Source organism: Archocentrus centrarchus, chromosome 4, assembly GCF_007364275.1.
Source record: "Archocentrus centrarchus isolate MPI-CPG fArcCen1 chromosome 4, fArcCen1, whole genome shotgun sequence".
In the NCBI taxonomy this organism is placed as follows: Eukaryota; Metazoa; Chordata; class Actinopteri; order Cichliformes; family Cichlidae; genus Archocentrus; species Archocentrus centrarchus.
Window position 1 is genome coordinate 838,236 of NC_044349.1, and position 220,144 is coordinate 1,058,379.

The 220,144-nt window shown below is 43.4% G+C and overlaps 13 protein-coding genes and 1 long non-coding RNA gene across 21 annotated transcripts; 7 read left to right on the forward strand and 7 right to left on the reverse strand.

Annotated features, from left to right (window-relative positions):
• Positions 1-2,174: 2,174 nt before the first annotated feature.
• On the reverse strand, positions 2,175-7,148 carry gfi1ab (growth factor independent 1A transcription repressor b). Its single transcript, XM_030727783.1, has 7 exons — positions 7,104-7,148; positions 4,985-5,098; positions 4,312-4,500; positions 3,560-3,936; positions 3,145-3,282; positions 2,839-3,004; positions 2,175-2,724 (listed from the first exon to the last, which is right to left on the reverse strand). The coding sequence occupies exons 2-7, from the start codon at positions 5,094-5,096 to the stop codon at positions 2,546-2,548; spliced, it is 1,161 nt and encodes a 386-aa protein (XP_030583643.1). The 5' UTR covers positions 5,097-5,098; positions 7,104-7,148; the 3' UTR covers positions 2,175-2,545.
• Positions 7,149-7,352: 204 nt separating this feature from the next.
• On the reverse strand, positions 7,353-45,515 carry evi5b (ecotropic viral integration site 5b). Of its 6 annotated transcripts, none has more exons than XM_030727125.1 (20): positions 45,341-45,515; positions 35,134-35,366; positions 29,388-29,577; positions 25,406-25,630; positions 25,181-25,255; positions 24,958-25,083; positions 24,729-24,872; positions 24,075-24,164; positions 23,808-23,905; positions 23,112-23,172; positions 22,979-23,032; positions 22,073-22,105; positions 21,519-21,671; positions 20,696-20,827; positions 20,429-20,569; positions 19,614-19,772; positions 19,054-19,200; positions 18,843-18,938; positions 12,290-12,385; positions 7,353-9,076 (listed from the first exon to the last, which is right to left on the reverse strand). In XM_030727125.1, the coding sequence occupies exons 2-20, from the start codon at positions 35,283-35,285 to the stop codon at positions 8,798-8,800; spliced, it is 2,451 nt and encodes an 816-aa protein (XP_030582985.1). In that variant the 5' UTR covers positions 35,286-35,366; positions 45,341-45,515; the 3' UTR covers positions 7,353-8,797. The 6 variants fall into 6 exon arrangements, with proteins under 6 accessions (XP_030582985.1, XP_030582983.1, XP_030582984.1 ...); XM_030727123.1 differs by lacking the exon at positions 45,341-45,515 and adding an exon at positions 44,243-44,512; XM_030727124.1 differs by lacking the exon at positions 45,341-45,515 and adding an exon at positions 36,320-36,443.
• A 3,380-nt stretch (positions 45,516-48,895) lies between these two features.
• On the forward strand, positions 48,896-55,407 carry rpl5b (ribosomal protein L5b). Its single transcript, XM_030727773.1, has 8 exons — positions 48,896-48,994; positions 49,499-49,568; positions 49,646-49,761; positions 50,999-51,133; positions 51,346-51,548; positions 53,767-53,944; positions 54,987-55,075; positions 55,247-55,407. The coding sequence occupies exons 1-8, from the start codon at positions 48,992-48,994 to the stop codon at positions 55,344-55,346; spliced, it is 894 nt and encodes a 297-aa protein (XP_030583633.1). The 5' UTR covers positions 48,896-48,991; the 3' UTR covers positions 55,347-55,407.
• Positions 55,408-55,628: 221 nt separating this feature from the next.
• On the reverse strand, positions 55,629-66,868 carry dipk1ab (divergent protein kinase domain 1Ab). Its single transcript, XM_030727838.1, has 5 exons — positions 66,579-66,868; positions 57,389-57,523; positions 57,190-57,297; positions 56,940-57,113; positions 55,629-56,860 (listed from the first exon to the last, which is right to left on the reverse strand). Exons 1-5 carry the CDS (start codon positions 66,630-66,632, stop codon positions 56,048-56,050), a joined length of 1,284 nt encoding a protein of 427 aa, XP_030583698.1. The 5' UTR covers positions 66,633-66,868; the 3' UTR covers positions 55,629-56,047.
• A 22,391-nt stretch (positions 66,869-89,259) lies between these two features.
• scinla (scinderin like a) lies at positions 89,260-102,120 on the forward strand. The gene is made up of 18 exons (XM_030727651.1): positions 89,260-89,277; positions 90,183-90,280; positions 91,573-91,765; positions 91,874-92,028; positions 94,140-94,301; positions 94,414-94,563; positions 94,690-94,776; positions 95,735-95,867; positions 95,984-96,072; positions 96,176-96,388; positions 96,469-96,602; positions 97,571-97,661; positions 97,979-98,149; positions 98,244-98,418; positions 98,506-98,621; positions 99,699-99,776; positions 99,880-99,940; positions 101,363-102,120. The coding sequence occupies exons 3-18, from the start codon at positions 91,588-91,590 to the stop codon at positions 101,506-101,508; spliced, it is 2,139 nt and encodes a 712-aa protein (XP_030583511.1). The 5' UTR covers positions 89,260-89,277; positions 90,183-90,280; positions 91,573-91,587; the 3' UTR covers positions 101,509-102,120.
• A 1,245-nt stretch (positions 102,121-103,365) lies between these two features.
• On the forward strand, positions 103,366-105,806 carry LOC115779412 (retinol dehydrogenase 8). Of its 2 annotated transcripts, none has more exons than XM_030728057.1 (6): positions 103,366-103,547; positions 104,211-104,372; positions 104,495-104,674; positions 104,752-104,845; positions 105,196-105,379; positions 105,466-105,806. In XM_030728057.1, exons 1-6 carry the CDS (start codon positions 103,451-103,453, stop codon positions 105,694-105,696), a joined length of 948 nt encoding a protein of 315 aa, XP_030583917.1. In that variant the 5' UTR covers positions 103,366-103,450; the 3' UTR covers positions 105,697-105,806. The 2 variants fall into 2 exon arrangements, with proteins under 2 accessions (XP_030583917.1, XP_030583918.1); XM_030728058.1 differs by having other exon boundaries at positions 103,383-103,547; positions 104,186-104,372.
• Positions 105,807-109,687: 3,881 nt separating this feature from the next.
• On the forward strand, positions 109,688-113,441 carry dr1 (down-regulator of transcription 1). The gene is made up of 3 exons (XM_030728149.1): positions 109,688-110,556; positions 110,677-110,840; positions 112,283-113,441. Exons 1-3 carry the CDS (start codon positions 110,337-110,339, stop codon positions 112,427-112,429), a joined length of 531 nt encoding a protein of 176 aa, XP_030584009.1. The 5' UTR covers positions 109,688-110,336; the 3' UTR covers positions 112,430-113,441.
• Positions 113,442-113,618: 177 nt separating this feature from the next.
• LOC115779278 (protein wntless homolog) lies at positions 113,619-117,967 on the forward strand. The gene is made up of 12 exons (XM_030727847.1): positions 113,619-113,724; positions 114,584-114,847; positions 114,974-115,098; positions 115,181-115,336; positions 115,411-115,547; positions 116,172-116,340; positions 116,429-116,526; positions 116,612-116,669; positions 116,764-116,913; positions 117,028-117,111; positions 117,223-117,388; positions 117,480-117,967. Exons 1-12 carry the CDS (start codon positions 113,619-113,621, stop codon positions 117,578-117,580), a joined length of 1,614 nt encoding a protein of 537 aa, XP_030583707.1. The 3' UTR covers positions 117,581-117,967.
• Positions 117,968-120,350: 2,383 nt separating this feature from the next.
• On the forward strand, positions 120,351-148,021 carry gng12b (guanine nucleotide binding protein (G protein), gamma 12b). Its single transcript, XM_030727456.1, has 4 exons — positions 120,351-120,473; positions 124,726-124,857; positions 145,923-146,043; positions 146,137-148,021. Exons 2-4 carry the CDS (start codon positions 124,730-124,732, stop codon positions 146,260-146,262), a joined length of 375 nt encoding a protein of 124 aa, XP_030583316.1. The 5' UTR covers positions 120,351-120,473; positions 124,726-124,729; the 3' UTR covers positions 146,263-148,021.
• A 2,145-nt stretch (positions 148,022-150,166) lies between these two features.
• gadd45ab (growth arrest and DNA-damage-inducible, alpha, b) lies at positions 150,167-152,046 on the reverse strand. The gene is made up of 4 exons (XM_030727077.1): positions 151,888-152,046; positions 151,499-151,600; positions 151,182-151,389; positions 150,167-150,974 (listed from the first exon to the last, which is right to left on the reverse strand). The coding sequence occupies exons 1-4, from the start codon at positions 151,935-151,937 to the stop codon at positions 150,861-150,863; spliced, it is 474 nt and encodes a 157-aa protein (XP_030582937.1). The 5' UTR covers positions 151,938-152,046; the 3' UTR covers positions 150,167-150,860.
• Positions 152,047-154,490: 2,444 nt separating this feature from the next.
• Positions 154,491-176,963, forward strand: sec16b (SEC16 homolog B, endoplasmic reticulum export factor). The gene is made up of 25 exons (XM_030728155.1): positions 154,491-154,995; positions 155,074-155,346; positions 155,564-155,655; positions 155,742-155,844; positions 156,965-157,167; positions 157,243-157,385; positions 158,001-158,062; positions 158,175-158,313; positions 158,428-158,658; positions 159,122-159,219; positions 169,914-169,995; positions 170,094-170,211; positions 170,292-170,403; positions 170,591-170,696; positions 171,863-172,000; positions 172,085-172,198; positions 173,130-173,196; positions 173,284-173,440; positions 173,543-173,703; positions 173,806-173,834; positions 173,988-174,095; positions 174,183-174,275; positions 174,358-174,472; positions 174,737-174,778; positions 174,860-176,963. Exons 2-24 carry the CDS (start codon positions 155,090-155,092, stop codon positions 174,751-174,753), a joined length of 2,745 nt encoding a protein of 914 aa, XP_030584015.1. The 5' UTR covers positions 154,491-154,995; positions 155,074-155,089; the 3' UTR covers positions 174,754-174,778; positions 174,860-176,963.
• LOC115779472 (uncharacterized) lies at positions 157,170-158,054 on the reverse strand. The gene is made up of 3 exons (XR_004019900.1): positions 157,880-158,054; positions 157,469-157,523; positions 157,170-157,379 (listed from the first exon to the last, which is right to left on the reverse strand). It is a non-coding gene; the product is annotated as an uncharacterized LOC115779472 (long non-coding RNA).
• A 32-nt stretch (positions 176,964-176,995) lies between the features above and the next one.
• znf648 (zinc finger protein 648) lies at positions 176,996-179,566 on the reverse strand. Its single transcript, XM_030728156.1, has 2 exons — positions 179,483-179,566; positions 176,996-179,224 (listed from the first exon to the last, which is right to left on the reverse strand). The coding sequence occupies exon 2, from the start codon at positions 179,222-179,224 to the stop codon at positions 177,785-177,787; it is 1,440 nt and encodes a 479-aa protein (XP_030584016.1). The 5' UTR covers positions 179,483-179,566; the 3' UTR covers positions 176,996-177,784.
• A 13,682-nt stretch (positions 179,567-193,248) lies between these two features.
• On the reverse strand, positions 193,249-195,325 carry glulb (glutamate-ammonia ligase (glutamine synthase) b). 2 transcript variants are annotated; one of them, XM_030727011.1, is made up of 7 exons: positions 195,199-195,325; positions 194,703-194,885; positions 194,437-194,598; positions 194,214-194,360; positions 193,998-194,125; positions 193,719-193,918; positions 193,318-193,636 (listed from the first exon to the last, which is right to left on the reverse strand). In XM_030727011.1, the coding sequence occupies exons 2-7, from the start codon at positions 194,866-194,868 to the stop codon at positions 193,318-193,320; spliced, it is 1,122 nt and encodes a 373-aa protein (XP_030582871.1). In that variant the 5' UTR covers positions 194,869-194,885; positions 195,199-195,325. The 2 variants fall into 2 exon arrangements, with proteins under 2 accessions (XP_030582872.1, XP_030582871.1); XM_030727012.1 differs by lacking the exon at positions 195,199-195,325 and having other exon boundaries at positions 193,249-193,636; positions 194,703-194,868.
• Between the last annotated feature and the right edge of the window lie 24,819 nt (positions 195,326-220,144).

Here is a 220,144-nt window from a genome sequence, read left to right on the forward strand (position 1 = left end):
AGAGAGAAAATCTCTTCTGTGCTCGGTTGTACCTGCAGCTGGAGGTTTCTGTCAGTGTTGTAACAAACTGTAGCTCCTAATTTCAATTATTGGCCAAAGGATTAGCAAAGATATTTGAACCTTTTTTACACTTTTGATCATTTCTCATCTGAAATGATTCATACGTTAATTTTGACTCGATGTCAGCTGCTGTTTTACTCTTAAATGATCTTAAATGAAATGGTCTGTTTTCTCAGATTATTTGAGCTAATCTGTGCAGATATAATCTCTGAAATATGGGAGTCACTGATAAAGTCACATTTTTGCATTGATCTTAACAGTGAAAAATATTTTTTATTAAATCTGTCAGATTCTGACTGAAGTACATACGATTTATCTTCTTGTTTAGGTCGAGTTTGTGAATTCATGCACCTTATTTTAAAATCAAACACTCGTGTTTCTCCAATCTTTTATTATTCATGTTTAATTTTAGATTAATAATAAATCATGTGAGACCACAAAAACCCAGACCCTGAACTTTCTGATGGCACAGCCATGTCTGTCAGAAGAAATGAGCCCAGCTCTGCATGCACGTCTCCTCGGCACCACGTGCACTCATGGGCCAAAATGCAGGCCTGGATTTGAACCTCAGACTGCAGTGCTCTGATTACTCGCCCGCTTGAATCAATCGAGCCATATTCTATTCATATTTCATATGCCTCGAGGCAGCAGCTTTAAAAAAAAATTCAGCCGTGGCCTTGGAGGAAATCTGGCCAGCCTAATGGCTGAAGAGCTCTGCTGCTCTCTGAGATTGTGCTTGAAGAGCTCCTCTCAGAGGGACTCATCATCAAGACTCTGAGATAAAAAGCATCCGGTTTGCTCAGCTGCTTAAACGAAGTTATGAGAGGAGCTCAGCAGAGGTCTACCTGTTCTGCCCAGCAGTGAGGCACCACACCTGAGAGAAGCTGCTCGCTTCAAAGGCCTGTGGTGAGGTTGGTGGCTCGGGGCCCCCTCAGAGTGTTAAAGGCACTTAATGGCAAACTCAGCTTCATCCCGCTTCAGTCCCCTGTGAGCAGTCTGAACAGAAAGCAGCTCAAACTCTTATTTCTTTACAGACTTCCTTTAAAGGAGCCTTTTCTAAACTGAAGCTTTGTTAGAATCAAACATTTATTCTCACTGAAAACGAATAAGCGAGCCGCTGCCGTGCAGCAGCAGCTTAAACGAGCTCCTGCTCATCCCTGTTCTCCCTTCATCTGCTCATTCCAGCCTTTAAAATATTCAGTGTTTTCGCAGGACTGCATGTTGTAGGATTTTGAGGGAAGTGAGGCAGAGAAAATCCTTGTGAGTCACTGATTTCAATCAATGTTGAGAGAAGACGACAAAGTGATTGTTTCTCTTTTCACCGCGTTTGTGTTGGAGTTAAAAAGATGAGACTGGAAGAATCGGATGATTAATAAGGAAACTTTAGATCTATAAGGTCACCAAACCAGTTTCACCCACAGTAATAAACTGATTCTATCTGTGGAAACAGTCCCTGTGACAGGGATACCACCTGTTTCTAAAATGTGCTGTCATATTTCCACTGAGCATTTTTCTTTATCAGATTAAATCATTTCATGTATTGTTTATGTAGCAGTAGAGGATCTTTGACAGGATGATTTTTCCCAGGATCACAGCTGCCACATGTTATGGCTTTTCTTTTTTCCTTCTCCCCCCAAATAACAGCCATGAGGGTGAAACGCGTTTGGTTAACGGTTAAATCAGCTCAGAGTGTTTAAGGTGCAAACACCTGTCTGCAGTGGTCAAAATAAACAGGAGCGTCTGGGCCCCAATCACAGCAGGGAGATGCTCACAGAGTGTGTGTGTGTGTGTGTGTGTGAGATGAAGTAATTTAAGCTCAGATTGAGAAAAATGTGAAAAAACATTAAATCTTCAGATGCGTCTGGTGATAACTGACAAAAGTAAATATTTAATTTTATTATAATCATTTTAATTTTTCTGGCTTCTTTTCACCGTAAATTTATATAAACCGTAATTGGAATAAACATGAAACTCGGGAACACATTTGAAGAGAATTAATATTTATTTGTAAACGATAACAAAAAAGTTATTCTGACAAGAAAATGTGCAAAACTGACCAAAGATCCCAGCTCCGTGATGGGGGGGGGGGGGGGGGGGGGGGGGTCACAGCAAACACGCGCAGACGTGCGTCTGTCTTTGCGGCTCTGCCGGTTATTGAGGTGTGACCGCTAATATTTTGGGTTTAGGGCATAAACACATTTATTTTTATACATGTCAGACATTTTAAAGTCCACAGCTTATCTCTGGTTCTGAGCCGGTAACATTCCGCAGTGGGCTGGGGTCCTTAGTGTCTCCACACTGTCCGTGAAACCTCGGTTTCGTTTTCTTAATAAAAATAAATTAAAACATCACCTGCCGTTAAATATATATTCGATGCGCTTTTAATAAGATACATGAGAAACAAAGCCAAAAATGTGTCCTCTGGTTGGACGACTGAGGGAGCGGCTTCCCCGGAATAAACGCCCTGCAGTCGGTGATTGTGAGTTCATTTCAGGCCGTGCTGCGTCTCCTTGTGTCTCCTCAGATCCACCTTCCTCTGGAAACCTTTGCCGCAGAGGTCGCAGCCGAAAGGTTTGTATCCGGTGTGTTTCCTGCTGTGCGTTATGAGGTTGGAGCTCTGGCTGAACGCCTTCCCGCACACCTGGCATTTGTGCGGCTTCTCACCTGGGAAAAAAAAAAAAAAAAAATTTTTAATTACGTTTTTATTAAAGGAGTCCAGAAATTACGTTCTTTATTGTGCGCAGCGCAGTCCTGGCAGATGCAGGCTCCTCCGCTCACCTGTGTGAATGAAGGTGTGTTTCTTCATGTCAGACTTCTGGTGGAACCTTTTGCCGCAGTACTGGCACGGGTACGGCCGCGTGTCGGAGTGAATAAGCAGGTGAGTCGACAGAGTTGAAGACCGCTTGAAACTTTTACCGCATATTTTGCAGTCGAAGCTTCTTTCCTGAAACGTGAGCAGAGGCCTGCTTTAGTCACAGCTTCGAGTCAGCGCGTCCGCGCCTCACAGGAAGGAGGTGAAAAAGATGTGAACCCAAAAAAGAAAAGGGTGCAAACTGCATCTTGTGGTTTGAGGTGTGAAAATACCTGAGAGTGCACGGCCTTGTGTTGTTCCAGGCTCACTGCGTGTCCGAAAGTTTTGCCGCAGATTTCGCATGCAAACGGCCTGGTGCCGCTGTGCGATCTCCGGACGTGCACCTCCAAACCGTGCGGAGTGGAAAACACCTGAAGAGGCGGTGATGTCATGTTAACAAAGGTTTCACATGTGCAAAAAACACTTTAATTCGATTCGGTGTAATTGGATAGTCAAGTGTTTGTTTTTTCCTCTCATGGAAAGGTCAGAGGTCAGCCAAAAAGCAGCAGCTGCACTGCGTCTTTTTTTAGGGCCTTAATCAGATTATCCTACGGCATGAAGTTATCGGTGTTTTTCACAGATATTTAAACCGCATTCTGTAAAACTGCTGCGCCTCTCTTCGTGCCTGGGATCGTTCCCCATCCTTACCTTACTGCACTTGACGCACTTGAAGGCTCCGCTCAGGAGGAGGCTGGAGCACAGCAGGTCAGACTGGCCGCTCACGCTGTGGCTTTTCCCGTGCAGGCCTGCCTCAGGAAACAGCAGAGCAGCGTGCCTCCTGTAGCTACCAAAGGTCTTCTCTCCCAGACCTCTGTCTGCATACAGGGCCTGGTGCGCGCTTCTGTCCCCGTAGAAGCCCATCGCAGCCGGGCCTCTTTCTACCTCTATGCCCGTGTGCAGGCTTGGCTGCACCGGAGGCCTCAGCTCTGGCCCCGGGTAGCTGCTGTTCCAGGCGTACGGCCGGAAGGGAACAGCGAAGGGCTGAGTCTCGTCCACCAGCGGAGACAGAGATTTCTCCGAATCAACTGGAGAGCAGAGCAAACAGAAATGTAACGAAAGCAGGCCGGAGGGGCGTTTCCAGAGATCCGCGGGGCCTCAGAGGGCTCATTAATGCTGTTTCAGAATAACCACGTGATGAATGTATATTAAAAAAAAAAAAAAGCAGATATTTAGAAAATTAATATGATTTATTAAAATGAATGAAAACAAATTTCTGTGAAGAACGACTGCAAAAAACAAACAAATAAAAAAAAACCCACAGAAGTCTAAAACGTGGTGAAAAATGAACCCGTAAAGTTTGAACTGGACCTGCGCGTCCTGAACGCGTTACAGGTTCTGCTCTTTAATGCGTACATGAAGTGTGTGTGCGCGCGCCCGCGCGTGCGTGTGTGTGTACCCACCCGGTGAGGCGGAGGGGGACGGAGGCCTCCAGAAGTCCTCGTAGTCCGGGGAGCGAGGGCACAGACTGTCGGCGCAGCTCAGCGGAGACTTGGGGGAGAAATCTGGAGCATCGCTCAGGTGGATGTCCGGAGACAGGTCGTACCTGTCCATCGATGTGTCCGTGTCTTCTTCCGGGAGTTTATCTCCGTCTGAGAAGAACAAGTGAGCATCTTAAGGACAGGTGACAGACTGAAAGCCGCTCTGACGCTGTTTTCAAACGGCGGCTAAATGATTCCGATGATCGCCGGTTTGTGAAAATAAGATCAAAGGTTTTCCCCATAACAGAATATATATATATATATATATATATATAATGACAGTGCTGTAACAGAGAAGAAAACGCAGCTCTGATATTTAAATAGATTTGAGTCTCAGTATCCAAGTACATAATTTTAATTAGTTCAGCCTTTTTCAGTGAAACTGCACTGACTGAACAGTACTTTAAATAGTAAATTGAAGTAATTATAACGTCCCTTTGTGTTTAATAATATAGAAGCATTTAAAGCATTATTGATGCTGTAAATGTTGCGATCAAAAATATCTTTTAGCCTTGATAAATATCCCCTCAATTAGATGCAAACGCAGCATTTAAAGTCTCAGTTTAAAAAGAGGAGAAAAGCTCATTTTACATACCTGAGCATATGTGCGCCAGGATCGTGTCCAGCCTGCTGTAGTCATCCTCAAAGCCCCGGGGCTGGTGGTAACTGTGCGCCTTTTTACTCTTCACCAAGAAGGAGCGGGGCATCTCTGAAGTGCGACAGGACAAATCACTGACAATAATCCAGCTGCAGAGAGGAGTCCTCCCGTGCCCGAGGCCGCTCGCTCCAAGATTTGATCTCTACTGCTGTGGAGATGTTGGTCCCAAGTGCTTTAAAGAGATTTCAACCTGACAACGGAGCATGCGCGCACTCTGTCCCGCCTGCCAGGTGTCACACGGACAGGTGTCACGGCGGCTCGCCACAGCTCACTGCGCTGCAAAAAAACAAAAAACCTCTGGCTGCAGTGTTTTAGTCCGCGCAGTTCGCAGCAGGTAAGAGGAAAACCGTCTGCGGCGGGGGCGACCTGCTGTCTGGTGTCTTTTGAGCAAACTCACTCATTTCAGAACTGAACCTGACGAGCTCACAGTGTTTGACCCCTGCCCTGCTTTTCTTACCGGAAACGCTGATGGAATAAACAGAAAGGAACTATTTTTTTCAAACGTGGACAGTAGGTCTTTTGGGGACTTTGGCCAGACTTTTTGCAGTGTTTATTCCGCCGCCCGGAGCTGCTGAACCTCTCGCGTCTCCTGTGGAGCCCGTGGCAATCAGGAGAGGTGATACTGGCTTTATCGGCGCCTGACTCAGTCTTTAAAGGGGGCAGGGAGAGAGGAAACCCGGACACCCCAGGGTGCCTTGCGGAGCAGCCTGAAGTAGCACGTAGTGGTAAAATAAAGGGGTGGGGGAAACTTTGACGCGATTGGCTCCAGGCTGCGATCAAAAATCGAGCGTCACTGGCTGCTTATAAACAGCAGGAAGAAAAATCATAAATTCAGAATAAATCTTCACATAAAAAACGCCTCAAAGTGTCGCGAAGTTTCGTCCCGGTCCGGTGGTCACTGGAGCCCATAAAGTGTTATTATGTGACAGACACTGCCCGCCCTAACGCCCGCGGTGACCGTTTCACAGTCCCCCGAGAGGAAGAAGCAAATAACGGAGACAGTTTGTTTTCAGTTCGCGCGGGTCGCAGATCAGAGCGTCATTACGCGCGGATCAGTAACGGAGTCGTGCGTCCTGGTGCCTTTCATCCACGGCAGGTGCAATAAAAAGATGTGAGACGTTTGATCAAAAGCCTCCCGGGTATGTGACAAACGCGGCTTTAAACTTTTCTGATTCCTGACTTGAGAGGTTAGATTCATAAACAGTAGCAGTGTCCAAACCTCTGACTGGTACATTTTTTTTAACATCAGTAAATCCGCTCCGGTCAGCTCTGCGGCTCCATGCAAACAGTTATCAGTGAATAACGGACAGGAAATCAAAGGACCATCTGTCCCAGCTCGATTAGACGCGTCACAGCATCCGGAGACAGTTTTTTGGTGAAGATATGAAGCCCGCAGCGATAAAAGCAGCTGCAGCAGGCCCTCCTGCCCGCTGCGGACCGTTTCTCAACTGTATCATCGTGCAATTAAATACACACACAGTAATAATGACATAATAACAATAATGCATAGATTTAAGAATTTACATGCAGGATTTTATGAGTTCGCGATCTGAAAGTAGATTTGATTTGATGTGCGGTTGTTTATAACCACACAGTTAATTAATTCCGTCATTATTTCTGCAGTATTGAAATATTTTGTGCCCTCCGGTGAAATTTAGTTTTAAAACGCCTCTACATGTGAGATCTCCAGATGATTCACGCCTCCCACGCGGCAGTTTGATTTTATAGTAAACATTAAATCTGCCCGAATATCTGCAAAGGCCAAAAACAACAACAACAAAAAACAAGCCATGTTCCTCCAACCGCGTGTTTGAATGAGGGGTTTGTCCCATTCGGGTCATAATAATAAATCTAAATTTTGAGATGAATATTGAAATTATTAAAATCGGATTTATGTCCTGCTCGCGCTACAGAAATAAGCGGCGCCGTCACCAAAAATACTGAAAGAAATAAAAATCGTAAATCTCACTTAATAACAGTTCAATCTGAATCGCCCTGAGCTCCGACTGTCCAACACCGACTCATCCGCATTTTGGGGAATAAAAAAAATACAAACCTGGTAAATCTTTCAGTGCTGAAGACAGATGCTTTTTAAAATGTGGTTTTCTGCATGAAATGATTAGTAGTTGAGGCTCAGCTTTGAAAACCGCGAGAAAAATCACTTCCTGAAACAGTCAATCTAAGCTGAGATCTTTAGAGGAAGGCAGGCTGAGGCTCAACATCCCACATGTGCTGCTCAGCCTGCACAGGAGACTCTGGTTAGAGGTTTGCAGCCACCATTTACAGCAGACACCAGGACAGGACGTTATCAGACATTTTTATTGTGAATTCATCTCTCACGCACACTCTCACACAAACACACACATAAAACAATCTCATTTAGTTTGCAGAGTGCTGACTGCATCATAGTGTGTGTCCTTACTGCACTGCACACTCAAAAAGTGCCATAATGTGTTCCTCTCCTGTTCGATCACCAAAGGGACTTTAGCATCATCATCACCACCTGCTCAGAGTCACACTCTCTGCCGGCCTCCTGGATTCATACAGAATTTAGTGTTCAGGTCATTTGCAGAAATGCACGTCCGGGGCTGAGACGGAGCTGCTCACGGATCCAGAACACACACCTCGCTTTGGTAACGTGTTGCCAGTCCTGATTGGTTGCCAGGTTGTGTTAAGTGCTCTTTTATTTCAGCTTCATCCATTCTGTGCAGGTTAGTGACAGCAGAACAGATGAGAGGCATCATTCAGGTCTGAGTCATCAGCAGATGTGGTGCACGCAGGAGCAACTTTCTCCTTTTACCTCATCATGAAAGTAAGATCATGCTGCTTTCTTGTTACAACAGCAACAGTAGCTAAGAAATAAGCCTGTCCCCATCTGCACCTATCATTATTATTATTATTATTATTATTCATGCTGGCTGCTTTGAAAACAGAGCTGAAGGCTTCTAACAGGTGGTGATTGGTTAATATTCTACCAGGAGTTCACCGCCCTAAAGCAGGATTTGTTATGTTTTACTCTAAATTATACGTCCCTTTATTCTCAAATGTACAATATATTCAAAACATCAGATATGCAATAGATACATATTTTCAAGTTCAAAAGGAATAACATGATACACATTTACATATCTACACGTATGTCACATTGACCTTAAAAGGCGTGCGGCACGTGTTAAGGCCAAAAAGTCATCGCTGGCTGATAGAAGCACTTTGATACCAGGCTCTGACCACCAACACATTAGAAATATAGATATTTATACACACACACACACACACACACACACACACACACACACACACACACACACACACACACACACACACACACACACGACTCTGCATGATGGACACTTAGTAGTAACGGCATGGACACATTTCTGTTCATGTATAAAATGCTTTAAAATATAAAAACATGAAGTGTGTAATATAGAGTGTTTTATTGCACAGTCTCTCTCACTGTGTTGTACCTCCAGGAGGGGTCAGGTGTGACAGAGCCCCCCACCCCGTCAGGCCTGGCGGCCCAGCAGAGTCTCTGATGCTTCATGATTTCATTCTGAGGTCCAGACTGACCTGCTCGCTGCCCTCAACAAAATGTAAACAAATGAAATCCACGTTTGATTCTCAGGATATGAAATGATGATGATGATGATGATGATGATGCATTTCTTTGTTTCTCTGAAATGGTGCTGGATGAGCCTCTCCTCCACAGTTAGTGCTGACAGCCTCCGGGGGGGGGGGGGGGGGTGCTGCTCACACGGCGGTGGTCTTGTGGCTGCTGCTCTGAGGAACGGAGAGCCGCAGGGCCTCTCCGTCCTCCTCCTCCTCTTCATCGCTGTCGCTGTCCTCGAGTTTGGGGTGTAGTTTGATACGGCTCCTCTGCTGGGGGACCTGCAGGGTGGAGATCTTGACCCCATCGTCATCTGAAGACTGGTAAGACTCGTCATCCGCCCCGTAGTGATTGACGATGTGGATCCCATCAAAAGCGGGCTGACTGGACAAGCCCCCCCTCTGTCCTTTTAAGCAGCGAATCTGCAAAAGCAAGCAGAGAGAGAGTGAGGAGCCACACAAACCCCCACAGATCCAACTGCTGTGCTGCACCAGCTACACAACGTCTTACAAATATTACGTTTTTCCTTATTTTCTGCCATAAATATGCTGTTACAATGGGAGGTGCTCACACTAAATACAGCTGAAGTATCAGATAATGAGGTCAGCAAATATAATTCCTGTGAGCCCCCCCCCCACTCTAAACGCCTGGATTGTGACAGCTTTTTTCTACTTTGGCTCAGTGTGATGTCAGGGAGTGCAGAAGGCCCGCACACAGAGGAGAGTCGGCCTAAAGGGAGCGAAAACTGCTCGTTACAGACAGCGGAGGAGCTGAGGCGTGGCAGCAGGACGGGAGCAGCGACGGTTAATCAGCAGCTTCTTCATTTTAAGCATCACCTCCATCAGCCAATCCCAACGTGCAGCACGCAGTCAGAGAAATCTGCACGGTGCACAAAGAGGATCTCTCCATCCTCGGCTCATTCTCACTCTGAGATCGTCATGCGTCAGGTTTATTTCTGCCACTGCGCCTCTGAAGCATCAAGTTTAAATTTGAATGTATAAAAATGGCTGTAATGACACTGACAGCTGAATTATTTTTGTCTTTTAATCAAACCTTAGAGAGGGCATTCCTGTTCTGTCCAACCAAAACCTGCTCAGACACGATTGGTCAGAGGAGCCTGCACTACCAGCACCGTACAAACTTCCACTATCACTACACATTCATACAGGTGTTTGTTCTGAATTCACAGCATAACTGTATTTACACATTTTTCTGCTGCAGCTATAAAAACAAAGCAGGTTGATGGCCGAGTGAGAGGCTGAAGCTGACTCGAACCCTCTGGGATCATTTCTGATGTGCAAACTCGGAGAACAGAGACTGATGGGAACAAACTGGCAGCCAGAGGATTTAACCAGGAACATAAATATGATGCAATGTCTCCACAGCTCCAACATGCAGGTCAACCAGCAACAAAGAGGAACAAAGGCATGACAGGCAGCAGCAGTATACAGCCGGTGAGTGTCTGGGTTTCATAATTAATGCTATAAAAATATTGATTTCATGTATACTGAGAGAGAATACAAGTTTACTCCAAAAGTTTATTCCAAAGTTTTGAGCTCTATCATTTTATCACCATCTGCACTCACAGAGCAAATATACCATCTTTGCTGCAACCCCAGCACGAATGGTCTAAAGTCGGAGTCGGGATTTGGGACAAGGAGTCGTATCCTTATTAAGACGGCATAGGAGACGGTTTAAGGTGCTTCCAAAGCCTCAGAGCTCAGGGAAGTGTCTGTTATTGGACGGGAATATTATTTTTCAGTTACTTGACCAGGAATGTTTTACACTGCCTGTATATAAAAGATGGTACTCCAATATAGGCTTCACCCATTAGCTTGTAGCCACACTGTTACTTTGAAGCATATTTAAATGAGAGGGTGGAGCGCCAAGTTTTCAGCTAATGTGAGAAAACTATGGATTCAATACACAGACACAAATACCAGCTCATTAATGATAAGTACAACTAAATACTGATAAAATGTGCAGAGAGCTCCAGTTAATGAGTGAAGCCTGGCAGACAGCTGTAAATAATGTAAACTTTAAGCCTTAATAAGGTTTAAATCGGTCAGTTATTAACACGGTGCAGCTGGTACGAAGGGGAAAATTAGTGCTTTATCCCAAGTACAACCATAACAAAGGAGTCGAGTCTGTAAAATATAAACCGAACACGATATTTGCAAATCTCAAACTCATATTTGCCATAAACCCAAACAGAACATAAAAAATGCACTGTATTAAATATTCACTCATTTTAAATTTGATGGCAGCAACACGTCTGAAAGAAGCTGGGACGGGGCGTGATGCCCACTCTGCAGCACGGAGTCTTTAACATTATGTCCTGTACGTGATGAGACTATCAGAGAGGAACATTATTCTGAAATTGTTCCACACCTTGTAAACCTTCACAGGTGAAGCTCTACGCACTTTACTTCTGAGATGTTCTGTTGTCTCCAACCATCAGTTACAAAACGTTCCTCCAGCTTTTCCCGCCTCCCGTCCTAACTTTGCTCCCATCCAATTAAAAATGAGAAGATTTTTTGTTAAAGAATAAAATGTCTAAGTTTGAACGGTCGATTGTTTTCTATGTTGTACTGTGAATAAAATCTGAGTTTATGAGATTTGTAAACTTTTGGAACCGGGTTTGCATCTTTTCGAGAATAACTGATCGAAGGACTCCACCAGCTTTGGAGGAGTGTGTTCTGAGTTAACCCCCCCCCCCCACCTCCGGTTAGAGGCGTGTTCACCATGAAGCACTCGGGACCGTCTCCTACACCGTGAATGACACAGGCCTACAGAGGGCTCGGGTGAAGATCAACACAAGGTCAGACTTGGAAAGGTGGAGGTGTTACACAGCATATCTGAAACCACTCACCTGGGGCGGCCTGCCGCGCAGCAGACAGTCGTGTAGGAAGAGATGCATTCAGAGGCCAGTTCAGAGCACAGCACATAAAAGCAGCAGCAACAGAAAGACGAGCCTACGTTTACCTGGGCCTGTCTAAACTTGGCACACTGCCTTCCTGTTGCTGTCATGTGAGAGGAAATCATGATCTAATCACTGAGCTGCTGCACCTACGATTTCCAGCAGTGTGATGCAGGTTTTAATTGAAATTGTGCGGGCGGAGGATGGTGGGACTTGAGCCACTCTACTTTCAGTTTTGCTCACACTTAAAATAATAAAGACTCATTGGCGGGTTCTCTGAAGAGAAGGGAAATGACTCTGAGACATGAGCTCAACAGGGCCCATAATAATACTCATGAATAAAGGTGACTAAGGTGATGAGATTCTGGGGAACATGTGTCATTTCTGATGTCACTTGTGACATTTTACCACACTCAAAGGTCTGTCCATCTTGGCTCTATGTTTGGTAAAATCCTGCTTTTAAACATCTGTAAGTCGTGTTTGTTAATCTGCACGAGGATCAGCAGCATCAGCTCCACACAGGAAGTCTCTGGGCGTAGTTAACACTTCGACTAATCTGTTCAAGTCAAAGTAAAACCATATCTGAAGGAATGTTGTGAAATTTTGATCAAAGCATTTACAACAAGAAAAAATCTCAACTTCTACAAAAAAAAACCCAAAACGCGATGGCAGTGAGATCAGAGGTGAAGATGCAGCTCGCTGTGAGGAGTCTCACCTCGTGCTGTAGCTCTGCTATCTGGTCTTTGAGGTCGCGGATGTACTGGCTCGAGTCCGTGTGGTTCAGCTGTCCTTGGACCTTTCCTTCTTCTTTCTGTCGGGACCAAACACACCACCGTCAAACATCTGCAGCAGCAGGAGGCAAACATGGCTTTTTTTTAGGATTCTGTAGGTGATCTGCAGGGACAAAATCTTCAAAATTCATGGCATATTTACCAGACTTAAATAAAAAGGGTTTGAGGAAACTGCGCTTACATGTCTTGTTTATGAGCTCTCCTTCACAGGCAGGACAGATAGCGGCAGCTGTGAGCCCCACTGCTAAAAAAAGCATCATCACAAAATACCCTGCATGTACGGCGGGCTACCAAAGTGACAGATGTCTCGGGAAACACAAAACAATGTCACTTGTGCTTGATTTCCTCCTGAGGCCCTGGGGATGAGGCTGCTTGTCGCCTCTAACAGTTAAACAGGCCATGTGATGTTTACCTTCCTAAGTGAAGACATCTGCAGGAGACAAACACGTTTTCTATTTCTAACCTCAATCACACCCCTGAACCTGCCAGTTCCACACTGAGACACGCTCAAAACACAGGCAGCAGCACCCAGACTGAAAAAAAAGGGATGGTGTGCGCTCAGAAAGAGGTGGGGTGTCAAGTTAAAGAGGTGACACCGAGTCCTCGCTGCCTGAACACCACCCCTGAGCACAGTTGAGCTTTTTGATTCCTGTGGTGAGGTGGGGCTGAATTTGGCAGGTCCCCAAAGGCCTGGAGAGGTCTAAACAAGTGAGATTATTCCAAGAAACTGTTGTTTTTGAGGTTTTGCTGCTCCAAAACGCTTCAACGACAAGGACAGGCAGTTAATGAAGACTTCCTGGTGTTCAGCTGTGTGAATCACCAGGTGTCAGGCTGTGGCCAGGAACTTCAGACGTCTCTCAGAAACGCGTTCTCTGTGTTTCTTCGCTCTCACACTGATGTGGCTTTGTTTGGATCTAACACAGCAGTGCAGGGGCTTTCTGCCTTTTAAAAAAAGTCCTCCTCTGAATTAATACAGGTTAAATTTGCCCTTTGACCTCAGCATCAGACAAGGACACCGTCCTTTATCATCACATCCTGAGCAAGTGGGCAAAATCACAGCTCATAAAAAAGTTCACATGAAATGATGAAATGCATCGTATCAGTCGGCTTCTTCACACTCATCTTCATCATCGCGGTGATGATGAGGAGGTCATTCTGACGTCTGTGAGACGTGTGAAAATTTACCAAGAATTCAGCCTCGGGGAGGAAGCAAACAAATAGATGTGGCGGGGATAAAAACACGGTCACTGCAACGATGCAACGATACAGATTCATTCCCAATATCAGCGTGACGCACACACACATTTACAGGCTAAAACTTTTAGTATAAATCTCTGAGTATGTCACAGAAACCTCAAAATAAACCATGCATGTCACCTTTGGCAGAGTTGCTGCTTCAAGATGAGAAACCACTTCCTATAAAGCCAAAGACAACAGAAACCATGGCTGTGATAGTGAAAGAATCCTACACACAAACCCTTCTAGACACGAAAACCTGTTTCTGCAAAACACTTTTTATTATCATCACTCTTCATCTGCTCTTTAAATCTCTGCAGCATTTTCTGGCTTCACACACATATTTGATGCAATGATCCCGCATCAGCACCGGCTCCAGCTCTGAGTAACTCCTGAGAGTCACCGTCACAGCCCGACTACATCTGACCTCTTATATGAAAACCGAGGTGCGAACCGTCACCGCCGTGTGTCACCACCTCTGACGACAAAGCTAAGAAACTGGTGCTTTTTTTTTTTTTTTTAGCTTTTCTTCTAAATCAAACCAAAATGTTACCTGCTGGGTATTGAGACGGTAACCAAACCACAGACCAAAGAGCCCAAAGGCACAGTGATTTCATACTGTGGCACCGCCAGAAAAAAAGTCTGCAATATGAACTCTACACACCGCTAATAAAAGGCAGTAAGGTGTAAAGGCGACCCTCGCTGCACCGTCTTTCTTACAGATTCGAGTCAGAGTTCATTATGCAGATTAAAAAGCACGAGGGCGGCAGCAGTCAATTTTTCAGTGTTTTTGCTCCATCACTTAGTAACCAAACCTCAGACCACACTGTGCCTCTGAAGGGGAAGAGGGGGAGGCTTTTGTAGGTGTCAAGCTTATAAATAGAATGGCGTCCAGCTATGATGATCAAAAACACCCTAAAACTCATGAATATATTTGCAGAGGTTATTTAAGAAGCACTAAGTCACAACTGTTTCCATCAGGACTCACCGGAGAGCCAAAGTTTCCAGTTTGACTCCATTAAAGGAAATGATAGATTAACATCAATATAACCAGAGGAATGCTTTCATTTATTTACCGGCTGCAGAAAGAAGTCATTTGCTGCACTGCCTGAGTGCTGCATGTGTGACTGCCAGTTAACATGACAACCCTGAACTCTTCATCTGCCCACATATCTGCACAAACCCAGAACTAACATATTTCAGTTTTACTACAAAGCTGACAGTTTCACAGAAACATTTTGTGGTGCCGCTGACTCCACCGGAGGAACATGCACAGGTAGAAACACGAGATCCCAAAGCCCCGTTCGCCTCTGCTTATGTTACGTGTGGAAAATCAAGCCGTGGCTGCTTGCTTGGAGTCTGCACGAACTCCTTTTGAGCCTCACTCTGGTCTCAGGGCTCTCTTGCTGCTAGTTCTGTGTTAGCAGTGTGTATGGAACAGGTTAGCATACTGCTTTCACTTTTGAAGTACAGACTTTCAGCTCTAATTCAAGGGGATTAACCTAAATTTTTTAGGCGTTATTGTCCAATTCTGAACCTGTATGAAAATGTCTGATTCCTGAACCGTCAACGCACCACTTCAATAATCCCTTTGGATTAAAGCTGAAGTCTTCACATATTAATTTTAAAGTCCACTGTGGTGCTGCAAAGATGCTAAACGATGCACCATCAGCCAAACAGTTACAGACCCAACTGTAGACATGACGCCTAAAATGCTGAATGTGGATTTAAAGTAAAACCAGAGAGCGAGCTCGAGCAGGAAACAACAGGAAGTGATGACAGGCCGTTATTAACAAACTCTAGTAATTAGTCCCATCAGCTGCTTCAGCCACAGTCACACCTTCCCTCCTGAACTCAACAGAAGCACGACTGGAACGCTTTCTTTGGAATCTGACCGTGAGGTTAATTCCCGACACACACACACACACACACACACACACACACACACACACACCTAAATGCTGCAGAGCAGCAAACAAACCCTCTGCTGTTATAGAGGTGCTCACACTCGCTGACTGCATCTGATCAGCACCACCTGACTGCTGCTGACCCTCTTAGTGAGGGTGTTCTCTCTCACATTACTGTACGAGTGCTTGCACTGGCAGCCCAGCTCCATCTGACCAGCCTCGTCATCCTGGTCAGATTTTAATTAAATCTTATTGAAATTGTTTTTTTTTGCCAGTTTAGACCAAATGTTTGCCTTTATGACCTGTATTAATGCCCTCTGCAGATAATCATATGATGCACCCAAAACTGTTTTTACTCATTTGTTGTTTCTTTAAATCACTTCCTGTGCAGCACTTTGGTCAGTGTTTAAATGAGCTGTTTACTTTGCATGAAGACTAACACCCCGGGACAGATAACATATCGATTAAAATGCCAAGCAGTCAGAGATGTCATCACTTCACGAGGACTAAACCAGGTGAAGGTACGAATTAGTCAGCTGGCGATCTGAAAATGAAGCAAACTGATGTCAGTTACGCACAGGAAGGTAAGGTAAAGATACCAAAGAGCTTTCAGAATGCAGTTTCCATCATCTGAAGCGTCATTCAAGAAATTAGAGTTCAAGGAAACTTCGAGAGAGAACCGGGCAAAAGGTGAAGAAGGCGGCACAGGTGGGTTCATCTGACGGGGGAGGCACGCTGCAGCGTTCCTCTGAGGCACCAACACTTTATCCACCACCTTACATCAAAACTGCAGGTGCAGAAGCACCAGCTGGATAAACTGAGTCGTTTTGGTACGAGGTTCTGTGGATGGCTACAGATATTTATGATGGTTTATAGAAAACTAAAACTCCACATTATCATGACACAAAGGTTATGACACTGCAACACTGCACACGACAGCTTATTGGGATTTTTTTCTAAATCTAATTTTGAGAAAACTGTCACAGCACAAAGAGCAAATCACCATATATGACTAAAAACTTGGTAGACAATCAGAGCAGTAGGAGTTGCATTTGCATTTACCACAGTTCCTGTAACACCCTCGTCAGAAACCGAAGAGCAAATTAATCACTGTCTGCCACAAATCTTTGAACATTCAGAACCAACTTAAACAAAACCTGATGTTTCAGAATCGAGACTGAACCATCACATCGCTCATGTATCTGTGTCATCCGAGCCAAACAGGAGTGAAAATTCAGAGAGGAAACCTGAAAATGCTGCACGTACAAACAAAACCACACAATACACATAGAAACACACACATCTCTGCCTCTATGGATATAAAGAATAAACAAAGTGCATGTGCCAAAAGTACTGCTTTTCTCTTATCTTCATTTCTTTAACATGTGTTTCCTGAAGCTCGACTGATGTGCAAAAAACTGCAGCAGCAAGTTGTGGAACAATTTCAGAATAATGTGAAGACTCTGAATCTTTCATCGTCTACAGGACATAATATCATTAAACACTCTGGAGGAATCTCTGTGTGCAGGGACAAGGCCCGAGATCGATGCTGGATCCTGTCATCCTCAGGCAGCCTGATTCTGCCATGGAAATCAGTGCACGGGCTCAGGAACGCTTACAGGAACCAGTGTGTGAGGACACAGCTCAGCGTGCCGTCCACACATGCAGGTTAAAGAAGGAGGTGATCCACAAACATCCTCCAGACTAGGAGAGGACTGCTGTTACGAGCACGTTGATGATGCTGATCGACAGCTTGGACATTCAGGAAGACACCATCAAGGTTTACACAGAGCATCAGCCCATCCAGGTCAGGAAGGCCTTGTCGGTGTCTGCCTGCTGCAGTCCAGACCTTTAACTGAAAGCATTTGTAGCATCATGAGATTAAAAATAGAACAAAGACGACCCAGGACTGTTGAGGAGCTACAGTCCTCTTTCAGACTCTCCCAAAAATCCAGCAGCTCCTCTCCACAGATCCCAGACGCTACATCTTATTTCCAGCTCCTGCGATTTTCAGTCCGGCTCTCTTGAATCATTCCAACTCCACAAGATGCCAGCGTGAGGAAAAAATGCCTGAGAAGCCCTTAAAACTGATTTAAAGAAGCTTCATCAGTGAAATCAGGTAACTTTCACAAAGATTTGGGAGGAGTGCAGCTGTGTGTGGGACTAGATGGCCGGCCACACAGGAGGAACTCCTGAGGAAAATCCCAGGAAAGCGCGAAGGTGAGATCGAGCATGCGCGGGACTGCTTCCAGCGTTTCAGTGCCAGACATCACCGGACACCGACAGCGACGTATGGAGAAATGGAAATGTGTGTAATAAAATAAAAATAATCTAGGTCTGCTCTTAATCCAATCTTTCCTATTTCAGGAAGGTCGGATATTTTCCAAAGTTGTCCTTCCTCAGATGGAAACAGTCTGCCCGAGGCGGCGCGCACGATGCCGACTCACTAACCGGATTCCTGGCACCAAGGATCGGGATCGGGCAAGTTAAGGACCAGCTAATGTTAAAGTGTTCAGGACCAAACTGCGTGTGTGAAAACGGTTCTGAAAGGATGTGCAAGTGTTTACCAAGCAGATAGCATTGTTGTGGGGCATGATTTTAAACTCTCACTCATATGAAAGTGGTGTGGTAAACACCTTCAACATAACCAAAAGTCTCTGTTCAGTAATGCTGGTGCTGTGAGAGCAGGCCTGCGTTAAGCCTGTGGTTGTGGGACATTAGTTTGGGGGATGAGTGCTGCTGCTTCCTTCACGCCTGCTTGTTCAGGATTTGTTTACTCTGGGAATAAACTCACATTAATGCATCTGTTAAACTGCTTTTATATTATTTTTATTTTGTGCAGAATTGTTTTTCCCCAGCTTTCAAACAGCAGCTGAAAGAATTAAAGTGCTTTTTTTTCAGAACGTATGCTCGGGTTACATAATAACAATAATAATTGTAATGGTTAAAATGTCAGCTAATGTGCTTCATTGGAACCGGAAGAGGCTGCAGATTTGTCAGCGGCGTCTCCACAGCAACATAAGCAACACCACATCAGATTGATATCATCAAAGTTCTGAAACGCCGACTGATTAAAGGGAAATTCAGACATTTTCTTTTCTTTGTGCATATTTTAATCCAGTAAAAGAAACTCAGACTGAAAACCACAAATCTGTGGGGTTGAACAGCCGCTGTGGAGGATCTGTTCACAGCCACAGGAAACAAGAGCAGAACTGTCACTACAGCCCCGTGCAGGACATCCTTCTCGGGCTGAAGGACGCTAACGTGTACTGTGGTTTGTGAGGGAGAAATCCAACACTCGGTGCAGAGGCTGGAGCGCGAGTCCAAACCGTACCTGAATCTCGAGCTCAGAGATCTGTTGCTGGAGTTCAGCCATGGCAGCAATGTTGTCAGCTTCCCTCAGCCTCACTGCCATCACCTCTTCTTTGCTCTGCAGAAAAAGAGAACAACTGTCAGAGGACAAATTCTCCAACATATCAACTCTGACTCTTACAGATGAGGCTGCGGCGGGTTTCCCCAGCAGCACAAAGTTGTGCAGTTTGTACCTTGCATTCAATCTCAGCTTGTCTCCTCTTGATTTCTTGCAGCTGCACATTCAGATCCTTGTTTTGTGCTGTCAGTTTCTGCACGCGCTCCTCCTGAGAGCGACTCTCCTGCTCCGCCCGCCGCAGCTGGTTACTGTGAATCTGATTCTGAAAGTATCAATAAAATGATTATTTTAATTTGACTGCTTCATTCAAGCAAAAGAACCTGAAATTTAAGGTGGCCGCCTGCACGGCTTCACTCTCAAGTTTCTGTGCAGCATAGAACAGGTGACTGCTGCCCTCTAAAGGCTACTGTGTGAAACTACAGACAGGGAATTCCCTAACTTTCCAGCTCATTTACTGCTTATCACACATTCACATTTCTTACTGAAGCATCCATATTTTAATGCACCTTTATTTCCTAAAATTAGCTGCAGAGACTGCAGAACCACCTCTGCCAAGTCTGGATGGGTTTCTGATTTTTGCCACATTTCACAATAGTAACGAATGCTTCCAAAAATCCAGGTCAGGTTCTCCTCCAACAGTCACTGTGGTGTCGTTAGACCGATTTGACCTCTGACCTGCGTCTCCAGCTCCAGCATCCTTTGCCGCATCTCTCGGAGCTCTGCCTGGGCCTCGGCCTCGCGGAGCCTCACGCTCATCAGCTCGTCCTGCAGCTCGCTCAGGGTGTTCTTCTTGGGACTGTCCTTCCAGCGGCTGGCGGTGCGGGCCAAGTGACGCTGGAGAGAGCGGTTACAGTCAGTACTCACAAAATAAACATTTCCCATTTGATTCTCAAAGATCTGCTCTGTAACCAGCAGGACTTACAGGGTACCAGTACACCTTTAAATGGAAATATGGCAAAAAGCTAAATTTACTCTAAGTAAACACACAGATGTTTCTGATTAAGATCAAGAACCTAAATGTGTTTGTCCTAACCCACAGTCCCCGGTCTGAAACTGTTCCTTAAATAAACACCAATTGCTGTCTGCATCCTCCTCCTTAAACCAACTACAGCGGTTGAGTTAGCCGCCCTATCTGTTCCTGTTTTATACAAACAGCCTGAAAGGATGAATTAAAGGGAAAAGTCGTGACTTAATACCATTTTTAGCTGTTACGCTTAAATAATTTTTTAAAAAATGCAGTTTGAGCAGAAGAATAATGTGTGCCTGCGCAGCCTCAATTATGCAGCTGCTTTTAAATGCAGGGAAATTTCCCACAACGGCGTGACTAAAAGCAATCTGAATTTAGAATATTTCAATTTAAATAAAGGATCCAAATCCACCCTAATTACAGAGCATAGCTCGATGCGTCCATGCAACACGTGCGTTCTGATCAGTCGGGCTTCTGATCCGACCTTCAAACGTGTCCGCTGCGCTGAGACGTTGGTGCTCACCTGCCAGTGCTCCTCCAGATCTCTGACCTGCTGCCTCAGCTCTTTCAGTCCGGTCACAGCCTCCGCTTCCCTCAGCTTCACCCCGATCAGCTCTTCTTGCAGTCGCGCCACATTGGTGTCATCTGGTAGTGAAGTGTTCCTCTGAAGCAGGTGGAAAAGGCAAATATGGTTTTACACAGGACTGACAGTGTACGGCCGGATCACAGTAATACTCAGTGCTGGCTCAGATTTAGGCAGTACAGTTCCACTGCGTATGACGTGACTCACTTTTTCCATATCGAGAATCTTGTCTTGCATTTCCTTGAGTGCGCACTGGGACTCTGCCTCCTTCAGCCGGGCCTGCACGAGCTCCTTCTCCAGCTGCAGGATGGACTCCTCAGAGAAGCGTGGGGGTCCCTTCTACAAGAACAGGAAACAGTGAGGAGGGTGGCACATACTTACATACCTGGATGTACTCACCCCCAAACTAAATATGCAAACTCCAGTACTGTAAGCCAACTATCCAAAACACTCACACATAAGTACTCTCAATTCCTCTTCACACTTCACCACAAAAGCTGCATCTTAATTTCAGCTGACATCGACCATTTTTCCTTTTACTTCCACATCAATAATTCATGAACACTCTTTGTGCAGCAAGACAGCAAATTATGTAAAACACGGTAAAGCCTGCACATTATCATGTGGAATCCAACCATCAATAATGGAGGAGATATGTTATGCAGGGAGAGGATTCGATGAACAGGGGGCCACGTGTCAAATCTACCAACCTGAGATACAACCTGCTTACAAATTCATGAATGCATTTCTGAGAATGCAGAAGAATATAAATGGTGGCAGAACTTTGTAGCAGTCCATGTCTCAATCTGACTTCATGCATGCCAAAACAGCTCATTACCCAAAGTGAGAAAAGCCCTGCTCAGCCACTCCCCCGTGATGCTGCATCATCATCATCTTAAAATGGCTATCCTGAGGTTATAGGTACTGCGTATCACAGACACATCTGGGAAATATCCCAGTCTCAGTGCGCTCCGGTCACAGTGAGGATCAGGATCTGAGCCGGCCTGGGACCATCTGTGGCCCTTCTTACCGCTTGTGGCTGCTGCTGCTGCTGAAGCTGCCAGATGGTTTTCTTGGCCTGCTCCAGCTGAGCACCGGCCTCCTCGCTCTGCTGTTTGACCGTGGCCAGCTCCCGTTTGATCAGGTAGTTTTCCTCTGCCTCTTGAGCTCGAGTCACTTGTCCCTTTGGACATAACCAACCAGTGAGGGGTGGAGTGAGCACGACAGGAAGTGAAACGAAAGGGCGGAATGGGTGGGCAGATCAGAGAAGATGAGGGATTGGGTTTGCTAAGGACATGCTTGTTTTTAACTCTAGCAGCACGTGATTCATATTTTAATTTCTTAGCTTTCTTTAGCATCTTTGGTGATTATTTTACTTTGTCTAACATGCCACCATGTGGTTTTCATGCACTTATTTAACGGTGAAATCGGCTATCATGATCTGCTTTAGCGAGTTCATTAAACCCTGCAGTTACTGTCCTTCACTTTGCTAATCACAGGCATGCAATGCTAAAGAGGAAAAAAGATGGAAGGAAGGAAGGTGCAGCATAAAATCTAAGGATAAAAAGAAAATGAGGAGTATACCTGGATCAATCTATCTGCCAAGGAAGCGCTTTCCTACAAAACAGAAATATCAACAGGAGACAGCAGAGAGAGAATCCAGAGGACAGTTTAAAGCACACAAAAGAACAACTGATTCTGCAAAAGAAGAAATGCAATGTTCATTTCCCCTCCAAAAACTGCTGTTTACACACTGCATGATGAGGTAGAAAAGGAACATTGCAGACAGGTGTGGTGGAAAAGGTGTCAGATATAAGCTGGTGACAAAGTGAAGAATTAGGTGGTGCAGATAACCAAGCGGCAGCAGCAGCAGCGTTAAAGAGCTGAACGGAGACGCTGGGTTTCTGTGGTTTATCCCAGCTTGTTTTAACGGCTTCAGTTAGTGAGGGGTTAAAAAGGTCCCGAGGGCTACGTGACGAAGAGCAGCAGCCTCGAGCTGGTTTCAACTACGGGACTATTTTAGACCACAGTCTTCCTCCCTGCAGGCAAACACAGCACAGCGGACACCCTTCGTATCCTCGGCAGCCCTCATGCACGGTGCCTTCACCTGGCAGCAGAAGTGCCCGTTCAGAGAGACCCAGTATGGTGCACAATGATACAAGCAGTGCAACCCGGCATGCAGTGCTCTGTATCGACGTCAAGCATCAAGCAACTTGGTTTCAAACAGGCTTCTCTGCCTCAGTTAGCGGGGTCTGCTGGGTTCTCTATACGAGGCACAGTCACCACGTGACCTAAAGTCCAGCTCCATCAATGTTTCTGACTTTAGCTACAATCAGAACATTCACCATAGCAGCCGATGATGGTGCATCAGTTAGTGAAAGACGAGGCTCCTTCGTTAGGAGAGATGCACAGACACAAACAGCAGGATGGGTTAATGTAAAGACGATGGAGGGAGCAGCGTCTGATTCTGACCAACACCGATTCACTCACTTTCTCTAGTGTGTCTATCCTCTGCTTCAGAAGCCTGTTCTCTGTGCGCAGCCTCTGCAACACAAACACAACGGAAAGATCACATGAGAGGAAACACTCGGAGCCTTCAGGCCTTCGAACTGCGTCCACGCACCTTTATCTCCACCTGTTCCTCCATCTCTTTTGTTTTGATTGTAGTGTATTCTTTTTCCAACCTGAACAAAGAGCACAAAGAACCTGCTAAGACACAAACACGTGTGGTCCTCACTAAAAAAAATTACTGTGATTACTATGTATCAGTTTCCCTTCTTTTTGATTCTGTATGTTTTATATTGTTGATATTGTTTTCAAAGTCTTAATAAAAGCTACTGTTTATTGGTGTTAAAAAGACTCCATAACAAATGAGAAATAAAGTTTATATGGACCTTCCTCCGGCCCCAGAGCCTGTGCTGAACTGTAACAAGCAGGTAAACACGCTGCTGCTTCCACTTGTTTGGGCGAACTGATCCTCCCATAAATGCAATATTAAATGATCTGGAGGCAGTCGCAGCTGGCTGTAAAGATCATGTGTGGCCATAACTGCCCCCCCCCCCACAGAAACACAGAAAACTAGAAAAACCTATAACACTGTATGTGAGTCCCATCTCATCAAATATAAGACAAAGAAATGCAGGCGTATAATTACAGCTTCTGAGATCTGACAGTCTGCTGCACAGTTTAGTGCAGCTGCAAAGTTTGTCTAAAGTTATGAAACAGTTAAAGTCTGGGCTTTAATCGCAGAAGAGGAACGATGGAAAAAGAAGAAACAGTTTCATAAAGAAGGAAGTTCAGAAATGGCTGTCGTGTTTACTTTTTCATCTTCTTGGCGTTGTATTTAACTTGATAAGCAGCCTGGATGACCTTATCTGGTCCACTGTCGAGCTGGTGTGGGATGACCTTCTGAAAGTGCTGAGGCACAGAGAGAAAGAGGCAGGATGCAGGTTTTAGTCACAAGCCTCTCTGACCACAAAGGTCAAACATCAGCGTCCCCACAGCAGTGACGAGCCGGGAGGACGCACGTATCAATTAGCAGGACGTGGTGGAGGTTCCCGCCTCAGGAGCGCTGAGGGTGATTTACCTGTAACATTCCCTCCATGTCGAGCTGGATGAGCTCAGCCTGGTTCATCTGCAGGATGGCCAGCCCCACACGGAAAACGATCTCCAGACCCTGAAGAAAAGGATCACCAGCAGGAGTTTCTCTTAAATAAATGTATTAAATTTATTTTTTAGACATTTATTTTACAGTAGGCTGAGAATAAATCTGATGAGAGTGATAAAAAAAAAAGTCATCCAGCTACAGGTGACTAACTGTAGTGCTGATTTTGTCCAGCAGGTGTCACTAATGGATAACTTTTCCTTGGTACTTTAAAGCTGCAGAATAAATGTTGACCTGATATATGGACGTTCATCTCTGAATAAACACTCGAGGTCACAGTGACTTACAGTATGTGCAGCAGCCGGTTAAGGTGGAACCACAGACCCTTTTCACATCATTTTGATGGAATAATTGCTCATTTCTATTAAAGTCGACCTATTACACTCATTTCCAGCTCCATATTTTTATTCACAGGCTCTACTAGAGCAGGTCTGCATGATTCAAAACAAACCCTGGGCCATGGGTGCAGCCCCTCACTTCATCCAATGTCAGAAACCAGCTGTTTTAGTTCCTCTTTTAGATCAAAGTCAGTTTGGTAAAGAGACAGATGAAACTTCTTAACAGGCTTTAACTGACCTCACACATGAAGATGTCGAAGATCCTTGTGGCAACATGCAAAGGGAAGGAGGTGAGGAAGATGGTGAGGAACCAGGAGGAGGCATACATGGAGGTATGAAAGCTCTGAGCTTGGAAATGTATATGAAGCTCTGGGAGTTGCTCCTGTGAGGGGGGAAAAAAAAGAGTCAGATTCACCACTGTTTAAGACGCTGACAAAGTGTTATCTCACACAGTATGAGGAGTCCACCTGAATCATGCACTCAAACTGGTACATGCAGAGTCCCAGCTCAGCCATGCTGGGTTTGAAGAGTTCTCGTAATCTGTAGTCCTGCATCAGCTTTACAAACACACAGAACGCTTCCTCTTCTGGCATCTAGAGAAATAACACGGCAGTTATCAAACTATTGGCTGGAGGTCTGTGGTACTGTGTCTGTGAGTGTGTGTGTGGATGTGTGTGTAACAATGATTACCTGCATGAGCAGCAGTCCCACAATGAAAGCACTGCCCTGACAATAGCCGACCTCACGGTCCACCAGAGAGTACGCCTGAGGTAACAGAGATTAGCTTTACACCGAAGGTCAAGTTTCTCAACCTAAATTTTTTTAAAACCACCTCAAAACCAAACACCAGTTCTTTGTTACTGGAACACAAAGCTTATCTTTTTATCTGCATGCAAACAGGTTTCTCAGACACACCTTCATGACATTGAAGAGCACTTCCTGCCCTAAGCTGTCTTTCTCCTTGAAGAACTCGTGTTCAGGATAAGTGCGAGCGATGTCTCTGCGTATGAGCTTCTCGCAGGGTGACGTCATCTTTAATAATTCTGAGTACTGATCCTTGATGGGCATGTTCTGGGCATTGCACAACAGCTGCCACACTATTGCGCGAAAGTGATGAGGAATCCCTTTTCTGACGAGATCCTGTGGATCAAAAAAAAAAAAAAAAGAGCAGATATTTTATTTGGTTCTCTCAAACTTTCTGCAGGCTGTCGGCTTCAAACATGTTTTCATGCTCGCCTTTCAGACGAGCTTCAGAAATAATATCCACAGACACAAACATGTCAGTAAATGTGCATCATAAAACCATTCACGGGGTTTACACCACAAACGCTGCAGCTACAGGTCAGGTATCCACCTGCTGTGATGTCAGTGCCACCTGTGCCTCAGCACAGACAGAACAGTGGTGCTGCACATGTGCAGCTCTGCACACTGAGGAGTTTATTTCCCTATTCCACCATAGGTGTACATGTACCTGTGGGGGAACACTCAATCATGTTTAACCTTGTTTGCATATAATGAGGAGCGATGTGACCTACCTTGTTTGGTGCACATACACAGATGCATATCGGCTAAACAGATAGAACAGTATTGAGTTAAAAGGTTTTGGGTTTTTGATCCTTTTTAAAAGTTTTTTTCTTTAAGTCATATTTCCATGTGAAAATCATTTACAGGAACAGAAGTCTAATAATGCAAATACAACAATTGTAAAATAATAAAAATCTTCAGTGCACAGGCCGGTCAGAGGCTCGGCTCAGGCCACTGAGCTCCTACTAAACTGGCAGCTTGTATTCATGTATGCTGGCATGCAGGTGCCAGCAGAGTAAGCAGAGTGTCGGCTGCTAGTTGAAAATACCACAGAGAAAGAACAGCATTAATGCAGTCATTTCTTTGTCTGGAGCAAAAATAAGATTCAAAGCAACGCCATCATTACCAGAGGAAGCCACACTGGGGGGGAAAGAAGTAACAACACAATATCACAAAAAGTACACAAGCCAGGCTATAACGTGTTTGCTTTATTTGTGTGACAGGTGTCTGTATCCTTTCCAAAAATGTCCACTCCTGCTCATCCAAATGAAAACAGTTCACAAGTTTTCAAACTGAAAACAGAGTTTCCAGAAATTCACTTCCAGAAAAGCGTCCTCAAACGCAGCGTTAGGGTAGAAGGTCGGCATGCACAGTAAAAGCTGCACACTTAAAACAAACAGCATCAGTGTGGATGTCTGTAAAATACTGTGGTCATGGAGGAGTGTGTCACTGGTGACATCTAATTAGTCTGCACCATTTCTCACTGCAGGGTTTTTTAATTCATAAAGTTTTCACATTACACATCAGCAGAAGACCATCCATCCATCCATCCATCCACCCATCCCCGCTTATCCAGGGCCAGGTCACGGGGGCAGCAGCCTAAGCAGAGAAGCCCAGAGAAACCCTCTCCCCAGCTACCTCCTCCAGCTCATCCGGGGGGACCCCAAGATATAATCTCTCCAGCGTGTTCTGGGTCTGCCCCAGGGCCTCCTCCTGGTAGGACAGGCCAGGAACACCTCACCCAAAAGGCGCCCAGGAGGCATCCTAGTCAGATGCCCAAACCACCTCAGCTGGCTCCTCTCGGTGTGGAGGAGCAGCAGTGAAGACATTCACCAGAATACAAGTGAAAAAAATGACTACGTTTGTCATGTTCTCTTGAGCTCGGTGCATCTGAACCACCACTCCACTGCTCCTTTATGTCACTGTAATTAAAAACCACAAAGACTGCACACAGTCATTTAACAAGATGCTTTAGAGAAACAACTCAGCAGTGTGCAAACGTGATTCTTCTGTCACACAACTTATTTCCAGTCAGCTGAGAGGAACCCACATCAGTGCTGGTACCCCTGCAGTGGATGCTCTGAACTCCACATGGATTACAAAAGGTTTTGTTTTCCCGCTGAACTGTTTATCATAAAATCCTCTCTCCAGAGAGGAAAACATGACAATATTTTAAAAAAAAATGAATCCAGCCCTATTTAAAGATATTAAAGAGGAACATAAACACACATTTGGGAGTCTTTTTCCCCTCTGAATGTGACTGCACTTTAAACAGGATGAAACCATGGGTATGCTTCACAGCCTAATATTTATTTTTCCATTTCAGCACATGTGCATCTTTTATAATCATACAGTTTCCACTGCCTTCCTATCTTTTCAGTGATCCATTCTGTAGAGTGATTTGTTTCCATTTACTACTGCTGATACAATCTGATGAAGCAATTTCCTGTGCTGACAGGGAACAGTCGTCTTTCCTGCTATGCAGCCATGTGAGCGAGTGTGCGGTTGTGTGTGTCTGCATCTGGTCGGTCCAGGGTGCATCTGGAGCAGAGGTCCACCCACGCAGCGGGGGGACCCCTCTCCCCTCTCAGAGGTCAGATAAGACAAACCGAGCTTTGTTCTGTCCTGAAACAATGCACCACAGTCTCATATCTTGACTGTACAACAAAATCTGGTGTCGGAGTCTCACAAACTACTTGCTTAATCTACACTGCTCAACATCAGAGGGTCTTTGAACACTGCATATGAAATACAAAGTGTGAAGACATCGGGGATTTTGCTGACATGCACAGAAAAATTAACGTTCCTTCCTTTGTGCAACAGAAAGTGTTTCTCTGTAAGCAGAGGGGAACAAAACATCAATTTCATGGAGGCCTCAGCAGCTGTGATTAATATCCCAGGCTAGCTGCGCCCATGCAATGATGACTACTTCTGTTAAATTACATAATAACACCATGTACGTTCACTTCCCCATTTACATGTTCACCAACAAGAGCAACAGAAACTCCACCCCTACAGAAGACATTAGCCTTTCAGTCGCATTTGCAACTTAATTAACAGGAAGTTCAGTCACACGTTTCTGTGTGGCAGTCGTTTGAATAACTAAAATAAATGGGCTTGAAGTTTAAGTGCTGAGCACACAACTGTGAGAGTCACCATGACTGTCCAGCTGCTGGTTATCATTTTTATTAAAAGGTGCATTCGGATAAGCAGCAGCAGCAGCTGTAACTCTGAAGCTGCTGCAGCTGCACTGAGCAGTTTAACATCAAGAAACTGCAGTTTGTCTGCAGACTCTGGGCCCCCAACAACTCCTGGCACAGTTTTACACCAACCGCTGTGTCTATGCAAATGTCCACAGTCTACGCGCAGTTTAAATCAGCCTGCCACCGGCACTGTTTGGGGACAGGATTAATACGGGACTCAGAGTAACTGTAGAAACAAGCAAGCTAAAATTAGCATCAAATATCAACATCTGAAAAAACAAGTTCAAGGGTAACCCCACAGGGTCACCGAGGACAAAGATAGCCTCAGAAATTATCGCTGGACCAAGCAAACATTGACACACACTGAGCCTTTGTAGCCTCTGAGCCAGCGATGGTATAAATGCCAGTAAGGAAACAATCACAGGCATGATTTATTTAGCATGATTTATAACCATTTAAACCATTTCAGTGTAGCAGCAGCAGCATCAGAGCCTCGGCTCCTTTCTTTAAAAGCTAGAATAACTGTCATGGAGTTTTACCCTTTTTAAGTGGCCACTGGATGCAGTGGTTTAATACAGTCACCTAACACAAAAGGTCCCAGGTTTGAGACCAGAAGGAGACACAGATCCTTTGGTGTTGTGTCAGGAGTAAAAATCTGCAGAGCTATCTGCTGTGGTGACCCCCTCTAAAGAAAGAAGATTCTTCTTCAGCTGGACAAAAAGCTTTCACATGCAAATAAATCACACTTTAGGAAGCGCCTTAACCTCATCTTCAGGGTGTCAAATGTGTCTCGGCAAACTGCTGAAGCAGTCGTGTCAGAGTAAGCTCTTAAGCAGGTCTGCACATGATCCAGCCGTCACCACACAGGCAGCCATGTGTACAAGTCTCACCTTAAGCTGCTTTTCTTTCTTCTTGCGCACATCCTCCCATTCATTGACAATTCGTCCCCACAGGATCCACGAGTCCTCCTCCAGGTGGGAGAGGTTGGAGGAGGCGGAGGAGCTGGACACCAGGGACGAGCCGCTGTTTCGCCTGGAGCCATTCATGGAGCGCAGCGACTTGCTGTCCGTTTCCAGCAGCCTGTAGAGAAGGTACAACGTGAGATACACAGTTACCATTTCATTAACGCTGCAGAGACACAATTTTTTGTGATTTTGTTAATGTCCATCATGTAACAAACCCTAAATATTAGGTTGGTCTCTTCTGAAATGACACTTTCTACACACAACACACAGAACTGGGTAATAACGTTATCGATCTTTTCAGCATCGGACAAATATGCTGTGCAAAGATAAGCAAATCACATATTCAAAACACACATGCTCACATCAGTAAGTCAAAACAAGTTAGTTCACATCTTTCAACAGAAGACATCTTCTGGGAAACTGTGACCATAATGAGAGCATTTCCCAAACTGCACTGCAAACACAAACAGTCTGAATCAAAGTTGTGTGTACGGACCGCTCAAACTTCCATCTTCACAGGCGCACAAACCCTCCGACTTCTACTGCTGATGTAACAGCTGCTGCTCTGTTTTGACTCAGAATTGCTTGAGTAAGTCGATCCATTCATTAACCTTCTTCAGTTCCCTCCTGGACAAAACACCTGAGCTAGGAGGTGTCCAGGAGCCAGTCCTACCCAGCTGGCTCCTGTTGATGTGACCGAGCAGTGGCTCTTCTCTGAGCCCCTCACCTTAAGGACAGACACCCTTTAGAGGAAGCAATTTCTGCCACTTCTGTCCACAGTCTTATTCTTGTTGTCATTACCCACAGCTCGTAGCCACAGGAGAGAATCAGCCAAATGTTTTACCTGAGATCGAACCCCTGGACAGGGGTGCTGTATTGCATTGCTTTGCTCTAAATAATCATCCATCTATAATTGGGACAAACAGACCAACCACATCTAGTGCTCATATCAAAGCTGCCTGCACTTTAAGGTCAGCGCTAACTCAAAAAGTCCCCTTGTGCTGATGTATCCCAGCTTTATGACCATAAATGAGCCGTTACATCACAGAAGTGCATGCAGTTAAATTTCCAGCTAAAATGAATCCAGTCCAGAGGTGTAGGTGCTGCCCAACCACAGACTGAATAAAACCATAACTGGTAACACAGCTGAGCGTCTGAATATCACAGGGTACATATGAGGTGGCAGCTCAGCGTTATTCTTGATCAATATGAGCCCAAATTCTCACAGGTTAATGATCAGACTGAAGGCTCTTAGAAAAAGGATTCAAACCCTTCTGCTGAGTAAGAGATGACATTCACTGAAATTTTAATGGCACCAACTATAAGGGGTGGTGGGGAAAAAAGCCTGTAAAGGTCAGCAAAATATTTTGTGACTCATTTTGTGCATCTCATTAAGTTTTTTCATGTGTTCAGCATGTCGAGCAGCTTGCTGAGGGCACAAAGCCTGTGCTGCATGTTTATCATGCTCTGCATCAGTCTTATCAGTCTTTCACTGCCAGAGTGACCTGATCAAAGATCAGCATGCAGAGAAAACTCTCCACCTGCTGGCACAGAGGCGCTCGTAAGACAGAAACAAAGGCTCAGACACCTGATCTCGGAAAAAGGCCGGGGCCTCTCCACTGGAGCCTGTGATGTCACTGAGAATGGCTAGGGTTACAGCCAAATTTGGGCTGTGTGGGAGGGAGAGAAATGCACAGCGCCGACATGAGAGCCTCTTCACTCGTATTCAGCTTCGACACCGAGCTAAAGAGTGAGTTAAAGGCACACTGACTGGCTAAAGTTTCACAGGAACGACCAGTTTTTCAAGCATTTCAGTCAGACGATCACAAACAGTGACCGAGAAAATTAGAGTACATGTTAAACATGAACATGCTTACAGCTCTGCTAATAACTCACCAGCAGCCACACACAAATCTGAAGCCTTATGAATATATAAAGACATTTTAAATAAACTTACAGGTGGGCAGGAAAAGTGTCACAGCCTCAGAAAGTCATGAAATACTCCCACCTTACCAAGATAAACTCATGATGTATTCCACATGTCTCAGTCTTCTAAAAGTTCAGGACTGAAGGCATCGGTGCAGGATTTCCTCATCTGTGTGACACCACTGAACCAACACTGCTAACTTATCTGCTCTGTAGGGTACAAAGGGCTCCCCAAACGCACACATGCACCTGATAAACAACTACAGGACGTGTCACAGTATCTGTAATATACCAGACTCCTCCTGCCTGTTGTTGCACCTGTCTGATAAACACCCAGGTGACAAACTGACAAGATTTGTGTATTAGGAGAGTGTCAGCATGTCGAATAAAGAGACTCAAAGGGCATTGTGGAGTGAATGCGGGGTCAAAGGGCAGATGAACTCCTGAGTTCTGTGATACAAAAACTTTTTTAATAGATATGGTTTCATGAAGGACATTTTCTCTGGTTATTACCTAAACAAATGTCGTCTGACATTGTGAGGCAGGAGTCGTGGCAGGCGTTACCGATGACTCAACAGCGCTCTGCTGTGACTGTCTGAGCACACACTTGGTTTCTACGCTGACCCAGAGAGTACTATCCATGGAGAGATCTACAGCAGGGAAAGAATTCACAACGCTGGCATCAGAGGATAGTTGCATCACCCTCCAACAGTACTTTTATCTGACGTGAACAATGAGCACCTCAGGGACAGCACACCATCTTCTTCTTCACCGATCCAATATTCAAATAAACCCATCTACAGATATGCATGCTCTAATGTGGCTTTTGGAGTTTATGTCAAATTCTGGATCTTGTTGCAAGAAGCGATTAACTGTAACGAGGAAGCAGCACAGAGAAAATAAACTCCCAAAGTGAAAACAGTCCTCATTTGAATGTTTAATGGACGTCAGTTCAGCCAGCAGTAACCAGTGCTACACACAGAGGTAAAACTTACATTCAATCAGTGCCGGGAACCCTTCATCCCCAGAAATCTATTCAGGCCACAGAGGACCGTGTTAAACAGCCCGAAACAACAAACTTTTAGGATGGCAACAATGTATCAAAATCACAAAGAACGTGAGTTAAAGCTTGTGCTGCGATTTTGGCAACATTTACATGAAAAACGATCGCTCTCTTACTTTCCTCTTCCCTCTCCTCAGCATCACTGCAAGAATCAACACAACAGAGAGAGAGAGCACTGTGCCTGCACCATGAATGCAAGCGCTTCTTTCTGAACAGTATGATACCATCCACGGCACTAAAAGGGGAATAAAAATGGCTAAACTCTGGGGGAAGGTTACAAGGTGGAAGAGGGTTAGCAGAGCTACTGTGCAGCCAGCTAATAAATGAGTCCTGATACTGTTGGACTATAAAGTAAAAACATAAAGCAAATAAAAAGGATAGAGGACGATTTCAGTGCATTCCTCTTCCAGCCTCCCCATGTGCTGCTGACATGCTGCCTTCAACCACTCAAACATCAATGATCAATAATACTAGCCTACACGTGGAAAACAGAAATTTTATGATTGTGAAATCGTGTCCACGCCTGCAGAATCTTTACACTCGTATTCAGATATCTGCTCATAGACATCAGATCAAACCCACCCACAGCCCTGTATTTATGGGAGACAGAGCAGCTAAATGTTAAAAGATCCTCCAGAAACTGACAAACTGCTGACTGCTACAGTTTCTCCCATCTATGCTTCAGCCTCTTTATTCTATACTCTGCTAGTTTGCAGGCTGGACATCACTCGTGTCAGAAGAGTAATGTGTAGGATTTCCAAAATGATTATGTGATATAAAAGTGTGTACAAGTGTGCACAGTTCCCCAGCACTAAATAACAGGAACACCCAGGTTCATGTGCAGACTTGAGATTTTAAGGTGGAACAAAATTCAGCCACTCAGGAAACTCTTTTTAACCACTATATGAGAATTTACTTTAAGTAGTATTAGTCTTAATATAAATAATTTAATCAAGTACAATTTTATGAGAATATCATTGCAAACACCAGCAGAACAAAACCAGACCAGCAGCAACTGTACTTCCTGAGGAAGTTAAACTTGTTTGGGGTGTACAGGAAGCTGATGTCCTACAACATCTGCATCTGTGTCTGCTGCCGACAAGAACAAGCTGCACAAAATAATGAGCGCCCTTTTACATCACCCATCATAACCTGCCTCCCATTTTTAAGCAGGAGGATGAGTATCCACTCCATGCACTTGTCACAGACTGGGCTCACTAAATTAGGACTCCAAAACGCAGGAGCCGGGGGACTTTTCATGAAGCCTTGTGAGACCTGCTGACAGATTTCTCTGACATGGATAAAATAGTAACTCTTCATTATTTCAGTGTTTCACTGTCTGCCTGCACCTGTACCATAAACTTCCCGAGGACACGCACAATTACATCCATACAGAGGCTGCTGATTCTGGACGGCTTTAGACGTGTGTTGTTTCAACACATTCGATTATCACCTGTGGTCTCATGTGGCATTCAGACTTGCACACGTGGCCCGTTCTGGGTTAGGATGGGCCTTTAAGGGTGCAACTATCAAAATGCTCCAAAACACAGACACCACAAACAGGCCGGCATCCACCACTCAATGAGATTACTCCCCTAATAATAATAATAATAATAGTAGCAGTAATAATAATAATAATTTAAAAAGCTGTATTTTGGGCACATTTGGATGGGCTTAATTTTTTATTTTTTTTTAAACATATATTTATTGAACATTTTTGCAAAGCAGGTAAGACAAAGTACAATACAGTACAAGTACAAGCAACAGTGTACAGAATACAGACAAACCTAGCAGCACAAAACAGAATAAAATATCATACATAAGTGAGTAAGCTGCATGGGCTTCATTTTAAAGCCTCACAGGTTCTATTTGATTCTAATTCAGTGCAAACTTCTTTCAGTTCAGGGTGCTGTTCCTCACTCCAAGTTATAGGAAATGGGGCAGCGGTGCTCCCAGAGCACAGAAAGTGTTTGCACAGTTTTACAGAGTAGAAGAAGAAAAACTCAAATGCTGGCACAGCTTTATGGAAGACAACATTCACTCAGAGGGCCGTAAAATTCATTTCAGTGCACTGTAAAGAATATTATCTGAATCACTTAAAGCACATAAATAAACTTTACTCACTGACCCTATACCTCATTTTAAGATATATCAATACACTTAAAAAGCTAATATGCTGCTCTGCCCCATCATCAGCTTACTGAAGTCTTATAGATAATTACAGTTATTAAAAAGGTTTAACTTCACAGATAAATGTCATGCTGAGTGGTGCTCACATGCCAACTGTTAATCTTCAAATTCTTTTCTATGTTCTTGATTTTAATTTCTAACTGGTGGCCTTTATAGACATTGCATTTCATTTTATAAGTATATATAATTTTTTTTAATAAGAGAAGAAAATTTCACTTCAGGGAAAGTTTTTAAGCTTTAATAAATCTTCATAACTTGCAGCCAAAAGTTAAAGTCTACATTGTGGAGAAGAAATGGACTTTTTGTGCCTTTATGAGGTCTGAATGTTCAAAAACCAGTTCTTCCAACTGTCTGCCAACCAGTCAGACTGTGTTCTCCACCTCTGTGTGACAACATTACACAATGTCCTCAGAGGATGGTTAAATACTGCCCATCCTGTGCCACGCAACCTGAAATCAAACACCACTGAGTCAACGCGCACGAGGAGCTTACCTGTTCTGCTCCTCGAGCTTGGCGAGCAGCTCCACATCATCGGGACTGAGCTGGACCGGCGAGGACGGGGAGAGGGCAGGCGAGGACAGAGAGGTGGAGGAGGAGGTCGCAGTGGTCTGCAGGGATGTGGGCGTGGCCACCTGGCTAGCCATCTGACTGACCGTATGGGACACAGAGTTCTTCACCCATGAGAGAGTAGAACTCAGCTTACCAGCAACTTTGTCTGTCGCCACCTGCAGAAGGTGAGAAGCAGCATGAGTCCAAGCCTTCTGAAGCCTCTCAGCTATTAAACACTGTCACAGCCTAACATGAACTACACAGCTTAACATCTGTCCCAGTCGCTCAGATGAAGCCTACATTTACAGAGAATTAAATATTTATCAAAGCATCTTCCTCCTGACAGAACATCAATACGTCCCAGCACCCTTCAGTGCTACATTATCAGCTGTGTCGAAGCAGCACCAGCAGTCGCTGTCAGCTGGATCGATACGGCTGCTTCGTTTACAGAGTCAGCATTGGCAAACAAATTTCTCTCTTTCTGATGCCACCATCGATGCTTTAAATGACTCACTCGTATTCCAGTAAATGAGTAAGAAAAGGACCGAGATCATTCTGGATGTCCTGTGAATATCGTGGATGCTGATGTTAGACACGGTCAAAACTTTAAATAATGAGGTCAGCATATATGGAAGTAATCCCGATAAAACAATGCTCAGTTTTAGACCGTTTCTCTGGCTGTGAACACAGAAGCTCAACTCCGCCTGCTCGTGAGGGGCAGCCAATCAGGAGAAAGACGATTTAAAGTGACAGTAACCTTCCAAGGACTGAGGGGCTGCTTCGAGTCTGAGCGTAAAACAAATATGAAAAGAGAAGCAGAATAAAAACAGACATGTTGGAAACGAGAATCATAAATCCCTTTGAAATAAAAATAATTGCATTAATGCAGAAGTGCGATCCATATTTCAGTTTTATTGAGGAAAGGATTTTTGTGTAGTTTGTGCAACACCACCATACTGAGTCACAATACTGTCGCAATTCATTGGATACCACTGACTGCAGCTTGAAGAATGACTAAAATCAACACTGACAATCATAAAGAGACAACATACTGGAAGAAATAATAAACGAGCATGTTACTAAAAAAGAAAAACATCCTGTAACAGCATAAAAATGAATGCACTCCTACCTGCTACTCCAAATAATCCACAACTTTCAGCTGCTTTCCGTGAGGAAATCCTGCGTGTGTCCATTAAAGGCACAACTTTAAAAAATTTAAATCCAACACAAGAAGTATTCCACTTTTGCGAACCTTTGCCCGACTAACGACCGCAGCCCTGTAGTCATATGCTGATCAAACTCTCAGGAGGGGTCAAAGTGCTACACAAACGCCCGGCTGCCTTCAAGTATCCTGCTGAAATATGAATACAGCAGGAAGCATATCTCTGAGCTCAGCACAAAGAAATTCACCTCACACCTGAGAAACACACACTTTCTCTGAGCGTCACTGTCAGCCCAGCAGGAAGTCTGGATACTGCCACCTGACAGGAAACCAATCATTTCAAACTCAACCCTGAAAAAGATGACTAATTTCTCTGCAAGTATCACATCTAGTATCACATCATAGGAGGAGGGAAGATTTGTGGTAAATGTGGCGAAAGGAATGAGCTATTCTGCAGACTGAAAGTATCTTAGCTAAGCTTTTTCCCCTGGTATCAAGAGAAACAGCCACACTGTGATGTTACTGAGGTTTGGACGCTGATATATTAAGGCCTCATTTCACTGTAAATTTCATTTATATAAGACACAGCAGTGCAGTAGAAAACGCTCTCAAATACAGCTGATGAGGAGATCTAACCACCACCTCACTAACAGAAGACAAACACTGCAAAGATTACAATAACCAACTTACCATCAGACAAACTTAGAGCACTAACTGACTGTAACACACTATTACAGACTCAATCGTCCTCAATTAAAAACAAAGATCATAAACAAAATGCAAAGAAAGCACATTAAAGCAGAGTCCATCACGTGGATGATGGGAAATTAAGGGCCCTACAGCCTGTACATATTACACTATTGGACTACTGTGTGAAACGGCTCCATCCAACACGACTGTGTCAGGTCAGAAACGTAATGACCTGCAGGTCCTCCTGGGCCTCTGGGGAAGCTGTCTGCAAGTAGGGCTGCAACTAATGACTCTTTCAGAAGTCGATTATTCATCGACTATTGAAACAATTAGTCGACTAATTGGATTATGAATCACATAATTATGAAATGGCACTTATTTAGCTATCAGCTTTTACATTTAGCATAAGGTTATTTAAACTGTGGTAGTAAACACACAGAAGATGGATACTTCATTCAGAAATTTTAATCAGGTTTGCTGCTGATTTAACTTTAACGGTTCATTTTTCCAACCATAAAAAAATATGCGGCAAAAACCGGGATCTGATGGCGGTCATTGGGTCATCAGTTACAGTTCCCCCAGTTTATTACAGGGGGAACAGTATGTGATGGCTTTATGTCACCCATCACATACTGTTCCCCCTATAATAAAGTGGGGGTAACAGTAACTGATGACCCAATGACCGCCATCAGATCCCGGTTTTTGCCGCGTGGGCGGCGCGGAGCAGCGAGGAGACTGTGGGGAAACAGCATCTGATGGGGAAACGCGACTCGACGGAACACCGGAAATGGAATTCTCCGTCATCACTTAACAACCGGATTGCGCATGTGTGAAGTTCGCCAGAGATAGATCGACAGGGAGACGTCTCACTCCGTTAAAAAAAACAAAACAAAAAACAAAACATCAGTAATAAATTATCAGCAATTAAATTCATCATCAACTATTTTTATTGTCAATTATTGTCGACAATGTCGACTAACCGTTGCAGCCCTATCTGTATTTTGTTTTGTTTGATGGGTTAATTTTCCCTCTGCAGCCAACAATGCATGCTGGCTCCCTAAAATGGAACAAACTTTGAGAATTACTGTTTATTATCATCATTAATATCATGTAAAACATGAGAATTTTTCCCTGTTCAGCAGACATAATATTATTGTCCTCTTTACTGTCAGTGCACAGTACTTTAAGCATTCAAAATTTACACTACTCCACTAAAAATCTGCACCTCTACTCTGTGTGACAAAAAAATAAAATAAAAAATTCAATCCAATATGAAACATGTATAAAAACAAACCTCTTCAACGTAAGCATCATAAAGGATACATCATCTAATATTAACAGGGATTTTAGGGCCTATGCCAAGGCTATTCTGGAACAGAGAGAAACAGGAAGTTTTACTATTTTCATAACACCACCCGACTCACGGCCTGTCACTGCGGGGGACACGTTTACTGAGCTTCATCAGCAACATGACGACAGAGCTAAACCAACAGATCATCACTCTGCAGCTACAGTGTTGCTGCATTAAGTCAACATGGATGGAGAACACAAAGACAGCTGACACGCAAGGCAACGACAACCGTGCAGCGAAACGCGACAAAAGCAGCAACAGTCTGCAAAATAAGTGCACTTCCACAAACACGTGTAGGTTTATTAGAAATATTGACCCTCTGGGAAAGAGGACAAGACCATTTAGCATAAACCACCATAACTGTATGAACAAAGTACTCTCCACATGATTTGTGAAATCCTACTAAAAATGACAGCATTACTATGAAGGCCACTGGCTTTGGGATCCACTACCAAGCTGTGAAAAAGGTGATTTCTTCCTACATAAATCAGCCCAGCACTCAGAGCAGCTTTCAACAGTTGCTTAGACTCACATAGGACAAGTTACTAAAACATTCAACGTGCCATTAAGAACAATAACAGAACAGACACACACATACGGACAGGAACAAAACTGGGGATGTGAGTAGTGCAAGTTCTCTGTCAGATATTACTCAGCACATTTCTGCAGCCCGAACAACCAACAAAGTAAAGCTTTGAGTCCATTTAATGAATCCATTCAATTACTCGACAGGACAAAGCCCTGACAGCACTGCTCTCTGATCAGAGGATCACACTAAATGTCTTCATTACAGCCACATGGATCAAAATTCCCCAGGTTTTATATTCTGCGGATGTTTCTTTGCACACCACTGAGCAGCTCGGCAGGGTTTTTCCATACCTGTTATCTTTAGAAATAAGATCATGTAAAGACTAACTTCAAAACTAAATGGGACGAGAAACGATGATCATAAAGTGATGTCTGATAAACTTCAGCCTCCTTATTTGCTGACATGTACTCGTGCACTCCTATAAGTCTTATAAGTCAAATGATGTACCTCATTTATAATGAGCCTCACTTATTTTTTAAAACTTAAAAAAACAGATCCTTTTATTATAAATGTTAATGTCAGAATATGAAAGCGTTTTGAGAGTCTATAATCACCTCAGGACAGGACATGCTTAGACAGATGCCAACGTCCAGGTGGCCTCAGGAGACATTCCTTCCAACAAGGCGAGCCAACTGAAGCAAGGCCTCCCTATAAATCCTGGATCCAGAGATTGTTGCTGCTTTTGTTTGCCAAAGAACTGGAAGGGGCCCCGGGATGCAGTATGCATAGCTAATGACACCCACAGAAAGGCCAGAAGAAAGCGTTGGGGAATAACTTCAAGGGGAACTGAGACAGAAGCCTTTACAGCAGCTAACGGACACCTCACTGAGCCCTGAGCTGAATGTAAAACTTCAAGTTTCAGTCGAGAAGATATTTATACTCACGTTTCTTTCATGTTTCCATTTCTAGGAGGGGAATTACATCAAAAATGTTTGAGACCCTGGTCTCAGAGAAAAATGTCCATGTGCTGTGTGAGGGTGTTAGAGCACAGGCCTGACTTACAATAACACACACACACACACACACACACACACACACACACACACACACACACACACAGACAGAGGTGGGAGGGCCTTTCCCTTCACACACAGAAGTGCATATTTTCCCAGTGTACAATCAGCATTTCAGTGGTCTTGCTGAAGGCTATTCTTCAGCATGCACTCACATAATGAGAGCTACATTTGGCCCACAGAAATCCAGCATTACAGTAAGTGTGGGAAATTATATGTGCTGGCACCAGCTTATTTTATATAATACCAGCACTTAAATCTCAGCCGTATATGGTTCAGTGGGAGGAACGCTGAACTGAGCCGATCTAAAACGTTAACTATACAGCTTTATGGTCTTCGTTTAGCAAACACAAAGCTACACACCAGGATGCTGTTAACAGAAAATGCAGTTTTCACAGGAGATATCTGGTTAATTTAAATACAGCTACATTTTTACTGCTTTTTATTTCTGAACATTTAAACATGCAGACCGACTAAAATGGATTCCCAGTTAGACTGATCTGAGCCGCCGCTGCACGACTCCTCCTAATGATACTTATTAAGAAAATGAGGGTAAAGTAAACAGAAGGTAGCAGAATTGTGGACAAGAAGAAGAAACTCATGAGAGGGAAACAGGTGAACGGGCAAAGCAAAACACTGAAACTAGTTTAGTGACTGCGTTACTGATTTGTGCCTTTTAGGGTTTACTTTTTGAGTTACACAAATAATGTAATGACTTGCTGATGACTGCGTTTGTAGATATTATCTCTGTAATCTTGATCTGCCACCGCGTGGAAACCACAGACGTAGCTGGGTGCGTTCGTAGGTACTGCAACACTTTCATATACATAAATTGTAGACTGAAATATCACACTATTACAATATTTGTGTCCAATTTAAAATAATAAAGCAGGTGATGATCACATTAAACAATCTTCTGTTCCTCTTAGTCGCCTGTGATTTACTGTAACTCCTTGATGCACACTTCAGAGACCCTGTTAAAGATCAGGGTCACAGTAAAGCTCCTGAAGCTTCATGTCCTCAGGTTTCACAGATCTGACTTGCTCACATACAAAAGAGTGAGAAGCTTTTATGTGTTAGTTACATCTGGCCACGAGTCACCAAAGCTGTTAAGATTCAAACAAATGCTAATCTGAAGGGAAAGCGTATTCAAACCACAAAATGTAGTCAAATGATGAGCACAGTACAGTTAGAAGTAGGGCTGCAACGATTAGTCGACATAGCCGACAATAATCGACAATAAAAATAGTCGACGACGAATTTAATTGTCGACAATAGTCGTTTATTATTACTGGTGATTTTTTTTTTACGTAGTGAGACATCTTCCTGTCCGTCTTTCTCTGGCGAGCTTCACACATGCGCAATCCGGCTGTTAAGTGATGACTTCCATTGAGGGCCCTACAGCCTGTACATATTACACTACTGGACTACTGTGTGAAACGGCTCCATCCAACACGACTGTGTCAGGTCAGAAACGTAATGACCATTGATGAATTCCATTTCCTGGTCCAAACTGTCACGTGATCAAGTTGCCACAATGCTGTGGCCCTGGTTGCTATAACTCGAAAAAAACACACTCAGGTGTGATTTTACTGATGATAAAAAGAGAAGCGGAAATAGCTGCAGTTGATAAGGTATGTTAGAATCATCTTTAATAGTGACCAGTCATTGGTTATACCAGGGGTCGGAAACCCGTAATCCGGAGCCATTTGAACCCGGTTTACACGGAAAAGCCGCAAATAATAGCGGAAGCCGGTAGCCGCTACCGGAAGCCGGTATAGGTTACCGCGAGTGACGCATATATTGAGAAACTAAAATAAATAAGTAAAATGATTTTATTTTAATATTTCAAGATCACACTAATGTTCCAATTTAAAACTACAACAAAAACCGAACTGAGAAAAACAAAATGCACTTCAACTGGATACTGATAATTTACTTCCACGACCCGCAGAGCCGCACATTAAGCCTGGATGAGCCGCATGCGGCTCTGGAGTCGCAGGTTGCCGACCCCTGGGTTATACCGTTGCTGTTTATTTAGAATCATTTGGACCCAGAAACGACGTCAGAGTTAAAGATTGGATAGCATTCAGCCGCACGTTTAGTGATGGGGGATACTGGTAAAACTGTGCAAACTTTGTTTTACAGGGACAAAAAAGTACTATATATATTTTTTTTATGGTTGGAAAAATGGACCGTTAGTCATATCAGCAGCAAACCTGATTAAAGGTTTTGAATGAAGTATGTGTTACTACCACATTTTAAATAACCTAATGCTAAATGTAAAAGCTGATAGCTAAATAAGTGCCATTTCATAATTATGCAATTGATAATCCGATTAGTCGACTAATCGTTTCAATAGTCGATGACTAATCGACTATCAAAATAGTCGTTAGTTGCAGCCCTAGTTAGAAGCACTGACAGTTTACCTCACTACTGCTACTTTCCCACCGCCGAGGTTCCGGAGCCGGAGCAAGTTCCCGTGCCGATCCCAATGAACCGGCCAAACGCTTAAGAACGGGCCCGCGTTCCCACCGCGTTTCTGTGAACTGCTCCTTTACGTATGAGTGTGGGCGGGTCTTCGTCTGGACACGGACGTGGGAGAACACGCTCCCCTTTCTGTGCTGCAGATACGTTTTAGGGTCCAAACCAAACTACTGCAGCATCTGTGTGCAGCACAGAGGGAAACACAGACAGCGATTAGAGCAAGACGACAAGTACGCACTTTGTGTCCTTTTATCTGTGATAGGAACTGATACAAAGCAGCGAGTTCAGCCTTAGAGCCCAACCTAATTCAAAGCTTCGCTTTTCTCATGTAATACACATGTAATATGGTAGAAAACTGGATGTTGAGACGGCAGAGTCACGCCCTTCTGCACGCTTTCGGCACGGGTTCCTGGTTCCAGACCAGCTAGTTTGCGGGGCCGGAATTGAACCCGTTTTTCGGCCGAGCACCGAGTGCTTCGGCGGTGGAAAACCCGCCTAACGGTTCAATTCACGGCTCCGGCTCCGGAACCCTGTTGGTGGGAAAGAGGCTTGTGTAAGAGCTGCACGGGATTATGACCTGACAAATAATACTGGTTGATACTGCCCCTGCTGACTGATATCTGTATACTGGCGGATAAAATGGCACTGACCACATCGCTGGCCGATATTTAGCTGCTGCGTTACATCGATTTTGCGCTGGCCAAATGCTCAGACAGTGATATGAAGAGCTGAAAGACATTAGCAGCTTTTGTCTTCTCCTTCCCTCAGCCTCCAAACAGTAATCCTGCCTGATCCGGGGTCTGCTGGAGAAATCTTCCTGTTAAAAGAGAGTTCTTCCTCCCCACCACGACCAAGTGCTGCTCACAGGGCACGTCTGATCGTTGGGGTCTCTATATAAAGCTTTCTATATAAAGCTGAAACAGATATCCATCAGCATTACCCCAGCAATAATATGCACAGTTTTAGGTCACTAGTCTGGCAATATTATGTATTTAGATCAGTTACATGACTTACAGAATAGCTGAATACATCCTAATGATGTTTCCTCCTGCTATAATAACTTCTGGGGGGCTAACTGTCCGCTGTGTCTCTGAGCTGTTTTTGCAACTTGCAAGTCACTTCCCTGCAGCCTGACTTGCAGATATGCTTAGCTGCAACAGAGCCGACTCTGCTGCTGAGCACTTTAAATCCTTTACTTAGTCCACTGACACACACATAACACTGTTCACCTATCAGAAACACGTTGGTGTCCGGGCAGTAAACAGAGGGCAGCCGCATTAGACGCTGAACTCCTCGTTCCTTTTATGGCTCGCTGCTCGTGTGAGCTCAGATGGAGATTTAACATCAAATGCAACAGTATGAACACTGTCTTCCAGAAAGCTCTAAAGTCGACGCACTGGGCAAGACTACAGCGGAGTTACATGTTGAATAAATGTGTTTTATCGGCATTACCCTGCAAGAAACAAAATAGACACTGCATACTGAATGATGTGTTTTTGTTCCAGGCGATAGCCGGAGTCCTTTCTAAAGTAGTTAGGAGATCAGCAGCAAGCATTTAACACAAGCGACAGCACCAACAAGCCGCGATACATGCTAATACTAACCCGCGGTGTTTGTGTTAAGTAACGACAACCGACTTTACTTAAAAGTAATGTCACACCGTTCACTTTAACAATCAAGAGTGATAACTAAGATTTTTACGAGTTTGTGCTAGTTCCAGTATTTAGACAGAGCCCGAACATAGCAAGAACATCCTTTACCTTGAAGCGTTTTTAGCCACCCGCAGCAGACGTCGCCTGTTTCCCATGCACGAAAGTGTGCTAGTCCCGCTACTATGAGAAAACGGCAGCTTTTCACTCACTTCAGCCGAGTACATAAATGTTACCCAAGAAAGCCGAGATCGGTTTCCACTTGAAAGCTAGCCAGCGATAAGTTAGCTCGTTCCCATTGACTCTTCGGTCCAGCCCAGGCAGCCGTGATACGTGTACACAAATATCTGCGGAGCTGGGACCGACGGCGGCGGCCTACCGACTGTTTACACCGCACCGAGCACGCCCCGACCCGGAACAATACTGACACCTAGCGTCCCAACTGCGCAACTGCACTTCAAATACTTCATTCATAAAGAGGAGACGTCATTTCTTTACATAAGGGAAACACATTTATTTATAAGGAAACAAGCTGGAATTCAGTTCTCTTTTCTTCCCTGTGCTTTGTGAACAGCTTATGTTATTGGGGTGATTAACTGTGATATGTCACCACAAAGCTATTACTGGCATTTAATTCAGCTGCACCTGTGGCTGTACCTGTGGCCTTCACTACTTTTCTCTTTATCATTACGCTCAATGGCAAAGCAAACAAGTCAAACACAACTAAAGTGACACCTTAAACCTGTTTGCCAAGGAAGTTTTTCACATGATGGGAAATGTACTGCTCAAAAGATGATTAGGAAATTAATTAGGTTTCATTAGTAAGTTTTATAAGCTGCTTCTGGGTGAGAAGTTGTAACCTATTTTAAAAATACAGATATGACACTTTCAGAATCTCAATACTTGTAAACAATTCAGTTATCAAAGACTGTGCAGATAAACATGACAGATCTTTGTCTCGGTCCTGCTCAAGTAATTAAAAAAAAATCCTGCTTCAAAGTATCAGAACATGAATTCATACAGCATTCAGGAAGCAGAATATAAAAAGTGAACCTCTTACATGTGTTCAAATTAGGCTTGTTCCTTTTGCCAAGGACACGATATCACCTCACTTCATGACAGTTTTTCAGCAGTTTGTAATTTACAATGAGCGCATCCTTACAATATAAAAAAATCTGAATGGCCAAATTAAAGAGTCCTACACATTACCTGAAATTCATTGCTGAGAAAAAAAATACTTCTGTTAGATCAGATGGCGGTGCAAACACTTTGGTCCTTATGGATTTCAGTTAATCCATGTTATCTTCATTGCGAAGGCAGAATATAATACCATAAATCAGCCCAGAAAAACTTTGATTTAAACCTTCACAAACTCCTTCAACGTATCCAGAAATAAGAAGTGAAAAACATCTGTAACAGCCTCACTGAACGCGCCGTCTCTATAGCTTTACGTAGCTCAGAATGAAATAATCATTTGCTCTCGTGAAAATGGGACTCCGCTGACTACCTGGAATCACATACCATACATTCACCAACCCTACTTTTCAGGTTTTAGGCGAGAGCAGTGACGCATGCCTTTTGTTGGCAGGCTGGACACGCCTCCCTTTATGGAAGTGGCTGAAAAGCAGCTCACATTGGAGGTTAGACTTGGCAACACCACAGTGAACGCAGGCCTCACACTGTCAACAATCACACCCCAGCCCATCAGGCATAAATATCTGGATTATGACGAAACAGTTGCGTCACAGAGGCCTTAAAATAGATGAAGAAGTGGGACGGCTTTTCTAAGAATAGCTCTGTCTTTATAATATTTCACAGTAATAATTGGTGAAGCACCAAATAATTGCACAGAAGGATCATCAGGTATGGATTTGACCTCATCAGCGGAGTGTGACTCTGCTGGTGCTGTTTGCAGTCACACCGCCCTACCTGATATTACTGATGGAGACATCATTAATATCCACACTGCCGTGTCATTATGAGGCTGACCACAACTCAGAGCGCACTGCCAAAGATGGCAAATAGTTTTTAGATTAAATGGAGCGTTCACCTAATTGCACAGAAAATAAATAGTCAGTTTAATTCCAGTTAATTCCCTTTTATTATTATAGAACCACATCATAATAACAGTCTCGAGCAAGCTTTCACTCAGACAGAGATGGGCTCTACTGGGATGCAGTGTGGTCTTTATTTGGATCTGTTATGCCTCTTATTTATTTTTCATTATGCACAACACTCACTGACAACTTTATTGGTAACACACGATGAGCTGCTCTTTAATGAAAATATGGAATCAGTCAATCACATGGCAGCAACTCAGTGCATTTAGGCAAGTAGACATGGTCGAGATGACCTGCTGAAGTCCAAACTGAACATCAGAATGGAGAAGAGAGGCGATTTAAGAGAACGAGGCATGTTTGTTGGTGCAGGATGGGCTCCAGGCTTTACAGAGAATAGTCTGAAAAAAAATCCAGTGAGTTCTCTGAGCAAAACTGCTCTGTTGATGTCAGAGGTCAGAGGAGAATACCCAGACTGCTTTGGGCCGATAGGAAGTCAACAATAAGTCAAATAACCAGTCGTTACAACCAAGGAAGAAGAGCATCTCTGAATGCACAACACATCAAACCTCGAAGAAGCAGAAGACCACACTGGGTGCCCCTCCTGTGGCAGTGTTATCATCTTGTGGGAGACATTTTCTGGTCACACTTTGGGTCCTTTAACACCACCTGAGCATTGTTCAAATGCCACAACGTACCTGAGTATGGCTGCTGACCATGTCCATTCCTCTATGACAGCGGTGTAGCCATCTCCTGATAGCTTCCAGGGGGATGACACACCATGTCACAAAGGTCAAATCATCTGAATCTCACTGAATTCATGAAGAGTCAGTGCAATCCAGCACTAGCTAAGTGTACCTAATAAAGTGTCTGGTAAAAGCTGGGTATGACTGGTGCAGCTCTGCAGCATTTTCTAATAATACTGATTAAGGAAGCGTGTAAAATGTGAAAAGTATCGGTCCTGGCACTGAACCTCGTCTCACTTTATAACTCATGATGTTCTCTGTGTGACGTTCATTGCTCACATGAATAAATTAGCACTGAACAGATATGTTATAATATATAAGTCTCCACTAACCGTCAGTAATAATCAGCCATGCTGTCATTTTTTTTGTTGTTGTTTTTTGTTCACTGAGAACTGAAACTATTGAAATGTCTCATTTCCACTGCATGTTTCCTGTCCAGGAACATTACTGAGAAGACTCATGTGTCACTTGATCTGTAACAGTTTCTTTGAAAAGAGGTTACACTTGTGATCAGCCAGAACCAGCTTATTTCTTTACATATCTTTTTAAAGCATGAACACCACCTATGGGATCAGATTCTCTCAGTTGTACTGCAGGTGAAAGAAGAATTAAGTGTTTTATAGAAAATACAGAAAGAGTTTGTCATTGTGAAAAATAAGGAGCAAAATGGACCGAGATCTTCTCTAATGTTGACGTTCTAAGGACCTTCAGCCAAAATATGAGCTCCATATTTAAGTCCGCTACTGCAGACTCAACACAATTAACATTTCTATTTTTAGCTTTCTTTTGTTAGCGTGTAACAACATCACCAAAACAAATGATCCTGCAGTTAATTAAACCTTAGGAACCAAATTATGTCCTGCCAGATATGGAAAAATGCTATGAGACAAAATGCATTTATAGTCTCCGCCCATTTTGAACACAGGTGTGAAAGAAACAAGGTTAAAGTTTCCCTGAGAAGAGAAATTAAAGTTTAAGCAACAGAAATTTTCCACAGCAGACATTACAACTCACAGGTGGTGCCACTAACTATAATCCAATGTTAGATTAGAATGGTGTGCCACAGTGTAATCTATCATGGCATCATGCTATAATGACTGGAGGGAGGGGGTTTGCTAGTAAGGTATAATGAGTCTTGTTTTAAACAGCCATCTGTCCTACATGATGATGTGGGTCTTGAAGGTTTACCACAAATGCACTTTGAAGTTTTCTTCAGTGCATTATCTCCATCCATCCATCCATCCATCCATCCATCCATCCATCCATCCATTTTCTTCCTCTTATCCTTTTCAGGGTAGTGGGATACAAACCGATCCTTACGTAGTTTTACAGTTTTCTTCTTTTTTTGGCTGCTCCCTTTAGGTATCACCACAGTAGATCCTCCCCTCCATCTCACCCCTAGCATCCTTCTCTCTGAGGTCTTCCTCTTTTCCTCCTGCCTGGCAGGAGTGTCAACATATTTGTCCAACATATCCACGATTCTCTATCCTCCTCTGCACATGTTCGAACCTCAGCCTCGCCTCTCTAACTTTGTCTCCACACTCTGGCCCTGCTCACTCCCAGTGAAGATCTGAACACCTTCAGGTCTGCCACCTCCAGCTTGGCCTCCTGTTTTTGTGTCAGTGCCACTGTCTCCACACCATCCATCACAGCAGGTCTCACTACCACCTTGTAAACTTTCCCTTTCACTCTTGCATGTATTCTTACAGTACAAAAGTATGAATGTAAAGTTTTACATAACTTTATTAAATATAGTAAAGTTATTTTAAAGAAAAAAACAGCTGATTCTGAGGGGTTCAGGTGGGATCTTATTCCTAATCTGAATGATTTTGCGTGGGAATGGCTGAGAAATGAAGCACCTGTGTGGGTGAATATCTTCCCCAGCTCGGTAGGGGGCAGTGTTGTGAATCCAACGCGGCATGGCGTCGCTGCAGCTCATCCTGTGACGCGGTATTTACTGAGCGTGCGCACGACGATCTTCCTTTTTCCAGTGCAGCGGAGTCAAGCCCCAGTCTTTGACTCCGGGCTCCTTCATAAGGAGACAAAAAGACTGCAAAATGGTTGGTAATCCGTCCACATACCTGCCTGTATGCATACATTAGGCGTACATCTTGTGCTGTGAAGTGTCAGGTGTTTGAAAACAAGTTGCTGGTGTTCAGATGAAGATAGATTCAGTCTTGCCAGTGCCTCCCCGGGTCTGCTTAAACGTGGCCTACAGGCTGCCTTCCCAAAGTTACTGCTTCCTGTTGTCTGGAAAATGTTTAACTGCTCACACTGAAGTGTGACCGGCCGGTCCTTTAGATCGCATCCCCTTCATTTCCATTTTTAAACCTGCGTTTGGTCCTTTAGCTCATCGACTGCCCTACTTAGCAGTTGTGCTAACTCCTCCCGTCTGTCTCCATTAGCTCAGCTAGCTGATGTTAGCAGACTGTAACTTTGCTGTCTGACAGTGGCGGTCTAGTTCCCAGCAGCATTATAAACCGGTCTCCAAGTGTCCCAGTGAGGAGTTGTGATATGTCAAAGCTTTTGTACCTGCTGCTAAGTCGGTGCTTCTCTTCTTCCAGGGTTTTGTTAAAGTGGTGAAGAACAAGGCCTACTTTAAGAGGTACCAGGTCAAATTCAGGAGGAGGAGAGGTAAAGCACGCTCACCTCATGTTTGGGTTATTGCACCTGGTGTTCTGTTAGTAACTGATGATTTCTGTGTCTGGCAGAGGGCAAGACTGACTTCTTTGCTCGCAAGCGCCTGGTCGTTCAAGACAAGAACAAGTACAACACACCCAAGTACCGGATGATTGTCCGCTTCTCCAACAGGGACATCATCTGCCAGGTAAGCATTTGTTGCATCTGCACTATTACAACTGCAGGACACCGGAATAACCGGCAGGCGCTCGAAAATGGTCCCAGAATAAAAGTTGTTAGACTTCTTATCAAGATGAAATTTGGGTTCAAGAATTTTTATGATTTGTTTCTATTGACTAGAGCAAAATTAAATGTCCTTGATTGAGAGACGAGCAGGAACCTCAGAATAGAAACAGGGTGACTCAGACTGCTTACCTCTCACTCTGAGGCCCACTTCTTGTCAGTGTGATCTGACTGATCAAACCAGTAAAGGGTTGTAATGCTGCCATCAGAGGCAGGAACGTAATCCAGACATGTTCACCGTGCAATAAATGAATCTGAATTTGCACATAGGCTAATGTGACGGGCTCAAACGTGCGGTGTACGGTCACCGCCGGAGCTCGTTTGGATGATCGAGAGACTCATCCACCAAAAAGGCGCCCGAGACCATTTCCTGCTTGCTCTCCCTGCTCTGTCTGTACTCATTTGTTCATTGTTGAAAAACAGCTTCTGGTAATGGTAGTTATCATATGTGGCATTGACTTAAACAGTTTGACAGTGTTTCAGGCAAATGTTTTAAAAAACAGACACATTTAATTTCTTCACGGCAGTAAGCTCGTCTGTAATTTGTAAGAAACGGTCTGCCTGTTAAAGAACGTCAGCATCCAGCTGTGTTTTTGTCATCATGGTGTAACCAGTGTAGGAGATAAGGACGCCGTTTCAGCCTCGTTGGCTAGTCTGCAGGTCATTTAAACAGCCTCATGCCCGGAAGAATCAAAGTGTAAAATGCTGTGTATGTGCATACCTCACAGGTGCAGCATGGCAGCCTTTAATGCCAAGCAACAATACAGACTTAAGCTGATTAAAGTCAGTGCTGGTATATCGATTAATCACGCAGTGAGTCTTGATTGCTCTGACAGATGCAAACTTTGTTGAAGGTGACACTGACTGCAAGCGCACACCCTGAAGTTAACTTGTTTCCATCTGTACAGATGGAGTTTATATTAATACAGAGTCTGTCCATCTTTTGTCAGCTGCAGTAGTCTAATAATAATAATATTAAAGTGGCAAAGGTGCATCAAGTGTTAAATCATTGTGATGTGCAGCAGCGTCATCCAGAGCTGCTTTAGAATCCGCGTAAACGATATAAATAACCCTCCGTAGTCAAAGCTGTCGGCGGTGACGTGAATGTGCTGTGAAATCGTCTCCTTGTGCTTGTGTTGCAGATCGCCTATGCCAAGATTGAGGGTGACATGATCGTGTGTGCTGCCTACTCACACGAGCTGCCAAAGTATGGAGTCACTGTGGGTTTGACAAACTACGCTGCAGCCTACTGCACTGGTCTGCTGCTGGCCCGCAGAGTACGTATCAAACCTGCTCCTGCATCCGGAAACTGACCTCAGATTTTAGTGGAGAAATCCAGAGTTCTTGGAGAACGTTTAATCAAATTTCAGCCTTTTCAGCTTTTGCTGAAATTGGGTCAGATAATTGTGCTTTGTATAGCCAAACTGGTGGAAACCAAAATAAGTCAGTGACCCAGGAATGTCCAACAAATGATGTTTTCTGTGCACAGCTCCTGAACAAGTTTGGCCTGGATAAGGTGTACGAAGGCCAGGTCGAGGTGACCGGTGACGAGTTCAACGTGGAGAGCATCGATGGTCAGCCAGGAGCTTTCACTTGCTACCTGGATGCTGGGCTTGCTAGAACCACCACAGGCAACAAGGTGTTCGGTGCCCTGAAGGGAGCTGTGGATGGAGGCCTGTCCATCCCACACAGGTAAATGCCCCACACACAAAAACACGCGCTCAGGTGAGATGACGTGTGCTGCTTGGCAGATCTGTGAGAATATGTCTGTGCTGGGCAGCAAAGACGTCCTGTTGCAAAAACAGTTTTTGGCTCCAGGAATTTAATTCTTAAAATATTTAAACTTTTGAGGAAAGGGAGATCATCCATACCATAATGTTTTACATAAATGTTTTAAGGGTTAAATGACTTGGAACAAAACAGTGTGCAGATATTTTTACGTGTTTTTGCACCAGCTTTTTTTGGGTCTTTGGATGTGCAGACACTTCCTCCGTTAAAGTAATGACAGAAGGTGGTCTGGTTGAAGGTTCGGAAACCTGTAAAGTCTGTAAATGCCATCAATGCGGAAACATAAAGGCGCGAGCATCGTGGCGCTTTGACCTCCTGTTGAGTTGTAAAGCATTTGGGCTAGTCTCAGCCATTAGTGGCTGCTTCAGTTTCAGAGTCTTTATATTGTGTGTGCTAACTGGGGAAACTTGATAGAATAACGTCATCCTCAGTGCCCGCTGTGAAATAGGCCTTTGCATGCAGCTTTTTTCCAATTTATTTGCGCTGAAACGCTTTGAAGGTGAAGGCTGTAGGCGCCCTGTCATAAAGTTATTATTGAATAGCTCCGAGTCAGGTCGGGTCGCTGTAGTAAAGCAGTTGTTTATGAATGAAATGGTCGAGTTGGTTCATGCATCAGGATGATTCACATTATTTCTGGGCTCGTGCAGCTCGATTAAAACATGGAACTGGTTGATTTCATGCGCAACTTTATTTTAGTTTAGAGAGAAATCACAGCTGTGCAGTGTCAACAACGGAGCTGAGAGCAGAAGTTGAAACGCCCCCGTATGTAAATAGAAAATGGTATTCGGTGTGGAAATGATCATATTGACAAATACGAGTATGCTGTCGGAGAGACAGTTGTAAACATGCATCTCGTCGTGTGCCTGCTGCCTTCCTTTAAACTGCCCATCAGCTTGTCAGTGTAAAGAGAGGCTGTGAATTTTGAAAAGGTCAGCTGCTGCTTCCTGTCACATGACTCTTTGTAGATGACAGATTTATAAAAAACAAACAACAAAGCATGTGTCCCAGAGTGTCAGTCTTCCCTGAATCATGTTACTTTAAACACACACACTCACACACACACACACAGGTTTGAACCACTTACAGAACTCATTACATCCACAAGAGGACAAACCAATAAAAGGAGACTTTATCACTTGTATACGTCCACGCATTTCAGTAGAAATGTCATTTTTTTTAAAAACAGGGACATAATTAATAAATGGGGTTGGGACTCCCTGCGCGAGCTCTGCTGTGAAACAACAGGAAATGGAAATAATCAGTCAGGCTCCCACTAACCTGTTCATTATTCAGCCAGTTATGTTACTGAGTCTGTTACCACACGGTTATTGAGTTACTATTGACCTCCTGCTGGGTCTAAGCATATAAGCTGCAGTTTCCTATTTTACACACAAACAGCTGGAAGCTGCTCATAAATCTAAAGATGAGGCGTAAGAGGACGAGGGTGCCGACATCCTCCACGTACCTTCACTGGTTGCAGTTGACCAAACTCCTCGTGGCTCTCTGTGCACCACCTTCAGTGTATCTGAACCCTGAAGCTGCACCACACAGCTGCTCCCACTTTGGCACTTTGTTGCGGTCTGTGTAGCTCATGAGACACAGCTCCACCCCCTCCCTGTGCACGCACACAAATAATTTTCAGACGCTGATTTTTGTTTTATTTTTTAAATCTCTAATAAAATTTAAAATACTCAGTTTTTTTTAAAGCATGCTGTTAAGCAGATTTATTTCAGTAGTTGAGCTCAGCAAATATATTTAGTTTGCACTGTGTGGACACCACACCATTTTAAAATATCCATATTTTTATGTCTGGAAATGGTCAGTCTTCGCCTGTGCCTGATGGTCTGTAATGCACCACTAATGCACCTTTAGGGTTTGATGCTTACTGGCGGTCCGCGGGGCAGGGATTAGACCCTCCTCTACAAATGGTAGAGACATACAAAGCCCCTGAAACTGTTGGGGATGAGAGTTGGGCCCAGTGCGGACTCTGGGAAAACTAGTGTGTCAAAATCTTCCAAATCGATGCCCAGTCGTTGGAGAGTGGAGGAGGGCTGACGTGCACATCCCCAGGTTTTAGTCTGGGTGAACTCTGCTTATTACAAAACTTTTCTTTTGTCTGCAGCACCAAGCGCTTCCCTGGGTATGATACAGAGAGCAAGGAGTTCAACGCTGAGGTCCACCGCAAGCACATCATGGGCATCAACGTGTCTGAGTACATGAGCTACTTGATGGAGGAGGATGAGGATGCTTACAAGAAACAGTTCTCCCGCTTCATCAAGAATGGAGTCACCCCTGATTCGGCAAGTCCGCTCTGTGCTTTATTAAACTGCCTTCCTGCTCTGTTGTACATGATACAGAAACAGCAGGAAGATGTTTTTAATATGACTGATGTTGGAGGTTTTTCATTTATAGGTGTATTCAAAACTTAAGCTGGCAGTCTTTAAGACTTCAGGTTCATTTGACACAGTTGGGTATCAGTGGGAACTGCAGATGTGGGCAGCGTGCATATCACAGAATTATTGGCCCGTCTGTGATTCCTGCATTATTTCTAACACATTGAGAAATCACTGCAGTGAAAACACATCACCACGAATCAGTCTGAAGTTAAACCCTTTTAATGTGAAGCTGCTGCAGCGCATGTTGAGTTTGCTTTAGCAGGAGTGTTGACACAAACGTGTCCACCTGAAGTTTTTCCATATTCCAGTACGTACATCAGTGGTCCAGAGGCTCAGTTACCATTGTTGCCTCATTTGGAAATAATGATTTAACATTTATTGAATTTTTTGAGGTTTGCACTGCAGGTCCTGGAAGTCCTTTCAAAATAAAGGCACAAAAGCAGTGTGGTTATTGTTGGGAATATGCTGGCTGTTCCCTGCCTGTGACTGCAGTTAATCCAGGTCTAACATGGGCTGTGCTGAGGGATGGCCCTCTGGTGTCCACAAAGTAATTATGAACTTGAACATCATAATCCCGGTGACACGGATATTGATGTTTCCTAATGTGAGATAATGGCCCGAGATGCAGCTCTAAACACTTCTCTCAGCCTTTTAGTGATTTCATGTCACTTCCTGAGGCTACGCTGTTCACTAAGTACTGTACAAATCCAGCTCAGTCACAGCAGATCTCTGTGTGTCTCAACATTTGCACAAAACATTTTCCGGATTGTTTTTGTCTGTTGAGCGACTTAGTGGAGTCAGTTCAGCTGTTAAAACAAAAGAGCGGGATTTAGGACGCATGAACGAGGGTGCAGTTGGCACTTTGAGCCAAAGCAGCATGGGTACTTTCAGCACGTTGTAGAATCCAGAGTCAGCTGTGAAGTAATTTTTGGGGATCATCTTTCAGATTGAGGAGATGTACAAAAAGGCTCATGCCTCCATTCGTGAGAACCCAGTCCATGAAAAGAAGCCTCCCAAAGAAGTCAAGAAGAAGAGGTGAGAACATTTGTTTTGGTTTTTTCTGACTGAATTTGGAGGGAAATCTCAGTCTGAGCTCGAAGCTACTCCAAAGGGAATACCATGACTCCGGTGCCTCTTTGAACTAGTTTTGCCACAGCAGCTCTGACATAATTAAACTGCAAATCCTAATTGTGTGTTTCTGTGAAGGTGGAACCGTGCCAAGCTGTCTCTGGCCCAGAGGAAGGACCGTGTCGCCCAGAAGAAGGCCAGCTTCCTTCGGGCTCAGAAACAGGAGGCTGCAGACTGAGGCGTTGGTCTGCTTTGTTCCTAATGCAGAAATTTCTTCTAATAAATCTATCGAAAAGGAATCGATCCTCTCGTGTACTTTTTTACACTGCTGTGGCTGTGACGGATGGCTCTTGAGACCATTTTGATATAAAAATAACTTCTTTTCATAAAGATTCGAGTTAATCTCTAAATGGTCAAAAAAGCAAAAGCGGGCTTTTTCAAAATACTCTTGAACTGGATATCTTCGCTGCACTGGAAACCCTGAGAAATAGTCCCCCCCCCATGTTTTCTTATGCAGCTTTCTGTTACACTCAGTCCAGCTGGTACAAAAATGGCTGATAGTTTCTGCAGGAAAAGTTACTGATTTGGATCTTTGTGTAGTTTTGTGTTTCCAGTGTTGTTCATCAGTGAAGGACACGTGGAGTACACGAGCTACCCAAACGATGATGTAGGTTAAGTCAAATTTATTATTCATCTTCATCCTGGTTTCAAAAAATTGCACTTTCTCAGTATACTGCAGTCAATCGTAACAGAGTCCACTTGTGTATATGATTGTAGATATTAAAGTGACATTCCTGTAGTACTAACTCGAGATACATCTGTTATGCACGAATACAACGGGATTATATTAGTCTCCACAGTGAAAATGATTGTCCATTAAGAATTTAAAGGGAAGGAGTCGGTCTTTGTGCTGTTGTGCAATGCTCGCCTGCCTTTTTATTAGGAATCTTTAGTGTGAGAGATTTTCTTCCACAGCAAAGTCTTGAGGTTGTTCAGGATGAGCGAGTGTTCGATTTCCATCTGTTCTGCTAAACCTTTCAGCGCGATGCAAGCGTACAGCTGCTTCTCGAGCTCCTCGCGCACGTCAGACGGCGCCCCCCTCAAAATGTAGTCCTTGAGTGCGTCACAGGCTTTGGCTAAGTTTGGCCTGGTGACCTCTGTTGTGCAGCGATGCTTGGTAAGGTCACAGGAAGTGAGGCAGTCGGCCCCGTAGAGGCAGTCCTCATCCACGTCGCAGCGCTGCTGCCTGATGACTTCTTGGAAGATGGCTTCAGGGACGATGTAACGAGCATCCATCACCTTCAAGTCGTGGCGGTCGTTGTAGCCGAAAGTGGTGGCGCTCACGTCACACATGAGGAAGCTGCCAAAAGTGCCGTGGAAAATGTCCTCGACCAGCTCCAGCAGTCCGATGGCGATCTTGGCTTTGTGTGGCCAGGAAGGGGTGAACCACTGATCCATGCTGCGGCGCAGACCGGCAGGGATCCACATCTCAATGATCCAGGGTAGACTAATCCCATACAAGGGAGCGTGTGGCACCTTCTCCATGACGTACAGGTCTCCACAGAAGCCCAGTAACTTGGGCGTGTGCTCTCTGTCATGCAGGACCAAAGCCAATAAGAATTCATTGAGCTGCAGCAGAGCCCATGTGGAGCGAGCCTCTGGCAGTGAGATGTGGCTGTCCTTATTGCCATCTGCAATCGACAATACTTGAGTTGCCAGGTCAGCGAGGTTCGCCTGATCCCCGACTTTGGCCTAAAGAAATGTAGAGGTTTAAAGTGAATCTGAGGCTTTGAAACAGGACTCGACAGTGTTCAGCGTTTGCCTTTCTAACCTTAAGGTGCTCGACGATCATCTCTCTGAACTTTTCCACCGAGGTTCCCTTGGTTGGTTTGTTGAAGGCTGCAGCAGCCTCCTTCCTGGGTTCACCTCCCAAATCGTAATGAGGAGCCTCCTCCATCTGGCACTTAATAACACCCTCCAGGTCTCCCCAGCTCCCCGAGTAAACCTGAAATAAAGATGCAGCCAAATTAATAACAAGCAGGCTGGAGAGTGGTGTTTGAATTTGGGGTGGGGGGGCTGACCTGGCTGTTGGGGTTGGCAGTGTAGCACTTTCTCAGGTAGAGAGTCTGTTTCTCACACAGGCTGCTGCAGGCTGAGCCGTCAATGACCCCTTTCTTGTATTTGTCACACTGAAAAATCAGAAATTCATAATGAATATGACCACAGTGATGTAAACAGATGTGACTGGATGGGTGCATAATGGGAAGATAAAATGCTCACTATTGAGTTTTTGCACTCATGCCCACGACACAGCTCTGTGTAGGACGAGTACTCCACGTACACTATCCAGCTGCCCACGAACACCGCCAGCCAGGAGAAGAACAGGTACTTCATGTGTAGGTAGGAGAATCTGGCCTGTTGGCAACACATTTACTTTGAGAGTGAATGTCAGCTTAAAAACAGGCCTACAGAGTTATTGTTTTTAGTTCGTATACTTCAGCCTTCCAAAAAGAATCCGTCCTCTATTACGTTAAACGACTGCATCTGCAGCACATGCTGATATCTGGATGCTGCCGTGCATTCAAGTGGAGATTTGAACATCCTTCGAGGTGTTTCCTGCACTTTGCTTATTAGGATCAGAAGTCACAGTGCTGAGAATAACTACAAAGTCCTCTTTGGCTGTGCAGGAACCATCCCATAACAAACTGAAGGTGGGACTTGTTTCCGTCTCTAAAGAAACACCTGCCAGGTATCTCCAAACCTCAGAAACGCATACAACTTAAACACACGCTGTGCTTCTAGGAAAACCACAGACGGTGACCTGTCCAAGGTGTACCTGCTCACACCCTAACAGCCCACTGTAACCCTGATTTGGATAAATGGATAAGATAATGGATGCAGGGGAAAATTGTGTTGAGGTTATGTGAGAATAAATTATTTGGTCTTTGACATATTAATAAAAAACTTGATCATTATTAATAAAAATAATGAACCTGATAAATGTGAGGCCAGTAGGCACATATTTCTTTAATGAATGCTGACATCACTGATTTAGGGACCTGGCTCAGGAGCCTGAGCTGAACTCCACATTGTTCCCAGTGGTCGTTTGTGCCTTTTGTGATAGTGTGCTGCTGTGTGTGTGTGTGTGTGTGTGTGTGTGTGTGTTATTTTATTTTTGGCCACCTGGGGGCAGCAGAACAAGCTTTAAACCTAGCACCTCACTGAGATTACCAGTTTACACAATCAGCAGACATAAAGGAAGCAAGATCAGCATTCATTAAGACTTTTGACCTTTCACTTTGTTGTTTTACTGCTGTTTTTGTCCTCCACCTGCTGAGGGACACTCAGGTTCTGATCCACTTAGTTTAGCTGAGTTTAGTTTAACTTAGTTTAGCAGGTTTTCTCTCGGTGCCCTGGCTTCCTCCCACAGTCCAGCACATGCATTTTAGGTTAACTGGTAATTCTTAAATGGCTGTAAGCGGATGGGGGAGTGTGGGGGAGCAAATGACTGCCAGATGTCAGTCGATTGCAGTCAACTGAGTTCTTACCTTTTCCAGTTCAAGTGCATAATATTAGCTAAGATAAGGACAAACATGTTTGAGTCAGGCGAGACAGATCAAGAACATTAAAGTACCCCATAACGACCCAGCCGGTCGGTGTGTTTCTACCACTGTTTGGGCCGAACCTGGATCTGCCTCAGTGCCAGGTGAGGAGCATCCACCTTTATTCCCTCTGGGACGCGCTGTAAATCCTTGTGAAAGGATCCTGATACGAGTCGATGAGTCGGTGACGCTCACTTCTGTCCGATCACAGCGATACTGACACGTTGAGGACATCCTGAACGTTTCTGTCGGAAAGCGCTGCCGGTTAGCTGCTGTTAGCGAAACTGTCTGTGAAGTGGATGTAACTTTAGTGAATAATAAACTCTCATATGATGTGAGAACGTCATCAAGCTGTTTATCAGGGACAGTGATTTTTAGGACACTCGAGCGTCACATTAGCCGCCATAATGTTAGCTGTGGTTGTTGGTTAGCTGGAGCTCCTCAGCTGTCCAGAGACCAAAGGCACTAATCTGCCTCTAAGTAACTGAGACAATATGAGGAATTAAATACATGTTTATGCACGTTTCCTGTGTTTGAACCCTGACTCAGGAGATGAAGCCTGAGGTGAGGAGGAATTTCTTTGGCGAAATTAAAATTTTATATATTTTTTTCCATTAAATGACCTCCAAAAAATGACTGAATGTACCTTTAAGGCTCTTCATGTCCTCTCACTATTGTAAATATCTGACCTCTTAACTGCATAGAGTCCGTGTATCCTGGGGCAGAGGGCTTTCATCTGAAGCTTTTGGTGGCTTTGAGGCAGAGCTCCAAGACTTGGTAACAAGTTGTGTGAAGAAATGAGGGCAGCAGAGCCAGTGGCCTCTTTAAATCTCTTTCTAAGACGTGCTATTATTGGAGAGCTTCTCCTGGTTTTATTATATTTTTGTTTTTCCAGTTTAAATGTTTCCTGCCTGTCAATCACCACTGCAAACGAGAAGGGGCCGTCCCTGATGTAACCCCACCCCCACCTGGAACCCATCTGTTGCTCCTCCCACACACCTCGCCCTGTCTCGCTGACCTCACTCACGTCCTCACACACAGTGCTGTGAAGAAGTATCTGCCCCCTTCCTGATTTCTTATTTTTAAAGTATTTGTCACACTTACATCTTTCACACCGTCAAACAGATTTTTATATTAAAATAAAGATAACCTGAGTAAATAAAAAAATGCAGTTTTTAAATGATGATTTCATTTATTAGGGGGAGCCTACCTGCTCTGTGTGGAAACACAACTGCCCCCTAAACCTGATAACTGGTTGTGCTACGCTTGGCCGTAGGAAGCGCAGTCAGGCATTAATGATAACTGGCAGCGAGTCTTTCACATCACTGTGGAGGAATTTTGGCCCACTCTTCCTTGGAGCCACATCGGAGGGTTTTCCCTCATGAACGGCCCGTTTAAGGTCAAAGCATCTCAGTCTGATTTAAGTCCACACTTTGACTCGGCCGCTCCAAAACCTCTTTTTTACTTTTCATTTGGAGTCATTCAGAGGTGGACGCGCTGCTGTGTTTCTGATCATCGTGCTGCTGCTTCAGGACACGAACTGATGGGCGAGCAGCTTCCCTCAATAAATGAAATCATCATTTCAAATTTGTATTTACCTGCGTTTGCTTTGTCCAATATTAACATTTGTTTGATGATCTGAAACTTTTACATGTGACAAATATGCAAAAAAACTAAGAAATACTTTTTCACAGTGCTGCGAATGACTTCCTCTCTGGCACCCTAATGCTGAGGGATGTAAATACCATCAGCTCAAAGAGCCTAAAAATACTGCTGAAAGCTGCCGGGTCGTGTGATTATTATGTAGGCGTAAATGGATGACTCCCTTTTACAATCCACAAACTCAGAGTCATTATAGTAATTACCACAGCTTTAAAGTCAAATAGAAAAATACATTTATTGCTTCACAGCTGCTTATAATAGGCTAAAATTCAGATTCAGCACTGCTGTGAAATAAACAGCTGAATACCTGCAAACATGGAGATAAAGCAGAAATTAGATTGTACTACCATGAAATAATAAGCTCACCTCAGAACCATTATTAACAAATGCTTTTTAATGGGAACGATCCTGGAAAGGGTCTAAAAAGTGTGTTTGCAGATGTGATGTCTGATATAAGTAAATAAAGAGATCTTCTAATTCATGCTTGCAGGAGTCATTTGGTCTATTAGTAAGAGAACACGCCTGCAAGAGGAATACAAATCAGCTCTAAACTGAGTCGTATCAGCGAGTCCATCATTAAAGCAATTGCTTCTAAATAGGTGCTCAGTAATTAACAGTAAATGGTGTTTGTGGGCTGCTGTGTGCAACATTTAGAGTGACTCCAGACTCATTACTGTGCCTTTTGATTTTCTTTTTAATCCCCTGGCTCATAAAACACTCACTCAGATCTATAATGGCATTTTTCCAAATGGAGAACATTAGTGAACAAAAACAGACTTTTTAGCACTTCCTTCTCTATTAAAGCTTGGTGCACTCAGTGCTTGGCAGTGATGGACAGCCCCTGCTTCCACCCTCTGCCCCTTTCAGATCCAATTTATTTATTGGCGTAAGTCTCTCTGTGTCCCGCTCTTCTTTTTCCTTTCTGTAGCGCTCTGCCATCCATCTTCTTTCTTTTGACCTATCAGTGATACTTTAATAGCAGTTGTAGGACAGTTTAACGGTGTAATAAAAGGCAAATATGTGAGATGATTTCAGCACTGGAAAGTAGATTATTATCTCTTTCCAAATGGCTTCGCCATCTATTTTCTGCTTTCACCACCACAGATAATGCAGAACTTCAGCTTTCAGACAGCCTCCATATGTCGCCGTCTAAACTCATTTTTCTCCATGCAGCGACCTTTAATCCCCCTGTTATTAGGAACAAAGGAGCGGACGACGCCTGAACGTTTCATGCTACAAACACACAACTGGACCATTATTATATGTTGCATCCAACGTGAGCACTGGTTTGGAGCCCATTCTTTCCTTTAGCTCACAGAAGCAGCAAAAGCTCTTTAGTTTCCCACCAACTCTCTCTAGAGTTTCAGACGGTCCTTCACGCTCACCGGCTGGATGCTAACAGTGTCTTTAAGCAGCTTGAGTACATGTTTTATTTTGATTTTGCTCATGTTTCTCAGAGGGCACTGAAAAACACAAGAAACACAGAGCGAGTAACTGAAGGGCTAGAAAACAGTAAAGTGGGCCGACCTTGTGACCTTGTGTCTGAGAGACAGCAGTGCTGATGTAATTTGGGCTGTCAGTGATGGTAATATAAAGTGATCTTTTCACAGTGGGGGTGGGTGGGGATGGTGTGAAATGACTTAAATATGACATCGCATGCAAGATGTTGATAAAAGCTGCCTTCTGTCTGTGTCTGCTGTTGGTTAGTGATGCAGAAACACAGGAAAGGAAGTAAGAGTTAAAGCTGCTGAAGCACCTCAGTTACCCACTCATACAGTGAAGAGTGAGAGGAAAGAGAAAGATTCAATAATTCAATAAAACATGCAGAAACAGAACAAAACCTTCAAGCTGCTGGTGCGGCGCTTGTTTGTGTATCTGTAGCTATAATTTACAGACGTCCTCTGAACCTCTCGTTCATAAAGTTACTGAAAAGAGGACAGCTGTAAGGGTGCATCAGCTGTGTGTGTGTGTGTGTGTGCGCGTGTGTGTTGAATGATTGCGCCTGTTAAAAATGTGGCAGTGCCGATCGGGCAGATTATGGCTCGGAGCGTTCTCAGCCAGACGATCCAACACTGCGGAGTGAAATCATTTGTACCAATAAACCGTAGAGACACAGTAAATAAAATGTGATAAAGCATGTCCAGCTATCTCTGTGCAGTTTTAAACCATCAGAGTAACATTTTGTAAAGGTTCACGCCTTTTTTTCACACCTCTGCGGGATTATTTGAGTAGTTTTAGTCTTTAAATTGGACACTGAGAAGTTCATCACATTATTAGTAAAATCTGTAAAGTTCAAGCTAAAGACCTATCAATCAGATAACCCCCACTTGGCACCAGTGGGAAGGCAGAGCTCCCTTTTACCAGGAAGCAGAACCAGACTCAGGGAGGGGCTGGCTGGAGGGTGAGCAGACAGAGAAGAGAAAAAATAGAGACACAAGGACCAAACAAACTCCAGCAGAGACGATAACAGCTGATGACATGGTGGCATGTTGACCTGATCCAGCCCTAACGATAAGCTCTAGGGACAGTGTCTGTCTCCTGAATCCAGAGAGGGGCCTGAAAGCTGAGGGCTCTGAGAGTAAAGTGGACAGAAATAATTCCAGTGGGGATACAGTGACCTGTGACCTTAGTATACTGGACCAAGATGTAACGTGGAGGGTGGAGAGGCGCGGGGCTCCTCGCCTCCTCCTTCCTCAGCCTTGGTTCCTCAGTGGGATTGTGAAAACAGACCTCGATGAGAGCGGTGGGACCAAACCTGCACATTAAAGTTAACACCTTCTCAAACCAACCATCAAAACCAGTTTTTCCTCAGCTGTAAATGTTCAGTGGGTGATAATTCGATGCTGATTCATCATCACTGCCTGCTTTCATCCTGCACACTCATTTGATCCATTGTTAATATGAAAATAATGGAGCAGTATTTTTGTGACGCAGACAGAATGAAGAAAGCTAAATTTATTATTGCAGGAATTTTCTGCTTTCGCAGAAATGCGTCCACAGAATGATCATTAAACCATATCACTAGTATCAGTGGGATTGTGGCCTCATTGATTCTTTGAGGCTTTAAAATAATCTGTCATTTTTTCTGCCACAGCACCTGCTGCCGTGGTCCTCACACATCTTTCCAATGTGTCTGATAACGTTTAAAAAAATGGTGCACAAATCACCGTTCAAGCGCCCTGACAGAAAGAGGAAATCTATTTAGTTCTTGCTGCTTGAATGTGATTGTTGCTGCTTTGTCTATTGATTGATGTACTTACAAATCTGACCGTGCAGAACCACAGCAAATTTAACAGCAGCAACCGCACAAGTGCTGCGTGCACCTCCCATCAGTTCGTCTGTAGGTGAAATTCATCAGCAGCAGAAACATTACGGAAACATCACTCCACGGGGAAAACAGAGAGACGGTCGGCCTTTCTCTAATCGATATTTTGCGGCTTTTATTTCAAACATGGCTGATGCTTTTCTATGCGCTGCATCATGTATTGACCCTTTGCGAGCTGAGAGAGTTACACAAACACGGCTAATGAGCCCATATTGATTGTGGCTGCTGTGACAGCTATTAATTAGAGACTGACTGGGAGCTGTGGCCATATGCTGAGGTGGGTGGAAAGAAACAGTCTATCTTCATCTGGTTGAACTCCTTCCTGCAAACCAACCCACGGCTCTGCTGAAACACTTCTGTATTTAGTCCTGAAGGCTTCATGAACATAACATTCAAAGAATGGAGGACATGCTGTACTATTACAAAGGGTCACCTGCTGTTGATCTGTTGAAGCGGAGAGGAGATTTAAGCTGATCACGAGCACCCCATCACTGCTCTGACACTTGGTTTTTGCAGCCTGCACACTATTCATCCATTATGCATGATTATAAAGCTATCCCTGAGAGGCTGCTGTTTAATGGGCTTCTGTGCAGAGATGAGAAAGACATGAGAGGAGAGAAACAAAAGATGGAGAGGGCTGGAGAGTTTGTCTAATATCACTGGCAAATAGAAAAGCGGGACAACATTCAGCTCAGAAAGAGAGATGCAGGTAAAACAGTGAAATCAAGGTGCATGAGAAACAGGCCGGCCATGCTCCTCCACTTCTTCTCTCTGAGGACAGAAGGATGCCACACTGTCTGCACAGACACTATGAAGATCTGACTCATCAGCAGCAGGCAGCAGACAGCCTCTCCAGTCTCACACACACACACACACACCACCTCCAACCCCCACGCATACACAAACACACATTTTCACACTGAGTAATAAGGCAAGAATAACGCGAACATTACTTTATGAGCAGTTGTTTCCTCTGTCATGAAGTTAGACGCGTTGCTCTGTAACATCAGGTGCATTTCCTTTGCAGCGATGCTGCAAACTCTGCAATGACTTCCTGTCAGGACAAACCTGAGCCACTTCTCAAATCTTTTGTAATGTGCAGATAAGATTTGATGCCGAAGTCATAACATGCTATATCAAAACTATGAAACCTATTAAATAATCACTGAAATCAAACTGTCTCCTAACCCAGCTTAAATGTTCATACCCGTCGGCTCACGTACACCACAAAGCTGTCGCTACAGCATCGAAATACTGTGCAGAAAAGTCCTCATTTCCATTCTTTCTGATGAATCGCTACTAAGAAAATAGGATTTAACTATTCATTAAGGTAGCTGGTGGCTATATTGGTTGAAGGTGCGAATGTGAGTGACTTTCTCTGTGTTAGTCCTGCGATAAACCGGCAACCTGTCCAGGTGTACCCCGCCTCCTGCCCCGTGAGAGCTGGGATAGGCTCCAGCCCCCCAGTGACCCTAAACTGGGTAAGCAGTTAAGAAGATGGATGGATGGATGGGCTGAGATTACTAATACTCTTATAGTTATTTAAAAAATGTTGGGGATTGCAATTAAAAAATAATCTTATTAAAAAATAAGATAATGTCCTATTTCTTTGTAAAAAAATGTTTAAACAGCAATAGGACAAAGAAAGAAACTGAAATCTTAAAATTCCTGACTCGCAAATTCAAAGGTCGTGATAATAATATCAGCAGCGTGTCACGTTTAAATGATCACTAAATGTTTTTACCAATTTGACCTTAAAGCTGTGTGTATGACCCTCCTCTTCACTGTGACATAAAGACACATTATTTGATGCACATTTTATCTGCCTCAGAACAAGGCCAAAATTTCCGCCTTACTGGGCTGATCAGTATTTCACTAGTTCAGTGGAAATAGCTTCTCTCAAAGGATGACTGAATGACACTTCTTAAGTCATCACTGGAAGGCCAGAGTGGCCTAGAAAACCGAGCGATACTGGTGGCTGTCCCTAGAGACTGGCTGTCTCTTCCTTCTTCCACTTGACAGTTTTGTTTCTAGCGTGGATGGGGACGACAGGAAGCACGCACCAGCAGCTGCTGAGATAAAACAGCCCATCCAGCATTAGAGAAGCAAATGTCTTAAATTAGAAAAAAAAAAGTGCAGTTACAACAGAAGAAGTGAGAAGTGAAGCACTGAGAGGCACTGAAGCATCTTCAGCCAGCTGGGAAACGTGCTGAAGTCGACTCTCCACCCATCTGTGGATTTTGCTTCCTGAGACCTCCACCTGTCCTTGAGGGGCTTCCCCAGTTTAATTTTACTTATGAACAATGCCTCTGTGGACTTCACCTAATTTCACTCACAGAGAATGATTACATAATGTTCTTAAAAGGCTTCTCAAATAAGGAGCACTATTATATCAGGTAGAAATCTATAACTTTATATTGAAACCTGTGCAGTGTTCAATCCAGCTGAATGAAGGTAAAGCAGCCTTTAAAATGTGGCGACTCCTCCACATTACATTTATGTGCCATATTTGAATGACTTACATAATCAAAGGTGATCTTAAACTTTGGCAGCATTAAAAAAATCCTCTTTTGAATGGATGACAATCAGCGACATGCATCATGGAAGTGGTTGCTACAGTAACGGGGATCAGGAGGATGGTTGAGTCCTGTCGAGCCGTCGTGCATCAAGTGACTTTATGACTCACTGTGAGAAGCCCACACATTATTCTGCAAATTACCGCCAAATCCACGTGAGAAATGTGAAGGTTAAATAATAAATATTTAACAGTAGTCGAGCGCGGCGCTCACACGGGCTCCCCGCAGCATCCGAGCGCATGCAAACGTTCATCGACGGATTTCTAATTGGACTTCAGATCAGAGCGAAGATGGATTTCCCTTACCTGGATGTACACAGGCTTCCTGAAGAGCCCCCATGGAAACAGACCTCTGGCCATGGCAAACGCCGAACATCTCACAGCAGCTGCTGAAGCAATAAATTCGGCGTGCACTTCACATTCGTATCAGGCAACGCCTGTTGGAGTGACCCTGGAAAATTTCCAGATATAAATCATCATTATTAGTGTCGGCAGATGCGCGTTTGGGCGCCGGGAGAAGGAGCGGACTGAGCTGCGCCGCTCACTGCAGCGAAGTCAGACTCATGTTGGTTTATGAGCACTTCTGGGGGCGTTTTGGCCAATTACAGAAAGAGGATGCGCACCGGTTTCTAACCTTCCTGCGTTTCCTCGACAAAGGCGGGCCGTTTGGTTACGCTCTGGTCCTGTTTTTGTAAATTAGGCCATGCGACAGATGGTGTAAGCTTTTTTATTTAATGCTAATATGGCACAGAATAATTATTTTATTTAATGTGTTTAATGAAAGGGTAAATCCTTTCATACCGCTGACAGCGCAAGCTTCTACTGAATGTTGATTTTCTACTTCTGCCATTTTCTTCTTTCATTAACAGACTCATTAACTGGAATGCTTTGTATCATTAGGCTTGTTTTACTGCTTGGGATGAAACAGAAAATTATACATGGAGCAGTCATTAGGATTTATATCCTTATATATCTATATGTGCATTTAAATACAACCTGAAATGTTTAGCTTGATAAAAGCTTAATAAATAACATCAGTGTCATAGACAAAGGTTATTATCTGGTTGCTTAGTTCAAACACTTTTGAGCTTTTACAAATTGAAAATGGAAGTGAAGATAAACCAAATGATTTCTTTAAGTGGGAAAAGCCTGTAAAGCTATAGACTGTATATAGAAGAAGGACGTCTGTGTGAAGCCAGTGCTGAAGTGCTTTAAGCCTGCGTTCATTAAGACATATTTAATACAGAATGATTTTGACTTTGTTAACTGTGGTTCTTCAGTCAGATGGACAAGCAGTGACATTTTAATTGTTTTTTAAGTGGTTATTCTCAGCCTCTCTGGCTCTTCACATGCAGCATATCTTTAAGCTAAGGTATTAGAAACTCAGGGTGTACATGACAGCACGTAGGCTAACGGTGTCCCAGACACCAGATACTTAAATGCTTCAGAAAATAATCACTCTAAGATTTCAGTGTGGATGTTAACTTTAGGATCTGGTCCTGACCTTTGACTGAAGTTTGGTCCGTTTTCAATGTTGCTGCTTTTTTTGTTTGCCAGCTTCCAACATTATAGCACAGCTTTACATTTTATTTTTTAAAACAACTTTAGTCAGGGTGGAGTATGTCATCTTCAGGTGGAAACCTCTCCCCTCAGCCCAGCCGGTCACAGCAGATGACCCCCCCCCCCGAGCCTGGTTCTGTTTCTTCCTGTTTAAAGGGAGTTTTTCCTTCCTACTGTCACCAAGTGCTGCTCATAGGGGGTCGTTTTGACTGTTGGGTTTTCTCTGTATTACTGTACGATTTTTATCTTACAATGTAATGCGCCTTGAGGTTTGTTGTGATTTGGTGCTATATAAATAAAGTTGAGGGCAGCACGGTGGTGTGGTGGTTAGCACCGCTGCCTCACAGCTAGAATGAGATCTAGAAGGTCTGGGTTCAATTCCACCTTAGCCCGGACCCCTCGCTGTGTGGAGTTTGCATGTTCTCCCCGTGTCTGTGTGGGTTTCCTCCCACAGTCCTAAGACATGCAGTTACCAGGGTTAGGTTAAGTGGTGACTCTAAATTGTCCATAGGTGTGAATGGTTGTCTGTTTCTTCGGCAACCTGTCCAGGGTGCACCCTGCCTCTTGCTCTGTGTCAGCTGGGATAGGCTCCAAACTAAAGGGAGCTTTAAAAATGAGATGACCCATACAGGGGAGCACAAAACTCTCAGGGCTTCAGGGCAGATTTTTAATGATTTGTTTGGTAAAAACAAAACAGAACAAAAAAACCCAAAACAGCAAGACACAATGCACAAAAATGGAAAATAATTCCTGGCAGACTATCACAGTCTCCCCGGAGAAAGTGACAGTTCCTCAGGGATCAGTCTCAGAGCTCAGAGGGAGGCGTGGATCAGCAGAGGAGAGGATGGAGAGGAAATGCCGGAGTAGGATCATGGACCGACACATCCTTGTTTTGGTCCATATTTCAGAAGATTTGGCACATACGCTGCATTTTCTTTCACTGAAAACATTATAAAGCAGTGGTGTTGCATTAACAGGTGCAGAGCAAACACATTCCTCTGTACCTTACTTTGCAGTGAGATGAGAGTTCTGCTTCTGGGATCTAGTACAGAGATACTGTAAATCTGGATCTCAAGGGAGTGCCCCGGCAAAAGGTAATGGACACTCAGTTAAATGGCACATTAGCAGGTGCAGCACAGGCATTATCATCCATCAAAACAGACAGCCGTCTTACATTTTTGTGATTGCATTTCATGAAAAAACAAAAGTGTTGCAGAGCATGAAAACACAGCAGTTGGTCAGACACGGCAGCTTTAATGGCACAAGAGCTGGTAGACGGACTCTTTACAGAAACATTCGATTTTTTTTGCACAGTTTATGTCGGGTGTGTAATGTGATTTCCAGGTTTGGCCAATTAAAGGTCATCATGACTGAAACTGCTGCAGCATTTAGTGTTAATAAAACCAGCTGTGCAGCGTATGGGGCACAAAAATGAAAACTGTTGTGTGCAAGTATTCTTATCTCTGATGGGCTCAACGTGGTTCTCCATCAGCAGACCGTGGGGAGCTGCAGACAGCCCGTCTACCTGCAGTGATGGAAGCAGCGTTCAAAATATGTCGTACAACCGGCCTGTGAGCTGCTGTTGGTCCGTCTGAGGAGAAAATATAGAAAGAGCTGAAGTGAAATAGATCATTAAAAACAATGAAACGTAAACAGTAAAGAACGTGCTCAGAGTAGAACCACTGCTCCTCAAGAAGCCAGCTGAGGTGGTTCCAGTCTGGTTGACTCCCTTTGGAGGTTTTGCACCTGGGAGGAGATGCTGAGGTTGACCTGAAATACATCTCATCTGCCCCGGGAACGTCTCCGGATCCTCTGGGAGGAACTGGAAATCGTTGCTGGGGAGAACAACACCTGGAATACCCTGCTTAAGTTCACATGCCTTATCTGACACACACTCCAACAATTTTCTATAACCTGCCTCTCATAAGTTCACATCACACCATTTTTTTCTTTTTTGAGGCAACAAGTTTGCAGTTTTTATTTGGATAAAATGTGTAAAAACTTAACTGTGCTTCAGTGGCTCAAACACAAGCTTTTTAATACCCTCCTTGGGACAAACATCTGTATTTCATACATAAATTAATTTATGGCCCATCCTTTACTGACAACAATAATTCAATAATTCATGTTCAGGTTGTCAGCTCACACCTGCTCTTTACCTCTTTGGTCCCGTAACATCCATCAAAGCCTAATGAGACAGCCGTACATCCACCAGACCTCCACTAATCCTCCACATCAGCATTCAGTGATTGTTGTGGTTATCATGAGCAGCATTAGTACATCTTTAATGGGGAGCATTTCTTTATTAATAGCTGCATTGCTGAGCGAGAGAGAAGAGAGAAGAGACAAACTGTTGTGAGTCTTCCCCCTCATGGTGAGAGGTTTGCATTACAGGATAGATTCAAACAACGGGAACATCCAGAGGGAAAAAGTTTCATTCAGGAAACTTTCAGGAGCTTAAAAAATGAAAAAATCAAACCATAAAGGTCTCGTTTTCAAATCGTCTTCTTCTTGTTTTCTTTGATGTTTTAAAAACATTAACATGAAGTCTTTAATGGATAAAAAGATAAAAAGAAAGCCTTGATGCTTCATCTGCGTGAGCCTCACTGATGCTCTTCAGTACCATCCACAGACTCACCAGACTTTATTCTGACTTCATCTCACAAAATCTGCCCCGCTGCTGCATCCACAGAGCTCTGAACGAGCATTCAACCACACTCAAAAATAGCCCCAAATTAATCATTTGTCTCTTATACCAAGCTGTTTCAGCATTTTTACAGCCTGTAAAACATGCTGCTTTTCATCTTTTTATTGGATTTTTTAATATTTAGAACAAATACAGCAAGTTTAGCCTCATTATCAGATGTGACACTGTGAAAGCTAAACAAAACAAGAACACAAAGAGTTGAAAATCTCATAAACCCATATTTCATTTCTAATAGAAAATGTAAGCATATCAAATATTCAAACTTATTATATTTCAAGATGCTACAAATGTTTCCAGTTGGTGAAGTCTGGACACAGAATTCCTGAAGAATACCAGGCCTTCCCTGGAAAAGATGTTGTCTGGATGGAAGCACATGCTGCTCTAAAACCTGTATACACCTACAGTGATTTCTGGAAGTGTTACTGAGCCCCTGCAATGATTACCATGATGTAATCATGCCTGTTTTTAATGCAGTGCTGCCTGAGAACTGATTTTATCCTTTGCATACAGAGATTTCTCCACATTCATGGATGTTATGCACTGTAGATGATGAGACTTCTTTTTCATAATTGTACATAGAAGGACTATTGAGGATCAGGGTGGCTGTAGCTCAGGAGGTAGAGCAGGTCATCTACTAATCAGAAGGTTGGTGGTTCTCCTCCAGTCTGCGTGCCAAAGTATCCTTGGGCAAGATACTGAACACCACGTTTCTCTCTGATGCATCTGTCGGAGTATGAATGTGTGTGGATGTTAGATAGAAAGCATTTTGTAATAGAAAGAATGGTGCTTGTGTGAAGTGTGTGTATGAAGTGCTTTGAGTGCTCAGCTGGAGTAGAAAAGTGAGAACCACTCCATTCACCACTGGTTCTCAGATTGTTCCACAGTTTGTAAATGCAGATTTTGGCAGAACCTCTGCCCATCTGAGAACCTCTGCCTCTCAAAGAGGCTCTTTTTATATCCAGTCATGTTACTGATGTGGTGCCGATGAATCAGTTCCAGTTGTTTCTTTTTAGTATCACTTATTTTTCTGGCCTTTTGTTGTCTGAGACACGTTATCAATCATACATTTTCTCAGTTTAAACATTTGATATGTTTTCTATGATCTGTTGTGACTCAAATGTATGTTCATGCAGTTGTTTTTTGTTTTTATGTATATTTTACACAGCGTCCCAACCTTTGTGGAATTATGGTTCTATTATTAAATTCCCAGTTTTAAAGCTTTTTTCTGACCTACTCATGAACAGAAAGGTAATCAGTCACTAACTATAAACTCCAGGCTGAATGTTAAACAAGGTCCACACTGTTCATATTCATGCAATGGTAGGTCTTCATGGAGTAATCTCTCAGCATTTACCATGTATATTTTTTTAAGTTAAGGGGCGGAGACTGCATTATAGAGTATCCTAATCTCTCTTCTCACCTTATAATTCAGTTCAACTCTGTTTTATTTATTTAGCACAAAATCAGAACAGTTGCCGGTATCGTTACCAGAAGGGCCCACCTCAGTCTGAGAGCCACTGATTTACTGTTTGCTGAGTGAAGAAGCTCAATGTGAGAGACGTGGGTTATTTTCATTGGCACAATAAAATCCTGCACATTGTGGAAATTCTTTGGGTAAAATTGAATATTAGTCTTAATCATTGCAACAAAACCTCCATTCACCTCCTCAGTCCATCATGAGTAATGTGAGATTTTCAGCCTGCAGTGTGACCTCTCACACATGGTTTAATCATTTAGTATTCAGCAGGTTGGTGTATTTGAGAGTTCCCTCTGATTATTTTATACAAAACATTTGGAGAATTATTTATGGAACTGCATTTATAGAAATATGCTGGTCTAGCTTAAAATTACATAACAGATGGTGCGCACTGCTGTGACTGAGTTTTATGTAAATGTGATGACTAATGTTTCCAAGCTGCATCTGCATGTGAAATGGAACAGTGAGACAGAGGGACCTGTCTATATTCAGCTTCTCCTCTGATGTGGATGTTTTTTAGAACATAACTTATAACAAACAGGGCTGTTAGGAGCAGATTTAGGAGGCTAAATATGGCAGATTAGCAAATCTCACATCTGCCATTGAAAGAGTCACGATACAAAAATCATAATTATGGGATTGTAAGTGGACATCCATCCATTTTCTCCCTCTTATCCAATCCTGGGTGGCACTGGGCAGGGCTAACACACAGTATTATTACACATTATTATTTTACATATTTGTTTCAAGTGGTGATGATTGGTTTCCATGGACATGAAAATTTGTAGTTCCATCACTAAAATAAGCTTGAAGCATAACTTTTAATGCTCAAATTCACAAAATACAAAATCCCAAAGTCAAGGAGAATATCCAGAAACACAAAGACCTTGATAACAAAAGGGAAAGACACAAGAAAGGCTACACAACTACATCAGAACTAACAACGAGGCAACAATGAACTAAAGAACACTGAAACCTTAAATACAAACACACACCAGGTAATCAGGGAAAGAGAGACAGATGGGGAGGCTGAGGCACAGGTGAACCAAATGACACCAACGAGACAGAGGAAGCAAAACTAAACACAAAGCACACCGGACGAGGAATCGTCAAAATAAAACAGGAAGTGAACAAATATACCATAACATAACCAGACTAGACATAACACGGGGAAGCAGGTCCACAAGGAAACACCAAACAGACCTCAAGACTACAACACAAGAACCAGACAAGGAAGACAACACCGAAGACTAGAGAGACACCTGAACACAAGAAGCCAGGGAGACGGATACAGCGAGGAGAACAGACAGAGACACGGGAAGACAAGAACACAGGGAAATACAAAGTACTGCAATAACTATAACCAACAACAGAATGCAAAACTACAGCAAACCGAGAAGCTAAACTGTAAGAAAAACGAGTAAACAGAACCAGAGATATAACAAAAAACAGAACTGAGATCACTAAGAACAGTGAGAACACTGAGAACACTGAGAACAGTGAGAACACTGAGAACACTGAGAACAGTGAGAACACTGAGAACAGTGAGAACAGTGAGAACACTAAGAACACTGAGAACAGTGAGAACACTGAGAACACTGAGAACAGTGAGAACAGTGAGCCCACTGAGAACACTGAGAACAGTGAGAACACTGAGAACAGTGAGAACAGTGAGAACACTGAGAACAGTGAGAACAGTGAGATCACTGAGAACACCGAGAACACTGAGAACAGTGAGAACAGTGAGAACACTGAGAACACTAAGAACACTGAGAACAATGAGAACAGTGAGAACACTGAGATCACTGAGAACAGTGAGAACACTGAGAACAGTAAGAACACTGAGAACAGTGAGATCACTGAGAACACTGAGAACACTGAGAACACTAAGAACACTGAGAACAATGAGAACAGTGAGAACACTAAGAACAATGAGAACAGTGAGAACACTGAGAACAGTGAGAACAGTGAGAACAGTGAGAACACCGAGAACACTGAGAACACTAAGAACACTGAGAACAGTGAGAACACTGAGAACACTGAGAACAGTGAGAACACTGAGAACACTGAGAACACTGAGAACAGTGAGAACAGTGAGATCACTGAGAACACTGAGAACACTGAGAACAGTGAGAACAGTGAGAACACTGAGAACACTAAGAACACTGAGAACAATGAGAACAGTGAGAACACTGAGAACAGTGAGAACACTGAGATCACTGAGAACAGTGAGAACAGTGAGATCACTGAGAACACCGAGAACACTGAGAACACTAAGAACACTGAGAACAGTGAGAACACTGAGAACAGTGAGCACAGTGAGAACACTGAGAACACTGAGAACAGTGAGAACAGTGAGATCACTGAGAACAGTGAGAACAGTGAGAACAGTGAGCACAGTGAGAACACTGAGAACAGTGAGAACAGTGAGATCACTGAGAACAGTGAGAACAGTGAGATCACTGAGAACAGTGAGCACACTGAGATCACTGAGAACAGTGAGAACAGTGAGATCACTGAGAACAGTGAGCACACTGAGAACAGTGAGAACACTGAGAACAGTGAGAACAGTGAGAACACTGAGAACAGTGAGCACAGTGAGAACACTGAGAACAGTGAGAACAGTGAGATCACTGAGAACAGTGAGCACACTGAGAACACTGAGAACACTGAGAACAGTGAGAACAGTGAGAACACTGAGAACAGTGAGAACAGTGAGAACAGTGAGATCACTGAGAACACTGACAACACTGAGAACACTAAGAACACTGAGAACAGTGAGAACACTGAGAACAGTGAGAACACTGAGATCACTGAGAACAGTGAGAACACTGAGAACAGTAAGAACACTGAGAACAGTGAGATCACTGAGAACACTGAGAACACTGAGAACACTAAGAACAGTGAGAACAATGAGAACAGTGAGAACACTGAGAACAGTGAGAACAGTGAGATCACTGAGAACAGTGAGAACAGTGAGATCACTGAGAACACTGAGAACACTGAGAACACTAAGAACACTGAGAACAGTGAGAACACTGAGAACAGTGAGAACACTGAGAACAGTGAGCACAGTGAGAACACTGAGAACACTGAGAACACTAAGAACACTGAGAACAATGAGAACAGTGAGAACATTGAGAATACTGAGATCACTGAGAACAGTGAGAACAGTGAGCACACTGAGAACACTGAGAACACTGAGAACAGTGGGCCGTGGCCCGGGACCCTGACAGAAGGACTGAGAACAGAAAACTGTGGACAGCGAGCTGCAGGATCAGCCTCAAATGTGAGTCTGTGTGCAGTTTTTGAAAGGTTTCAGGAGCACAGGGGCGCTTTGTTGATCACAGTAAGTCAGCTTTATTCACTGACATTTTACCACGCCGACCTTTTATGAGTCACTTGTCTAACTCGATTGGCCTGAAGGAAGAAGTGTTTTTTTTAACTCCCAGAAAAACAGTTTCTATTTTTCTGTTTCAGAGTGGCACTGCTTTCTTTTCACGTAAATATAAATGAGACTAGAATACAGCAAAATCTTATTATTGGAGTCTGTTGTTTTATTACTTTGTAACTGAGTCACACCGGAAAATAAGATTAAATTAAAGACAAAAACACCCGAAACTCAGTCAGAATCTCAGATTAGTTCATATCTGATATTTACATCTAATGGAGAATTATTCATGAAAACAGCCTGAGAGGCGAGAGAAGTCACATGTGGCAAAGCAATAAAAGCCCAGGACAATAAAACTTTCACACGTTATATTGATTATGAAGCTGCCTGCATTATTTTATAATCAGTAGCTACTGATCAGCTCTGCTTGATACCACAGAAATATGCGCATTTCCTCAGCTGATTTCTCCCAGTACGGTCCAACATCAGTCACCTAAATGCTAAATGTGCTCTGGGCAGGAAGAAAATGTGGTCTTGTTGGAGTTTCTGTTGTTTAAGAATGAATTCAGGACGCTGAGGGTGCAGACAGTGATGCAAAGGGCCAGATCGATGCTGGAGGTAAAGTTCATTAGCACAGAGATGATTGATGTGTCACTGAAACTAAAGCTATTAATGCTTCAACCATCAAAATCCATTTTCTAAGATTACAATAATGAACAAATAGAGATAAATGATATCATATCAGTAACTCCGCTGTGATTTGTAGAAGGTGTTGTTTATGAAGCGAATGGGTAAAATGAACAAATCAATCAGCTTTATGGATTCGATGTGCAAAGCATCACTATTTACTGCCATCTTCAACAGATAATCAATACAATGCTCGTGGCTTTCCATTAAATATAAACAGAAAGCTTATTTTAGCACAATCCAGACACAGTGGCAAACCTCTGTCTCAAAAATCTGATTAAATACAAGAAACCTCTTAAAGGATGAGATTGTTATTGAAAGAAGGAAGTGTAAGAGACTTTTTCTATGAGTGAATGATGCTTCTATATGCTTATAATTACATGCAAAGTAAAAGTCCATTTCTCTCCTTGCAGGTACAGACCACATGGACATACCTCCTATGGAAATGTAATTATGTGCACTTTTCTGAGGACCATAAATGATTCACATGCAGCAAATGTCACATCAGGAAGTTCAGGAGACATTTTCTGTGTTTAGTGAGACAGAAATGAGGTAAAATATTAATTGTTCTCTGTAGCTTTTTGCCCTGTTACATTATTTATTTAAATCAAATGGAAAACATTTAATATTTTCTCATAACTGTAATTCTGTATCTTTGTTGTGAACGGGCAGCATGGTGGTGCACCGTCGGTTCCCGTGCCTGTTGGGTTTCTCTGGATGCTCCAGTTTCCTCCTACAGTCCAAAGATTTGCATGTCAGGCGACCAACCAGCTTAGCTGTCATTGGCTGTAGGTGCACAGGTGAGATTCGAGCTAAAGATCTGAGCGGTTAGTCAGAGTAGAAAAACAATACACAAACATGAGTGCTTACCAAATGTATGAAGGAATAAGAATAATAAAATGATTGGGATGAACAGGAACTGTCCGAGTCTCATTCTGCCTGATTTTCTTTCTATAGTGTTTCATGGAGGTGTGCAGGAGCAGGTCCCAGGCTTACATGATGTATTATTACCAGCATTTTGTTGTCACCTAATGATAACAGTATAACAGCTGTTCTTCAGTAAAGAAATATGTTTTAGTTGTTTTAGCTCATTAAAAAGCTTTGAGTAAGCACTGAGCTCTTGTTTCTTTCTTTGGAGCCAGTCTGGTGACCTGCAGTTTGTGGTGTGTACTGAGAGACGGCTGTTTTCAGATGACTTCTGGGTATGTGCTGAGGGTTTGGCCTATAAAAAGCCAAATATGATCAGCAGTGCCTTTAAACTGCAAACAAAGCAGTCCTTTATGCTCCTTCACTGCAGAAAGAGGAGTTCATGCTTTTCAGAGGCTTCATGGGCAGATCTTCATTGGAGTTTTATAGGCATCCTTGCATCTTGTCTTCATTGCAGCTGCTGGCTGTTAAGTTGTCTTCATTGTCTCTGTGTTCAATTTCAGGTCTTCCACTGAGTTTTTCAGTCCTCGGCATGAGTAAGTGTCACAGTGAACTCACTCAGAGGGAGCAGGAGATGCTGAAAATTCGGCGGGACAGCGACACAAAGGCGGCCGAACTCGTCAAGATGGAGAGGATGCTGCAGCAGACCAAGAACCTGCTGGACAAGAAGACAGAGTCTGAGTCGAAGAGCATGGGATACCAGGAGAACATGGGTGAGCGCCATAAACAAAGCCTTCTAACTTCATATTTCACTCATAAAAATTCTTGTTGCTGACTGTAATCTGTGGTGCTTGGTACAGTGGAGGACCTGGAGGAAAAGGTGCGCTCCAGCAGGCGATACAGGAGAAACTCCCTCCATCACACGCAGATGCTGGAGAGCCAGATGAAAACGGTGAAAGGCGAGCTGGTGGGCACGCTGGACCACCTTCAGGAGCTGAGGAACGTCCTACGGCGTTCACAGCAGAAGGCAGAAGAGCGCAAAGCTGCAATGGAGAAGCTGGCAGCAGGGCTCAGGTGAACAACCTTTGACCCCAATAATCCTGAAATCCTCTGAAAAAAGGTGGTGCAGAATTTACATCCAGCGAGGCGGCACCCAGCCAGCAGAGAGACGGCAGAAGACGAGACGGCTCTTACAGTTTCCCATCTCTGCAGTGAGGCTGTAATCTTCATCATCTGGACTTGATTCATGATAATATTTGACTGTTCTTCCTTCATTTTAACTTTAATATCAGTAAGTTTAAAGGCTTCATAGTGACGCACTGAATTCAAAGTATCTGCTTCTTTGTGCTTTCTGATGATTAACCACTGCTGCTTACACCACAGGGGAAAATACATACATATACATATATATATGGAGTATTTGTGTCCTAGGAGTATATCCTGATAAACGTTCACTGTGGGTTGTTGGTGACCTCCACAATCATATGTTCCTCTTTTTTATGAAAGCGATATAAACCTTATATTCATGTTACTTCTTCTTTAAATCACAGATCCCTGTTAATGAATAATATCTAGATTTAGTTTGAATCTAAATGTTATTTTATTAATAAGTCAGTGTGGTATTACTGAATTCTTCAGAGCGTATTCAAATGTATGAACTGCTATTACATGTAATTACTGTAGAGTCTTTACCTATAATATAAAGCGCCTTCAGGCGACTGTTTGTTGTGATTTGGCGCTTTATAAATAAAACTGAGTTGAATTAAACAGCCCATAAAGTCTTTGAATAGTGTGTGTGTGTGGGGGGGGGCTGTTTGTTGATACTTTATTGTGCACAAATATAGATTTCTGCAGTTTAACTTTAAACATTTTGCCACAGACGGTCTGAAGACTTTTAGGAGTGACCGCGCCGTCTCATTAACAGAGAGGTACGTGGAGTGCAGTGCAGAAGTTTCCAGTGTTTCCAGTACGCCCTCTGGGATCAATAAGCTGCTTCTGTCTGTTTCCTGTGGTGAGTCATCTGGAAACTGTATTTGTATCTTCCCTGCGGCTGAGATGTTTGCTCATTTAGTTCAGCTTGTTTCACTAAGGGTCACATGCTGTGAGGCTGGGGGGCATTTCATCTGCTGGTTTCTGATGCTGACGGATGCTTTCTGCTCCATCGTAACATCCTCCATACATTTGTAGGTTATGATTCTGATATTATGGATGTTTTAGAAACACGTGTCTTTAGGCAGAAATCTATGACGACTTGGGAAAGAAACAAGACCTCATGGGGCCATAACAAATACACAGATTGTCACACAATGTTCCTGACAGATTAAGTTACAGATTAAGAACTGAACCATCTTCTGTTATTTCTCCCTTTAAACTGGTGCACAAGTCTGTTTGAGACAATACAGCAACAAGCCTCCAGGGGGCACTGGAGACATCTCAGGAAAAAAAAATGCACTCTGCATGGCTCTTCCTCTCCTGCCTTCTATCACATATCAGGATTTGCTCGCTTGTATTTTGATGCATTTAGAAATGTTCAGATAAGCTTTTGTCCAAAATAATAATAATAATAAACTGCTTATTATTGTAAAGATTGTTCTCAGCCTGCGGCACAACATTCACTTCCTCCATCCACATGCTGAAGTATCCCTAAAATACTCATGATGCTTTCCTACAGAGTGCATCACAGCAGTTACCAGTGAAGGTTACAGGTGGACTCATCGCTGGGCTTGTTTTTCCAGACCTCAGTGCAGCATTTGATACAGATCGATATTTCACTGCACAGATTAGAACACACTGTTGGTATTAACTGTGCTGCATTAGTTTGACTCATATATCTCATAGATTCCAGTTTGTTTAGGTAAATGGGAGTCGAGTTATAAGTGAGTTATACGTGCCTGGGCAATATTACTAGAAAACACTGCATATATATTCATTGCTATGCAGATGACTCCCAGTTATATTTATCCATTTCTAAGGCATAAAGGCCTAGATGACCTCTTATTTCCATCCATCCATCCATGAAAACTATGAAAATACTTGTGTTTTATCATATAAGAAGGGGACCCTTCACTAAAGAAGTGAAAATGTGAAGGACAGAGACACCACCAGCATCCTCTTCACATCTCCTGAGCCGAATCAGGGCTCTAACAGACAAAAACATGCATAAATGTGCTTATTTATTCCTGATATTGTCTCAGTTACTTATTGTCAGCAGGTTAGACATGTGACACATTTGTTTCCAGACAGATAATGAAGCCAACAACACCTGGTTATAAGTTAACATTATGTCAGCTAATGTCAGTGTCCTAAAAATCACACTTTCCTCCTGATAAACAGCTGGAATACATTCTCACATCATATGAGACTTTATTCACTAAGAGTTACATCCACTTCAAAGATTTACTGACAGAAAAGTTCAGGATACCCTCAACAGCTCACCTCAGTCCCCCTGTTATTGGTCAAAAATGAGCTTCTCTGACCTGCATCGGCTCCTTTCACAGAGTTTTACAGCCTCATGCAGAGTAAACAGACGTGGAGACTTCTGAAACAGTGGCCTGATAGCCTACCTCAAAAAAGTGATTTCCAATGTTTCTGTTTTTTTTATGTGTAATGTCTTTGATTATATTGGTAAATAGACTGTAGTCAACAGGATTTATGAAGGGCTTATATCTAAAATTAAGAAATGACCTGTTTTTGCAAGTGTCTTTATGACTCTGCAATATTGTACCTACATTGTAATCAATGCAGTGCTTTGTGGCCACTCAAAATATCCTTATAGAGCTGTGATGTTATATTTGTTGCGATTTCAGCTCCCCTCTTAGTCAGATCTCTGTGAAAAAAAGACATTTTTAATGTTAGTGGCAGTTTTTACCCTGATAAATAAAGAATATATAAAAGTCACTTTGCCAAAAAGTGACTGCAGCTTCTACCCTGTGGCAGGAGTGTTGTTTCTTATTTAAAATGACTGATATCATTCATGAGAGACGTGTTTAACACGGGCCAGAGGTCATTTACAACAGTTTAAATACAGCCAGTCATTTTTTGGCAAATATTGGAAATCATGCTTTCTAGCACAACACCGAGCCTGGTTCTGCCTTTTTTTCCTGTTGAAAGGGAGTTTTTCTTTCCCACTGTTGCCAAGTGTTTGCTCATAGGGGGGGGGTCATCTGATTGGTGGGGTTTTCTTTGTAATATTGCAGGTCTTTACCCTGCAATATAAAGCACCTTGAGGCAACTGTTGTGAATTTGAAGTATATAAATAAAATGGAACTGAATATTGTTACAGTTGTGGTGAACATCAAAAGTAATCCCTGTGAGCCAAAAGGTTTCAGAGTGTTCAGAGCACTCAGTTTCAGAGATATTTTTTTCCCACTCTTGGCTCTGTATGATGTCAGTGAGAGTAGAAATCCTTAACATAGTCATCTCAGGCTGACAGCTCTGGTTTTGAGCACAGAAGCACCACCCATATGCTTTTTTTGAAAATTGGCTTAAATTGAAGGAGCATAAACAGCTTGTTTCAGATGTAGGATGAACTGAGGTGCAGCAACAAGGGCCCAGTAAAAAACTGTGAATCATGCAAACTGTTCTATAGTCAAAGAATACCACAGTTCAAGAGTGGGAATGTTTTTGTAAATGAACTTAATCGGTCCCCTTTATCATACATGTCATCAGAAAACTGTGTGTGTGTGTGTGTGTGTGTGTGTGTGTGTGTGTGTGCACGTGTATGTGCACGTGTCTGTGTGTATGTGTGCACGTGTGTATATGTGTGTATGTGTGCACGTGTGTATGTGTGTGTATGTGTGCACGTGTGTATGTGTGCGTGTGTGTGTATGTGTGTGTGCACGTGTGTGTATGTGTGCACATGTGTGTGCGTGTGTGTATGTGTGTGGATGTGTGCATGTGTGTGTATGTGTGTGCATGTGTATGTGTGTGTGCATGTGTGTGCGTGTGTGTATGTGTGCACATGTGTGTGTGCACATGTGTGGATGTGTGCGTGTGTGTGCATGTGTGTATGTGTGTGCATGTGTATGTGTGTGTATGTATGCACGTGTGTGCGTGTGTGTGTATGTGTGTGTGCACGTGTGTGTATGTGTGTGTGTGTGTGTGTGCGTGTGTGTGCGTGTACACGTGTGTGTATGTGTGCATGTGTGTGTGCGTGTACATGTGTGTGTGTGTGTGTGTGTGTGTGTGTGTGTGTGTGTGCATGTGTGTGTGTGTGTGTGTGTGTCCATGTGATTGTGGATTCATCACCTGGGTTCTCTGTTCTCTTGTTCTCCACCTTTAACATTCAGCTTGGTGGTAGTTCAACTGCACAGTTATGCCCCCTGGTGAGGCCCAGAGCCACTGCAGGGGGGCTGTGGCTGGGGGTAAAACACTGATTTAATTCATTAAGAAAAATAAAGTGTAAATAGAGTGCACTGATGCTATCATGCTTTTATTTCATCAAATTTACAGTGTAAATAGTTTGAGAGGGTTTGAACCCTTTGTGAAGCACTGGTGTGGTATAGCTTTTGGTACTGAAGTGCCTTTGATCCAGTTTCTACCTACTTCTTACCTGCCAAACAGTTCCACTAAAAGGATGAAGGTGAAAGAACAGGTTAGCCTGCTCACCAACAGTCCTCTTTGTTTAGGGCTAACTATTTCTGAATGCACCACCTGCACATTAACCAGCAGTATTATGAACTCAGTGACATTGTCCTCACACAGCTGCTGTCGTATTCTGACTGTGTTGCACAATGAAGCCACTAAATGATTGAGAATGCACTGGTGAAACTGGTGATGCATGTCTTGGATTTGTTTGTGTGATGCTAAGTTTACTGTGCAGAAACATATTGTCTATCAGAACTGTGACAAATGTTCTTGTTATGACAGTTTTACAGCATTCACTGAAACAAAGAAAAGCATAAAACAGGCAGCACGACAACGAGCGTTGTGATCACAGCACAGCTCTTTTTCCAACTCATTTCATAAGCTGAGGTTGCTGCTTTAACACAATGGTGGTAATTTGTGTGTTTATTATCTGGATTACTTTTTTTTTATTTCATGCTCGTCATGCCAGAAAACACTTTTTTAAAGCCTGTCATGTCTGGCAGCTTTTGCAATCAGAATCATGATGTGAATGAGCTGTTGTGCCAAACATATTTTCCAAGATGAGCTCTATAAATTCTCTACAGGCTCCTCTTGTTAGTGGTTTTTCTTTTTCTTTCTTTCTATTAATATTCACACAAGTTCACGTGTGAAATGGCAATGCCAGAGGTGACAGACAGGAAAAAGAGAGCAAGGAAGAAAAGAGAAAAAGGGGAGAAAAGAGCAGAAAAGCATAAGGGGACAGAGCACAAATAGAAAAACACAGCAGTTCACCAACTGCTGCACCTGTAATAAAAAAAACATTCAAAAAACAGACCCCACAACCCCCAAGGAGCGGGTCAACAACCATGCCAAAACACTCTCCCAGGCAGGATTGACCAGCAGGGACCGGTAGGGAGGGGTAACCCCCACCTTCCATGACCGTGTCCTACAGGGGCCAAGGCTCAGCAAGCCCGCAGTGACCACAACCCAGAGCACCGCCGCACTCAAGGCCACCCACTACCCCCACTGCAAACAGTAGTTTCAAGGCGATCCTGGATACCAGGGCCCCAGACTCCAGACCTGAACCCTGCAGAGGAGCCCAAAGAAACCATCAGACACCCACATTCTCTGGGCCCTCTCCCAGCCACCTGCTATGCATATGGGGAGACAAGACTAGAGCTGATCACCCACTAAGTGATGGAATTGATCAGTGGAAACAAAACAGAAACAAAAACCAACACAGGGACAGAGGATAAATGGTAGTCCAAAGTAGGATGCTGGGCAGAGGCAAAACAGAGGCCGTCCAGGTGGCCAATGGTGCAGACAGAGGCGCTCCAGAGGCTGGCTGCGTGGCCTGTGGTGGAGACAAAGCAGAGGCTCAGTAGGTGACCAACAACAAAGAAGGTGAGGCCCTTCCAGGGGTCAACGGTGGAGGAAACCTCTGGGGGGCGACAGTGACAGAACACCTTGGGTGGCTTGGCTAGGGCTTGGCATCGGTGGAGGTGATGGGAGATCTCCAGTGGCCAGCGATGAAGAAGACAAGATCCCTCTGGGGGATTACAGAAGCGATGGGATACCTCGGACACAGACGACATCAGCCTCTTGGACTGCCTCTCACTCAGGACCCTCTGGTTCAGACTCGGGAACCTTGGACTCAGGACCCTCAGACTTCGGACACTCAGGACTATGGCTTGGGCTCGAGACCCTTTGGCTCCGGAAACTTGGGACTCTCTGGCTCTGGACGCTCAAGACACTTCAAGAAATTTACTGTTGCTGATTCCGTATTTTGAAACAAGTTCTTGGAGTGAAATAAAGGTTCTATTTTGGATGAAATTTTTTAGATTTTGAATCCCTTTCTCTTGCCCTGACAGAAAGGTGAGTATTTTTCTTTTTCTGACAGAAATCTGAATAGTTCCAAATGAAAGCAGTGGACATCTTCTTGGTGTCACAAACGAATCCAGATCCAGTGACTCAGTTCACGGTGTAGAGAGGACTTTGAGCCTTGGTGGAGGCATAATGTTTCAGACGAGCAGATGTTACATAATATTGTCACATAATTCATGCCACAGATTTGTCTGTCAGTATTTGTGTTGGGGATGAGGGCCTGTTGTTAGTGACAAAGAGGGAGCCCACACGAGGAGATCATATAAATAAAAAAAATCATTTATTGCACACAAACTAACAAAATGAAACACAAAAATCCCCAAGCTGGGATGTATCAGGTGGCTGGAAGACTGTGGTAGGGAAGATCTGGGCCAGTGAAGTGCATCAGGTACTGACCCTCCCATATCAGTGTCATGATCTCTGTAAAAAAAAAAAACAAAACCCCAAAACAAACAAACAACGAAAACCAGAGGAACATAACCTGGAAAAACAGGAAACCAGTTTCAGAGTTTGTATTGCAAAACCAGAATGTGAAAGAGTGGGTGAGGCACGCTGATCCGTGAGCGTTCATAACAGTGGGAGGGGCAGTGATCTAGCCTCCTGTTTCATTTCCATAAAATGGGAAGACTCAGAGTGATTTAGGAAAAAAGTTGAGACCTTCGAGTGCAAGACACTCCTGGTGCATCAGTGAGTGGTTTGAATGTCATGCACATGTAAAATCAAGGAAACTGGGTGTAGCAGGGACGACATATGCACCGATCCCTGCCTGGTTTCTGGTTTCCCAGACCAACATCTACATTTCTGGAACTGATACTTCCTATTCAGTGAGGTGGATCATTGGAGTGTGAAATTGAGGGTGGTGGTGTTTGGGCACGCTGGATCTTCTTGCAGATACTGGAGTCTGCCTCCAACTTTACAGCAATGTACATTTCATTTAACTACAGCATTTCAACCATAATTCCACCATTTAATCACATCCCAGCACTGGTTTAACTACTTATTAATAACCATGAAGGATAATTAATTTGCCATAATCATGATATGTGGAAAGTGAGACACTCTTGTCTTTTGTTGGATCATATGATGTTTTAGTTTGGGTGCTAGTTGGACCACAGGTGTAAATTTGAGAGTGTATTTTTCATCTCTCTGCGTTGCTCCACCCAAAGACAGCTGAAAGAGGGAAAAGTCCTGCTGCAACCCTAAGCTGGGTACATGGTTAAGAAAATGGATGGATGGATGTTGTAAGTTTGTTTTTGATCAGAATCAGAATCAGAATCAGGATTTATTGACCAAGTATCGCTCACACAAACAAGGAATTTGTTTTTGGTTACGCTCGCAGTGCACGAAAAATACAGTAAAAACAATCTTATTCACACAGCTCACTCTCTCCTTACACACACATTCATACCCGTAAATCTAGAAAACATTTAAAGTATTTAGCATGTAGAATTTACCTTGTAATTTTAAAAAGGTGCAGTTTGTGCAGTATAAAAACTATAGAAAATATAAAATATATAAATAAAAATTGAAGTAAAGGTGAGAATCCTGTGAATGCCCTTACATAAATTAAATAGGTAATTTTTGATATGCAAGCGTCCCAAGTATTAACAGTTCAGTAGTGTTCAATTGTTCATGAGAATAATGGAAGTTGGAAAAAAGCTTCTCTGTAGCCTGGTCGTTCGGGTCTTCATGTGGCTGAAACGTCGGCCTGATGGAAGGCACCGAAACAGGTGATGTCCACGGTGAAACGGGTCAGTGATGATTTTCTCTGCACGCTTCCTGATTCTGGAGGCGTGCAGGTCCAGCAGTGTGGGCAGCTTTACACCGATGGTCCTCTCTGCAGACTTGATAATGCGCTGCAGTCTCTTGGTGTCATGTTTTGTGATAGCTGCCCCACACTGTGATGGATGTGGTGATGATGGACTCTATGATGGCTGTGTAGAACTGCACCATCAGCTCTTTGGGTAGGTTGAACTTCCTCAGCTGGTACAGAAAGTACATCCTCTGTTGTGCCCTCTTGATGATGGAGTTGCTGTTGCTGTCCCACTTCAGGTCCTTGGAGATTATTGTGCCCAGGAACTTGTAGGACTCCACAGCCATCACAGTCCTGTCTAGAATGGTGAGTGCTGGCAGGGTTGGGGGGCTCCTCCTGAAGTCCACGGTCATCTCCACTGTTTTTGCTGTGTTCAGCTCCAGATTGTTCTGACTGCTCCAGATAAACACAAAGCCACTGTAAAGATGCAATGACCAGGGTGAAGGTGCAGTTCCCTCCCCTGGCCTTAACGAGGACTCAGAATAAGCTTCAGCCAGCGGATGTTTCAGAGCTGTAAGGTTTGGTGGCTCTGAGTCTGCTGAAGATGAACACATGGACAGTTTTTCTGAACTCTGCTGAAATCTGTGTAATCCAGTGATTTTTTTTAAGGTGGCATAAGAAGATTTTGTACTTGAAAACAAAAAAGTTTCTGGCCTTGACTTTAGTCTTCGACGTGAAGGAAGGGACCAGAAACAAATATTTCTTTCAAGAAATCCTTCACTTTGCTTCTTTTTTATTTGACCCTCCTCACTGATTGCAACACATAAATTCTGTATAAGATTTGCACTCTGTCAGAAAGTAATCAGGACGATAAAGTTGGCAGTAATATTCTGAGACTTCACAAAACTCGCCTACAACTATCAAAAATACTGTTTTATGCATTTCACTGAGTAGAGCTCCTCACAATCAGCACTAGTCTGTGTATTCAGTCTTATTCAGTTTTAAAGCTGCTGATTTTACACATGTATATGAGTCTTTTCCCCTTCACTATATTTAAATACTGTCTTTTTCACAGCATAAATATTTTCATAAATAAAATATTCTGTGGGGAACAAATTCAGTTTGTATAGTTGGAGCAGATATAATGATACAGCCCTGACTCTCACCTCCTGGTCAGCTGCACACTTCAGCTGAACTCATACTCTGAGCACTGAATACTGCTTCATCCAGTCGGGTTATTGTTCTCCTTCCTTGTATCCCCTGTGAATCCCATATACATCTAAAGTAAACCTTGTTAAATGAAGGGACGGGTGTTATGAGGGGCTTCATGGAGATTTCTCATAATCCAAAAATATTGCTTTGCAAAATTCATCTAAATATAATAAAAGGCAAACTTGCTGCCTTGTTTTATTGCTCCTTCAAACAAGCCTGAAGTTGGAGGTCAGAGACTGCACTCACAGTTGAGGCTCTGTTATAGAAAAATATGTTTCTTTACCATTTGGTAAAAAGCATGTGTGTGTTTGTCCAGGAGTGGGATATAAAGAGCGACTGCCCATCATAACAAAAAGTACATGTCTGCTGTGGGTGGCTGTGGCCCTCAGTCTTTGTTCTGATCTAACAGGATGCTGCCTGTGAGTGTGAGACACTGTGTGTTAACACAAACCACAATATAAAACAATACTGACATTGCATCATAATGCACATATAATATTGTAAGAACTTTACTGTTTATTGTGAGAATTATTGTTCTTTTTGTGCAGTTTTGTACAGTTATGGTTACAGATTCTTTATCTATCTATCTATCTATCTATCTATCTATCTATCTATCTATCTATCTATCTATCTATCTATCTATCTATCTATCTATCTATCTATCTATCTATCTATCTATCTATCTATCTATCTATCTATCAGTCATTCCTTCCTTCCTTCCTTCCTTCCTTCCTTCCTTCCTTCCTTCCTTCCTTCCTTCCTTCCTTCCTTCCTCCACTTATCCAGTTCAGGGTTGTGGTTGGACTGGAGCTTATCCCAGGGCTTATAGGGGGAGAGGCAGGGTACACCCTGACCCGGTCACAGGGCCAACAGTGACAGACAACCAGTGCTGCAGGCTTCTTGTGGCAGGAAGGTCGAGTACCCAGAGAGAACCAGAGCAGGCATGGGGACAACATCCAAACTCCACACAGACAGGCCCCAGCTGCCCAGTGGATTCAAACCCAGGACCTTCTTGCTGTGAGGGGCAATGGTCCTAAACACTGCACCACTGTGCTGCCCACGTGTATTTAGACTTTTTTTGTGAGATAACAAATGACTGTGACTAATAACATTTTAATAATTTTAATTTTTGGTTTAAACCTATTAGTCTAACCAGATCTAAAATATTCCACTGTATGTACCTTTTGATTAAAATCAATGATAAATGCTCAATTATACTAATATGACTGGCAGGCTCCCTTTGATGGCTGATCTTCTTCGTGAGCAATAATTCTGAGACACACCTACAACCAGTTTGACTCAGTTAGTATTGTAGCCTCAGGCATGTGAAGCCCTATTATCAGACTGCACCATGTTTGTTGTTGCATTGTTTCAGTTAAATGCCGCCTGAGTCATGAGAGTGTTTTAGCCCCCACTCAAGTTAAAACAAGTTGTGTGCTCAGTATCTATGTTGCGCTTGTGTGTATATTTTGTCTTGTGGAGGCATGGTGGTATGTCCCAGACACCAACTGTGTGCATTTTGTGTAGACTGCTAAATGAGGCACAATGTGCTGATGCAGCTTTGGCAGTGGGAGTGATGGAGCCAACCCTAACCTGAGGCGACTGGTGGAGCTCAGAGGAGAGATTGGTGCCTTCACGTTCTGTCAAGCTGCCACATAGGAATCAGAGTGCTCACTAATTCCAGCTACTGACAGACAAGTCACACACAATCACACTGCAAACTCAAGTGCATGCCCAAACAACAGTTATGTGATTGCAAAATCACTGGTCATGCAATCCACAATCCAGCCACTTCCTGGAGAAGGAGAAACTCGCTGACATTTAGCCTTTTGCTGTTCGACATCAGAGATCATTTAGGATTCTGGAAGGAGATCATTCAGCGTCCCGTTCTAGCTCTTTTTGGTAGGTTATGGTAAAAATTTAATGTAAAATATTCCTCTTAAAGGTTTCTGTCCTGCATTGCTCCATTTTTCTGAAGTACTTTGTTGGGATTTGCAGTGTGTTTTTATAAGATGAGATATAGGTTTACTTGTGCACCTTATGCACTTCAGATGTTGGAGCAACAGATGCTGGATTAATGTAATTATGTTGCATCACTTTTTCTCTTGTAATAGCTGCGTGCAGACTGTGTGCATAAATGCTTGGATTTCAGCAGGATCTATTCAAACCATCTGCTTCCATAAAATTAAATATCATTAATACAAAGTGCGGCATTGAAAATTAACACTTTCCCGAAAAACCTCAATAAAAAGACAGTAGTTATGTGAGTTATTTTAGTGATGTTGTGTAACCAGTGTTGCATGAAATCTGAGACATGAAGAGGCGGAGCTTTGTTAACACTGTGCAAAACAGGGCTTTATATGTCATAATTAGATCACATTTTTTATTTTAAAAATACATAATAACCAACTTCTAAAGCCGTGAGAGTGACATCACAGGAAACGCGAAGAAGTAGCAGAAAAAGTAGAGCCCAAAATAGAACTACACATTTGACTATATGTTCAAATCCACCACTGGAATTTAATGGAAGTAGGGAGGGGAGCATAAGAAAGTGCATACCTTACTACAAGCAAATACATATATTGCAATAAAATGTATTCAAAATAAGTGGATAATTAGTTAAGTTATTGCTTTCCTAGTTAACTTGCTTATATTTCCATGTGAAATAAAGTGAAAGTGTAAAGCAAACAGTGGAAAAGTAGCTTTTAAATTTGCGCTTAAATCTGTCCACCGTCCTCTGCTCCGGGCCGGGCCGGGCTGGGCCGGGCCGGGCACGCCTCTCCGTCTGAATGCGGATGTTTGCTCAGCCTTTAAAGCAGAGCGCAGCTCAGGGAAGCGGGCGGAGAACTGGAAGAGCATCGCTGCAGCTCCTTCACATCCAACATCTGACTACTGTCTACAGCAGGTAATGGAAAGCTCTCTCTGATGCTACAGAATGAATGCTAATAGAAGTCGCTGGCGTTCAGCACAGCGTTTATAAAGGAGTCCTTACAGCGCTGAGGACACTGACAGGAGCTCTGCCTCATTTTCCATGAGAGGAAAACAGGCTGAAATATGTTTTCAATGTGTCAAATTCGTTTGGGAAACATTTGTTTCTTGTATTTTACGATCCTCATTAAATATATGTATGTTATTATATACCAGGAGAGGACATACAAAATGCCTGGTTTTGTGGTTGCTAGTTGGGAGCGTTCAGTGAGCACTCTACAGTGTGCCACACACACACACACACACACACACACACACACACACACACACACACACACACACACACACACACACACACACACACACACACACCGTGAGCAGACACACCCTGTGACATCCAGACTGCTGGCTTACTTGTGGTTCCTAGGATACTTAAGAGTAGAATGGGAGGCAGAGCCTTCAGCTTTCAGGCCCCTCTTCTGTGGAACCAGCTCCCAGCTTGGATTCAGGAGACAGACACCCTCTCTATTTTTAAGATTAGGCTTAAAACTTTCCTTTATGATCAAGCTTATAGTTAGGGCTGGATCAGGTGACCCTGAACCCTCCCTTAGTTATGCTGCTATAGGCCTAGTCTGCTGGGGGGGTTCCCATAATGCACTGTTTCTTTTCATTCACCTTATTAATTTGTTTATACTCCACTCTGCATTTAATCATTAGTTATTATTAATGTCCGGCTCTCTTCCGCAGTGTGTCTTCACTGCCCCTCCCTGAGCCTGGTTCTGATGGAGGTTTCTTCCTGTTAAAGGGAGCTTTTCCTTCCCACTGTCACCAAGTGCTGCTCATAGGGGGTCGTTTTGACTGTTGGTTCTCTCTGTATTATTGTAGGGTCTTTATCTTATAACATAAAGCACCTTGAGGTGACTATTTGTTGTGATTTGTTGCTATATAAATAAAACTGAATTCAATTTATTTGTGATTTTGCTCTCTGAATCCAGTATGAAAGGCAGATTTGATAACTGTATAAAACTGGGCCTGCAACAATCGATTATTTTCATCTCAAGTCTCTAAAATGTCAGAAAGTTCTGAGGAATTAATAAAACTTAAAGCCATAAAATTGCTTGTTTTGGCCAATCAGCTGTCCTGAACCCAAAGTTGATCAGTGTCCTGTCATTTCAGAAGCTGGACTCAGAGAATTTTGGTATTCTTGCTTGAATAAGTCATATCATGTTAGCTGTTGAGGGGGTTTAATGAAGACACGTCTCCTCTCAGGTCCTCATCATCACGATGGTACACAAAGAGTTTCAGACTGCAGGGAAGAAGCCTGGCCTGCAGGTGTGGCGGGTGGAGAGCATGGATCTGAAACCCGTCCCTCCTGAACTCTATGGAGACTTCTTCATCGGCGATGCTTACATCTTGCTCCACACCACCAAGGCTCCTTCTTACAATGTCCATTCGTGGATTGGTATTGGATTTTTTTTGCTGAGAGCAAATTTAAATCCTCTCTGCCTGTATTGTGTTTGATTTTACAGGCATTCTATCCTTTTTTCACTGTTCATCTGTTTAATCTCAGGCGATGAAGCTTCTCAGGATGAGAGTGGGGCGGCTGCCATTTTCATAACTCAGCTGGATGACCACCTGGCCGGAGCTGCAATCCAATACAACGAATTTCAAGACCGAGAGTCGATCACCTTTCTGAGCTACTTCAAGTCAGGCATCAAATACAAGGTGAGACACGCATGCTCACAGAGGTCTAAATGTTTTGAATTTGTTTGTTTCAATAAAGTTCTATTCTATTTCTAAATAAAGCATTTTAGCGATCTGACCTCAGGAGGCTGTTCAAGTACTGTCTTTGTATGGGAAGTAACTTGTTGCTGTGCTATTTTTGGGGCATTGCCAGCTGTGATAGGTGGTCCCTCAGGTTTTCCTGAGGTACTCCGTGGAGATTTTGAACCAGCAAACAAGGCGAGCTGAAACATGTTGCCATCATACCAAAGAGCTAAAGAGCTGTACATGTCATAAACTGATGCAGGAAACAGAGCTGGAGGATGATATGAATTTGAAGTTGTGATACTAATCTCGTGGCGAAAGCAGTCTCTTGATGTGATGCACAAACACACTTTATAGTGACTTTCAGCTGATTTTGTCGCTGTCGTCTCTGTAAATGTGCTGTGACGGCTGCAGGCACCAAAACAGCTCTGAAGGTCCAGCAGGTAGTCCGACTGAAGCCATGCTGCTGTTTGTCATAGTTCAAGGAATGAACTTTGTTCTGCTGTCAGTCGAGAGCAGCTCTAATCAGGACACCCGGAGGAGTGCAGTGACTGTGGGCACGATTCAAGGCATGTTGTAACACCTTCTGTGTTGTTATGCACAGCGGCCCAAAGTATTTTCCTCTTATACAGTTACTAGAAAAGGAGTGGCTAAAAAACCGTGACATACGAGAGTCTGAAATGATTCATTACCTGAGTGTGAATACATGTCGAAGGTGTGTGAGAGCTGATTTTGTTCCATGTTCAAAGAGCCCGTTAAGGTCATGCATGCATGTCTGTGCTAATGAGCATATTCTAAAGTTCCAGAAGCTTGGTGACCACCTGGGTTCCCTTGAGGATGCAATATATGAGCATATATCATTTAAATAAATAAGGTGCAATGTTTCCATTCAGTATCTACTTCTATTTAATGCATGTGGCTTTTCCAGGGTCCTCAAACTCTGATCAGGCTGCAGGATTAGCACTGCCTGAGCCTCAGTTCTCAGTGTCATGGATTCCACATCTGTGGAACATCAGTTTGAGATGTTTGCATGATCATATTCCTGCATATTTGTCAGCTGCATGTTCCTGCTGTAAAACCTCTTCTACCACAGCCCGAAGGTGTCAGAAGAACTAGTACTGGGCTCAGAACTCATGCCTAGAAAAGGCTTTAAGCTAACTTTGGATATTGCATGATCATGCTGTGTAAGCCATTATGGAGAGCAGCACCAATACTGGAACAAATTTTTAGCTCTGTCTCTACCTCTGAGCACTGGGTTATGAACCTGTGTTAACAGCTGCAGGATTAGCATATAGAGCTAAGCCAGAGAGAGCTTATGTTTTTTTTTACATATGCATAAAACTAATGTACATCATAATAACATGCTTGTAGGCTGTAATTAAATGATAAGTGTAGCCACCTTGACATCACCTGTTGATTTATGGAAACTTCAAGTTTAGTCATTTAGATAGTGGCATGTTGATTTTTCATAAAAACAGATGGAAAAAGCAAGTGTTAGATCTGATGGAGGGAAAAAATACTCCCAGGGTAGCAAGATAGCAGTGTCCTAAAGCCCAGCCTTTCACCTGTTTTACTTTAAATTGCACCGTAATGTACTCGATGAACCTTTGCTGTATTAAATAAATCTTGAAACTTGTGATAAAGACCAAAAACTCATTGGCAACACGTTTATTATGGTCATAAATAAAGGGAGAAGTGAAGCTTTTTCCTCATAGAATTGTACATTTGGTTTTTGTGACCTGAGTCACACTTTATTCAAAGCACCTGTGTTTGCCTCACTTTCAGAACTGGAGGCTGCATCCATCTTTTATATGCAGTATAGTGTATATTTATGTGCTGGACTCTTTATAGACTCTCTTCCTAGTATCAAAGTTACCTGTTGGTCGTTTTTTACACAGTTTAAACAAATGAATAGACGCGATCTTCAGAGATGATGTTGACTTTAAAGAATTGAATAGTTACAAATGCAGCACACAGGCATGACAGCTGTGCCAGTTTTCTCTCCCAATACTTTAGTATTAATCTTACAAACACCATAATTGTGAAATATTTTGGACTTTTTAACCCAGAAAGGTGGAGTTGCCTCTGGCTTCAAACATGTGGTCACCAATGACGTAGCTGTTAAACGCCTGCTGCACCTGAAAGGCCGTCGACCGGTCAGAGCCACGGAGGTGGAGCTGTCCTGGAAAAGCTTCAACAAAGGAGACTGCTTCATCATTGATCTGGGGAAGGTGATCTACAACATAACGTGTTTTACAGAGATACAGGAGTGCAGGCTTTAGCTGCTGCTGTGTTTCACCACAGCCTTATTTTCCTCTTTGAATCTTTTCTCTGAATCGATAGAACATCTACTGCTGGTTTGGCAGTGAAGCGAATCACTTCGAGAAGCTCAAAGCCACTCAGATGGCCCGAGATATCCGTGACAATGAGCGAAACGGCCGTGCTGAGGTGCACACGGTCGATGAAGGTGCTGAGCCGGCAGCTGTGACTACGGTAAGCCTCCTTTATTTAAAACACTTCACAAAACACTTTGTGTTGTTTGTGACTGCTTAAAAGAAGTCGTTTGTGTCACTTGGGGGTTGGAGAGGATGTTAAGTACAATGCTGTATTCATTTATAGGAACTCGGAGCCAAACCCGACCTCCCACCAGGAAGCACCGATACAGATGTTGAAACGACAAACAGGAACAAGGCGTCGCTTTATCTGGTAAATGCCCGCACAGGGAGAGGGCCAAAACCTCTGAGCCCAACACTTCTAATTGGCTTTCATTTTAAACCTAATAAAAGGTATTTTATTAGAAATGATCAGGTCCACTTGTTCATTTTCTCCACTGTTGCTTTAATGACAGCAGCAGTCAAGCTGCAGGGACTCAGTACAAGAATTTACAAAACCTGATTAGCCATGTTATCCTGCCATTGTGTTTCTAAGAGCCTCCTGTGATGCTGGGGTTTCATGTGCTCCAAACACATTCAGTGGGGTTGAGGTTGGGTGAGTATGGAGGACAGACTGAAAGTCCACCCTGTTTGACTCTCAGGATGGGCTCAGACGTGTTTCTTGTTCCCCTCTCCAAAGGCGATGCTATCCACCCACTGAGACCAGACTTGCTGATTGCAGTCTTTGCGTATCTGTAGTGTGTGTGATTGTGGTTTGATGCTACAATGTCCACAGATTCTTTATAGTGCTCTCCACAGGGCCCTTAGAGTAGAAGCCTTCAGTGAAGTGCTGAGGAGGAGACTGTTTAAAGTAACTATGTGATCTCTGACACTCAGTTTCAGCAACATTGTGCTCACAAAGATGGACAGTGGCTGCAAATTGATTTCCCTCAACAAACCTCTAATGAGTCAATCAAAATGTGTAATTTGTTCCATTCTGCAGTTTGATCTGAATGCTGCTTCAGCGAGGAGACACAACCAAGGCACTGAAACAGTTACTGCCACTAACCTGCTGACCTAACTGTAGTGTTTCTCATTAATCTTCCTGTGTGTGTATACTGCATACGTTTCTATAATTTAACACTTTGGGATCATTTCCAGGTTCAGATCAAAATATGAGAGATGTTTCAAGGTTCTGTTTTCAACCTGTGCTGTATCTAGACTTCAAATGATTCCTGTATGTCAGAGACACAGATGACAGATGCAGATGTTTCCATCTCTGTGCTGTCTAGATTTCTGATGCTGCTGGCACCATGAAGACGTCTTTGGTGGCTGATAAAAACCCATTCAAACAGGGCATGCTGTCCCAGAACGACTGCTACATCCTGGACAATGGAGTGGACAATCAGATATTTGTCTGGAAAGGTATTTTCACATCCATTTATTTACAGGTGGTACCGCTCCATTTAAACATGCATGACTCATTAATAGATTTTACCAGTCTAACGTCTCTGCTCTGCGTACCACACTTCAATCTGCAGGACGCAACGCAAATAAAGAAGAGCGCGCAGCAGCGAAGGCTGCTGCAGACAAGTTCATCGCAGAGCACAATTACTCCAGTAAAACTCAGGTAATATCAGCATGTAGAGATCATCTGCTGCCAGAACCTCATCCTTCCTGCTCCCTCCATCCTGGTTATGAGTTCATGCTTCTTCTGTGGATTTTATGCACAGGTCCTGATAGTGCCAGCAGGGAGTGAGCCCACCTTGTTTAAGCAGTTCTTCTTCAAATGGTTTGAAGGGAATATCACAGGCCCGGGTCAGACCTACACAGTAGGTCGTATCGCCAAGGTGGAGCAGATTCCCTTTGACCCATCCAAGCTCCACAACAACCATGCCATGGCTGCCCAGCATGGCATGGTCGATGATGGCTCCGGGAAGGTCCAGGTATGTAACTAACATGACATTCGGTGTGTTATTTTCTTCAAATATCAGTGTGTCACTGCAGCATTGGTGGATATCTGCAGATTTGGCGTGTGGAAGGAGGGGATAAGGTTCCTGTGGATAAATCCACCTATGGGCAGTTCTTTGGAGGTGACTGTTACCTGCTGCTGTACTCTTACAACCACGGAGGCAGAGAGAGGCACATCATCTACACATGGTGGGTGAAACAGCTCCAGTCTGGCAGGATTTGTCTTTTAAGGGTCCAGGCCAAAGATTTATTCTTTCTCTGTTCAGGAACATGAAACATGCAATAATAGAAATAAACAATAGAGCTCTTACAAAAACAAATGCGCTGTTTTTATTGCAGTTTGTGGTCAAACAACTGCGTCTCTGTCCAGAGCACATTATCACAAATGCTCAGGTCTTTGCTCCAATAACAGTTCAGTGCGATGGGAATGCAAAATGCATAAAACTGAAGCTGATGGGAGGTTTACACACATTTAAAATTTGTGTTTTCTTATGGTTTTAATTCTTAGTTTATTGTTTTCTGTAATTATAGTTATTCATATTGAATCCCTTTGTTCGTTCATGTCATTTCTCTTGACTCGTTTGTTCTATATTTAGTTTTCTTCTCAGTGTTGTGACAAGTCTGCATCTCTGCCTACTTGTTTCCAGTTTCCTGTTTTACTTTGTGAGTCTCACATGCTTCGTGTTCAGTTTGTTTCCTCTTGTCTCGTTTAATTATTCCCAGCTGTGTCTCCACCTGCTCCTGATCCTCTCGTTATCCCGTGTTTGTATTTAAGCCGTGGTCGTGTCGTCGTCAGCGTTTAATTGTGCTGTGTGTCTCTCTGCTCCTTAGTTTTGTATTTTAGTGCCGGTGCCCAGTCAGCTCCAGTTTAGCTGTACTTGTAATGTCACTTCACAATAAACCACCTTTAACTTCCACCCTGGCTGCCACACAGGTGATAGACAGAGTGGAGGAAAGGCTGATATTAGTATTCATAGGATGTCTGAAAATTCTCAACACTGGGACAAAAACATGTGGAACAAATTACAGAATAATTGTGTGCAGTTTACATATAAGCAGCTAACATGCATTTAACCTGAAGCTGTGTGAAGGGGCTGAGTGGGTCGGGTGTATTTAACTGTGCCTGAAGAGTTAACACACGTGTGGCTTTGCTGTAGGCAGGGGCAGAAATGCACTCAGGATGAACTGGCTGCTTCAGCCTTCCTCACTGTCCAGCTGGATGATTCCATGGGTGGAGTCGCAACACAGGTAAGAGATTTACTGTAAAAGCAATTTAAAATATTATTTTAGGTTTCAAAGAAGATTAAAATGTTGTACCTGGCAGTAAGAGGAACAGTGCAACGCTCGCATCAGTCTTATGAAATGTGGGGCTACAGCTAGCAGCTGTTAGCTTTGGATACAAGTCGGACAGCGAGATAGAAATGTAGGTGGATGTTTCTGAGCTGCTGTTTTCAGTCTTTACTCTGAGCTGAGGGAACCAGCTCCTAGCTGCTGGTTACTAAACAGATAAGACTGGCATTAGTCTGCTCATCAGACTCAGTGACTGTGTGGCTGTGTCTCTGCAGGTTCGCGTCACTCAGGGTCAAGAACCCTCCCATCTCGTGAGCCTGTTTAAGGACAAGCCCCTGGTCATCCACCTGGGTGGGACGTCCCGTAAGTGTGGAGAGACCAAGCCGAGCAGCACGCGGCTCTTTCACGTCCGCAAGAGCTGCACCAACGCCACCCGAGCCGTTGAGGTCAGCCTCATTTATTACACTGAATGTGCATGAACTGCTGCTTTATAATGATCACATGATGCTACTCCTCCTTATACTTGTCTCACTGACCCAGGTGAAGCCCCTTGCCTCCTCTCTGAACACCAATGATGTGTTTGTGCTGAAGACGCCTGACTGCCTTTTCCTGTGGAAGGGAAAAGGTGCGAGTTCGGACGAGGTGGCTGCAGCCAACTATGTTGCCAGCCTCCTCGGAGGAACTGCTACTGTGCTGGAAGAGACACAAGAGCCAGGTAAGGGCCAGAAGTAGAACTTTGGTTTCCACAAAGTGGTCCTATGAAATGTTCCATATAGAAATCTGCTCTCCTCCCTGTTTCCAGCTATTTTCTGGGCTGCTCTGGATGGTAAGAAAGAATACCAGACGTCCAAGGCCTTGCAGGGAGTGGTCCATCTGCCACGACTCTTTGGATGTTCAAACAAAACTGGCAGGCTAACGGTGGGTATTCAGCGGTTTATCAATTACTGATCAGGCATAACATTATGACCGCTGACAGGTGAAGTGGATAACACTGACTATGTCCATCATGGCACCTGTTAGTGGGTGAGATATATCAGGGAGCAAGTGAACATTTTGTCCTCAAAGTTGATGTTAGAAGCAGGAAAAATGGACAAACATAAGGATTTGAGCGAGTTTGATAAGAGCCAAAATGTGTTGGCTAGTTGGTCAGTGTCTCCAAACCTACAGCTCCTGTGGGGGGTTCCTGGTCTGCAGGGGTCAGTATCAATCAAAAATGGTCCAAGGAAGGAACAGTGCTGAACCAGTGACAGGGGCGTGGGCAGCCAAGGCTCATTGAGACGTGTGGGGAGTGAAGGCTGGCTTGTACGGTCCGATCCAGTGAACGAGCTACCGTAGCTCAAACTGCTGGTTCTGATAGAAGATTAGATAAAACTTCATTAATCCCTTTAGGAACATTGAGAAATTAAAGGGTGGATGGTGGGGTGCGTGTGCATCGCTTACCTGGGGAACACCTGGCACCAGGATGCTGTACTGGAAGAAGGCAAGCCCGTGTGATGCTTTGGGGAATGTTCTGCTGAGAAACCTTGGATCCTGCCATCCCGCCATAGTTGCAGGCCATGTACACCTTCATGGAAATGGTATTCCCTGATGGCTGTGGTCTCTGTCAGTAGGATCCCTGCCATGAATCAAAAATGGTTCAGGAATGGTTTGAGGAGCACAACAATGAGTTTGAGGTGTTGACTTCCCCAGATCTCAGTCCATTCGAGCATCTGTGGGATGTGCTGGACAAACTAGTCCAATTCATGGAGGCCCCACCTCACAGCTTCCAGGACTTAAAGGATCTGTTGGTAACACCTTGGTGCAGATACCATAGCACAGCTTCATGGGTCTAATGGAGTCCATGGGTTGGGTTTCTTTTGGCAGCAAAGGGGAGACCAACACCATATTAAGTGGTCATAATGTTATGGTCGATCAGTGTATGTTATATATAAGCAGTCATGTTATTTACTTACAGATATTTTAACCATCTTTATAACTTTGTAATACAATTTTCAGGTGGAAGAAGTGCCCGGTGAATTCTCACAGATTGACCTAGCAACTGATGATGTCATGATTCTGGACACCTGGGATCAGGTATAAAAGCACTTCTGATGAAACACTCCAGTTGTAGTGAGTCTAAGTGTTTCTCCCTTTGATTCCTTCGCTCTAAAATGCCTTTGGTTTCTGCTCCCACCAGATTTTTGTTTGGATCGGAAAGAATGCAAATGAAACGGAGAAAACTGAATCACCAAAAATGGGTAAGAATTATTAGAGTGAATGGAGTTATTTTCCCAGAGAAAAAGTGTGAATTATTATAGCTATTCTTATTTTAGATAACTGGTCATTTTATGAGGAAAAAACTTACAACTTTAACAAAAAAGTATTTAAATATTCTTTGAGATTATTGAGTCATACAATTTTTTTTTGTGCCCTTTTTTTTGTAAATGTATTGACTTACTCTGAGAACAAAATATTTTTTGTCAGACATTTAAGACTTTAATCTTGGAAATATATAACTGCCTAATCTCAGAGAAAAAAAATTCCCACTTACCCTACGGGCGGTCTTTTTGCCCTCCAAGCTCGGGTCCTCTACCAGAGGCCTCGGAGCTTAAGCAATGACCGAGCAAAGAGAGGGAAGGTAGTCAGAACTGAGGGGATTGCACTACCAGAAGGCAACATTGCAGCCATTGAGGACAGCTACAAACCTTGGAATCCCTTCAGGAACCATGAAGAGGAGAAAGCTGCAACCTCCAAGTACCTGCAGAGAGTAAGGCAAGTCCTGACATAGAGAAATCCTACCAATGGCTGGACAAAGCTGGACTGACAGACAGCACAGAGGCACTAATCATGGCAGCACAGGAACTAGCTCTGAGCACAAGATCGATAGAGGCTGGGGTCTACCACACCAGGCAAGACCCCAGGTGCAGGCTGTGCAGAGATGCTCCTGAGACAATCCAGCACATAACAGCAGGGTGCAAGATGCTAGCAGGCAGGGCATACATGGAACGCCATAAATAAGTAATCAGCATAGTATACAGGAACATCTGTGCAGAGTATGACCTGGAAGTCCTGAGGTCAAAATGGGATACGCCCCCAAGGGTGGTTGAGAACAACAGAGCTAAGATCCTGTGGGACTTCCAGATACAGACAAACTTGTGATGCTAACCAACCGGACATCGTAGTGGTGGACAAACAAAGGAAGAAGGTCGTAGTGATAGATGTTGCAATACCAAGTGACGGCAACATCAGGAAGAAGGAACACGAGAAGCTCGATAAATACCAAGGGCTCAGAGAGGAGCTGGAAAAGGATGTGGAAGATGAAGGTAACAGTGGTCCCCGTGGTAATCAGAACACTCGGGGCAGTGACCCCCAAACTGGGAGATTCCAGCAGATTCCTGGAACAACATCTGAGATCTCCGTCCAGAAGAGCGCAATACTGGGAACAGCTAAGATACTGCGCAGGACCCTCAAGCTCCCAGGCCTCTGGTAGAGGACCCGAGCTTGGAGGACAAAGACCGCCCACAGGGCGAGCTGGGATTTTTTTCTTTTCATAATTGTTTGTAACTTGTAAATTTACCACTTAATGTTGAATAATATAAAGGTTTCTCATACTTTTAATGGCCCTTTTATGCTATTGTATAGATGAGACTTCAGATCACATGTTTCCTGTTTCCTTTCAGCCAAACAGTACGTGGATACAGACCCCTCTGGCCGTCGCGGTACCCCCATCACCATCCTTAAGCAGGGGGAGGAGATCCCGTCCTTCACCGGATGGTTCCAAGCTTGGGACCCAAACTTGTGGGAACAAGACCTTTATGCCCAATAGAATTTAATAGCAAAAACACCCTTTCTTCAAATCTGGATAGTTTGAATGCTTAGCATGCTTTGTTGACCTTGAAGCATAAATTGACACATAAGATGCAGCTTCTCTGCAGATGAGCTTAGAGGGCAGTTTAGAGGTGTGATGCATGTTAATAAAGATTTAAATATTTACAGCTCACAAGTTTGGGGTCACATCTTCTTGGAAGATGATTAATCTAATCCTACGTTTGACTTTCACCGAGACCTGAGAATCTACATTTTATTCACACTGTCTCAGTCTGAATAACTAACGCTGAGTCTGAGAAAATTACATTTGTTTTTAGATAAAATAAAATTAAAATGATCATAAATCTAGTAGAAGACGATTAATTATTGACCTCTGATTTTTAAGGTGGTATTTATGTAAGTGATCAGAGCCCTGGTTTTAGCAACTGTCTGTGCTGTTTCTGCAACATGTTACCAAAAGCAAATTTACCTTAAAAGGCTGCACATGGTGGTTAGCACTGCTGCCTCACAGCGAGAAGAACACCGTAGACCAGGGATCCTCAACTCCAGGTCTTGAGGTCCGGTGTCCTGCAGGTTTTAGATGTGTCCCTGATCCAACACACCTGAATCAAATGGCTGAATGACCTCCTCAGTATGCAGTCAAGTTATCCAGAGTCCTGCTAATGACTTCTATATTTGACTCAGGTGTGTTGAAGCAGACACACATCTAAAACCTGCAGGACACCAGACCTCGAGGCCTGGATTTGAGGATCCCTGAGCTAGAAGGTCTGGGTTTGAATCCACCTTGGCCTGGGCCGCTCTGTGTGGAGTTTGCATGTTCTCCCTGTGTCTGCGTGGGATTCCTCCCACAGCCCAAAGACATGCAGTTAGTGGGGTTAGTGATTCTAAATTGCCCATAGGTGTGAATGGTTGTCTGTCTCTCTGTGTTAGCCCCGCGACAGGATGGCGACCTGTACAGGGTGTATCCTGCCTCTACTGGGATAGGCTCCAGCCCTCGCAACCCTGAACAGGATAAGCAGAGGATGGATGCTGATTAAAAAATAATTCTAGTTCTGATAGGAAAGCAGAAAATTATTAAAATGGAGCTGTGTATGCCAGTAGATGTTAAAAATCCATCCATTCTCTTCCACTTGTCCTTTTCAGGGTTGCCCCAGCTAACACAGGGTACACCTGTACAGGTCACCAACCTGTCACAGGGCTAACACAGAGACAGACAACCATTCACACCTATGGGCAATTTAGAGTGACCAGTTAACCTAACCCCACTAACTGCATGTCTTTGGACTGTGGGGGGAAACCCACACAGACATGGGGAGAACATGGAAAATCCACACAGGTGGAGTGAGTGGAATCGAACCCAGGACCTTCTAGATGTTCTATCTGTGAGGCAGCAGGCGCTAACCACCACACCACCATGCTGTAAAGAAAATTTTGGATGTATTTTCAAAAATGATATTAAAAATCATTAAGTAGGGTACTTAATAAAAGAGACCCACAGTTAAAAGTAATGTAATGCACAAAAACAGCTAAACTACATCCTCCAAGTGAAGTGTGGCCTTCTTTATATCAAACGCACCTTTTTGCTATCTTGATTGCAAAAAAAATTGTGAGAAATTGAGAAATTTAATAAAATATTTCTCCATTGTTTGATTGTATTCTGTTTGATTTAAATAGAAAGATGTGCTTTGCTGATGGGTCTGATGGGTTTCCTCATCTTACAGCCAGACTATCATTAGCCTAAATCCTCACCATGCTACGTACCACGTGAAGACCATGAATAATCTTCAGGCCGTGTGCACACCGCTTTTTGCTGAGTTGTAAACCTCTGGATTAGGAGGGGGGGCTTTAAAAGGGCCTGCACATGGCCTGCTGTCTCTCGTCTTTTGTTCCCGTTTTGTTCTCTGCTGCTGGAGCTGCAAGACAAACACTAACCCGGCACAATGAACCAGAAGGTGGTACTCATCACCGGCTGCTCCTCTGGGATTGGCCTCGCTTTGGCTGTCCACATTGCAAAAGATGAGAAGAAGAGGTTCATGGGTAACTTTTTAAAGGGCTTTGTCTAAGCTGGCTGAGGTTGTCGAGCTGCAGTTCGGAAACTCTTTAGGTCAGGTGTAAAGAGAAATGCAGGAAAATGTATTTCATGTATATCGGAGTGTGACGGAAGAACACTTCAAATGTGAGAATGGAAATGTGTGAAAAATGCTAGAGGCTAATATTTAGGTTTTAATTTTAGGGGTGTTTTAAAATATTACCATCTCACATATACTTTTACTTGAACTCCACATGGCTGCTGAGCCCAGCTCATTCAAACACTTCCAGCAGTGAACACTTTGCAAACTATTCATTAAAGTTAACTGTAAAATGAATACCATTTAGCAAGGATATTTAAGGATATTTACATCATCAGGGAGGGATTTCTTGGCTTTCTTGCACAGGCTCACTTTTTTCATACCACAAAGACTAAGCATAAATACTTTTATTGGAAGTGTGCTGTGGACGAAATGTGTGGATTATCCTGAGTAACTTTTACCTCTGCTGTGCCGATGCGACCGGCAACACAGGAAAAACAAACTCAGAGAAAATCAAATGAAATTTGTCCACATTCGCAGATCCCACCGGAGATAATTTGTGGTAAATTTTAATTTCACTTGTGTATTCAAAAAAAAACGCCACAGCTTCAGATGACTTTTGCTGTTGTAGTCTACGCCACCATGAGGAACCTGAGTAAGGCCGACGCTCTGATTGAGGCAGCAGGTCGGACCCTGGGCCGGACCTTGGAGATCAAGCAGCTGGACGTGTGTGACGAGGCCTCCATCAAAGCCTGTGTGGACAGTCTGCCTGAGCGCAGGGTCGACATTCTCAGTAAGCTCCACCAGTCAAAACAGCACAAACAGGCTTTTTAGGACTATTATTTTTACATCTTTGTATATTTCAAATTCATACGTGTGTGTGTGTGTGTGTGTGTGTGTGATCTCCTTTCACAGTAAGTAATGCTGGGATTGGTCTGATTGGACCCATCGAGTGTCAGTCTATTGATGAGATGAAGACTCTCATGGACACCAACTTCTTTGGACTTGTGCGATTAATGAAGGAAACCCTGCCTGACATGAAGCGCAGGAAAAAAGGTCATATTGTGGTCATTAGCAGCGTCATGGGGATTCAGGGTGAGAGCTGCTACACCTGCTGATCATGAGAACATTTTTATGACACGGTGTCTTAATGGCGTCTTTCTCCGTTTCAGGGATTTTATTCAACGACGTCTACGCAGCATCTAAGTTTGCACTGGAAGGCTTCTGTGAAAGCTTAGCAATACAAGTCCTGAGGTTTGGTCTGAAGTAAGATACTGCCATTTTTACCTCATTACCACATTTTGACCTTTGTGAGGTTAAAAACGTGCACACAAAGGGAGGGATACAAATTTCCTGCTGAGAACAAACATGAAACGACCTGCAAAGCAGCCGCTGTATCTGGGACATCTGTGCAGTCATATTGCACAATAACACCCACCCCTTTGTGCAGGAAAGTATGCTAACACACCTGGATTTTTGGCATGTTTTAACAAAAGCATTGAATAGTAACTGAATATGAAATGTATTCAGGGTGGTTTCTAAAGTTTCCATAACTGAAATGTTTTCTTTTGGAAGGGATGTGTCTCTGTTTTATTCTGCTTCTCTTTCTCCTCCAGCATCAGCCTGATAGAGCCAGGTCCAGTGATTACAGAGTTTGAGCGTAAGGTTTATGAGGAGGGCCTGAAGATTGATCTCAGCAAAGCAGACAAAGTGACTGCTGACATGTTCACAAACATCTACTTGAAGAGCTACAAACAGATCTTTGAGACCCTCGGGCAGGTTCCTGAGGACGTAGCAGAGGTATTATTCAGCAGACATACTTCACCTTTAACCTTTAACACAATGTGAGAACGATAAACTATACTGTGACTTATTTTTCCTCCTAGCACACCTTCAAGGTCATCACCATGGACAATCCGCCCTTCCGTCACCAGACAAACACTCTTTACACCCCTATGACCACACTCAAATACGCCGACCCCGGCGGTGACCTCCCAATTGAAACATTTTACAAAATGGTATTTGAACACGACAAGGTCTTCACCACCAGCCTGAACTTCTTCAAACTTTTGCGCTGGAGGAGCAGAAAGAGTTTTAGCTTAGATAAGAGCAACTGAGTGCATGTCATGTGTGTGTTATTTCTGTGACACAGGCTCATTTACCTGTATTTTCTTTCTTCCCCTTTGGAATTATGAGCTGAAATAAAGAAGCATATGAAAAGCAGTGACCATGCAGCCTCTTTTTACACGTGGCAGGAAGCTCCTGCAGGCTTAAACCACACCCAGTAACACAACTGTACGTTAAGTCGACAAGCCTCCGAGCCTTATGCGATATGAGACATAAGCAAAGCTATAAAGAGCAACATTAAATCAAAGAAAATCTGGTAGTTTGGAGAGTTTTAAAGACGAATTGATTGAGTTTGCCTTTTTAAAGGGTTTTGTTATTTTGTTAACCAGTTCTGTTAGTGACATATTGTGCCTCTGACAGAGTGCCAGAAACACAATATGTCACTAACACTAAGCCATGAGTACTTCGATAATCCACTGGATTATCTAAGGTATGTACTCATGGCTTAGTGTGGAATATGGCTGTTGGGGTCTGAGCCTCACATCACATGGACTTTATCATGAGAAAACTTTTTTTTTTTAGGATATTAACAGTATTTATTCAGAAAACACGTGAAAAGAATAAAATTCAAGCTGTTATTCTCTGAGTGGACAGTAGGTGGCAGAAAACAAACATTAGGCACACCTGTGAGGCCAGTCTGTCTGGATGCTGCTGAATATTGATGAACTCAAAAATAAAACAGAGGATCATCACAGAAGCAGGGGCATAAATGACTGTGTCTGCAGAGGGGTACAAAGACCCACTAAAACAGGCAACAAGGGCAGTAGAGGTGACATAAATCATTAGAGAGACTCATGATAAATGAACTCAGAACTGACGTAGGGCCACTGTTAGACAGGTATCAGTTTGCATACACAAAAAAACGTAGTACTAATGATGCCATGTTAACATTAATGCATTTTATTCTAAAGCACCTTGAAAAGCCTGGTACATATGCTAGAATGTTGTTTGTTGATTTCAGCTCAGCTTTTAACTCAATTCAGCCGCACATGCTCCTTGAAAAGTTGGTGCAGATGAATGTAAACCCCTTTTTAATTAGGTGGTACCACTCTTTCCTTACCAACAGGCCACAGAAAGTCAAATTCAATTCTACCTTTTCAGATACTGTACATTGGTAAGCAGTACTGGCGCCCCCCAGGGGTGCATCAGTTCACCATTCTTATTTACCCTGTATACAAATGACTGTCAGTTCTATGTTAAATCAGCACATTGTGACCTCGTACCTCGGTGTTCACGCTGACAGTGACCTGAGCTGGTGGACACATGTTGCCACGGTGTCCGCCAGCATTCATCAGCGTCTTCATTTTCCGTGCAGACTCCGTCTATTCGGAGTTTGCAAAAACATAATGGTAATTTTCTATAGAGCAACAATAGAGTCAGTACTCCGGTACGGTCTAACTAGCTGGTTTGGAAATCTAACAGTTAAATCCAAAATGCAAATCCATAATCTAATAAGAACAGCGGGCAAAATCATGGGTCACACTCCCCCCAACCTTCAGGAACGCTTTGACCCAGCAATTATTGCACAGGCAAATAGCATCTTGACTGACAGCTCCATGTTCTGCACACAGAGTACGTGCTGCTGAATTCAGGAAGGAGGTACAGGGTTCCTCTATGTAAATACAACAGGTACAAACATTCATTTGTACCCCTGTCAATTAAGGCAATCAACGAGCTAACATGATGAAGAAGTACACATAGCAAATTGTATAGGTTCTTAGATTGTATACTGGTTAAAATGTATATTGGTTTTATATTTACAGTTCTATTTTTTCTATGTAAATTATTCTGTTTTATTGTTTTTATTGTGTTTATCGGATTGAGTGGTGGTTTTGTTCTGTTGTGCAGGGGTACCCTCTTCTTCTTCTTTTTAAACCAAGATAAATTTCTCCCAAGGGAGACAAATAAAGAATCTTGACTTGACTGTCAGCCATCAGTCTGGGGTCAGTAGAGAAATTGGGATCATTTGTGTGTATGCTGTTAGTTTTCATCTGAGGTAGTGACACATTAAGCTAATAAATTCTGAGTGAGAACCACTTTGTTTTCTGTATCTATCTATCTGTTTGTATTCAAAGGAAAAAATCAGGCACCGGGTTAGAGTTACATTACTCGTACCTGATCATTTTCAGGTGAAATATTTTCTTTTCCTTTGAGTTACTTAACACTGACTTATAAAACAATCAAACATATAAAAGGCACCCAACTCAAGGGATGAACCAGTGTTTGTGACAAAAACACATAATTTGTTCCCATTTCTTTAGTTGAATCAATGGAAAATACCAAAGATAACACAGTTTGACAGGCACAAAATAGTTTGTTGCACCAGCAAGGTGATTCCTAGTGAGCTAATAGCTGAAAACGTGGCATATCTCAGCATGGTGCACAGTGTGGCCTTAAAAAATGGAGAAAATGGGACAAGTGGAGGACAAAAGAAGAAGTGGCAGGCATAAAAACTGTCTACAGCAGATGAACAGCATCTGAAAGTCACGTCCTTAAGAAGCAGGAAAAAAAATCCAGCAAAGACCTGAGAGCTGCATCTGGACCTTCAGCTGATCCATCTGCTGTTCACTGAAGCCTCATCAGAAACGGTCTCAGTGAAGGGTTTTTGGTTCAGATTGTTGCCAATATGTTCAGAGGTCAGGAGAGAGGTGTGACAGTGAGTGCCTGCAGCCATCTGTAAACATGGCAGAGGCTCTGTCATGGTTTGGGGCTGGATTTCAGCCAGTGGTGTTGGAGATCTTGTGAAAATTGATGGAATCATGAATGCAGAAAAGTACCATCAGATTTTGATACAACATGAAATACTGTTTGGAAAGCATCTGATTGTCAGCAGTTTCATTTTTCAGCACACACTGCAGCATGTATAGAAAAACACACAATCAATCATGGATTGCCCCCCCCCCTTTTTCCATCGGGGAACAAATGGTTCAGATCAAACTGGAGTTATTGTACTCAGCCCTACAAACATTAGAAACATGGTGTCTAACACATACTTAATATTTCTAAAATTAGAAACATCCTTTCTCAGAGTGATGCTGAAAAGCTAATTCATGCATTTATTACTTCTAGGCTGGACTATTGTAATTCATTATTATCAGGCTGTCCTAAAAGCTCCCTGAAAAGCCTTCAGCTGATCCAAAATGCTGCAGCTAGAGTACTGACAGGGACTAGAAAGAGAGCAGATTTCTCCCATATTGGCTTCTCTTCATTGGCTCCCTGTTAAATCTAGAATAGAATTTAAAATCCTTCTCCTCACCTACAAGGTCTTGAATAATCAGGCCCCATCTTATCTTAAAGACCTCATAGAACCGTATCAACCCAATAGTGCACTTCACTCTCAGACTGCTGGCTTACTTGTGGTTCCTAGGATACTTAAGAGTAGAATGGGAGGCAGAGCCTTCAGCTTTCAGGCTCCTCTTCTGTGGAACCAGCTCCCAGCTTGAATTCAGGAGACAGACACCCTCATCCCCAACCAGTCACAGCAGATGACCCCCCCTCCCTGAGCCTGGTTCTGCTGGAGGTTTCTTCCTGTTAAAAGGGAGGTTTTCCTTCCCACTGTCACCAAGTGGGTCGCTTTAACTGTTGGGTTTTCTCTGTAATTTTTGTATGGTTCTTTACAATATGACGTGCCTTGAGACAACTATTTGTTGTGATTTATATAAATAAAATTGAGCTGAACTGAACAAATCAATGGGTCTGAGATATTTGGAAGGGCAGGTGTATATGTGTTGCAGTCTACTGATGGTATAGAAATATTGATGCAGCCACCATTAAAATATATAGAAAAAGGAAGTATCAGTACGAAGCCTAAAATATACGAAAATAAATTTATTTGTTTTGATGTCTGTGTTTTTCGGCAGCTGGATTAATACCAGAAACTCTGAGTATCTTCTAAGAGCAATAATGAACGATTACTGCCAGAAGGCCGCAGCAATGCTACTCAAAGGGATTCCGACTGGCTTTAGACACCAACGAAGAAGAACCGTATCCGGCTCTTTGTTTGACGTTACGTCCGGCTAGGTTTAAGCTAATGTTGCCCAGATTTCTAAAAGTATAAAATAAATTATACGATGTTTTTGTTTATTTGAAATGTTCGGCTCATCTGTCCATGTACGGTAGAGCAGCCGGCAGTGTTGTGGCAGTTTTCTCCCGCTTCTGTGTCGATGCCGCTCACTAAGGGAGGCTCTTCATTGTTAGCCTAGCGTTAGCCATGCTGCTCGCTCTCAGCTACCCTCTGCGCTGCGGCTTTCTCGCGACAGGGACCATAGCTACTAGCTAGCCTGGCAGCTAGCTAGCAAAGCACTTTCCCCACAGTATTAACGTTTTGTCTTCTCTTTTTTTGTGTGCTTTGGCATTTTTAGACCGTTTATTTCTGTCACATTCCGCACAGAGGCGCCGCTCTTCGAAAACTCTTAACTATTAGCTACTAGCTTAACTAGTCGGCTAACTTAGAGGAAACGTCGCATTGCTTCATGACATTTAACTCCCTGTTGACGTTATCTTGACCTGGCCGTTACAGTTTATCTCGGCTGACCCAAGAAGGCCTGGTGAAAGTTTCCCTCATTCTTCCGTCATTCGAGAGCCGGACTTTCAGTTTCTCTTTCTGGTTTGTGTCCATTCGTCTGCCACGATGGCTTCTTCCTCTGGAAACGACGACGACCTCACCATCCCGAGAGCAGCTATCAACAAGATGATTAAAGAAACGCTTCCCAACGTGCGGGTGGCCAACGACGCCAGGGAGCTTGTGGTTAACTGCTGCACAGAGTTCATCCACCTCATATCCTCAGAAGCCAACGAAATATGCAACAAGTCCGACAAGAAGACCATTTCCCCTGAACATGTCATCAACGGTGAGTCCGGCTCTGTTTTCCTTCTGTCTTAGCAGACGTGTGTATGTGTGTCGCCCAATAGTGAGCCTTAAACCACAGAGAGTAATTAAAACACTTTCGCCTCCTGCTTTCGCACCGCAGCCCTCGAGAGCCTCGGTTTCGCATCGTACATCACGGAGGTGAAAGACGTCCTGCAGGAATGCAAAACTGTAGCTTTGAAGAGGAGGAAGGCCAGCTCGAGACTGGAGAACCTGGGCATCCCTGAAGAAGAGCTTCTCAGGCAACAACAGGAATTGTTTGCAAAGGTGTGATCCTAAAAGAAATATCACTTATGTGTAAAGTTTTGGTGAAGCAATAATTGAAGCCAGGATTATGACTCAATCCCAGGTCACTTAATCTAACCCATGAGGCATTTAGGGCTCTCGCCATGTCAGAGTTAAGCTTTAATGATATTGTTCAATAGGAAATTAATTGAGCTGGATGTTCTGGTTTTTTCTTCTTTGGCACATGAATTTTACTCAGTATGAGAATGTGTGGATGTGGAGAGATGGTAGCAGTAATTACAAAAGGTATAAAGAACAACTGGATATTTTTTAAGATAAGATATGCTCTATTCACCCCAAAAGTTTGGAAGATTCTTGGTTGCAGCAGTTAAAAATTAAGTTTAAAACACAGCTAGGATTTAATAAAGTGGCTTAAATAAATAGAAGTAGGCAGGAGTGGTCTGAGGGGTCCATCAGCACGCTCTTGCTTTCATGATATTGTTGCTCAAATTCATTCCAGGCCAAATAACCGTTTAGCCACTGAAAAATGTCCCACTGAGCATAACTGTTCATGAATGTATGACTAAGCGCTGGAAATGATTGTACACTTCTTTCAGTGCCCACAAAAACAATGGGACTGAAGCAGAGTTAATTTATTGCAGGCCAACCCTGCTATAAAAAAAAACAATTAAACCAGAAGAACTGTGCAAGCTTTGGTGACGCAGGTCTATTCAAACTGTCACTAATCTTTTTTTGTACTCAGTTCGGCAGGAAATGCTTTGGGAAAAATGCAGCAAACCCATTTTTGATTTAAAACATCTGGATGTATAATAAACACGATAATGCGTAATACGGTAGTTAAAGGTGCAGTCATATTGTACTCAGAAAAATACATAGATTAGTGTTTAATTACATCTTTCAGCAAATTGATACATTCTTATAAACTTAGCATGAATCCATTAAAACACAGGAGCAGGCACCGGTTTGTGGAATCTGCCATATTTGAGTACAGTGGCCAGAAAGCACATCTGTAATCAATGAAGTGTAATCACTGTTTGTATACTGTCATCACGACGCAGGTAAGAATTCACTGTGGTTAAGAGAGCATTCACACATTCAGGCTTATTAAAGTATGTTTGCTTCTGGTGACATGCACCGATAAACCTTTGTGGCTGCCCACTACACGTAAAATCTGGCTTTTTAAGTGATCGTGAAGATTACTTAGTTTTGCCAATGAAAAATTACGATGGAGTCTGAAACTCTCCAGATAGGGTCACCTGAAGCCGAGCTTTTTTTTAGGGCTGGTAAAATAACAGTGGTCGTTTCCAGTATTTTACACACTGTAACTATGAGCCGTGCTGTCCTAATTAATAACTGAGTTTCATCGCAGAAAGGGCTCATGATATTTGAGTTCTAATTAAACATCAGCCACAATGAGCCTTTCTAATTGCCTGATATAATTGTCATTTGCCTGTTTTGTGAAGGCACGACAGCAGCAGGCAGAGCTCGCTCACCAGGAGTGGTTGCAGATGCAGCAGGCCGCCCAGCAGGCACAGATGGCGGCAGCATCTGCCACCGCCGCCCAACAGGCCGGTTCCTCTCAGGATGAAGACGAGGAGGATGACATGTGATCCCAGGACACTGTTCAGTTTGTCCGAATCCCTTTCCGGGACAGCGCTGGCGCACAAACCTCCCAGTGCTGTCATTGACAGAGACATGAGATGTGTTTGACCGCTGGTACACATCTGTGACACAAGGAAAATGCACATTTGGTATTGACGATGGAGATGGAGGGGGATGTCAACATGTTCAGATACCAGAACCTGAAATTCATTTGCATTGAAAAGCTGTTAAGGAAGTTTTGATTATTCTCATCTCCCCCCTCATTTTTTTTCTTTAGGTTGCTTCTGTTTAATTATGTCTTGATGTTTTGTTGTGAGTAATTCGTAGATTTGTGGAAGCACTGAAGGCACATTTCAGTGAATTTTGGTGATAATGCAGCAGGTGTTTGCTCTTTCAGGTACTGCACCAGCTAGCTTATTTCTGTCAACCATAGTGCTAGATCGCAGCTAGCGGTGTAGGAAAGCTGCTCCCGATGACTCCAGAGCAGTTCCTCTTTTCTTGGTGTTTGACTGCCGCTTTCTTTCCCCCTCCTCTGGGTTTATTTGTGGACGGATTGAGGGGTTGTGAATATTGTTAAATGAGGAAAAATACATTTTTGTTTTAGCTTATTCATATACTTTATGTTGCATTTTCCTTTTGCCTTGAACCACACACAGTATTGGTTATTAGCTGCACCTTTTGAGAAACTGAATATTTTGTCTCATAGAACCAAAGATAGACTCACAGCCCAGAATTTTTTTTTTTTTTCTTTTTTTAAAGGTGTAGGTGCTACTGTGATTCTCATTGCTGACTCCAGATCAGTGTGGACAATGTTGGCGATTATTAACCTATAACTTTGTAAGACGCTTTGATATCCAGGCCAGATTTGTTATTTCCCTTTTCCTTGGGTGCAGTATCAAACATTTGCATTGTGACTGTGGTCAGTCCTCAGTGTAAAGATAAGTAACCTAGTTGTGATACATTCACTTGCCTATTCTACAAAGTTGTATTCTTTAAGCAATAAAGGAATCGTGTTTTATAGACAAATGTTCTCTGTTGTTTTTCGTTCCACCTCCCGTCCCCTCTGCACATGCTCTGTTTGACCCCGATGTCTGGCGTATCCTTTAGGAGAGTCAGATGTGTGTGAGCGAGTAGACGAGCTGCAGGGGAGCACTCAGCTTTCTTTTTACGCTTTTTACCCCAAGATCTCTCCTACAAATGGCCGGAGCAATCATAGAGAACATGAGCACCAGAAAATTGGTTTTGTTTGTTTGTTTCATTCTCCTTTTACAGATTTGTTCCATCATGGTTGGAGCATTAATTTGTAAGTAGACATTTTTTTTTTTGCATAATTTTTAATTTAATAATGGCTCAGATAATTTGTATTGTTGCATCTTTGTTATGTGCACTTAGATCAGGTTAATACATTATTGTGCTGCAGGTTCTGCTCAGCCAGCAACGTTCCTTTAATGTTCTTGGTGATGTGCTCACCATTTTCAAACCTTTGCTCAGTGCACATCACATGAATTTGTTAGTCTGCATAGCGAGCGGTGAGGGCCGCAGTCATCTGCAGGTTTCTGTTTTACACAGATCTGGTATTGAGACAGTTACAGGAAAAAAAATATATATGATCATTTAAAAAATGTCAAGATTTATGTATTTAATTTTTTCAGGAGTAGAACGAACTTCCCTTCAAATTTGGTCTGATGGCTGTTGGTGAGTCCTGCAGCAGTTAATAACCATAAATTCTTTTTAAATACTCCAAAAGTACTCTGTATAATTACAGTGTAACTTTTCTCATTTCACATAGCTACATTTTAGTCCTCATTAGGAGCCAGTGAGCAGCTTCAGGTAGTGGTAACTGCAGCCTAAAATCACTCACTACATTCAGGCTTTTACTGAGATCTGCTGTTTATGCCCACCTTACAAGAAATTAACTGATTAAATTTGTGATTACAAACCAGCTTCTTTCTGTGCCCACTGAACAGTTTTTCATCTTACATATAAATTAACATAGTTAATTGTTAGTATCCTTTTATGCTACTCACCATCACTGTAAATGCGTCAGTAATTTAAAGTTTAACCAAATTAAAGCTGATTCGTGTTCTTTGTTTTGTGTTGGTGAAATTAAAATGAATACGCTTTAATCTTTAAAGTAAGATCTCTGATTTCCTTTGCCGTAGCTCCCAGTCCTACCACTGCCATCCGATACTTGGCCACCAAATGCATCGATCGCCACAGGACGCGCGCGTGGCTCGTGCCGTGGGGCTCGAATCGGTGCCAGCAGGTCCACAGCTTTGACGAACCTTTGGCTAAAACGCTGGATGCCAACGACGTTGTTTTCGCTGTGCACGTACCCCTGCCCAACAAGGAGATGAGCCCCTGGTTTCAGTACCTGCTGGCTGTGCTGCAGTTTGACATCGCATTCAAAATGATAAATCAGATCGGTCAGATGTCTGCTTTGTCTTTGTCAGAAATGTAAACAGTGGATTTCTAATAAATGCAGCGTGTGTGTGTGTGTGTGTGTGTGTGTGTGTGTGTGTGTGTGTGTGTGTGTGTGTGTGTGTATATAGAAGACGATGTGGTCGTCACTGTTGATGCTCGCCTGGCATTCAGGGATGACACGACGTCTGAGTGGACCTCAAAATTTCACTCGGTGGAGCACAGGCCGCTCAGGTGCACATTTGCGGTGCCCAAGGTAAACCTGCGTGACTCCGTGTTCTGCGCAGAAATAAACCAGCATCACATTTGTGCGCTCAGTAAACTCAGTGCTCTTCCAGACTCGTGAAAACGAAGGACGCTTTTATCACTGCGACCCCATACCCTTCATGGAGCTGGGGAGTGTCGCCCACAAATATTTCTTAATCAACCTGCGTTTGCCAGTGAACGACACGGTGAACGTGGGCATCGGAGAAATAAAGGACATCCATGTGGTGGTGAGTGTAACTCTTACACTTTAACTACGTTTGAATTCAACTCCAAAGCCTCTGACGGCTTTCCTCTTCCTCAGGGCATCCACCAGAACGGAGGCTTCACCAAAGTGTGGGTCAGCATGAAGACGGTGTTCAGTCCCTGGATGTTGGTGGCTACAGTCTGGTACTGGGACAGGATCAGGCTCATGGCCAGACCTCCAGTCCTTTTGGAAAAGTATGTTTTGGCCAGATTGTGTGTAAAAACGAAGCGTGTTGTTGTGACAACCTTCATGGAACAAAACTATCACTTTGGGATAAAATGGACTTTAAATACAAATGGAAAAAAATAAGTGTAATTATAAATGTAATAAAATAATGAATTTAATTGAAATCATTTTTTAAAATTATCATTTTATATTTTGCACTTGTATTCTTTGTCTTTTGTATTTATTTCCCTGCAGGGCTGCAAGGGGCACCTCTGGTGGTTAAAAGGTGTGCTTAAAAAGTTAAATAAAAAGAGCCAGGTTTACTACAAAATAATAATAATAATAAATAATAATAATAATAATAGTAATAGTCGTTATTGAGCAGTTTGGGGGTGGAGGGTGGGGGATTTTTTGCAGAAAGGCAGGATGAAGTCATCCAGCACAGCCCCTCATCAGGAGCACTTTGCTCTTTCAGACTCAGTGAGAACTTAAAACCACTGCTGAGCCTTCAGGCAGGCTTTTAAGAGTTCGCTGCTCAGAGGTCCAAAATGCTTCTGCGTAGCATTTCCGGTCAGTGCTCCACCTGCAGCAGAGCAGAAGGAGTTATCTTTGGAGTGGATCTAAGAGCTTCTTTTTGTGTTTGCCCTGTTCAGGGTGATTTTTGCTCTGGGCCTCTCGGTGACCTTCCTGAACATGCCGGTGGAGTGGCTGTCGATGGGCTTTGAGTGGACGTGGATGTTGCTGTTTGAGGACGCCCAGCAGGGCGCCTTCTACTCTACACTCTTCTGTTTCTGGATCATCTTCTGTGGTGAACACCTCATGGTTAGCAGGTCTTTGTGGTTTGCTGCTGTACTTTTCTCTGCACTTTTCTGCCAGTTATTGCTCTTTCTTCCTTCCATGAATGCACCAGGACCAGCATCAGAGGAATCGGCTCTCAGCGTATCAGTGGCAGGTTGGGCTCGTGGTGTTTGGATCTTCTGTTCTCCTCATATTTGACCTGAGTGAAAGGTAAATTCAGTTTTTTGTTCCTGTTTGTCTTGTGTGCTGTCAGTGTGGACTGTTTGAAAGTGATTTGGTTTCTCTCTTTCCTGAGGGGGGTTCATTTGAGCAATCCTTTCTACAGTGTGTGGGCATCAGACTCCAGGAGTAAGGTTGCAGTATCCTTCAGATATCAATACTTTATTATATAAAGCAATGTAGCTGTGGGGCTGTCATTACCGTCCGAGCTTTTTTCCTTAGCTGAAGCCACATATTGCCTTCATCACTGTGGCAGGGATTTCTGTTTGCCTGTATTTCCTCTCCCTGTGCCGTATGGTGTGCTGTGTGCTCAGAACCATTGGTGGGAAAATGCAGCAGCTTCCTGCAATGCCGGAGGCTCGGAGACTGCGCTATAAGGTTTGATTCGGTATCTGAATCACCAAAGACAGAGCTGTCAATTTGGCTAAAAGGAAAAACTTTTATAAACTAGATTATTTGGTAATTCTGCCTGTTTGGTTTTTTTTTTTTCAGGGGATTATTTTCAGGTTTAGGTTTTTAATGCTGGTGACTCTCACATGTGCTGCTGTGACCGTCATCTTCTTCATCTTAAATCAAGTAAGTTTTAACCTTAATGATCTTTAACTGCTGTTTATTCTTCTTTAAAACACTTTCATGATTTGTTTTTTGAACGTGTTTCATTTCAAACATTCATATTTGTTTAATCAGGTCAGTGAGGGTCACTGGCACTGGGGAGATTTCACTCTCCAAGTCCACAGCGCCTTCCTCACGGGAATCTACGGCATGTGGAACCTGTACGTCTTCACCATCATCTTCCTCTATGCCCCCTCGCACAAGCACAGGCGGAGCGAGTCAGGGGACACTCCGCACACAGGTGTGTAACAGTTCTGCTGTTGGTGAAAGGATGGAAAGAGATATTTGCTTTGTAAATATGCTGGAACTGTTTGTCTGAGATTGTGTTACAGATATGACAGAAAAGCCGGAAAGCCACGAGACGCAGCTGACGTGTGGAGAGCAGGGGCCCACGGAGGTCTACAGGATCACCGGGAAGGTGGCTGAGGAGTAACTGCAGGGCTTGCTTTAGTTTTTGTTGTGTTATCCTTTAATTTTCTGCTGTTTGTCTGAATCTTCTTCACTGCTAGATGTGCAAGTGAGCCAATGCTGTAACATTTAAGAAGGAAAATGAACAGGCTGGGAAAGCTACAGGAAGCTGCAGTATAAGGAAATATGAGGAAGGCTTGAATATACAAAGTTAGATTCTCTGGGAAGCCGGCCCTTAGAGGCCCCAGCGCTGCATATTTTAAATGTTATCTGTTGTTATTGTTATCTAACAGACATCAGCTACACGGTCTGCCAGGAAACGTGTTGACCTGTGACCCCCTGCATGTCACTATGTCATTACAACCTCCTGAAATGAAGACTCGTTTCCTTAAACTTGGGATGAGAAGAAAAAAACAGCAAATTATCTTTGAGAACTGAAAAAATAAATCTAAACCTTTGGTTAAATCCTTTATTTGATTGTATTTTTTATACATATATGAGAAGTTCCTGGATATTTAAACATCTCCTCACAATTGTTCAGCCTTTGAGCTTCATTTGTCCCTGCGTGCGATCTGAAACAGCAGGATTCAGCCTTCATCTGAATTCTCTTATATGAACAGTGGAAAAACGGCAACGCATTCGTTTTTATTTTACCAAACTTCAAACGTGTTTGCTTACTTTGGTGCTGAATTTTATGGGCTTGTTACTTTGTGCACAGATGAGCTGTGATTCAGACTGAGGTGGAGTGTGGAGCAGTGACCAGAGATGTCAAACATGTGGCCCGTGGGCCAGAACAGGCTTGTATGGGCACTGGGTGACTGGAAAATATGAAAGTGTCAAAGAAAGAGGGCATAAATTTCCTTAATATCCTTAAGGATAGCTCACATCACGAGAGTCTGAACTGTTAATTTCTGGATCATTTTCATAGCCTTCTAAGCCAGAAACACGTCACCCACAGGCTGCAGAGCAACCAAAAGAAAATTAGGTGTTTTTTTTTACAGCTAATATTTGATTATGTACCTGAAAATTTCCTGTTTGCTTACAGTGGACAGACTGTCCTGTCTTCTATGTGGAACAAAGTGCAGGTACTTCTGTAACTCTGCATGTGGATTTCCTTGTTTGTGGTTAAAGCCGGAGGAGCTATGCTGATGTGTCTTTCACTTTAATGCACAGCAGCGTTTCTTTAAAGTGCACAAACTGAAGAGTTGGAGCGGTTTTTATAGTTCATCATCTCAGGCTGCTCATCTGCAGGATGGCTTATTAAATGTGAATGTTTTCAAAATGTACTAAAACCTTTAATACCAGAAGAAATGGCAACAGTCTGGAGTTTTTTATGTTTTGGTTTTTAGGTGATTATGCGGTTGTTTTATTGGTCCGGCCAGTAGATGGCGCTCTCTGAGTTTGACACCTGATTGACACGTGCATGTAAATGTAGCTGATTTGTATCTCACTGATCAAACACAGCAGTGCTTCCAGTATATTTTGAATGTATGTGGCAGTTATTGATGTTTTTGCTGCAGCATAATGAATATAGAGGTATGCAGGAGCCTTCTGTGCTCTAATTAAGTCACTGCATCAAAACTCGTTTCTTCAGAGGGAAAATGATCCTGAGCATTCGCCCAAAGCAACAAGGAGCCTTTACCTGTTCAGGGTTTGGAGGTGTAAGGTTCTCAACTTGTTTATCTGAGCTGCTGAAGAATAGCACGAAGGCAGAGGGATCCTCCAGGAAGCCGGACTGAACGCTGCAGTCATGATCAATGCCTCAATGCATCCGTCCAGTTTCTTTCAAAGCCCTGAACCTCGAAAGCACTGTGTGCTCAAAGGGCTGCTCTAAGATTTAGCACGATGTTAAGATTTGGCACTTTGATAATATATTCTTTATTTTATTTCAGATTAGTCCTGTAAGCTGCAAGTTATCGTTGAACAGAAGTACCACAAACACTAGTCGAGCCAGGATTTGGCTGGAGTCTATCCGGGTCGCCAGCCTGTTGCAGGGCTAACACAGAGAAACAGACAACACTCACACTCACACCTGTGGGCAATTTAGAGTAACCAATTAACCTAACCCCAGTAAACACATGACACACATAAAAAATTTTTTTCACACTTTTATAAAAAATGTAATTTATTGTTTCTCAGGAACACGTGGGGTTATTGAACTGAGTTATTCCAATGACTGTTTCCACTTCATCCAAACTTCCTCCTGTTAAAACAGGAAGCCAATCCGGAAGAGAGTCTGACTGATTAGTAACTTCGGTCAAATTCTCATAGATTTCCTGTCACATTTCTTTATAATTTAACCCAATTTTTTAATTTATATTTAAAGATGTTTGTGCTCACAGAGCTGAGAACAAACACAAAGGTCCAAATACCTGCTGACTCACCTGTTCACAGACTACTGCTACTACTACTGTTACTACTACTGCTACTACTGATGATGATGATGAGGTACACGAGCGCCTTTCAAGACACCCCGACATGACCGAAAACAACAAAAACATGGAAGAAATAAGCACCAGTCAAAAATGGCAGCACTTCATACTGGAAATATATTTATGGCAATGTGGCTGTTTTTGAAGCATACTTCACCGTCTCGGCTGCAGGTGTATCACAGCCAGGATCGAATGAATTTGCGCTGTATGACCTACAGTATGATGTCATTTAGGAAAGGTCACTAGAGCCGCCGACAGGAGGCGCTGTTGCCTTGTCCAACGTCGGGAAGCGGCGCGCAGACCTGCCCAGCGGGCCCAACAGCAGATGACTGAGCGCGTCTCCCTCAGTGCGCTTCAGCTGCGCGCGGCTGGACGTTTCTATAATCCGGGCTGAAACTTTTTGTACTGAGTCTGCGCGTGGGATTATTGACTTTGAAGAAAGAAACAAACAAAAACAAAGAAGCAGCGTTTCAGACCCGAGGCCAGGTGAGTGTCAGCAGAGAGATGACATGAATAACCTTTGTTCGTTCTGCTCTGTCCACATTGCTGCTAACGCCAGATGGTAACTGGGACTTCCAGGCCATTAACCTGAGCCGTGACCGCTGCAAACAGGAGGCGAGAGGCTGGGAAAGAACACTTGGCAGCTTTAAATGTGGGCAGAGTTTAGTGTGTAAATACACGGTCGGTAAACAGGTGTTTAAATCAGCAGTTTGAATCCTTTAAAGAGGAGAAAACAGTGAGATTATGGCGATATATTCTGAGAAAAAGCGTGCTGGGAACATCTCCGGGAAAGTATCTGAGAGAGCTACGAGTATGATGGGATACTACAGTTCTCGGAAAGCCACCCTGCAGCACCAGTATTACAAGAAAGAGTATGAGAACACCTGAGCTGTGTTATGGAAAGTTATCATACTGTAGATTACTGTATCAGGGTCAGAGGGAGAAAATGAGGATGGATGGCCTTACTGTGCTTTTCTAGATCTGCAGCAAACTTTCACATGAGCAGGAACAAAGTCTGCATTAAAGGCCGAAACTCTTCTACTCAAAAACGTGTTTCTAAATGTTTCTGCTCTTCATGTTTGACCTTCAGAGCCCTGTTCTTTCTCAGCTCGACAACAGAAGCCTGTTTTCAGCTTCTGCTCAGCGTCCTCAGCTGAGGTCTGAATTTAAGACGTGCAGCAGCCCGAGGGGCTGATTCAAGTCTACACTTGGACTTTAGTGATGTTGGAGGCATGTTGTCTCTGGGGGGAAAATACATTTAAAAAATCATATTGATTGCTGATTTTTGTATGAGGGAGGAGAATTTTTAACCACGGATTTGATCTTTTTATGTTAAACAGATCCGACTTTAAGTGGAGGATTTTTCATTTCCTTGTGTGGAATTACAACAAAACCGTTTTGAAATTTACATTATTACTTTGGATGGATCCTAACAGGATTTTATTGATTCTGTATCAGTGTCTTATTGATTCCTGACCAGTTTTCTGTGTGGGGAAGATGAAGCCTGCAGTTTTTTGGTATCTGAACGCTGTAGAAACGGAGTCAAAGACAAAGAATCGCAACAACTAAAAAAGATGGCAGTGCTGATAAAAGAAAATAATAAACCTGTATTTCCCAGGATCGGCTCATTTGGAACCACTTCTGGATTTCCATCCTCAGTTACCACAAAAAATGATCCAAACTAGCCTCTGCTTGTGAACTAATAGCTTTTATTTAGAGTAAGTGGAGCTGATATGAGCACAGGTGCTGCTGAGGCTGCCTTTAAAAACAGACTGAGCAGGATTTGGAGTGGCTGGAAATCCACCTGCAGCATCCAGCAGTGTTTCAGTGTGAGTGATAACCCAAGTGGGTTTCCATCGAGGCTGACATTCAGCTGATCGTTTTCTCATCTGGTCGTTGCAGTTTAACAGGAAAGTAAAACATATCCAAATATAAGATAAAATGTAAGCAGTTTTCTGTGAATAATCCAGCCTAAAACTGTCAAAATTTAAACCAAGATCATTCTCGTCAAAGAAAATGAAACCAGGCCTGAGGCAACATTATATTGTTTGCATACTTTATAAGAACTGCGTGTTTTCTTTGAGCTGTGAGAGCGACGCGCGTTCAGGGAATGACACGTTTGGGCCTCGATGTGCGTTCTGCTGCTTGTTGGATGCTTTGATGACCTTTCTGTGAGATGTTGTTGGTATGACTGTGATTGTGCTGCATCTGTGAGCATGTTTGTGGAGAGCGTGCATGCAAAATGATTTTCATCTATTAGGAGAATCATCGCGTCGTGGCCTCTGGCAGTGCAGTGAGTCCACCTGAGTGCCTTTGTGGTGCTGACGTGGGTTTGGCCATGTTGCCTGGTTACTCCACGCTTACTGCTGCAGACCTTAGTGTGGTTTAATCTCGTGAGAAGCCCCCCCCCCTCCCCATCTATCCCTCGACTCAAATTCCACGCTCAGCCTCTGGGGAACTCGTGTGTGCGTCACGGCTCTGGTCACAAAGCCCTTCAGAAAGCTTCCAGTCAGCTCAGCTGCCGCCAGCACGCCCGGGCTGTTCGTCCACAGCAACGTGTGAAAAATGTCCTCCTGCTTTGACGTGTGTCCGCGCTCTCCGCCTCCTCGCTCGAGCGTGTCGCAGAGATGAAGGTATTATACGCTCACTGAGGAGAATATGTCACATGTAAGAGAGCTGCTTATTGTACAAAGCATTAGCTGCTTATCAGCAAGTGATGAAAGGCTTTCACAGTGGGCCCCGATGGCTTTGCCTCAGGGATACTCTCCAGTTTTAAAGCCCTGTAATCACAGTGTTGACCCTCCCTCTGTCTCCATGCAGGATGCAGCATTTCTGAACATTATGTGGTGGCCACCAGGGAGTGAGCTGTTCTATTAAAATGACTGGTTTAGGGCAGGGCTTTTGTTAATAATAATAATGTAATATTGTGTTCTTATGCAAGAAAACCAATGTAGTTCCTAATCTATTCATCAGAAGAACATTGTTCATACAGCAGCTGTTTCCACAGGATGTCAGCAAACATCAGTTAGATGCAAACAGATCTGAGATGTTTTCCTGTCAGTTTCATCGTTGGAGGTGTTCATCAACGCTGTGAAAAGCCTCTTGAAATGTAACGCTTCCTTTTTTTCCTTCTTTAAACCTTCACAAACATGACTTCTCTGAGGCTGTATTCCACTATTCAGACAAATGAACAAAGATGTCAGCTGGGTTTGCATCTTTTCTTCCTCACAGTGTTTGCAGAGCAGTTCATGGTTTTGTTTTGAAACGAGGTCCCCGTAAGGAGACATTTCAGGCTGAGATACATGCACAACACTCGGGTCCAGTATTTAACTATAACTGCTGCGTCACTATCTGTACATGAGGCACAGTGTGAAAGATGGATGTAGCCATCCTGATGTCACCTGTCGATTTCTGGACTCTGAAACCTCAGTGTTAGCTCTGTGTGTGTGTGTTTTTGTGTGTGTGTGTGTTTTGTCAGTCGTAAAGCTTGCTGCTTGATCTAAACCAACGTGGTCTCAGGTCTCTAACTTTGTCTCTTACTTGGTTGGTTCTCAGATATTAGCATCTTTGAACACTGAAGTTTGATTGTTTCCTCATCAAAGACTCTGAGTTTCAAAATCATTTCCACAGAACTTCTGCTGTGAACTCCTTTTTCAGCAGAAACTGCAGCCTCACTGTTGATCGTCTCCTCCCCGTGGCAGGATATCCTGCCCCCCCCCAGGTCACTCCTTACTGTCACCCTGTGTCTGATCTCAGTGACATTTTGGGAATTGTCATCTTGCTGCAGCGGGTTATTTATAAACTCGTGCTTCATTGTGCGGTCCCACATGATCTACAGCTCAGCTGACACAATTACAGAAACCAACTCCAGGTCTCCTCGGTGCGTCTGTGCAGCATCAGGAGCTAACTCTGCTAATAAAGCTAATTGAATTTAACTGTCTGCTCCCATCGCTGGTTCAGTACATAAGCTGTGTGCTGATGTATATGTAACACTTTATCTGTTTGTGCCTTGATTCAGGCTGAACATGTGTGACTACTGTAAATGTGTCCCTGATTGGACAGCACCTTCAGTATGAAGCTGTACGTGTGACAGAAACACATGAATGAATTAAATCACTCAGAGTGAGAAAGTATAACAGCGACTGCTGCCTCTGCCTCGGTGCTACCTGAGGGGTAAATGTGGGTTATGTGTTCCTGCATGTGCAGCACACAAATGATTATATTTAATTAGGGCAGTTAGTTCCCATCAGTTCAGGTTATTATTTATATACTGATCATAAAGATGGACTTCTGTTCACCACTGTCCATGAATGCTGGACAGTACAGTAAACTGCATTAAGATATTTAACAGACAGTTTTCTGCCCCTAAAAGCCTAAAAATAGTTTATTAATCATGGTGAACATTAAAACAACCCTTCATCCTCGCTGCTGCTGGGACATACCATCCAGACACAGTTCCCACACCAGAGGACTGGCCCTCTAACTGGTCTCACTGGAATGTTGTAATGAATGTAAGTGGAGCAGAGGGTTGAGTGAACCTCACCCAGCACAGATTTATCTACCAGTGCTTCATAATGTGCTCTAAATGATGTGGAACCCAGTGTGATACTCTGTGGGAGCTCACAGCTCTGTTTGCCCTCTTCTGGAAACACTGACAAACTTTACTCTTTCAGTGGTTTATTTTTCCTCTCACTGCTAATTTTTTAATATCATATTTTAAAAAAACTTTTCTTTCCAGGTTTATGCTGGCCACGCACACGGAAACACCAAACAGCTGCTCCTCGAGAACATTTCCCACACAGGTCTGTGTCCTTGTTCCCAGGCTGCCTCCTGTCTTTGAAGCAACTGTTGCCTTTACTGTAACTGCAAGGTGAGTCAGGTTGCAAACATTGTTTCACCAGCCTATACATTATTAATCAGGCTCAGCCAGTTTAAGTATTTCATATCTTAAGACTTAATGTGTAAGGTGCTGCCCCCCTGTGTTTAGAAACAGGTGTTTACACTGTCTGTGATACTCTCAAACTCTCTGGGCTGACTTATTTTTTTGTTTTCCCTTTACAAGCATCCAGCTTTATACTGGATAACTCCTTTAACATGAACTCACTCTGTGGACCTAAAGGGTCTATTTTCTGAGGGGCTCTGCATTTAGGTTTAGAGAGAGAGTCTCTGCACATCAGGCAAACATTTGCAGGTCCATAAAAGGAGCAAAGTTCTGCTCCAAGTAATAATTCAGTGCTTAAATCATTTATATGACATCAACATTTCCTCCTTTTTTGCAACCTGCTCTGACTAAATGAACAAAGACAGTGAAAACATGCATGCTAGCTGACATTTAATTACCTGTAATTATTTGTACTAGATACTTATTTGATTTAATGCTTTTGTCTCCCTGGAAATATGCACTCATGAAATATAATAAAAGCAAAATGTTCTAAGCAAATATCTGTAAACTACAGCTTTGCCAGTCAGAGTCAATCTGAGCAATGATATGTGGATACCTTCTGATAGACAGTTGTATCTGAATCTTTCCTTTAAAGAAAACTCATATTTTGACTTGATAATGAAGCTCTGGAGTTTTTAGAGTGACAAATAATTCAGGCAGACTCAAACTGGCCACATGGTGGCAGTATTGTACAGTCTGTTAGTTTGCATGTCAGCTGTGAGCGAGCCCCTTCATTTGCTGTAGCACACTGAAGGAGTGAATCAGTAACTGCTGTAAAAACCTTTCTTTGTTCCTCTTTGGAAACACTGTTACTCAGAGAGTCGCCTCATTGTAGGACTTATAAAAACTGCTCATGTTCTGCAGCTGTGTTGGGATTTTCCTGTGAATAACAGCCATGTAGCATAGTGACCCATCACTGCTATTAACCATCACCGTCATATGTTAATAGCACATGGAGGTGATATTTTCCATGTTTTGTAGGATTAAACACAAACTCTTTTTCCTGTAGGGGAACCTGGGGTCAGAGAGGGAAATTTAGGCTGTGCAGAATGTAAATGAGTTTCCTGGAGCAGGAAATAAAACGTTTAAAATCAATTTTAGGTCCAAAGAAATAATTTTTTGAACATTTCTGAGTGCATGCAGCTTAACTTTACTTAAGTATAGCAGTGAAAACAGTGACTCAGGCTACGTGCAGGTGTTAAACAAAGGCTCTTTTTTTCCTGTGTGCAGGCGTGCTGCTGACTGGCTGCAGGGCCTCGGTCTACAGTCTGTCCTTAGTGTTAACAGGAGCCTTGTAGCGTGTGTTTGGTGGGACTATCTTGGTTCATCATTAATGGCTTCAATCACCTTTTTTTTTCTTACAGAATAGGTTTGATGTGGGATCATAACTGAACACAACAGTTCACTGTGCAAGTGTCAGTATGCATGAAAGTTTGGGCTTGGTGGCTTCTGAGTGCCAGGGTGTGTTTTTATCCACGTAGGAGGAGGTTTTTCACAGTTACTTAATTATTTGTTCACCCACGGGAGATCCCCGGCCACTTCAGTCTTGTCCTGTTTCAGAAGCGTCTGCTCATATATGGGCATCTTCCTTCCTTCTGCTCTGCTACACTGCTTCCTGAACAACAGCCACCACCCCTCCCTTCGAATCTCCGTCTCACTCCATGATCACTCACTGTACACGCACACACTCTCCTCCTCGTGCTAGTTAGCAATGGGCTGAGGCGGGAGCGGCCGGTCCCTCTGCAGGAAGTAGTTTGGGTAACACTCATTTGCTCAGCAGCTCTGATGCCGGGCAGCACTTATTTTGTACTTTGCTTTGAAGCAGAGTTTTTTTGTCTCATGTCACACATGCCATACTCTGGGTTGTGCAGGGAAAACCTGTTTGAAGTGAATGCATTAAATGCCTTTTTTCTTTGCACTGTTCCTCTGCTTCCAGGACCTGCGGTGTCGTCTGCATTTCCTGTAAGAAATAAATCATAGACTAGCAGAGATTTAGGTTCTAATGTTATTTATGTACCTCTAACCAGGACTGGCATTCACTGGGTGGCCTCTGATTGCCCTGAAGGCTTGCAGATGCCACTTGAGATTATCGGTCCTATCTGCTATGATGGAGACACATGTTGGCTTTGAAGTGGCACAGATTCTTCACGTTTTTAAGTGCGAGAACATAAAGTCTCAGAATTGTGCAGCTGGGGCTCCTTCAGCCGCTGGATTCTGCTTTACCTGTAAACTCTTTTCAATGGGAAACATATGCCTTAGATTATTACTATAAATCTATTATGTGCCTTATTATTAGCACGGGAACTTTTCCCATGGCACACTTTGTGGGACAAAAACCGAATGTTCGCTGTACCCATCATTATGCAGACATAAAGCCACAAATGAATTATTGCTGCAGTTTCAGATGTCTAATTACAGTACCTCCCTCTTGTTGCTCACATATCGGCCTAGTCAACAACTGGGTCACTGCAGATCCGGTTTCCATCAATAGAATTTTTACCCAGCTGCCTGCCAGGTGCCAGCATCTCCCCATCTGTGAAGGGAACTGCAAGTATTACTTATATCCACTGTTTTTAATCTCGAGCGATGGCAAAGTTTGTCCACGTTCTGGATGATGTGAAATTTCACCCAGACATGCATGCGTGGTCCTGAGAGGATAAACTAGTGACATCAGGATGCTCTGTTGCTGTTAAAGGAAGAATTTGCACGTCAAAGGCTGCATATGTAAAAAAAAAAAAAAAAAAAGTTTAACAAGCAGTTTGTGGCTCCAGGGGGACAAAAATCTGAATATTATGATGCTTGTCAGGAGAGACAGCAGTAGCATCTTCACATACTTTCTCTAAAAACAGATTCTGCTTGCAGAATTGTGAATATGCAGAGTAATAATGTGTAGACTTTATAGAAAAGGCACAAGTAACAGTCTGTGTGGATTTTAGTCTTCCCACCATTGTCCGTTGTCTGACACTGATTTAGCTTTTTATTGGCTTTATTAAAAATTTTATTTGGATGCATGAACACAGACTGGAACAGTTTTTACCTGTTACTGCTGTCCAGCTATCCTGGCTACACTGGCAGGCCTGAAAAATTAGTAAAGTTGCATTGTGGGTAATATTCAAACCCTTATTGCATCAATTTTAGACTAGGAAGAAGTAACTGTTGCAGGCACTTTATGCTTTCTGTTGCCATCCTTACCCATAGCTCACAAGGTGTGCAGGCACCTGTATGAAACCTCATAGCGTGAGCATAAAGATTTCCAGATTAGTTTCAGAGAAATTTCTGCAACAGTTGAAAAAGAGGAGACGCTCTGCTGAACAAACCTGCACACACTCTCACATCTGCTGCAGAGAATTGTTGCCTAAAGATGAACTGAAAGATGACCCCATGTTCCCTCCTCTTGTCAAAATTACTGTAAATCATTTGCAGATTTTAGGATGATGTTACATTGAAATGAAATGGTTAAAATGGTAAACACTATAGCATCTGGCCTGTCCCTGTGGGTATGTTAGCATGCTGATTTTAGTAATTACCCCAAAGCTCGACTGTATACAGCCTCATGGAGGTATTAGTCAGCAGTAGACTCTTAAGCTGTGCCCACACAGGAAGCATTCTGTTCCTTTCCTGCATATCTGATGATGTAGTAATGATCCTCATTCATCTATGCATGCAGATATCTACACAGGCTGCAGATCAGCTCTGTTTATATATAAACCTAAAGGATATTTTTTATGCTTCAGGCCCGTGTTCCTGCTTATTTTGAGCATGCATCTGCAGTAACTGTCCACTCCAGCCATAGTTCAGCCCAAACATGGATGACTTTCAGTTCATTATTGCACCAGAATGCTTCTCTTGTAGGGACGGAGCACCAGAGCAGCTTATTTTCAGACGTATCTGTCATTGTGCGTGCTGTGCAGAAAGTGTTAGAAAGTGCTGCTACACAGCAACAGATGTGTCCCGTTTAAAACCCTCTAATCATGGCTGAAGGGCCTCAACAATAAACAGTGCACACAGCTTGTTTTATCTGTTCCTGTGCTGTGGTGTCCACTTTGAGATGCTCCTGTGCCACGTGTCTGCCAGGCAAGAGTTCCAGCCACCCCGATCTTTGCTGCTGGAGCCGTTCGGGGCGTGTTGGCATCCAGTTAACAAACATAAGGATCTGCCAGTTAAGAGAGGGAGACCAAGCAGCCGTCGGGATGTCATCCTGCCCAGAAAATTCACCCAGCCACTGGTTACATGCCTGGGATTCTTTTGTACAAGCCACTCTTTCCTGCTTTGATTTTTTCTGAAACATTTTCCTCCAGCAGACAGTGGCACAGGGAAATATTTTCCAGTCCAGAAATAAGTTGCTTTTAATTGCATTGCCTTGCGAGTATACACTTGGTGGTCTGTGCTGCTGTAAAAATGTGCCTTTGATTGACGTTCATTAGGGATGAAACAGGGTGGTATGCGGCTCGGCGCTGCAGCCGCGTTCCATTGGAGTTGCACTGTTCTCAAAACAAACCGCTCCAACTGGCGCGCACATACTTTCCCTGTGAGATCCTGGTGGGCGCTTTGAATGAATACAGCATTATAATGCTCCAAAATGCATGACTGAAAAAGGCTCAGTCATCATCTGAACTCTCTGCGCTATAGACTGGCTTTGAATATATATCACGTAGGGCATGTAGACAGACTGAGGTAATGCCTTGGGGAGATGAATGGCTTATTTTGGATAATGAGCAGGTTGGCATTTCATGAAACTACAGATTTGAAAGCACAGACTTGGCTGGGTCTCTGTGACCTCACGACGGCATAAATGCTCTCACTAATGTAAATGATTAACTGCTAAGAGATTATTCAAAAATGCTCTGTTTAACTTTTATTGTTCTGCTCCCGTTCTCAGCAGAAAGCAGCTGTGCTTCGCCTCTCCGCAGCGACACAGCAGGTCAGAACACGTGGCAGACCAGCCGACTCGGAAGCTGCTGAGAGGTCACTTTAACCTGACACAAATAAGGATAAAATAATAAAGTGATGAAATTTTATATGCAAAAAGTCAACTTCACCGTGACACGATAACCGCTTGCATGCCACACTTTTCTGTCCGTTGTTCAGGAACTAAAGGAACTAAATCAGGAACTAAAGGGGAAAAATGTGAACTGCAGCTTGACTGGTTGGTGGAGGCAGTAATTCCTGTTTATTCACATTTTAACTGCATTGACTGGCATCAGGCAGCATCACTGACAGTCACTGACCTGCTGCTGAGCATGCTTTAGACATGAGCCAAACATGCTCGTGGGCGTGCATGACTAGAGCACAGTTAGTTTAACCTTGTTAAAGCTGCAGTGCATAGAAATCTGCTGGCTTACTTGTGGTTCCTCGGATACTTAAGAGTAGAATGGGAGGCAGAGCCTTCAGCTTTCAGGCCCCTCTTCTGTGGAACCAGCTCCCAGCTTGGATTCAGGAGACAGACACCCTCTCTATTTTTAAGATTAGGCTTAAAACTTTCCTTTATGATCAAGCTTATAGTTAGGGCTGGATCAGGTGACCCTGAACCATCCCTTAGATATGCTGCTATAGGCCTAGGCTGCTGGGGGGTTCCCATGATGCACTGAGTGTTTCTATTCACTCTGTTTATACCCCACTCTGCATTTAATCATTAGTTATTATTAATCTCTGTCTCCCCCCCCCTCAGCAGATGACCCCCCCTCCCTGAGCCTGGTTCTGATGGAGGTTTCTTCCTGTTAAAGGGAGTTTTTCCTTCCCACTGTCACCAAGTGCTGCTCATAGGGGGTCGTTTGACTGTTTTCTTTATTGTAGGGTCTTTAAAGCGCCTTGAGGCCACTGTTTGTTGTGATTTCAATTCAATTTTATTTATATATTGCCAAATGGTTTGGTGCTATATAAATAAAATTGATCTGTTAAATAAGACATATTGACAGTGCAGTCTTCCTCCTGCAGCTCTCCCTCCCCTCCTGAGCCCCCACATCGCTTACAGGTCACTCATTTAAAACATCCCAGTAGTGACTGTGATCCCACTGTGATACACCTGTACAGTTTGCAAACCTAAACTGAATTAGCCACAGCTGTAGCCGTGACACATTAGGTGCAGTTATCAGGAGGCTAAACTGTTAGCAACATGCAGCTTAGCAGGGTGCCTGCAGGGAAGATCTTCTTCACAACCTAAGCAATGTTTTCAGGAACGCAGAGTTGGCAGGTTGCCTGTTAAGAAGAAGAATCTTTATTTACATACTGTAACCCCAGATTATATAAGTGGCTCTTACAGGGCCACCTACTTATAGTGTGATGTTAGAGTGAGAAGCTACTTTTGGCAATATTGTTACATTTTATTTGCTTCAACTTGCTGTTTGTGTTGCTTTGCTGTGTAGTTAGATGTTGCCAGTGTTAGAATACAGCAGCTTTTCTGCCATTAAATTAGGCTTTGCACCATCTAAAGGGACCTGCACCTGCATTTTTAGACCAGCCAACAGAAATGTATCTATTTGGTAAGAGCTCTGATTGTGCAGGCTTTATTGTTTCTATCTTGAAAATGGAGTCAAGAGGAGGTGCAGAAGTCTTACAGAACTTGAATTACAGTATACTTAATGGTTATTGTTTAATTACTCTGCAGTAATGCCGTCTTTTATGGTAGAGTCCACGTGAAGGTGAGAGCTGAGTTGTTCTGCAGACTCTGAAGGCTTCTCTGTCCTTTGCTCAGCCAAAGATTTAAGACATGCTTTTATCTTCATTTTAGATTAGCTGCTTAGCTGTAACAATCATGCATGTAACTGGTAAACACCTGGTGCAGGTAAAATGACACATATTTCCTTTTGTAAGCTGACAGAGAACAAAAACAGCTAAATAAATTGTGGACAAACTTAAAAGCTTTATGGCAGTAAAAGTAAAATAGTGCATTAAACAGCTCAGCTTCATGTTCAGCTGAGACTCTGCAGGACAAACAAACATCTCTGTAATCTGCAGCAGTAAATGTAAAAATATTTATGACTAAAGTGTGAAAGTTTAAGGTCTAAATGGACAGATTAAACAATGATGACCCTTGTGCGCAGCTGGGTGAGATGGATGTTTGGGATTCTTTCTTAGTTAATAATACCTCTTTCACTGCTCTCAGCTCCGTCTATGCAAACTCTGGTAATAACGTGTTGGGCCAAAGGGCAGATTAGTAATGCGTTTGGACTGCAGGTTTACAATCAGGTGTCATGAGACAAAAGCTGTGGAGTTTCCCTATTAGGACACCTTGAGCATGGCGTCCACCCTAGCTGCTCTTACGTCTGCAGCCTCGTCTTCAGCCTCCCCCATGGCTGTTCATTATGTGCAGTTTAGTGCTCACTCAGCTCAGGGGTGCTCCAAAGTTCACGGGAGAGAGAAGAGGGAGGTGGGAGAGTCATTCCTGTTACTGTGAGGTCAGGAGGCTGTGTTTTCTTTCCCATCCCTGCCCTCTTTTTATGCCTCTCCGTCTTTTGTTCGTCATGATAAGCAGCAGAAGCCGTCTCCCTATCACCCACTATCACCCAGCACCACCACCTTCTCTCAGTAGTGGGCATGTGCTGATTACATCTGCTTCTCTACAAAACCCACAAAGTTCATTTTTCTACAAACCAGACTCCTGTTTTATTGTGGCAGCCAGTCCCGTGTTTGCATGTATTAAATCTGTCATGCAACATTTTATGTCCTACCAGAATGTATTTTTAAATTTAGCATGCATCATTTTTTTAATTGCTTCAAAGTTCAATTAAAGTATTTGGTTTGATTGCAAAAACCTCTATGAAAAGTAGAATTTGCTAAACGTGTTTGTTGATATTGATATGCAGCTTTGCTGTAACCAGCTGAATAGTTACTGTAGCATGCTAATAACTGGCAGCATTGTGCTGAAGTGAGCAGGTCTGCAGGTCCAGTGTCTGAGGCTGAGCTCACTCTCAAAGTTGTGTCAGACACTTACCGCACAGGTTTTGCAACAAAACACAATGTAATGCAATAGATATGTGTGATATTACACAATGTTCCCATGCAAGAGTCTAATCAGTGTTTAAATTTACAGATGGAAATGGAATAAAAATTAGGTCATTAAATAATCCACACTTAAGTAATTAAAGATAAAAAGTTGAATCACTCCTGTCAGTCAGGTGCATGACCGATGTCACAGTTTGGAGCATTTCTAAAGCAGAGCAGGTACCCTGCATGGGGTCTCTTATTAAAACTGACTGGATTCTGTATGCGGTTCATGTATTTGGCTCCCTGGGCTGTGCTGTTAGGCTCTGCGTCCATCATAAATAGACATGACATACATTTCTAACACTGCAAAGGAAAGTGCTGCTTCTCGCACACTTGGAAACCTGCAGCGTTGCATCTTTACAATCGCATGCATTGAATCGACTAACAAGTTTCTGACGTATGAACATGCAGTTACCCTCAGTTTCTCACTGAGATCTGTATGAGCTGTTAGGTCCTGGTGTGAAGACTACAACTAACCAACCAATAGACGATGCCACCGTGGTTATGTCCATCTTATATATATATATATATATATATATATATTTAAGGTTAATCTTGTTTGTTGATTTTATTTAAGGTTAATCTTGTTTGTTGATTTTATATATATTTATATTCTTTTCTTAATAGTGTGAATTATTATATTTTTACTTATATTTATAATAACTGCGGCTGCTGTTACACCCAAATTTCCCCTCTGTGGGACAATAAAGGCTGTTTCTTCTTCTTCTTCTTCTTCTATATACAGTTTTTGCTTAAAATTTCACTCAGTACTTAAAGTATGTTGAAAGAATCTATTTAAATGCCTGACAGTGACAGTGAATGCATCAAAAGAGGCAGGGTGGATCTGAACCTGCACATGTATGAGGCCCAGATTTTAGTGCTGCACCGCCGATACCACATTCAGAGTCCTCGTCTGAGTCCCCAGGATAAATGGGGTCTCATTCAAATGTCACGCCAAACCTCAAGAGGAAGTGAACCAGTTTAAAGGGGTGGTTCACCAGCCTTCAAAGTCCTTTTGACCTTGGAAGTAATTGCGAGGACTGCAGCTGATCTAATGAATGAAGCTCATGGTTCCTGCTGCCAGTTACAGAATAATCATGTTTTCATTTCTTCAGTGCAGGTGAATACAATTTTACTCAAGTCATTAAATAAATAGCAGCTCTTGTTTTCAGGTAAATCTTCCTTTTCTATCCGGGGGAATTTGAGCTCCTCCTTTGTGTTTCAGTGGCAAAGAGCAGAAAGCAGAGCCAGGTCTCCAAACCTGGGCACAAAGAACAGCTGGAGACATAATGGATCGCAGTGAAGCCAGCTGAAATGCTCGTGTGCAGCTGGTTTTTCTTTGCAGGAGTGTTTTGCACCTTGATGGTGCTCCACAATATTCTCTTATTTAAATTTTTTTGCCCATTTAAATGAACTATGTGCAGTTCTGCCTGTTTATTTAAAACTCTGTGAAGTTTATTTAATAATAGAATTTACATAGAAAATTTAAACCTGCCGCCCTGAAGAAAAGAACATCAAAAACCTCAGCAAGCATGCATGCATGCATGTAAGCTGGTGAGTGTGTGTCTGCTGGGTGAGTGTGGAGAAGAGGGGAAAAGGTGAGAGCACTCTGTGTGGTAGCCGTGGAGGAATGGCATGGAAGTGTCAGCTGAATGTGTATCGGTGAGACGGGAGCAGGAGCTGCTGATGTTTATCTTTGGGCAGCAGAGCATGAAAAATAATAATAAGGCTGTAGGTTACTGGGACTGACATGTTATTCAGCTCACTGCATTCACTTTTGCTGCTTTTGAAGCTGAATGTGAAGCTTTCTCCGATGTGATGCTGCAGTTTAATGTGGAATGAGAGGAATTTTCTGCTCCCTGTTTATTTTCCCACAAAGTAGGGAGTAAAACGGGCTGGTCTCCCTGCACAGAAAGAACCCTTTTGAGCCAAATGCACTCGTTTCTGTTCATGAATAACAGGGTGGTGCAGTCGGTTAGGAGTGTAAATGCTGGATTATTCAAACAATGAGCGCTGTGACTTGTACGTTGGTGCCATGTGAGAGCTAAAGGTGGTGCGAGAATGAGGGGCTGTGGGTTTACTGAATTCCTATCTGGTGAGCGGAGCATTGGTTTCTGTCTAGACAAAGCTCAGTTGTCGGGGAGACCCGTGCAGATCCAGGACTGCCCCAGGCTGCAGGAAGTATTGGTGGGAGAGAGTGGGCTGTTATTTTTTTTCTTCCATCCTGCTCACTTTTCTTTCCTTTGGGGATTTCAGCGAATGCAGTCTGTTGCTGAGAGCGGGGGTTTTTTTAGTGTTGTTGTTGGTGGGAGTTTTTCTCCCATGATCGGGTGGAGACAGCTTGGTGCATTTGTGCAGTGATATCAGTGGCACAGAAATCCCACTGCTTTCATGTCTCCCACTCACCAGGAAATAGCACCCTGACCCATTGAATGCAGAATATTCACATTTACAGATACATGCTGTGTGTGAGATGTGTAGTACATCACATTCAGAGCTTTTTACAAAAACGGGTCTTTGGCGGTCTGATTATGGACCCCTTTGTGCGGCTCTATTGTCTCTGAGTAAACTGTGTGCAGCGCGATAAGTCAAAGTCAGGCAGCGTGACTGTCGGTGAGCAGACGGGACTGACTAAGGGTTCATTAACTGTTACACTCAGCCGTGCCTCGAGGGCTCTTTCCTGGAGCCAAGACTCCAGATCCTTGTCTTTGGAGGATTTATAGTGTTGACAACAGACTCATTAGTGATTTCTTATATCTATGAGACGCTAATAAAGTCTGGATAAACACAGAAATAGCCGTCAGACCCCCCCTTCCCAGACTGGATGATTTCCAGACCTTTCATGCTTACAGGACACTGAGCCTTTTTCCTAACATGCTTTTAAATTAATTAGCTTGTAACCTACAGTACAATAGGCAGGATCCCAACACTGACAAGGACATGTGATACTTCAATATTTGATTGCCATTATGCTCTCACGTGGCCACCTGTAGAGTAAACTTTTTAGGGGCTAGATGGTTGGTCTAATTTCCAAAATGCTTAAATAATCATTTTAATCTTTTCAGTAACCTGCACATATGATTAAAATGGCAAAGCTGGGCCTTCATTTGTTTCTTAAAAACATGAAGTGGTCTGTTGGTGCTCACGGACAATAAGTTATGGTCACAAGGCTTAAATGGGAATCCTCGCTCAGTCAGTTTGCTTTAATGGCATTCTTTCTTAACGCGATGAGGCTCATTAAATAACCCACACTTCATTTTTTATAGATTAACTTTTACTTATGTTTGCTTAGTTTTTTGTGTCTTCGGGGATCTTTCTTTCTGGCCTCCAGATTACAAACAAAAGCAAAGCGCCGCTCAGTGCAACAGCACACAAATAATGGAAGAAAAGGTGCGTTCCTTATGTGCTCACCGTGTTTGCCAAAGGGAACTCTGCCTTCTACCTGGAACATTAAAGGCCTTCTGCAGCAAATGATGCATACTGATTTTCATGATTTTCATTTTCATTAACACAATTTCATCGGCTCCACAAACCCAGCGAAGAGTAAGTCTGAGATATTCAAACCTGGCTAGCTGGATGAGGATGCTAATGTGTGTGCTCCATGTGCATGTGCACAGTGCGCGTGCACAGTGTGCGTGTGCTCCTTGTGCACGTGCACGGTGCGCGTGCGCTCTGTGTGTGTGCTCTGGAAAAAGAAAAAAAAATTGCTGCCACTTTTCCAGTGGTAACTTGTGGTATAACCAAAAAAACTGCTGATGGAAAACATCCGACTGCAAACGACGTCAGTTTTTGTTCTTTTAGTTATAAATACTTAAGTCGGGGGAATTTTCACGCCATTACAATGTAAAGTCTGCGGGCTTAGTGAGAAGCCTGCAGACTTCATGAGGTGGTGCCAGGGAGGCTGGCAGTGTGGTAAAACCTTCACTGCTGCCCAACAAATGCTCTGCATGCTTTCCTTTGGAGTGAAGATGATAAAAATCCTCTACTCAGGATCAGCTGACAGCGGCCTCGTAGCTTCAAATTAGATAAATAGGTGGGAATAAATGATCGGGGTGCGCGCTCTATAACAAGTGGAAATTCATATGTGTTATTTCTCAGATGAACTTTATGGGAATCCATCAAACAGGTGTTGATGTATTTCAGTCAAAGTGGGTGAAAGATCAACAAAAACAACAAAAAAAGAAAAGAGTTGCTTCAAAGCTCTTTTTATTACACTTGTTCAAAGTGAGTTCTGCATGCAGCAGGTTTGCACGATAACCCACACCCACATTCATTTATGTATTAATAGAAACAGCTGCTGGCTGGCATGTTGTGCTGCATCTGGCTGTCCACATTTAGCTGCAGACATGGTGGAGGAGTTCCTCTTTTGTGGGGCTGTTGCTCTTCTGTATTTGTCAAATAAAAGCAAAATCTCCCAAAGCCAAATGTAATTTCTTTGGAAAACAATCAAAGCAGAGCAGGGAGGGAAGCAAAGCGTGATAAAGTGTCGGAGTAGAGAGCAGCACCTGGTTCGAGGCTTTTTAGCTGCTTGTCTTTCACTAAATTCCAACTACATGAAAGACAAGTTGCCAGAACTTCAAAGAGCGTCCTAATCCGTGGATGTCATTCACTGTACCTCTCCACAGGGTGTGTATGAAAAGAACCAAGATGAACTTATTTCTCATGGAATCAGAAGCACATTAGTCGAAGCTTTGAACTTTTAAACGTTTGTGCCTGTCTGCAGGCTGTGAGACCCGACATGCACACGCTCCCTCAAAGGAAACCTGTTTTTCTGCACATGGGGCCCAGGTGGGAAGAAAGGGCGGAAACTGGAGTGAAAATGTGTCCTAAAGCTGACCTCACCCGTGTGTGCTGCATGCCAGGATCTCAGGCATGGCCGCACAGTGAAGTGTGAAGCACAGAGAGGAGCTCGTGTGACTCAGCAGCTTGGAGCCCTCATCTCGTGTTTTAATCTGCAGCGCAAACACCGACACCTTCTGTGTTTCTTTTCATGTCTGCTGGTTTCACACAGTTAGGTCTTCAAAGCTTTTTGGACAGCCTTTAAAGTCTGTCACCATCAAAGCTTGTAATCGATGATGCTCCTGCACACATTGAAATCTTATAGCATTAGTCATACAGTTTGTCTCCACCAACGCTCATCAGAGACACTGTGTGTTTGTCTCTCATTGGGAGGCCTCTGTCTCTTTCCTCTGCATGCCTGACTGGGCAGTCTGGCTCCCTGATAGCGTCAGGCTGTCTGAGATTAGTGCTCATGAGGGCGCAGTTAAACTTGTAAAAGCTCCTGTCCCAGTCGCCTCTGTTCCACACAATGCACAAGCAGCCGTTGTGAGTGTGGCACAGTACTGATAGCCTGCCTGCATTGTCACTGTGCCCCTCAAATGAGCCTCAGAGCTTATTGTGGAGGCAGCCACAGATCCTGGTCCAGGAGCAGAGCGTGGAGCACACTTCAGCAGTGTGACCGACAGATAACGGAGGTGCTCCGCGTCCCACGCGTAACACTCCTGACACTGTGCGGCTGATAACTAATCACACAGGTTTGTAGTCTGTCTTCAGCTGAGTCAGATGATGAGGAACACCTCCGTGAGGTATATTTAAAGATACGGAGCTGTGAACACGTATTCCTGGTTTCTTTTTTATTTGCCTTTTATCCCACTTCCATGTTCCATCATCAAACTAATTTTGAAATTAGACAAAAATAGCTGCTCTGGGCTGCTCCCTTGGCACAGGGGGTCACCACAGCGGGCAGCTCTGCATGTTTAATTTGGAGAATTTAGTGTGGGGTGGGGATTCGTGTAATGCACTTTTTAAAGCACGATTTCATTTATGAAGGGGAAAAACTGTTTAACCTTCCTGTTTCTCCTAAACCTAATAACTGGTTGGACCAGCTTTGGCTGCGAGAACTGAAATCGAGCATTTGTGATAACAGGCCTTTCTGGATCTGGATCTTTCACAGCGCTGGGCAGGAATTTTTCTTCTTTCCAGAATCTTTTGAATTCAGCCATTTCTTAAATCAGATTTAAGTCCACGCTTTGACTCGGCCTTCATTTTGTTGCTGCATAACCTGAGTGAGCTTCAGGGTTCTCCTTCAGGGTTTCCTGGTAGAGAATTCCTGGTTCCATCAGTTCCAGCATGTCGCCCTGAGGCAGCAAAGCAGCCCCAGACCTTCACACTCCCACCACCATGTCTGACTGTTTATGAAACCCTGTGTTAGTTTCTACAGATGTAACGGGACTCAAACCTTCCAGAAAGTTCAGCTTCTGTCTCGTCAGTCCACAGAATATTTTCCCAGAGGTCTTGGGGATCAACCAGATGTTTGTTGGCAGATGTGAGATGAGCCTTTGTGTTCTTGTTGGTCAGCAGTGGTTTTCTCCTTGGAGGCCATCTTTGTCCAGTCTCTGTCTGATTGTTGAATGATGAACTCTGACCTTAACTGAGCCAAGTGAGGCCTGCAGTTCTTTAGATGTTGTTCTGGGTTCTTCTGTGACCTCCTGGAAGAGTCCTCGATGAGCTCTTGGAGTAATTTTGGTAGCCGGCCGCTCCTGGGACGGTTCCCACTGTTTTCTCCATGTGTGGCTCTCACCGTGGTTCTCTGGAGTCCCAAAGCCTTAGAAATGGCTCTGTAACCCTTTCAGACTGATCGATATCAGTGACTTTGTTCCTCAGCTGTTCTTGAGTTCCTTTAGATCGTAGCATGCTGCGTTACATTTTTAGATCTGTAAGAAGAAAAACAGGAGGGGCAAATACTTTTTCACAGCACTGCATGTCCTCAGCATCGACCCAAACCCTGTCAGGGTAAGGAAACGATTGTTTTTAAAAATACACCCCCATATCACTAATGTCATCATCTAGTGTCTCAGGGTCCAAAAGCCAAAGCACACCTTGTTCCCAAAGGAGCCATATCAGCTGCTTTGGGAAAACAGCACTAAAGGCCTGGGGATGAGAACGAGCTGTACTGCAATACAAACATGGAGCTGCAGTTACTGTATATACTGTATATACTGTAAATAGTCTGGCCTGTTAAGGTTCAACACACAGGTACATCATGCACATTGTATATAGTGTTATTATTATTAGTAGTATTAAGGTTAATATTGTTTGTTGATTTTATATATATTCTTTTCTTAATAGTGTGAATTATTATATCTTATTATTATATCTTATTTATATTTATAATAACTGCGGCTGCTGTTACACCCAAATTTCCCCTCTGTGGGACAATAAAGGCTGTTTCTTCTTCTTCTTCTTCTTCTTCAGTTAGCCTGAAACATACAAATATCAGCAAAGAGGTTTAAAGCCAGCTAAACAGCAGGCTTCAGTATCCTGCTCCATTGCTCCTCAGTCTGTGGGGCTTGGAGCTCCTGCACGGGGGGTACAGGTGAAATTTCACCTCTTCAGGAACTTATTTTGCAGTTTGCTTTTTTTGGTCCCTTTTTCTTTTCGCTGACTTTTTACTTTCACTTTGACTCAGAGTTCTTCAGTAAGTGTGAGCACAGACAGAGTTTTGGCCTAATGTCACTTCACAGCAGTGACCCTTCTCCCCGGTCTGCCATCACCCAGTGCTGCAGGGCGCCTTAAAGGATCGAGGAAATGGTGCTCCCGGTCAGTGCGGTTGGTCCTAAATATTGTACTGAAAGTTCATTTGAAGTTGAACTTTTGGCCTTTTGATATTTGGGTGCATATGTTTTAGATATTGTGCTCACATGTTTGTGGCCTGCTTGCTCTTATGTGTTTGCTAATATCATTTTGCTCTTTCAGTCTCGAGAGGGTTAAATACAGAGAATCATTTAGAAACACTTGCAGCACCAGCTGTTGGCCTCTTACTGGTCATCGATGGAGGTGGAATCAGTTTGAGCTTCCGTTAATTACTGGAATGATTTTGCTTCTAATTTGAAGCAATCACTTCGTCTTACAGCTCGTTTGGGTTTGATAATAATAACTAAGGAGTATCTCAGCACACATACGGGTAAATGACATGTCAGTAAATCATTAGAGTGTTTGGTCAGGCGGCAGATCTGTGTGCACTGTTACACACCGAAGGGCAAAAGCTGCTGTCATAAACTCTGCAGGACCTCTGCGCTGGCACTGTGAGAGCCCACCTGTGCAAAAGCCCTGAAGCCACATCAAAGCCAGCTCTCTGCTGCAAGACTTCAAATGCATTTTCATCAGTCCTTTCAGTGTGCCACATGTTTACATTTGCCACACATTAAGCACGCACACTAGCTGCAGACGGGCGCACCACAGCTGAAAGCGTCTCAGACATTCTTTTGGCCGGCGGGATCTTAAAGGCTCAGTCCGCGCACTTAGAGTCACACGCCCGCAGTAATAAATGCTCGCTGCTGGTTTGTTTGTTTTGCTGGAATGAGTGCACTTTTTTTTTCACCCTGTTTCTGTTTAATTGAGGATTTGTTTCAAAAATAAAAGTGTGAAAGTATATTTTTTATGTTTTCTTTCATTACGATGCCATCGTGTTCATTACGGTAGGAACTGGTTGCATGTTGTGCAGTGATGGTTTTAACTGAGTAAACATTAAAGTAATTCAACATCTTGGGAAATGTTTTTCTTTGCTTGCCAAGTAACTTGAAACCCGGTAAATGAGCTCGGTTATTTTTTTGACCTTTGGGCAAATCCAGGTTAAAGGGATTTATGCTGTGAGCCGGTCCGAGCTGCCTCCTTACTGTGACTTCATATTTGATGTGCATTCATTTTATGTGGGGGGGGGGTTTGTTTTTTCCCCAAAAGATATTAAAATACTCCTTTCATTTGTAAAGCTTTAGTAAACAGTACAGCCAGAATCTTAAGGAGATAAAATGCATTAAATTAAGAAGTAATTAGCCTGTTATGACCCCTGAAAAGCAGCAGGTTCCTGTAAAGCTGGCCACTACCCTGACCCGTAATAAGGGATTATTTGGAATCCAGCTCATTCCAGGAGGGGGACCTCCCTGTATCAGACGCTTCCTTTGAAAGGAGTTGCACAGCAGAGTCTGTGTGTGATGAGCCAGTCCTGCTGGAAGGGTGCGTAAACTCATTCACCTCCTCCAGTCTGACTGCTGAAGACGGCGTGCCACATCTGGTCTCTGTGGTCTCCGTGTCTCTGGGCCTGCTGGTGGAACCCCTCCCAGCTGCACTGATGTTACATATTTTTTTTATTGCGAGTTATTTCAGCTTGATTTTCATATGAACTTCTCTGGAAAGTGTTCCAGGTTACAAAGCTTTACACCATCAGAGCCAGATCACCCGCGTAGCCAAAATTAATTTGATTATTTAAGAAATATCTCAAAGGTTTTGAACTTTTTATCCCAAGCAGGAGGATGCAGAAAAAAGGGCCATGCTTTTACTCTCTGGATGTGCTGCTCAAAGGAACTTCAGGAAAGCATCTGAACTTCAGCTCCAGAGTTTTAGTTGAGGAAAAAAAAGGCACTTTGACCCTTAACACAGTCACTGGGGTCATTATGTTGGCTCTTGGTTGGTTTTCTAACTGTAATGCTTGTTTGTGAGTCCCTCCATGCCTCTGGACCTCAGTATCTGTTGGACATGCTGGCTGACAATGAACCATCTTGACCCCTCTGGAAGACGCTGCCCTGTTATTTCTCAGGTCACTGCCAATACTGAGGATTTGACTTTTTAGCCTCCACATTAGGTCTGCTCCAACATTCTCAGCATTTAAAAATCTGTGTTCAGGTGCACTTTTTATTAGTCCCAGTCTCATTTATTTATTTCTGCATCTGATTTTATTAGTTTTGTTTGGCAGGTTTTACCATTTTTTTCACTGGGCTGCTGTTAAATATGATTCATTTTTATTTCTACTTTTTTTAAAAGATGCATCTTCTGGATCTTCTGGCTCTGTTCACTTGCTGACATCAGTCTGTTGACTTATTTTCATGTTATCTGTGTAGGTTTGTGTCTGTAACCTCAGTGGGAGCTCACGCTTTGTGAATCCACCTGGAAAGAAATGTTCTGGATAAATAAGTTCTGCTGTGTTTCAGTGAGAAGCTGAATCTCTGAAAGATGAACAAGTGTTTCAGAATATCATTGAATGACTGACTGGCTTTAGCTTTAATAACAGCGTGCACTTGAGTTGGAGACGTGGACTGGCATGATCTGACGGTGCTCCACTGAGCTCCTGGAGATGTCAGGAATACCTGTCTTTTGAAGTACCCCCATAAATGTTCTTTGAGGTTGAGGTCAGGTAACAAGCCGCACTTCTTTGGTGTTCAAAGCTTTGAGGTGTGTTTGGACTCGTTGTCCTGCTGCAGTGTGCAGCGTGGAGCATCGCTCTGAGAAACACGGTGCAGCTTGTCTTTAGTCGGGGTTGTGATTAAATTCAGGTACTCGCCTCCTGAGTAGGCACACCTGGTGTGCTGGAAACATGAGGCGGAGCCACGTTTGTAACGAGTGAACAATAACTGCAAAAAGCTTCTGATGAGTCGACCTGAATGTCATCTGACAGACGAAGAGCCGACCTTTCGAAAGCCACCGCCTGCTTCACTGTCACGGCTGACAGCAGTTCAGTTCTTTATCAGTTCCCAGATTTATTGGAGGAAACGAGCACAGCGTCAGTACATCTGCTTTATTATCTAAAATCCCAAACAGGCTCCTGCCTGATGCAGTCAGTCAACAGTCCAAATGTACTCAACATGTCACTGATGTTATTATGATGCACGATGAGCTGCTCGCTTCAGAAGGAACCGACTGTGTTTGCTTATTATAGCAGTATGAATGGGAATAACACCCCATGTCAACTTCCTGCCTCTATTTGCCATAAACGATTTTATTAGACTGTTTTTTTTTAACCATTTAATCCTTTCTAATGTTGAAACATAGTGATATAATTAATATTGATATTTTATCTGATCTTCACTCTCGCTGTAACTCCTCTAAAGTCAAATATTTTTGGTATTTTCGTGTAAAAATGGTTTTAATTTTTTAATGAATGATTATTTCTGATTTAAATCAGTTATTGTAGGTCATAGACGCTGCAGCTTTTATGATGTCAGACATTTCAGGATAGGTAAAGAAGCCCTAAATACCTCAGATATTTATTTTTCTTGCACGTGTTGTGAGATGAAAGCTGGTTCGATCAGTCTGAACATCCACTGTCACCGAGTGCTTTTATGCTTCTGGTCTGGATACAGTGAGTGCTGCGGCTCGAGGCTGGACGGCAGCAGCCAGCGTCACACAGTGTCCGTGCACACGTTAGTGGGCGGTCCTAACCCTGCTGTGACGCAGCTCTAACCTTTTTCAGAGTTTACTCATGCCTGGCCAGCACAGCTGTGTTGACAAAAGATGCATGACATGAAGTGTTAACTTCCTTGGAACAATGAGTACAGAGGAGCAGAACTTTGTGCACAGGCCTGACAGTAATTGTGGTTTGAATGTCAGCATGCAGTGTTTAGCAACGCTGCCTCCAAAACTGTATTGCACTCAGCAACAGCAGCTACACTTTCTCTGTCCTCGGTTACCATCCCATGTGTTCTCCTATTTTTAGCACCTCCGCCCCATATTTAATCATTTATACTTTGGAGGGTAACAGGCGATACTGCTTCCTGTGGAGGAAGCGGAAAGGAGTGGGTGGCTGGGTGGGGGGATTAGAGGGATGCATGGTCTTGTCTCCATTCTGGAGTCAGCTCTGCAGTTACCCATGTTTCATCTCCCTTCCGTTTCAGCATGTTCCCCTCCTCCGTAACATCCTGCACCAGAGCACAGAGCAAACATTTACCACATGCCAAAGGTTCTTTTTCTTAGTCCCACAGAGCTGCTTTCTGCTGGCTTTTCTTCATTTGTTCCAGGAACAAAAGCTGCAAATGATCCCAGCTGAACAATTGTTACACACACTGTTCTTTTAAGCTAATTGCTTAATGGTGCATTTACTGTGATTTTTACTATAGAGCTCAATACAAGATGTCCTGTTACTCTTGCGTTAGAAGCTGTTTCTGTTTTTTGTGTGGGTCTAGTGGAGAAAGCAGAAAGGAAACACAAGGTTTTGCTCAAAGGCTGCTTCCCCTTTGAACAGTTGGCTGGAGTTAAATGTAGAAAATGGCCAGTGTGGAGCCTCCCTTACGAGTAATGACGTCATGAGTCAGCAAAAGCAAACCAGTGTATTTCTGGAAGTTAGAGTTGAGAAATAGGAATCTATTGGCTCACAGCTTTTACGCATATCGAGTGAATTCCAGATCAGGTCAATTGCCACTTCTGAGAAGTTGCACACTTATAGATTTTTCTGCTTCCACATCTTATATTTAAAGCCTTTAATGCAGAAACCTGCTGTGCAGCATTTCCTTTTTCTTACAGCCTGTTCTGCTGTCTGGGGCTCAGCCGCTCACTGACTGCAGCATCTCAAATATTAGATGGATTGTTGTAACATTTGCAGACATACACAGTGTTACAGACTGTATCTCAAAGATGGTTGTAGCCGCCATGATGTCACCCATCAGTCCCTGATGTTTGGCCCTCGGTTTTATTTTAACTTTACAGGAAGAACCTTCTGACTGATGCTGGAAAATCAGCCAACTGATGTCACTGATGGGATGCCTCAATGATTTGTCAAATACACTTTAGTGCTCTTATGTACCACTCCAAAGCAGATTCCTGCTGCTTAGTTTCTACTTTAAAAGCTCCGCTCTCTCTCTCACATCGTTCCTCTAATTAGTATGGTTCATTTTTTTAATCCAGTAATGACTTAATCTTGGATATTGTATTTGAATTTGAGAAAGCAGTGTGCACATGGGATATGGGAGGTACTGCAAACACCCTTTGAGCCAGAAAATTAGATTTGTGTTCATCAACTCAGATTCTGTGTTGTTGCTGTTATAGCAGGAGCTTGGCCTTTGTGTCACTTCCTTAATCCTGCAGGAACAGTCATCATATCAGCAGATTAATTACACTGTGTGTGTGTGTGTGTGTGTGTGTGTGTGTGGGGGGGGGGGGGGGGGGGTTCCTTTATGTAAATACCAGCTGCATCTCTGCACTAATTTAATGTGCATTCAGTAAGGGTCATTTTTTGTCTCACACAGGTTCAAGCACAGCTGTCTGAAAACTGCAATGTCATCAAAAATGCAGGGCTCCAGTAGCATAGCTCAGGCCAGGCGGACGGTGCGGCAGCTGAGGATCGAAGCCAGCATCGAGAGGGTAAAGGTGCGTCTGTAGTCACACTCATTCACACCACCATGACCGCCCTACTCTTTGGTTTTTTTGAGGAGATCTTTGTGCTGACTGATTTCTTTTCAGGTGTCCAAGGCTTCATCAGACCTGATGCGCTACTGCAGAGAGCACGCCAAGCATGACCCGCTGCTAATGGGCATCCCCGCTTCAGAAAACCCTTTCAAGGACAAGCAGCCTTGCACAGTTTTGTAGAGCGACACCTGAACTCTTGCTTTTGATGTTGGTTTGTATGTGTAGAAGCTCTGTTCACTCGCCTTAAGGCCAGTACACCCCGTAACGTTTTCACGTAACATAACGTTTGATAAAGAAGGCAGTCCTCGCTGTCTGTTAGTCAAATAGCACCAAAGGACGGCTTAAGCTGTAGCCTCTGATCAAAGCTGCGGCTCTAACAAAGATGATTAAAAGAGGAGGCTTTTGTTTGTCTGCACTGTAATCTGACAGGATCTGGAAGGCCGCAGACCTCAGCCTGAAAGGAGCTGAGAGCTGATGACTGTAATTATGACAGCGCACATAAACAAGCCGCCTTCAAATCATTGATCCAATCAGATTTAAGCTTCCAGTTTTCACTCCTTACTTTCATCAGGAAACAGTTTGTTCTCTGTTTAGAATGAGACCATTAACAAGATGATGACATCCTGTTGGATGAACTGTCCAAACTGTAACGCCTCCTTTTCCAGGATTAATGGAGCTCCGTTACCTCTGATCGCCTTTTTATTATCTAAAATCTTTAAACCTGTTAGATAATAAAAAGGCGATCAGAGGTAACCACAGGAAATGATCATAAAATCTTTAAACCTGTTATGATCATTTCCCGCTCCACATTTTTATTCTTGGACTCTACTGCAGTAGTTTTTTTTTAATGATTTATTATTTAAAATATTCCCGAGTTTTCTTCAGTATACGATTGAAAGTAGCTGTTTTATTTCCCATCCTTATCTCTTTATGCCAAGTGTCTTCTGATTGGCTGCCCCTCGCAGGTAATCAGGCTTAGAGCAGGCTGAGATTTTGGATCACAGGGATACTATTTCATATGCATCTCTCATATCCAACCTCATATAACAAAAACACAAACGGTTCTATTGTTTAGAGTCTCTTCTGTTTGTTGATATGTTAACATGTTGTGTGTTGCACTCGGAGTGCAGTGCCAAGATTTTAGCATGAATTGATGTTTTACTGCAAGCTTGCTGCTTTTACTATGAACCATCTTTGGTTGCATTCAGTGCAAAACTATAAAATAAGATGAACAGCTGAGAGTCTCACAGTGGAGGAGATTAGTCTGTATCTCTCCTTTTTTCACATTAATAATAAATAACTCTCTGAAACACGAGTGAGGGCTGATATAAAATGTACTTTGAGGATGGAGTAAAGCTCAGAGTCGCCACATTAACCATTACTGCAGAATAAAAATACTGAGACTCCTCAGAGGTGGGCTCTCTGCTCCTGTCTGCAGACCTCTTCCCTGCACACTTCAGGCACTGTGAACTCACTGAACACCAGATGACTGTTTGTTATGCGTTTGGAGAATTTCATGTTTACAGCTGAAACTTCCTTTGATGTTATCACGTTTTCATAGCTGCAGCTTTATGTCATTTGTGAGCTGCAAAAACATGAGCGGCTACTTTAACCAGCCAGGGCCTTAATAATGAAGTTAACCTCGTGACCTTTGGGTCAGATAAGTGCTGTTGTCTAAAACTGTGATTTATAAAGAGTGAGTTAAGGGTTATAGAGGGTACATCTGTAACACTGTGCCCGGGTACCCGAGGACGTGCTAGCTTCTAACTGTTTAATGTTCTTTTCTGTTTTGTGTTGCTGTGTTCATGATGCATCTGGTTGATTTTTTTTTACTGGTCAGTATGGATTTATGTTTTTATTGGAAAAACAATCAGTCTGTGGTTTCTCACACATGGTATCAGCTGTCATATTCTAACCTTCGCCTGTTTTTACATGTGATAAATGCAAATAAACAAGTTCAGTTATTCAAATACATTGATATGAGGGTGTGTTTGGATTTTCGGGTATAAAGCATCATTTATATAAGCAAAGCTACTCTGTTCATATTTTTGTAGGTTTGGGTGGTTCAAAGTTCAGAATGATCCTTCTTTGTCTTATACTGGGCCTCGGTGCACATCTCGAGTGCAGCCACCATCTAAAATCAGCTGTTTTATTTCCCATCCCCTTCCCTGAAGCCACCTCTCTCCTGATTGGCTGCCCCTAGTAAACAGAAGGGTTGAGAGATTCAGTAAGACCTAAATCGGCTTACTGAAACAATATGAAACATTATAAATATTATTCCTCTGTCTGAGTCATAGGGTCAGCGTGTTCAGACGAGTGGGTGAGTGAATCGGGTCATAAGCACAGACTTTCTTGATTGCTCAATTTGCTCTAATTTCTCCGTGAAATTGTTTACGTGCCTCTAAGCCATGAGCACTGTGTTATGCAATAATCCCTGCTTCTGTGACCGACCTTTTCTCTCCTTTCTCAGTCTGCTCAGGTGTGATGTTACATCCACAATCAGGTCAGGCTGTATTTGTTGGCCCACATTCGTGTAATCCCCACTCGAGTCAGATAACTTACATGGCTGGCTTTTGTAGCCACTTCAGTTGTAGTGATAGTGTTACTCGGGACGGTGACAGTCGTAGTGAAGAAGCCCCAGGATAAGCCAATAATCCACTATCTCCAGTATCTCACCTACTTTTGGAGGCCCCTCCCTCTGCCACAGGAAGGCCTTTAAATGATCAAATTAGCTTTCAGGTGTCATTTCACACTTGTTATACTCCAGCATTTCTAATATTATTCTTTCACATCCTAAGAAGAAAGAAACTCTTCAAACCTCAGACCTTTTAGCACAGAGTTACCTGTTTCAGCTCTGTGATGGGCACCCTCCCCAGAAGAACTGCAGCAGCAAACCTGTGACAGGAGGACTGTAGCTGGAGTGTTCTGGTCCTACACTGCAGAGCTGATTGGACTCTCACGTGTCTGCATACGCTGACCTCAGTGTGCAGTTTATCACATTTGCAAACTGTTCCCTTTTATTTCAGTCAATTTAACACGACCACAAACCCCGCGGCTTCTGTCACACCCACATTCCTCCTCCTCGGTCTTCCACCCACTTCTGCAGTGTGACCCAGTTTTTCCTCCCCATCTTCTGCCCCCCCCACCTGAGAGGTTTGTTATCTTCATGATGTCCCCGGCTGCACACTCACACCTCTGCTGCAGGTCAGCCTCTGTGCGTACGCTGCATGTTAATTACAAGAACTATTATTGTCAGTGTGTTAGTGGTCAGAGGGCATGCCTCTATTCATGTGGTTATTTTTAGCCATGAAGCTAAAGTACTGTACAGCTCTAGCAATAGACCTGAATAGCCCTGACTCATGCATCCTTTGTCTCGTGACCCTCTGTGTAGAAACCTTTGTCCTTTCTCACTCTGCAAACACCAATAAGTTCTGGGTTTCTCTTTTTGCAGCCTGAAAGGGGTCTTCATTTTTTTTTCATGCCTCACTGCTATTTTTAATCCTCTCAGCAGTAAATTTAGCTCTGACTGCGTAAATGCAGAGGGGGGTGTAAAGAACGAATTGTCACAAAAAGCCCCATCCCACTCAGATTCAACTACAATGGGAATTCTCCTCCCCCCAGTGTAATAAGATCTCCAAGATGTGCAAAAGGTCAACATTTACTGGCGTTCCCATGCAGGAGTAAAGTTTATTTCAAGGAATCTCACGCCAGCAGCACATTCAAAGCCAGCTGATCTGGTCTGAAAAGATTCTCCAGTTTCCTGCTACAGGCTGGATTTTTTATTTATTGTTTGAAGCCCAGATGAGGTGCAGAAGTCTAGTTCTTTCTCAGACTGCATGAATTACCAAAAACATGTTGTCTACTCTACTTTGATCTCTCTGCAGGACACCCTCCTGAGCAGGTTACTACATGACAGGAGCTCAGCTCTGTGCTGAAATCCTGCAGATGCAGAAAAGCTTAAATCCTCAGACCTGCCTGGTGACATGCCGCAGCGAAATCCAAATCTGCCCTTCTCACACGCTTCTGTCAGGAAATGCATGATTTTCTGCAGTAGATACTGAAACAGCAAAACGAAACCCACCACAACTGTTTTCATTTAGTTTATTCAACTTAACAAGGCACATTTTCAACTTTGTATAAATATAATTCATTAAATAACATAAAGACACCAGTTAGTGGACAAACATTGTATTGCCCATAATAATAATAATAATAATAATAATAATAATAATAATAATAATAACAACAACAACCAACTGTGAAAACTTTCCCTTTAGGATTTTCAAAGTGACAAGTCTTAAATACGATGAAGTAAATGTGCTTTTGAAGAAATGCTCAGATTTGGTCAAATTTTCATTGAGGAGTTTTTGAAGCTGAGAGCTGATCCGATCCGATCCGATCCGGTCCGGTTCGGTTCCTGGAGTCCTGTCAGCTGAGACACCGTCTGCTTCCCCCAGTTCCTGCCTGTGCTCGGCACCACGTGTGATCCACGCTCACATGATTCAGTTTCCTTGAAAAGGATTCTTTCTCGGCAGAGAAAGACGCAGTCACACGTTAGAAAATCCCGGAACCCAGACAGCTGAGTCACGCTTCCTTGGCCCTCAAGTTCACCCTGACCTGGTAAATTTGTTGGAACGCTCTTTTCCTTTCCTGACTCTCCCGCCGCGCTCTCTCTCTCTCTGGGGCGCTTTCCAAACAAGTCCAACACAGACATTAACACAGGCCTTGTGCAGTTACTTTCCCCCAATGCACACAATACATTTATAATCCAAGCAGCTTCATCGGTCAGGAAGGTTGATAACAGGCACCCACTGATCCAAACAGCGGCAGTCTCTGCAGAACCTGTTCACCTTGCTCAGTGCGGGGTCCTTCCACGGGGACGACTGAGGATTCTGCACAAGAAAGAACAAAGCGGTTACCATCTGTTCATTTACGAAATGTGCAAATAATAATTCAGATTGCAAAACCGATGCCAACTCCCAGGAGGTCATGGCAGCTGAAGCAAGGAGCAATAAACCCCTGGTACACTTAATTGCGCAAAGGGAAATGAGCAATATGCCCCCGGTTTAAAGTAAACGGACATGAGTAATGAGACTTACAGTAACTAGAACACAGTGCAGATCCATTGGCTCTCCTCCAGGCTTCACTCCGCCGAGTATCTCTGCCAGACGCCGCATGTTGCTCACACGCAGGATGTTGATGTCGTTCTCGCAGCAGAAAGCCTGGATCAAGGTGAAGTGAATCTGCAGAGCCACATCCTCCTCATCGTCAGTGGCCAGGAGACACAGCACCACATTGTCCGGATCCCTAAAGGCAACAAACACAATCAGCAGTGAGGAAAAAGCCAATCAAACACAGCCGCCTCATCCCAGCCGGATTTTCTGGAGTTGCGGTGGCGATCGTGTTATCAACTTACGCATTGAGTGACTTTGCTGCCTCGTAAACTCCGACAGTGATGCAGCCCTGAGGCAATGCCGCGCTCAGGACTTCCTCCAACGCTGTAGCCACCGAGTCCATCCTAAAGAAACAAAAGTTGAACATATCGCGCATGGTCAGTGAGAGCTGACGGTTCACGCTGCGATGCCCTAGTTTTCCAGTTAAGACCGTTCACGTGATATGAATGCCAGCTCCTGATGTAACGTTGCATTTCTGATACAAGTGCACGAACAGAGAGACAGATCAATACAACAGGGCTGAACTGGCTGATGAACTGAGATATCTGCAGCCAATAATCCTCCCGAAAACATGCGAAAGTCGGATACATTGAGGAACACTGCAAATGCGCGCAGTTAAACAACAGCTAACCTTTCTGTTGAGTTATCTCCACTGGTATCTTCAAAAGTCATATTGCACATCCAACCGGGGCTTGGTAAAATATCCAGAGCGGAATCCGTGCGTCCTGCGCTGCGCAGCGAGAATCTCCCTGTGTGCCGGGAGCAGCCGGTTCCTGTAGTAAAAGCCTGTGTACGCAGAACTCATTTGCATGAAGCCGTCCCAGTTTTGGATGAAGGGTCACATGGTTCAGTTTGAGGCTGTTCTTTGAATGAAGCGACATCCCGTGGCCAAAACAGAGCCGTGACCAACATGAGAATAATCAGCACTTGTTTCTGGAAACACAGTCAAAGCAACATGTCAATAATCACGCGGCTTTCTTCAGAGCGACAGTTATTAATCATTGATGGGAACCCAAATGTTTGCTTTCACTTCTGCACACAGCAGAGAAGCTGAGCATTCATTAACACATGCTCTCTGAGAACCCAGGATAGATAGACAGGGTTTATTTGTCACATGCACAGTGAAATGTATTTTGTGTCTGCAGCCGATAATAAGTAATAAGAATATATAAATAAGAAGAATAAAAATAAGTAATTCACATCGTGGAAATATATAAATAAGAATATGTCATTCACACGTCACAGCACACAAGATAAAAATATATAAATATCTAGGGTAAAAATGTAAAATTCTAGTCACACACAAGAGTATGTCATCGCAGCTGAGTCAGTAAGGGAAATATTACTCTAATAGATCTCAAATGTCTTCACACATCATTTTAAAAGCCATATTTTATTCACAACAGAACATGGAAAACATGTCAAATGTTCAAACTGAGGAACTTCACCATTTTAAGAAAAATATGAGCCTGTTTTGAATTTAATAGCAGCAGCAAGTCTCAGAAAGGTTGGGAACATCAGTCTGCAAACATCTGGGAACTGAACCGAGCGGCTGCTGGACTCATTTGATATGTTTTCTGTTTTATTGTGAATGAATCAGGGATTTATGGGAGTTACAAAGCAGTTCATTGTTGAAAGCTACTGAACTTAAAATGTCACAGAGCTGCAAGCTGATCAATAATATCCATAAAACAGTCCATTAAAGCCTTAATATGAATTAAACAACATCTAAAGTTTTATGTCTCAGTGCAGGTAAAGTTACAGCATCATATATGTGACATCAGTGACACATTAAACCTGTATAACTGTTTCACAACTGCTTCCCCTTTATAACACAGCACAGGCTGTAATCATAATAAACTCATGATAAAAATAATTTTAACTCCAAAAGGGGGTCCAACCCAGTACTAGCAAAATGTACCTAATAAAGTGGGATGTGTTGGAGAACTCAGATGGCTGTTGGAGTATTTGATGCAGTTTTTATGTCCCTGCTTCAACCATCGACCATCTGCTGCTTCAGTCTGATGAACCTTTAACTGTATTTGATCAGTTATCATTAAAGAAAATGACGTCACTCATACAGCACTGGCACACTGATGAAACCTGTGTGCTGTACCACAACATTAATTCACAACTTTGTCTCAATATTTCAGCCATCTGCTTTGACCTCATAGTCCCATATCACCCCAACAGAGCACTTCACTCTCAGACTGCTGGCTTACTTGTGGTTCCTAGCAGCCTAGGTCTATAGCAGCATAACTAAGGGAGGGTTCAGGGTCACCTGATCCAGCCCTAACTATAAGCTTGATCATAAAGGAAAGTTTTAAGCCTAATCTTAAAAATAGAGAGGGTGTCTGTCTCCTGACTCCAGGCTGGGAGCTGGTTCCACAGAAGAGGGGCCTGAAAGCTGAAGGCTCTGCCTCCCATTCTTCTCTATGCTGAGGGGTTCCCATGATGCGCTGTTTCTTTTCATTCACCTTATTTACTTTGTTTATACCCCACTCTGTATTTAATCATTAATTGTTATTAATCTCTGGCTCTCTTCCACAGCATGTCTTTCTCTCCCCTCAGCCCCCCTCAGCAGATGACCCCCCCCTCCCTGAGCCTGGTTCTGCTGGAGGTTTCTTCCTGTTAAAGGGAGTTTTTCCTTCCCACTGTCACCAAGTGCTGCTTAGACTGTTGGGTTTTCTCTGTAATATTGTAGGGTCTTTACCTACAATACAAAGCGCCTTGAGGTCACTGTTTGTTGTGATTTGGCGCTATATAAATAAAATTGAATTGAATTGAATTGAATCTGTTTCTGCAGCTCTTGATGAATTTTTTCAGCCTTTTATCTCTTTCATCATTTTTGCTACACTACTGTTTTAAGAAGTGCTCTTTCCACTTCAACTATATTGATGGATACTTTTTAATACATTTAAACATTTTTATAAAACTTTTAAGATTCTTTTATAAACCTTTCAGCTGTGAATTTGGTACTGAAGAGCAATTAAAATTCAATCAAACTACTTTTTCCTTCCTTCCTTTCTTTTTCCAGCCTCTGGAAAACCTGGAATTCCTGATCCAAAATAGACGGAATGAGAAGAAATGTGGGATAGAGCGCCCCTGCTGGTAAACCAGGTGAACTCTCACAGCTTTCAGCGTTGTCTTGAAGTCAGTTTCCGTTTGCCTCCATTCTCTGAAACATGACTAAATCTGACCGGAGACCAGCTGACCGTCATCTGCATCCTGCCTACCGGCAACGTGGCAGCACCGAAGTCTTCAAAGTCGCACTTTTTCCCGCAGGTAACCCACAGCGGGAGGGCGCGGGAGGCCACGTGGAGATGACGTAGACCAGAATGCCAGCTTCTTTTTTGCTGTGATTATCCGGGAGGTGGACGTGATTTCCTCTTTTGCAGCTCTGCAGCTGTCAAACCCTCCAGGGCGTGCTTCAGTGTTTACCCTCAGCTCACACAGACACACAAAGCAAACACAAAAGAGATGAAGGAATGTGCGCGCATGCAGCGAAAGTGTGATTTTAAATCTTTTTAATACTTAAATATGCTCTGCTGACATATTTTTTCTGGCAGTTGGATTTTCGCTGAGCGCTGCGGGGGGAGACTATATACAGATCGCAGTATTTGGTGAACTTCACCCTCTTGTTATCATGCCGGCTTGTTATCAGCGCATGTTGTGAGGTTCCCGTGGAGTGATGTGGCATTTGTGGATGTACTTTGACTGCATCTGGGATGTGTGAGCAGTAAGTACCTAAACTAAACTTTTGCACCTTTTCTGTGCGGATTTAATGATTGCAAATATTTCCCATCATTTGCCTCAGGTGTTGAAGGATCATCATGGATCACAGAGGTCACTACTGGCCGGACTCAGGCCGGCATTCCCACAGAACAAAAGACAGAGAGGGATTTTCCAGGTACCCTCAGCAGGAAAGGGACCAGAGCTACCCACCTCCAGACCTCAGGGACAGGCACTGGGGCCATCCTGATGCCCGCTACGGGGCTCATTTCCCTCCTCCCAGAGCCGAGCAGTATCCATACAACAGTCAGCAGTATCAGTACGGCTATGGACCGGAACACCAAAGACCCCTGTCCAGGTGTGTACAGTTACAGTAAAAGAGCCCCAACTCTCTGCTAAGAGGGAGTCACTGTTAGTGTGTTTGTGAGTGCAGTGTGAGATAAAGGCTGCACAGCAGCTGGTGAACACTCACTGAGCTGAGTGTAGGCTTTCCTCTTTGCTAAGAAGTGCATGCTGGGATATGCAGAGTGGAGAAAATGCACAAATGCATTGACGGGATCCTCCTTTATTTTCAGGCATGGGTATGACTATCCACCTCACAGCCACTGGGACTACAGAGACAGCTACAGTTATTATGACTACTACAGAGGGCAGCCTGGACGACAAGGTGCAGTGATACAAAACCTTCTTTTATAAGACGTCTTCAGTACGCTGTACATGAGAGATGAGATTATTGTAACACTGTTTATTAAGATGGAGGCCGGTGGGGTCCCCAAGACTCATGGAGAGCAGATCTGTATCATGAGAGAGCGCACAACCTGGAACATCCAGGTAGCCACTATGCTGAGGAGCACAGGTGAGTCAGTGCACTCTCCTTCAGTCTGTGAATAGAAACAGTGAGTTTCATTTTTCATGAGTTAATCTGCACGCAGTTAATGCAGTAAATGAATATAACAGACTCGAGGTCATTGTGTTACACAGAAATACTGAGAACCTACGCAGTCGTCTAACAACACAATTCAGCATAATTTAGTTCATCAGTGAACAGAATAACAAGCAACATTATATATATTTTATATTTTATATAAATACATCCTAAAGTGGATTAAACATTTGATTTAAAAATAGAGGAATCTTTGTGATTTGGACTGTTGGTTAGACAAATCTTCTAAAGTAGATCAACCAAGTGAATTGTTCTACTCTGAGCAGTCATAATGCTTTTTAAAGCGTTACTCTCAGCACGGTGGCGTGGTGGTTAGCACGGCTGCCTCACAGGGTTCGAATCCACCTCGGCCTGGGTCTTTCTGTGTGGATGTTCTCCCCGTGTCTGTGTGGGTTCTCTCTGGGTTCCTCCCACAGTCCAAAGACATGCAGTTAGTGGGGTTAGGTTACCTGCTGATTCTAAATTACCCACAGGTGTGACTGTGAGTGTGGAGGGTTGTCTGTCTCTCTGTGTTGGCCCTGCGACAGGCTGGCGACCTGTACAGGTGTATCCTGGCTCTCACCCTATGACAGCTGGGATAGGCTCCCTGAAAAGGATGAGAAAATGGATGGATGGATAATTTTATTGGGAGAACGTTGCTGATGCTTCTGCCTGCACATGAGGGAGAGGTGCATCCAGAAGTTTTCCCAGATTAAACAGTTCTCTGGCACTACAAAGTTTGTTTTTGATGATTTAATAATAATAATAAAAGAATAATATTATAATATTGAGCAAAATCAGAGATTCTTTACGTAGAATGAAAGTAAGTGATCTCACACAAGCAGCACAGAATACCAACATAAGGAAACACAGTGAGGGGGGGTTCAGGGTCACCTATAATTTAACAAATAAGCAAATGTGTGCAATTAATGCCTAAATATTAAACACAAACATACTTTCTGCATCAGAGTCTGTCCATGTTAATAACTGCAAGTTCCATTAACAAGAAAGTCACATGAGTACAGCACGGACTTCACTGCTGCTTTGCTTTCAGGTATGACCAGGTGAGGGACAGCTCTCAGCATTACCTCAATGATCATGAGGATAATCCCTCCAGAGACAACGAAGAGATTTCCTCTTATTACCTTGGGACATTAGAAAGCTCCAAAACCTCAGGGTTATCTTCCAGCAGCTACGAGCTGAGTCAGTACATGAATGGAGCTGGACACAGTGACCCTGCCCCCCAACCTGGTGGAGGTGAGCACGCAGTTCCTCCCACGTCCACGTCCCTTGATGTTTACGCCCCTCCATGTAAGCTTTGTATCTCCTCAGACAGTGCACCTGTGCCGGCTCCTCTGAAGTACTCCATCCCTCATGCGGTTGTCAGTTTTGGGCCTGCGGGTCAGCTGATTCGGGTCGCTACAGGCTTGTCAACACAGGAGAATGTCAGCCACCTGGAAATCCACAGTCTGGAGGTAAAAAGTAACAGATTTATCACATAGGATCACAAATAGAGCAAATATAGCTTTGCTGTGGACTTTAAGAGTCTTAATGGCACCTTTCAGCCAGCATGGATGGAGGAGCCGCTTCAGCGCCAGCTGTCTTCAGAATACCTGAAAATGGGACAAAACAGCAGCAATGATTATGCTAATAATAATTAAGTTATTAATACTATTATTTTTCACATTTTTAATGTCTTATTATTTTTTTGGTGCTTTGCATTCCATTAAAACTTATAAAAATGTTTCATAAACAGTCGTATCATATTAAAAAAAAACAGGATCCTGTTTAATTTGATAAAAATCTAAAGATTTATAGACCTGCCCATTATGTTTTTATTTAAAAACAGAACAAACAGGAAATAATTTATTAGGTGTGCAAAATGTTCTTATGCTGACATCAGTGTCTGCAGGAGTTTCCTAGAAAAACTCTGTATTGTAGATCTGGTTATTAATTTGAAAATACTTACTTATTGAGGTCTTTGCTGCACATTGGTTTTGAGTTCCAATAAGACGCACTGTGAGAACTGTTTCCATACAATACAGCATCAGCAGTAATGTTTCCATTAAAGCTTCTGTATGTCTGCATAGGTGATTCTCAGTGAGACACAGGAGCAGCAGGAAATGAGGAACTTCCCAGGGCCGTTAACCAGGCAGGACTTTGGTTCTGTAGTTCTGACAATAATAAAAAAATGTATTCAGCTGTGTGTCAGATCTAGAATCATTATTAGACATGTCTGAATGTTGTATATGTTTTTACTGAAGGGAGGATTTGCACAAAGTGGATGCTATCGAGTTTGCCCACCAGATGGCAGGCGCCTGCATGAAAGACAACAAGCTGCAGGATAAAAGCTGTGCTGCCCTCTTGTGGAACATTCTGATACTGCTCTGCAGACAGAATGGGGTGAGTGGATCATGTGTTGGTATTACACAGTATGTGGAGGACTCACATTGCCATTAAAGAAGCAATTATCGTGATTATTTCTGATACAGTTATCACTGTATTCTGATATTTCAGCAAATAGTTGGGTCAGATATCTCAGAGCTGCTGATGCAGGGCTCACATTCAGATGGAAGCTGCCCATCAGATACCCCCACACTCATAGACTTCAATGAGGACACGACCGCCGAAGCTCCACCTTGCAAAGGAGACGACCTGCTCACAGGAAACTGGAGCAGCTTTAGCTCCGAGAGCTCTGAGAAGGCCCTGCAGACCTACACTCAGCTGCTGCTGGCTGGAAGGAAGAAGGTCTCTATAGGTTCACCTCTAATCATCTGTCTCTGGTCTTGTACTGAGTTCTAGTGGTTTCCAAAGGGCACGGCCCACTGTAGAGACCCCCCCTGATAAATGAGTGTGGTCACGAGATGTGACACAAGTTTTAATCTTCTGCACTTTTCTCTTACTTTTGGTTTTGTGTGAAACATTATAGTCATCTTTATCCTCAAACAGTTAGTGTTATTGTATATTCTAATCTAATCTAAATATAATATAATATAATATAATATAATATAATATAATATAATATAATATAATATAATATAATATAATATATAAATGAGCATAAAATGAAACTAATCAAGTAAAATTCCTTAAAATTGTACTTGGATCATTATATTTACTTTGTGTATTGCACCAATTTTAATTATTGATTCAGGATAATCTAGTGAAATATTAATCGGGCTGGACTGACTTTTTTGTATGTGGCTTTCAGGAGGCCCTGGAGTCGGCTATGACCAGCGGCCTGTGGGGACACGCACTTTTTCTGGCCAGCAAAATGGACAACAGGTCATATACCACTGTACTGAACAGGTGAGAGAAGCGGCGGCCTCTGAGGCGTGACAGCTGAGCGAAATCAGCTCCCAGCTCTGTGCGTGAGTGGTAATTTGTCAGGAAATGCTAAACTTAGATACTTACGGCTTCCTCGTGTTAGAGCTTCCAGGAAGCGTGCTGCTGTCGCCCCATTTTGGCCCAGACTGAAACAGTTTGACAGATTACCACAAAATTTGGTGCTGACATTCGAGGTCCTCAGAGGATCAATCATAGTGACTTTGATGTTCCGATAAATTTTCCTCTTTGTGAAGCAGTCCCTTAGCTAGCTCATGGTTACTGGTAGTGCTCACAGTGAGAACCCAGAGCTCCCTGTAGTCTCACACAGGGCACGGCCACAGATTTGGAGCAGTGACGAGAAGGTTACTTTTAAATGTTGAGGTCACATATTGAGCTGTGGTCCTGAGCAGCAGTTCTGCAGCTTTCTATCAAAGTTTTTTTCTAAACACCTGTGAATCATTCAAGCAGCTGACTCCAAGGATGACCCAGTGTTGGGTCCACACATAACAGACAACTTAGCAAAGACCCAGTTTTAAATGGTAAAACGGGTGCATTGTTAATACCAGCCTGTCACGAAAACACATCATTTGTTCCAATTTCTTTAGTTAATCTATGAAAAATCAGTTTGATGGGCAGAAAATTGTATTTTTGCACCAACAAAGTGAATCCCAAACGGCCGTTGGCTTGTTAGAATATTAAAAACTCAGTTTTTGCCTTATAGACTGTATTTTCCAAGATGGCGCTGGTGAGGTCAGCAGCCGTCGTACCTGCTCCTACGCTTTGTTTGTCTATATTAGGTTTAGCTCTAATTTTGGACTTTATAATTCCGCCTGCTCTGTGTCATATCACATATGACAGACAGACTCTTTTTAATATCAGAAGACAGCACTCTGGCTGTATTCTGACACCTTTTTCTCCCGACCCGACTTGGCCTCGGGAGATACTGCGTTTCCAGTGGGCCAGCTCAAACAAAGGACGGACCAGGTCACGGACAAGGCCCCGAGGGAAAAGAGCCGGCGTAAGAGAGAGGCTGAGGCGCAGAGCGCACCAAACGCCACTGCCGAGCATCCTGTTGGCTAATGTCCAGTCACTGGATAACAAGCTGGACGAACTCAGGGCCAGGATACAGTTTCAGAGGGACATAAGGGACTGCAACATCATCTGTCTCACGGAGACATGGCTGACTCCCCTCATACCGGACCACGCCGTACAGCCGTCGGAGTTCTTCAGTGTTCATCGCACGGACAGAATGAGTGAGTGTGGAAAATCAAGAGGAGGAGGTGTGTGCCTAATGATTAATAACAACTGGTGTGACAGTAGGAATGTTGTCCTTCTGAAACAATCATGTTCACCTAACCTGGAGCTCCTAACCTTGAAATGCCGTCCCCACTACCTGCCCCGCGAGTTCACTTCGGTCATCTTCAGCGCCGTCTATATTCCACCTCAGGCGGACACAAACACTGCACTATCCGAGCTACATGAGGCGATTTCCACCTATCAGGCTAACCAGCGTGATGCGGCTCTCATCGTAGCCGGGGACTTTAACAGTGCAAACTTGAAAAAGGTGATACCGGAGTTGATTCAACACATCGACTGCCCCACCAGAGGAGAGAGGACCCTAGACCACTGCTACTCTACATTCAAAGATGGCTACAAAGCAAAGCCTCTTCCGCCTTTTGGGAAGTCTGACCACACCTCTGTCCTTCTCATGCCGAAATACAAACAACGGCTCAGGCAGGAACCCCCTGCTGTGAGAGAAGTGACACGGTGGTCTGATCAAACAGAGGCCGCTCTGCAGGGTGCGTTGGATTCAACCGACTGGGACATGTTTCGCAGCAGCGCGGGCGGAGACATCGAGGAGTTTACGGAAACTGTTGTGGGATTTATTGGGAAAGTTGTTGATGACACTTCACTTAGGAGGACCATCAGGACTTTTCCCAACCAGAAGCCGTGGGTGGATAAATCTGTCCGCGACGCCCTGAGGTCCCGCACCGTTGCCTACAACTCCGGCCTCGCCTCTGGGAACATGGAGGACTACAAGGTTGCATCATACAACGTCCGCAGAGCGGTGAAAGAGGCTAAACATCGCTACGGCCGCAGACTGGAACAGCAACTACAACAGTCTGACTCCAGGGGACTGTGGCAGGGACTACGCACCATCACGGACTACAAAGCACCACACACACACCCGGTGAGTGCCGACGCTTCTCTGGCTGATGAACTCAACATCTTCTTTGCGCGCTTTGAGTCGGGAAGCCGACAGCCCGCTGCGCTCCCGGCCGGAGGGGCGGAGACACTCACTGTGACGGAGCGCGACGTGAGGAGGGCGTTTAGACGTGTAAACACCAGGAAAGCGGCTGGACCAGACGGTATTAGTGGACGTGTCCTTAAGACCTGCGCTGACCAGCTGGCACCTGTGTTTACAGTGATATTCAACCTCTCACTGAAACTGTGTGTGATTCCCACCTGCTTTAAAAGTCCATCATAGTCCCAAAGAAACCACACCCCAGCAGCCCAATGACTTCAGGCCCATAGCACTCACCTCTGTGGTGATGAAGTGTTTTGAGAGACTCATCAAGACATTCATCACCTCCTCACTGCCCACCCCCCTCGACCCACTACAGTTCGCATACCGGCCAGACAGATCCACAGACGACGCCATATCCTTCCTCCTCCACAAGACCCTTTCACACATAGACAATGGTAAGGGGAACTATGTGAGAGTGCTGTTTGTAGATTACAGCTCAGCATTCAACACCATAGTTCCCTCCAGGCTGGTCTCTAAGCTGCTGGACCTGGGCCTGGGCCCCTCCCTGTGCAGGTGGGTTCACAGCTTCCTGACCAGCAGACCACAGGTGGTACGAGTGGGTCACCTCACCTCATCCTCCCTCACCCTCAACACTGGATCCCCCAAGGCTGTGTGCTCAGCCCTCTGCTGTACTCACTGTACACCCATGACTGCGAGGCCACGTCAGAGTCCAACGTCATCATCAAGTTTGCTGACGACACTGCTGTTGTGGGACTAATCTCCCACAATGAGGAGACAGCCTACAGGAGAGAGGTCTCCTGCCTGGAGAACTGGTGCCAGGAGAACCACCTCCTGCTCAACGTCAGCAAAACAAAGGAACTGATCGTGGACTTCAGCAGGAAGCAGCAGAGGGACTACCATCCACTTGTCATCAGTGGTGCTGAGGTGGAAAGAGTGGACACCTTCAAATACCTGGGAGTGACCATCTCACAGGACCTGTCCTGGACTCATCACATAAACATCACTGTGAAGAAGGCCAGACAGCGTCTCTACCTCCTCAGGCGGCTGAGAGACTTCAAGCTCCCACTCAAGGTGCTCAGGAACTTTTACACCTGCACCATCGAGAGCATCATGCGTGGGAGCATCACCACCTGGATGGGAAACTGCACCAAGCAGGACTTCATGGCCCTAAAAAGGGTGGTTCGCTCAGCTGAACGGACCATCAGAACCACCCTCCCCAACCTGCAGGACATTTACACCAAGCAGTGCAGGCTGAGGGCCATGAAGATCCTAAAACAGCCCAGCCACCCCGGACACTCTCTCTTCTCCCTGCTCCCATCAGGCCGGCGTTACCGCTGCCTGAGGGCTAAGACTGAAAGGTTGAAGAAGAGTTTTTACCCACAAGCCATCCGTCTGCTCAACTCTGAGCCCTAACTGGACCATTATTGCACAATGTAAATATTATAATTTAAAAAGTGTGTATAGTGTATAGTATATAGAGTATAGTGTATAGTGTGAATTACTTTTTTTTAATTTTTATTCTTCTTATTTATATGTGTGTGTATATAAGGTTGCAGGTACAAAATACATTTCACTGTGCATTGTACTGTGTATAACTGTGCATGTGACAAATAAACACTATTGTAAGCACCATTTTGTAGAGTTTATAAATTTATAACTGATTTATGTCATATATTAGTTTCCTTTTGTGTTTCATATTTGTATAAGTAAGTTAAAGGGAAATGTATTTCATTTGTAACATTTGGATTTGAGAACATCTGTTAAGAAGATGTATTTTATGTGATTAAACTACAGAGGGCGCAATTCTGTTGTTAAGGCCCATGAAGAATAAAATGTTGTTGTATTTGAAGATGTAGAAGAATAAAGATGGCCGATGGAGCAACACGGTAGTTTTACCGTGCTGCGGCTGAATGTTGTCACACGCGTAAAACCGGCTCTGTATTGGTCATTCAAAGGAAGAGGTTAAATGGAAATTACAGAAGATCGAAAGAAACTATAGATTAGCCTCTACAATAAGTAAAACTACCGCGCTCAGCAAGAACGAGCCGAGACCGAGCCCAGCGACGTAACCACAACAACGGATCGTCATGGAATCACAAGCTACGAACTGGTAACTTGCCTAAATGAGCCAAGAGAAAAATACAAGACAACAAGGATGTTGTAGTCTTCACTAGATGGCACTTATTTGGAAAGCAAAGCATGCTTTGTGTCATGGACTACTTTATTCGATCTCTTGTTGATGAATGAAAAGAAAACAAGGCAAGATGGCGGATGACGAGTCACAAGAAACCAGAGAGCAAGAAAATGTCTGCGGTACTGAAAACGGCCAAAAGAGGGCGCCGAAATACACGGAAAAGGGCCTGGAGGACCTTTTACAGAGACAAATCGGTTCAAGAAGAGCAAAGCTTTCTCAGGTGACAGCGAAACTGAATAAAATAAGTGCTATGATGAAAAATGATGACGCTGTAGATATTGTTGATGAACATTTAAATGAGTTTTCAAAACTCATAAGTGACTTTGTTCAAACAAATGAGAATGTTCTACAACTGCTGTCAGAGGAAGAGAAAGAGGCTGATCAGACATATTGGTATCAGCCCAAAAAGGAGCATTTCAGCAATTTTATGATGGATGCTGAGAAGTGGACAATCGGCGCAAGGCAGAAACAACAGGACGACGTGGGTCCAGATGACAGCGTGTCTTTGACAGGTGATTCAAGAGGGAAGCGTCCAGGATCCTGCGTGTCCAGGGTCGGGTCCAGCCGCTGTGGTTCAATCATATCATCATCATCATCTGCACGTCGCAAGGAACAAGCAGAAAGAGCTTCTCTGATGGCAAAGGCAGAGAAGTTAAAGGAGAAACAAGCTCTGGAGTTGGAAGAGCTGCAGTTAAAGGCAAGGAAGGAGCAGCTGGAAATTGAAACTCAAATTGCTGCTTCTACTGCAAAGATAAAGGTACTGGAGGAATGTGAGTATGAGGACAACGAAAAGAGAAGTGTAACTTATCGCCGTGCAGACTAATTTAGTGGTTTGCCCCCAGTTGGTGTCAACAGACAGTCGAACACTCACTTAAGTGGATCTCAGTACCAAGTTGCACAGGAGACTCCTTCTCAGAGGGTTGAAATGGACACAAAGGTTAATTTGTGTGAAGTAATGCTGAAACAGAATAGTATTACAGAGATGTTGGTTAAGCAACAAAGACTCACAAATTTACCTCAGAGAGATGTTCCCATTTTCAGTGGTGATCCCTTAGAATTCAAACCATTCCTCAGAGCCTTTGAACATACAATCAGTAGCAAGACAGATAATGATAATGACAAGATCTACTACCTTGAACAGTTCACAAGAGGTGAGCCTAGAGACTTAGTCAGAAGTTGCCAACACATGAGCCCACAAAAAGGCTACCATGAGGCAATGAAACTTTACATTATCATTATGGCAATGACATCAAAATAGCGACAGCTTACCTGAAGAAGGCTGTAAGTTGGCCTCAGTTGAAAGCAGATGATACCAAAGGTCTTCATAGTTACTCACTGTTTCTAACTGGGTGTAATAATGCCATGCAAGATATTAACTACTTGGAGGAATTAGACAACCCCACAAATCTCAGGGTAATAGTTTCCAAGTTACCCTATAAGATGAGAGAAATGTGGAGAGTCTCAGCTTTCGACATCCAAGAAAACTCTGGAAGAAGAGCTAGGTTTTCAGATTTAGTGAAATTCCTGAACAGACAAGCTAAGATAGCATCAGATCCTTTATTTGGTGACATTAAAGATACCGATGACAAGTGCAAGCAATACTCAAAACCAGAGAAGACATTTAGACCAAAGGGCAGTGCGTTTGCCACTAGTGTGGCACCTGCAATAAATGAAAGGTTGCTAGATGCAAACAAAGGCACTGTGCGTCAGACAATTAATGCCTTTCAAAGACCATGTGTGTATTGTGACAGAAATCACTCACTTGCCGACTGTCAGAAAATAAGAAAACTGCCTCACAAAGAGAGAGTAGAGTTCCTTAAAGGAAAAGGACTTTGCTTTCATGCTTGAGCAAAGGGCACTTGAGTAAAGACTGCAAGAAACGATTGCTATGTGACTACTGTTTCAAAAGACATCCTAGTTGCTCCACTATGACACGACAGAGGATGTAGCAGTAAATAACGAACCAAATGATGACACTGGAAGCTCAGATGTTGAAGCTCCCAGCCCTGTCCCCATCACAGGGGCACATGTGGTGCTACTGGGGCCGGTAATAGCAGTCGAGTTTTGGCTATTGTGCCAGTTCATGTTAAGCTCAAGAAAAACAACAAGATAATTGACACTTATGCATTTTTGGACAATGGCAGCCAAGCAACTTTTTGCTCAGAGAAGCTTATGAGACAGCTTGGCATAGAAGGAAAGAAAACTCAAATCCTTCTCCGCACTATGGGTCAGAAAAGGTTGCAGCCAAGTTACATTGTTTCAGGTTTAGAAGTAAGTGGTGTAACAGAAAATGTGTATATTGACTTACCTGATACGTACACACATAAAGACATTCCAGTTTCAAAGGAGAGCATTCCTATGCAGACAGACTTAGTTAAGTGGCCGCACCTGCACAGAGCAGAACTGACTGAAATAGATGCAGATGTTGGACTCTTGATAGGAGCAAACGCTCACAAGGCAATGGAACCCTGGGAAATTATTCACAGCGTAGATGAGGGTCCATACGCAGTCCGTACAATCCTAGGTTGGGTTATAAACGGTCCTTTGAAAAGAAATGACTCAGAAAGTGAACAAAGTGTTTCGGTGAACCGCATATCAATGTCTGAGATTGAAACATTGTGTGTGAAACAGTTTAACCACGATTTTCCAGAAAAGGCTTCTGAAGAGCGTCATGAAATGTCACGAGAGGATGTGAAATTCATGGACTCTGTCAAGGATACAGTTAAAAAGGTGGAAGGACATTATTGTATAAGCCTACCTCTTAAAGATCAGTCTGTTAAACTACCCAACAACCGTGAGTTAGTTGTGCAGAGAGCAGAAAGCCTCAAAAGAAAAATGCTGAAGAGAAAGACTTTCATAAAGAGTACACAGTGTTCATTTCTGAACTAATAGACAAGAAGTATGCTGTCCCTGTGTCAAATGAACAACTTGAACGTGATGATGGAAGACTGTGGTACATACCGCATCATGGCGTGTACCATCCACAGAAAAGAAAGCTCCGCGTTGTTTTTGACTGTGCTGCCTCGTTTCAGGGGAAGTCACTGAACGAGGAACTTTTACAAGGTCCTGATTTGACAAACACATTGGTTGGTGTTTTAACTCGCTTCAGACATGACTATATTGCTCTAATGTCAGATATTGAGGCGATGTATCATCAGGTAAAGGTCCCGCCCGAGGATACAGATATGCTTCGATTCCTCTGGTGGCCTGAGGGAAACCTGGATGAACCACTACAGGAGTTCAAAATGACTGTGCATTTATTTGGTGCAACATCGTCACCAAGCTGTGCCAACTTTGCTTTAAAGAAAACAGCAGAGGATGCTTCAGATGAGGTGTCACCCATGGCCATTAGTGCAGTGCAGAATAACTTTTATGTAGACGATTGTCTTTTATCCGTGTCGAATGAAGATGAGGCCTGTGCTATGGTGAAGGAGCTAACAAAACTATGCGCAAGTGGAGGGTTTCATCTTACAAAATGGAATAGTAATAGCAGAGTTGTTCTTGCCTCTATTCCTGAAACAGAAAGAGCATCTGAAGTTAAGGCATTAGACCTCTGTCATGACAACCTTCCAGATGAGCGAGTCTTAGGAGTAAACTGGTGCATTGAAACAGACTCGTTCAAAATCAAAATCAATGAAAAACCAATGACACAAACTAGACGCGGCATTCTGTCGTTTGTGAGTTCAATCTATGATCCGTTAGGGTTTCTGTCCCCAGTTATTTTCCCAGCCAAAATGATTCTGCAGGAACTGTGTGGAAAGAGATTCTCATGGGATGAGGACATTCCAATTGACATGGCTAAGAAGTCACAACAGTGGCTGTTGGACTTGACAAAACTACAAGGATTTACAGTGGACAGGTGTTTTAAACCAGTTAGATTTGGAAATGTAACATCTGCACAACTGCATCTTTTTGCAGACGCGAGTGAGAGAGGGTATGGTGTTGTTGCATACCTTCGTGTCACAAATGAAAGAGGTGAAGCTCATTGCTCATTTTTGATTGGCAAATCACGAGTATCGCCTTTGAAGCAACTCACTATTCCTAGATTAGAGCTAACAGCGGCGGCTGTAGCTGTAAAAATTGACAAAATGATGAGAGACGAGCTAAGAATGCCACTTGAGGAATCCACATTCTGGTCTGATAGCACCACAGTGTTGAGATACATTGCGAATGACAGTGTCAGATTTAAGACTTTTGTTGCAAACCGAGTTTCACTTATCAGAGATCACTCTAAGGTCAGTCAGTGGAGGTACATAAACTCTGAGTTGAACCCTGCTGACTACGCATCTAAGGGAATGAAGCAAGTGATTTCCTGTCAAACAACGCCTGGATTCAAGGTCCAGACTTTCTAGTAAAGGACAATAAACACTGGCCAGCGTCACCGATAATATCCTTGAACATTCATGATGATGCAGAAGTGAAAGTTATGAGTGTTGATGTTGATGTCATGCAAACTGATCCTATCAGTCAACTCATTTGTCACTACTCAGATTGGTACAGACTAAAAAAGGCCTTTGCCTGGATGCTGAGATTTAAACGGCTCCTCCAAGAGCTGTCACGTGAACGCAAATCCTTGTCAGCCAGCGATACTCAATGTCAAAAGAAAATGGCTAAGAAAGTGCAGAAATCAAACAAAGATGGTTATTTAACAGTCACAGAATTAGAAAATTCAGAGATGGAGATTGTTAAGTTTTGTCAAAAACAAAGTTACAAAGATGAGATCTTAACTCTACAGAAATGGTTAAATGTGAAAAGAAACCTAAAACCTGGTGATGTTGTTCTTATAGTGGATGATAGTGCACCAAGAGGTTCATGGTTAATGGGAAAGGTTGAAAAGGCAATTTGTGATGCAAATGGTCATGTGAGAAGAGTTTTGGTTAAGACAAAAAGCAGTGTTTTGGAAAGACCAGTGGACAAATTGTGTCTTTTACTGGAAATGGATGAGTGATGTGTTTTTGTTTAAAGCCATTGTGTTATGATGTTGTTTACAGTTAAGAGTACTGGTACAGTAACAAAAGAGTTTGAAAATGTTGCTTATGTAATTTTGGTAATTGTCATGCCTCAGCAAGAACAATTAGGGGCCGGAATGTAAGCACCATTTTGTAGAGTTTATAAATTTATAACTGATTTATGTCATATATTAGTTTCCTTTTGTGTTTCATATTTGTATAAGTAAGTTAAAGGGAAATGTATTTCATTTGTAACATTTGGATTTGAGAACATCTGTTAAGAAGATGTATTTTATGTGATTAAACTACAGAGGGCGCAATTCTGTTGTTAAGGCCCATGAAGAATAAAATGTTGTTGTATTTGAAGATGTAGAAGAATAAAGATGGCCGATGGAGCAACACGGTAGTTTTACCGTGCTGCGGCTGAATGTTGTCACACGCGTAAAACCGGCTCTGTATTGGTCATTCAAAGGAAGAGGTTAAATGGAAATTACAGAAGATCGAAAGAAACTATAGATTAGCCTCTACAACTATCTTATCTTATCTTATTTCCAGGTATGTGTTAACATGTTTCAATAAATCACTGTACCTCATTCCCATTTTCCTAGCGTCTGAAAAAATGAGGGTGGCTCAAGACTTTTGCACAACCCTGTAGTTTATTTTGTTTTTAATTTGTTTCAATTCATTTTAACTTCAGTTAGTTTTCAGATTGTGTGTGTGTGTGTTTTGGTTGGTCAGTTGTTATTTTTCTCATTAATTACATCTAATATAGGTGTAATAATATAATAATACAGGTGTTGCAGTAAGACGTGACAGACTCTGCATCCTCGTCAGGCTTTGAGGACCAATCAAAGGACCTGTTTGACCCAAACGCCTTTTTTCTAATATTTCCTTTAACTAAAATAATTTTTCACAGTTCCAGCTTTTCATTTAATTTTCATTAACCATAATAAATCGATATAATACAAATATTCTTATCAAACTGCACTTGCTGCATACTGTTTATCATGTATGGTGTAGTCTAGTTTTTGCAGCCTCTTTTGGAGCCCATCAGGTTGTCAGCAGAGGAATGTCTGGGGAGCGGGCTGGCAGACAGGCAGCCTGATTTTGATTTGTGATTGACAGAGGGGCAGAATTTGAGCTATCAGTGTGGTGTTTCACTTGTGTGCATACTAGCAGAACAGATGCGCTGTAAATGGGGTGGTTCCTGTTTTTGTAAAGGCTTGCTTAAGATGTGCAGTGACACAGACTGGTCTGCTGGCAGGTTTACAGGCCAGCTAAGACCCAGCGATCCCCTCCAGACTCTCTTCCAGCTGCTGTCTGGGAGAATCCCTGCTGTAGCCACGGTAAAATATCCAGAACTAATCAAAGTCTCATATGAAAACAATCCTATGCTGTAGCTGGTATCTTATTGCCAGGTTTAATAGTGATTTTCTGTGCTCAGTGCTGTGGAAATGAAAAATGGGGAGACTGGAGGCCCCATCTGGCTGTTATGCTCTCCAATGAGACGGGAGATCCAGCCATCCAACAGAAGGCCATCGTCACCATGGGAGACACACTTGGTACTGATGCACCGACTGACTGACAGGCTGTCATGCACAAACACACAAACTGATGTGTTGTGTTGCTCTTCCCCGTGCAGCCTCCAGAGGCCTCGTACACGCTGCCCATGTGTGCTACCTGACAGCCAGCGTTCCCTTCGGGGCGTTCACACAGAAGGCTGAGAGACTGGTGCTTCTCGGCAGCAGCCACAGGTGAGCTGTGATTCCAGCTTACTGCCATTCATCCGTCCAAGCGCTGCTCAGCTGGTCATGCTGACAGCTGGAGCTTCGTTTTCTGCTGAAACACATGCACGTCTTATTGGGATCTTAATTTCTATCAGATGTTTGCTTTGAGTTTGTTATCTAAATGGTCTTTTTCTCTTTTTTTCAACTCCTCCAGGAAATCATTTGGGTGCTTTGCCACAAACGCTGCCATCCGCTGCACCGAGTTATACGAGTATTCCCAGACTCTCGGGGGCAAAAACCTTTCAGTACCATCCTTTCAGGTAGATGCCACTTATATTTAAAAGCACAGAATATCCTCTGTGTCATCTGACATTTTTGGATGAAGTCACCTCTTCACTAGCACAAACCTTACCTCCATCCATGTATTACACACAGTCCTCCAAAGGCTTCTAGGTCAGGTCCAGTGCTCAGAAAGCTAAATTTCTCTCAGAAATGAGACCTGCTGACACCACTGGTCCAGCTTTTCATCCATTCATAACCTTTTGTTGCAGTAATAATGTACGGTCATCACAAAATCCTAACATAAACACATACTTGCACCTGCTGGTCCTGTTATAAAGCCTCAGTTTGAGTGTTTTTAATGTCGCCGTCTGTTTTTTGAAAGTGGATGTGACAAAGAAGAGGCCGTTCTGACTGACTTTCTGATTCCAATAGTATAATAATGAACAAATGGGAACTTAATTTAAACATGCTCCAATTATTTGGCTGTTGTTCTGTATGAGCTGGAAGCAGCAAGGTGTTGACTGAGGTCCCAGCATGAGACGAATCGCCCCCTGCTGGTAATTTTAAAAAATGTAGGTTTTAGGCAATTTTCAGACCCCAAAGCTACACCACACCACCAACAGTATTCACTCGTCTGCCTTCACATGAACCTGAGTAACATCCATCATTAATCCAGAGGCTTTAATATGATGTGGGCCCACCCTCTGCAGCTATAACAGCTTCAGCTCTTCTGGGAAGTCTTTCCACAGGTTTAGGAGTGTTTATGGGAATTTCTGACCGTTCTTCCAGAAGCACATCTGTGAGGTCAGACACTGATGTTGGAGAGAAGGCCTGGCTCACAGTCTCCACCCTAATCCATCCCAAAGGTGTTCTATCAGGCTGAGGTCAGGACTCTGTGCAGGCCAGTCAAGTTCTTCCACACCAAACTGGCTCATCCATGTCTTTATGGAGCTGCTTTGTGCACTGGTGTGCAGTCATGTTGGAACAGGAAGGGGCCATCCCCAAACTGTTCCCACAGAGTTGGGAGCATCAAATTGTCCCAAATACCCATCTTTTATAATGTCTATGGACACACCTGGATTTTCATCTCAGCATCTGATTTCAGATCCACTGCATTAGATCAAAGATTTAAGCCGTCTGGCTGCATTTGGAGTAATCGTCTCTGCAGTAAATGCACGGCGCTGATTATTAGTGTTTTTTTCAGGTGTACAAGCTCCTGTATGCCTGTCGTCTGCTGGACTGTGGCCTTTCATCTCAGGCCTTTCATTACTGTGAGGTGGTGGGACAGGCGATCCTCAGGCAGCAGGAGCCTTTTTTTGTGCTGACTGGAGAGGTTATTAAGGTCAGCGTCTCTCACACATCTCACTATCAGTGATCTGTCAATTAATGCTGCCATAAATATACTGTGTGTATGCGTTTGCCGCAGCTGTCAGACAGACTGAGATACTCAGAGGGTCAGTTCAGTGAAGCAGGGCTCCATGGAGCTGGGCAGGAACCCGATTGGCTGAAACACCTACGTGCCAGGCACCACAGTTTACAGGTGATCATCTCCTTCAGTCCTTTCACTTCATGCTCTGTTTACCTGTATGTGAGGGGAGAGGCCTCTGATCTCACTGCTGTACAAGAAAGAATTCAATTATGGAGGAAAAGTATGACGTATAAATGAGATGATTAATCACAACTGCGCCATGCCAGACTCGTGATTTTATTATACACAACAAATAGTTTATTTTCTTCTATCACACATTAAATCGGGCCATGCTGTCTCACATGGAGCAACTTTAATCAATCAGTACTGTAAGTGATGCTTTGATCAGGGTTATTTCTGTGATTATTGGCACATTATTCTTTTTTTTAACTGTTATTTACTCATTAATAAGAATCCAACTCAGCTATTTTAATAGCTTTTAAATGAATGAAAACGATCCCATAAATTGCTTTAATTTCCACATTTACATAGGTATTCATGGGTGTTATTAATAATAATAACATGCCTATTGATTCAACATGTCTTACTTAATATTGGTTATGCCTGTAAACAGTTGATTTGTGTATCTTTTTTTAGTCGTGTCTCTGTGACAGTACAGTTGGTAATGCGATCCGTCTGCTGGTTGTTCCTCTGCTCTGCTGCAAACTAAAATATCTCAGCAGCTACTGGATGGATTACCATGACATTTTTGAACATGCATTCAGAGTTCCCAGATGGTGTATCCTGTGATGACAAGCCTGGCTCGGTCATAAAACTGACATATTGAATGATTGTGACTGAATTTTGCATGGATACTCAATATTTCCATTTTTTAATCATTGTAATTTTGTTTTACAATAAAACAGTAAACATTGTATCTAATAGGAATGTCCTATCATGATGCTGATATTAATGCTTTACATAAAGCCACACTGTCCTAGCGTGAGCTGCTAACATAGCTGTAATAGGACTGTGTAACTAATGCAGTGTTTATTTTGCTTAGACTGGGACTTTTGAAACGTACCAGCCGGCTCCTGAGAACACCGTTACGCCTCATGAAGCACCCTCAGGTAACTCTTCTGCACTGTGCAGCACTTTTCAACACTAGAGCACAAAAGAAGAAAACCTCAATAAAGTGCTTTTTTTTCTCCCTGCAGAATCAGATTTAGACGACCTGAGCATCATTCAGAGTCCTGAGCCTGAACTCCTCTATTATCGAGGCCCTGAGGACCTAGAAAGCCCCGTGCATGAAGGTGGGGGAGACGGCGAGGAAGCGGCAGCCACGCCGTGGGGCATCGGCGCCGCTCAGGACCGGTGCGCCTCATTCACTTCTCCAGCTGCACAGACAGACACGTGTGAAACTGAGTCCTGACAGACTCTATTATGTCACTGATCTCGCTCTGCTTTTTTGTCCAGGCCCCACGCCAGCACTCCGCTTCCTCCAGTAATGGCGGCCTATGCTCCCCCAGTGCCCACAGTGGCGCTGAGCCAGAATTTCAGTTATCATAACACAGACAGTGCTGAAGTCATAAGTGTCTCACATTGTCCTCCAAATAATCTGCCAGGAATAGCAGAGGGTGAGACTCTAATGATAGACAGCAATCATTCCTTTCTCTCTGCAGATATTTACTACGGCCCGTCAGCTCCTCTGTGACATTTTCTTTTTATCGCTCTTACAGGGGCTGACGTTTCCTCTGGAGCCGCGATGGTGAGAGGCATTATTTAATGTTCTGCTGCCAGCCTCTTGCTTTGATTTTTATCGCATAAACATCATTATAATTACTAAATTCAAATATGTAGTGCGTTTATTAGTGTTGTTAATAAGTAAAAAAGATCCCAGGATATTTATTTGCTTTTTAAGGTGGACGGTCACATGCTGGGGGGCAGCTTCAATCAGCCGGGACGAGGCCAGCAGATCATTCCTCGAGGATCGGTGGCTTCTGAAGAAACCGCCGAGCCTCCTCAACAGGTCGGTGGGCTGCCCGTCACATTAATACCTGTCAGTAACATTCAAACGATTTCACGTGCATCAAACTCTGTTCTGTGTTCCAAGCAGAACACAAAGAGGGGCTGGTTCAGTGGCTGGTTCAAATCAAAGCCTAAAGAAGTCCAAAAGGAGACGTCAGAGCAGGGGGGCCCAGCTCAGACAGTAAGAATCAAGCATGCGCTGAGCCCACGTGTGTTCTGGGTTTCCATTTAATTACACTAATTATTACGTATGTTTCTTACAGGAGCTTTCACCTTCTGCTGGCCTCTGTCCTCCGCCCCCGCCTGCCAGTGCCCCCCCTGGCATGTTTCCCCCGCAGTCTTCCTCTGCAGGGATTAATCCATTCTCAAGGAAAGCAGGTGGGTCATAATATTCTGACTGTGCCTCAATGTTAATGACTTATCACTATTTTAATAACCGATTTCAACATAAACATGTTGTCATGTTATGTAGAGGTCAGTGACCCCTGCAGTGGGGCGGTCTCTCTTCTGCTGACCTGCAGATCCAGTTTCATAGTTTACACTCATGATGTGCTGCTTTTTATTTTAGTGCTGAAATTAAAAACATTTGATCTTCATTACACGTTTAAATGTTTTCTTTAAATTTCCGTGTCTTCTGCGTAGGCCAGCAGCTGGGGTAGAAACTGTCTCTCACCGCTGTCACAGGTAAATCCAGTCAAAGATAAAAATGTCATCATTTAATAATTCTTTAAGGAGTCACATGAATTAAACATGTTCTGTTTGCAGAATCATGTGTCTCTTACCAAATGTGAGGACATGACTGTCACGGTGTGCCCCGTACTGTGGGATCCATACGGCTCCACAGGTTTTTTTAGCAGTAGCCTTTTGGACCCCATCCTGTTCCTCGTTAGATACAGAAATACTCTGCATCGACTTGGATATCAACTCATATTGCAGTGACTAAAACAGCTGAGGTGTGTGTTCTGAAAGCTGACTTAGGGGAAATTACCAGGGGACGCGGGACATATCTTGGGAAATGATATCTTAACTCAGAGCAATCATGCCAACAACACAGAGGCTGAAGTTCCACCGCGGCAAAACCCGTTGGTGTGACTGTGATCACTGTGCCATAAATATCTGTGCTATATGCTGCAGATATAAACCATTCAGCTAAATATAAGCCTGGGAAATACGTCAAGATATATATCTACCAGTGCCTTTGCACAATATTTTACATTATCTATGCACTAACCACTACTTTAAAACATAAATGAGACACACATTAATAAAAGCCTGTTTAAGCAGAATTTGTGGCCTGGCTTTGCGCGGCTGTGTTATATCACATGGTTTTCTCCCTGAAAAATGCTGCAGTTGCAGTTTTAATCACATAAGGAGAAAAATCACATATGCAGAAAAATAAAATTGGAATAGTGTGTCCTCATGTTGTCACGCTGCCAGGATGAATGATACCACACGCTGGGAGGGAGGGATGGTTCAGGGAAGACCTCTACCGGGCTAACACCCAGTGCCCCACACGGCCTCCGCAGCCAGGACCAAACTGTTTATGTGCTGATGCTTTTTGCAATGAAAAACAGCTTAGCATATAAAAGTTTGAATTTACACACTGCTCCTTGAATTTTATGTATAAAAAAACAGTAATATATACGCTTGGAAATGATTTTTTTTTATTACTGTCACCATGTAAACATGCTTGGATGTAACTGAGATGTTAATGAAGTCGTTTGACTTTCTGTTTTTATGCTTCAGTGTATTTTAGGTACAAACTCATTTATAAGCCTGTGTTTTGTACGTCTGTACAGCACATGAAATGTTTTTCAGTGGATTCTTCCTCAGAGGGAAGCATGATTAAAAGCTGCGTCTACAGTTGTGTTAATAGTCACATATTGAATAATTACATTGTGCCAAGAAATAGCTGCAATTCCCAACAGAGCCTCTCAATTAATGTAGAGCAAGTGGCAACACGGCAGGTGCCGTGTCCTTTTACGATTAGTCTGCAGTAGCCAAGAATGAGCGGCGCACACACTGGCCTGGAATGTAACGCACTGCAGACCTCCTGCCAATGAAGTGTCACTGTACAAACCATCAGAGTGGATTTATTAAGACTGCCAGATAAGAACGTCTTTTCATGTTTGGCACGGCTGCATTAAAGTCTTTCCTTGGTCATTAAACAGGCAGTCGTCTCGTACAAAAAAATCTTTATTGAGATTCAGATTCACAGTAAAATGTTGGCTCACTTTGTTCTTTGAAAAACACCAAATATGTTTCCTGTACTGCATGTACTGCGTGTAGTAATAGGATTGCAAAGAACCAAAATTCAGCAAATGACAGCATGCATTAGACCAAACATACAGAGCTCTGCATACAGTACAGGGGCATAAATGCTATAATTGTGCCTAGAAAATAACACAATCCATGTTATTGTGCATTTAAAATATCCCACTCTGTATCAGGGTTATTCTCACTGTACGTGCTGATATTTGTAAAATACAAATTGAGCTATAAAATCTAGCATTAGGAAACACAAGAATACATAAATAAGACTATGAATATAAAGTATATGAACTTCACATCCACCAGCAAGTGATAATCCAGCTTCCCTGATTATAGGCGGTCTGTTTATGTGGTCTCAGTAACGGTTTCAGTAGCAGGGATGGAAAACATGTTGGCTCAAGAGCAGTAATAAAATATTTTATTTTTATTGTACTTTCTTTTTATGACAGTTGTCATTTCACAGATCTAGATTATTATACTAAATATACCTCAGGAGTAAACTGTGACATAAATTATTGATCTTCAAGAGAAAATTCACCACCTTTACCACCTATATCTATATCAGCAGGGAATTCACAACAGTGCAATATTCTGAATATTGATACTATGTGACCACCTGTATTTGTAGCTATTGCTGTTTGTTTGTAAACTATTACCCGAGAATTAAAAACATAACGCACATGAGGAAAAAGTCCTGATGTCACCTGAGGTGGTTTGAGAACATCATTTGATGTATGTAGCGTGTGTTTGGCTTCTGCCACAGCTGAAACAGAGAGGTAGTACATTTCTGTGTGTGTGTGTGTGTGTAAGCTCAGAAGGGGATGGGCCTTTCTGACAGACAAAGCATAAGCAGGGATGCGCTTCCTGGAGTCAGCAACTCACCAACGATCACCTGTGCTGTTCTCAGGTGGGCACAAATGGACATTACAGTGACTCAGTATGAGGGCGCTAAAGACATGCACTGTCCAGTCTGACTGCAGAGGACTTCTACACATCCACCAGCACTTCCTTTGGGACATGTGAAGTTCAGTGATGCAGTGCAAGAGTGAAAAAGTCTTAAATGTAATACTGCTATGTTGTGCGTAGCATTAATTACATTTCTGGTGTATTCACAGTTTTAAAAAAGGGTTCAGTGCTCTTTTAACGAGTTTCATATCACACCATTAAACTGTCAGCTCCAGTGTCAGTGCTGCGCTGGTGGTAATTTTTATCCCAAGACATTCTCATGGGAACCCAGCACCCCGGGGAAGGCAAGTGAATGCATTACAGCTCATATATTCTCACTAAATGTTGAACATTAGCATATATAAAGTGGTGCCCTATGACCTTGAATGTGTCTGATGTTTCTGGAACCTAATATCTGAAATGACACAGCTCTAGCTTAGTGATGGATACGCACAATTCCTGTCATTAAAAGGCTCAGACGCTTTCATCTCCGTGTTTCTGCACATGCTCTGCAAGTTTTGTAGCACACTGGAAAGATTTGTCGCACTGCGTGCAGACAAAAATCCTCCCTGCACAGTTTTGCTCCTGGTGAAGTTTCAGTTTTGTCGGGTGGCTGAAGTTCTTGCTGCAGCCCGTGCAGCTGTGGGGTTTCTCTTTACTGTGTATGAACTGGTGACGAACAAGGCGGGAAGCCATGGCAAATGCCATGCCGCACTCGGTGCACTTATGGGGCCGCACGCCGCTGTGAATGGCTTCGTGCTCAGTCAGGTTGGAGGACTTTGTGAAACACTTGGAGCACACGGAGCAGACAAAGGGACGCACTCCTCTGTGGATTTTCTGGTGCTCCATCATACGGCTGGCCAGGGCAAACCTTTTCCCACAGTCGGGGCAGGAGAAGGGTCTTTCCCCCAGGTGCTTGCGCTCGTGACGCTTCAAGGAGAGGGGTTTATTGAAGGTCTTGCCGCAGTGCGTGCACGGGAAGGGCTTGTCGTTGGTGTGCATGTTCCGTTCGTGCTTCCGCAGGTCTGAGGAGCGGATGAAATCCTTGCCGCAGCTGTCACAGATGTAGGGCTTTTCACCGGTGTGCGTGCGGATGTGCTTACGGTAATCTGAGGACCAGATATAGGTTTTGACACAGAAGGGGCAGTGGTATGGTCTTTCACCCGTGTGCAGACGCTTGTGTTGCTGCAGTGTGCCCTGATGAGAATAAGCCTTGCCACATATGTCACACACGTGTGGCTTGAGGCCTGTGTGTGTTTGTAAGTGACTCTGCAGGTTGCACAGCTTCTTGAAAGCCCACTGGCAGTGGGTGCACTTAAAGGGGCGCTCCTCTGAGTCCGTGTCCACTCCACCGCGTTTCTTCATTGCTACCAAAAGTCGAGGGATTTTGTCATCTTTACACTTTTTAAGTAATTTCATAACCGAAGGACTATTCACATTCAGGTTTTTAATCTTTTCCTCACTTTCGCTCGGAGACGATTCCTCACTATTTAACCCCAGCCTCTGTGTGTCAGAGGCATCACTTTGGCTCAGCTGTTTAAAGCGGCTCCTTTCATTCTGTTTCACAGCATCTAGCGCTTCGTTAGGTTTATATGTGGCATTGGTCTCGGTGTATTTAGTGCATTGTAGCAATGCCCCATTGTGTTCTTGCTCATCCTGGATTTCAGTTTCTTCTCCCGGTGAAAGCCCGGCAAACTTCTCCACAAGGGTACAGTTTGGTGTTTGAGGGTTCAGATAAAGGATTCCAGTCTCACTGCTCTCTGGGAACACCTCCATCCTCACACCGTTAGCACCAAATGAAGACTCTGCATTCACATGAGTGTTACTTCTAATGAGCCCATCCAGGAGAGAATGAGTGACGCTTCCCTTCCGTTTCCTCTTACTTCTTTTTTCAACATCTGTCCCTTTAGACATCTGCAGAATGACAGGATTTTTGGCAGTGAATGTGTGTGTGTTTTAAACACATAGCTGATGCCACGCAGACTTTCTTGCAGCACGTCTGCAGCTGCATGCACCAGTCCGTTGTAAATATCCCACACACACTCTGGCACTTTGCAGTCACACGACACCAAAACTTCACTGTGTTCCGGCAGCGTTATATTACTATAAAAATAAAAACCGACTCATGATTTTGTAATTTCACATATTAAATAAGTTTATAGAGCAGCTTACCTTGCAGTCCCCTTGCGAGCAGGTCAGATCCAGGAGATGCCAGAGAGATACACTAGCCCGGGTACTAGTATAACTCTATGAGAGATGTCCGGTTGCGTTTACGGGCGGAGTTTGGCAGCGAGCCTGTGTAGGTCAGCATCTATCCTGCGAGTCAGCAGCAGCAATTATATCTTCAGAGCCGGGCTCGATTTACCCTGCGCTCACTGAGCGGAGCACCCGGTTCACATGTGACCTGCTCGGTAACATTCAAACTGCGTTAAACTGGAAAAAGACAGAAACCCGCCCACTTAAATGAGACACTATTGACCTGGAAACATTAACTATCAGTTAACTTTAGTTTATTAACAGTAACTCCGTTTGTTAAAGAAGGAACCTGAATATCAGGCTGCGCATTGATATTTAAGTTAGAGCCTCAGTGTCAAAGAGACGTTCAGATGACCTAAAAACCGAGAAAGGCAGAAAATGCAACCGTTTCCTGAGTTTTACTTTACTCGCACTGACTTTTTTTTAAAACAGGTATAAGATAATGTTCGTATTATTATGTTTGCGCTGGTTGGTCGCGCATTGATATTTTTAATGAAACCACATTATGAGGTCATTTCATGGGGCGTTTAAATTTGCCGTTAAATGTAGAAAAGCAGAAACTTCCGTTAGTTAGATCCTGCTGACCTGAGAACAGCTTACTTCACTGACCTGAAGTCAGTTTCTGTAGAAAGACAGACGCTAATATTCATGTTTTAAGGATCTGTAAACTGACATCTGAATTCACTCCCTGGGAGATAGGGCTGCGCAAAAGTCTTGAGCCACCTATCGTTCCTTAACATTTTGGCAGGAAAATGGGAAATAGGTGCAGGGATTTATTGAAACATGTGCAAACATGCATGGAAATATAGTATACGAGGCAAACATCGTTTGTGCAACTCTAACGAGCTTTAAAGTCGATATTTGGTGTGAACACCTTTATTCTTCTGCACAGCCTGGACTCTCTGAGGCAGCTTTCTTTAAGTGTCTTCGGTCTTCAGGAACAGTTCTCCAGGATTCTTGTTGGCTGACTTTGGTCCTGTTCTCTGCCAGGATGATCCCACACTGCCTCAGTGAGGTTGAGGTCTGGGATCTGGGGAGGCCAATCCATGACTGACGGTGTTCCATCGTGTGTCTTTGTGTTAATGTGTAATTTTACTGCATCAGCAGTGTGTTTAGGGTCAGTGTCATGCTGATAAAGCCACCCTCCCCAGGTGATACTGCATGGTGGATCAAAATCTGATGGTATTTCCTGTGTTCATAATTCAGTTTTGCCAAAATCTCCAACCCCAAACTGTGAGGCTCCACTGGATTCATCACTACATCAGACCTGTTGCCACTGATTGTCAGTCCAGTTATTGCATAATGTGGCATACCTCACCCTTTTCTGTCCGTTTCCCTTTCTTAAAAATGGCTTCCTGACAGCTGCCCTTTCACTGAGACTGGTCCTGATGAGGCTTCAGTGATGGATAGATGGATTAACTGAAGGGCCAGATACATCTCTCAGGTCCTGTTTCAGGTCTTTACTGGATTTTCTGCTGATTCTTAAGAACATGACTTTCAGATACTGTTTATCTGCTGCAGATCGGCCTGTCCCTTCTTCTTCTGGCCTCCTCTTGTCCAGTTTCGTCATTTTTTTTTTAAGTGCACGGTGCACACCACGCTGAGATATGATTTTGGCTGACAGCTCTTTGGGAATCAGCTTGTTGGTGCAAAAATATTATTTTATGCAGTAAAACTGAGTTATGTTTGGCATTTTTCATAGTTAAAGAAATGTGAATAAATAGTGTGTTTCTGTGACAGACTGCTGGCAACAAAATGCCTAAATATACAATTTAAAACTGATGCTAACATAATACTGGTCAAAAAACAAACAAAAAAGGTCATGTACAAGGACTGGACTGAAAACGGGTGAAAAGCTCTGAAAGACCTTAAGAAAGCTGGAGACGTGCTGCAAGACAAAATGACAGGAAAGTCTGGAAGCAAAATGTAAAGATATGAGGAGTGGCTCAAGATTTCTGCACAGTACAGAAAATGAAATGCTGTCTCCAGGTGACCTTTCCATGTCAGGAAATCAAATCTGTGCGCACAGCTTGTTTACACTGATGATGAAACACTGCTGATGATGTTTCATCATCACAGCAAAGCGTGAAGGAAATTTAAAGTTTGTGAGCATTTTCGATTAATGGCCACGAGAGGTCGCTGTTCGTTTTCTTTTTTATGAGCTCCGGAGCCAAAAACCGTGGAAAAACACTGGCTCTATGAAAAAGAGGAAAAAGAAGAGGAAAATTTGGCATGCACGTTATTGTAGACATGTGTGCTCCTCTAGAAAATAACACAATGTTCTCAGTTTATTCTTTGAAAACCCTTTGGCAGCTGGGACAGGCTCCAAGCCTAATAAATTAAATAAAATAATTATATTGATATATCAGCAGATGAACCTGGTCTGTTCACAATTAGCAGAATTTTTTAAATATATATATTCCCAGCATATGCTTAACAAAATAAACCCGAGGGAACGGCCTCCTTTTAGTGCCCCCATATTTAGAGGAGACTGTGAGCAGCTCTTATGATAAATAAGTTGTAGTTCAGTTTATTTGTCAGTAGATGACCTCATAATATCCATTCAGTAACCATTCAGTCTCACGGTGGAGATAACTGCATTATAACGCCACTACGTTCATACTTAATAAAAGGCCACAAAACTTGTGTTTTTTCCCCCTGAAGTGAAAATTACTAGTTGGACAAAAGTCCTGCAGTGGCTGGCATCGCTGGCCTGGGGGCAGGGGAGGGTTTTCCGCCCTCTTTTTATCCCTCCATCAGAATAATGGGTGTTCTCTTTTACACTATAGAGACTGACAGACTTTAAACCTGCATGTGTTAAGTAACTGAAAGCTTAATTAAATGGACAGTGCCAGTCTGCACTTTCCCAGGAGAACAGATTGAAATCAGATCCTTAACAAATCAACTTCACAAGGCTGCATTTTCCACTCACTTGTACCTAAACACAGAAAGTTTTTCCCACGCATATACACCACGAGCATACCTGTAAATGTTCTCATAAGCTTTCAGGGATATCCAACAGTGGCCCCTTTGTTACACAGAGGCTGTAAATGGACGCTGTGATACACCAATTTCATAGATATCAAAGTTAAACACATAAACACATAAATATGCACATCCCTCGGGGGATCTGCATATTTATGTGTTCTCCAACATTTCTTTCTATGAAAACCAACATTTTTAGTATATTTCAAGTTGGTTCATCAAGTTCCTGAAAGCGGTTCTCCCTCTGCATTAAATGACTGTTAGTTCCCCTGTGAATCAGCTTGAAGCTGTCACAATAAAGCTCTGGTGGATGTTCTGTAAGTGGCTCTCAGTGACGTCATAGGTGAACCTGAATGCCGAAGCTGCGCCAAAAAGCAGCATGAAGAACATCACCCAGGAAGTCCCTGCTGGGATTAAGACGATTGTGCTTTGTTAGTTTACTTTGTGTTTGTGTTTTTTTCCAGACCCCCAGTCAGGAAACTGTTATAATCCCCTCGTGACTGCTTCAAAGCAGTAAATCCTTCTTCATGCTTAATTCAGAGAGTGACTCTTCACCGAAATGCAAATTGGAGCTCTGCTCGCCCCGGCCGACCTGCTTTTCCTCAGAAGTTCTTCACCAATGAACGTTTCATTGATTCACATGCAGCTCGCCAGAGTTCTGCAGCAGAAAAGTGCAAAGTCATTCTGGGGGTGGTTCTTCAGTTTCATGGTGGGGAGCAAACTGCCTTAATTGAGAACATACCCAAACTGGGAATTTTCCACAGGCCTCAAAATTTCCGGCTGTGGAAATTGTAGGATTTGTTGCGCTACTCATCCGCTTACATAAGTTCACCCTTACAGACATGTTGTACCACTTAATGTAAACTTGGTGTACTTTTACTATCCAGTCAGATTTTCCAACGTAGATTTAATTTTTGTGCCAAATTGGTTTGTGTGCTGGGATGAAGCACAAAAGGGACCAGCTGAATAAAAACAGCTCACAGTGCAACAAAGCAGTGCAGGAACCCTGCAGAACTGAATCAGGAGCCTTTATGATACTGACGACTGTGAATGAAAACAAACTATTCTAATGTATTTCATTAAAATCTGATTTGATGGCTGGTTAGTTTGATGCACCTACATGAGCTGCAGCCAGATTTCACCTGGGCTCACATCTCGCGTGCACAAAGAGTGCTTCAGTATGTTTGTATGTTGGACAGAGCGAGCAAGCTGGGCACCATCCCCGGTATGCAGGACTCACAACTTTAATGTGCCTCTAAATATAGTCGGGAACAGTTACATCAAAGTGCTGCTGAAAAACATCCCAGCAGAATGAGTTTAGAGCTGGAAGAGGGTTGCTTCATTTTGAATGTGTTTGTTAACATGATGCCGCCAAGTTTCCGTCCTCATCTTACTTAGTATCTGTGGAAAGATGGGACTCTAAGCTTATACAGTTCATCAGGGTGAAACAGAAAAACTGCCCTCTTCCCTCAGTTTGTTTCCCCTGAACTGACACCTGCAGATTTCTTTGTGTTAGAGAAAATCTGAAGGAGTGTATTAAGAAATGTACTTGTATGAGTCCAGTTCCCCCATCAGCAGTCACATTCAGCAGCTACTTGATCGTACCTGTTGAATTAGTATAATTAAAGGCTTACAGCTCTTATAACTAATCCACTTGAAGAGACAGGCTGCAGGTATATTTCTATACAGTGCCTGTGTTGTTTGTTAGCCTCTCAAACTGAGACTTAGATTTGGTAATATGTGGTGTTAGTTAATTCTTTCAGTTTTTATTTGGGACAAGGATTAATCTATAAAGTTATCAGCAGAACTCCCATATTCAAAACTTCCACTTTGCTGTGACTGTTTTTAAAGTACACATGTTTACAACATTAGAGCTGGGGGGGGGGGGGGGGGGTATTTCTGGAAGAGGCCAAAATTTTTTTTTTTTTGGAGGGGGGGGGTCCATCTTTACTGTTACATTCTGGGAACCTTTATTTACTTGGTGGAGTCAGATAAGAACAGATGACCTGGAGGTGCTGAAGGTGGACTTTGTTACTGATCCAGTTCTGTTGGTTCCACGTGCTCCTGTTTTCCCTGAACCCAGCAGGAGAGGCCAGTCTCATCTCTCTGCTTTGTCTGCATCTTGGTGCTCTCACCTAACCAGCCTACAGGTTTCCCAAAAATGAGTCAGACAGGCTGACAGAGACGGTGCTCTCCTGCTGAGTACGACACTGAAAAAATGGTGTCAGATGATTTTTACTAGTGATTCACTCACTGTTAACGATTAGGGACCAGAAAGTAGTTAATTACAGTACTGTGCAAAAGTCTTGCGTCACCCCTCATTTCTTTATTCTTTGCTTCCAGGGAGCCAGAGCTTCTTGTTATTTTTAAGCGGTCTTGATCGATAGTTTTCCAGCTTTCTGAAGACATTTCAAAGCTGCTCTTCACTGGGTGAAGCTACAAAATTCATCAAATACCATAAAATGTGCCTAAAATGTGCTTTTCTAAAAAAGGCCGGACTCGATCAAACTGCTGATTTCATGTGATTCTCGCTGCCTCGGTCTCACAGGCACAGCTCTGCCTGTTTTTTTGCTAACCCTGTGCTGACTTGTGTGACCTTTGTAAAATTCCATTACCTTTAACACTGGGGTGGGGGTGGTGTTGCTCTTAGGACTTGGAATGGGGCACTGTCAATGGCAGGATGGGATTTTATGGGGAGAGGGGAAAACATGGAAAGTGAGGAGCACTGAGTGCAGAGAACCACTTTAAGCTGCTTTTGCTTCAAACGTATTAGCAGTGATTAATTCATTGATTGGTACTTTTTCACTATATTCAGACAGACAGTGACAAAAACAGAGATAGCCAAAGAGGAATTTATTGCTGATTAGTTCGTCCTTGTCGGGGCAAAGACTAGACTGTTGTTTGAAGTCAGCACAGAAAACAGATGTGATCAGTTTTTAAACAGTTTTCAGGCCACAAAAACACCTGGGTGTTAGACACACACACACACACACACACACACACACACACACACACACACACACACACACACACACACACACACACACACACACACACAAAGACAGAACACTATGTCCCAGTGGTGTATTAGTAACATGACACTGTTGCATTCAGCCAAACAGGATAAGAAAATAACATATGGAGGAAGTCTCGCCCGGTCTTGTCAGCCAAACTCCAAACAGGTGAAGCTCTGACTCGTGTTTACAACTTATCAGGTTTTCAGTTGGCAGTTCAGGTGAGCTTACAGTCCAGTGTGTGCTCTTAAAACACTGATACGAGAAACAGGACAGTCTCAAAGTGGGTCAAAGCTAAAATTCACGAGTTTGTTTGTAGCACAATAAGAGCACACGTCTTTCTTGTCAGCTTAATAAAACTTCTGTTTATCTTGTTTTGGGTGGGGGGTACACAGGAGTGAGGATTTTCACAGAGCTTATCCAAAAACTTGTAAATTGTCCCCTTTCATAAAGTACTGCAGAGAGGAGCCGAGGAGTCCAAGAGTAAAAGGCCTGTGTGGGCCTGCAGTGGGTATGAATACACAGGGCTGACACACACACAGAGCAGTTCTGACCTGTATGGGTTTTCTGTGGGCAAACCCACTATGGACATGCCCACAGAAAACCCATCTGGGCCTCGTGTAGGCTAGTCCACATGGAGCTCATAGGAGTTTTGCTTTTTTGTGTCCCCAAGAAGGAGAACACTCATGGCCCCACTCAAGACGTGAAATGTATCCGGCCAGTCTGTAAACTGGATCTTACTGATAAACCTTCTAAGGCAGACTAAGCTGTTTGATAGAATTTGAGGTTTTTTGCCTAAAAGTAGTTTTTGTTTTTGGCCCACACTCCACTGCCTGGGTGGGCGGCCCAGTGTGAACCCCGGTTCTGGCGTGAAATGTGGGGCACATGTGCGCACTGCACTGTGGGGCCCAGGTGTGCCCTACATGGGCCCCAAGGAGGCATGTTTGCTGGGTGCATCCTGACAAAAATAGGAATGAGATTTGTTTTAAGATAAAGTGTGAATCCTGCATGTAAATGACATCCAGCCTGCATTAAAGACATTCATGCTGCCAGTGGTCTGTTGACATGATCATATGACTGCTGAATGTGGCACAGGGCAGCATTATAAACATTTTATATGCTGCTTCTTTACATAATTCATTTGTAAAAATCAGAAATTGTTAAAACGTGATATTGTTTTGTATTATTTTCTGGACTATTTCTTTCAGTCGCTTCACAGTCAAGCTGGCGAGCATCCAGCAGCTGTTCCCCAAATCTTTATACTAAACCAGCCAAACCCCTCCTGGCTGTGAGCCGGAGGTACGGAGGTCCAATCCAGCATCAGTCGTACAGAAACTGTCAAGTGAAGCTTCAAGTGTACAAATGCAGAAAAGTATGATTCTGTGAAACACGATGCTGTTTATCTGTATCTGTCTGATTTTTATGTTTCTGTGCATTTTGCTGATATTTGTCACTTTGTTGTCTCTTATGAACAGCTCAGCTGTGGTGCACATGCAGAAAGAGTCAAACTTGTTAGTGCACACGTACAAAAACACAAAGAAACTCCTTGTCCAACCATGACTGACTTTTTGTGCAGAGTTTGGATATATATCTTTAACTGAGCCACGTTGTTTCCCATTATGCAGCTGGAGAAAGCACCTCAGTAACTGTGTGCTCATTAAGGTCAGATTTAATCGTGGCGTCGAGGCCGGTTCTCATCATGCAAACTGCTGATTGTTTGTTTAAAATGGCCATGGTTCTCTAACCTCTCTGTCTCACTGTGCCGTTCTGCTTTCACAGCTGCGCAGCTCTCCGACCATCAGACCAACCACGTTGGGCGCTTTTCACGACATGTCCCCAAAAACGTGCCATCACGTGGGAGGGAGACCGGGGGTGTGTGGTGAGATGGGTGGGGGCATTCGCAGCCAATGTGCTGTCACCAATGACAGTGCTGATAGCTGGGCCTAAAGGGCCTCCACAGGACAGGAGATTGCATTCATGTGATGAGATTAGACCTAACACAGACAAGCATGCTGCTTCATTTGCTGTCTGGACTCAAGATATCTGATTAAGCTGAGAACCTCTGACTGAATGGCAGATTTTCTTTAAATGTACGATGAATACTCGGAGCTGTGGAAGGAAAAGGGGGAGGTGGGATTATGCAGTGTGGCTCTGTGTTATACTGCACCAGCTTTCACACACAAAAGGTGACGTCTCCGTTTGTAAACCGTGCTCTTTGTTTTGTGTGCTATACATAATCCTGAACTGCCTGCTGTTATGTAACAGCCCGGTATGGGAACCTGGCCCCCGCCTCTCGTCCACACACCAGATTGCTTGAGCTTACACTGCGGCTGCCATGGTAACAAAGCTCAAGGCGTTATCTTTGTCTCCATGAGACCTTCGTTCTGACCAGTTTATCCATCTAAACCGATCTTTCTCTGTATTATTGTAGGGTCTTCACCTCACAACATAAAGCCCCGCGGGGCGACTTGAGTTGAAGTGAAGCTCAAATATCAGCATTTATCGTCATGTTGTTGGAGGGAAACTCAGTTTTACACACCTCTCTACACACAGTTCACTGGGGTTAAATAATAGCAAAGGAGTGGCTGTGCTTGTAATGCAATAGGACAACTGAATAGGTTGTGAAACAGCACATATGCAGAATACATATGCACGTATGAGGAAGCAGAGGATGTGCTGATGGCCTGAATCAGTAAAGATTGTTTGTAGAAATTGATTTTTTGATACACTCGTTTTTTTTCTCTGTTTAACTAAGAAACAAAAACAAACAAACAAACAAAGACAGTAACTTCTGTAACTGAATGCACTCATGTGAACTTGTCCCCAATGCCTGGGGACGAGTGCAGGTTGCTGGGCATAATTTGAGGAGGCCAGAGTATTTGATGTGGGCTTGATTTGATCTAAATTGATTTTGGTGAGTTGCTTTTTATTTTTTGATATGTTTCTGTGACAAACTGCTGGTCACAAAGTGCCTAAAGATAGAGTTTAAAATGAGCTCTTTGCTGAGTTCTCTCAGGTGTAGATGTCTGTGCAGGTTCTCACTCATCCAGGTCTCTTCCAAGAGGCAGCTCTAAAACCCAAAGCTGGAGAGTCCCAGGTATTTAAACCCTAGTGTGTGTGTGTGTGTGTGTGTGTGTGTGTGTGTGTGTGTGGGGGGGGGGGGGGGTTGTTGTCCTCTTTGGAGGTGGTCGTTGACCCACTATTGATCATGTGCATTATCACATCATTGAAGGTGTGAAAAAAGGCGTGGGTCATACCACCAGGGGTTTCAGGTGTGACCAGTGCAAAGCCTTGCCCCACCCTATCATGTGACCTATTGAGGTCACCTGAGGTAAGGTGTGAGTGGGGGTTGAGGCACTTGGAAGTGATCTCAAGACTGTACTGTATGTGGAGGACAGCTGGTGTTGTAATCCACCTCATGTTCAGTGATGGTTGTTCACAGTGGACATAGATGCTTCTTTAACTCCTCTTTCAAACCATCTGTCTTCCCACTCCAAAATGTGAACATCAGCATCCTCAAAGAGTGACCTTTGACCTTTAGGTCTAGATGTACAGCTGAGTCTTGTCCTGTCGAGGTGGCTCTTCTATGTTGTGTTTTTGTGAAGAGGCTGTTTGGTTTCTCCAATGTAGAGGTCCGAGCACTCTTCACTGCACTGGACAGCAGACACTATGTTGCTGATCTTGTGTGTGTTTGTGTGTGTGTGTGTGTGTGTGTGTGGGGGGGGGGGGGGGGGGGGTCCTTGGGATGAACCAGTTTTTGCCTTAGAGTGTGACTTGGTTTGAAGTATACTGGGATGTCATGCTTGGAGAAAAATCTTCTGAGTTTCTCTGACAAGTCTGCCACATGTTGTTCCTCTTGTCGTTCTTATTCTCCCTAGTTTGAGGTAGTCCAGGTATTTAAACCCCCACTAGGGTCTAAATACCTGGGACTCTCCGCCGTTTGGTTTAAGAACTGAAGGGGCCTCTTAGATGAGAGGTGAAACGTTAAAGTAAAACTTAAATTAGTCCAGTCACCTCCTTTTTTTTGAGTTCTTGTGTGCAGATACAAAATTGGTTCATCCCTTGAGTTAGGTTAAGTGCCATTTTTAATGCTTGAATGATTCATTGGTCACTGTTAAACAAAATCCTCTGATAATGGTCAGGTACAAGGTGAAAAAGCAGCCAATGTCCAAAGAAAGTGGCAACCCAAGAAACAAGTTGCCAGTCCATTAGTCCAATGCTTGGAAGCAAAATATAAAGAAAGGAGGAGTGGCTCAAGACTTTTGCACACTACTGGGCTGTGGGATGAAAACTGGGCACCTGGAGAAGACCCAAGCAGACACAGGGAGACCATGGTGAGCAGGTCTGAACCCTCACAGCTCCTCTGTGGAAATCATACATTTTCTTGTCAAAACTTTGATCATTGCTGCAAATGAGGCTTTGATTTAGATTGAAAAGTGAGCATCTTACATATTCCAGGCTTAACTTAAAACAGAGCTTGCAGTGTTCAGGACAAACAGGTGACAGACTTTAGATGCACAGTAGTTAAAGCAAAGTGAGCCATCATTTGCTTCTCTACAGGGAAAACTGTGCCCAGCTCACCCGTGTTCTGGGCTCTGAAATCACAAACATGCAGCGTCCTCGCTGAATGAAGCAGTCAGTTAAAAAGTACCTTTTATGCTCCAGGTGTTCACACCGTGAACCTTGGAGAAGGTTTGTTTTAGAGCAACTTTAACGGAGCAGAGCAGCTCTTGGTCATGGTACAATTTTCAGCAGGCATAAAACTAACTTCAGGGCCACCCATGTTTATGATATGTTTCCTCCAAGTAACGAACACTTTCTTTACTTTGACTGTATTTCAGTTTAGTTTGATTTGATTCATTTCAGACACATGACTCAGTATCCATCTAAGACAGAGAAACAGTAACAATACGGGCAACAACAAAACAGGAAGGTTTCAGGGCTGGACTGCATTTCCTCCTCCAGTCCAAAGACGAGCATGTTGGGTTAACTGATGATCATAAATTGGCCGAACATGTTTTCAGGGTCGATGCGTAGAGTTGTGTAAACAGCAAAACTAGAAAAGCACTAAATAAATGCCAGAACGAATCCCTGTGTAATCTGTAATGATTGTGCAGTGTTTCCAGATAAAAGAGGAATACAGTGTGTCTCAGTGAAGGCCCTTATCATCACATTTACACAGTCCAACATGTACAAATATGTACAACAGATTCCTTAGCACAGCTACATGATGGAAACACTTGCAGTTACAAACGTGTCATCTGCTTGTTCCTTTTTAACAAGCTCCTGAATGCATCCTGATACGTCACCTGGAGTTTTGTCACTTTTACTTGACAGTAACTGCACCACATATGAGCCTGCTATAGTGGAGCATGGCAGGCTCTAAACTGGCTGTGAATTTTAAGTGCCCATAGATTCACTCGTGCAGGAATGAGAGAAACTTTTGCCTGACTGCGCTCCTTGTAAAGCAGATCTATTCTGGTTTTCCTTATTTTCTGTCATATACACACAGTTATGCTGTGGTGGGACAGTCATGATCAACGTGGCCTAACTTTCAAATAATGAGCTCAACAAGTAACAGCTTCAGGTTTCAGACAGTTTTTGCAGCTCTGGGCTGTCCTTGGTGTGGTCACCTCAGGCACAGGGCGCTGCCTGTGACTACAGCGGTCCCACTCACCAGCTATTCAAACCTTCTGTTTACAACAGACAGCCAATCAGAGGAAAGGGTGCCCCTAAAGGGAGAGGAGCTAAAACAGTTTGTTTCAGACAGAATGAGCTGAGGGGCTGTGCAAAGGCCGCGTATACGAGAAAGAAACGGCATTTCCCTTTATGGTGTATTTGGTTCCAGTTCACAACAACAGCTTATATTGTGAGGTAAAGACCCTACAATAATTACAGAGAAAACCCAACAATCAAAACCACCCCCTATGAGCAAACACTTGGTGACAGTGGGAAGGAAAAACTCCATTTTAACAGGCAGGACCAGGCTCAGGGAGGGGCAGTCAAGACCATAGCATATTGGGTCCCCTTTAAAGTTAAATTCAACATACTTACATACATAACATACTTCAAACCACGACCTGAGCAGCTGCTGAAAGCTTTATGGAGACAAAAAGAGTGATTTATCAGCATACAGGTCCCCAAATGATTAATACGTCTCTCCAGTTCTGCGTATTTGGAGTCCATGTGCTAATAAAGGAGAACAGGTTACAGTATTTCACTCTTGCTGACTCTGTTGGTCATTATGAAGATTTCAGATGAGTTTCACCTCATCTGACTTTCATAGTTTGGTTCAGATCTCAGTAATACACTGATCCACTTGTGATATGTAAGGGTTCCCTGCAATTCAGCATGACTAATGAAGTCCAAAGATTTTGCTGCTTCCAGGAAAAATGAATAGTGTAACAGTTTCCTTCAGTGCTATATGACATATTATTTTAACTGCGGTAATTTCTTCATCCTCATGTCTGCTTTGAAACTCCTCTCACTGCAACAATAGAGCTTTATGAACAGCAAAAGCAGAGACGACTGTCTCCAAAGTCACGCATGTTTCAGATCTTTGCAAATTGAATTTTCATGGTGCAGTAAAATAAACACAGCAGTGGCTCCTAGGAAAAAATCTTATACACTTTTGCATGCTTTGAAAAAATGATAAACGGTCGTGCAACACAAAACTGAAAGTGATTTGTGTAAAACATGGAGATGATCTGAGGAGCTGGCCTGAGACGTTTGGCATCAAATCCTCACTGAGCATCGAGCGCTCCTCTTATTGTTGGGCCTGTGTGGGGAATAACACCCCCCCAGCTACAAAATGAGAGGCACCACATGTGTGTGTGTGTGTAGGTTCTGGAGGCTTTGTTAACTACAATAGCTAACCTAAACTTCTTTAAATATATACCACGACTTGTGAAAACCTCCCGCCCCCCCTGTCCTGTGGGATCCCGTCTGTACTCTCCTGACCTATTTTAAACCTCCAGCTTATCAAGCTTGTGATAAAGCAACAGACCACAAAGACAGTCACACTATCACGGCACAGGACAGAAGCACACCATGATTATTTAACAGTCAGCGTGTTCAAGCCTTAACACAGAATAAACCCACCAACCCCCCCCACTGCCATCTTCAGCTTTTAATGCTGTGCTTGACTTTTCAAATTGAGGAGGAGGATGTGGCTGTAACTTGTCTAAATGAATCATACTTCGTTAAACATTACAGCACTTCTTCCCCCTAACGGCAGTCACGTTTCAGGGATTTGTGTCAGCTGACAGTCCAGTGTGTGCGATTAAACCGCAAACAAGGCAGGCATAAAAATGTTAGCAGTTTATTAAAGAGCACAACAGTTACAAGTGTAAGAAGAGCTCAAACAGATACGCATCGTTTTAAAAACACCTACAAAAGTAGACTGGCTTCTGTAATGACCTTCCACATCCACAGCCACTGAGACAGAGGCTGAGGCGGCGCCAACATTCAAACGCCTTTGGGTAAATGTAACAAGAGCTCCAGCAAAATGCTGCTGCTGCTCTTAAGTTTCCTTTAGTACAAGTTAACATTGTATTAGTGTGCGTCAGTACAAATGATCGGCTTCTGCGCGGCAGTGTTTGTGTCAGTTGAATGCACAGAGAATGCAGGAATACCACAATCATTATTTCATGTGTCAAGTACAAAATTCAAAAAATAGAGATCGGTTTGTCGAGTCTTGGAACAGACACAGAGCTGAATACAGTACTGCTAATGACATTCGGACTTAGACTTTCACTTGCTGTAATCTGTGGGCTCTGCGCCCTCTTCTTTGAGCAAACACGTGCGCACCAGCGCCTCTGTGACAGCGTAAGGATCGCAGTTAGCGGACGGGCGGCGGTCCTCGAAGTAGCCCTTCTTGTCCTGCCCCACTGAGCGCGGGATGCGGATGCTGGCCCCGCGGTTGGCCACGCCGGCCGAGAACTCGTCGATGCTTGAGGTTTCGTGACGACCGGTGAGACGTCTGGCGTTGTCGAGCCCGCCTTTGGGATCGTAGGCCCGGATGTGATACCTGTGTCTCTTTGACAGCCTTTCGATGGCTTCCTCGATGACTCTGTGAAGATGAGCAGAAGTTAGAAACACACCAAAACCCACAAATTCTTCATTAAACTTAAGTAACTTTAATTCATGCTCACTTAAGGCCTCCATCCTCTCTCATCTCCTTAGTGCTGAAGTTGGTGTGGCAGCCAGCGCCGTTCCAGTTCCCTGGGATAGGTTTGGGGTCAAAGGACACCACGACGCCAAAATCCTCACAGACTCTGTGAAGGATGAAGCGAGCAACCCACAGGTGGTCCCCCATGTTGATACCTTCGCAAGGCCCGACCTGGAACTCCCACTGAAGCGCAACAAAGACGGCGTCATTAAACTCATAATTACCTGCTATTACACACTGCCTCTCACCATAATGGGAATACCTGTGCTGGCATGACTTCAGCATTAGTTCCACAGATCTGAACCCCAGCATACAGACAAGCTCTGTAGTGCGCCTCCACTATGTCTCGCCCGTACGCCTTATCTGCCCCGACTCCACAGTAATAAGGCCCTGAATGAGTGGAGAGAGTAAATATTAACACTCTGCTGGGATTATTCTGATCCAACAACAACGAGTCAAGCTGGAAGCCGATATTCACCTTGTGGACCGGGGAAGCCGTTGGAAGGCCAACCAAAGGGATGCCCGTCTGTGCCCAGGAGGGTGTACTCCTGCTCCATCCCGAACCACGGGTGGTTGTTTTCCACCATGCTCATAATCTTCTCACAGGTGAGCCGGAGGTTGGTCTCTGTTGGAGTTGCATCAGAAATGAGCTGAAACTTCAGACAGATTAAAATGCTGCTGGTTTGCACATTTCCACTCACCTGCCGGTTTGCGGTTGTACTTGAGCACTTCGCAGAGCACCAGCTTATTGGGGTCTTTTCTGAACGGGTCCCTGAACATGGCAGCAGGAATTAGGTACATGTCGCTGTTGGACCCCTCTGACTGGTAGGTGCTGGAGCCGTCAAAGTTCCACTCAGGGAGCTCTGACAAACAACAACAACAACAACAACAACAACAACAACCCGGATCAAAAACCTGCATCAAACACGTCGTCATCCCCCCGAATGATCTTCATCATACTGCTTACCTTCTATCGTCTTTGGTTCTGAATCCAGAGTTCTGGTCTTACATCTCAGTCCCTCTCCAGACCCATCTATCCAAATGTACATGGCTTGCACCTTCCCCCCCTGAGGGAGGCTCATGTACTGCTGTTTAACAGCTTTGTTCAGTTTTGAACTCGCTGAGGTGGCCATTTTCCTGACCCTGAAACCTGCAGAGATGAAGTGGAGACATGATGAGTCTCAGTGTGTCTGCAGGCACGTGTGAAACAGCAGGCATGTTAACCCAAATCCCCCCTGAAACCCCCATCATGACACAACAGCTCCGTCTGAGGCACCGGCCTGACCAACTCCTGCTCTCACACAACCAGCTGTTTCCTGCGAGCGCATGCAAGCGGAAAAAACAACACAGCAGCGGGAATTTAAGAGGAAAGTTAACATTACTGTGAAGGCTTTTAGCATCCCACACACACCCAAAACAAAAAGCATAAAAAAATGAACCCAGTAAATAAAGAAGCGACTTACTTAATGTTAAGTGTAGGAAAATATCAAAGGATCTGCAGAAGCTGTGGATGTGTGTTCCCTGTGTGGGTTTCTATTGTTTTTCATTCCTGCTGCTCCTCGCTGCGTCCACGCTGGATTTATAGTCCTGTTCGGCCCACCTGATTGGTGGAAGGAAAACGTGACCTGCCCGTGACGAAGAGGAGGAGATGCGGGAGCGAGCGTGTGCGCGCTCTGCGGACAACAAAAGAAAAGAAAGTGTGCAGAGAGGCGTTCACGGCGCGTTTGCGTCTCTCAGACACATGCACGGACACTCTCCCGTGTTTTAACAAAACAAACCGGCTTCAACTGTGACACGCAAAGGGGGTAAAAGGGCAGTTTCATTCACAGTGCGTGGGGGCTGTGCTCAGTGGAGCGACAAGCGAGCAGCACGCCCTCCATCGGCGGCTCCTTGTAATGAAAGGAACAGGTTGTCCCAGATGCTTTGGGGAGCAGTTCGGACTTTATCTCATCATTTCATGTGTAAATGTGATGAAACCCTTAAAAAGAGTCTCTCTTTTTCCTCATATAATGATGTGATGAGTACTGGACCCTCCTGTGATGCTGCAGAACAGCTGACTTGCAAACGATGCTCTTTTTCTGGGAGGTTCAAAGATTTAACTCGGAGCAATATTAAATATTCAGATGTCAATATTGAATTCACACACGCGCTCACTCGGATACATAAACCTACTATTGTTTGACACTACTGTACACGCTGTGCTGCAATACTGTATTACACCTACATACTACACATATAAATATAGTACCACTGACATCGCTCTCTAATATCGTGGGGTTTGTATTTACACTCTAAGGTTTTATTTATTAAAAACTAAGTGCACCTTTACTGCTTCCATCAGAGTTTAGAGGGTAAGCAGGAGCCGGATCCTGATAATCAAATGTACGGCAGGTATGAGCACCTGTACCAGCAGAGGTTCTGTCAGTTTGCTGCTCTGCAGCATTCAGGTGTGTGTTAACATGATGCCAGGGAGGAAAGCTTAGAGAAGCAACTGTTGCTGCCCATCAGTCTGGGGATGGTTATAAGATCGTATCCAAACAATCTGAATTCCATCAATCTGCAGTGACAAAGATTATGCATGTGTGGAAAACATTCAAGACAGCTGCCAGTCTTCCCAGGAACAGACATCCCAGTAAATCACCCCAAGGTGCTCAGAGAGACTGCAAAAAACCCAAGAGCTGCATCTCAGACTCTACAGCCCTCAGTTAGCATGTTAAAGGTTAAAGTTCATGACGGTACAGTTAGAAAGAGACTGAACAAGTTTGGCTTATTTGGAGTGGCTGCTAGAAGAAAGCCTCCTCCCTCTAAGAAGAACACAACAGCACAGCTTAGGTTTGCAACACTGCATCTAAACAAACCACAAAGAGGTCCGAACAGCGTCCTTTGGACAGACGAGACCAGCAGCAAACCAAACAGCGTATCAGCACAGACGCCTCAGACTAACTGTCAGCACGGTGGTGGAGGGCTGAGGATTTGGGCTTGTTTTGCAGCCAGAGGACCGGGACACCCTGCAGTCACCGAGTTGACCGTGAACTCCTCTTAGAGTCAAATGTGAGGCCGTCTGTCCGACAGCTCAAACTTGGTTCATACTGGGTCATGCAACACGGTAATTATCCAGAGCACAACAGCAAATCTGCAGCAGACTAGATGAAAAGAAAAGAAGCTAATCAAAGTGCTGCAATAACATCCAGACCTCAAACTGGCTGAAATGCTGGGGCGGGACCTTCAGAGAGCTGTGCAGAAATAAATGCCTGCAAACCTCAGTGAACTCAAACAACACTGAGAAGGAGAGTGAGCCGAAGCTCCTCCACCACCCTGTGAGAGGCCGAAGAGGTCAGACAGAAACTTCCACTCAAAAACAATAAACAGGAAGCAATACTTCTGAGTAACTTCTGCAACTGAAATATATAAAATCAAATTCATAAAATCAAATTTAGTAATATAATTATTCACAAAGGACAATATGCTTGGTATAAACTGGATGCATAATAATGAAGTATATTTCCTTTGACAAGATTCTACTAAATGTAACATTTTTCTGTGAGGAGCACATTTTTTTTATTATGTTAGAACTGAGAGAGGGTGCACTCTCTATTTACCATGACTGCATATATGTACAGTACAGCAGTGCAGGAATTACTTACAGTATAAACGACTTCAGATGACTTACTCAAAATATAATGAAAGATGTACTGAATGCCCCATAAAGATGACCACCTACCTTTTAGTTTTAATAACTTTTATTTTTATTTGTTTTCAGTTTTTATTTCCAGTTCATTTTTGTTATAGTTCCAGACTTCTTATTTCAGTTGAGTTTTTCTTGTTCAAACATGTTCAGATTTAGTTTAATAGTTTTAGTTTCACTATTAGTTTTATCCATCCAGCCATTCTCTTCCGCTTATCCGGGACCGGGTCGCTTGGGCAGCAGTCTAAACAGAGAAGCCCAGGCTTCCCTCTCCCCAGCCACCTCCTCCAGCTCATCTGGGGGGACCCTAAGGCGTTCCCAGGCCAGTCGAGAGATATAATCTCTCCAGCGTGTCCTGGGTCTGCTCCGGGGGCCTCCTCCCGGTGGGACATGCCCGGAACACCTCACCCAAGAGGCGGCCAGGAGGCATCCTAATCAGATGCCCGAACCACCTCAACTGGCTCCTCTCGATGTGGAGGAGCAGCGGCTCTACTCTGAGCCCCCCCCAAATGGCCGCATTCCTCACCCTATCTCTAAGGGAGAGGCCAGCCACCCTCCGAAGGAAACTAATTTCTGCTGCTTGTATTCACGATCTTATTCTTTCGGTCACTACCCAAAGCTCGTGACCATAGGTGAGGGTAGGAACGTAGATCGACCGGTAAATCTACTATTAGTTTTAGTATTTATAAAAATCTTCAAGGTTTTTCATGAATATAAATAATTCTGGCACCCACCAAAGAGGTTTTGGCTCTGCACCCACAGGAGTGTCATAAAAAAATATTTTTAACCTTTTTATGTTTGGTTTAATTTACTAAAACTTAAACAATCATATAATGGCTAAAAACACCAGCGACATGCAGAGACTCCTACTAAGTAAGGTAACATAGTCTCTTCCCTAACTACATGTGGACCCCAAATAAAATCTTATTGCAGTTCATGTTGTGAGTGAATCATTTTTCATTTTCTTTTTAAAAGTTTGTTTTTAATTTTTATTTTAGTTAAAAGATTTTTCATAGGTAGTGTTAGTTAACTACAGTAATGATGCACAGTCATGCACGTGCATGCATTAAACAGGAAGCTGCAGAAGGCAGAGTATTAATAAAGGATTTATTAATAAATGAAACAAAGGAGGGCACGGAGCCCCCAGGTCACGGACAAGGCCCCGAGGGAAAAGAGCCGGTGTTGTGCCAAAAAGTGATCGTCTGCCAGAAAGTGATTTTTGATGTTTCTATGTGCTTTTATGTGTAATGTATTTGCTCATATTGGTGAATAGAGTGTAGTCAATAGGATTTATGAAGGGCTTAGATATAAAATGAAGAAATAACCTGTTATTCAAGTATGTTTATGACTCTGCATTATTGCACGTATGTATAATAAATCCAGTCCTCTTTGGTCACTGAAAATATCTTTATAGAGTGTAATGTCATATTTGTTCTGATTTCTGCTGCCCTCTTGACCACATATCTCTTTAAAAATCTGGCCAATCGCAGTTTTTACCCTGATAAATAAAGAATATATAAAAGTCTCTGCCAAAAACTGATTGCAGCTTCTACCTTGTGACAGAAATGTTCTTTGTTACTCAAAATGACTTGATATCATTCACGAGAGATATGTTTGACATATTTTTCACAGATTATAGATCAGCAAGTCATTTACAACAGTTTAAATATGGGCAATCATTTTCTGGCAATCACTTTTTGGCAGACGATCACTTTTTGGCACAACACCGGCGTAAGAGAGAGGCTGAGCGCACCAAACGCCACTGCCGAGCATCCTGTTGGCTAATGTCCAGTCACTGGATAACAAGCTGGACGAACTCAGGGCCAGGATACAGTTTCAGAGGGACATAAGGGACTGCAACATCATCTGACTCACGGAGACATGGCTGACCCCCCTCATACCGGACCACGCCGTACAGCCGTCGGAGTTCTTCAGTGTTCATCGCACGGACAGAACGAGTGATTCTGGAAAATCAAGAGGAGGAGGTGTGTGCCTAATGATTAATAACAACTGGTGTGACAGTAGGAATGTTGTCCTTCTGAAACAATCATGTTCACCTAACCTGGAGCTCCTAACCCTGAAATGCCGTCCCCACTACCTGCCCCGCGAGTTCACTTCGGTCATCTTCAGCGCCGTCTATATTCCACCTCAGGCGGACACAAACACTGCACTATCCGAGCTACATGAGGCGATTTCCACCTATCAGGCTAACCAGCGTGATGCGGCTCTCATCGTAGCCGGGGACTTTAACAGTGCAAACTTGAAAAAGCTGATACCGGAGTTGATTCAACACATCGACTGCCCCACCAGAGGAGAGAGGACCCTAGACCACTGCTACTCTCCATTCAAAGATGGCTACAAAGCAAAGCCTCTTCCGCCTTTTGGGAAGTCTGACCACACCTCTGTCTTTCTCATGCCGAAATACAAAGAACGGCTCAGGCAGGAACCCCCTGCTGTGAGAGAAGTGACACGGTGGTCTGATCAAACAGAGGCCGCTCTGCAGGGTGCGTTGGATTCAACCGACTGGGACATGTTTCGCAGCAGCGCGGGAGGAGACATCGAGGAGTTTACGGAAACTGTTGTGGGATTTATTGGGAAAGTTGTTGGTGACACTTCACTTAGGAGGACCATCAGGACTTTTCCCAACCAGAAGCCGTGGGTGGATAAATCTGTCCGCGACGCCCTGAGGTCCCGCACCGTTGCCTACAACTCCGGCCTCGCCTCTGGGAACATGGAGGACTACAAGGTTGCATCATACAACGTCCGCAGAGCAGTGAAAGAGGCTAAACATAGCTACGGCCGCAGACTGGAACAGCAACTACAACAGTCTGACCCCAGGGGACTGTGGCAGGGACTACGCACCATCACGGACTACAAAGCACCACACACACACCCGGTGAGTGCCGACGCTTCTCTGGCTGATGAACTCAACATCTTCTTTGCGCGCTTCGAGTCGGGAAGCCGACAGCCCGCTGCGCTCCCGGCCGGAGGGGCGGAGACACTCACTGTGACGGAGCGCGACGTGAGGAGGGCGTTTAGACGTGTAAACACCAGGAAAGCGGCTGGACCAGACGGTATTAGCGGACGTGTCCTTAAGACCTGCGCTGACCAGCTGGCACCTGTGTTTACACTGATATTCAACCTCTCACTGAAACTGTGTGTGATTCCCACCTGCTTTAAAAAGTCCATCATAGTCCCAAAGAAACCACACCCCAGCAGCCCCAATGACTTCAGGCCCATAGCGCTCACCTCTGTGGTGATGAAGTGTTTTGAGAGACTCATCAAGACATTCATCACCTCCTCACTGCCCACCACCCTCGACCCACTACAGTTCGCATACCGGCCAGACAGATCCACAGACGACGCCATATCCTTCCTCCTCCACAAGACCCTTTCACACATAGACACTGGTAAGGGGAACTATGTGAGAGTGCTGTTTGTAGATTACAGCTCAGCATTCAACACCATAGTTCCCTCCAGGCTGGTCTCTAAGCTGCTGGACCTGGGCCTGGGCCCATCCCTGTGCAGGTGGGTTCACAGCTTCCTGACCAGCAGACCACAGGTGGTACGAGTGGGTCACCTCACCTCATCCTCCCTCAACACCGGATCCCCCCAAGGCTGTGTGCTCAGCCCTCTGCTGTACTCACTGTACACCCATGACTGCGAGGCCACGTCAGAGTCCAACGTCATCATCAAGTTTGCTGACGACACCGCTGTTGTGGGACTAATCTCTCACAATGAGGAGACAGCCTACAGGAGAGAGGTCTCCCGCCTGGAGAACTGGTGCCAGGAGAACCACCTCCTGCTCAACGTCAGCAAAACAAAGGAACTGATTGTGGACTTCAGCAGGAAGCAGCAGAGGGACTACCATCCACTTGTCATCAGTGGTGCTGAGGTGGAAAGAGTGGACACTTTCAAATACCTGGGAGTGACCATCTCACAGGACCTGTCCTGGACTCATCACATAAACATCACTGTGAAGAAGGCCAGACAGCGTCTCTACCTCCTCAGGCGGCTGAGAGACTTCAAGCTCCCACTCAAGGTGCTCAGGAACTTTTACACCTGCACCATCGAGAGCATCATGCGTGGGAGCATCACCACCTGGATGGGAAACTGCACCAAGCAGGACTTCATGGCCCTAAAAAGGGTGGTTCGTTCAGCTGAACGGACCATCAGAACCACCCTCCCCAACCTGCAGGACATTTACACCAAGCAGTGCAGGCTGAGGGCCATGAAGATCCTAAAACAGCCCAGCCACCCCGGACACTCTCTCTTCTCCCTGCTCCCATCAGGCCGGCGTTACCGCTGCCTGAGGGCTAAGACTGAAAGGTTGAAGAAGAGTTTTTACCCACAAGCCATCCGTCTGCTCAACTCTGAGCCCTAACTGGACCATTATTGCACAGTGTAAATATTATAATTTAAAAAGTGTGTATAGTGTATAGTATATAGAGTATAGTGTATAGTGTGAATTACTTTTTTTTATTTTTATTCTTCTTATTTATATGTGTGTGTATATATGGTTGCAGGTACAAAATACATTTCACTGTGCATTGTACTGTGTATAACTGTGCATGTGACAAATAAACACTATCTTATCTTATCTAATGTACAGCAATGAGAAGTGACTCTTTGTAAATTCTGAAACTTGGACCGTGACTCCAGAAAGTAGATTGTGTGTTGGCTATGGCCTTATATTATATTGTCTCCCTCCCCTCAGCCCCCCCTCAGCAGATGACCCCCCCTCCCTGAGCCTGGTTCTGATGGAGGTTTCTTCCTGTTAAAGGGGGTTTTTCCTTCCCACTGTCACCAAGTGCTGCTCATAGGGGGTCGTTCTGACTGTTGGGTTTTCTCTGTATTATTGTAGGGTCTTTACCTACAATACAAAGTGCCTTGAGGCGACTGTTTGTTGTGATTTGGAGCTATATAAATAAAACTGAACAGAATTGTTCTTGTTATGGTTGAAAGAAAATGCTGGTTGGGTCCATGTTGTGGTTCAGAGCATTTGCTCCAACAGGCTGACTGTAGGAGCAAATGTCTTTAAGAAGAGCGGCGTCTAAAAACACAAAGTCCGAGGTTTGAATTTACAATGTTTGTTACTGAGGAGGCCACATTCACTGCAGAGATGTTCAGTTCTTTGCAGAAGTGTTGACCAACCTCTCCTTTCTTTGTATTTGGCTCCAAGAAGCCAGCAACAGTTCTCTAAGCTCTCTGAAGTTTTTCTTTGGACATTCACTGACCAACACACAACACTAAAAGACGTCTAATCAAGGGATGAACCAGAGTTGTGTCCACACATAACAGACAACTTAGCAAAGACCCAGCTGTAAATTGTCTCGAGGTTGCACGTTGCAAAAACCATAATTTGTTTCCCTCATTTTGCAGAGGGACTCTGTTGATCGCTGCAGCTAGGACATCTGTACCCCATGGATACAAACGATGCTCTCCTGTTCCAGAGCATCGCTGGATTAACCTCATAATCTGCCCTGGGGCAGAATGTCAAACTCATAATTTCCCCAGGCAACCAGATACCAAAAAGAAGAGTTTAATAACAGCTTAATTAAAATAATAATTAACTGACAGAAATGAATTAGGAACACTCGATAATTTGGTGATGATTTCCTAATTTTCTGTTGCTTTTCAAAAAGAAAAAAAAAAGAGGCGCTAAACTGGCTTGTTTCAGACAGAGGATTATTGACGGGTTATGTGTAAAATAAATCAAGATAAAGATGATTTTGATCTGTGAATCATGCAAAGCCACATTATCAGAGTCTAAGAATAAAAACAGAGCCAGGAATGAGCAGAATGCAACACAAACTCTCAGCAGTTGTTACAAACCAGCAGAAGCACCAACATACATCAGATGGTTGATAATTCTCTCCAACACTGTGTTCACAGCTCTGACTGTGAGCGCAGAAGCCCCACCACCCTGCTGTTCAAACCTTTGTTCATGAGGGGCTACCAGTCCCCAGAAAGGTGGCATAAAGGGGGGCACCAAGGCCCAGTATGAGATAAAGATTATTTTGAACTGAGTCATACAATGCAGAGTCCACAATTAAACAAAATATTCCCCATTTAATCTGCTGTTATGAATTATTTATTAAAGAAAGTCTCCAAATCTCTGGGTGATGTTTACAACAAATGAATTCAGTAAAACCTAAAATACCAAAAGTCCTCAAACTTCAGGCCTTTTGGAAGGAAAGAAGCATAAAATCATAGACGTGTAAATCTCTGTTTTTGGCACCTGGATGGTCCCTGAGCAGCTCGACTCACTGCACCGGGCACAGATCTGAGGTCAGGGTTTGGCTCCCGTAAGCAGAAAACAAGTCTTTCCACTTGAAACAGGTTCAACAGCAACAACCGTGCCAACAGCTAATCTGAACATTTGCTGTCAGTAAACCTGTCAGTGCGAGCTTTGACAACAGACATTAAGAAGAGACGTTATTGTGTTTCAGATGCGTTTTTACTCGTTTACCTGTCAGCAGCACGGAGCTGCGTCTGCCGCTGGAAGACACCTGAGCAGGTCTGAGGTTTGATGGGTTGCGATCAGCGCTCCTGTGGTCAGACTGCATGCCATGCCTGTGTGAGATGGCATGAAGTACTGGCTCATTCTAATTCAGCTTACAGTTTCATATAGTCACAGCGTATCAGTCTTGGTTACATCATTATACAAAACAAGAAATGTGCAAGACAGAAAGGATTCCACAGCTGCGTCTTGACATAACCTCGAAGTTTCTCTTTATCGTTTGTTTGGCCTCCGTCAGGCTGACCATCGCCACCTGACAGAGTCCTGGCATCTGTTATTAATAATCTGTTAGTGATAGAGACACACCCAGAACGAACTGTTCTTATCTGAAACCAAACTTTATGTACTTGTGTATTTTAATCAGTTATGTTATTTTCCAGGGAAGTAAATGTACGTTTAGTAAAGACAAAGAAATACCATGAACCTCATGAAACTTCATCAAAACTCATTCCCTTCACTGCCTTCTGTGAGAGCTTCAGGTCATCCTAAGATGCTTCATTCATCTATTTTGTTAGAATTCGTTTATTACAACACAATACAAAAATACTAAAACATCACTTTTAAACCAAGAATATGAACTTATTGATTTTCCATATTTCTGTCATACTGTTTCAAAAGTGGGTCATATTAAGCTCAAGCTTAATGAGGTCAGTGTATATGACCAGAGGGGTGACGGGGTGACACGGACACCCTCTGAAACACGACCTGCAGGGATGGGCATTGGGTGAGAGGTGGGGTACGCCAGGGACAGGCAGGCAGTCTGTCAACAGGCCAACACAAATGGCAAATTCATAGAGACACGCAATCATTCACACTCACATTCATACCTACGGCCATCTTAAAATCCTCAGTCAACCTCACGTGCAGTCTTTGGACATCACCACGCCACCTGCTTTAAATATTAAAAAAGAAATATTATTCTTATTCTTATTCTTAACAGCTCTGTCTATGAGCAGGGCAGCCCTACCCAACTCTCCCAATCAAACCTTGTGTTTGTGAGGGGCAACTAGTCAGAAGAAAGATGGCTTAAAGCAGGGGTATCCAAACTTGAGGCCCGCGGGCCGCTTCTGGCCTCGCCCACTTCCGGTCCGCGAATTGATGTAAAAAATAACATACAATTTGGCCCTTTAAGTTACTTTTTTGACATTTCGCCTTCCCCTCCAAATGAGAGGGTTAAGTTAAAGGTCAAAAAAGTAACTTAAAGGGCCAAATTGTATGTTATTTTTGACATCAATTCAACCAGAATTGGGTGGGGCCGGAAGCGGCCCGCGGGGCGCAAGTTTGGACATCCCTGGCTTAAAGGGATGACGGCGTCAAACAGAGAGGCTCCAAAGTGGCTTGTTTTGAAATTGGGGTTCCACCAAGGCCCAGAACAAGAGAAACAGATATCAGTGTGTACTGTGAATCATACAAAGCAACTCTCTGCAGTACCAGAATCAATTTGTTTGCAACCACAAAAGGACAAAACATGATTTTGTCGAGTACCAGAATGCACGTAATGTATAGAACTCCATCTGCAACAAGTGTATACCTTCAAAATAAAAGCATAGAAGTTCTGCAGCAAGACCAAAACCTGATTTTTACTCATAGTTTTGTCTCCAAAGCTACTAAAAATTAATCATGAAGAATAACAAGAGATTAGCCAGCGTAAGTGAAAGAAAGGCCTGACCTATTTTTCTTGCCAAGTTTCTCTCTCTTTCTTTCTTTCTTTCTTTTGGCAGACTGAGTAATGAATGTAAAGTGCATCCCTGCAGGGCAATTAATAAAAAATGTTAGATGCTGGAATACTGAATGTAACCATAATATTATCACATAATACTTTAAATTTAATTTTTTCTATTAATTTTTTTCATTGATGTAATGGATTAAGGCCCCAATGAGAGGACTGAGCTCCCTGCAGTTCCACAGAGCTCAGCAGGAAACATTTGCAGCATGTGGAACCAGCCCAGAGTCCAGAGACCGAGAGCTAAAAACAGCCTGACTCACAGCTGAGGTGGATTACAGTCAAAAGGAAGTGACAAAACGGCTCATTTGAAAAATAATGCATGAAGTAAACAAGCTTAAGAGCACCAAGAGATGTGCTCAGACTGCGACATCTAGTGGTATATATGCAGAACAGCAGTTGTATAAACTGCGCTGTTGTATAAGTTAACGCGTCATCATGTAGCCGCTACATAGAATTACAGTGAACCCTCGTTTATCGCGGGGGTTACGTTCCAAAAAAATATCGTGTTCTGCGTCCTGATTGGCTGTCAATCAATCTCCTCCGTCCCTCGTCTCTGTCCAGCACAGAATGTGTCCGACAGAGACGAGGGACGGAGGAGATTGATTGACAGCCAATCAGGACGCAGAACACGATGCGCGTTCATACACTGTTAAAAAAAAAAAAAAAGCATAAAAAACTGCACTAAATAAATCCGTGAAACATCGAGGCCGCGAGAGGTGAAGCGCGTTATAACGAGGGTTCACTGTAATTAAAAAGAAAACCCTCATCACCTCATTACAGCCTCGAATTAAACAGATTTAAAGGAGGCAGAATCAAACTTACTGCAGGAATAAAATGATGCTCATCAAAACTCACATTAAAGATTAGATTTTACATTTAAATTTTTTTTTTTTATTGACAGTGAGATGAAGGCCACATCATTCAGTTAAATTGAGTCAGCCAGCTGATTATTTTATTAACTGCACAGTAATGTGGCTGCACTGCTGTCCTCCAGCCTGATATCTGCTGACTGGATTTTTGTGTTCTGCGATGAAGCTATTTTCAGACTTTTGGACATTTTTGGCTTTTTGGAAACAGTTAACAAGAAATTAGAGAGAGAAACAGGAAATTATATGCAACAAACACGCTGGCTGAAAACCAATACATTATTCTCAAATTGATGTGAGCCCTTTGGACAATCCTGTATGTACAGGATATTGACAGCATATGGCAGAGAGTTGCATGCAACTGTTTTACCAACCTCCAGTAGCTCCATGTGGCTTGCCAGATAAACTGATAAATGAATAACATGAATATGCATATGTGACGGTGGTGCAGTGGTTAGCACTCTCACAGCAAGATGGTCCTGGGTTCAATTCCACCTTGGTCAGGGCCTTTCTGTGTGGAGCTCGCATGTTCTCCTCATGACTGCATGGGTTCTCGGACTACTTCCCACAGTCCAAATACATGAGTCAAATATAGAAGTCATTAGCAGGACTCTGGAGAACTTGACTGCATACTGAGGAGGTAATTCAGCCATTTGATTCAGGTGTGTTGGATCAGGGACACATCTGCAGGACACTGGGCCACGAGGCCTGGATTTGAGGATCACTGAGCTAACGGGTTTAGGTTACCTGGTGATTCTAAACGGCCCATAGCTGTAGCCCTGTGACAGGTGTACTAGATGTGCCCCGCCTCTGGCCTTGGGACAGCTGCGACAGGCTCCAGCTGTCATTCTTTACTGTCTCCAACTGGAAAAATGTTTACATTTGTGCATCAAAAGTTTTCATCGATTTTGTTCTATAATTTTATAAATGCAATTCCACGAATGCAGTGGCATTATTGTAATGTAAATATGTGAGGTACTAAATAATCATAAATATAGCACTGCATCACCTACATGTACGTTTCCTTCTCTATGTGCTATACTTCCTTTAACCACAGGGTGGCGCAATCACTCCACCTACTGTATTTCTCCTCTCCAAAAGCAGGAATGGAAGCTTTCTGCATCACTCTGTATGGCACATGTTACCATGAAGGGCAGAGAGTATTTTATTTCTCTATTATTGGCTCTGTGACTGTCAACGAGACACGTTTGAGTAACAATACGCACTAAAATTGGAGACTAATCTGTCATTGTCTGAAAATCAGAAGGAATATAAGTCATAATTCTGCACTCACAATTAGAAACATACATATTTTGGATATGAGAGTGGTACATTGAGCTTCAGTGTGTTGTATTTCAGAGTGATTCCAGTTCAGGGACTGATATACTGGCAGGGTAATTTGCTCTCCAATCTCTCTTTTGGCTTGGAATACTAAATGTTTGGGTGGGGAGACGTGGGTATGAGGGTGGGGGGTTAAAAACCATTAAGTAGGACACATAAAAGAGTGCCAGGCGCAGTGATGGTCATTTCACCCCTCAAACAGAAATGGTAATTGGCTAATTTCCGTTCTAACGTGTGCTATAAAAGCCTCGGCAGCCCTTTTAATTACGCCTCCATGAAAAGACTTACTTTGCACAATAAAAAACGGTGTCAATTAGTATGCAGAACAATGTTTAACATATCAGAAAATTAATCTACACAGCACTTTGAATTAAAAGTTTCTTTCTGGAATAACTGGGGCAGGCCAGCTGAGAATGCTTTTGTATGTGGTCTAAATTACTCCTTTGTTACCGCAGTTGAAAAGCAATTAAAACGAGTGTGGTCGTATTCTCTGCAAACCTGTCACTGTTATACTGGAAATTAAAAAAATTTTAAAAAAGCTCTCTGTCTGCTATCTGTTCAAACTCAGGCTCATTCACGTCGTCAGAATTGGATTCTGGAAGGATAAAGTCTGGAGAAATCCGAGGCTATAACAGAGTCCTGGATCATTCTTGCCAAAGGAGGTCCTGTTTACTCGTGTTATTGTTATGGAAGAGATGAGCTTATCTGATACCTCGCTCTTATTAATGATGAAGGACCGTGCAGCTTGAATGTAAAAGCTGCCTTAGGCCATGTTTTTATGCAGCCAGCCCACATCCACGCATCAGATACACATTCTTCAGATGCTTCATGACTGTTTTATAGGACATTGTTAAAAACTGCACCATTTTTATTGGTTACTTTTTATTATTTAGGATTATTTTTGTTACGTACAACTATCTTTATTATCTACATTTACATATTTAAATGATCGGATTGTTAAATAAGACAAAAAAAAAATGCAGAGAAGCGGCTCAAAGCTGAGTAATTTCCCATCAAGGTCTCTCGAAGGCGTCAGGCCGCTCCATCGAAATGCCAGCAACACACTTCCTGGTGAGAACCACCCCAGAGGCGGCTGACAGCAGCTCATTTCCCTAAAACACACTCTTTTAATTAAACAAACAAGGAGAAAAAAAACAAACAGAAGATGCTCCTGCAATTCCCACGTGAGAGAGAGGTTTATTAATATTTAGAGACCCCGTGGGCTTCCAGGCATTTCCTCGGATTCAGCAGTGAGGTGGAGAGGTGCAGCAGCGTGTTGGTCCTGCACTTACAGGCTGGACCATCATGACTCTGCCCGCTCCAGTTAGAACATGTGTGCTGTGTTTCAGGATGATATTTGATGTCATTTGCTTTTTATTTATTTCCCCTCAAAATTGACACATTACTCATTTGGCCATGTTTGTGTGACTTGACCACTTTTGGATGGATCAGCTGTGGAGGTGTCTGCCTTCTCCTCTGTACGATGAAGGCAAATATCACCTATCAAACTCCAAAAAAAAAATCTGCAGCATGTGTCTTTCCGGAAATCATGACCTAGTTATTCAAAATTCATAAACCTTGCTGTGAACATTTTCTTTTCAGTATCTACATCTGCCAACCAAATGCAGCATGCAGCTAGCTAAAGGGGGCCCCTCTAATGTTTACATCCAATCACAGGTGACAATGTTTCCAGTGGAAACGGTGTCGTTTCGCTGTGACGCGTTTACACGGAGACGTTTCAGAAACGATCTCCGTTTACACGGAAACGCAAAACCGCTGAAAACGCTGCAGTTCCTGTTGCCAGGCCACCGGTTGGCAGTGTGGCTGAAGGAGTCGCAACCATAGTGCACATGTGCCAGTGCCCCCCTTTCCAAAAAGCATCGTTTTCACTCCGTTCTCGTGTAACCGGGAGGCTGAAAGCATCAAAACTGTGCCGTTTTCATTTTGAAACAGTGTCGCGTAAACGGGGCCACAGTCTCGGGAGCGGGGCCTCTCATCATCGGTCTGTTTAAAAAGACGGAATAGTTTCCATATAAAATAATAGTAATAATATATTTTATTTGTAAGCGCCTTTCATGACGCCCAGCAGAGGTAAAACTAAAACAAATCAGAGATCAAACTGCTCATATGATTTGTGGATGTCTTTCAATATTAAGTTGATGATTTCTGGAAAAGGTTTGAAAGTGGCAACATCCCAGTGAAATGAGTCTCATCTCGGGTTTAGATGTGAGGTTCACCTGCATCAGGAAAACTGACTGTTCATCACTGCCTACAGTGTTCAGGTATGTCATCATGTAACATTCATACTGCATGTTTTATTCTACACAAAGCATTTTATCGACCTCACATCGATGGCTCATTTAGAATCACCAGTTAACCTGATGTGTGTCTGTGGGAGGAAACCAGAGCCTGAGGAAACCCACAGCCGGGGCTCGAACCAGGAACCTTCTTGCTGTGAGGTAACAGTGTAACCACTGCATTACCATGCTGTATGTTATTACCATGTAAGCCAAATACGTTGTCTGGCAGCAGAGAATGTGATCATCTGTCCCAGTATCCTGGATTTTACTGAAGACCTCCTGGTAGCACAGGACGGCTCCTCAAGACCTCAGTCAGGTCACATGCACATTAACTAAAAACCATCATAACTGTGATGGCTGCTTGCTCACTGACAACATGTTTTTAGCTAGTGCCTGTCAGGTTGAGTGTTACCTGGGTTACAGAGTCAGATGTACTGAGTAATTGGAGTACTGCAGTACAGCTGGGTATGCAGCCTTCATCGTGCTCCCAAATTTGAAGCCATTAAAACTGCTTACAGCTAGAAACTAAAATTAAAAGAGACTGGTCCATTTCCTGCTCCATGCTTTTGTTCTTGGACAAGTGCAGCTCTGCAGGAGTTACAGTTAAATATAATATTTATTTATCGTCTGTTGGCCTTTGCCTTTGACATTTGCATTTTTGTTACAGATGTGCAATCACTGCAAACCAAACTAAACCTGGACTCTAACAAGTATTTAAATCATGATGCAAACTAAAAGTTGACAAACTAACACCAAACCTGCAGCAGCGAGGTCCACAACCAGCACATGCTCATAGACAGCATGTATTTGCTGTGGCTGGTAGCTCTAAAACTCTCATTATCTCAGCTGTATTCTCTGGCACACAGACAGCCACTCGGCATCAACAGAAAGTGTCAGGCAGCGAGTCTGAACTGCCTAAAGCAACTTAAACTTTGTACCTGCTGAAATTTGAAGCGCTGTTATGTACACGTTCATTTCTGGGGCTGTACATTATTAAATAAAGACCAATAAGACTGATGCTTTTGACGTGCCAGACTTCAGAACGCACGCTTCCTGGAATAACTGCGTCAGATACGCATCCGGCTCACAAAAACAGCAGCAGAGTCGATGTTACCGGCTCTGGATTGTTACCGTTCCCAACACTGACATCAAGGTTTTTACACTAAACTGTAGAGTGTGCTGAGAAATTAGATTTACTGATGCATTAAAGCTAAGCTAACTTTGTTGAGCTCCATACTAAATAGACAGATATGCGAGTGTCTGAGAATATTTTAATCTTTTAATCTATCTCTCAGAGAGAAAAACTTTAATTTTGAGAGTCAAACTCAGTCTTAAATTAATCAGGACAGACACACAACTCCAACTGAATTCTAATGAGGCTCTCTCTCTGCTGAGGATGCTAAGAGGCACTTCTCTGATAATAAGTTTTGAGGTAACTTTCCAGATGTAGCGACCATACTCAACACTTTCTGCTTATTGGAGGATATTTTAAGAGGACTGCTTTACGTTGAGCAAGTTCACAGAGGATAGTGGTATAAAATACTCATTTAGTGTTTGCGTGAAATATTTTGATAGTTTTTCTGGGGAGGATTGCTCAAAATAACACTGCCACTTCAGTTCTGGAGAATAAATGTGATAACTGTTCTTTTCCTCCTTTGGGGCTCAATGCAACTTTTGAAAAGCTCTGCAGTGAAACCTGACTTTGATATCAAAGGAAACCGCTGGCTGTGTTGGGCTGCTGCTCCATTCTGTAGGCTTGTTGTTGCCTTTGTAGTCATCTTGTTGCTTGTCTCTTAATTGACAGAGAAAGTAGACCACAGTGTTATGGATTGTGGGTGTTATCTCCAGTCTGGCATTCCCTGCGCGCACTGCACAACTCATTTCTCACTTTGGTTGCAGGGGCTTGGAGCGCATCTCTTTCTTACAGCCCTCAGAAGTCAGGTGGCCCTCAGCCATTCCAGCTGTCTGTCGGGTGTCATTGTGAATCAGCATCACGCAGGGGTGTAAAAGACAATCACACAGTTTTACATGCTACATTTGCCTTTAATTGAGGGGAAATCGTGCGCAGAGCTGAGCCCCAAATAGAAATCTCCAGCAACACTTCTGTGCATGTGTAATTAGCGCAGTAAATCTCCTAATTAGCTTGTTGCATTGTCAGTGGTTATAGCAGCATCCGGATGGTGGTGGGGGGTGGGTGAATGGAGGGTCTGGGGTGCGGTGGTGTGGCGGCGATGGCTGTGATGGCTGGGGATCCAGCAGATGGCTGCGTGCTGTCTCGCAGGCACACAGTCGTGGAGCGGAGAGGCAGAGGCTGTGTCAGACAACCCTCTGTAAGGCCACCGCCAGGAGCCCACCGACCCCATCCCTCCGACCCCCCACCCGCCCGCCCCTGCTCTCCTCCAACCCAGCAGCCACAAAAGCAGAAGTCAAGAATAGAGGAAGTCTTGTCACATTGCATGTAAAGGCATCCTGTGTTCTGAGGGGTGATACACCCTGGAAACAAACAACCGCCGCTCGGCTGTGCAGCCCTGATGTGTGTCTCTTTCCCCTCCTTATTAGTCCCTTTTGGTCACATACTGTCACAGATCTGCACTGCTTGCAGTTGAGATTTGGCCTCAAGTTGACATAATCCATTGTGGACTGTAATGCTGGGTCCCTTTATTGAACAGAGCCCGAATGCACCACAGTATTTATGCTGATATCATTACAGGTTTTATGCAGTCAGATTTTTGCAGTTGTTGTGAGGAGAGTGTAGATGAAGATGAAAACATGCAGACTGAACGTGACTTTTTTAAAAACATCACTTCAGTCCTGAGCCTGTGAATAAAGATAGAAGGTGTAAAAAAAAATGTCTCTCTCGTTGGTCATTGCTGCTAAAATATATCGTATTTAGGACAAATCATCACAGCGCTCCTCCGCTGTGCCTCAGCAGCCTGAAATCTGCTCTGACGCAGAGAACAAAAGCAGTTCGGGGGACTTTTCCCTCCTCCAGATGTTGAATTTGATTTGAAAAGAAAAGGTGATTTTGAGGGGGTTGGGAGGGGGAAGGGAGGAGGGAAGTGGGTGTGTGTGTGTGTAAGTGTGTGTGTGTTGGGGGGGGTGCAACAGCAGCTGCTGCGAGAAAGCGAGCAGACAGGGATGGAGCATTACAACGCCAAAAGGTGAGAGTAAGAGACAAAAATATTCCAGGGCAACAACAGCACTGGGCAAGGTGTGCACTTTGTTTGTCAAATGTTATCATGGCTGATGGATTTCTCGCTGTGCCGTCTTGTTTTTCTCTCTTAAAAAAATCACACTTCATTAAATACATGTGCCGCCCTCACAAATTCAGCAAACTGGAAAAGCTGCTGCTTACCGGCTCATATCGAAAACTAAAAAACACGGTGAGGTTCGACAGTTTTAGGAAAAACTCAGTCATTTCTTTAATATTTCAGCATTGGCTGCAGATGGGCAGAGATTCATGTCTTCGCCATCTTCTAATGTTTTATACATTAAACAATAAATCAATAAATGATTAAAATAATTCACAGATGATAATGAAAACTGCTGGTTGCTGCTTTCACTGGCAAAAGTATTTATTAGCTCCATCCATTTTCTTCTGTATATCCAGAGAAAAAAATAAGCGAGTAATAAATGTTGTATGATCAATGAGCTCAACATAAACCAAACAACTGAGGTCTGAACAGTTAACACGAAGCCTCTCTATAAGAGTCAACCCACCAGATTTAAGACCTGATATTGAATATTGTATTTTTAATGTACAAATGTCTAATTAATTTAATTAATTTTACGGGGTAAAGCTGTGATTCATGTGTGTCTGTAGCCCATTGTTGCTGCCTTGGTGTCAGTGTGTAAAGTTAAAGTAAAAGAGGACCTAAAGTTGATCCTTGAGGGACACCAAAGATGACAAAGAGCAGCCATGGATGAGGTCTGGGTTGGCAGTGCTGTTGAAATAAATAGTGTGAAAAACATTGAGCACTATTTTCAGGCTCAGTACAGACATTACTTTTAACCTGTTGGGTAGCTTTATCCACGTGATGAGCATGCCCTCAGAGCAAACTGAGAAACAATCATTTTAAGAAGCTGGTAATTATATGATTTTGTATTTTTGCTCAAAAACTTTCCGTTTCTTTGCTTGATCTGCTAAACTTTTCATCACTGACCCACCATCAAACCGGTCATGCTGAACGATGTTTCAGGCAGCATAACGTTCTCCACGGCTTCTCCAGACCCTTTCAGGTCTGTCACAGGTGCTCAGGGTGGACCTGCTCTCATCTGTGAAAAGCACAGGGTGCCAGTGGAGGACCTGCCGGCTCTGGTATTCTATGGCAAATGCCAGTTGGAGTAGGGCTCTGGCAGTGCTCGTCCTGAGCAGATCCCGGTCCTGCTGATGGGTTAAGGACCGGCAAACAGCAAACCTTCAATGGCACGTATTGATGTGCCATCCTGGAGGAGCTGGACTACCTGTGCAGCCTCTGTAGGGTCCAGGTACGGCCTCATGCTACCAGCAGTGGCACTGACCCTAGCCAGGTATGAGGAGGGAAAAATGTGTGTCCTCCACCTGTAAAACCATTCCTGTTTGGGGGGGTGTCTCATTGTTGCCCCTCTAGTGCACCTGTTGTTAATTTCATGAACACCAAAGCAGCTGAAACTGATTAACGACCCCTCTGATACTTACTGACCACATCAATATCACAGGAGTTTAATGACTTGATGCTGAACTCTGATTAAAAAGTGTTCCTTTAAGTTTTTATATAATGGGGGGCCCATAGCAGGGGGGGCCAAATGCAGATTTCTGTAGAAAATCTGCCATGGCTGCCTCTGGATTGTAAGATTGCCTGAAATTATAGGAGTAATAACAACACTGTTGTCTATCATGGAGTGAATGGGCTCACATACTGCCAGCAACATTCACCTATTCACACACATCGCAGGTTAGACGGTATTTGACACCGCTGGACAAGAAAGTATCGAGGCTGGTGCAATCATCCATCTTCCTGATGGCTACACCTTCAATCATTTTTAAACGCTTCGCTTTCCTTCTGCTGAAATCTTTGCTTGCAGCATTTTGTCACTTTTGTAGAGAAACGTTTTCTTTTTTGCGTAATAAATCAGGTCCGTCTGAATGAACCTTTGTTGTTACATCACAGTCTCGCTGTCCACGTCTTTCTCACCTTTAATCTTTCTGATCGGCTCTGAAATCCTGAGAAGTCTGCAGTTGTATCACAGTATAAATATATTATATTGCAGCTAGAGAGTTCATGTAACATCCCCATTTTACTACAATTAATATTAACGACGTGATGATGTGAATATTATTTTATCAGATGTCAGTTTGCCAAAGGCACAAAAATCCAGAAAGTGTCAAAAAGTGAAAACAATTTGAGCAGCAGCATGTCCTATATATTTCTGATACACTTTAATTAAATGACATCCAGTGATTGAAAAAGATATAGTTTCAATTAAAAGAGGTTTAATTGAAAAAGGTCATTTCAAAAACTAAATGTTCTATTAGAAATTCAATTACCTCCCAGAGAAAAGGAATATAATATAACTCTCCATAATGGACTCTGGAATGTAATATGTCGACCAATTAACTATTTTTTATTTGATTTAGGTAGATTTTATGATCTTTGTTCATAATATCAATTACATGGAGAGCTTTGTGAAGGTGGCGTTCATAATGGCTGCAAATGGCAGAGGAGGAGAGAACCCTTGACTAATTAATGCATCCCTAACCAGCTTTCAATTATAACACAAATCATGCACTAACACACATGTAGGTCAGGATTCTGAGTCTTTGTTCATCGCAGAGTTTCATCACAGAAAACTTGTCTTTTCCAAACTGAAGCCAGCACCCGAAACGGCGCCGTTCTAGTGAAATAAAGTCGGAGTGCCGCATGTACTTGGAAGACTCGAGCGGTGCTTTGAACGCTGTCAGGTGGATCTTTGCTCCGTCTGGCTGCTTTTCCACTTTTGACAGATATCAATCAATCCAGCAGATGAGGTCAGCTGTTTTAATTTGCTCACGCTGCGTCCTGGGAAATGAATATTCAGCACTCTGATGATAGAGCTCTGCTGTTTATGCACATTGAAGCACACATTAATTTGCTGGCACTACTGCTCTTTTTTTTATCCCTCCTCAGCGTATTTATAACATGCAGGCTGCAACAGGGAAAAGTTGTGCTGAGAACATTTTTAAAAAGCAGAAAATATGAATATTTAGTGATGCTCGTTTCAGCTCAGCTTTGTACTGAATCTGGACCAACAAGGAGGAGGAGGTGCACAATCAGTAACCTGACACGAGAAGGTTCAAACCTTATGGCAAAGATGCATCCAGTAATAATATATAACATAAGTAACACATCTAAGTTCATTGTTAATCAGAAGACTGACAAATCTACATCACACACCTGAGTACACACACAACTTCATTTTTCATTTGAGACCAAATTTAAGGACGTTTAATAAATGCCTTTTATATTGAAGCAAGATCAGGACCAACTTCCTCTTTGCTTCTCACACCCTAACGCTGGTGGCCTGACTAAGTTGCCCCTTTATCATTGTACAAAGCTTTGCACTGACCTTCATGCAAAGCAATATAAGATACATAATTATGCCCTTTTAGCCTTCTGTCCACAGCTTAAGCTTCTTTCCTCTCTGTTATCTTTGTTAAGCAGTTTCAATAAACACACACAAAAAGAGGCCACGGTCAGCAGATCAGCCTCAGCCAAACGGCACATCAGAGATAAGAGTCCAAACCGGAAGACAGAAAATACACCATTCCCAGTATTTTAGCTTTTAAACATATTTCCTCTGTTTCCCAGCATGCAGTTTTGGAGGAGGTCACAGTGACCTCAGCCCTTTTTCTGATAATGATTTGCAGAGATCCTGAAGGCTGACATTTTTACATCTGATATTACTTTGATGCAAGTAGAAAAAAGTGTGCCTATTGATACGATTATCAGGCTTTACTGCAGCATTAATGTGAGAAAACAATTCATTTCCAGAGAAAATGATGCCAGTGTTACATCACAGGCTCAATTTTCATTTTCTTTGCTTATCATGGAATTAATCTTCACCCAAACCAGTCACCACGATAAAGAACAGTGAATATCGACTCAGAGCACCACGACTCCAAACTAAACAACTTAAACGGGCATCAATCATTATAATAATAATCAGGACCCGTTTATGGAGACTTAGTTCTGGTGGTGACAGTGTCACTGACCTGGGCTGGACTCTCAGTACCTTCCTGTTTCTATGTGTACAACTCAAATGAATTCAGTCTCATTGTGTTTGTGTATGTTTGTGTACGTTCATTTTTCTGCTTTCCCTGCTGAGCACAAACACGTCGCACAATAACTGTCACGACTGTTTTCTGTTAATGTTCAGTGTTTGTTTCTATGTTTGCAAATTTAAAAATAGGAAATAAAAAAAAATGTGCATCATCGCTGATAAAATATTTTCTTACTTTAATTCTTTTTGACAATTTATTATCTGCATGTGATCAGTTAACTCTTAATTTTTACAGCTATGCAAAAAATAAAATCAAAATCTCCCAGCTGCTGCTTTGGTGTGAGGATTTGTTGCTTTTCTTTTATAGCCCTAAAAAAACTGAGACAACTTAATATGTCACAGTGAGTCTTTGAAAATGGTGACTATTAGGATTATTTTTTTAATACATTTTCTGGACTTTGATATCTGTCAGAAAAAATAAAATTATGTTGATGTGCTGAGCTGCAGCTCGTTTGCTGAAAACGAGAGCACAATCAGCTCTCTTCCAGAAGGGGGCACTGTTAACCAGGCAGGGAGGAGAAGCCCGCGTCAACGGAAATGAAGGTGAAGATTTGTTACTTAAAAACAAAACTCTGAAACTAAATTGTGGCAATCATATCGGCGATATTCCAGAAAAAGAAACAGGAGAAGTCATGATGTGATGAGCTGATGGCAAACGCTGCAGCTTCCTGATTACAACATGCAGAAATGTTCAAACTCATGTGAGAAAATGTTCCTTAATGCAGGAAATCCAGCTCAGCTGCAGGAGAGCTGCTGCAGAGCATAAGACCCCCCCCCTCTGTAAAACACACAAAGCAAATACACACCTGATTCACCGACGAGACGCACTCACACACACACTGACTGATGCTTCATACAAACCAGCTTTATTACAAATTTAGTCTCCAGTGTGAGGATTTGTTTGAAATACAATGCACACACACACACGCACACACACACACACACACACATACACACACACACACACAGACACACGCACATGTAAATACTACAAGCTGCATAATTTCATTGTGCTTCCACAGGAGCGGCGGATTATTATCACTGCATAATGTATTTTCATCTTGATAAAGTGTCGTCAGTTATTCAGAAAAGAACAGAAATACAAAATATTACAAATAATTACCTGTACATGAAGCAGATAAGGCAGGCTGCTGACTGATGTGTTTCTCTCATACAGTGTAACTGAGCACAGTAACCAGTCACAGTGACTTATCATTCAGGCGCCTTCTTCCAATTTTAGTTAAAATAATGTGACAATGTAACACTGCTATATTTACATTTTGCAAACTGCAAATTATCTTACAATACAACAATAATTTAATATTTGGTATTTATGTAGATAATTCACAGCATTATTTTAAGAATGAAACTGTGAAATATTTTTCATCTATGATTAAATATGCCTTTAAATATGTATCCATGTGACATGTATCCATGTTTTCTTCAGGATTTGCTGTTGTTTCTCACACTGTAAATGTATCTGATCTCAGTAAAGACTGAACTTACATGTAAAATGTCACTTATATTCTGAAGCATTAACAATAATAATACAATAATTTATAACATTTGAAATGCATCATTCTGAATTGTATTGTTGCTTCAAACCTCTTTAAATGTAACTTTTGGTAAATACATTTGCTACAAGAAAATCATACATTTATTACACATAATTATGGGATAACAGTTTAAGTCTTTTATTAAATCAGAACATAAAATATTTTATCTTAAAGAATATTTTGCTGAAATTTCATATTTTTTGTTTCTTCCTTTTTGTTCAGCCCTGTGTGTGCCTCAGCCACAGCATGGAGTGTCTATCACACACGTGTGTGTGTGTGTGTGTGTGTGTGTATGATTGTGTGAGTGAAGGGTTGGGGCGGCAGCTGGCTGAGGCTTTTTTCAGTGCACCCGCCTTGGGGAGCCCCCACTCCAGCTGTGATTGATGCGCTCCTGTTGCTGACCGTGCAGAGGCCGCAGCACGGGGACCCGCCGAGGCTGATGTTTATTTGTGGTCAGAAACCGCCTCGGTCAGGGGGCCCCGGTCGTCAAACATCTTAATCCTCGCAAACACAGCTCTGGTTCTGATTTTCTCCTCGGGCGGGACACATCAGCTTCTCCTCCTGCTCCTGACTCGAGCTAAATCTCTGCTGATCGTAGCTGTTGTTTCTCACATTGTCTGAAATGTGTTTTCAGAAGGTGAAAATGCTTCAGATATCACTTTTTCTTTTTTTGTATTTTGGGAAAGAAACTTTATACATTTTCTGTTTTTCTTAACAGGAAAGCACTGCTGTGAGAGAGCGTTTTCTCTGACACATGCAGCCAAATATAGTTGTAGACACTGAAATCTAAACACTCAGGACTTATGGTTTAGTGGGAGAGTGCCAGATACACTCATGTCTCTTTGATCACAGTGGACGTCGGCTTCCCTGCTCTGGGTGAAAAATGCTTTTTGTATGTGACGTTCTGGAGCACTTCAAGGAAATGATCGGTCAAAGTGCAATCAGCAGGCAAAGCCGAGGCTTCGTACCAGCGTCCCAGCGGGGCCGTGGAGGTAAACCCACGGAGCCCTGAACTCACAGAGGGAGCGCTCAGGCTTGTTCTTGTTTCAGCTGCACTTTTTATTGTTCCTGCAAAAAGCTGTTATTTAAAAATTGTAATTATTCACTTCATTG

What these genes read in the sequence shown, in the direction of transcription:
- glulb (XM_030727012.1), bottom strand. Translation starts at nt 194,868, where the DNA reads ATGGCCACCTCAGCGAGTTCAAAACTGAACAAAGCTGTTAAACAGCAG. An exon ending in CGGCTTCCCCGGTCCACAAG is followed by an intron (nt 194,126 to 194,213) that starts GTGAATATCGGC and finishes CCACTCATTCAG; the next exon opens with GGCCTTATTACTGTGGAGTC. An exon ending in CTGAAGTCATGCCAGCACAG is followed by an intron (nt 193,919 to 193,997) that starts GTATTCCCATTA and finishes GTTGCGCTTCAG; the next exon opens with TGGGAGTTCCAGGTCGGGCC.
- dipk1ab (XM_030727838.1), bottom strand. Translation starts at nt 66,632, where the DNA reads ATGGCCAGAGGTCTGTTTCCATGGGGGCTCTTCAGGAAGCCTGTGTAC. An exon ending in ATGAGTGCAAAAACTCAATA is followed by an intron (nt 57,298 to 57,388) that starts GTGAGCATTTTA and finishes CTGATTTTTCAG; the next exon opens with TGTGACAAATACAAGAAAGG. An exon ending in TGATCGTCGAGCACCTTAAG is followed by an intron (nt 56,861 to 56,939) that starts GTTAGAAAGGCA and finishes ACATTTCTTTAG; the next exon opens with GCCAAAGTCGGGGATCAGGC.
- scinla (XM_030727651.1), top strand. Translation starts at nt 91,588, where the DNA reads ATGGTACACAAAGAGTTTCAGACTGCAGGGAAGAAGCCTGGCCTGCAG. An exon ending in AGCCGGCAGCTGTGACTACG is followed by an intron (nt 94,564 to 94,689) that starts GTAAGCCTCCTT and finishes ATTCATTTATAG; the next exon opens with GAACTCGGAGCCAAACCCGA. An exon ending in ACAAGGCGTCGCTTTATCTG is followed by an intron (nt 94,777 to 95,734) that starts GTAAATGCCCGC and finishes TGTGCTGTCTAG; the next exon opens with ATTTCTGATGCTGCTGGCAC.
- znf648 (XM_030728156.1), bottom strand. Translation starts at nt 179,224, where the DNA reads ATGTCTAAAGGGACAGATGTTGAAAAAAGAAGTAAGAGGAAACGGAAG.
- sec16b (XM_030728155.1), top strand. Translation starts at nt 155,090, where the DNA reads ATGGATCACAGAGGTCACTACTGGCCGGACTCAGGCCGGCATTCCCAC. An exon ending in CTTCTCGGCAGCAGCCACAG is followed by an intron (nt 170,404 to 170,590) that starts GTGAGCTGTGAT and finishes CAACTCCTCCAG; the next exon opens with GAAATCATTTGGGTGCTTTG. An exon ending in GCCTCATGAAGCACCCTCAG is followed by an intron (nt 173,197 to 173,283) that starts GTAACTCTTCTG and finishes TTCTCCCTGCAG; the next exon opens with AATCAGATTTAGACGACCTG.
- LOC115779278 (XM_030727847.1), top strand. Translation starts at nt 113,619, where the DNA reads ATGGCCGGAGCAATCATAGAGAACATGAGCACCAGAAAATTGGTTTTG. An exon ending in TAAAGGACATCCATGTGGTG is followed by an intron (nt 115,337 to 115,410) that starts GTGAGTGTAACT and finishes CCTCTTCCTCAG; the next exon opens with GGCATCCACCAGAACGGAGG. An exon ending in ATATTTGACCTGAGTGAAAG is followed by an intron (nt 116,527 to 116,611) that starts GTAAATTCAGTT and finishes CTCTTTCCTGAG; the next exon opens with GGGGGTTCATTTGAGCAATC.
- dr1 (XM_030728149.1), top strand. Translation starts at nt 110,337, where the DNA reads ATGGCTTCTTCCTCTGGAAACGACGACGACCTCACCATCCCGAGAGCA. An exon ending in CCCTGAACATGTCATCAACG is followed by an intron (nt 110,557 to 110,676) that starts GTGAGTCCGGCT and finishes TTCGCACCGCAG; the next exon opens with CCCTCGAGAGCCTCGGTTTC. An exon ending in AACAGGAATTGTTTGCAAAG is followed by an intron (nt 110,841 to 112,282) that starts GTGTGATCCTAA and finishes TGTTTTGTGAAG; the next exon opens with GCACGACAGCAGCAGGCAGA.
- LOC115779412 (XM_030728057.1), top strand. Translation starts at nt 103,451, where the DNA reads ATGAACCAGAAGGTGGTACTCATCACCGGCTGCTCCTCTGGGATTGGC. An exon ending in TGAGAAGAAGAGGTTCATGG is followed by an intron (nt 103,548 to 104,210) that starts GTAACTTTTTAA and finishes TTGCTGTTGTAG; the next exon opens with TCTACGCCACCATGAGGAAC. An exon ending in TTCCTGAGGACGTAGCAGAG is followed by an intron (nt 105,380 to 105,465) that starts GTATTATTCAGC and finishes TTTTCCTCCTAG; the next exon opens with CACACCTTCAAGGTCATCAC.
- gfi1ab (XM_030727783.1), bottom strand. Translation starts at nt 5,096, where the DNA reads ATGCCCCGCTCCTTCTTGGTGAAGAGTAAAAAGGCGCACAGTTACCAC. An exon ending in GTCCCCCTCCGCCTCACCGG is followed by an intron (nt 3,937 to 4,311) that starts GTGGGTACACAC and finishes TCTGCTCTCCAG; the next exon opens with TTGATTCGGAGAAATCTCTG. An exon ending in AGTGCGTCAAGTGCAGTAAG is followed by an intron (nt 3,283 to 3,559) that starts GTAAGGATGGGG and finishes CCGCCTCTTCAG; the next exon opens with GTGTTTTCCACTCCGCACGG.
- evi5b (XM_030727125.1), bottom strand. Translation starts at nt 35,285, where the DNA reads ATGGCTAGCCAGGTGGCCACGCCCACATCCCTGCAGACCACTGCGACC. An exon ending in AGGAACAGGTGGAGATAAAG is followed by an intron (nt 23,033 to 23,111) that starts GTGCGTGGACGC and finishes TTTGTGTTGCAG; the next exon opens with AGGCTGCGCACAGAGAACAG. An exon ending in TCTCTGAGCTCGAGATTCAG is followed by an intron (nt 12,386 to 18,842) that starts GTACGGTTTGGA and finishes TGGTCCCGACAG; the next exon opens with AAAGAAGAAGGAAAGGTCCA.
- rpl5b (XM_030727773.1), top strand. An exon ending in CAAATTCAGGAGGAGGAGAG is followed by an intron (nt 49,569 to 49,645) that starts GTAAAGCACGCT and finishes TGTGTCTGGCAG; the next exon opens with AGGGCAAGACTGACTTCTTT. An exon ending in GTCTGCTGCTGGCCCGCAGA is followed by an intron (nt 51,134 to 51,345) that starts GTACGTATCAAA and finishes TTCTGTGCACAG; the next exon opens with CTCCTGAACAAGTTTGGCCT.
- gadd45ab (XM_030727077.1), bottom strand. Translation starts at nt 151,937, where the DNA reads ATGTGCAATATGACTTTTGAAGATACCAGTGGAGATAACTCAACAGAA. An exon ending in GCAGCAAAGTCACTCAATGC is followed by an intron (nt 151,390 to 151,498) that starts GTAAGTTGATAA and finishes TGTTGCCTTTAG; the next exon opens with GGATCCGGACAATGTGGTGC. An exon ending in TGCACTGTGTTCTAGTTACT is followed by an intron (nt 150,975 to 151,181) that starts GTAAGTCTCATT and finishes TTTCTTGTGCAG; the next exon opens with AATCCTCAGTCGTCCCCGTG.
- gng12b (XM_030727456.1), top strand. Translation starts at nt 124,730, where the DNA reads ATGCTGGCCACGCACACGGAAACACCAAACAGCTGCTCCTCGAGAACA. An exon ending in GCCTTTACTGTAACTGCAAG is followed by an intron (nt 124,858 to 145,922) that starts GTGAGTCAGGTT and finishes TGTCTCACACAG; the next exon opens with GTTCAAGCACAGCTGTCTGA. An exon ending in CCAGCATCGAGAGGGTAAAG is followed by an intron (nt 146,044 to 146,136) that starts GTGCGTCTGTAG and finishes ATTTCTTTTCAG; the next exon opens with GTGTCCAAGGCTTCATCAGA.